This window comes from Scatophagus argus, chromosome 8 (assembly GCF_020382885.2).
Source record: "Scatophagus argus isolate fScaArg1 chromosome 8, fScaArg1.pri, whole genome shotgun sequence".
In the NCBI taxonomy this organism is placed as follows: domain Eukaryota; kingdom Metazoa; phylum Chordata; class Actinopteri; family Scatophagidae; genus Scatophagus; species Scatophagus argus.
In genome coordinates this window covers 5,540,823-5,763,395 of record NC_058500.1, presented here as the reverse complement: position 1 = coordinate 5,763,395, position 222,573 = coordinate 5,540,823, and the positions used below count along the sequence as shown (strand labels likewise).

Here is a 222,573-nt window from a genome sequence, read left to right as displayed (position 1 = left end):
CTTCACTTTGCATACAAGCACACACATGATGAATGAAAACCTGCAGTTATGCTTCCCTTCTCTTCTGTATTTGCTCCGGGAGTTACCTGTTAGTATGTTTACCTGACAGTCAGACAAATTTATGTTTATAATGAAGGAGTGTGCAAGGAGACCCTCTGCCCTCCGAGTTCATTAGCATATGTACTATATATAATGTAACATATGGGAATGGATTGCACAACTACTGCACCGGCTGTGATGTAGATCGTTACACTTAGAGAATAACTTTACCACAACTTTAGATTTCATAGGAAATATAGTTTATAAACTGTCAAAATTACAGTGTGGTGATGGAAATGTTTTTGATTAGCTACTGCATTACCTACACACATTAGCCTACACGTCACTGCAATGCATTGTAAGTGCAAAGCAGAGCAGTGATGGGGAAAACCTGAAAAAATAAGCATACTTTTATGTGCCAATTTGTGGACTAAAAGGGTTTTGTAGGACATCATAACACACCTTACTTTAAACAATAATTCCTCAGGGGAAGTTTAATGCAGTGTTGTCGGTTAAAAAGAAACACATCATGTGTGTTTGTGTGTGCTCTGAAATTGGTGCTCCGCACTCAAGAAGTGTCCTTGGGCGTCTCGACAAAGAGTTTACTGGCATGGTTTCCAATAATCTAATGCATCTTCACATAGTCAGGAAATCTTTAAAACAAAATGCATTTTAACATCTAAAACACACTCCTAATTCTCCCACAGCTGTAATGTCCTTTGTGAGCATTAACAAACCGCACAGAGGTAGCAGTGATTATGGTGGAGGCTTGTACTGTGCGAGGAACAACATCCTCTACTCTCACAGCTTCTAATACCTTTGCCTTGTATTAATATCTCTGCTATGTGCTGTGTGTTTGTGTCTGTATACCTGTCTGTATAATCTGTCTTTCTGTCTTTATACTCCCACACTTACTGTTCTGTCTTCACATTCAGCAGATTTGTTTCTGTTGCCACTCAGAAATGAAATAAAAACTCAATTGCCCTTGAGTTTAATTTAACTTAAAACACTGTTATACACACACAATTACCCCCTGAAGTAAAACCTTTTTTTCAGAAACATCAAGGATGCTCCCTTCCTGATTATTCTTGGTACAAACTGGTCTTCTTATTCGAGCATTAACATGCACATAATTATCAATCAATTAATAAGGAATAAATCAGACATTAATCAGCAAACCGGACAGAGGATCAAGTAATGCAATGAGAGCTAATGATAATAATGAAATAGTATAATAATGGTCAAACTAAATATAATTTATTATATTAATTGATGGGAAAACAAGCAAACAACTAATATGTTGGTTACACCCTTTTAGCAGCTGACTGACAGCCAGTCAGGAATGATGGTCCATCAATAAGCAGTTAGCATTTCATTTGTTCCTTGCTCATTTTTTCTCCTCAGTTTGTTTTTCAGTACTTTTTATCTTTTCCAGCTATTTATTAAATAAAATAATTAGCTAAAGCTGCCTTTTGTGGCCGATGCTGATGAGTTTTTAGTAGTTTTTGGAAGCGGAGGCCTGTGGTACAATGAGAATCTGTTCGTTTTGGCTTCCCTGGCGGATTTGTAGACAAAAAGAAAAATACAGACTTTTCCTTCGAGTCTGTGTCAGTACTCCACCAACAGGTGTCACTGTTGTCCAAAGAGGGAAGCAGATGATCCTCTTCAGTTTTGAGAATTTTAAAAATAACTGCAAAATCATCACCAACACCATTAAAAAAACAACAACATTTTTATCAAATTCAGGTAATTCGTGTCAAAATTTATGTTATTTGTTCTGGCTTAAAATTAATCTTCCAAACAATAACATCTGACCACAGAGCTCAGATTTTGATTTTGTAGCTGTAATAAACAGAAACCCAGGTGAGCCTGAGGACAGCACTGTTCTCAATGAAGGCCGCTTCGACTGCCCATGGAGCACACTTATCAATCTATAAAGCTGCATCTGAGAGTTAAATCAATATCATTTCATTTTCACCTGCCCACCTCCACTGAGAGAAAAGCCAGAATCCTACCGACTCCAGTGTTTAGTCTCCGCTGAACAGATCGGCCGCGTTTTGTACCACAAACAGACATAAAATGCAAACAGTGGCTGACACCTGTGAAGCTTTTCTCTGGATTACAGGATTTTCTCTGGCAGTTATCACATGTTCTAGCCTTTTGATATAATCACAAATTCCACAATTCCTTTCAGGTTGCTGTTTAATGGCTCATCAAGTGTCTTTCTCAATATCTACAAGCTTGTGACCTGAAAAGAAACGAATTGGCATTAGCAACTGTGTCCCACCCCTCCCTCCTTCCACTCCTCCACCTCAAGGTGACTCCTCCATCTGCACCCTCCCCAGTGTTCCCAATCCCTCTTTCTGCGGTAACCATGGTACAGGGATCTGATTCCCCTCCTTTTTGTGAGCTGTCGCTGGTTCACCTGTCTCGTTGGTCGTCCCAGAGCTATGGACATCAGTCAACGCCACATACTGCAGCTTTATGTGTGTGTGTTTGTGTGTGTGAGGGAGTAAGATAGTGAGTGAGGTAGGTGGGTCATCGAAGTGGGCCCTGTAAGAGTTATTTGATGAAAATAGCAGTGAAAAACATATTCTGTAGCCTTGCAAAACCACTCTGTCTCGTCTTATTCCGGTCATATTTCCATCTGTCAGGCACGACGGCTGTCTTTGTACTGGCTTCATTTCACTGCGCAGCATCCCCATTTTAATTACCCTCTTCCTCACCCCTCCTTGTGTCGCTTTAAGTGGAGAGAGGGAGGAGGGGGAGGGAAAATAAAGAGGAGATTGAGGAGAGAATATTTTACTAAAAAAATGTAAGAAAGGCAGGATGGGCTGTGAGTGAATGGGTAGCTTTTTTGGGTGAGGAAGGTAAGATAGAGGAGACAGTGAGGGGGAAACGCAAACGTTCAAAGGTGTGGCAAAAATACTGCTAAAATACACAGTGTGTTTTTTGGTTTTGTTTTGTTTTTTGTTTTGTTTTTTAAATCAATTTCTTTTTCTTTCACTAATCAAAATGACCAGCACTCATGCTGGCCTTTCCGTCCTTTGCTTGCTCACCACTCGCCAGGTCCGGCACTTTGCAGCAGGCTATGGGTGTGTCTCTACCTGCTACTGCCTGTGCACTAATACTGACAAGCTTTTCTGTTTACAGGCTCAGCCACTTCCACTGCAAAGTGTTGTGGCTGTCACTCCCGCCATCACTCAGCTGTCTGGTGAAGGGTTGAGCCACTACAGCACGATTACACATTCATTTCACCCACATAGCCAGCCAGCCAGTAAGGTTCCCCTCCCCCTCGTGCTCCCCATCTCCACCCTGCTTTGCTCCGCTCTCCCCTCCTTCTTATTTCTACAACGCCTGCCCATATCCACCATCTCCAACGCTACCTGATGTGGCTGAAATTCCTCCCTCACACCTTTAACCCCCATCTCCCGCTTCCATTTTTACCCCTCTTTCACACTCCTCCAAATCAGAGAAACACACAAAGGAGGCAGAAAACAAAAAAAAAAAAGAGCTGGAGCGAGAGTGGGGAGGTGGAGGCCAAAGGGCTGAAGATGAGACGTGGTAAAGGGTGGAAAAACAGCATGAAATAGTGTGAAATATAGGTGTGTGTGTGTGTGTAGAGCAGAGTGAGAGTGGAGCTGGAGGGAGATAAGGCCTTCTGGATGGAGAACAGGGGGTTGGGGTGAGTGGAGAGAGACTTACTAATGATATATTGATTTGGCTGAGCCTGAGGCTAATAAGTACCAGTGCGTGGGAGGAGGAGAACCGCAGCTTGCAGAACACCTGGGTGGGATAAGTTTTGTTTATTATGCTCATACACTGAGGGGAAGAGAGGCAGCATCTTCGTGTGTGTGAGTGAGATTTATGAATGTTTACACACTAACACCATTTATATTTCAATGCTGTACTGCTTGCATCTAAAAAGCGATTTGATGGAAATTCTAATTGGTTTTTACGTTAGAAAAAAGATAGCTCAGCTTTCTCATCCAGAGCTCTGAGCTGAGACCAGAATAATATCAAAGCTTCTGGCTATAAAAGCAGGCATTTAGACAGCGGACAGTCATCAGGGATCGCATTAGGTGAGATCTCCAAGGGGGGAGAGGGAAGGATGGAGTGGAATTAATGGGATTTTGTATGTTCTCTCTTCATAATGCATCAAGATGTGTGTGTGTGTGTTTGTGTATGTCCATACGTGTCCCTGTGGGCAAGCGAGTGAAAGACTTTCATATCGATCATTGAATACATTGCTGGGTGATTGATCTATTGTTTGCTGATCGGAGGAGTCCGGGCAGATGAAGCACAGTGATAGCAGTTATTCAGGTGAGGGTGACGAAGACTCCGCTTTGTGTTCCAGGTATTAGTAACCAAGTGAAATGGACCAGAGGTTTTCAAAGTGGGAGGTGGGCCTCCAAAAGGTGGGGGAGGGTGTGTCTCCAAACAGTTTCAGGAGGGGTTGAAAAGAAGTGAAAATATTACATTACACTACATTTTTCCAAGCTTTGTCTGCAGGGAGGCCCTCAGTCTCAGACTTTGAAAACCACTCGCACTCTGCCTTCCTCCTCCTCCTCCTCCTCCCCTACGGTGATAATCGCCGTTCCCTTCGGAGAACTCAAATCAACGCCCACTGCACTGTATTTTTCTCCCTCAAATCCCTTTGTTTCCTCAACCTGCTGCTTCGGTCAGATCCTCTCCTCCTCCGCCCCAACTTTCTCTCATGCTCTCTTCGCCCTCACTTCATTGCCTCTGTTTCCAGACTGTTGGAGAGTTTTTTATTTTTCTCCTTCAGCTCAATCCCTTGCCTCCCTCCTTTACCGCCGGTGTCCCCTTTACTTCCCTCTGCTCCTCTCTCTGCTCCCATCACTGCTCTGTGTTAAGTCTGCTGTGACATGCTCAGAGTGAGATGAGAACTGGGACTAGAGGATGTAGACTTGTGATGAGTGAAGATTTGAGAGCAGTGATGGGCTGACATTAGGGAATAGTGCCCCCTCCCCTCCACTGTTCTTGCTCCATCTCCCCAATTACCATGAAAAGCCATTAATTTGTGTAAGAGGACTTACATGTCCCACGTGTCTGTCAGCTTCTTATGACGGACAGATAATTCAATTCTTCATACTGTTCAGCAACTCTCAAGTGTGCCTGCTTGTCTCCGTCTCGCTTCTCTCCACTTCAGTAATGTTATTTACACGGTGTTACAACAACTCTCATTTTGGGCTGGAGTTCTCTTTTAAAACACAAAATATAAATCTTCACTGCATCGTTCATTATGTCTTATGTTACTTACTTAAGCTTTGCTCCTGAATACGAGGTCATTTTTGAAGACCACAAGAACACAAGTTGACTCAGTCATAAAAAGCAGTACATTCAGACAGACACACTAATTAAAACAATCACAAATATGATTAAAATATCACTAAGTTTAGCTTTTAAGTCCCTCAGAGGAAGTCTGTGGATTTTTTATAGCTCTTTGATGTGAGGATGTACATGCTGCAGTGTCAGAAACCAGCACAGAATGGACAAGAGCAATTTATTTTTTGATCTGGCATCAAGGTTGTTCCCTTTGATGTTAAATATCTTGTTATATCTAGTATCTAGTGATATAGCTATAATATATTGTGAACTGGATGATGATTTGTCTTTTTCAGAGGGGAGAAACAGGCTTTGTCTCACTGCAGGAATCGCATTTGAATTTTTGGTTTTTGAGTGACGTGGTTGACATGGGTTTTCTCAAGGATGAGATCCTGTCTAATCAAATTCCCAACTACTTACAACACAGGACTTTTTCTGGATTTCCACTGAGGGGATGGGTTTGAGTAGGAACATCGTAGGCTTGTCTTTTGGAGATCAGGACAAATCTGAAATAAATAAAGAAGGGCTGGAGGTCAAATACAAACTGCAATGAGGAAGGGCCTGTTTGAGGTACGGCAGATGGCACATGACATAGTACAGCCAGCTTCCATATGGACTGCAGTCCTCAGGCTGAGAATTGATACTGTTTATGTACAGAATAAACAACAGGGGGCCTAATGCTGATCTTTGTAGATATGGACAAATATGATTTGAAGCAGGTGTCCATCCAAACCAAATGGCAAGCGGCTTACTAAACAAGCTACTTTTTAACAGGCAAATTAACAATATCAAATTAACAATGTCAATAAAAATAAATATTAGGGATGATTGCTTTTACATGAATTGATCAGTTACTAGCGGTGCCTGCCCTCATGCGTTCTCTTGGTATACATCAGTGTTGCTTCCTGTCTTGGATCTGTTTTCCTCAGATAGTTAATTAACAAGTCCTTGCTTGTGCTGACCAAACTTTCCTCTGTTAGACACAGTTTCCAGTCATCCTTCTCTGTCTCTCATCCTTTCATTTATCCAACTCTCCACAGTCTATCAGAGTTCCCATCTCATGCCACCTCAGTTCTGCTTTGAGGCAGCTGGCCCTCATCGCTTCCTCTGTGAAATAGCTTTCGCACACAACGACTTCTCCAGAATGTGAATGAAGCTGCTGCGAGGAGTCGTTTTGCACTGCCTGTCAGTCGCAAAGCTCACTGTGGCACTCACGTCACATGCATGCGCACACACGCATGCATGCATACACACACACTTATATACAAACATAAACACAAAATATGGATCTTGCAGCTGTGCATTATGTACTGGCAGGTTTTTCCTCAGAGCAGTAAATAAATAATGAGAACACTGTTAAAATTCTGCCAGTAGGCCATTGCTCTGCTGCTATCAGCCCTCTGGCTCCCTGCTCTGCCTCTCCATGAAGAAAAGAAAGACCTTGCCAGAAAGAAAAAGGCTTTTTTCTTTTCTTTTTACATATTTTCATTCCTTTAGCTTTAACCCCCCACAACCCTTCTCTTCTTTACTTCTTCCCTTGTTGCTCCCCTAGAAAAACTTTTCTGTCAAATGCAACGCTTGCTACCTTACTTTACTTTGACTCATGTATGCATAATATTTTCTATTAACATTTTTGCAGAGACAGAAGCTTGCAGAATGTGACACACACTGTCTTGTGGAATGTTAGAGAAACGTTAGGATGTGAACGTCTTCAGCTTTTGCTCTGCGTTTGTTTTCGTTACTCATGTAGAGATGAGATCTGTGGAGGTTAGTCAGACCAAAGGTAGAGTTCAGTGAAGAGATAGAAGAATGGCAGACCCCAGGCTACCTGCCCTTTGTTCATGTAGGAGTGAAAGAAGTGCAAGAATCAGTAGTAGATAACACGAGATGACAAGCGTTGGTATTTAAGCCGGAAACACATCATGACACGAGATGTACGGGGCAAATCTGTCCATTTAAGTGGGATTATCTCTACTTTTCTCTGTCTTATGGAGCGGACAGTTGATATTTCCACTGACCTTTTGTGTTGAGATGAAGATTTAAAGCAGACAGACTGAGGCTGAGTGATGCTTGAGAGGAACACAGCAACAACACAAGGACATTTCTGTGTGTGTGTGTGTGTGTGTGTGTGTGTGTGAGGGAGAGAGAGAGAGAGAGAGAGAGAGAGAGAGGTTGCATTCAGTTCAGCATTAGTGGCTCTGCTGCATTATGAGATGGACTAAAATGTGTGTAAGCCTGTTGAACCAGACACAACCACCATGAAATCCTGTTTCAGAGAGGCTTACAGCAAACAGGGAGGTTGAAAAAGTGTGTGTCTGTGTGTGTGTGTGTGTGTGTGTGTGTGTTTGCTTTGTGCGCTTACAGAAGTTATCCTTTATTTTTTGGCAGCTGATGAATACGCCTTTGATGTAGCAGGGAGAGAGTTCAAACACATGAAGATGAAATGACAGGTAGAAAATTACAGTCTCCCCACAGAAAGGTCAACCCTTGCGCACGATAGACAAAATTCGTCTTAGTGCATTGGCATCAGGGACTCTAATCCTTTCCGGCTCGCAGACCGTCTCCCTTCTCCATCTCTGAGGTACTTGGCAGCGGCACTGCAGTGAATGTGCCAGGAGAGCCTTTTTTTCAAATTGAAAATTAGCTCGTGAGTGGTGTTCTGATTGTGTGTAAAGTTTCACTGGGAGAACAGGAGAGAGAAATTTCACTCATAAATATCTCTCAGGCTGGGCACATATCTAAAATGAATTGTCTCCATATTGCCTCCAACCCCCCACCCCACAGCAGGTCATTTTGATTACTGCAGAAAACCGTCGTCCCAGCCCATCTCCGCTTCTCTGCTGCTCTCCCACACAGTCATTTGCATTTTCTCTCCTGGCTCTCTTCCATATCTTTCAATTCATCCCATCACACCTGTTATTCACTTGTTTTTCCTCTTTTCCTCCCCTGTTTCTCTTTCCTCCTTCTTCGTGGCAGTGCAGAACCTCATCTAAATGCACAGCCAGACATGAGCTCTCCACCTGCTTTGGGCATTTTTACTGGTATGAAAAAGTCCAATCATCCTTTCCTTTTCTTTCTAATACCATCTTATACCAACTCAACGTGACACAGAATTGCTTATATGCCACAGGAAGAGTGAACCTAATTCCCCGCTTGTCTCTGTGTCTTGATAGTGCAGTGCATGAGTACCTTGATATTTCATTCACTTTTATGGAGCTTTGGTAGTCGTCTCATCCTGTCCTGTTCAAACAGTACGCAGAGGCTTTCCAGTGCTTGCTCTCTTGCCTGCAGACAAGCAGACAAGCAGAGGTAGGGGAGAAAAGAAAGTAGAGGAGGAGGGAGAGGGTAGCAAATGCATTATACGGGGCTAGAAAAGAGAGCAGTAGCCCAGCCCTGGGAATGGAGAGAAAGATGGGGTGGGGGAGAGAGAGAGAGAGAGAGAGAGAGAGGAATTATACAGTGTATAATTCAGACGAATTCAGCTCTAGTAGTAGTACAGCGTAAAGATCAGCAGGCTCCTTCACCGCTGGGGAACAGCCGCCTTTTGTGTCCCCCCCCTCCCTCGCCCCCCTCCGCTGCAGTGGGGGAGTGCATTTACCGTCGCGCCCAAGGGGAGAAGCCAAGAAGTATCCTCCAATCAGCCGTTAGTGATTCCTCTCATCTTGTGAAGCTGCCGATGGTGATTTATCACTGACCTGAGACGGGATCTGCACTCTGCTCAACACTAACCACCTGGAATGCTCACTGCAGGTTTTTATTTCTTTTCTTACACACAAACACCATCCTGTGGATTTTTCGAATAGAATGACCAGAGGACAAAAGGAGGATTAAAACGGACTGCCATCCTTGAATTTCCTGGGGGTTTTTTTTTCCCCTTCTGAAGACGGACTAACTTTCACATGTGTATTTGTGCCACATGAGGACATCATTTTGCACTCAGTGCTTTAAAAGGGAAATATAGGCAATATTCAGTGGAGTTTGGCATTTCAAACCACATTTATTCTGAAAAGCATGGCAAACAGGGGGCGATCCTAGACACTCCACTGCAGTAATCATGTAGTAGTGATACTTCGGTAGATAGAGGTGTATGACAATGGCCAGGAGATGGAGATGGAGAGAGGGTTGACAGTTGGAGCACACCTACCTGCTGAGCATGTCTGACACTTCACTGCTCTGTAGAGTTATCATGCTCCTCACTTAGTGGAGATAGCTTTCCTGTGTGAGAGTGTGTGTGTGTCTGTGTGTGTGTGTGGTTTGCATTAGGAACCAGCGTTTGGGATTACACCGCCTCTGGAAACGATACAGGTGTAGGGGAGCCCTGAATGAGGATTAGCAGCTGTAACACCCTGTCACTGGCAGCACACAGGGCCATGGACCTTTTAGACAAGACTCTGGCACTTCTCACCGAAGGGTTAAGAATAAAGGTTTAACCGACATGACGAGACTCATAGTGCAACAAAGTTAGGAAAGTTATTTTGAGAGTTTTTTTTCCCCACCTTCTAAATCAGGTTATCCTTGACGGATGCAGACTGAGGCTATTCTTAGAGCAGGTGGGAGTTTCATATAAACAGACTGAGGCCATATATAATAGCTGGACAAGGACACTGAAGTACTGAAGCATGAGAGAATATGGTTGGGAGTCAGTGAACATACAGAGTGTATCCTCCACCCGGTCCAAAAAAACCTGCCGACATGAATGCATCCGTAGTGAAGGCAAACATTGATGGCACTTGTGATAAATAATATTGATGTCTCCAATAAGCCAGCAAGCATAAAATTCATTCGATCCGTGACTTGGTTTGATATTGATTTCTCTACACAGCCAGGACAGAGTCTTGTCTGATCTCTGCTTAAGAGGTCACTAATTTAATTTTAATCCATCATTCGGTCTCACCCTAGAGCTGTCGGTCTGAGTGCTGAGTATGCTGGAGCTTAGAGAATCGATGGCCTGATATCTGACAACAGATAAACACAATGCACTCATGCCTTCTATGAGAATCTTATCATTTCAACATGTATTGTTCACATTGGCTTGTACTATCAGGAGAGGCAGTACAAGGTATGATGGCACTTCTGCTGACAGTTACAGGAAATTTGGCCACATGTGTGTGTAGTCAGGCTTGTAGTTGAAAGAAGTGCCTGTCTGGTCTGTTGTTTGGGCTTGTATCCCTGACACACAGCTTATCTTAGCTTCCCGGGTAAGATCCCTGCTAACTGTGTAAGGGGCACCACCCTGCACCACCCAACATTCACCAAGTTACATTAGAAAATACCTTTAACAAAGCACCCGATTCCGAAGTGGAGGATGAGAGCAGGAGAAGCGAGTTCTGAGGCGGAGAAGTTATTTCAGCAGCCACACTCAGCAAGCCTTCAGCGATCCTGGAAAGCAGAGGGTTTTGGTAGGTGGGCAGCTTGGTGTGGGAGTGAGGGAAGCGCGAGGAAAAGCAGGACCGAGGCAAGTCGTTTGATAGCTGCATTGTTTGTATCTACCCTGTTCAAAGAGCATTGCTGAGAGTGTGCTGTTCGGAGGTTCAGTGCCGCGGGTGAAAAACCTGAGGAACAGCGTGGGGGAGTCCAGCCGGAGTTCTGCTGGGAAAACCTGCTCTATACTGCAGTTTTTCATCATTAAAGCACAGACAAGGCATGGTACAGCAACTACACTGTGTGATCAAGTTTGACAAGTCACTGGATAAGCGCTGACTTATCTGATACAACTGCCTAATCTATTTAACAACGTACGCACTCTTAAATACACATTTTCTCCCATTCCAGGATTACAGTGAAGCTGGATGTTCCACAGCAAGCACACAAACTTAAACTAGACATTTTTTTTGTGATGGAGACGGAAACAAACACATGGTCTTGTTACTGTGAAATCCCCACGATAAAATTTACTCTGGATTACAACACCTGAACTGTGGACAAGAAGAGGAGTGACACACCCAAAGAAACTGTGAATCCGTCCTCTGCAGGGATGTGCTGTGTGTTACTCTGAGGAGGAGAAGTGTAATATACCACAACCCTGCGAATGAGGGTGGGGCTCTCCCACTGCCACAGACAAAGACCTCGATAGAGAGAGTCCTGGTGTGACATCTGGTCATCTGGGGCAGTTGTTGACTCTCACAGTCCAGCACCGTGTCAAAAGTCACAATGGGGTGCAACATGTGTGTGGTTCAAAAGCCTGAGGAACAATACAGGGTCATGTTCCAGGTGAGCTCTCTGTCTCCGTGTCTGCCTTCTCTCTCTGTCTGCCTTGTCATCTCTTTCTTTCCTTCCTTTGCCTGGAAAGTTTTCATTGTTATTCTGTCTTAACTTGGCCCCTTCTTATAGCGATGCTGCCATACGAATGACAGTCAAAACAGTTGTGTTTTGTCATGCATGTATCTGCTGCAGCTGGACAAAATGGGACAGAAGCTCATCACGTTAACACACTAATTTAATAATAATAATAATAATAAAAAACAAACATTCAAACTTATCTCAATCCCAGTTAAATTTGGCATATATTAACGACAGAGGATGGCATCGCTGTGTAACTCGTGAGTGAGTCAAAATAAAACATCAGCAGCATTATGTTATCTAAACAAACCATCATGGTTTATTTAACTATCATGGTAAATTTATTACACTGAGCAAAAAATAAAATTCATTATTTGAATTATGGGTTTAATAAAAGTCCCAGATCATGTGACTCATCTCACCTTTTTGCTGTCTTCGGTTTATAATTCAGTTCAGCCTATTAATTGCTGTATTGAAATAGTCATTCACTGATGATAATATTGTTAATTATGATAATGATACTTCACCGTGATTACAGTGATTATGATCAGACAGAGCAGGGCTAAATTGCATAAGACAGAGAGGTATGCCGGCATGGAGAGCAGAGAGTGGTGCAGAGCCACAGAGGCAGCAGGATGGATGGGTTGTTAAAGCTGGGCTAAAGTGTTATGGGAGAGAGAGGTTGCCACGGTTACAGCCTCAGCACCACCTGCCAACTGGGACCACAGACTGTATGTGAGTAAGCTCATCTGGCCGAGAGGTGTCGACGGAAGCTCCTTGCTCTGGGATTCAATCACACACACGGTGACCAAAACTGGTCCCACACTTACTAAGCATGAAAAATGTTCCACACTCATGGATATGCAAGCGCAACACATTTAGTGTCTGTGGCACCAAAAGCCTCAGCTGGGTCTGTGTGGCATGTTGGAGTCGGGGTCTGAGCCAGCTAACTGGGCTGCATCTGTGCCAGAGGCGATGCCAAGAGAGGAAAACATGGACGGAGACTGAGTTGAGACAGAGGCACGGTAATGAGTCCAGGAGGGAAAAAGAGTTGAAACGGGCAAATGAAAGAGGGAAGGAAAGTCAGATTGTTTTTCTTCCTCTCTTTCCTTTTTTATTTTCTTCTGTTTGGCCTTAGACCTCAGATGTAATTGATTCGAGCCCCTCATAGAGCAAAGGTGAACAGAAAGGACTGAGTCTCTGGGGTGAAGTGCTAGTGAGGCGGTGAGTGCAGTCTGGGATGTGATCATAAAACCAGAACAGGGCCAGGGCTTTCCATAATCAGTGACCTTACCTAACGGCGGTCAGCGGCAATGACGCTGACCACACGTGCCTTGTGACTCTACTGATGTGACAATGTGAGGTGAGCTGCGCCCGAAAGGCTGCCATCCCAGAAACACTTGGAGCGCCGTGAGACACCTGCTCACGGTTTCCAGACGGGTGTGGCGATGGGTGCAGCGAGCGGTGATGGCAGGAAACATGTTGTATGATTTGGAGCATGCAGAGGAGTTGTCATGTTGCATGCAAAGCTACTGTGTGAGCAGAGGCTGTGTGAGTAAAGCAGATACCTTGGGTGGGGGGAGGTGGTGGAGCAGCAAGTCTGTGCGTACGGTGGTCTGATAAGCCTGAAACGAGATCGCTGGCAGGGAACAGAAGAGTTTCAGACAGAGAAACCAAACCCAGATGGAGTTCTGACTCAGCTACAACCTTTGGCTTTGAGAGGCTGACTAATACATTGTGATGAGAATATATTTGCTAAAGAACTGCTGTAAGCAGCATCAGCTGGTGTCTGTTAAAAAGCAAAAGAAGTACAAAAAAAAATTTAAATACTTAAGGCGGCCAAGTATTCACTGCCTCCATGCTGTTCTCTTCCATAAAATACTATATCAGCTATTGCATGTAATGATTACAAACACAGCAGTTCATGCTGCGCAGATGGCTGATTAATCCAAAGATCATGCCAAGCAAAAGATGGAGAAACACTGTGTCCAATCATAAAAAAGGCATAATGAAAGTGGAAACATAATTACACCCCCCCACACACACACAAATTTCATGGCTTTTGCCTTTAGAGGTTTGTAGCTTTGAGCTGTTTTCCTTAACTAACATGTATAATTACACCTTCAAATGAGATGCAGTCTACTGAGTAAGTGTCTTTAGACAATAAATATGGCTTTAAACAGCTTACAGCTACATCTGGCTGGAAAACCAGGCTGTTAAATTTGACTATATCAAAACACTTGCTTCTCTTGCCAAAGGAATAAAATTCATGCATTATACATTGGGCCTCTGCTTCACAAGGTCTGCACACTGGTGTTTGGTGTACACACCCATTGGCACTTTTCTGATCATTGTTGCCTCCTACAGCCGCGAGTCAAAAGGAATATTGTTATTCAGTTGATGAATTACAGACTTGGTTGTCGACTTGTGTCCACATAAAACCGTTTCTAGCGAGCCAACGCATTTTACACGCATTTTGCAGAGTGGCTGACCTACACGCAGAGTAAACCTATGCGCCCCCACCCGCTGATCCCTTTCAGCTGCTGCCTTCTTCCTCTCACTGTAAAGCAGGAGTCTGTTGCCGTGGCAACCGGTGTCATTAAACGTAGTGTGCTTTTAGTCACAATGACACACAGAGACACGCTGACAGTCACGAGACGCACACAGACGAGAATCAGGACGCGCCGTCGACCAGCTGACATCAGCGGGTTTGGCGCGCGGCTGCCTTCACGTCCGCTGCATGTGCACGAAGTGTGGATGACGCACATCAAATGACAAAATGCAGACTGGAGGCGGACAAAACAAGAGGGACAATTCATGATATCATGTCGCTATACGCGCACTAACGTCTGAGCACACACTGAGCTTTTCACTGTTTCACTGTTTCAGAAACTCGCCGCTGCATTGCATCCTTACTGTCTGTTAGGTGTGCAGCCTTCGATATTTGCCTGTAATTCTGCCACTGAACCTTTCTCTTAGGCTGTAATGCTCCCAACTATTGTTTCCCATTAATTCCATCATTACCACTTTACTAGGCAGTCAGTGAACAATAACTTGTTTAAGACACAATATATTGTAGTTATGAGCATATGAGGACATGATTGTACACGTGATTGTTAATATACAGTGTTTTCCTGTGTGACTTTTCCTATAGGAAGGCATATTTTACAGAATTGCAGTTGTGTTATATCATATTGTCATTCATTATCTGTTTATACGCCAGCATCCAGCCGTGGAAGGCCGCACAGGAGGAGTTAAAGTTGTTGACTGCATCAGTGAACACTTTGGTGTAGCTATAAACCATTTATTGAATATTTATACACTGCTTATAATCACTTAATATCGTCTCTCACTTTGCCTTTACTCTCATATGACAACTAAAAGAACTAAATATGTTGGTATCACATGTCTTTGCTTGGCTGAATTTGAAATGGTGCCGAAAGAAAAAGAAGTAGAAGAAGAAACAGTTAATTAATTAATTAATTAATTAGATGGCTCATCACCTTTTGGATAACATCTGTCTGTGCACAACCGAGACAAAAAAAGATACTCATGGAGAGGATGTTTTCCTCATTTCTAGTTTGATGGAACAGGAGCGACAGAAGAAGATATTATTGTCAGGTCATGTGTTTTTCTACTGTTCTTCCTACAGAACCAGGAGGAGAAAAAATCAGCCCTTCCAGGTCACCTTTGTTGATGAATGTATTGATAAATGACGTGCATTCACACACTCTACACTCCCACTGAGGCTTGTTAGCTTCATCGCCTTCATTTCAAAGAATGTGTGAGATGTCTCTTAAATCAATTTCTTCTCACTGTTATCAGTTCATAATAGGCCCACCACTCCCTGCTTGTCCATTTAAATTAGCTCAGTGTCATCAAACAACAGGGGTTACGTACCGAGTAGGTCAACTCCGTCTCCAGATTAATTGATTTTAGAAGAGGGGACTGCTCCAGCTTTCAAAGCACGAGAGATGAGAAAAATCAATTACTGAACAAGTGGAATTCAATATGTAGGGCTATCAGTCATGCAGGAGCGTTTGAATGAACACACTGGAAATGCATGTAAATTCAGGATGAGGGGGGGAAAAAACCCCAGTGACGCCGGGAGGAAAAGAGCACATTTCAGATTAAGACTGATTGTTTGTGTCTTTTTCTCCACACTGAAGACTACGTGTGGGATAATGTGTGTTACTGCAGAGTATTTCATCTTAGCCTGTTGTACGGCACATGAGATCCATTTGCTCTTTAAAAAGGCTTTCAGATGAAAACTAATTATGCATCAGCCACTTAGTAATTTCCCATGAGCTTCTATTGTGTATGTGTTTTCATACAAGTACTGAACAAGGAAACAGGTTCACCCACTATTTACATTCACCCGACAATTCCTTGAAAGCTTGTTTTCTGCGCTTATCCTGCATCATTACCCTCTCTTTAAAGCCCTTTCCACCTTGCTGCCGTGTGCACTCCCTCGGTGTCTCTCCTCCTTTGCTTTCTGTCTCTACACTTTGAACTCTTTGCATCTCTTTCATCTCAACCCACATCATCCCCATCCCCATCCCCACCCTCGGCTCCGCAGCCTCCGCCGCCGCCCACCCCCTACTGTGAATTTCGGAGGCTTGACTGTTTTTCCTGAATTTCAATTCCATTTTTTTTTAAGTGCAAACACACAAAATAAGGGTGGAGCGTGGGGACTTGTGTGCACCCGTTGGCTTCATTATTTGCGTAGCTCGTGTTGCTTATGCACAGTTGGTATATGCGCTGACCTACTAACCCAGAGATAATAGGGAACAGCACGTGATAAGAGTGTAATAGGTTCTCAAAGCCAGGGCCAAAAAGCTGTCTAACACACAACCACCATCACACGGAGTGAGCATGGAGTCATCTTCAAAGCAATCCCAGCACTTCTCATTGATAATGAATGAGAAACTCCCCCCTCTCTCTCAGTATTCATACCCGTCACTCATGACCACGGAGCTGTTCGCCCGTGTGGTCAACGAGCACACAGCGGTGAAACAATAGATGCCTCCTTATGAGGTGAGTGCTGAGCTAACAGTGCGCTTTGGTGAAACATGTTAAAGGTGCATTTTTCTGCAATCCAACATGCAAACTATGCGTCCCTTCATCACAAAGAGGCCACGGGGAGGAGGAAGCCTCTTATTTGTTTCCAAGTAGAGAAGCTCATTAAGGGAGACAGCAAGATTTATGGAGGGACATTAGTGCAAGGAGGGACAGGCGCACACGAGGAGATGGACCGGATGAAATAGATGGGAAGAGAGGAGTACGAGTTGTCTCTATCTCCAGGGAGGGGACAGAGCAGACAGAACTGCTGAGGCAGCACAGTGTAGGAAAAGCAGAGAGAAGCAGGGGTGGACATGGAGAGACACAGGGAGGAAGCATGAAAACACAAAGAGAGGAGAGACAGACCAGAGGGATGGTGGGGATGGTGGCGTAGCAGAGAGAAATCAAAAAAATAAAAAATAAAAGGGAGCAGGGGCTGAATGTGGCAAGAAAGTTTTTGTGCTTCACTGCACAAGGGAACATTGATTTGACATGCAATTACTGGAAGGGGACATGAGAAGAGAGAGGAGGGAGTGGCAGAATGAAGCAGTGTGGCGAAGACGTGGAGAGTCTCAGACAGTCAAGGTCAGCGACTGTGCGCAACATGAATGGCTGTCTGCGACTTCCGCTCGCACACAAACATCATCGTGTTACCGTCTGTCTCGCGTGATGAAGTCGAGAGAATTCAATTTGTCTTCATGTAGAAATTGTTTGATTTTCAGCGACTGGTCCATTCCATTCAATCACAAAACAAGCAGTGCCGTGCCAGAATAAATGTTTGCACTGCACCTTTCCGTGAACCAGGGATCATGTTGAAACTTAATGAGTCTTTACCTCTCAGTTTTAGTGTTCATGTTGTGATAACGTTGTGTTTAAATAATTCTTCTTTCTTAAGTAATCTTTCATTATCAATGGTCCTTTCTCTCATTCTCACTGTATGGAATAAGTAATCATAAGCCAGATGATCTGAAAATGAATTAACAAACATACCATACTGTACGTCTCAAACGTGACTTTTCCAGTACAAAGTCACACTCTAATAATTTTCAATGAAGGTCAACAGAGAAAGAAAACTGGAGCTAATTTCTCCAGAATATACATAAGTTTTATTGATTGTTGAAATATCCTTGCAAAGAGGAACAAATTCTAATTCACACAAAACAACAATGAGTGTGTTATGTACAAGAGGGTTCAGGAGGACCGGAGAGAACAAAACTAAAATACTGCAAGGAAACTCATTAGTATTAGTATTAGTGTATTAGTATTAGTGAACATATTTCCCCTTTAACTTCTTGTGGCTGTTTTCCTTCATGAAAAAACTCTGGTTGTTTTTCACCTGGTCACAGCTGTAATTACTTTCTAACCGCCTCCTTTTCCTGCTTTCTTTCCGTCTCTCCACAGAGGGGTCACATAAGCAACATGTTGTGCTCTTTTGAAGCTGGCGGTCGATTAAAGGTTTCAGTATACAGCTTTCTGCTCTGCTGCTTGCTGTGATGTGGTGTCGAAGATATGAGCCTTAGATACGAGCCAAACTGTTTGCTTTTTCTTTTGGTCTCTGTGTGCCTGCAGAAACGCCATCAGCTGTGTGACAGTTTAAATACATGTGTGTGTCCACTGGAGTGTATTTTTCTAGTTTTCTGTTGACTAACATGACCTCAGTCTTTCTTTGTTTTAGGTGTGTGTAGCTGTAGTCCCCCTCCTGCCCTCTGTGCTTTTGTGAGGCAGATTTCCTCAACTAACTTTGTCTGTCTGATAAAGCTGCTAATCTGATGGGTCTGTCAGTCCCTTCCTGTCTTCCTCCCTTCGTGTCTTTCCTGTCAGCATCCATGTAGCTCATCTTTTCACCGTATACAACGCCGCCCACTTTCCAAATCGTTGTCGGTTTCTTGTGCATTTTGCAGTCTGTCTGTGTCTCACGTAGGTAAAACTAGATGTAGAGAATCACTGGGATCACCCATTTTACACCTGCTTTCTTTATCTTCACCCCCGCATCAGTTCACCTTTAATTCAGATTACCCCTCATCTGTCTCTCCTCCTCTTTTCCTCCACCGTTTGATCTTTGATCCAGGTGAATGGAAAGGAGCTGTCCCGCCTCTCTGGGGATCCCACCCTGGACATACGGGACCCCGTGCTGTCCAGCATACTGAGGCGGGGAGCCCGCAGACGGGCAGGCCTAGCAGGAGCCCCCGGAGGGTTAGCGCCTGTGACCATGGGCATGGCCGACTGTGTGGACAGCTGCACTCAAACAGACATCAGCTTCCAGCATATGTTGACTTTGGGCAAAAGCAGCCAGCATCCCTGTGGAGCTCCACCCCCACCCGAGCCGCCGCCGTCCCCTCCACTACCACCGCTACTGGAGCCATATCTATTCAATGAACTGTAAGTAGCAGCAGTATAATAGGCCTCTGCAGCATGTCCAACTGTCAAGACCAGAACTCATCTGCCGTCTTGGTTCTAGTCCATGCCATTCTGTTCACACATTTGTCGTCTGAAGCTGCCCCAATTACTGAAACATTATGTCCTGAATATTCTCAGCTTCATGGAGCCTGTGTACTATGACCCCACTGACTACTTCGATATTACGCAGCATGAAGTGGACAGACAGGACGAGCTGGAGTATGAGGTGAGAGCCCATTAGCTAGTCAAACTCGGGTACAGAAAGCTACCCCACTGCTCGCTGTCTGACATCCTCAAACTTTTCTGCCTGCTCTAGGAGGTGGAGTTGTATAAATCCCGCCAGCAGGATAAACTTGGGCTGACAGTTTGTTACAGAACTGATGATGAAGAGGACCTGGGGATATATGTAGGAGAGGTGAAGAAACTGTTTAAAAAAATGTAACTTTTCATAGAAGTAAAAAAACTCTTCCCCATTTCTTTATACTCTTAAACAACTTTTTTTTTTCCTAGGTGAATCCAAACAGTATCGCTGCAATGGATGGACGCATCCGCAAAGGGGACAGAATACTACAGGTACAAGTCTCCTAAAGGAGCCAGTATTCCTTTATATGCTGTTAGTGCGTGAATGAAAGCTTTTTTGGTTTTTTTTGTTCAGTTATGTAATACATGAAACTGAAGTCTTAGATAACCCCTGGTCAAGTCACTTTGAATCCAGCCTCATCCACACATTAAAAGAAATTGCCCACAGTGTGGCATTTCTTTCATAAGAGGTCGAACATCATTTCTCACACTATTAAGCCAAAGAGACACTTCTCTTTCAGTATTGTACCTCTATAGAAAAACTATTTCCTGAATCAAGTGATTTAACTGAATCCAGCCTCAGCGTAAAGGGTCTTTCCTTATCTGACATCAGCTCAGTTTTAATCTCCTCTTTCTCTGTCAGATAAATGGAGTGGACATCCAGGACCGAGAGGAGGCGGTGGCTATTCTCACCAGAGAGGACAGCACTAATGTCTCCCTGCTCCTTGCACGACCCGAGATAGAGGTGAGGAAATTGGATATGCAGTCTTTGGGGAGCGCGCTGCGAAGCTCAGTCTGAATACTTACCTTAAAAATGCACTTGTCCCTCTTTACCTCCCTTTTCATGTTACAAGAATTTAGTTTACTTACTTAGCGAGGATGAAATTAGTGCTCAATGTGGACAGTCCAGTCATAAAATTGGGAGGCAGAACAGAAATTTGGGACACGAGAAAAGAGCACATTGCTCTACTTTGTCTTTTACCGCAAGCCGACTTGTGTAAGGAGGCAGAAAAGCAAAGGGGTGCAAAAACATGATGAGGACACAGATAGCGCGAAGACAAGGCGAAGACAAATAGTGCTGATACTCGCATGCTAGTGTGGTGCTGCTTCGCTCCACTCAAGGTCACTCTTGGAGCAGATACGAGCAGGCACAGCAACTTACACCGGAAACCCCCCAGTAACACACCTCTGCCAAATTATTTGAAGCAAACAACTTGACAGAAGTCGACCAAACCAAATTGAATTTCACCGCACGCCAATGGAAAAATGAGCTGCAGATGGAGCCCGTGTATGTGAGAATACAAAAATCTGTATGCTGGCTGCATTTCTACAGAAGTAGCTAAAGGGCAGGTTTAAAAGGCACTCATTAAAATAACACACACACACACACATAACCTCTCCTCTGTGTAAACATGTCCTTGTACTGGGGGGAGATCAGCACATGCACTACCTGTGAAAGGCTGACAAGATTTATATAGCTAAGGCACCGTCTCACATTAAGATTCAAGCCGGGGAACAGAGGACAGAGAATCATCAGAGGAAAATGCACAAGCGGAGATTAAAGCTCGATCTGTTGTCTTGGGCAGAGCCAGAAAGAGAGCTGAAGGAGTTGTCGAAGAACGGGGATGAAGATGAAGATAATCAATACTTAGTCTGCACGCAGTTCACATTCAAATCAGACCAATTAGGCACAATCAACTGCTCTCTAAGGAGTGAATTGTTTACCAATTCAAGCACAAGCGTTTGCATTATACTTGATCAGATCAAGATGGCAAACTAAACGGCTCACGTACAACAACAACAGGGCTTAATATTTTGTGCTATTCATCGCATCTAAGATTGGATCATTCTGGATGGACATTTCGTTCTCTGATACAGAAAGCTTGGCTCTAAGAAACAGAAAGGTAGCTCCTGTTTGAATGTGGCCCAAATGTTTGTTTGTCTCAATAGACAGATTGCTCAATGGAAACCGTGTTGGAAGGATGTTAGATTTTCCACACCACACTGGCTCCATCTAGTGACAGAAAGGAGTTTCAGTTCAGAATGTTCTCAACTCAACATTACAGCTGCTTTAAGTATTTTTACTCTAACAATGGTTTAGATGATTGGGTTTAATGTGAGGGGGGTCACTCATGACGAGCCCAAAGAGATTTCCCACCAAACTCTGCAGCTCCCCACTCTATGAGGCACTTCAGTCTTTTAGTTCACCATTTATTTTTTGTTTCCTCTCCCTACAGGCCATATTTAGTGAAGAAGCTCCAAAATCCCAGCGTTAACAAACCAACGTTAGAGACGTTAGCTGGTGAACACAGTGAAGCATTTCTTCACCAAAGAGACAGATTTTGTGTTTCAAGCTGGTCTCCCCAGCTCTGCTTCCTGAGGAAAAAACAAAACAAAATCATAAAATGCAGGTTTAAACATCAAGCATGTTTATTTTCTTAAAATATTATGTTATATTGATATGAAGGTTCCTAACAGACATGTTTTAAGACTACTTTGCTTTATCGTCTACAAGATGTCAAATTTTAAAATTACTTTTACTCCTCCCTCTTTGAAATATCTATAATCTACAAATATATTTTAATTTAAAGGTTGAAAGTCCAGTCTGTGCACTTCTAGGCTGATGGTTTATACATCACACTTGTGCAAGTTGTATATTTGTTATATATTTGGCTTTCTAACTAGTCGTGATGTGACCTTTCACACCTTGAACTCAGATCTAAGTTGAAGTGCAGTTCAATCTTTTCTAGTGTCAGACTGCGCCATCATTTTACACAGCGAAGTTCAAACATCCCAGTGAAGTCTTAACAAGCAAAGCTAATATTTGGTTTGGGGAGGACTTTAAGCTTTCATATGTATAGCAGTATTCTAATTCACACTCCTTCTTTGTCTTGTTTGTCTATTACACAATGAACTTACACCTCCACTGCAACGCCATCAACTAAATTCATCAACCTGTGCCTGCTACACCTTCACCTATTAGAATGACAACCAGCTGGACCCAGATGAGTTGGACCTGGAGCCACTGGACAATGCGGTCCACCTGCCCATCAGCCACAGGGTGAGGAACCTCACCTCCGTTGCAGGTGCTGGACCAGGCAACATTGCTAGTGTGGGTGTACCTGGTAGCTACAGTCGCTCAATGAACAGGGATTCACCTGATTTGCTCCAGAAAGTGCTGAGCAATAGCCAAGAGCTGGACAGCGGGGTGGGGCGTACAGATGAAAGCACACGCAATGAGGAGTCTTCAGAACATGACCTTCTGGGAGACGACCACACTAGTGCCTCCAATACAAATGCCACCAATACGCCTGGCAGCATGCGCAAGTTCTTTGCTGGCCGAGGAGACACTCCACCCTTGCTGCACTCCCAGGAGCTCCAGTTCAGCACTGACTCCCTCTTAGGACTGGACTGTGTTAATGGAGGAGGGCTGGAACAGGTGGAGCGATTGGAGAGGGCCTACATGGCAGATCCTGTGAGGATGATGGTGCCTGGTCTGACTGAGGAGGAGTGTGAGAGGTACAAAGAGCTTCTGGAAATCAAATGTTACTATGACAAGCACAGTAAGGATCTGATGCTCCTGGAAGGTCAGGGGATGGCTCAAGAAGAAGGTGGTGTCTCACTGGATGTGAATAGGAATGAGAGCCTGACGCAGCATGAGATGGCCCTCCTGGAAGAGGAGCTGCGCCACTTAGAGTTCAAGTGTCGTAACATCTTGAGAGCACAGAAGATGCAGCAGCTGAGGGAGCGTTGCCTGAAGGCTTGGCCTCTTGATGACAAGAATGGTGCAGGGGCTGGAGTAGGAGCTGGATGCTTTGACATTAGTGGTACTTTGGTTAGTGAGGAGTCCTGTCACCACGCCCTGTCAGATATTAATGAGCTCCCAGAGAGGGAGCGCTCAGACAAGGACAGTACGAGTGCCTATAACACTGGAGGGGAAAGCTGCCGGAGCACCCCTCTGGTCAATGAACAGTATCCTTCACCCTCAACCCAGAGCCTGGAGGGTGGAGAGCCTGCTCTCCCAGCAGGTATGCAGCTTCCAACCTCCACAAGGCAGAGAGAGAGAGGAACCAGGGCCGACAGAGGGGATGGGGTACAGGCAAACCTCAACCAACTCCACTCTCCCCACACTCAGAGAAGAGGAGCTGAAGCCAAGACATCCAGCCCCGGAGCGAAGGTTAGGTCGCTGTCCCGGGATGCAGGAACCAGACGCAGCTCAGACGGAGGGGTGAGACGTAACCCCAAAGAGAGGGCAGGTGGATGCAGTGCAGAAAACAGTCCTTACCTGTCCCGCCGTCAGACTAAAACAAAGCCACCTCAGCACTACCAGAGCTGCATGCAGCTGAGGTCTCCCTCAACCTCTGAGCAGCTTGGTGGACTCAGAGAGGGCAGCATGGAGACTGGGAGTGATGCCAGCCCAATGAGCTTGGGCAGCACATGTAAAGATGTTGCCCAGGCCTCAGGTGTGATGCCCTTACCCTTGTCCCCTCCACTGCTGCCCGCATCCCCTCGTATGGAGTGGAAGGTTAAGATCCGCAGCGATGGCTCACGCTATGTGGCCAAACGGCCTGTGAGAGATCGTCTCCTTAAGGCGCGTGCCATGAAGATCCGCGAGGAGCGCAGTGGCATGACAACAGATGACGATGCAGTGAGTGAAATGAAGATGGGCCGTTACTGGAGCAAAGAGGAACGCAAGCAGCAGCTTCTAAAGGCTCGAGAGCAGCGTAGGCGCAGGGAGTTCATGATGCAGAGCCGTCTGGACTGTCTGAGAGAGCGTGAAAGGGAACAGGGCAGCAGCAATGGAGGCCAGCAGGGAACTACAAACCAGCAGGAAGCCACCACCATACTGGAGCTCTGCCACCGCAGGAGCATGAAGAAGCGCAGTCGAAGAATCCTTGACAACTGGATCACTATACAGGAGCTCCTGGCCCATGGGACCAGGTCTGCTGATGGGCAGAAAGTCTATAACCCCCTGCTGTCTGTCACCACAGTCTGAGACAAGATGGAAGAGAAGGAGGCAATGAGTTAGGAGGAGATAAGGAAGTGCCGAAGTGTTTTCATAGACTCAACACGAGCTGCTTCGGTACACCTTGGCACAAATACTAAGCAACATTCTGAAACACAAAGTCCATGATGGTAATATAAAGTAGCATACTTTAGGCCCCAGCCTAAAATGTTTGGATTGGAGAAAAGCTCATAACTAAGACAACCAGGGATTGTGTGTCTAGTAAACAACCCAAACAGAAAGACATTACATACATTTACAATATGGTCAAATTGAAGCTGCATTTTGAAAATGCATTCTGACCACAAATTTCACAAACATGCAACAGTATATTAGCACCGTATTTCTCTTCAATTTTGTCCAATTGAATGGACCTTGACTTGACAGAAAAACACTCTCCAGCCTTTTTCATCATGCTTTACCTTTAACGTGAAGAATGTTATTCTTTCATCTTACACAGAAACTTGTACCAGCTTGACAGATTTGAAATCTGAATGCCACAGCCAATGCGCAAGACAAAATAGCAGTGTGGACAGTGGACAGTTTTAGAGCCATAAGGTGGGAATGAAGCACAGATTAGCATTTCTGAGACAACATATTCAGTGGAATCCATTCAGAAAACACATCACTGCTTGATCTGTCTTCTTACATAAAGGAGAGATGGTGTGAGAGCAGAAACCTGCTGTTTCGCCGTCTGAGAAATAGTGCACAACTTAAAACTTACCTTTGCAGGCCTTTACATTTTTATCAAAGACTACAGGAAAATTAAAAGCAAGGCTGCCAAAACATTCAGAATAAGCGCTACTTCTGTGCCATTAAACTGTATATTTAGTGTTGCTCAAGGACTTCTGACTAAAAACATTTTCAAAAGAACATTTTGTGCCAGTTAATGTGGTTATGACACTTTTTCATTCTTGCTGTGGTCATGTACAAATGCTCTTTTGTTTTGACACAGGAAATTGCAACATTGTTGTCAGGTCAGACGGTTTTTGACAATGATGAGCTGAGTGGCGCCTTCATTTCAGGCTGTACAGCACAATTTTCAAAGCGATTTAAGAAGACTGAAATACTGTACCTGAGAGGGTGAAACCTGAAGCACACAGCAATCCACAGGCCTAATGTTTTTAAAGAAAGGCACATTGTGTCATACAAAGCACAGGCATAATGTTGTTTCATTAAAAAAAATAGCACATTTGCTATTTCAGTGGACAGAAGATCTAATTCCTTTTCCTCTTTTCAAGCTGTCCTGCTTTATCTGGACCAAGAAGCTTTAGTTAGTACATCATCATAATTTATGCTAAATGCTGACTGTGAACAAGGCTATTTCAAGATTAAGATTACTCTTCGCTACAAAATATCCAGTCCGTTAGGTCTGCAGCCACTATGGGTTCTTCCTACTCGTTTCATGTAAAATGTGTCATTCAAAAAAAAAAAAAAACAAAAAAAAAAAAAAAGATTTTGAGGTTTTCAACTTTTTAAATTGTGTGCTCTAAAAACTAACCTCTGGGTAACTATCCATAAAATGCACAAGAATGACAATAACAGCCAAGAATGAAGCGTCCAAAATTCTATGAACAAAAAGCTGACTTTTCATTTGGCTTTCATGCATGTTTAATATTGAGACAGAAACCATTTTTATCAATGTACTTTAAGACTAAAAGCCTTCAACATACTGTAATTGTGGACGTGTCTTTCTATGAACTTGCTTAAAAATTCTAGCATAGAAAAAGAAAACATGGTGTACGTGTTAAATATTGTGATGTCCCGTGTCTGCCATTTCATAGTGAAAGGTTTTCTAAATAAATTCTGTGATCATGAGAACTATTTTCGTACTATGCAAGTGTTGTTTTGTGTCAAAAGAAATAATGAGTGAACATGTCCTAAACAATTCTAAATCTTTATTTTTCTAACAAGAGTGAAAAGAAACAAAGGCAACATTAAAATGAAAAGTTTATACACAAACTCACGACAACTGCGTGTCTGCAATATCAATAATAATAATAATATTAATAACATAATCTTAACCCAGGAAACAAAATAAATTGTGACAAAGTGAGTTACAGTGAAGTTACCTTAATTTGCAAAGAGAAAGAGAAGGAAGGAGGAGGAAGAGGAGGAAAATAGGTCAACCTGAAAGGAATAAAACATGGAATCAGAAGATGGGTGCTTAAAAAAAGAAAGAAAAGGCATCGAGGGGAGGGAAAGAGGGAGAGAGACAACGCCAAGAGGTACAGATATTCATTTTGGGAAAGTAGCACCAAAAACATTAATGCCTGTTTTTAACACTTCCCAAAATTTACTCAGTTTAGTCAAAATGCATGTCCCCTCAAAACAGCATCAAAACACAAGATTCAGTACGACTAAAAAAATACAAGTGTAACCACGGTGCTGTTGTCTAAGATCAGCCGTCAAAACTTTCCGCTGCACCTCAACTTCAGGATTACGTCCAAACACAACTGCCTAAGTAAACCCATAGCTTATCCAACTTCAACGAGAGGGCTCAAGTAAAACGAAACTGCAACTGCAACTGCCGGCGCTGAGACAGGATTCGGCTGAACTAGCATTTAATACAGTTGGGATAACATAGCATACTGACTGACCTCAGAGACAACTCTAGACCAAAGACACGTCAATTGCGTTAAGTCCCACCATCGGTCCAACACAGTCTTAATATTTTCACAGGAGAAATGGGTCCGGGGAAGGTGATCAATAAAGTTTGGGTCAGAGTGTGAACAAAAACATGTAGGGTGAGATATGGCTGAGTGTCGTTTGACACAGTGGAGTGTAGAAGAAGAGTCACTGCTCTGTTAGTGTCTGAATGCATGGATGTCGGGTGAGAAGGGATGTAGAGTACCGGGGCAGTGGGGTGGGGGTGGGGGGTGGATGTCCCGCATCTTTCTATAACTTGATACTGTCTTCTGGCACAGAACGCCTTGTCCCTTCCATTCCTCAGACTAATCCTTTTAAGAAGAGCTCCAGCGTTGACTATATCACAAAATCTGTCAAAAAGTGTTAAAATTTATTGTTAATCAAAACTTCATTTGCAAATATGTCAATTAAAGCTGGATTTTCCAAAAAGTGGGAAAAAAAAGAAGTGCTTAACAAGATAAGCAGGTAAGTACCTCTGGATCCACCTGGACAGGTGAGTGAGGGGAGCTGCTGTGGCTGAGAGGACAGGTTTTCTTTGACTCGGAGGCATCCAGTGACCTTCCTCCTGCCCCTTCTGCACTGCCACCTCTGTGGCTCTTCCTCTTCCTCTTGGAGTCCTTGGTTCTTCCGCGGCCGGTTCGCCTCTGTTCTTCAAGCTCAATCTGTCAGGGAGGATAAGAATATTAGAAAAGAGGCAGTTGACTGGCTTTTAATCTCAACACAAACAATCAATCAATTAATTGATTCATCATCAATTAATCAATTAATCAATTATATGGAATTTTCAACAGACTAATTACTTTGCTTTTGTAGCACTGGATGTGTCCGTTTATTTTTTGGGTTACTCAATGTACTGTTGGTTTTAAGATTCTATTCATTACTTATTTTATTTTCCTGACCTGAACGAGTGCATGCAGTGTTTCTCTGGGTGGAACAGAAGCAGCTTGCAGGACCCTGTGGATGAGGAGTGTCTGGTCCAGGGACACCTCGAGCAGATCTCCCTCAAGCTGCAGCTCCTCCAGCTGGCGCCTAGTGGCTGATGAAAGCTCCACAACCTGGCCTTTTAGCAAAGGCAGCAGAGGCAGCAGAAACCCCACACCTGAAGGGTGTGAGCAGAAAGAAAACGTTGCCAGGACTGATGTATGTGGGAAGTTGCACAAGTCAACTTTCAATGGTTACTCTGAAATCAACCTGCCACCTTACCTGTAACATTTGACTTCTTGCTGATGCCATTTTCGCATCCAGCCTGTGGGAAAACAAGCATTGTAAGAAAGTCTGGAGTAGCAAATTAAATCATCAATTATTAAACAGTCAAAAGAATTGCATAATAAATAATTTTGAGTCAGTTAAACACTTGACAGATAGCAGTCTACATCTGGTCTGAGTCTGAATGAGGTGCTAACCTGAGTGCCATTGCTCTCCTTGGTCTTCTTTTTAGGTGACTCCTCTGTCAGATCAATGACTCCATCCTCTCCTTCCCCGCCCTCAGAGTCCGATAAAACTATTACTGAACTCCCATCTGTACCTTTTTCTGTATCTTCCTCTTTCTCTGTTTCACAACGCAGAGTCTCTTTGAGTTCTTGCAGCCTCTCAAGTGCCCGCTGCAGCTCTGGGGTCTCCAGTGCCTCCTTGGCTCGGCCCTGCCAGTTGATGGCCCTCTCTGTGAGGCATTGCAGTGCTTCTCCTTCAGGCAGGCGCACCGGCAGCCTCTGCAGGGCGACGAGTAACGCCAGGATAGTCTCCAGGCGTGGACGCCGAGACCGCTGGCATCGCGGGCACAGAAAGCGCGAGTCCCAGTCCCACCAACAGAGGGGGTTTTCCGGTGGTCCAGAGGAGGGGAGCAGGGGTGGGAAAGGAACACAGCCACCATGGAACCAGTCCTTACACAGATGGCAGCGGACTTGAGGGGCACGAGGCTGACCAGCACACACACACACCGACTGAGGAGGGGTAGTGCAGGTGTGGTTACTGTTGCCATTCTCTTTTACAGAGTTCTCTGAGTGGGTGGATGTGTCCGTCTCCATGGCGTCTTCCCACCTCTTGTTCTCTTTGTCCTCCTTGCACACAGCAGCGTTAAGTCCAGATTTACACATGTTCAATTTCTGTAGCCTCAGTAGTGCTTCCTTCTCCTGATGCTCCCCTTCTTTGAATGCCATCACCTAGGCACATACAGCCAGTATTAATGCTTAGACATATGCATCCAAAAAAAGTAAGAACTAAATGTTAAAGAGATTAAAATGGACAATGTCATGCTCAGTTAACTCACAATAGCTGCAGGGTCTCTCAGGTCCTGAGCAGAGAGACCCAGAGTGTTGGTATCAGAGTCATCTGAAGGCTCATCCGACGGCTCCGTCTCTTCTCGCCGTTCTCTCCTTTTTGCACACGGACATAATACCTACAGGGCAACACTCAAGTTTAATGCAACTTCTCATGAGGATCTCAGTTTCTGAAGTGGAACGCTGTACAGATTTAAGTGTACGTATTGTTCACAGCATTTCAATCTACTTAAAGTAAAATTCTAATTTAATTTTACTTTTCCCCCGAGCTGCCCACCTCTAGCAGACTGTGCGGACTGCTCTTCTTCAGGAAGGTCTTGCTGGCCTTGTCCCTCCAGGAGTGAGCGCTAGCTACCTGCAGTTCCAGCTGTCTTAGCTCCTCCATAAAGACAGGCAAGTCCCTTCCAATAGCCACCAGGCCCTCTAGGTCATCCAGACATGGGTAATGCTCCCCATTCTATAACAAACAATAGAAACAATGATTATATAAAGAGTATAGCATATTTTTCAATTCTAGGTTATTAATTCAATTACAAATTACACCATTACTGAGGGCTGGAAAGTAAAAATGGAGCCAATCTAAATAATTTTTACCTGTATTTCCTCTAGGTCTGTTACCCAGGCCCGTGCTCGAGTGAGACAGCCCTGTAGAGCCAAGATATTGGGTAGCTTGACTGGAATAAGTTGGGCCTCATTTACTATTGCCTCCAGGGTAGAAAGAGGGTGCTTTTGCCTGTAAGAACAAAACCACAACAAAGAAACACCGACGTTTGTGCAACAGGAAAAACTGGATGTAAAATTATGACAAGCCTGCAGCAAGAAAAGTTCAGTCTTACCGCTGTTCAAGACAGATCTGTGCTTTCTCTTCCCAACGTTCTGCGATTGTGAGCAGCTCCTGAAGCTCTGCCATGGCCGTCTCCACAGACACACTCTGGGGCACGTTGCATCCTGCCTCCATCAGGTTCCTCAACACATCCAATGTGACCTCCTGCCTCTCCCCTCCTTCTGTGCCCATGGTGCGCCTCACCTCTGCCAGCCACAGGCCCTGCTCCTTTAGGCCTTGGAGTAAATTACACTCTGGTACCACAACAGGCAACCTGGCCCCCTGATCCAACAAAGCCTGCAACTGGTCAGGCGGTGGAGAGTCCCTCCAGTCCCTGTTATTGACAAGTAGTTGGGCCTGGCTCTGGAAATCCTCCACTGTCCGCAGAACCGTCTTGAAAATCACACGGTACAGAGATAAATGTAATTGCAGCAGAACCTTCGAGCTATGAAAATGATAAAATATGCATACAGTACATTTTACCTGCACTTCCGCCAACTGGTTCATCACACAGGGCAGATTTTGCATCGTCTCTACCAAGGACTTCAGCTCTGCCAAAGTCATCTTACTTTCACTAAAAAACAGCAATATGTAAGTGCATGAAACTGAACAGTTAGTGTAAATGTTCAGTTTGTGTTATGTTATACCTGCTCTTTGAGTTACTGAGGAGTTCAGTACTTGTGTGTCGGCAGCATTCAATGTCTTTCAGAACGGTGTTGAGTTTCCGCAGAAGTTCATTGTCAGGAAACTTTTTTTCCACCGCTTCTGTCTTCAGCATCTCCAGGTCACCAATCCCTGCAATTCAACAACAATCTGATCTCACCAATTCCTTTAAAGATAATTATACTATGTTGAAACTATGTTTAAGGGGATCATTTATCTTAATTTTCTACCTATTTTGTTTCCCTCTTCCTGTTCAAGTGCCTCTTTTACTCTGTTGGCCCAGTAATCAAAGGACTCGGACCGAACCTTTAATCGGTGTAACATGCCTAATAACTCATCCAGGGTATATCTGTACCTGTGAAGTAAAGGTTAACAGGAAAAACTGTAAATAAAATACCATGGTATTTTAAAAGACCGTTTCCTCTCAATATTTTACGGTTTACTGCAAAGCGTACCTGCATGCACAGCAATGCAAGCCATAAATACCTGAGGTAGAGTTTTTCGGTGGGGCAGTTGCACAAATCCTGAGTGTGATAGAGACACACCAGACGCTCGGGACAGTTTGAGCAGGCCAGAGCAGAGAGGAAGCACGTGGTCTTACATTTATCGCACTGCCTCTCATCATCAGGCAGCAGTTCAAATGCCTCCCGCTCTGCTTCAGTAATGCCCTGCAGGTGCAACACACCTGTTTTGTTAGAGTGACTTTTTGCTATATTCTCATCATAAGATTACTGCATCATTCAGCATGGTGCCACACTGAAATATTATTTACTAAAGATCTATTTGTTGTCTCTCACCCTTTCCATGAGAGATTTCCGCAGCTTCCTCTCCTCCTGAACAATAATGAACATTTCCCGATGTGTAGCTGCAGCCAGATTGAGGTCTAGTTTCTCTGGGCTGGCAGCCATTTTACAGGTGAGCTCCTCATGGGAGAAAACACAATACCTCCTTAGACGCCGGTAGTGCTCAACACAGGAACGACCGGCAGGCAGCTTAGAGGGAGATAGAAGAGTGACACTGATTATGCAGTATTGTGAAAGCTGTGAAATGACAAGATGTTTTACAGAAAAGTGTAAACAGACATACCCAGTCTGCAGTGCAGAAGTTAACAGCTTCAGCAAAGTTATATCCCTGATTGAAGCCACTGTGGTAGGCTCTGGGGAAGGTGATGACAAACTCTCCAGCGCACTGATTGGTTCTTACAACCTGCCAATCAGAAACACAGAGCTGCTCAGAGGGAAACTTTTCAATAAGGCAAATTTGTGCAGTGTGTGTTTGTGTGAGACTTACCGGTACACCATGAGACATGAGGATATTGGGGTTCATGATGGTAACCAGCTGGTGCAGGAGGTCAGGTTGAAATTCGAACAGCTCTGGCGTCAGCTTCTTCATCACCTCCTCAAGTCGCTCGGCTGCGAAAGAGGGAACCCCATACCAAGTCTTGGGTTCACCCCTGGAGACAACAGATAAGTGGGATATGAAGATCACATGAGGGAAGATATAGTCTTTCACTCAAAGTACCTTTTAATTACATCATTATATTCTATACATTAAAAGCTGCAATTGTTTAAAGCATGTGACTACAACATAACACCAAAGCCACAACAGACAAAATGCATTCTGTACCAGTGCAGGTAGTTGATGGAGTAGCTCCAGTGATCCTCAATGTGCCAGCAGAAAGCTGAGAAAACCATGCCTACATAAAGCCAGGGCACCTTCATCCCGGAGATGTCTCCATTGATGTGGCACAGGAGGGACTGCTCCAGCACGGGCATCACATTCAAGTTCCAGCCGCTGCGTGCATATTCCTGACCAACAATGAAAGGGTTTAAATATACCTGAGTGGTAACATCTTTCATACAGACATATATACTTCACAAAACGGTCAATGTCACCTCGCTTGTGAACCACTGAGCCTTTCGAGGAAGCCCCTTTCATATCCAAGTATGATACTATCACCGGTTACCAATGAACCTGTTTACCTGTAAAATGTTCCAAACAGGTGTATTTTGAACATTCAACAGCTCTCCCAGGCCCTTGTTGCCCCGTGTTTCAACTTGTTTGAAACACAAGGATGGCATCAAATTCACAATAAGCTTTTATTTGCAAAAATCAATGAAGTTGGTGAGGTAAAACGTTAAATATATTGTCATTGTATTGTTCTGAGTTTATGTCAAAATACAGTACCAAATCCTCACATTCTCTATTCCTTTTTTTTTTTTTTTTTTTTTTACACAGCAACCCAACTAATGCTTATCTCATCTTCTTTTGTACTGTAATAAAAACTGAGTAGTTATTATTTTTCAATGCAATCACGTTATTGTAAATTATGTAATTCACGAGTGTCAATGAACTGAAAATTGATTCATTTCTAAAGTGCATTCACATCAGAATGTTTATCGTCAAAAAGCCACACTGGCCTTCTGCAGTCATGATATTGTATTTTACTTAAGTCGTTTTCAACATGAAACCTCAAGCAGGATGCGGCTGTCCTCACTCTAAACTTGATGACTGTTCAAGCAGAGGTTTCATAAAAAGGTTACAAGAGAAAACAATGTGCATACCTCCTCTTCCTTTGTGAGCTTCCTTTTGCCATTGTTCATTGGGAAGCCACTGCCAAACTCTTTGGAGTGTATGTCCGCTCCATACTCAACAGTCACGTCTTCCTCGATACTACTGACTAACCTCCAGAACTCTCTCTCTACAAGCTCAGTGGGAACCATCTACAACGACAAAAACACACCAGCTAGAGATTAGTCTCATACTGTCGCTCATTAGGACAGAGTCATGCTTCATAATGAATAGGCGATACACTATGTGGACAAAAGTACTGGGACAGACCTCTTTATTACTGAATTCAGCTGTGGTATGGTGTTGTTTTTCAGGCTCGGCGCCTTTCCTTCCAGTGAAGGGAAATCTTAATGCTTCATCATACCAAAACATTTTGGATAACGCTACGCATCTTTATGGCAATAGTTTATTGAAGGCCCTTTTCTGTTCCAGCATGACTGTGCCAGAGTGCAGAAAGCAAAGCCCCATAAAGATATGGATGGATGAGTTTGGTGTGGAAGAACCTTACTGGCCCACACAGAGGCCTGACCTCAACCCCATCCAACACCTTTGGGATGAACTGGAACGGAGACTGTAAGCCAGGTCTTTTGGTCCGACATCAGTGTCTGACCTCACAAAAGCCCTACTGCATAAATGGGCAAAAATTCCCACAGAAACACTCACAGAAGCTGTTATAACTGCAAAACTGCCTAAGCAGTTAGAGTGTGGGGTCATTAAATTCCCTGTTGGTGTAATGTCAGATGTCCCAATACTATTGTCCATATAGTGTATCTTGGGTAGGCCCACTTACATGAACAGGCATGTTGAAGTAATCTGCTTTGAAGGCATCTGCCATTTCCCCAAAACTCTGCAGAGTATACTCTCGTGTAGCCTGTTCAAACCCAAATGCTTCTGCAGGTTTCTTACACTCCTAAAAAAAAAAAAAACAAAAATGAGAGAATCAACACAAAGGTTAGTGGATTAGAGGAACAAAAGATGCAATGAGTATTACAGACACATACAAAAGCTTTAAAACATTTTTACCCACCTCCGCCACGCATTTGGGGCACCGCCAGTTGCCTTTGGGAGGATCGGTGAGTGGGGGTAGAAGACAGTAGGTGTGATAGTTATCATCGCAGCCATCACACAGCAAGAGTTTCTCGTCATCGTCTCCCCGACCACACATCCGACACACAAAAGAATCCACCTTTTGAAAAAAAGGGGTGTGGGGGGGGACAGCACAAAACACTGACTCTAGGGCTTGGAGCTGGTTGAGTAGGAGCAAACAGTGCTCTATAAAGCACCAAAATGGACAAAATGTCATACCGTAGGAGAGTTTTTAGTCAAAGACAAAAACACGGTATTCACAACAGAGGGAATAAAGAGTACAGTGCCTTGTGTTTACAGCCCCAGCAAATCATCTGGGTTTGCACAGTAGCTCTGTTATGTTGATCTCAACTTCCAAAAGCCCCCTGGTGCATCCTGTGGTCTACTTACACACTGCGGGTTGGAGATGTTGCGTCTCAGCCTCATGGTCATTTTTGTACATGGCCTATCTGAATCATCATCTTCCTCATCATTGTCTTTCCCATCCTCTTCCTCTGGTTCTTCTTTCTTCACTTCTGCCTTGACCGTGACGCTAAGGGGAGGCATTTGGGGGTCAGACATGCTGCTGTCACTTTGCCTCTCCTGAGCATCCAGTGGTTCTGCTTTGACCGAGGTATCACCAGAAGCAGGAGACACGCTCTCCTTGACGGTAACGGTTTGAGGCAGCTCATCTAAAAGAAGAGCAAGCAGCGTTCAGGAATCAGAGGTGGTTAGTTACTGCCGTCCCAAACATTTTCTTAAAATGCAGTTGGCAAGATGGTTCTATCTAAACCAAATGAAGCTGTAACTGCTGCAGTTACCTTTCTTCCTGATGCCTTTGTCTCTTGCCACCAGACCAAGTCCCATCATCTTAGGCCCTGCACCATAAATCTGTAGCTTCTTCAGTTCTGGGTTCTTTTCTATGTCTTCCTCTGTAGGTTCAGGCTGTGGATTAAAGTACATTTTCATTATGAAGACAGAGGTTCAGCTACAGCTACTCTTCAAAGCACACAGAGCAAAGCAAGGTCTACGCCAAATGCGGAACATACAGTCAAAACTTCAGAGCATAGCAATGCATCACAAGAAGGGATTATGCTCGGTTAGAAAGAAAGGAGAAGTTAGCCTACATCACAGTGATAGCATAAAGGTAAAGACCCACCACCAGAACAAACAGTCGGAAGCAGTTGCAACCACTGACCGCATATAAAGATGGATGACATGAGAGGTGCCCAAATGTGAAGCCAAAACATCCTGACTGCCTCCTGGCGCCATCTCAATCCACTATAGGTCATAAATCGCTCCCCTTCCACGTTAGCGGATACATCAAGTGCAAATGTAAAAACATTAAGTACACATCAAATTACCCAAACGTGGTTTCTGTCATTTTAGGTAGCTATTATCTGATGTATATTCAAGTATTCGTTCTGGTTTTACTTAGTTATTTGATGCCATAAAATGTCATGATTGACAGTTTTATGAGCTTGCGTGTGTGGGCAGGAACTTGGCTCCAGTGCCCGATGAGTACTGTGCAGAGTCGGGCTGCAAATGACGTCAACAACTCATATAAGAGATATTTTGGCTTCATTTCAAACAGTGGGAGGAGGTGGAGATGCATCATCATTTGTATATACCAGTGGTTGCAACCAAACAGTTAAAGTATCATTCAGATTTTGTATAATAATTCTGGATTCTGTCAAACACTTTCGCATATTTTTGATAAGTAATTAAAAAAGTTCAAAAGTCAAAAGCAAATGAGGTAGTTAATTTTGTCACTTTTTATAAATAAAAAATGGTATTTTGGAATTCTCTAAGAAAATAAAGAAAACAGAGAAAAAAACACATTGTGCTATGCACAAGTTGAATATCAACTGTTCAATTATTTTACTTCAGTTGAACTTCTGGGGAATTATGAGCACTAAGCATTGCTGCAGAAGCAGCGGTTTTCAGAAGATTTTTTTATTTTACCCATTATCTCTGTCTTACTCACTGGTCCTGACTGTAACTGTCTTTGTTACTGCATCCAGTAAGATTTATTTGTGTGTTTTTTGTCCTTCCAGGGTCTCCGGCTGCTCTCTCAGCAGACTGGAGAAGCTGATCTGCTCTCACTTACCCAAAGAAACACAAATTCTTAATTTGTTAAAATCACATATTCTGCTCTGTACTTTCATTTACAAAAATAGTTCATGATTATTTCCCAACATGTGTCTATGCCTTGTGAGATACAAGCTTATTCTTTCTAGGCATGCAGTTTTCTGCTTAAGGGTGTGGATAAATTACTAATTAGCTTGAACACTGTCCAATTTTTATTTATTTATTTTCAAACTGTATTATAATTACATTTTGTCCTCAGAGATGTTTCCTGTGTCGATCACATTTCAAACTTTTCTAAATCCAAAGAACTGCACAGCATCACTGAAGTTACGTCATAGTGGACACTCATCATGAAGAACAGTAAGAACACTGGAGTAAGTTTTCTTTATAAATTCAGTATTGACTTCACTGCTGCCTTCTTACACCATGCATAGATTAGAATTATCATCCAATTTCACTCTTTACCGGCCATATTCCGAGATGTAAAAAAAATAATTAATCCCACGAGGGCCTTCCTAACTGCAGTGAACTGTGTCTTCTTGCAGCAAGAAATTTTGGTGGTGTTGAAACATCCCAGTGAAAATCTATATTAAGTGACATGCTCCTTAAAAAATCCCAAAAACCAATGACACTTAACGTTATGGTGAATGCTTTCATTTGAGACTTCCTCCCTTGTATTGAATGATTTTTAACAGTGCTTATACTCCACTTTATCACTACTATCAACAGATGTTTGGTGGACACACTTGGGTGCTTATCTGCCAAATGACAGCAAACAGTACAAACAACTCATGCAATCAGCAATGTAGGCACACTCAGCATCACTTCCAGCAATCCAGTCAGCAGATCTGGAAAGCGCACAAAAGCAGGACTTCACAAAAATCAGAAGTTTTCCCCTAAACTCCATTTCATTCCAAAAAATTTGAGAACGCTTCCTCTATTCAGGTGTACGGTAGTGTGTAAGCAGTCAGAACACAACCTGTATTTCCACACCAAGGCAGTTCAAGTATGCATGTCATGACGGTGTTGTCAGTGCCATACATAACAGAATCTGAACAGTCAAGACTTTCTAAGAAGGGTAATGAAAGAAGCATGTTCGTTTTAAACTTTGCTGCCTGTCTGCAGTTGCACTCTCAGTCGGGGTGCAACAGGTGTAACTCCTGCCCCAACATATTTTCTGCGTATGAAAAAACAGACACTTTTTCTTGGCACCTGGGCTTTGCTGACTCTGCTAGTCGGATGGGGATTGAAAGCAGTAGACACAAACAGATCATCGGGACTTGATGTCAAACCATGCTTTGGTCTCAGACAAGCAAACAAGGGGGACTAATAGTTAGTTGTGTTACACAGTTACGTGTTCAAAAAGGACTGTTCTTTAATGCCTCATTAGGACTCCAATACTTTACTGTCTATGATCAGACTATGGTGATCTGTAAGAAAAACCCAACACTAGTAGGTTCCTCTGTGTGAATGCACTCAAAAGAGAACGCATGCAGCCACACTGTTAGCGGCTGTAGTGAGCAGACAGCAAGGCAAAACAGCAAAGTGCAAAGGCACACAGACAGCCCAGCGACAAAGCATGTACAATCACAGAGAACAAGCAGGGGTGAAAGAGAGAATGCTAGAGAGCGCAACAACTAGAATAGAAAAGAGTGTTTGGCCATTGGGGATAAAGTGAACTTTTCTTGGAGCCTAAAGTGACCCGACCCCCTAACTCTTAACAATAAAGGCAGTGAGATCCAAATTTTCATCTGCTTCTAAACTCAAAACCCAACAGCAATATTAAAAATGCACACACAACTGTAATTTAATACCTAAAAACATGTTGACAAGGCACCACAACACCTCTGTCCAACATGAGATGACAAGGGCTCGCTTGAATGTTCTTAAGCATGCTCATGAAGAACAAACAGCTTCAATAAAAGAAGACATGGGCCATGGAAATCTTCCTCTCTGTGTCCATTGCCTGGTCTAGACATTGAAGATGATGATTTACTGCTATGTGCCAACTATAACTCTGTTTTCATGGCAACATATCTGCAACTTGTGACCCTGTTATGGATTGCCACCCCTACACTGAGAAACTTGAGGTGCTCAAATGCATGTTACTGAAAATGTTTTAGTGGTTAGTTAAAAACAACAACAAAAAAAAAACATACAAAAAAAAGAAGCAACATCTAGACAACTTCAGAAAAGGGTGAGGTGGTTTAGGAAAAGAGGCAGGGGGGTGAGCTCATATTCTCAAGAGGCAGTACCGCAGAGATGAGTTGAGAGCCAGTGGTGAGAGGATGGGGGGCCAGATCCTCTGGACCCTGCAACGGGAGACAATAACAGCAACAATAAACTAAGACAAGAGGAAAAAGGAGATGAGAGAGGTAGGGAGAAAGCCTGGAAAGAACAGAGCCAGTAGTTGTAGGAAAAATATCACTGTGACACATTAAGAGACAAGAGTCACATTTTATGAAGGACCTACAAAGGTCCAACAGGAAATTTTGTGGACAGATAATAAGCTCTCTCTTTCAAATTGGTTAAATCTCTTAAATAAATCCTGGTACCATTTGTTCAGTTTGCAATCTAATGAACCTTTATGTTGCTGGACCACTGTGGATGAACCTTTGCTTTTCATAGATACATTTCCATACCATATGAGACAATATCTCTGTTATCTCAAACTTGACCTTCCAAGTTGCTGCCAACAAGTGACTCAGCTGTTGCACTAACATTATTTATTCTCAGTGGGGCAGCTTTGACACCAAACAGAAATGGGTTTAGGAAGGTGTTTGGGGAAGGGAATTCATTGGTTGCATTCATGCGTGACAACTGGCATACACAACTACAATGACTTTTAGCTGGTGGCAAATAGCCAAAAAATATCTCTACTGGATACTGGAAAGTGGACACTTTTTGAGTTAAACTCAATGGCTATAGAATACAGTCCCATCCAAAATGTCTTAAAATGTGCTCAACTGTTAATAAAATAAATTCTCAGAAGTCAAGATAGTGTCCTGTATAAGTTGTTTAGGTAATGAAAACAAAAACGGAAGCAATACCAAAAGGACTGCATTCAAAAGTCCATGTAATTATCTGGATAGTAATCATTGATTGTGTCAATCACCTAATGACATCATTTAGAGTTTTTGTAAAACAAAAATCTGTATCAAACTTTGCTTTGTTCCTTTTCATTCCATATATAGCTAAATATGCAAAACAAAAAAGAAAAATTCCAGCATAATAAATGAAAAAAATAAAAAACTAAAATCCACTGGCCAGCATTACGTACTTAAAGTATAAGTAGGTAGGCTATTAACAACCTGCGGAGGTGGGGGAGGGGGAATGAATGCATCATTAGCTTGCATGTAACAAGCATGACATAACATAACACAGGCTGTTCTAGAAGTTGTTTTGGTAACATTAATGAAAAGAAAAAAAGTTCTGTGACAGCTGTATGTATATTTGGAAGATGGAAGGTAGTGGACAAACAAAAAAAAAAGAGAACAGAAAAAGCCATGGAGCAGAGAGCAAAAGCAGCACAGTTAAGCAGCAGCATGGCAGGGTGGAGAATAAGCAAGCTGGGATGCGCTCTGAGTGCTTTACATCTTCCAGATATTACACTATAACTGATGCACACGGCCGCATGGATAAGCACAGAAAAACAGTAAATATGACAGCATGGTATAAGCTAGAAGACTGTCATCCAGCAAACACCTGGGTAGATTGCTGGCCTGATTTTTTGTTAGCTGTTAACGATGGAAGCTCTATTGTTATTCTTCTTTTGGTTGATCAGCAGGCAGTAGGATAGTAAACCGTTGAATGGGAACCATATTGTAAAACTGCCAGCTTCCTGTTTTGCTGTTCAGATAATAATTCAGATAATCAAACATCAAGCATTTAGCTATTGTACACTGAGGTTTGAAGTCCAAGAAATGTGCAAATTCTTTTTCAGTCACTTCAGTCAAAACACTCCGTGGTTTGCATGTTTGTTAGTGGAAAACCAATGCATGTGATGATTAAACTAAACTTGCAATTATTAAGACAACAAGTGAAGATAAAGATTTAATTTTGATGAGTGGTTTAAGTCCTTTAAGAAACCAGTATAGGTCAGAACATCCCGAATACCTGGCAGTTAAACTCACTTGTAGGTCGATATCCACTCCTTTAATACAGAATCACAGCTGAAACAAATTCCTCTTTAACAGATCATCTGCCCCAAACCCATGCAATTTCTGTTTTTGAAAAGCAGCTACAAAAACAACAATTATACTATATACTTACACTTGTCCTCAAAGGGGTCCCCTGTTTATACTATACTTATTCTGAGGTGGTAATGCGCAAACAGAAATGTGCTCCAAAAACGTTCTATTCAGGTGATCAGAATACATTCAGCCTAGGGTTAGTGGTCACAAAGGTATGCAAATGTACTGAATGACAAGTAAGGACAGGTATTCTCACTCACATCGGGCTGGCAGCGGTTTGCTCTGCGTCCATAACTGCTCATTTTGGATGGCTGCACAGACTGTCGCAGGGGGATGGAGTGGGGCTTGTACTCTTTATCCACATCCTCACCATCATAATGTTTTGGCTTGCAATGCTAGATATGATGTGAAAAAAATTTACATTAACACATGTTCAGACATACTACATGACCTACTGCAGCAAGTCTTTTGATTATAATTAAAAGAAAGTGTACAATGCATCACATATTAACTAAGCTACTCTGGCTAATCAACTAATTCTGAATGCTCTTTATTGACTGATCACTCCTGGTAACACAAAAAGGATGGACGAGAATGTGGAAAATGATACCGGCAGGCTGGCACCAGACTGGAACATTTCAAAGGGGTAGACGATCCTCTCATAGTGCGAGCGCAGGAGAGAACCAATGTTCTTGCCTGGAGGATAGCCAAGTCTTTGGGCGACACGAGCCCAGCGCCGTTCCTTACAGACCATCTCAAAACCTCCTTCATCTGTCACAATCTGGAACAGGGAACAGAAAAGCATTTTTTTGCAAAGCCTACATAGAGAAACAACATCAAGCAATTTTTTTTACAGTTTTCTGAGTGGAAACTATTAAATTAATATCCACCTTAGACAGGCTGAAAAGATCAAGGATGCGCCTTTCAATATGCGGGATTTTCAAGGAGGATGCCTGGATCTCCCAAAACCGGGCAATACGGTCCAAATAATTCAGTTTCACTCTGGTCTCCGCCTAAAATGAGTTGCATGAGGGACCACCATGGTTACTACCTTTCAGCTCCACAAACAATTTCAATAATGTGTCAAAAATAAAAAACTGGGAAAAAGGGCAGTTTACCTCCAACTCATTAAGCCTCTGGATGCGGGGTGTGAAGCGGAAGTTATCCAGCTCCACTGAAAACGGTGGCTGCCAGTCCTATGTGGGAGCAAAGATATGCGATTAAACGTGTTAGCCTGTATGCCAAAACAACAGTTGATGTAACAGCTGCTTTAATGCTGGTCTCTCTCATTCAAGGAATCTACTAAAAACAAATGAATAAGGACATGGAAGATTAATGAGATAGTGAGCTTAGTTTCAGCTTAACCCTAGTTTAACTCTGGCTTTCAGGATCAAAAATTTGACTCAGCTTTAACCAGGTAAATAAAGTAGGTCGCCTACTCAAAGCAAGTGAAGTTCATGTGATCAACAATTCATGGCCCACCTCTTCAATTATTACTTTACAGAGCAGTACAGAGGACCTTTAACCTTTTTAGTTATGTTATCACTTCATCCCTTTATCTAATGAGACATTTGTGTGAAAATTTCTTATAATTAGCATGTGAATTTTCAAGGTAGGCCAAAAACTTGTTTTATGAGGTCAAAGTGAACTTTGACCAACAACATCTAAAAAGTTCATCCTTAAGTCCAAGTGGACATTTCTGCCAAATTTGAGGGAACCCCTTCAAAGTGTTCATGAGAATGGGACAGACAGACAACCTGAAAACACAATGCTTCTAGCATTGGCTACTGTAAACATGGAAATATCTGAGTAGGTTTTAGTAGAGTAATCTGTATGTGTAACTGCATGAATACATACGACACACCCTAACAGTGAGTTTTAATTTACACACCATTTGCAGTTTTTGTTCAGCAATCCTGTCTATACTCTGCGGCAAATTTTTTTTTTACAATATTTTATTGTGCAAGGCACCTATTATAACATCGAAATGTATTGTTTCATTGCATTTGCTACAAATGTTGGCTAGTTACTGTTCATGAGACAATGTCGCACATAACCAAGTTAATGTTAAAAATAAGACATAATTCATGTCCAGAGGAGATTACAAACCAATCAATAACCAACTTTGCCAGACTTATGATATAAAACCACCACAATAATGGTTTGTGAAGCCTGCTGACTCAAAGGAAAGGTTGACAAAGACATTTGTCATTTCTGTCACCTTCAAGACTGGAACAGCAAGTTCACTGGCTTTTGAATTAGTACTACTGGGTAAATACTTTAAACCGCTGCATGCTACACGTTACATACAGACATTTGTTTAACATAATCCAGGAACAAGCAAATATTTACTGGTGGAGGTCGAATTTTGCAGATTCCAGACTTCTCTGCAATTGGACGTATCTTGGCAATGTAGCCCAAGGGATCCTGAAACTCCTCCCATGATGGCTCGAATACTGGACACTCCGGAGGAGGTACAAACTCTTCCCCTTCCATTGCCCTATGAAAAGATATCAACAGTGCAAAACAAGTTAATAAACTCTGACAGGTTTACTAACAGACATGACCACACTGATCCGGCATCCTAGAAAGCATTTTATCTATGCAAACATTTGTTTTTAATTTCTAGAGAATTTAAAATGCTAAAACACTGCACACTTCTAAAAGACAACATAAAGCCTTATTTTTTTGTTTTGCTGCTTATTAACTTCCAAATATTTTGGGATAGTTCACAGTGAAGAAAAGTGTCTTGTCTTCAGAGATAACATTTAAGCAACAGGTCTATCTCTTAATGTTATGAATGTTTGCAAACAGCATCAAGGGATTCTTGGACAGATTCGGTGTTACAGAAGCAATGTAACGTGTCAGCCTAATTCAATGAATATAATGGCCAAGTATATCAGAAAATAAAATTCATATTATACAGTTACTGCACCTGTTTACTCCTACAAAATCATTACTTCCTGGTCTCGAGTGACATTATACTGTCGTAAGATTTAGAAATGTGTCAATTAGTCCCTCTGCATTATCATTTCCTCCAAAAATCTACAGAACAATCAACAGCAGGACACATGTGGAATCACTGGATGAAGATTTTTTTGTCCTCAAAGGGGTCCCTGTTCAAAACCCCTCCCCCCCAACATCAGACACAACAAAACAAATGCCATGCTCTGGTGAATCAACAAGGCCCAGTGTAGAAAAGAGGCAAAACTTTTAAGTGTTGCTTTTTTCAGTTGCAGTGATGTTGCAGAACAAAAATTCAATGATTTAAAAGCAGAAGCAGTATGCACTTGAGAAACAAGCACTGGTTCTTGTAATTTGTATGTGCAATAGTTATTTTGTTTTTTTAAATAGAAGAGTCTTCTATTGGCTTGGTCCAGGGGCATCTCTTATAAAACAATATTAAAATGAACACAACTTAATGCTTGTATGCCATCTGTCCGATTCTTCATGGGGCCTTCAGACAAACAATGGCGTGAAGGCCATGAACCCTAAGGTATAAGAGGCATCACTACACGCCAGTGGCCGGGGTTAGATTGATTAGTAAGCTTTTACGAGACAACTGACACAATTACTAACCAGAAGAGGCCACAGAGTCACACTTAGATGTCGAGGCTGCCTTACGTCTTGTTAACATTACTCAAAAACACATATAACAATTAGCTGACAACTGTTAGCTTCTTGCTACTAAACTTGGGATAACTGGTGTTAAAACCAGCCTTACCTTCCAACAACAGCCAAAACACAGTGAACAACGAAATATAAACTTAAATCCAATCATTCATAGTGCGTTAACTGAATGTCATTTATTTCTTTTCTTCTTGCTAGCATGATGTCTATTTGTGTCTATTGTTCAGCTATCAGAGGCGATAACGACGCTTACAGCTAACACTAGCATCGAGGCCTCCAATTTTTCAGCCGAGTCCCAGCGTCCCCCGTAGGTATAGGTAACTAGCATTAGTTAGCTAACGTTATCTGGGTGGCTTAGGAAAAAAGTCAGCAGCATAACCGCAAACAAGACAACCTACATACTGAAATCGACGTCAACAACCAGCCCGGTGACGTTAGTCATATGAACGTATATGCAAGAGGAAATACTACATGCAGTTTACTGTTATTTCTTGATCACTTTACACTACAATGTCTCGTTGAGTTTCCGTGACTGACCGAAGACACCTCGATGTCCCGGGGTATGGGGCCGCTCTCCTTTCTCTGTTGTTGTGATGACTGGTGGTTAGCTAACGTTGGCCAGCTGTGCTCGGTCCAGTTGGCTAGCTATCGCTGCTAGCAAAGTTGGCCGTTTTTCAGGCTCAGGTCTCCATATACTCCGTTCTGTCAAACACACCGGTTCAAAACATTGATGGAAGAGGATCGTTTAATTGTAAACGAGACTCTCAAACTTTATCAATTATGTCGTTATCAATCATTTCCCGACCATCATCATCATCATTCTCCTCGGGCCATCCTATCTTTCTTGACGAGACGCCATCTTAGTTTTTTCTCACGACCGAAGCACAACCTCTTCATCTTCACACCACACGTCCCTCACGTTTACTCCCTGAAAGCAATAGCACGCACGTACGCCAATAAAAGTCATGTAATTACAACGGGACCAGTCGACAACGAAGTACAGGAGACTATTTAGTATTTACGCAAGTAAAATCAGCAGTTCAACGTAAATGTAAAAACACAAAATGTAGTGAAATTGCATTACATTTTTCATTTAAACAAATAATTGGCGTTTTAACAGTACGCCATTGCTTGGGAAAAAATAAAATAAAATGTATTCATATGAGAGTACCTCTTAGTAGTTGTATTAATTACGTTAATATGTTATTCTTGTATTATGGCGTAAGCCATACTGGTTGAAGAGTGAAATTTGCCGTTTTAATAAGCTGTTTGGTTGCAGTAAATATTGCATAATTTAGAGGGTGCATACATTTTCTGGATTTATTTGCAACCAGTTATCAAAGTGAAATGAAAATAAACGTAGATTGAGTACTTCCCACCATTTATTTTATATTATTACGTAACACTGCATGTCTAATTGGCCGTATACAATTCTAAAGTTAAGTTTTGCTATCCCTCCAAATTTGACATTACGTTAGTTTATTTTTTTCCGCTTTATATTTTGTACCCAATTATAGTAAAAGTAATGAAATTCTGCTGAAGTATAGACCACCACCACTTCAGTGTTAAAAATTATTTTAAGCTTTTCTGTATTATGTGAGTATTCATAATCAAATAGACTACATCTTTCCGTAGATTTTAATAATAAATAATTAATAGTTATCTTTATCTGATAAGGTTAGCTGATGTTATAATGTTGGTAGAAGGTGACATAAAGTTATACAAAAAGTACACACAGACATGTTCACTGCAAGGACACTTTAATTTATCAGAAGCAATAAATATTCACATCTCAGTTCTCTATTCTTTCAGTACACATATTACATACACAAAGAAAAAAAATTGAAATCATTTGTCTAAAATGATATCAATAGTGCACTGACATAAACTTTTTTTTAGGCTTTAATTTATCACATTAACTCATTCTCTCACCTTCAGTCTGAAATAATAAGAAAAGAAAAAGAAGTCAACATTCCTTTTGGCCCACATCTCCTATCCCTGTCCTTCTTTTATATGTACATACTTAGTGGCACTCACATGCACGCACCTGAATACAGATGGGAGTAGTTCATCCCATAATTATGATAAGAAGCCTATGTATAGTGTAATATGTACATTCAGATTTATACAGTACAATCTATTCAGTAAGTGCAGATATATTCATGCAAGAAGAGTCAAAAAGGACACCATAAAAAGAAAAGGCTAGCCAACACATACTTATAAAATCTTCAGCTGACATTCTTGACTCTCTCCAAACCTCCTTAAAATCCTTTACTCGAGGATCATATCTTCTTCAATTTCATAAACTCTTTCAGTAGCTTGTTCCATAAAGTTTTAATTTTTTTTTTTTTTAACTTTGTCCTCATCTATTCATTCTCTCCTAAATCAGATATATGTAGTTTTCCCTTGGTAATCAATGGCACTGAAAGTAATTCACATCAGTGCTCAATTACAACCTCAAAAAATGCAGTAGCAAAAGGGGCAACACTTACACAAAGCCCATAGTAAAACAGGGGGAAATACAGTATTTACCTGTAGGCTATTTTACATTCTTGACTCTTGTTAGGATTTTGAGCAAGGAGCCCTCAGCAAGATGCCATGGCATCAGAAAAGGTAATAAAAGATTTCTAAAAGTGGCAGAAGAGGGAGGATTAGTAGAAGGCCATTTCTGACTTAAGACATCACGTGTGCAAAACCACAAAACCTCATGTAAAAGCGTGCTTCTTAAAAAAATCAACAAAAAGAAAAAACAAAAAAACAGCCACACACAATGACTAAATCTGATGACTATGAGGAAGTGAGCATAGGTGCCCTGTAACACGATGAAGGGAAGGAATCTTCCAAAATCCAGGTATTTTCCCAATTTCCACAACCATGTTTTTTTTCCAGTATGGGGAGTCTAATAAATATAAAAACTGAAACATGAACTCTATTCTATTCAGGAAGTTCAAGTTTTGCTTGTCATCCCATTAGAGAAACTGTGCACTTGTTTGCTCACATCAAAACAAAACAGTAAAAGAAGAATATTGTTGGTGTTCAAAACAATTTGAACAAAACTAAACCTCATTCATTATTTTCAACAATCAATAATACTAATCATTAAAAACTCAATGGAAATCATGGTACAATGGAAATAAATCACACTTCACATATTAGAACACCTTCTAGTGGCTATGGCAAACTGAGGGAATTTATATGTGCATATACTCTCTATAACCATGTACAAACATCTGCTGATATAATTAATCACTGATCAAAACAATTGTTGGACAATATTCATCATACTCATAGCAGGTATATTATAATATCAATAAAACAGCGAGAAGCTTCAGAAACATTCAAAATATATTATTGATTGTATCTTTAATTCCCGTACCCCACGAGGAATGCATTATAAAGCCAGGTGGCTCCCTTTGACATGTAAAAGACCATTAAGCAAAAGACTGTCAGGAAACTGCACTGGTTTTACAAGTTTAAGACAAAGCAACACATCTGAGGTCTTCTTTAGGAAAGAAAAAAAAATCTTGTCAGCAAAGCAGTTCCTGCAAGAATGGACGGGGACATCATGAAGCCAAGTAAATTATTGCAAAGTCAAGGGGCATGTTTTTTTTTTTATGCCAAACTCCGCTTGAATGTATTTGGTAGCTTAGTCTTTATTTACATCCCCACATAAGCAGCTGGATATATATATGGTCTTCTGTTTTCCATTGTCACATTATCTTGGTGCTGTACATGTAAATAGTCTCATACAGACTCAACTAGACTTCAAACAATTAAAACTGAGGCAATATACCTAGATAAAGATTTAATCTCATCTTAAATTATATGGCTATAGAATTTTCTGATAGCGTGTGTGGAAATTTGTGGATGTGCGTATGTTTCTGTATCTGTGTGCAGGTTTCAGAGATGTGTCTATATGCTATTTGACTCTAGCTGTGCTTTTTATTTCCACCTACATATGTGGAAAACGGAGGTGAAAGTAACAGAGACGAAGCAAGCTGCGTTTCCTCTTGTCACTACTGCTGCTGCTGTTACCTTCTGTCCTGGCAGACTTGGTCCTAGCCCTAGTTCTGCCAAACTCCTCTATTCTATAATCTGACTTCTGGCCCCTGGGGCCCCACATCCTGCTCACACCACGGTACTTATCCGGTTGATAGGCTTGGATTTGGAGCTGCCCCCTGTACCTGTCGCTCCAGCCCCCGTCACCTGCGGCCCCTGCTGAGGCTGCCCTGGGTGCTGGGGGGGGTGAGGGGAGAGAGGTGTAAGAGGGGTAAGGGGGGACGAAGGGGGGGGTAAAGGGGAGTGTGGTGGGGGAGGCGGGATGGAAGAGAGAGGAGGGTACTGGGGCAGATACGGGGCGGCGGAGGCTGCGTGATGCGCATTCACGGATGCGGATGGTAGATTGTGGGGCAGAGTGCCGAATATGAAGTGTGTTTGGTGGGTAGAATGGCTGGCTGGGTGTGGTGTGTGCACGTGTCCGGGGTGGGTTTGGGAGTGTGCGTGGGGGTGCGGGTGGGAGTGAGACAAGGTTAGTGGAAGTTTGGTACCAGGGCCGCCGCCCCCTCTGATGGAGTGTGTGGGCTGCACGTGGTAGAGGGCGAACTGTGGGTTCTGGGAGTGTTGGGAGAGAGGAGAAAGGGGGGGGGGACATCCCACCACCATGTTGCCGTAACGACCCGGAAGCCCATGCTGGGATAGCTGGGAGAGATGGGCCAGCTGCGGGTGCTGGGCGTGTGGGGGGCCAAGCGGTGGACGACAGGGTAGCGGGCCTCTCTGTATAGTATGAGGGGATATGCCTTGCAAAGGAGGAGGGACAGTTTGGACGTGGTAGCGATGGTGATGGTAGTAAGGTGGTGGAGGCTGCACGGTGCCCGCGTGACAGTACTGTGCGTGCAGTGCCTGGATCTTGGAAGGCCCACCGTCCATCTGGCACAGAGATGAAGGGGAGTGAGGAGGGGGCCCTCCCGTAGTCGGTGGGGGGACAGGTGCGGGGAAGGGTGGCCCCGGTGGAATAAGGGGCCCTGGTGGTTTGGCGCGTTTGCTGCCGAATAGGGATCCCAGGAAGGAGCCGCTGCTGTTGTTGTTGCTGCTGGTGCTCCCCCCAGGGCCGCTCCCCGCTCCTGCTCTCTCTACACTGCTGGAGACTCCCCCAACTCCTGTCCCAGCAGTGGTATGTTGCTGCCCCGGCCCACCCCCCACCCCCGTTCCGGGGCTCAGGATGGGGCGGTGAGGCCGGAAGTCTTCTGTTCCATAGCAGCCAGGCATCACACCTGGCACTGGATAGCGTTGGTGAGGCTGAGGGCTGCTAATGATGGAGCCCTGGGAGAATAAACCATCATCATTCTTTAGAAGAAAATCACTGATGGATTGCACTGCAGCCCCTGAACCCACTTACTGGATTACAGAGGTACACACACAGAAGACACATCTCTATCTGATGGTGCTTCGGCAAATGTGAACACACGCAGCCATGCATAAGATGTCAGGAACAAGACAGGTACATGTGGATACTCGTACATACAGGTACATGCACACACACCATCTATATGCACACTGACACGCATTGAGTGTGCTTGTGAAGATGAAGCACCACTGAGGGGAAATGCAGGCCAATTAAAGGAGGTTAAAGGTCGACATCGAATCTTTCAGACTTACTTCCATGGTACTGTCCAGAGAACCAACACTGTTCCTGCGACCACGTTTCCCTGCACCCCACCGGGAAGAGTCAGGTTAGCAAAGAAAGAAGATTGAAATGAAGGATGAAGTTTGTTTGCATTTTTTGGAAAGAGATATGAACTGCATAAGCTGCATCAGAATGTCAGTGGGAAAGAAGAACAGCGTGTTGCAATAGAAACAGAAAACAAAGTAACTGTAGAAGCTGTGATACCCAGTTCAACCCAGCTGACAGGAAAGAAATGGAATTGACCCTGTCTCTGAGGGGCCATTGGCTCACCTGTCTCCGATAGGTCCCTGAGAGATGAGCTGAGCGCTGTGCGTTTGAGACCCTCACCCACAGAGCAGTTGTCATCAAAACTTGTCCTTCCCAGGGTACCGTTCACAACATCGCTTTTCACACCTACGCCTCCTCCTACCACACCTCCACTGAGCAAGCTGGGCCTCATCACACCTTTCTGTTTCTCCAACTCCGCTGTAAATAAACACAAACGGCACCGGGGGACTTCAAAATGAGAGGGAGACATGGTCCAGTAAAAAAGAACTCTCACTAAAGTTAAAGTTCAGAGTACATAATGACCAGCAGATGGGGTACTTACATTCAACTCTATATTTCTCCATCTCTTGCACTTCAGCGATGCTCTCCCTGAGGTCGCTAACAAAGCGGGTGCGATCTTGCTGGCTGGGAGCCATAAAGACAATTAGAACCTTCCTCTCCCCACCCAGGACTGCTGAGGTCAAACGGATACCATGAGGATAGTCTAAGAGACACAAACGGAGAGACACAAAATACTTAGTTATCACTGAATGTAAAAAGAGTGAAAATGTGTAAAAGGAGCAGTGGTCTCTTACATGAGTTCTGGAACATGTGCACTTGCATCTCAACCAAAGGGAAAGATTGTCTGAAGCTATAAGTGACTGAAGTTTTCTTCTTCTGGAAGATTTTGGTCACCTGGTGCACATAGATGGGATATATTTATTATGCACGTTTCAAATGAAACTGATATTTTTTCTTGCTATGTCTTAAAAAGTACTTGACGTGAGTCTTACCACCAAAAGGTCATTAAAGAGGAAGACCTCTCGTTGGTGGACTCCTGTCCTCTGAGGTCTGTTGGGGTCAGGAACCTCATACAGCTGGCAGCAACACACCAGCCTACGATGGGGAAGGGACAGCACCTATATAGACAAACGCAGTACAACTAAATTAACAAACTTATAACTAGTCATGACAACATACTGTATTACAAATCCCTGTGCATTTCCTTATTCAATTAAAAAACTAACAGGCTTCTTGCCCACAATGACTCTCTCCACCGCCTGCACTTGGGACACATGGTCATCATTGGTCCGTAGCTCCCATTTCTGTATCCGCTGGTAAATCCCAACCAGCAGGTCCCTGGGAATATCCTGACCATTGTCCACGCCTTGTTTGGAGACAGGGAAAAGGGGGGTTTAGGAAATGATGCCTATCAAAACTGCACTGTACAAATCACAAATTATACAGAGTGCCTGATGCCAAAAGTCTTCTGATGTTTACAGTTTTGCCACACAAAAGGGAGAAAGATGTATTTGAAAGCTAAACATCAACACTTAAAGTCCACCTGAAGCCACAGGTATCTCTGAAGTCAGAAATGCATACACTGATGGTGCCTAAAATGCCTTTCATATATGTGTTTGTTTTGTGTCTTTCTGTCTGGCAGCACCTCTTAAATTCTTGATGAAATCCTCCAGTTTCATCTTCCTCTCAGCTTTGACGTTGGGACTGTACATATCTGTGTTCAGGAGGATTATGGCAAAGGCCAAGATGAAGATGGTGTCCGGGTTCTGGAACTGTCGAACCAGGGTCGGATTGCACACGCAGTATCTCTGACTGCACAAGAGACAGAAACAACATGTTCAAACGAGTTATCTATCGCTCAGGGCTACCTCTGTTGTAAACCAGCTCTATCCAATGCATACAAACCTAAAAGCCTCGATTAGCCTCTCCACTTTTTGGGCTTCTCCTTGCACTTTGATCTGTGCCTGGAACTTCCTGAGAGCATCATCCAGGTCCATACCTGAGAAGTCCATCTCATCGACCACACAGCTGAAACACACACAGGAGAGGTCACAGCGTGGCCTCACCTTTCGTACAACCTGGAAACTTGGTTTTCACTGGTCCTGTCATGTCAAAAGCATACCTTGTTTGTATGAGTGGGGAGGCAATCAGGTTTGCCTTAAGCTTGCATCCATTTAGACTTAGCATGAAATACGTGAGCTGAAATGTGATCACACATGCTTCTCTGTGTTTGGACTGACATATACTTAGAAAACGCATGTGCGGATCTTTCTGATGTTTTTGTCTTCTGTTATGTTTGATCTATTAAAACCGCCATTTGCAAAAAAAAAAAAAAAAAAGAAGAAGAAAAAAACAAAACCCCCGCCACTTCTGTGCCTTCTATTCCGATACTCACTCTAAAACATCTTTGTTGAATTGTTTCTGTCGGTTTCCCAGGAACTCTCCAATCATTTGCCTGCTGAGGCCCTTCCTCTCCAGGATGAAGCGAGCAATCCCAACCGGAGTGTCTGATACAAAACCTCTCTCTATCAGGTACTGGATCCCTTTCTCTGGCTTCCTATAGTCAGTGAAAAAGAGCATTCTCACAACACTTTAACCGGTGTAATTGTGTGATCATCTTGAAAGTACACTGTCATGGGCACCTCTATGGATTAATACTACAAGCATCTTACTTGTTGAAGAGGTTGAGACCTATGCGGTACTGGCGTCTCTGTACCACATCGCTGTTGAAGGGCGGGGAGTCCCAGCTATGGCGGCTTTCTCTCTGGTACGTCTGTTTTCCCAGAGGTGGAAGAGGCTCCCGCAGGCTGTCCTGCGATGAGGAGCCAGAGCTGCAGTTGACTGTTTCATTGGAGTTGGTGGTGGAGTTGAGTGAGTCATTGTCTCCATCCGAGCAGCACGGCTGCTCAAGACCACCAGGGGGCAGAGCTGTAGAGGAGGAGGAGGACAGAGGTGTGGTGGGGGGTTGCTGCGGGGAGGACGACGAAGAGGGTGTGTCAGGGTACTGATGATGGTGGATAGGGTGGTGGTGATGGTGGTGGTGTGCTGCCACCTGGTGAGGGATGTGTGTCGGAATAGGTCTGCCAGGGGCCCGGGTCTGACCCTGGGCTGCTGCTGTGGAGGAAGGGCGAGTGCCTGTGTTGGGAGAGTGTTTGAGGGTTCCCTGAGGGGAGCCAGCCCCTACCCCAGGCTCCTGCTCATAGACCAGCTGTCTGCTGAGAGAGCCACGATCTGAGCGGTCACTCATGTCCACTGAGCTGTCACTGGGCGGCTCAATAGTGAGGAGGGGCAGATGTGCGCCCCGTAAACGATAGTCCCTGCACTCTGTACATGGGGTGCTGCGCCGACTGTTACTGCTGCCCCCTCCCTCTGTGTCCCTGCTGTCCTCACGTCCTCCGACACCACCACCGGGGCCCCAGTACTCTGTATCTGTGCTACTGGGCGCCCGATCCAGAGACAGGGGGGATGAGGGCATGCCATCGTCCATGTAAAGGGTGACGTCACTGTACGAGGTGGCGGTGCTGTCACCATGCATACTGAGTCCTCCTCCGGCACCCCTGGCTCGTTCTCCCAAACCTCTTTGGGAGGAGGGGTTGCTGCTGCTGCTCCACACACACTCCCCAAAGTCTTCACTAATCCCTCCACCTTCCCTGCTGCCCTCCTGGGAGTCCTCGCGACCCGCGCGGCAGGTAAGGGCATCGTCTATGGAGTCAGCTAAGGATTTGACCTATAGGGAACACAATGCGGGGTAAGATTTCAGCATCATAAATTTCAGATGGTAAAACTTAACTATAGTGCATTTGTTACATGACTGTCTATTGGCTCTAATGCACCGCATTCTCTTCCTTTCTCCTTTTGCTTTTTCTTTCAGTCACTGGAAAGACCTTTGATACTTTCATGTCATAAAGCATTAAAATAAGTGAACCTAAAGAACCTAATTAAGCACACAACACACAGTAAACTCATTACACTGTTACCTGTTTGGAGAAGGAGTCCTCTAAGTGCGTGTAGTCTCCTGGGCGATCTGTGTCGGGGGAATGAGGAGGACCTATGGCCACACTGTGGGTGAAGTTTGTTTGTGTCTGGGCCTGCTGCTGAGGCTGTCGCTCATCAAAGGAATACTGCAGTCTCATGTTGGACAGGATGATGCGACGTGTCATGCGACTCTCTGAAGCTGAGCTTCTGAGGCGCTCGAAGTTCTTGTTCATGCGATACTGTCTGAAGGCTGTCTGAATGGTCCTAGCTGCTCTGCGACTTACAAAGGAGCCACCATACTTTCTTTCCAGCATCTCCACCTGACAAAAAGTAGAAAGAAGAAGCAGAAAACAAAAGAATCAGTGAAGAGCACAAATATTGTATGCAACACAAATCCTCTGAAGAACATCATCATCACTGATACCTTCTTATCCTGCAGATCTGTTGAGAGTTCATAACTATCTGAAAGAGCTTTGCATCTTTTGTTCTCCTCTTCCTCTTGCTTGCGGAGGGCGAGACTTGCAGGTTGGTGGCGTGTTCGCAGTGCCCAGGCCAAACTGGCTGAACTGGAGGCAGCCACGCATGAAGGGTCCCTGGATCCGGAGGGTACGCTGCTGCTGCTGCTCTCAGTATAGCGTTCTGAGCCACGCAGGTACGGCGTCTGGCCGAATGAGCTGTCTTTGCGGGTGCCCGTCTCTGGACACTGTGACTCCCCCTCCACACTACAAGAGAAAGCAGAAGCTTTTAGAATGAGTCATAAGTCATAAGCCTGACAAATATCACACTTTCAGTTGTGTTAAATGCAAACTAGAGACTGAATGAATGATTTAGTCACCATATCACGCAGACGAGGTTACATATAAGGACTTACATGTAGAGTTTAGAGCGGCGAGAAGATAACCATCTCCTAGTGGAACTCATGGTGAACTTGTGTCACTTTAAAATTCCTGTTGCTTCAAAGCCTGACACTCAGACAACACAGCTCATCTATCAGAAGATCAGGCAGCCATAAAGTTCTCTGCCCTCGATTTCTTTCCTTTATTGAGCCCAGAGGTTGAGTTAATATACTACTACTTTCAGCCAAGCCTACCACAAGCATTTATGTTTATGCTTCTAACTTTCTTGTTCCCTCTTTCTGTCTCTTTTCTTTCTCTCAGTGTGTCCTCGTCTGACAAACGCAGTGGTGACAACACATTTTCAGGAGTCATCAATGCACTCCACTGTCACATACCAGCAAGACCATACTGACGGGAAAGACGAGGTTGTTATGTCAGGAGCAGATGTAAAGCGGGCACTTCAGCACACTAAGAAATATCGTGAGACGAAACGCATGCAATTAAAGTCTCCTCCCACATTCACTCTCACTCAGCCTGTTAGTCAGAAGTAAGAGCAAGCTGTTAATTTTTTGCAACCAAATCTCCAATAAAGTTTAGCTGGTTTCAAATGGAATAGTTCCCATTTGCAGTGAGCATAGATATAGCCGCAAAACTTATCAGGGTTCAAGTAAGTCCAGAAATCCTCCAGTGTCCTCTTAGTACTTTTTGCCCAGACAAAATCCACCCCAAGTCAATTGGCCAGTCTGTGTTTGGGAGAAAAACTGCAGGCACATGCTCCTGCCTTCATTTCCTCCTTGAGTTAGCCGCACCCCCTTCTGTCATCTGTACCCCGTCCAAGGCAGCATTACTTCCAGCCCATGAAATAGGCAAACCTTGTTGGTAAGGCACAACTTGGTTTCTGCTATTCTCAAGCTCTGAATCCCATGTCACTGCAGTTGACAAAGTAGGACTGGGATGGTGCCTTATTGACCATTTTTTGCCTTAAATGGGTCAGTTAATGTCCTCCTCCCTCCTTCCTTGAGTTGTCACTGCTCCATTGGTTCGCACAGACTTCCTGTGTTAGAGTTGACTTGGTGTAAACAAGGCCAGAGGGACAAAACTTCTCAGGGAAGAAGGAAACAACTTGTAGGTATTTGTGTGATCTTGTAAGTGATATCGAATCACAAAAAAGACATACTAGTTAATACACCAAGACTCAGAATCTTAGGAGTACACAGGGGGGAAAAGGGTTGGACAATGTAGGGTCTTTCAGCAGGACATCCTGTGCCTTCAAGCAACGCATGACCTGGCTAAATTATTGTTGAGCCTAACAACAACACTGAGGACAACTCCATTATGTTGCATAACACGAGAGCCCAGAGGTAAAAAGACACAATTCTGACATCTACAGGAGAGTGCAAAACAACACATTCAAGTCAAGTTGATCCACATATTTATATTCATACTGTTTGCACGGAATCCATCACTACATTAACAGGCTGTGTTGTGCTTTGTTTCTAGAGAATTAATTACAAGCAACAAGTTTTCTTTTTTTTTTTTGTGCAGCATCATTTATCATTCCTCCTCCTCTGCTCCTTAAATAGAGAAACTGAGAAGGGGAGGGGGGGGGGGTTGCTTGGTGACGGTTGCTGTGGGACCTTTGTGGGCGGTGAGGCAGTTGTTAGGATGAGAAGCGTAGTTGCCATGACAATGTATTGACTGTTATCACCATTGAGGTGGGTGTTGGAGATGCTCCACCGGTTCTGAATGACATTCTACCCAATGTTTGTGTTGTTAGATAAAATAATACATTGAAGCATGCACGTACAGGACCGTCTGAACTTGTTAGTTTGTGGAAAAAAAGGAAGACCGAATTAATCGTCTATAGAATTTTTTCATCTTCAGAGCTCCTTAAAACTGCTCCTTTTAAGGAGGTGCCAACAGGTAGATACATGCAGGGGCTCAGCTTCACCCTAACTTCCTGCCATGCACATCAGCAGGAGCAGATGGTATTTTTCATTGAACTGAGTCACACAAAGCTAAAATACATTCAATGTGACATTAGGGGGCCACAAGCCTGGTTTTATAAAATCTGTCTCTGAATATTCATAGCTGTTCCTTGGACTGATTTGACCTCTAAATCCTTATAAACCTCAACTGCCTTCTGATCACAGAGTATAAAGAGGGAAAATAGTATAAAATAATAAAAACCTTTAGACTAGACACTGCATCAGTGACAGTTTTTATGCAGCAAGACCTTTGCAAGATCTGAATTTCTTCCACTGAGCGCTGGGGGGAAGGTTTTCAAGTTGAGAGAGATACCCATTAAAAGTCTCCAAGTTTGGTGAAATATTTACAATAAAAAATAAATAAATAAATGAATTCTGTTTCACCATTGATTTTTTTTATCACTGTGCAAGGCCCTGCAACCCACTTCCAAGTGTGCATGCATTAAACAAGACTTTTCATTTAGTTTTGCCCGCAGCAAGAGCCAGGAAGTGCTATGCTGTGAGAGACAAGGTGAGGATGATATACGAGTAAAAAGTTTGTTGTATAAAACATGAGTGTGGCCATATCGCAGCTGGCATCTGCACCTCATTACTTATGTAAGAAACCTTGTGTTCCTGTTACAGTGCCAGAGAAAGGTTCTCTCCAGAGGCTCCCTCATAAAGTCCAACCCAGAGTTTCACTACCTCCAACCATTTAATTGGAGCTGAAACAGATGGTTCGAAATCTCATAAACAGAAGAGCGATCGGTGGTGGTGTTAAAAGAGTAAAAGACATGGGCAGAAATTGACAACAGTGCCAATCAGAGAAACTGAAAAGTGAATGGCGGCGCTTGCAGTAAAATACAATGTTGACTCTGTACAGTCTTGCCTGCTGTCCCTCACACATACAATATTGATGTGTTGACAGTGTGTGTATGAAAGAGCAGCAGTGGATCTGACTGTGCCATCGAACCCACAGCGGGACATGGAGGCTGGGGGATTAACCTCTCTGCTGCCTGTCACGGAGATGCCAATAATTGCATCGACCTGTCTGTTGACTCATTTCCACCTGAGCATCGACTCAGTGTAGTTATCTCAAACCCTCAAATAATCTCTTCACGTTCAACTTCTGTGTCAATTTTTCCGCTCTTTGTTTCAGAGCTTATTGGCCAACGTTTCAAAGCCTCCGCAATGCAAATGAATGACAGCAAGATCTGAGGTCTTTTGATTTGATAACATTTACCGTCAGTGTCACAGTGTTTGTAATGTTTTCTGTCATTAAATATAAATCAACAATCTGAAGTCTCTCTGTCACTCGTGATTCCATTCTATAAAATGGACAAACTAAAAGGAAACAATCAAATCATTCATGGGTCAAAACGGCACATTCCTCCACCGCCAACACTCTTCTGCCACTTTGCTGTCTCGAACTGTGAGCGTCCCAACACACACACACACACACACACACACACAGAGTTCACTTCTTTCTGTGACCCAAACCCCACAGTCTGAAACTCAAACTGGGCTTGTGGTTTCATCAGCAGAGGAAGCCCTTCATGTTGAATCCAGGTAGTGATTAAAGCTGTGTGCAACTGTATTGTTTGCAGGGACGACGTCGCTGAAATCCGGCAGTGTTTTGTAAGCACAACCTTATCAGATAATCTCTGGCACTGAAGCAAGGAAGGAATGAAGAGATAAATCTTAAATGCACAGGTGGGCGGACATCATAATTTAAACTCTCTTTAAGTAAACAACTTCTTGACTTCTTGTTTGTCTGTCTGTGGCATCCACTATTTTTGAGAGCGTTCCCAATGACAAACGGCATACTTTTTGTTTTTTAAACTGATCCACTCCCATCTGATTCGGCTCATGTGGAGTCTGCGCTCGCTCATCAACGTGCTTGACTGCCGACCTGCGCTGAGGTTGACAAATCACCCTGACAAACTTACATGACAAAACATTGTCAAAGTGTTGATTGTTATAAGTAATTCTCTTTAAAATTTCAAGAAGCAATTATGCTAAGTGTTCTACAGCATTCTATCCAGACACACTACAGCGGATTATCCAGACTTTGAAAAATATGCGACCTGTCATCTGAACGGCATGTACTCAAAGGCATTCATCTTCCCATCCATTAATGTGTCGGTTTCTCCCCAAATTATTTCATTCTTATAAAAACATAAGACATGTTGCACAACTGAAAAAGGCCCTTATTAACCATCAGCAGACACCATTTATCCTTTGTATTAACCAGTTTCCCTGTCTTTTACTGTCTTTGAGGATTCATGGACACAGCACACAGACCAGTGAGCTCCAGTCATAGGCACTACATCACTGCAGTGTAGACCACCATCCAAACACGGGAGCAGCACATGACGTCATACCTCAATGCTCTTTTGTGATAGTTTTAGAAGTGAAAGAAAAGTTGAGTTCTTACCATGCTGCTACTGTCAGAGAAAGGTCCCACACCAACTGGAGCAGCGTAATAACAAACACACACCCTCTCTCCCTCTCTCTCTCTCTCTCGCTCTTTTGCACTCTTTCACACACACACACACACGTACTTTCACATTGGCTCTTGCTCGCCCTGAAAAGCTGTACAGGCTACATTCTTGACAGTATTTTGACAGCTATGAACCTCCCTCACCCTGCCCAGCTCTTCCCTCACTGACACATGCACAGTCACTTTTATTACACAACCCCAAAGCAAACCAAGAAATGTCGCTCCACGTTCTACTAGGAACAGACGAGGAGACACATGGAAGAAGGGCATTCATTTATTGAAAAAAAAAAGGGGGAGGAGAAAAATAAGAAATGCATGTTGCTTTCTCTTCTGTTTTTGTATCCTGCTTTAGAGATAAAAATGTCCCAAGGGACAGTGGTTAACCTGCATGTCTGCGCTGTCTTCATGAATGCAGGTGAAAGCAAGGACATATGTGTTGTGTGTTGAAGCAGCACAGATGGACAACGTAACTTGAGATGAGATATAACCACTGTGAAGAACTGTCATTTATTTTCCAAATAAATGCGCATTTTCTGTAATAACTTCCTGTGTATCCTAGATGTACATCAGTTACGCTCTCTGAGGTCCAGTAGTTGATATTGCTCCAGTGTACGCAGATTATAAATGTCCTGAGAAACAACAGGAAAGACCACACACTCCTTTTGTACATTTAGAAAACTCTTGGTTGAACATGAAACAGATTTTCTTCCAAAGCTGACACAAGTGGAAACACCAGGATTTCACCAACTACAGCAATATGCTAATCAGGTTACCAACAATAATGAGGTACACACTGTGCGTTTTGCAGGGGAAAACATTGCCATTCGGGGATTATGCGCGCCACACAATCGACACATAACTTAAAATAGAATTTCTATAATTCGTTTTTGCGTGTGGATGAGTACATTGTGCTCTAGGCGGAGACAAGTGAGGTGGGTGTGTGCGAGCCACATTCCGGCATGACTGAAACAACACAGCATGTACAGCATCGCATATTTCACCTTCAGACATGTCTGGTGATCTTTATTTAGGTTCAGGATTAAATAAACAAGCTAAATCTCTTCGGGGGCTTGAATAAACATGATAACAGATGAGGCAATAATTATCTGATGTGTAGGAACAAACTCCATACAATTAATGACTTACATAATATAGGAGGCTAGCTTCTCTGACATTGTATAATGGTTGGTGACAGGACTGTATAGTGATTTGCACAGATAACAAATGGTGACTACTGAGCACATCCGAACTGACATGACTCAACTAGTGGATCCGAGATAAGCATGAGTGCGACAGTAATGAGCAGACGATGATGATACGTTCTGACAGCTTGATAAGGCTGCAGGAAAAGAAACAAACACAATACAGAGAAAAGACAACATCGAGATTGCTTAAAATATAAATGAAAGCATAAATCAGATTACACATGGACAAAGCAATGATAGTGCAGACTACAAGTTGCATGCATTTCCGTTTTTTTTTTTTTTTCCTTTTGGACTTAAAATCCTTGGAAAAGGTTGTTTGACGGGTACACAGTGAGGTCTCCGTTTTCTGGTACCACAAACTGCAATAGTCTTTTCACAGGTAAATGGGCAAGTGAGTCGTTGTCACACCTCAGCTCAGCGAGAAGAGGGGCTACTGCAGCCTGAGGCAGAACAACAGAACTGATGGGCACCTTCATCCTCACCCTCCTCTCTTGGAAAGCGACACGGGAAAGAAACGCAGGAAGGCAGACAGATAAGGCAGAGAGAAAGAGAAAAAGAGAGAGAGGAGGACAGGGTGAAAAACAGCATGAGACACACCAAAATGCAGAGAAGGAAAACAAAAAAGCAAGCAGGTGGAAAGTAAAAAAGCCTGAACTGAGCTGCATTTTTAGTTAAAACAGGGACACAGCAGACATCTTTATTAAAACTGGTGTTTACTGGAGTGTGTGTACATCACAGCTGTCTAATGCCATTAGGTGGCAGTGTTGGAGCATCGTGCACTGGTGTGCCTGAGAATCACAGCATCAGGTGGAGGATAAATGAAGGAAGGACAGCAAAGAGGGTGAGGAGCTGTGTGTTTTTCAAGCTGGTAGAAGGCCTATCTCTAGCTATTAGTCACACCTGGGAGTGGTAGGAGACAGAAACACTCTTAGCCAGAACTGGGGGTGCAGAAAGCTAAAGCAGGCAGACAAGGATGAAATGAAAAGAAAGTGATGGTGACAGGCCACTGTATGAGAGAGAGGTCTGGGGTTTGTCAGCAGGCTTTGGGATTGGTTGAAGTGCAGGGGGTTTGATTCTCGATGTGCCGTACTCACTGTCCCGAGGCCCTGCGGTGGCCCTTACCTGTCCTCCTGCTGTAAGCTTTGGTCAGTAGAGGGGCAGCAGTACTGATGTAGACTGACGAAGCTGTGAACAGTCAGACTGGTGGGGAACAGAGCGGCATAGGCAGCGCTGCCCGCTGCCGTAGGCGTGGTGGGAGCCGAGGTGGGCTGCCCCGAGACAGACGATGGCCAGACACTGACAGGAAGGACCAGAGGCGGACGACACACACACACACACACACACACGGAGAAAGCAGAGAAACAGACATGCATACAGTCAGCGCCAAAGCACAAAGCAAGACACAAAGAGAGACAGACAGAGAGAGCACTGATTTGAAGCTGCACACTGATAGTGACAAGTCACTGAGTGACAATGGTAGTACAAGGAATGACACATTCAAAAGGAGAAAAGAGAGGTAGATGTGTGACAATTTTTACAGACAGCAAAGTGCCTAACATCTTCAAGGGACGCACCTGCAGAAAACACCACAGGTCTTCGTTGATTTCAGCTCACGGAAAATGGGCTACAGGTGTGTTAGAGTGTTAGAAGGAGCGGAGAGCTCAAGGTGAGGGTTTTAGAAAGCATAGGAAATAAAGAGTGCATAGAAATCCCCCTAGTCAGAGTTGTTAAATAGAGTTTTGTGCGAGAAACTCCAAGCGCCCGGATGGATTATATAAGGCTCCATACTGCTCTATAGCTGGGGTCCTTCTGTGGATCATCCAGAATGAAAATGTGAAACCACTTTCCGTAATGCAGGCAAAAGTGCACATATAACACAAAAGCCTCTCGGCTAGCCCTCCACTCGGGCAGGAATTAGAGATGTTCCATCTGCAGATTGTGAGCGAGCAGTGGTTGAGATTAGCATGTAAATGGCTGGTTTCTCAGTGGGGCCAGCTGCTGTCGAGGACACGCAGTCCCTGTCATTTTAGCATGGAAACACTCTCAGAGAGGCACAGGGCTGGAGACAAGAAGCAGCCAAGGGAGTGAGAAGGGAAGTGAAATGCTGCAACACTTCACAACCGTCCACTGTAGCTTACCAGCTTGTTTAATGACCAGCTGTGTAAGTGAATTTTCAGAATGTGTTATTCACATGAGTGTGGCATCAAAAAAATCTAATTTTAATTTTAAATAGTTTTATTCGACACGTGTTAAAGGATAAGTTTGCTAATTCTCTTTGCTGTGAAGAAATCCCATGGAAAGACAAACCGACAACGAATTGATCAGAGTAACTAAGTGCTGCTTGTTTTGAGCCACAGAGCTCCACTGTGACCCCAAAAATGATTGAAAACACATCAATAAGCCAGAATTGCACTGGGTGACATGTTGCTTCATTACGTTGTAGTTTATTTTGAGTCAAACCCACAAACACCCTCCTGTTGCCGTAAATATTCACTAACACCCTGAGGTCCGCTGCTGAAAATAGTCCCCAACAAATATAGTTACTTACTCCTTGTTGAGCCACTTTGGCTAAAAACTACAATTCCCTATAAACTAATGAGCATTTCTTAGGTCTGCTATGATTAATATTGTTTAAAATAGCAATGCATCACCATAGTTATGCCGCTGCCACGAGCTTTACGGCAATTTACAAGCAAGTTTCAATTGTTTCTGTTGATTGTTCAGCTGTTGGGGCTGCAACATCACTGTACCGATTCAGTCTAACCGCTCTCATGCTGGCCAAAATGCCATCGTATCCGACCTTCTCAGCAGCAAACAGCAGACAAAGTTATCAGCTTACTGGTGAACACAGTGGTGAGTCTAGCAGGTACAGAGCCACATATTTCTGCTAGAGACAAAAAAACCACCATCAGGTGGACGGAAACACGACTCCAAATGAAAAATACTGTTGCTCCGTAACTGCTGCATGCAGAATTAAGCAACTGTTTGTTAACAACTCTGCCAGGTTATCTTGTGGGTGAGGACAAGCCAACGTGCCGTCTCCTGCTTGTTTCTGCTGCCCCCAAGTGGCCAAAAGAAATCACATACTGCAGGTTTCAGGGCTCAACTTCTGTAGGAGGTTTAGAGAAAAAAATAGGCTGATGACTGAACCACAGACTGGACAAGGAGGTTTGAAATACTGAGAAATGGACTGATTGGTTTTGGCTTTTTATTGGGATTTGTTAGTAATATAAAAAAATTACAGAATATCACAAGTCAACATAAGCTGAAATACAGTTCATGTTCTTCTGGAGAAGTCTAGGACGTTGAGTAGAGCTATTAGCAGGAGTTAAAGGGTTTCAAATCCCAGGGGAACCAGGGTGGTAAAAATGAGAGTGTTAAAGGATATAATCACGTAGGCGGAGCGCTCGTTTGCTTAGCGCAAATGATAAAAAGTTCCAATTAAATGAGAATAAGCTGTCAGTGGTTATTTTAACAGCCGAGTGTGGAACAAGAGCGCCTTGTTCATTTCTATTTATAAAGATTACACGGAGGCTAAAAGTCAGCACCTCGGTGAGGGTTTCGGGCTTAATTTACAAGCACAGATTCTGCATTGGCGAATATCCTGACTAGACGTGACCTGCGTGTTGTCAGTTTCTCCTTACTGAGTCTCTGTATCGCAGAGAAACAAAAGATTCTCAACAAGTGAACCCGTTGACCTGTTCAGCTTTGGATGGAGATGCGAAGAGAGGCAGAGGTGCTGTTATGTAAGCCTGAGCCGGGCTTGTACACACTGTGCGGTCTTGCTCTGCCAAGATTTGTATTTTATACCAACAGTAACTAATGCCCAGTGTGGCATGAGTTGACAGGCTCATTTAGGATCTGATTTTTTTTTTAATTTTTTGCTTTATGAGCAGTAACGCTTGAATCCCTGAATGCCATAAAGACACTCACAATGCCCCCGTTGTCTTCCTCCTTCCTCTTCTCCTCCATAGAAAAACAAAACACACACACTACCCACACACACCCTTCATGTGTATACATCTCTCTTTTTTTTGTCATTAACACACAGACTAACAAAATGATATAAAAAAAAGAAAGAAGAGAACAAGATATGAATCACATGTCAAAAGATATTAATGAGAGTGCACAGGAAGTCCAAGAAAAAAGCTGTACATTGGGAGAGTGTGTATTTAAAGCAGTGAGCTGACAGAGGCTGGAGGCAGGAAGAAGAGTGGGCGGAGAGCGAGCTATGAGAGTGGGAGAGGTTGAATACGGAGGAGGGCAAGGGTGAAAATAATCAAGAGAGGAGGAACGGAGGGAAGAAGGATGGAGAGGGGAGGAGGAATGTGAAATGGAAACCGGAGTGATGGTTGCTGCTGCTGGAGTCAGTGTTTCCTCGAACCGGTGCAGCGGCACGGGGGTGTCGGCGTGTAGGAGAGACTATGTATAGATGAGCGAGGAGAGTGGGAGCAAAGCTCACATGCGGCGATCACAGGAAGACATCGTCGTTGTGGCAGGCTTTTTTTTTTTTTTTTTCTCCATGTATGCTTACACACCACAACAACTGTTTGGTGAAGCAGCCCACAGCCAAAGACAGCACTTCCATTTACATCCCCGTGCCTTTTCTGGGGGTACTACCGGTCAACTGAGCCGTGGTACGACCCACTTCGGATTCTGCTTTCACTGGTTTTTTGTTGTTCTTGGTTTTTTTTTGCCATTGTCTATGAAATAAGAGTGTGGGCGCGCACTGCGTCATCCCACCTCCAGCGCGTGACCCACGCGACTCCTGCTGACAGAGATGTTTGATAACCGCACGCATTGCGTAGTAGCCTTAAGTTAAGTGTGTTTTTATACACAGCACCCCCCCCTCCTCACGTCTCTTTCCCTTCTACAACCACCACCCTTGCGTTCCACTGTGAGCTTGAGTCTCCTGCTGCTTGGCAACAGTGCGGACTGCATGTGTGGGCGTTTGGCGTTGAGTGCCAGGCGAAAGCACTGACAAAGGAGGGGCACAGTTACAGTTACGATTCAGCTACGCACACCAGGCACCTGCTGTACCCTGTGAGTGTGTGTGTGTGTGTGTGTGCGCGCACACGTGTGTGAGCTCTCTGTGTGTGTTTGAACGGGATATGATTCACCCAAGTGAAGAACAATTAGACTTCATTTGAATGTGACGTGGGAGACACGGAGGGAGTAATTCAAGAAAACGATACACCTGCAGCTCACCAAAGGGATTTTTCTGTCAAGTCTGAAACAGATCCCGGTCATAACGCGTGACTAATCTGTCTGTGGTTGCGTGCCAGAGTCACCACGTCCTAAGTTTTGAATGAAAGGCAAACCGTAACCTGTGACAAATGAAAACGCAGCAGCACTCATCTGTCTTCAGTATGTCTCCTCCATCCCCATCAAGCCGTCATTCAGTCCTGCTTCTGTCTTTCACCCTGCTCCTGCTCCCACTCCTACCCTCTCTTCTCTTCACTTCTCTCCATCTCTCTCTCTTTCTCTGTTCTGTCTCTCGCCCACAGAGTTCTTCACAGAAGAGCTCGCTGCGTTCCCACGGTAACCAGTCTCCCTATTCTGCTCCACAGAGCGTGTTTGACAAACATCCCGCCTCAGAAGTGCCACTTATCTGCATCTGAACGGGAAAGACAATGAATTAAGTCGTAAGGTTTCTGTAAGTTTTAACAAATTTAATTCAAGACTGGCATGAATGTAGAAGAAAAGAGAAAAGAAAAGAAAAAAAGAGTCTAAGATTTACTTGCAAAGTAAGTTAATTTAATTCAAATGTTCTCATGCACGTGGTGCAGGAGGGCTTAAATTTGTTCCTGAGCCTGATCTCGTCTGAGAGCAGGATGTGCTCTGATCAGTTCTGACCGGGTTGTACAGTACACATTAAGGTTGTTGGTTCCTTGTTGGTTTTGTTCTGCAGTTCTCTTACAGTGTGATCAATGCAAATGTTTCCCAAAAACACATTTAAAAGCAAGATAGTGTTTAAGACATTTAAATGGACTCGGTGTTAGATTATTTAGACTTTTTAAGGAAAACCTTGTGGTAGCAGCTGGGAAAAGACTATGGAAGTGCACCTGTGTTAATCAAATGCTGACCCACAGAGTCCACGGGGGATCATCATTAGATCCACAGTGATGTTCAACCCACTGATGAATGGACTGAAGGATTAGTGCTCTGCCCTCCTCGCTAATAACAAAGCAAGACTGCTAATCTCTGCGTCAATTTAGCACGGCTGTTTCTTGGACACGAGTATTATCTGCACCCAGCTGCCATTTAAAACAAAGCAAAAGAGGCTGTACCAAACTGATGGGGGAGGGGGGGGCAAGAGGCGGAGGGGAAGGGGAGGAGGTTGGGTCAGGAATGGGATATCTGGCTGCACCTTTTATCTCCCTCCCCTCCCACCCCTGGACAGGTGAGGTTGAGGGAGGGAAATACAATATCGTAAGTGCCTTGAAGACAGCTTTACAGTTTCCACAGCAACTATCCATCACAGCACTGCTGTTCCAAGGACGTTTCACTTTACATTACAGGTATTCACTTGTCTCCTGGTCGGCACACACAGACAGAGGGTGAATAAACATTTGTAAACAAGCAGGTAAAGAAGTGAGCAAGGTTGTGTCCAGGGGTATGACAACAAGCTGCCTGAGACTCTGAAATTCAACATACTGTGGATGGTAAACTGAACACTTCAGCAGGAGTTTGTATTCTGCCGCAAAGCCCGTCTCGTCTGCCCGCTGATGTGTCACGTTTCTGTTGGCACATCTCGCACAGGTGAGACGTGGCACCGACGTAACACACCAAACCCGACTGCGAATCCATCTGCTTTTCCATGTGACACGCATGTAAAGACACGCAAAGAGAGTCTGTGCATTCAGCGTGAAACACTGAGTGCCTCACTGTGCTGTATATGACCATCTGCAGATACAGCCAAGGTCAGCGGCCAGTCTGCGCTGGGGATGAAAGGCAGGCACTTACTTTTCACTGGGTTACTCAGGCTTAAAAATATGTACCTTCATGGATCCTGAGCAACACGTGAGTGAGTATAAATGGAAGCGAGTATGATATTTCATTTGCGCACACCGTATGAATCCATGAACACTCACTGCACTCAGAAATGGAGAGGAGAAGGCAAAAAAACACCACCCACATACACTTGCCTCCCCCACACACACACACACACACACACACATCCATCATTTAAATTTACGTCAAGCTAAACTGCATCACAGTAATCATTAGCGCTGCTGCAATATTTTAATTCGGGGCCAAAATTAAACATTCTTTAATCCACTACAAAGCCTGAAATAGAAAATATAAAGGAGAGTGAGATGTGAGATGAGTTCTCGGGAGAAACGGCAGCTGCAGCCTCACTGTGTTTCTTCTGGAAACTCACAGTGAGTTTGGAGAGAACAGATTAGCTCCCATCACATCACGCAGAGCAGGTCAGCGAAACTCAGCTGAGCTTACCCCCCACATCTGCCCTGGGGGCCATTTCATTCCTCTAAATTACATCTGCGCAATCTCTTTGCTACCACAGAGTGCAAAAATACTGCTAAAAATGCCCAAATTACCACATATTATGAAAGCGTTAGTAGCTTCAAGAAAGAACGTTCAATCAATCTAATCGAAAACAAAACCTGTGCTTCAGGTTGAGAGCAGCAGAAAGAGCGAGTGAGCGAAGAGGGGGAAGAGAAGGAGAATAGCACAAAAGTAATTTCTGCAGCTTCTCTGAGTCATATCTGCAGCAGTGGGAAACAGAGACAGCGAGGGGGAGAGTGTGTGTGTGTGTGTGTGTGTGTGTGTGTGTACGTGGGTATGTGTGAGAGAGAGAGAGCTAGAAAGAGAGAGAGAGAGAGAGAGAAGGGGTGGAGTGGGGGCTGTAAAGGGTATGTGGGGGGGGGGGGGGTTATGTGCAGTAGAGCTTCACAAAATTAGCAAATTAAGCTCCTTCTGAAACAAAAGTCCATTACCGTTCTCCATATTCCCCAAACTGAATTAAAGTCACTCTGAGAGAGAGTCGAGCACATGCCCACAGTGCCCCGCATTGGAGAGAAGATAGATGGAGGCATGGAGGGAATAAAGAGACGAGCGGCGACACAAGCATCTTCGCAGAAGCTCTTTGGAGCTTCTGAACACTCCCACTGTGACACTGAAAGTGAAGTGAAGAAAGGAAAAGACAGTCTTTTTTTCTTTTTTTTGCTTTATATAATAACACTGCTCTGAGTATCAGCACCAGTGGGGCCGTCGCCAGGACCTCTCGCTGCCCCTGCCTCTCATCCTGTGAGCTGGATGAGGACAGCTGCATGTAAGTAGCACATAATGAAGGATGCAATCTCTCACCCATACAGCAAGAGCTCGTCATAACATGACAGGCTGCAGGCAGACTGCACGGTCACATTAGCTGTCTAATAACGGACATCCTAGGTTGTAACCTACTGTGCACACATACACACTCACAAGAAAAAGACACACACACACACACACACACACATACACGCACAGCAGTAATTATCACCCGTAGGCTAGTGGTAATTATACTCTGGTCACACTAATTAATCTCTCATGTATTCTGTGTGGACCTACCTCCCTATTTCACACGTTTTGTGCGCTCACACCAGCATATATATTACATAAAGATACACACACACATGCATGAATAGGCCTGTATTAAATGCACTTGCATGACCTCTCCCAAAATAACAACAGCACAAAAAAAAAAAAACAAAAACATCTGCCGCGCTCGCAGCAAGCTGAGGCGATGCCCTCGACCCCGCTGCTTCTTGGAGGAGGGACTTGACGTGAAAAGTCATTTCACCCGGAGGCTGCGGACTCACATTGTTCACACTGCTATTAACAGGAGGAGAGGAACAAAATAGGGTAGCATTTGGGACAGCTGTTTACAGCATGCCGCTGGGAGAAAGAAGAGGAGGGAGACTTTGTTTTGATGCAGTTGCTGCACGCATGGCTACAAAAAAAAAAAAAAAAAAAACGATGGGGCCGAGTTTATTCAGTTTCCTTGTCCAGAGTCAAAATTGTTATTTGAGGCACAGAGTGCACGGGGCAGAGATGAGGGCTCCTACTGGAGCAGCAAAAACTAATTGGACAAAAACAAAGGCGGCTCTCTGAGCCTTGCCTTCTCTGGCCCAGACTCCCCTCGCCTCTCTCCCTCCCTCTCTTACACACTCTGTTGACAGATGGCAAATCAGTGTGTGTGTTCCACCTTTTCTCTTTTAGACTGGGGCCCGCTGAGTTAGGTCGCTCAGTCACTTTCCTCCCCCTTGTCATCTTTTCCCTCTCCCACATCTTCCTTCTGTCTCTTCCTCTGATCTGAGTCACATTTAGAGCATCGCATGCACTGATGATGAAGAAATTCCTGTTTTTATCTGATCCACTATGAGACGACAGGCTTTTGTCGCTGACCTAAGCTAATAGGCCAGTTTTGGGTTAGGCTGAGTCACAGCCAGACAGGGACAATATGGCTCTACTGCGCGGGTGACTCTTTATTAAATGTGACACTTCATATGATGCGCTTGTCTGAGCCCGAATCCAAAGTCAGCTACAACCACTACAGGCAATTAACAAGGGAGGATCAGCAAGATCTACATCTGCAATTCATCACTGCATTCAACACCTACATAAATAACTAATATGTGCTTCTGTGTAATGACTAAGTCACCCCCGGGGATGAGGGGATGGGGACAGAGAGGCAGACAGGCGGAGAGAAAAGACAACTCTAATCGATAAGGGATTTGGTCAGGTCTGAATCAGTGATTGATAAGAGGATTGGGATCAGCTCACGGGCAAAATCCAGTAATAATTGCCGAAACGATTGTTATCGTATGCAGAAAGAGCGACGGTTCCTGTCGCTAGGAGTGCAACATTACATTTCACTGTGCACTTTTTCACATGAATCGCTGCCTACTCACAAAGCTTAATGCTTCTGCAACAAAAGCCGGCTCTATCTGTGTATGTGCGTGGTTAAGTAAAAAAGCGAGGACAGATGCACTTGCTGTTTGCCAAAGCTGTGTTTGCAGCACTCTAAGTTCAGGTCAGGCTTGAGCTGGTGGTGCAGGACAACCAACCTACAGTTCAGAGTAAAGAGGGAGGAAAAACAAAAACCACTCTTAACCAACAGTGGTCAGATTTTTTATACACAGGAGGCGGGTCTCATCAGTCCAGAAAGTTCAGATCGCCACAAAAGATCTCGTCTTTTCCTCAGTATACTACTATGCTCTTAACTCCTACGCACCTCGCATAATAGACTGCCATCATGACACATATCAAACCCTCTGCAGGCATAATCACACGCCGCATGAGGAAATGGACACCTTGAGCACTTATCACTCTACCCATAATCCTCCAGCACTGTGCACATTTCCTCGTCGTGGTGTACTTAAATTAAAAAAAAAATAATAATAAATTACTGCTTACATTTAGTCCCATTACTGTGAGGATTAGCTCTGGTGACCAGAAAGGCTGCAGCTCCATACAACCTGTCATTATGTGAGCTTAGCATGTAAATGTTCTGCCACGTTGGATCTCACAAAGACTGCGGTCATCACTACAGTTTCATCGACATCCCTGCACAAACACGAACATGAAGCTCATCACTCACTGGAGGAAAGAACTTACTTTCTACGAATGGTGGAACTGGCGTTGGTGTCGGTGCTGTCGGTGCGTTCGAGACGGTCTCGCTCGGTGGTGGAGGAGCCACAGGAGAGACCTCGGGTCAGCCTGGTGTGGGTTCTCCTCTCCCTGCTGGGCCCTGGTGTTGTGGCTGATCCAGCTGTCACCTGAGCTGTCGAGGTGCTACCGTTCCCGCTGCCGCCGCCACCGCCGCTGCCACCTCCACCACTGGCATGATGGATGGGAAGGGACAGAGGCTGGCTGTGGTTGTGGTTCTGCTCGGGGGTGTCCGAGCCACCCGTCCTTGGGCCTCGCTCCTGCTTCAGGTCCTGGTTCTCTTGGCTGACCCGGTCCAGCTGGCCCTCCAGCTCCTCGATGCGCCGGCGCTGGGTCTCCAGGAGCTTGGCCTGGCTCTCAATGATGTTGTTGAGCTCCAGGAGGTACTCCACTGCCCGGTTGGGGCTCTCTGGGCTGGTCTCCATGGTGGGCCTCTAGGGGTATGACCACCACCAGCCACCACCACACTTTCGACCCCCGTGGGGCCGAGATCCACCCCCCCCACCAGCCCTGATGAGTGGGGGGGAGGGAGGGACCAGCTAAGGCTTGAGTGAGGATTAACTAATGTCTTCAGATCTTCAGAAACAGGAAGTCACAGAGATTAAGAGGTTGAAAAGTTCAGAATGACTACATATCCCCAAATCTGAGAGCAAAAATGAGCATCATAACATCTCAGTAGCTGTCAAAAACGTTGCAGTGCCGAGAAAAGGGTTCAAAGCTCAAAAAGAAGCTCAGCACACTGTTGAGTGCCCTCGAAACCGCGGTCGCTTTGAAAGACCACGCAAAATCAGCATGGAGCAGGTCAAGATTTTGGGGCATCATGATGAATATTAATTCATTTAGCAAATATTGAAAAAAAAAACAGATTGAGAATGGCTTTGTGTGTCTGTGTGTGTGGATGAGGGTGTGACAGAGATGTGTGTTGTCTAAGGTGAGGCTGATTAAAACTCAGTAATGAACTTGTACTTGCTTTGCTGGCTCTTTGGGCAAACGAACACACAGAGGAACGAGAAGAATTATGAATCTATCCACCGACCTGTGACACATCCTGCTCGGATAAAACATCTCAAACACACCGGCTCTTTAGCCTCCTCGACATACAAGGGGGAAGGGGGGGGATAGGGGTAATGGGGGAGGGTGACGCTATTTATGATCGACCACTAATTATCAGGCACTGTCAATCATTACATAACTCAGAAAATTCTGCTCCCTCCCACGTTGAGTATCCCCGCAGTCTATCATCGTCGCTTTCAACCCATGGCTTGATGTGTCTTTACGGCGCACAAAGTAAGCAGAGGAGGCTTACTAAGTTCATTCTCGAGGTCCAAACCCTCCCCTCTGCCCCGACAAAACTACATCCCAGAGCTTTCAGTTCAGATTAGTTCCCAAACTGTGTGTCTCTGGGCTTTTCATCCGAGGATAACGCAGTCTCGAGTTTTCTTCCACGTCACGCACTCATAAACACTTGATCTGGGGGATAAAACGCGACAAAAAACTATCTGGATTTCTTTTTCTTTCTGACAACCCGAAAGTCTCGATATGCTGTGCTGTCGAATCTTTAAACTGCACTTTTGTGTTTGCCGCTCTCGGCGCTGATCTGAAATCGGTTTTAAACGAGCAAGATGAGTTATTTCCTACTTATCTGAGACGAGCTGAAGCTGTTATCAGGTCGGTAATCCATGCAGGAGCGCAGCATTGAATTCTTCTTAGCGGTGGCGCAGAAACAAGAGAGGTTTCGCTGCTTGAGCGTCTCAACTGCAGCGATGCGTGCGGCTTTTCCCCCCCTTCTGAGCGCATCACGGTCAAGTCAGCCACCAGGCGTTAGGACTTCCTGTCAAGAGTTTCAAAATAAAACAGTAGCGATGACCACGGGTGGAAAAACAAGAACGCATTTGCAGGAAAAACGATGTAGTATAGTGGTAAGCGAATAAAAGCTTTTATTACATGGTCAGATCCGTTTCAATCGATTCTAACTTTTTTTTCTGAGACAAAGTTTGCAAATTAAAACTCTACAAAACTGAACAACTACAACATTTTTTGATAATCTTTTCACCTGATTTCTCATGCTTTTTTTCTTGAGCCATCCATCCATTTTCTATACCGCTTATCCGTCAGGGTCGCGGGGGAGCTGGAGCCTATCCCAGCTGACTACGGGCGAGAGGCGGGGTTCACCCTGGACTGGTCGCCAGTCAATCGCAGGGCCAACACACAAAGAACCACACACTCTCACACTCTCACCTAGGGGCAATTAACCTAATTATTGGTTATTATTATTACTAATTATTGGTATTGTGGGAGGAAGCCGGAGTACCCGGAGAAAACCCACGCAGGGAGAACATGCAAACTCCACAGAGAAGGGCCCAGGCCGGGATTCGAACCTGGAACCCTCTTACAGTGCTAACCACTGCACCACCGTGCCGCCCCTTTTTCTTGAACCATGTCAATCAAATTTGCAGCTTTTCAATTAAACACAAAAGAAAACTAATCTCATTTTACACTTTACCCATATTACTCTCTGCTCAACATACGTGCACCATCAGAGGGACAAAATGACCAATGTAAGAGTACGGTAAATGATATCTGTAGGCTGCAAATAACTTGAATGTGAGTCTAGAACAGCCTTTAAGTCTATTTTCATCCAAATCATTGAGACTAGGGGCCCAGCGCGCGGATGACATTTTATTTTGAAGGTACCATCAGCGTCTCATTGCGCACCTGTGTAACTTGACGCGTCTCAGAAACCTTGTTGAGTGCCCAGGAATCCGGAGTGCACATGTAGAAAACAATATCCTGTAAGGCAGCGAGGAGCGCCTCTTTCTGTTCTGATCAACATGTGCCTCGAAATGTGCTGGCTTGATTCGGAGTCTTTCCAATAGCTGAGGCCCGTTTATTTGAGTCCATGTAAGTGCAGCGCTGTTATGAATGCGGTGATTTATTTATTTATTTATTCATTATTTTGGGACTTGAACAGAAGGATGCGGCTTACAGGACAACACGAGAGAAAGGCAGGCCTCAGAGAGATGTTATTTTTAGTGGCAGCGCTTAAGTACTCATATCTGAATTGAGACACTGGCTATGAAATCACCAGCTTCTCTGTGTGTGTGTGTGTGTGATAGCACACAGGTGATGCTGCTCTGCTGAACAGTACACATGACACTAATATTAGATTGCTGGGGAGCCTGCATGGAAAATGTAAAATCCTTGTTCTTGCACAAAAAAAAGAAGCAGGCTTTAATAACTGATCTCTTGGAAAACTGTCCAATCTGAAATCACCTTTTTTACCTGAGGACAGGATTTTACAGGTTGTTTGACTTTTATTACCTGACACACATCTGTTTCTCAGCATTGAATCTACTTCACGTGAACCTTAAAATAACCTCTCTGTGGGCCACATTCATCACATCTCTCCTTAATAAACTGTGGCCTATGATTTTGCCGCCATCTGCTGTCCACTACTGCGGCTCTCCTGGTGTTCAAAAAAAAGCAATAAAAAGAAAGACATGCATGACCACAGAGGAAATTGGTTCAGCAGTTTATTTGGAGTTTTTATTAGAACGTGGTTACAGTCCGGCCATATAATCCCCCTTAGGAAATGAAAGTCTAAAAAAAGAACATTAGCAATCGTTATAAAATAAGTCTTATGTATAGGCTACCAAGCTACTCTGTGTGGTCGCTCACTGGGGGGGATGCAGTATGTTGCTTTGGTCACTGAACTGCCACTAATGGGCAGCACAGCAATGCAAACAAATGTACAGGCGACACCAAGCAATTCATTTCAGTTCTGCAGTTTGCTCAGAACGGGAACAAATGAAGGACTGACTTCACTTACTTTAGATAATTACGGGCTGGTAACAAACAGTTTTAACAGTCTGCATCTCCTAATGCTGCCATTATGAATCGACAAAGCAGTGTTTTAACATTTAAATAACACGAAACCACTTTGCGTGACGGAAACGACGTGAAGTCACTTTGTAGCTTCTCTTCCTAATGGCTTGTCTAGAGCAAAGTATCTGAAAACCTGAGTATTTCAAAAAAGGTAATCTCATAGAAAAATAACATCTCACAGTATCCATTCAACTTGGGTTTTTTTTTCCACAACTGAATTTTTTTAAAAAGAGAGCAAAACAAAAGGATGTGCTAGTTTGCATTTTCAGATGATACCGACGCCGAGCTCAGATTCTGCAGAGGCTTATCATTATTATCGTTATTATTAATATTATTATGAATGTGGATTTACAGTGAGGGCCTTTTTTGGCATGACTGGGATTACTAAACTAAAAAAAGCCAACCCACCACTCTCTCTGGTATGAGAGAACGCAGAGCAAAGGGTTTTCACAGTAAGAAAAATCAGTGGTTAGGATAAAGTGATTTATGTTACCAAGGCAACTGTACGTGGCACGACGGGCACGGCACTCTCTAGAACCTAGACAGTGACTTTGTTCTGACCCCACAAACACAACATTAACAGTACAGGAAATATGCACACCGGATGCATATTTTTGGCATCTTTTGCTGACTTCTGAAGTAGGGTGCAACATAGTAGAGCATCCTTATCCACACTCAAGCAGCATATTACAAAACATTCGATTATGAATAGGGCAGGTTCAATATAGTTCTGTATTACATTTTATATATCTGTTTTCACGTACTTTCTCATCACACGATAACAAATAATATGAACGGGTAGCTGCTTTATGTAATATATAGATATAATGCATATGTTCATACCTGTATATATATATAAATATATATATATATATATATATATATAAATATACATATATATACTTATCATGTTGTATTACAATACAGTAATACAAATCAGGGCTTGGCTCCAGTTAAGACAGTATTTATAGTAGGTTCTGTCATTTATTTCTCTACAGATATTTACAGAATATAGATTTCACACCTGCTTTCAAAGGGAATTGTATTATCACAATCAAATATTCGGTTAAACGGAACAACATTACAAGTCGAGGCGAGTGTCCACACGAGACAGAGAGGATATCGTACAAACACGTCACACTGTCTCCTCTCGGACCAGATCGGCGAGTTGCAGTGGAAATGGATGGCTGATAGTCTTGTACAGTTGCATTATTATTGCTCAGTATCTTCATGAGGTATAAGTGAATGTCTGCGCAGTCTCTTTGTACAGTAGGCGGGGGTGGGGAAAGTTCAGAGAGGACACTCTGTGAAAGTTGCTTGAAGACAGAGATGCAGGGATGGTGAGAGGGGCATAGGGAGAAGGCTAAATCAAGGTGTCTTAAATAAATGCCTTGTTGTCCTGGAAACATCAGTGACAAATGATGCAAATGTAAAGAGAGAAGTGAAGCGTAGTGTGGGCAACAGTGCCGCTCCTGATTCGCCAGCAAAACAGACATAACCTAACCAGACTGGTGTCGTTTCGGAGTTCAGATGTGATATGAACATTTAAAATCAGCCAGAGATCAGCTGTAAAAAGGCACAAATATGACTTCACACTACTGTAGATATCAAGGTGACTGAGAGAAGATGTCGGTAGTGTGAGTAGCTGCAGAAAAACAACAGTGTGAGACTGACAGAATCTGATGCCGTATCATTCAGCTGCTGCATGCTCTACTTCCTGTTAAAAGTCAAGAGACTGTGCTTCTTTCTCCTCCCTGCCCTGTCTGCCGCCCGTGGCGTCCGTTCCCCTCTACGACCTGAGCCACCCTCCGCTGGCTGGGTGTGAGCCAGGGGCCTGGCAGCACCTCGGCCCTGCGCCGGCCTGTCACTGTGGCGGCCAGGGAAAGGCCTGAGATGCTGGCAGCAGACACGCTGGTGTCAGATTGGCTGCCTCCAGACTCTGACTCATCATCCTCCAGCTGCTCTACGGACAGCGTGGAGGTGAGGAAGGAGAAGGGCTTTCTCTGTGATGCCGGATCTATCGCAGCAACGCTCGGTAAAGGCCTCCTGTCACGCCTGCTCTGTGCACCGTCGTCTTTCTGATCCTCGCTCGGCTCCATCTCACTGTTTTCACCCCTGTCACCAGCCCATGGCCTCTCCTTCTCTTTCCTCAGCTCCCTGTACTCTGCTGCCACGTCCCAGTTTTCATCACTCTCCACGTCCCAGTTTTGTTTTGGTCTGGGAAGCTTTTGGTTAGGACTTGGAAGAGGTAGGAAAACATCCTCTTCACTCTCTTTTCTATCTAAATCAACTCTCTCCTCCACCTCCACCATCCTTTCCTCCACCTTCTCCTCAACAGCAGGTACCTCCCGCTCTTCCTCTTGCTCAGGGTCTTCCCCCTCAACCCTCCTCGCCCTCTCCTCACTTCTACTTTTCCTCGTTCTGGTTTTGCTCCTCCCCCTCCCCCTCTCCCTTTTCCTTCCCCTCACTGTCCCTCTTTCTGTTTCACTATCAAAATTCCTGAGGGCATCTCTGGGTAAACTCTGAGTCTCCCGTGTTCTCCTCCTCCTCCTTCTGCTCCTCCTGTCCCTGTCTTCCCGAGACCCCTCTCCTCGGTCAGAGATGGGGCTTTGTAAACCCGAGCGCCCTCCTCCCTCTAAGCTCCGTCTTGTCCTTCCTGTCCCTTTCTCTTTCCGGTGTCCATTTGAAGACCTGCTTCTCCTCTTCTTCTTGGAGCTGTGCCCCTTCCGCCCGGTGGAGTCTACTGCAGCCAAACCCTGCTCCTTGGGGTGACGCAGGAGGGAGGGGGAGGTGATTCTGTGCTCACGGCCTGGACAGACATTATACAGGGTGGGGGTGTGCGTGGACAAAGGAGGAGAAAATAGAGTGAATAGGCAGGTAAAATAAAGGAAGAGCAAATGTAATCTGTTATTAAAGAGGCTCCGAAATCCAGAAAGTGTATTGAGTCAGCGTGCGTGACAACAGCTGCTTTTATATCAACCTTCAGATTAACCTTAATTAGAAATACGCCACACATCTGATTATCAATGGGCTCCATAATAGGGTAATTGTGCCTTTCCATTCTTTAAGCAATTCAGCACCCTTGCAAAATCTGGCAAAGTCTGTTCAGGGGAACTGAATTGGGAAAGAAATCAGTACAATATTCTAAATTTCTACATCATTACTTAAGTGGTTAAGCAGGATTAAATCATAAAGAGGAGGTCGAACGCACAGACTGTCAGGTGTCTTTTGCTAGAGGTACAAACAGGAGTGGTGACTGAGTAGAGGAATGTAGAGAGACAGAAAATGGGAGAACTAACAGGAACCATTACCAACCGCGTATTCTCTGTTCGTCCAATGACATAGAAGCAAGGCTCGCCTAGCTTGGAGTTGGTCATACACAGAGACAAACTGGAGAGCTCCACTAATAGAGAGAGAGAGAGAGAGAGAGGAAAGAAAGGGGGAAAAGACAAGAAAAGGAGGAGTGGAAAGGAAAGGACAGAAATGTTTGGAACAAGGAAAATTCAGAGGCAAAAATGTGGATGGGAGGATGTTAAAAGCAAAAAAAAAAAAAAAAAGATCAAATGATCCATGGATGTGGACAGGTTAGAAGGTGAAAAATACCACAAAAGAAGAAGAAAGAACAAAACGGCAGAAAGCACTTTAGTTAGAATCAGTCCCACAGAAAGAGAATAAGAAAGACTACACACCCGAGACATGCAAAAGACATGAGGTTCTCACATCTCAAAGCTCATGTGTTATAATCTCTCCTGTCTCACCGTAGTCGGGCACGTAGCCGTTTCCTCTTTTGAGCACCAAGTGGATGCGGTGGCCTCCTCTGCGGATCTGCTCGACCGCCTGGCTGTGGGTCATCCCTGCTGTACTGTCCCCATTGATTTCCACGAGCTGATCGCTGACCTGCAGCCACAAAAACAACCACAACATTACTTTAAATAATACGTCAATTATCGCAGTAAAATAACAGGATTCTGTAATATAAACACCTAAGGGTAACTAAGATTAACTTAACCCTGAGAGGGAAAAACACAGGTGTGCCTACTAACATCAACACTAGTCCACAGCAATGCTAACAATGCACTGAGGCCTGATTAAGTGCTAAATGCTAACGCTAACAAGCCAACATGCTCACAGTTACAAGGCTAACATGCTGATGTTTCTGCAGATATTTAGCAAGCTAACATTTGCTAATTAGCACAACACACAAAGTACAGCTGAGGATGATGGTGATGAGTTTAGGGTTTTTGACTATTAAATGTTTTATCTAAATATGTTTTTTGGTTGTTGCTCATTTGGTCATTGGTCATACAGCTGATAAACTGACAATCTGCCAGCAGTTCATACCTGCATTTTTTGGCTCCGTGACGCCGGCCCCCCCTCCATCAGTCCCAGGACGTAGAGGCCCATATTGTACTCACTTCCCCCTCGGAGGCTGAAGCCAAAGCCTGAGGGGCCACGATCCAGGTCTACACTATAGTATCTGGAATCACGCTGAGAGACAAGTGCAGGGTGGGTAAGAAAGACGACTGATGATCATAATATTACACACTAGCAGCGGATGAGATGAGCTACGGCAGGCAGAGCAGATCACAAAGCACACCTCACTAATCGTGGAGCAACCCTCACCTTTGGACGCGACCTTTGACCCTTTCTGCTTCTGTGACCAGTGTCATACTCGGTTGTTTCTGAGAGGCTTGAAGAATCTGAAAAAGACAGCGAATTAAAGACCAGGCCGTATAATTTGTGTGTATTTGAGTGTTTCCTGGATGCTTACAGGTGCTGGGACGGGGGACAATAGTGAGGCGCAGAGTGTTTCCTGCCCGACGAAGGATCTGAGCAAGCTCCCGATGAGGCAGAGTCACCACAGGGCGTCCTTCCACTGCCTCTAATCGATCTCCAGGCCGGATCTGACCGCTCTTGGCTGCTGGGCTGCCTCGACGGACCGTCACAAACCGGTGAGGGAGAAGTGAAGCAGCTGAGGAGAGGACAGAAAACAGTTACCGCAAACGACTTGTTGCTTGATTACTTGTTGAGGCGAGTAGAGTTGCCGCCGGACCACAAAACTCCACGAAGCCCGAGAACTTTCCTTTCAGTGACTGGGTGATTTATTTCCCCCTGTGCCTTTGCCAGAATTCCTAAAACAAGTTGTAATTAAGATTTGGATCATTTTCGGCAGGGCGTGGCTCATAAATTACTTCCCACAGAAGCCTTTTTCTTTTTTACACCTCTTCCACAGTCTCCTTGAGACTCTGTCCTCTTCTGCTTCATCTTCCCGTCTATCAACCTATCTCTCAATCCGCTGACACACTGGGAACTGCTGTTTTTTTCTGCTGTTCAGTGATTTGTCTTCCTCCTATGAAGAACAAACTGTCATGGAGCACAGACTTTGCAGCAACATTTTCCTGGCCTGAATCTGTCAAACTGCACATAGCAACACGCTTTGGATATTTACACTTTGGTTTATACAGCAACAGTAATTGTTATGCTCAGCTCTTCTAAGATCCACAAACCTGCAGTGCCCACATTAGTATGCCACTAGCATACAAAACACACGCAGCAATATTTACTTCTTTCTGCTGGCACCACAAAATGTCTTTCTCCTCTTTGTGGGAAAACACTGTCCGTCTTCTCCCAGCCCCTACGCTGCTCTAACACATCCCATTATTACTCCTAGAAAGCTCTTACACACAGGAGAGTGGTGCTGAGGTCCGAGATGAAGCGCTCACATCTCTTTGTTAGATTCAGCTGACCTCTGAAATGAAAGTGAGTACAATGTCATGGGGGACAATCAGCTTTATGTATCGACAGCTCAATTTGTCTTATCTACTGGGCAAAGAGATCACTCACAATAAGCCTGAACTCTGGTCAGTGTCTGAGGCTGATGAGAAAAAGTATCAGGCAGCCAAAAAATAAATTTGCCTCCATTAATCTTCTGCACCGACTAAAAAGCTTCTTACAGTTTTTAGCTGGACAGTCCGTCTCTCTCTCTCTGCTTCGACTTCTAATTCTGTTTTCTGTTCCTCTGTCTGAACGGGTGCTGTGCTTCGGTGACAGCTGGCCCCTCTAGAGCCTTGCCAGTGGCCTTATGTAACCCATCAGCATAAACGTTTTGAGATTCTCATTCAGCTAAGGTACATAGTCAGTGTATCCCTCCAGGATAAAAACAGCATGTTTCAATTGATCTTATAGAGCGCTCCGTGACTGTGATTGTTAACAGCTTAAAATTGTGGTTGTGGGGGCTAGAAACATGAGGTGAAGTGAATGTCACGTTGGAATGATGATAAATGGTACAGCCTATAATTCACAGTCTGGAGACGCATCTCCAATCTGGGCCTAATCTGGGTGACCCAGGCAGAAACGCCAATCGGGTCAAATCAAAGCCAAGGCAGCTTTGCAAATAGTCTTCTTATCGTGTATAATACATTGGCCCGACATCAACAGTCGCCAAACACATGAGTACACACGCAACCGCCATGCTCACACGCACGCAGCGCCACACACACGTACGACACCACATACACATGCAAAGTGACTCAGAGGGATTGGGACAGATGTACTCAGCCACACACTCACTCACACACGCGTCTAAACTACACACAGATGAATCCAAATGGAGTGCTTTATATTAGAGTCTTTTCCTCTGGCTCTCCATGTTCTCCTGTCCAGAGTAATCCCACTGCGGTATGCCCAGCAGCCAGGCAGCCTCTGACGTGCTGCACTGATCGCCGCTCAGGAGTGGTAGCAGCCCCCCTTCCTCGCCGTCGTAAAATCCCCCTCTGCAGCCCAGATGCATCAGCCGGTGCAGACTTTCCCACATCAGCCTGCAGATGCTTAGTGCACGTCTGGGCCGCACGCTGTTGATCTTTAGCAGGATCGTTCATACAGTATGCATATACCATAGTGCATGTGCAGGTTAGTTAATGCTGAACTATCTGTTCATTTCATTCATTTTACTGCATGTGTGGCTCACAAATGGTTCTCGTATGCAGACCATCGTCACATCATATTGTGTGCATCTGGAAGCCTGGCTGGATTAAAAATAAACAAAATTTCCTTTCATTGGTTGTTTATGCTGCAGTCATCGTCCATTATAACGGCAAAGATAACCTTAATGCACATCGATCGAAGCATCAGTTTGATCTGACACCTAGAACATGTGAGCCTGTGGATCTAACTTTCATGCTGCCGAAGTCGACACATCCGATCGAGCAAACTTTAGTGTGCAACACAGAATTAAACCCTCTAGCTCAAGCACAAAGCTAAATGGGAAGCACTGCACCAAACCAAACCTTTACCCTCCCATTCTTTAGTAAACATGAAATAAGAAATGGAGCGAATAATTACGTTTGGACTCCTTCACAGTTTTCAAAGCAGACTGTAGTTTCTCCAGCATGGCTCTCTGATTAGCATGTGCAGAAAAAAAACCCCAAACAAACAAAAATAACAAAAAAAATAAAAAATAAAAAATAAAAATCCTAAATTCCTTGTCAGTCAGCTTGGAGGTGTTGAGATTCACGTGAAACAGCCAACATGAGCCAAAACACAGGTTTGCTGTTCCCTCTGTTGCTCCACTGGGAGGGAAATGTTCAGTGTAGCATTTCTCTTAAGCATTCAGAGAGCAATGGAGGGAGCGGGAGGTAGGTGGAAGGCAGAGGGAGGGAGAGATAAAGAGAGAGACAGAGAGAGACAGAAAGAGAGAGAGGGAGAGTTTTAATCTTTTGAAAAACAGACTGGACGTTTTTACTGCAGAGTAAACGGGTGAGAGAGAAAAGGAGGGAGAGAGTAGGCGGGAGCTTGTGAGGGAGAAAGAGAGCGATGGACAGAAAGACGGATGAGAGGAAGAGAAAGCCACAGATGGAGGAAGAGGAAATGAAAGAGGACACACGCAGATGTGAAGCGACGCAGGGGATGTTTTGTGACATGGCAGGACTGATATGAGGGGGGAGTGAGGACACAGTGGAGATGGAGAGGTGAGGAAGGAGGGAGGGAGGGAGGGACTGAGGGAGGTAGGGAGGGTGCCTGTACTGCAGAGACAGGTGCACCTACAACCTTAATATAACCATGAAAACATAAGCGTGTGTTCGCTCGGGCCATACAGTAAAATGGGCTGCATCAAACTGAAACAGAGGGCAGCCAATACAAAACAAAGGGAAGGGGAGTCTGCACTACACTAAAAGCTAATAAGAGCAGGATGTGTTCAATTCCCAGACAGACAGAACATAAACAAGCCTCAGCGTCCTGTCAGGTCACAGCGGATAAAGAAATACACGTAAGATACCAGCGATATGAGACTAACGAAAGGTCAATCTGCAGGACACACTCGAGCTGACAAATTGAACTAAAAAAAGAGCACAGCTGCATATAAAACCTGTAAATAACCTATAAAAAGCTTTAAGATATAGTTTAACCTTTGGGGAACAACGGAGTAAAAGATTAATCTAAGAGGAAGGTCTAGTTTAACCTTTGGGAAAATTAATTTATTCACCTGGCTGAGAGGTAGATGAGAAGATCAGCACCACTTTCATGGCTGTATGATAAATTTGAAGCAACCACCAGCAGGCAGTTAGCTTAGTTTAGCACAAGGAAACAAAAGGGAAAAACAGGAGGAAAAAGTTAAATCTCACTAATTCATACACTATATGTGGTTTGCTTGATTGATAAAGAAATCACATGACATGGTTTTATGGAGGGTTATCTGCCACATAATATACATAATTTTTTAGCCAGGAGCAAAGACTTCCTGGAGTCTTGTAGCCACCACCAGATTGCCAGGCACTCAAGACTTCATAAAGTTAGCGCTCCATCACCCTCCCTAATAAGATGTAACATGCTAATTATCTAACTTTATAGGTGCTGTGAGTAGGATTTATTATACTTTGGAGGCAGGAAAAACTTCTTTCCAACAATTTCCACTATTAGCGAAGTTAATCGACGAGAGTGGCATCGATTTTCACATCTAATTCTCAGCAGATCAGTAAATGAGCATATTTCCAAAAAAATGTCAAACTGTTCCTTTAATAAGGCAGTCCATCTGGCCGCACGCTGTGGATGTACCTGCATGCAATATGCATCCGATATTGTTTTTTTTTATCGGCTTTGGTTATTCAGATGCCTTGTAGGAGCAGAAGTAATCAACCCAACATGATGTTATGGCACCATTCAGGGCAGCACACATCTTTCTCTTCTTCTTACAGGGTGAAATGAATTTTTGCAGAAAGAATTTTCTAGACAGAAATTAAAGTCTTTTTAATGGGCACCCCGATGGCATTTAACATTTCAGGAAAGACAACTTTCCTAATTATGTTTCAAAATTTTCTGCAAGCCAACCAAACATCTCTGTGACAACAATTCAAATGCAACCACATTCTGGCTAAATTACTTTACAGGAAAGCGGCTGGTGACGCATTATGACTCATCCGGTGGCATGTGGCCACGATGACCACTTTTTAATTTGTAATTATCTAATGGTGCATCTGTCCACAAGGGCATCCAACTGAAATCTGTTTCCGTGGGCAGGTAACCAAACGGTTCTACTGAGCCAGAAAACTTCAACTGACGCTGCGTAACACCCGTCCTGTTCTACTTCAGGTCATTAGGAGAAAAAACTACAGTCTTACAAACCAAAACATGTGCTATATTTAAAGCATCTGACTCAATACAAACGCTGCTCAGTACGATTTGTCACAAAGCAGACGGCTCTCACCTTTGCCATTCTCTACATCCTGAGAGGCAATGACGAACCCAAAGCCCTCTCCTGGTTTCCTCCTCAGCTCCACATCGAACCCGCGGAGCGGCCGAGTTCGTTCACCACCCTGCCTCTCCAGACCTGAATCAGGCACTGTGACGCCGCCCGCCTCGTCCTCCAGGCCCGTGTTCATCCAGTCTTTGGGTTCCATGGTCAGGGTCACTGGAATTGACTCCAAGAAACTGGTGCTCTGGATCAGAGAGGAGTGCATGGGGGCTGGGGAGGGAGGTGTGCTAATGGATGTATGAGGCATAGGCAGTGTTTCTGGGAGCACAGAAGAGTTGTCTGAACCAACAGGTGGAGGAGGGGGGCGGAGTAGAGGCGGGGGAAGTCTCCGAATAGAGCCGGGGGAGACGGCTGAATGATAGATGCCTGATAATGAGACAGAAAATAACTGTGAGATGAATTCAGCCACAGTGAATATTTGTTTGTCAGTTACTAAAATCACAGACTCTCCAGCGAATGTGAGTCATTTACCTCCTCTGTAAATCAACAAGATGACTTCTGCTTGTTTGGTATGTTCCTGAAGAACCGTTTGTACCTGTCAACAAACATATAATTATATCATGACGCATTTTGAGACTCTTAGGCTATTTTTGACACCTTTTGAGGTGGTTTTCATCGCTCTAAATTGTCTTAAAGCACCACACTGGTGATTTTGCATGTTTTAACACAGTGGTTCCCATACTGAGAGTTCCTTTCTTTTTCTTCATAAGAAGAAAAGAGAAAATTCTTTTACTTAAAACTTAAAATATTTTCTCAAATATTTGTATTTTTTGGGAAAATATTGTATTATTGTATATTACTTCTCCTAATTCCCCTCCCATTCGGTCCTCCTCTACCTGTGCAAAGCTAAGACTCTGGACATCTGCTCCGTTGATTTTGACAATAGCATCCCCTGGCTGCAGGGAGTTGCACTGCTTCCTGTCCCAGACTCTTTTCACTATGGTCATCCTGCCTCCTGGACCGCCAGCTGTCACGCTGAAGCCGAGTCCTCTGTCTCCTTCACTCTGGGCCAAGACCACTGGCACCAGCTCCCCCCCGCTCAAACCGCCGACTCCACGGCTCATGCTCATCGCCCCGGGAGAGGACACACTGCTGGGACTCGCAGTGGGGCTGCCGTTGCCATGGTAACTGTTGAAGCCGCGGTGCTGGGGGCTGTCGGGGGCAGGGGGAGGTCTCAGATGTGACGTCTGAGGTCTGAAGAGGCGGGACTGAGCGCTGTGGGGGCCGCCGGGGGAGGACACGGGCCTCCTCGGCGACTGCGGCAGGGGCAGCCGGGACCCCGACAGGGTGCAGGTGGACAGGTCACTCTCAGAAGACTTGGACGTGCCGTAACGAAAAGGATGTTGGGGCGTTGGCAGGGAGTTATTGTTGTGATTACGGATCATTGATGCCCTGATGAAAAAGAATGAGAGGAGCCAAAATCAACAATAATTTCAGCAAGTTTTTTTTTTCCTGTGACAATGCAACGTTTACGGCTGCAACTAACTAATTATTTTCATTATCAGTCATTGGTCATTCTTAATTAGGTTGAGAGCTTCATCTAAAAATGTTTTTTAGAGCCCAAATTGATGGATTCAAATTGCTTATTTTTTTTATTAAATTTAAGTTTTAATCACTGCAACTGAATGGTAATTGTTTAAATCAAACACTGAAAAAAGAGCGTTACAAATTTACGCCCTTTGTGCCATGCGGGTAGGTGTTACCTGTGTGAACCAATGGCTGATACAACTTCACTGTCACTCTGGCTGGCAAGTGTTGGGTCAAATGACTGTAGCCTGGCTAAACTTCTCAGGGAACGAGGAGGCCGCACAGGGGAGGAGGTGGAGACAGCATTGCTCATACTGGAGCGTCTGTATGAGGGCAGCTGCCTGGCAGTAAAAAACGCGGCATTTCCATTAGAGTCTAGCATCACCCCTGGTTCCATGTAGCTCCTGTCGCTGTGGAACCCATTAAAGTGCTGGGTCTGGGGAGTGGGTGTTGGGAGGCGAGGTTGAGGCTGGGTGGTGGTGGGCGGCACAATGGGTTCCCCACTGTCCATTAGCCTTGGTGGGGGCTGCTTTGGACAGCCGTCATGGTTGTAGAGCATGGGGTACCCTCTCCTTACCTCTACATCCACACTGTGGCCCACAGGCACCGACTTGAGCATCTCTACCACCTCTTTGTGAGACACTCCCAAAACACAAACGTCATTGATGTAGACCAGGATGTCCGCTAGCAAAGTACAAAAGACAGAGAATATAAGACTTGCAGTTTTTAATCATCTACAGCAAACTGGCACGTCTTTCTAAACTTTGTGGTTACTTTTGATGTCTGTATCATGTATTACCGTTTCAACGTTTTTGACCATTTTCATATGCTCGAGTGTGTAGATAAGCGTAGTTTGTAAATGAAACACTGCCTGCGTGTTCCGTGTGGGTGTCGACTAATCCAACCAACTAATCCCTCTAAACCAGCCTATTAGCAGATATGAACTAGATCGGTCCCCGCAGAGGCAGCCTGTGCTCGGTTTCCTAAAGTGGTATTATCTGCCCGTATGGGTATTTGTGTGTGTGTGTGTGTGTGTGTCGATGCATACCGTTGTATATGAGTGTGTTATGACAGCTTGATTATGGTGTGCTAACCCTGAGGATTAAGGACTGATTGTGATATACACTCGCTACAGGAGATCAAAATTCCATATGTAGACAGAGAGACAGAAAACTACAGAGACAGGCTGTTAAAACACATTGTACTGAGATTACTGAACACTAACACAGCAACACTCAATTGCAACCATCAACTTTAGCTATCTAAACAACATTTTGCTTGATGTTTCCGGTAGCTAGCGTCAGCAGGATTACGTTACATCGATTCAAGCCACACAGCAGTTCAAAAAATGTACAGCAGGGAAAAAACAGTGAGGACAGGCAGAATATGATCAGATCCAACTCAGTAAATTGAAAGGTTTATTTTGACCAAACCAGAATTGGCGATTGTTGGAGCAGTGGGAAAAACTAACAATGGTGTGTTTTAGTTCATTTCAGTTGAGTTTGGATGAAATGTACTCGATGATCTGCGAGGTACATGTATTGTTTTTGTCAATGGAGCCTGGTTGTTTCTGGTTAAAGGGAAGGTGTGACTGCATTCGCTTTGGTCTGAGATTCTGGCTGCTCTCGTGGAACATCTAGTGGCAGTGAATGTAAAGAGCCTTTAAAATAGTTTCTGTAAGATTTCAGCAAGCGTAGCTCTAGCTCTCTGTCTTGTACATTAATATATCTAGAAGTCTTGTCTTTGTGTTTTCAGTTGATTTCATCCTTTTTGCAAGACAATTCTGGCGCAGTAATAGTCCCTGATTCACTGTATTCATACCTGTCTTGAGTGCTGAGGGTCCACTTGCAGTCACACTGTAGACCTGAAGAAACTCTCTCGGCCTGCTGCCCCCGACGATATTGAAACCAAACCCTCTGGAGCCCTTGGTCAAGTGTGTATGCACAGGGAAACCCCTGAGCTCCCCGGGCAGATCTGTGAACCCTGGGAGTCACCAAATATACAGAGACAGAGAGACGGGATGAGATAGTGACAGCGATTACAAGGATAAAAAATAAGCTTGGCACCAGAGTAATATTGGATTAAATGGTTAGAAACGACAGGTTTTAGGGAAAAAGGGGGTCAGAATACTGCAAATTGATTTAACAAAAAATACTTGCATGCAAATACACCCAAAGTGTTTGGAGGAAAGGTTGCATTAAAAGCAGAATTCATTATTAACTACCTCCTCAAAATCAGCAACATAATCTATTACAGTGACACAACTGCTGTGCTGCTTTTTATTTACTGTTTATTCTTACTTTGCATGACCTAATCTATGGAAAATGTTGTTACAGATTTTATTTCCCTTCTATTTTCCCTTCTTAAGAGCAGCTGCAATCATTTCATGATGGTTCATGGTTTTAAAGTAATCCTTTCACATGCAGGTAATTCTGGCCAAGATGGAGATTATATCGCCTTCTGCTGGTGAGAGACGTGTACTGCACTTTACTGAGACAAGCTGGAATCATAGCACTGTAACAGACGGCTTTCTTACAGTTTGCAATCAGCCACGTCAGGCAAACATCAAAAACTACATATGGTCCCTATTCCTTTATCAGCGAATCATGTGACCATCATGAAATTAAGATGCCAGTCACATGCCATCCATGTGCCGACCCTCCCAACCTCAGCAGTGAGTCTGGCTCTTTGCCAAAAGCTGCGAGCTTTAGGCCCTAATCACTTACGTCTATGTCTCTGTTCAGCTTAAAGCTCATTCCATCTCATTTGACTCTAACAAGCTGCCTCTGTCTGCGACTTCCGTTCTTTACAAATATGCAGCTTCATTTAGGCTCTTCAGCAGTTTAAACGTATCGCCGGTGTCTCAATAATTACAACCAAAAAGAGAGAAACGGGAAAGAAAGAAACAAACAAAAAGGCTCACATTCATTTTTGTAGACGGTTTCCCTGCTTGAGGCTTGAGGACTCTGCCAGCTGGTCCTCTTTGGGTTGCGACTTGAAGAGACAAAAGGGGGGAAAGCAAAAAGAAGAAAAGCCTCCCTCTTCAGAAACATAATAGTATTGGATATAATATGACAGCATTGGCATTCAATACAGAAAGATGCCACTGGCAATAATGACAACTTTGCATAGCAGCATTACTGTGTTTAGGGCATGTTTAAAGGAACAGTTTGACATTTCAGCAAAAATTCATATTCACAGAGTTAGATAAGAAGATTGTGACCACTCATCATATCACATCATGTCTGTGAAATATGGAGCAAGAGCCAGGTGACAGTTAGCGTGGGTTAGCTTAGCATAAACACTTGAAACAGGGGGACACGTGCTTTGTTCGATTTGTACTCGTAAGTCGTTGTTTTCTGACTTCAGAAGCCAGAAGTGACAAAATGAACGCCACCTCAAGTCGGAATTCCAACTGGGGGCTGAATCATCAACACTCTCCCCCCTCCATTAATAATGGATGACATTCCCCCTAAACCCCCTAACACTCCCTGGTCACCTGACATAGCAGCCCACTGCTCCTGTGTGTGTGTTCACTGCATGTAATTTGCTGGGTGTTGCATGTGTGTTCAACCAAGGATGGAGGTTAAATTCAGTGTACGTGAAAACACACAGCCAAAAAAGCAGAATCTTCATTCATTTTCTTCATTTTTCAAACACAAACAGCTAGCCTGTCCAGAGTTAACTGTTAGGTGTTAGGGTAAAGCCAGGCTGAGGTTAAGCATTAGAGGAAGTGACTTGCTGAAGTTAGGGATGCCACAGCTTGTTGTTTTTTTACACTTGACTTTTTGTAAGGATTAAAAAATCGAGATAGCTTCAGATATGCTCGTATGTTTGATCCTTCAAACAGAGCCAAACTAGCAGTTTCCTACTGCTTCCACGTCTTATGCAAAGCTAAGATAACCTGGTCTTCCGGTTCGGCCTCATACTTAGCAAACAGATGTTCTCATCTAATTCTCTGCAAGATAACCTGAGTAAGTGTATTTCACAGAACCTTTAGCTGCTCCTTCAGCATGTTTGTAAAGAACAGGCAGATACTCACTCTATGTAGTGAGACTCTCCTGGGTCACTGAAGGCAAGCTCCCAGTGATCGGGCATCACACCTCTCACCCTGGCACCACTTCTGCTGCTGATGATCCCGTTCTCTATGGCATGGCCATCCCCGCTGCTGGATGCCCGGGCTCGACCAGGGGACCGATGGATAGGAGGGACCCTGCTGCTGACACCTGCAGAGCCTCCTGGAATTGTGGAGACAAGAAAGAGTGTTTAAAAAAAATCAAAACTCAGCAGTGATATATCACGCAACAAATGCTGGAGATGAAAAAGTTTCTCCTGCCGTCTGTAACGACTTGATGTCGGTGATTCCACTTGAGGCTGTCAGGCAAAAAGACCTGAGGTCAGCATATCGGTCGGCTTTGCCCTCCCTCTAAGGAGGCAGGAGTGTGTGACCATGCATGCCACACAACAAGCAGAAGAAAAATAAGCATATTTCTTTTTTGCCTAGCTGTCCTTGTAGCTGTCCTTCAGCTGTGAGCCCCAGCATGGATCTGAGGGATGTTGGACATAACACAGGCGTCCTCAGTCCTGCTGCACACGACAAGTGCTGCCGAACTCATCCACCCACACAGTATCACTTCAGAGGATGACTCAGCAGAGGTCAGAGTGTTGCATGGCTCTCTCCAACTCTATCCTGCCTACATCCTGTGCCCCCCATCCAAACCCCCCTCCACCAAGTCCAGGCTGCCTGCTGCCCTACCTGCCAGTTTGGAGCACGTCTCTAACGCTCTGGATCTCTGCCTGGATCACCTCCCACTCTGCCCTCCTCTGTCTTATCTCCTGTACCATTCTGGCTCCCTGCCTCCACCCTTCCGAACACTCAGCCTCCCTATCTGCCCCCACCACCACCACCACCCCTGTCACTGCCTTGCTCCACTACCCCAACCACCTAACCTCATTCGCGCCTCCTGTTCAGCTCTGGTGTTTTATTTTGTTGTTACTGTCACTTTTCTCACTCTGCAACACCTTTATGATTTTACCTGCATAGATAACCTGAAAAACAACGGCTGAAGTACAATTTTGAGGCACTCTTATGTCACTCGAGTATTTTCATTTTATGCTATGCCATTTTATGAAAGATTGAGCTTGTTTTCTCCACTTTATTTATTTGACTGTTACTGTTCCATCATACTTTGGAGATTTAGTTAATACATAAAAACAACACATAGACACACCGCACCATGCATTAATAAATACTATTAATTGTGCAGCTGTGGATCAGCAGGTTGGCCACTGATCACAGAGGTTGGGGTTTAATCCCCTACTGAACGCCATATTTGCTCCCAGTGGGACACCTTGCTAGTGTGTGTGTGTGTGTGTGTGTGTGTGTGTATGAACAGGTGAATGAGAGGCAAATTTGTGCTGAACACTGGATCAAAGCACTACATGAATGTGGTCATTTAACATTCATTAAAATACGGCCATGAGATCTTGGTAGCAACACATTTATCAAACACATATGAGAGCTCTGCAGCAGAACTTGACCCCTAAGTTGAGCACCACTGGACTAAACTATTTACCTATCAGTTTTCCTGCGAAAATTGCTACTTTTACTTTGATAGTTTTACTTTTACTTTTACTTTGAAGTGCATTTTGTTGGACATACAATTTTTTTTGTGTGTGTTTTTACATTTACTTGTAATGGAGTATTTTTTTACATTGTTGTACTGGTGAATTTGCTTGAAAAAGGGATCTGAATACTTTGGCCGCCACTGGTGTATAATAAGCTTCTCAATCAACATGATAAACTGTGTCTGGTACGGTGAGTCATCCATCACATCTACGGTACACTGAAAATGTTTCTGCCTTATTGAAGTGAAAAAAAAACTTTAAAAACAGTCTTTGGTGAATTTGCAAACCTCTTGCTTCTATGTCACGACTTCCCCAGTTTTTTCCATCGCCTCCCGTTGTGCCCACTTCCCTATCTGCTTACCTCCCTGCCTGCTCGACCTAAGGCAGTCTGACCTTCCTTTGGAGGTGATCCAGCAATCGATGAGGCCACAGCCCCACTGAGAGTTTAGAGCATACTAATCATGCTAATGATTGATTAATTTGGGTATCAGAGACTGGAGCTCTATAGACAGAAGGGCAATGCAGTATTTAGCTACTTGCTCCTGTGCATGGGTTAACAGATACATTTTCTACATTTTCTTCAGTCGATATGGAAAAACTAGAAACAGAAAAGAGCTCCAGTTACTGGGTAATACTACTAATGGCCGACTACCTCTTGACCATGACCATACATGCTGACATATAAACCAGGCTTAGCAATACTTGCCTGACAGGCCTGAGTCGTCCTCGCTGTTCTCTCCGTCCCCTGCAGCCTTCTCCAGGTTGCTGAGTGATTTGCTGCGAGTGCGGAAGTTTCTGAGCAGGTTGCGGTGCTCCTGGTAGGTGATGGGGGGGCTCTCTGAGCTGATGTGGACGGGTCGAGGTGTGCCGTAGTAGTTCCCTGAGAGGGAGGAGGACAGGAGAAAGGCGTCTTGCCTTGAGAAATGATATTGCAATGAACACATGAAGCTGTAAAATCAAACACAGTGAGTTAACTGTACATGTGCTCAAAACAGATGCCATGACTAGTATTGGTAATAAACTTTATTGACTCTAAAGGTGGTCATTAGCAGCACGGCCTGCATGAACATGTTCCAACCCAATATCAGTACAGAAGGAAACAGAAATTTTATATTCAGATATTCAGCAGCAAAATGGGTTCATGTCATTATGCACATGCAGCGCATGCATACATGTTTGTATGTATGTGCATAAGGATTCCCCGGAGATCATCCTCAGTATATGTTCTACACTCCCAGTTCTGCTAAAGCTGCTGAGGAAGAAATTAAATTACCCCCACCCCTCCATTTGGCTCACGGAGATCCAAATGGGTTGAGGGGAAACATTAGATTACTGAACTCAACAACAAGGTCACCAGCCGTCACCGTTTACTGCTGTTTTTGCAGGCTAAAGCTGCAGAAACCCCTGATCACTTTGTGCCAACGTGTCTGTCAATGTCACATGTAAGACAAGTGAGGATGACATTTATTGCTCCCATTAAACTCTTATAAATTATGTATGCTAATATGTGGAGGCTTTTTAATCAGAGTCAGCACTCTGACCCTCACAAGGGGAGGAGTCTGCAGGGTAGCTTCAAGCTGAGCAGCACCTGATGGCATTAATGTGCTTTTCCAATCCACCGTCCTCTTCTTGACAGTGTAAACTTCAAAAAATTAGCATATGAAAAAGAAAGCGAAGAAATGGTCTTTCAGGGAATAATCTGACATTTTGGGAAATATGCTTTCTGGCCACTGAGTGACTGATACCACACACATGTCTGTACGGTAAATATGAAGTTACAGCCAGCAGCCAGTTAGCTTAGCTTTGCACAAAGACTGAAGCAGCAGCTGGTTCTGTCTATGCCAACCACCAACACCTTCAAAGCTCACGCTAACACATTACGTCTTCCGCCACACACACCCCTGTAAAAACACAACTTGTTGGGTTTACACTTACGTTTCTGTACATGAGAAACAAACGAGATAAAATGTGTTAATTAGAAGCGAGCTATAGTGCTGATAGGCAGGTTTTATTGACTTAAAAAAGCCAGCCCAGCTGTTTACATGTTTCCAGTGCTGAGCTAAGCTAACCAGCTGCTGGCTGTTGCTTCATGTTTACCATACACACAACGAATCAATTGACTCATCTAACTCTCTGCAAGAAGGCGTTTCAGCTCCCAGAATTTCTCTAACAAACAGTACAAAGACTGTAACAGTGACTCAGACATATGAATTAAGTTAAATGACTACAGGTTAATCATTTAACTTAATCAAGAACAGAAAATGTAGCCTACAAGCTGTGTTGTGATTAGAAGAGCTTGGAGAAGCTACAGAACTGCCAGGAAATGTTCAACTAGTTCAACTTCACCTTTGAACTTTCCGCTCTCAAGCAGAGCTCCCGACTCCTCCAAGGAGAAGAACTCCTCGATGGAGACAAAGTTGTAGTCTACCCCTGAGATTTCCCCATCCCTGGGCCGTCTGGTTGTACCTGGGAGAGGGAGACAACAGGAAACGTTACGCCGTAAATTACAGCCATGACACTAGAAACACTGCCAGCTCTAGCGTGGATGATCTGTCAATTAATCAACGCCTTCTCCTCTGATCGGGTGTCATAAATCTGGAGTTTGTGTTTAAACAAAACAGCAATTCAGCAAACTATAAATAGTCCAAGCATTACGTTAGTTTGACAGATTACTGTATATCAAAAAATAGAAGCAACCTCATGAATTTTCCCTTGAGGTCATATGTGTCTCTATATTTTCTATTAGAATATCAACTGATAATTTGAACTTATTAACATTTCACTCTTGATGTAAAGTCACTCCCAGGTCAGCAGAGCATCCAACCACACAGCAAGGTGTGCCCTTTTGATATGAAGAGCACAATGATGACGGTAGGCATTTACCAGGGCCACTTTGTTATGAACAGATCAATAAGAACAGAATTAAACATTAATGAGGCACTGTGGAAGTCTTAAAGTCTTTCTATCACCATTGCAAAGATGGAGCACTCGGATGATCAATGGTCTGTCATCATAATTGATTCACACTGACCTTGGAATGGAAGAGAGCAGTACAGTCCAAACCACAGCAGGAAAAACATCCCATTTTTACAGAATTACTGAGGTAAGCCTCAGTTTTTGCTGTATTTTGACCTGACCGTTAAATACATGTGCAGACATGTAGTGTGAACTCTATCATATTTTCATATCACTAGTTTAATCAAATCTGGTGGAATTATTTCATTTTGCTAATTAAACTACAAGGTGCCTGCTCTGACCTTGAGACAAGTAATTCTTGTCCCCAGACGTAATCACACCAGGTCCAAACTAAGGACAAATCTCTGTCCTTCTCCTTGAGGACCACATGTGATGTCAGCGTGGAGCCGGCAGGAGGGAGTCACACCCAGATACCCTATAAAGCCCATGATTAATGCCCTGCTGTCCTGGGAGCAGCTCTCCCAGCCACAATGACACACGCAGCAGTGCACAGAGCACACACGCAAACACACACACACGACCACACACTACTGACACATAGACAGAGAGCATAAAGCACCTCCACTAGCCTGACCTCTTCTTTCTGTAGAACAAAGTATCTTTACTGTACAGCGTGTGTCCTGATGTGCTGCAGAGCTTGAGGCACTGAGCTATTAGTTACAGCCAGCAGATGTAATGACATTTTTATATGTCCACCTGCTCTGACTATTCTACCACAAAAGCAATGCAATAAGAAATTTTCATGGCTTGCAGATGACAAAGACATACGCACAGACATGGATGTGCTGCAGCATAATCGTGTTGGGAATAGCTGTGATATTTAAAAAGATCAACTATTGATATGATGTTAACAGCACAAACATAATAATATTGTGTAAGCAAACCAGCGCAGATGTTAGACCTTGTGGATCTTTCGTTTATCAGTTCATTTGGTTGCCTTTTCACCGTTCATTAAGTGTAATTGTTATTTTTGTGCAGATTTTAAGTGTGATCAATTTGCCAAAAAGGGACAAAACAAAAAACAAAGCATAGTCATCATGAATTCGGTTTACGATAACCTTGTAGTGAAAATCTGATATCATGACAGCCCTACTCAGACCTATCAAAACTCTGTAAACTGACAGAAAACAATGAAAAATACCCATTACAATTTTGCTGGAAGCTGGGGTCACTGCATGGTTGGCATTTTTGCTCAAAAAAAAATTACAAAAACACAAACTGTCAGAATTATCAGAATTGTTGCTGAATAATTTTCTGTTGCATGACTATTCAACTGTCTGACCGTCTGACTTGTACTTCCCATAAAAGAGAATTTTATTCCTCACGTTAGGAAACTCTCTGATTCTTTTAAAAGGGATGAGAAGGGCTGATGTGCTTGGCCATCATTATAAGCCCAACCCAGCTCCACCTGCTGATACCGAGAACACACACAAAAAAAATTAACCGGTTACATGTGTGTGCTTGCGGCCAAAGTTTGTGCTTGCGCCAAATTAAAAGAAAATAGAGGTTTCTCTGTCTACTTAAAGATCCGATCTCCTCACAGCATCTGACGTGTGTGTCTAATTCTTCTGCTCCCCTCAGGACACACAGTATCTCTCCAGCTGATGTGGTGCGTGGCAGGGATTCATTATCTATGCACCCTCCTAGGAAATATATATGACATGTCAGCAGGGGAACAGGATGGATTATTGACATCTTCTTCTTCCCCGCCTGTCCCTGTAGGCGCCGCACACTGATCCCCTGGGAGAGGGGTGAGATAGGGATTGAAGAGGTAATTACACAGAACTCCGTATCAACATCCAGAGAGAGCTGTCTGTCAAGATCACCGCACACAAATAGCTAACAATGAATCCCACAGTTGAAAAGGCCACAGACGGTCTGCCTGACAACGCTGCAGCGGGCGCATTAGAATAACTAAATGATGATGTTTCTTATCTCTGACTCACGCTGAAGACAATTAGTGAAGTCTTTTATGGAGGAGACAGAGGCACGGCCAGCCTTGAAACCATGACTTTGGCTCTGAATTATCCAAGGGCATATGTGCAAATGGTCAGGATGATTATACAAGTATCGATGGGAAAGTTCAGGAGGGTGACGTGAAGTCTGCAAAACCTGCACGCAGAACAAAATGGATGAAAACAAATGTAGCTTTCACACTTACAAAACAGAAAGCTGTGTTATATGAAATGGTTTGTTTTGCTTTGGACTGAACACGCGTTATACTGTGGTTTGTCTTCACATTTACCTGCTCCCCAAAGGCTACACAGTAAGCATCCTGTCTGCTTCAGTATGAGCAAACAGAGCCATTAGACTGCAGTCAGCCTCTCCACCATGTTGGCACTGAGAGCCATATGCTTTTAATTATAAAAGATTATTGATACAGTAGTCCACCTTTACTATACTCTGCCATTCATTTCCATTTTTATGCTCTGCACTCCTGACTGAGCCTTTGTAATGATATTTCTTGCATCAGTGCCAGCTCCAACATCAGAGAATATTGTCTCATCAAAAGGAATCAGGGATTGAAATGCTCTCTAAATAGCACAGCGGTACAAAAAAAAAAAAAAATCCAAATCCAAGTCTCGTCACACTGTCTAAAGAGCATTTAAAAACTTTAACTTCACTTCATGAGCTGATTATTTCTTTATCTGAGGTAATAGAAAAACTTTAATTATCAGCAAAATAAGAGCAAAAGAGTCTCCTGAAACAGGAGGAACATACATGTGGTCCTGAAGGGGGCCACAATGAGCCACTGATGAAAACTCTTCAGCTTTACGTTCCCATTACTTCGAGCAGAGCTGCCTCCAAGACGGAAAAACAACAAAAGGAAGGAAATTCCATTTAAATAAGACTTAAATAAGACGTGATGGTTTCCGAGCCGTCTCGGGATCAGGACAGCATGTATGTGTATCGGCATGAGAACAACAGCATCTTACTGTGTCATCTCCAGCAGATCAGAGGATTACACACCCGGGGGGCTGAGCCTGGCTTTTCGTCGCTCTCACTAAACGAAAGCACTCAGGGATGGGAAGTTGTTTCAAAAGTTTGACTCCTCTGGCCAGTTAAGGCTGGACCCCTTTGTCTAATAAATAACATATTTTGCATATATTTTAACAACACAACCAAGTCTACAACCTTCCATGTCCAAACATCAAATCACTGATTTATCTAATTTTGTATATGACCGTCCCTATTTATCCATCCCTTTCTCTCTTATCCATTTTCCGAAATGGCACTGCTCTTTATTTGGACAATTCAGTCCCTGAGGGGCTGCTTGTAGATGTAACTGGATGCACACGTGTATGGTTAAGTAATGAGAAAGGCTGATATGCATAAAATTGCAATATAAATATGCATGATGTATATACAACGGCTTTATCTTCCTTGCACCATCCTGGGAGTTCTGACCTGTGGCTTGCTCTGTCAGCGAGTGGGCTGTGTGGCACGGTGGCAGACTGTCCCACATGACCTACTTCCTGGACTAAACAAGAGATTAGCAGCAACTCCACACTGCCACAGCAAAGTTAAGACTGCAGACGCACTGGATGGTCTGTCTCTTCCACATTACCATCCAGACAAGGAAAACAAATGAAGCAGACCAGCACAAGCCAGAAAATTACATCAAAACCACAGATCTTCCTCGGAGAACCCTGCACGGCTGCTGTATCCTCTCGCCATCCTCCACTGACGTCATATTATAGAGGATTAAGACAGCAACAGATGTACTACAACTAGTCGCCTTTGGCTGCCATTGTGCTTCATAAGCGTCAAAATTAAACTGCTTGTGTTGACTACAGGCCTCTTTTCAGGGGATCATGCAAAAAAAAAAAAAATCAGCACTAATAAAAGGAACCTGTCAAATACAATCACATTTAATACCATCTTACCACCACCCAAACAAAGTAATACCCTGGAGCACGGGTAGGCGGATGGGGGATAAACCCAGTGTTGTGACAATACAGACTGTTGCTATGGAAATGTCCAAACTGATTGCATTTGTGACATTTTCTGTCTCACTCAAACATGACTTAAGATATTTGATTTTAGCCCTAATAAAGTGTCAGGTTTTTCACGATTTCATGATATCAGTTCTGCAAGAGCGCATCGACACAAGGAAGGGTGGTAAAACAGTTCTGCAGGCTTAAACACCAATTAACACCAAGATATTCATATGGCGGCAACCATGAGACCTGTTATCGAAGAATTAATGAGGTCAACTTAAGAGACGTACGCCTGGTGAGAATAAACTTTGTATTAGGCTTGAACATGAAGAATGCGATATATACAAATGACAGCACCAGGACAAAGATCTGCAGAGGAGGCTAAAAAGATCAGTACAGTACACTGAAGGTAAGAACAGAAGCACAAAATGGGACTTACAAGGTACAGCGCGGAGGTAGAGGTTCTCTCGGATGACCTGCTGAAGTTGGCTGTCCACTGAGCCGGGCGTGAAGCACTTACTCAGATACAACCTGAGATCCTTGCACAATGTGGAGCCTGAGGGAAGGGCAAAGATATAAGTGTGGCAGGGAGAGGAAGAAGCAGAGAGAGAGAGAGAGAAAGAGAGAGAGACATAAAGAAATCAGCTCAGTAAGCACACAGATGATGTATAATCTAAGATTTGTTTGTATCCTGTCAAACACAGGCTTAAATTTATTTAAACTCCTAATCTTTACTGCCACCAGGCCTGATTTAACACTATCAATTTACAGCCTAGATGTTCACATTCACACCTACTGATCTCTCTATATCACTTCGGGTAGATCCTGAGCATAAAATGTGTTTCCCTGAGTCCCTCATGCATTCATAACAAACTACTGAGGTTAACTGCTTCAGACACAACAGTTGAGGTTGCCACCAGGGGAGGCTGAGCTGACCACCGGGGCTCAGTTTCGCTTCTCTGATCTCTTAATATCATCTCAAGTGCTTTACGGCCTCTGATGACAGGACACTGGCTGTTATGGATTGGCTGAGAGCATCTCCAGCTTGTCACTCCGACAGACGACCACTCTGTCGGATGCTCCACCCCCACAGGCAGCCATCCTCCGCCCCTGCCGCCTCCAACCCCCCCCCTCAACCGTCTGTTACAGTGGTTCCGCCCAGTAGCAACCTGAATTTGCTGTACGTTATTAAAAAACGTCACAGTGGTATAACTTTTTTAGCGGAGGCAGTCAACTGCATGTACATATGACCGGCCACATGTGGCTGCTGGCTGTGAAGGGAAATTAATCTAACCAGCTGCCTTTTGGGAGGAATGATTGGCTTTTGTTCATCATGTTATGAAACAGCTGCTATTTTCTAAAAATCCAGACCTCAGCATCAGCTCTGTGAAACTGAGTGAGTTGATCTCTTGCACTTGCTGCAAGCACAACACATATCAGCTACCACTTAGGCACTGACACGTCTAGGTTAATAGCAATCCAAAGAAGAGCTATGCTCTCTGAAACCACCGAAGGAAACTTTAAATTTCTGAACATTTCATGGCTAGACCGGACCACTATTCTTTGTTTTTGCCCACAGAGCAACATTACTAGTGTTAAAACCTTTAAACCGCTGCCTGCCTCGGAGGAACATAGCCTGGTGCCCTGTATTTGATGGCTGGAGCAGAGGGAGTTGTAGTAGTAGTAGAAGTAGGAGGAGGTGTGGTACAGCAACCCGTCGCATCAGCTCATCCATCACTGTCCACACTACATGCAGTCAAGCTGCCCAGGGAGGGCCATGGCACACTTCAGGAATGATAATGGATCTACCCGCAGCACAGGGACTGAGAGCAAAGGTCCCCATTTACACCCCTGAGGCCAATCAGCTATCAATCTGGCAAGCAAGGCCATCGTGAGCCGCAGTCAGGTGACACACCAGTGACATATTGCTCCGTTCAGAGCCAGCAAAGACATCCGTTACCCTCCAACCCCCTGTTCTAAACATCAAGGCCCCTCACTGGTGACAGACAACTATATCGCCACGCTATTGTCATGTGTCATCAGCAATTTTGACCTGCTACCCGCATGCTGACCGATCGCCTTGACATATCCAGTATAATTGACAACTGCAAATCAGCACCGGGGAGCTGCAGGCTGGAGATATGGATTGTGAGACGAGCCAGATGAGGGTTACTGAGCAAGATTGCTATGGTTGACAGCTTGGACGCCAGTGTAACAGATTGTTTGGGTGTAGTGTGATGAAGTGAGCGCAACGGTGTGCAACACAAACAGCAACAAGTTAAACTGTCTGCAGCACTAGCGAGAGAAATACAGACTGAAGGCATTATTATGGGCAACGTGTATTACATAAATGCCATTAGCACAAGGAAAGGTCTTGCAATCTGTTGTGTTCACACCTTGACAGTGCGGTGATTATTTACACCTCTACCAAAACAATGAGCTGCAGACTAATTTATAGAAGGGTGAGTTATTGTGCTGAGTCATACCTGGTGACACAGTTTTGATGAGGATAGGATGGGGGCAGGAGTTGAGGACACCACGGACATCTCCTAAAGTCATCCCTAATACTGGTGTTCCCCCAATCTCTAGGATGATATCCCCCACTGTGAGTCCACCCCCGGGAGCCGACGTGACAAAAGGAAACTCTCCATAATCTGCTCCTCCACCAATGGCGATGCCCAACTCCCCCGACGGGCCTAGCAAGGGGACAAAGCTGTCCTGCACATTGGAGCGCCAGTGCAGCTTCTTCACCGCTGTCTTAGACATGGCGAATGAACTGGAGAGGAAAGGAAACAGGAGTGGTGGGGTGAGAAGGAGGTGTGGAACAAGAAAGAAAGTGTCAATTACATAACAAGCTAGGGAAAGATCCTGTGACTTCAGGTAGTTTGTCAGTTGGCTGAGGTCTAGGGAGTCGCAGTCTTTCACACCAGAATACGTAAAAGTCATGAATAATTCCAGCACCGCAGATTAGGATGTTTTCTGTGAGAGCACAGCAGCCCGACAGTCAGGAATAACACATCATGTCTTTGTTTAATGCAAACATACTACAGCAGAGTACATGACAGTCCAACCAAAATACACTGAGACATTCCCTCATGTTCACTGTGCCTGCTGCGGGCTGACGTGATGTTTTCATGTAAACAGCACATCTTCCATCACATGGGAAAATCCAGTTTGCTTTTGAAGGTACGGGTCAATGAATGAACACGCGTTTTGAGAGGAAGGCTAAGAACCTGTAGCTGCAGCTGAACAATGGAGCATTCAGCATCATGTATCTGTATGTACAGTGATGCATGATGCTTGCACACAAATATAGATTTTCCAGGACAGTGAATAATTACCCTTTTTGTCTGCATACGGTATTCTCCAGGAGGCATCCTGCTATTGTTTGCTCGGTCACTGAATGTGAGGACAAGTCTTATGGCAAAGCTGCATTGAAAATAATGTGTTTTGCTGCAACATGCTTACTGGGGAGCAGCTGTGTGTGTGTGTGGGCTGAGGATGTAGCTGACATGGTGAAGATTTGTTTGAGTTGACAGTGACTTGACAGCTGTGATGTCTGGAGAGAGAGGACAATGTTCCTCTGACATTTTCAGAGCTGCACTCTGACCTTCATGCATGGGACATCAGAGATACACAAGGTAAGGTAACGATTTCCAAAACACAAACATGACACGGAAATTATATAATAAAGAAAGCTCCATATTACAGGAATAATCTGACAATCGGGGAAACACTTTTATTCACTGATGTGAGCTTGACTGATACCACATATATCAACTAAATATTAGCTTACTGCATATGTTGGCAGACAGCTGACAACCAAGAAATGCCAAATGAGTTCATTTAGAGACAGCTTCAGGGATGCTGGGTGGATTTTTTTGAAGTCAGACTACCTGTTTCACCCCAGCCTTGTGTCTTTATGCTAAGCTAAGCTAACTCATGGCTGTATCTTCAAACTTAATGAAAAGGTTCCATTAAATTCACTTTGGGACACTTCTACTGATACAAACTTGCTCGAATACAATATTCCTAATGGACATTGCTGATCTCCAGTCCCATTGTTGCCAGAAGATTAGCAATTACACATCACTTCACCAAGATCCAATCCTCTTAAGCGACTGTGTGACTGTGATGACTGTCGGCTTGGTGAGGATAACACACCCAGGGCTTCCCTAAATGCAACACCAAGCCCAGCCCTAGAAGAGGCATCCTGGGCCTGATGGTCCAGCAGGCTTAATGAGACTGCATGAAAGAGTGAGAGAAGGGCAGCATGTAACTAATCCTTTTTACTTGACTGGTCGTACGACAGCCAGATTGGACAGAGATCCTCTGCTTCCATGCTCTTTCCTACTGACTCGGCCAAAAGAGGGGTCCCTTGTGTGTGTGTTTTTTTTTTTTTTTTTTACATAGAGATCGACAAAAAAGAGGATGAGGGCAGGCAGTGGAGAGAGATCGGGAAGCTGAAAAGCAGAAATAGAGAGTGAGAGTGAAATGTGTGACTATAAAACACAAATGGATCGCATGTGTTTTTGTTTCACATTCTGAGAGAGAGGAGAGAAAAAGGGGGAAAGTACAGAGGACAGATAGAGATGGAGAGACGCCACACAGCCTGAGGCTGGCGTAGGACTCACTTGTTTGACCTTACAGGGCTTCAGTTCAGGCGACATGAGTCAGAGTTTGGGAAACGGTTGAGCTGGTTGCCGCGACGTCAAGAGCACAAAAACACACAACCTGCATTTTCGTCTTATTTCAAATACAGCAGCTGCCACCGTTGTTTTGCATATTTGACCACAACGCAATCAAATGAGCCGGCATGTTTCAACCTAAAATTATGTTTATCACGTCCTCCTTGCCAAACAGTGCCCCCAGTCCCTCTCTGTATACCCCACTGTGAAACCTTCTGCACTGACATTCTCGACCTGCTTCCCCAAAGCCAGCCAGCCATCCACCTACACAGAAAACACAGTAATTCCACTTGCATTAAGTGTGTCGTGCAAAGGGAATAAAAAAAACAGATGCATCAACTTTTCCCCATCTAATCAGACACAAAATATTCCTATGTGCATTCAGCCTGAATAATATAATAAGATTTCACAGAATTTCACAGCGGTTGGCAGAAATGATTAAAATGCTAAAAATAAAACATCTGATTGGTCTGTATTATTATCCTTCGCGTGTCTGCATTATACACATGGAGGCGAAGGGTGGCGTCGTCCGAGCTGTAGCTGCTGTCTTGACCTCCTGCGTCTGACGGGGGTTTAATGAGCCGCAGCCTGTCAAGTCTGCTGAAGCCTGGACACGTCCCACCGCAGACACACCCTGACGCTGCTGCTGGTGTTGATGCTACAAAATGGCCCTGCACACTCACCTTACTGTGTTCACTTAAAATCAAGTGCTAAGTTGGCTGTCATGTAATTCTATGAATTTCAGTGGACTATATGTAATAAGAAATATTGCAATGACTACAACTGTTACGACTGTTTTGTTCCATGAATTTGCTTTAGGAACACTTTAGCTGTCACACTGCACTTCTTATTTTAAAACTGCAGTATGGGATAGTAAACTCGTGAGGAGCTAAAACAAGGACTTATTCTTCACTCACACCGTTTAAACTGAAAACACCATGCAGCCATGCTAGCAGCTCTGTGAGGCTGTGGGCTGCTTAGACGCAGTGATGCAGTGAATCATCACGCTAACATGTTCTCAACAGCTATGCTAACATGATGATTTTAAGCAAGTATGACGCACACCGTGTTCACAGTAGTTCATCATAGTTTAGCAGGTTTGCTAATTAACACTAAACACTGAGGTTATCAACAGTTTTGCAGGAATCTGGAGATGAACCAAATTAAAATTTTTGACTTGATAATGACTCAAAATGAAAAGTGAATGGCTCACTATAGTAATTGCAATTCGTCCCGAGGGGAACATGCATGTTTGCACCAAATGTTAAGGCAATCTATTCATTAATTGTTTAGTTATCAATGAAATATCCTGTCTCATAGTGTTGGCGCCAGAGGAAAAGTCAGGGGATCATCAGGATTCATCATCTGGGATCCATGAATGTCTTTACATATTTCAGTCTGGACCAAAGCAGTGCACCAACCAACCAACTCCTGCCATCCCTCCATCCATGTTGTGAACATGACTAAAAACAGCATATTTATCACTCCACACGAATTACAGAGCCAACAACATAATAACTGTAAGATATGGAGGACATACTACATGGATTCAAGGATATCTATACCTATAAAAAGAATGCTCTATTGAGATTTCTGACCTTTAGGTCAGGAAAGAGCTGACCAACACGTATCCTGTTTCACTGACTTCCTCTCTCTACCAGCTACCTGCTCAGGATCTCTGCAGCTTGCAGCTCCTTCCAGTGTAATTTCAACCTGCAGCAATCTGTCAGTGGCAAAACACACATCCTGTAGACTTCGAGGTTATTCTTAAGATGTCGGGAGGGATCTCACCATATTTGTTTAAATTGGACAACATAAAGCAAATGCTTAAGGCTGTTGTGACTCAGTGTATGGTTTAAGCAGATGCGCCACACAGTGTTTTCTGGTTCAAATGTGCCTTTTAGCCTGAATACTCAGACTTCTTTCATGCGGAATACATTCGCTGTTCTTAGTTAATTACCCACAATAATTATTTTTCTACTGAAAAAGGCAAATGTAAATTAAGCTTGATCTTAACAATTTTAACACCCCATTTGCTGTACTGTAATAATACCTTATGTTGCAGCACGGCTAATGCTATAATTTCAAGTCCTACTCTATTAAAATCAGTGATTAGTCTAAAAAACCTCTAGCACCTCATAGTCATGAGTGAAATATCTTTATTACGGGAAAGATTAACTAAGCAGTTATTTCAGGTTGGATCTCGAGGGTGTTAATTTATTTAAGTTACACAGATGAGCTTTGCCACGGAGCTCAATAATTCAAAGTCAACTTGAAGCAACGAATCAAGGACGCGAGGGAATAGCAGTGACATTGGGGTGGAGATCGTCTTGAAAGACCTTCAGGAGAAAAAAAAAACGGTGGAAGCAAAACATATCAATTAAGACAAATAAATAATTTAACTGGCAAAGCTAAGGACACAACAACGATTTGTCTTGGCAGCTTTAACCGGCAGGGTGAGGTCCAGGGTGCATACACTTCCACTGAAATGGTGCTTAAAAGCAAAGATTCAATGACTATCGCCTTCTTTGGGCAAGTCAACACCTATTCTTGCTTTTCCCATGTATCAATAGCATTAGTGAGGCTTTGTGGGGAGAGCAGTGTCTGTCAGCTCTCGTGATCCTCCCCAGGTTCTGATGTCTATCTAGATGCCGGACCTCATCCCCATCAAAGTCTTCTCTCAGCTGGTAGATCGCTCTCTGACATAATCGGCTTTGACCACAGTGGAGTTCGCTGAACTTCTGCAAAGTTGAGGAACTTTTGCACAACCATCTTTCGCTGTGAGATGCCACTCTAGTTTAACTCTGAAGCTCTCAGTCTGTCTGATTCTACGTTTTCATGTCACTGAGCAGCTTGTCTGCGCTACACGAGCAGCAGAGTCGGTTTCCGCTCATAAAAGCTTCTCATGGTTTGACGTGGCGGAGCTCTGTTGTCCACATTCTGTTTCCGCTCTAAATGAAATCTACGGTAATGAAATTAGCCTGTTCGGTTAGCTCAGCTAGAATGCTTTATGAATTTATGTAAGCGCATTTGCTATTTTATGCATGTCCACTGAAAGTTCAAGGCAGTGAATAGTTGTCTTTCCTAAATGTGAATTTCTGAGAATATTGATGGACTGACTGTGTGTTTTGTCAGCTAGAATGTGACGAGAATGACTAACGGCTCCATTTGTTGGTCTCTCTGCAGGCACTCGCTGTGAATAAACAAATGAAAAGACTCCTGCTTCTTTATAAGTCTGCATGAGCAAGACCAAAGTCAGCATGACTGATGGTTACATAATAAAGTTATTATTGAACGTGAGGGCTGTTACTGCACATCCAGCGATAAGCTTTAAGAGAAGAACTGTTAATCGACTAATCTCAGCTCTGAACTGAACATTTTTTGGGTTGTCTGCGGTAGTTTTGGCCCACTTTTAAGATGAAACAAGCAATCTGATAATATCACACTCAACTCGTGGAACCTGTGGTGGTTCTTTTTCACTATTTTTCACTACAGTTTAGGCGTAATTAACTGATTAATAGTACAACTTGTTGATGAAATAACTGTTAGCTGAAGCCCCACATAATAGTACGTTTTTACTTTTAAAATTTCATTGACTAATTAATGGTGATTGCATTATTAGATACATTATTTGACAGGAAAGCAAAGGATTAGAGCTACAACTAATGATGGATGTACCTATCAGTCTGTTGTTTCGTCTTTGGAATAATCGATCAATTTAAAAAAGTGTAACATTTGTATGAAAAAGGATTTTTTTTTAATTCCAAGATGACATCTTCAAATGTCCTGTTTTGTCCGAGCAGAAGTCCACAACAATCAAGCATTTCCACCAATTATATTAAAAACAAAAATTACATAATGGAAATCTGGGCCTGTCAGAGTTTGCCCTCTAGTTACAAAAGAAGCATTTTGTACATAATGCAAGACAAGTGAGGAAAGCAAACCCTTCGCTTGAACGCATCCCACGCGTCGAACACTCAGATCATCACTTCACTCTAACCTACAGTGAAGCACGCTTCTCCTAATCTCCTAGCATCCTCCCATGGGTGGTGTCAGAGGTCAGACAAGTAAGGCATCTTAAATAACCAATGACCTGAAACTCATCTGAACTAATAGACTGGTGCAGCGACAGACAGACGGAAAACGCATAAGAGCATCCTCGTGGCTCCGACTTCTGCGTCTTATCCGACATCTGCGCCCTGACCTCTCCTGCCGAAACATCTACACCAAACTGGGCAAACAACACGGGGTGCACTAAAGCTCCCTGATGCTCACTCACTTTCAAATCTAGGGCACGGGAGTGCTCAACACAAAACAGACAGCAGCGGCAGATTTAAAAAAAAAAAAAAAAGATTAAATGCTTGTGGGTAGAAAAACACAAAATATCTCCCTCTGTCATACACAGTGGCACACACACACACACAGAAACGTTGGTCTGTCTTACACACTAAAATACACACTCAGTACATGAAAAATCTGATAAGAATGCGCAGAATGAAAAGGACATTGGCTTTTCTCTGCACGCCATCAATAAATCCACAAACTATTCCAGTGTGTGATTTTATTAAAGCTGCTCTTATGTTGACTGCATACAAAGAGACTTAGTGTAAGATTAAAACATCATTGAGCACTGGAGTCACACACACCTCACAGTGATGCTCAGTGATGTGCCCCTTTGGGTATCTTCAACATCACAGGATCAAGGTCAAGGCAGGGGGCGTATTAGTGGGCCATGTTGTGTACAATCTGCTCTTCTGAGGAACACCACTGTAACAACAGGTCCTCTTACTCAATCTGCCAGGATGCATTACACCCCTCACTGCGATCAGAGATGAGCTCTCGTCAGGAAGAGAGAGCAGTTTAATTAAACAAGAGGAGACCGGCTTCTCAACAAAGATGATGGATAAGACAGAAAAATGGGAAAAGCAGGGAGAAATTAGGGACATTTAAAAGGGGATGATACTGAAAATAGACTCAGCACCAGCCTGGGGGTGGTAAATGGAATAAAACAGTAGAATCAACAGAGACGAGGGTGTGGCAACCTTATGAAAGAACGGCTGAAACCATAATAGCAAAATGAATTATTCATTAGGAAAAGGAGGGGAAGGTTCAGTCCACTATAATGAGCATTTTTGTGAGGTCGCAGTTTGGTAACCTAAGCAGGCCTTCGAGTGTGTGTGTGCGTGTGTGTGTGTGTGCATGTAAGAGAGAGATACTGCTGATTCAGTAGGGATGGATGAAGGTGACCCTCGCCTGCTCCTGCTGCCTGTCTCACCACCTGATATTGATCCCAGTTGTCCAACTCAGATCTGACTCAAGGATACATGGATTCATTGCCTTCTTGACATTTCAAATATGGCACGGTGTAAATTCTAACTCCACACAGCATCATTGATTAGTTATTGATTTGCTACCCCAGTTAGAGTCTAACCACTTAACAGCGGCTTATCCAATCCAAATTGAATCTCGGTGCATATAGGCAGGGACACGAGCGGTATGGTTCCAGCATGGAAGTGTTGTTGTTGTTGTTTTTGTTTTTGAAATTTCATATCAGACTCCACTTGAACTGTTGAGAACTAAGAATAGAGCAGGCTACAACTGCAGAATCCAAATGCAGTGGCTGGGAGCAAAGGTTTGGACCACAGATGGGAGAATATGCCTGCGTAGCCCTGCCCTGTCAAGGGTAAACTGCCTTGCTACACACACACACAGCCCACACATACAGACACACACAAACACTCATACTTTGTTTTCACCACACCTTAAAACAGCCACATGAATATGCATGACGCCGAAGGGCACAGGAGGTACATAATTAGACAATCAACAGCTCCCAGTTGACGTGCATTACTACGACAGAGGAGAAAAGCACCTCACTTCATCCTCCCCTCTTGTTACCATTGAGAGCCAAGTCGTGTTTGTACGTCGACATGCATTTCCACTTACTGTTGGGTTTAAACTTGGGCTGAGAGCTGGAATCAAAGGAGGAAATGCATGCGAGGGGGGGGGGGGACCCCAAAGGCTTTGCTTAGTTACAGTGTAAAACAGGTGCTGAGCCTCATACAAGAGACTGAGGAAAAACAAACAGTTGGGAGAACGAGAGCAGCATGAGAGAATGAGTGGCCAGTGAAACACCACATGTCTCTGCGTCTCTGCTCCAACAAATTAATGATTCATAATAACAACATAACCTTGACGGCTCTCCAAACCCAGAGCAATGCACACTATTAAGTCAGGGTCACACATCCATCAGTCCAGAACAAGCTCCCTGTATGGAGCCAGGACACACCCTAAACAAACAGCAACAGCAACACACACACTCACAGAGCTGCCGGGCACTTGTGCACGCTCCTACACACGTGCACACACACACACACAACTGGCTGTGATCTACTGAGTAGGCCCACATTTTGCCAGTCTGTCTGTTTCTTAAGGCGAAATGAGCTCAGGTGTGATGAACGCAGGCATCTGTTTACACTTCATTAAGGATGTTTTTGAAAAGGCAAAAAAAAAAAAAAAAAAATCACAGATAAAAAAGGTCTAAACAAACTTTTTAGACCTAATCGTGACTTTATATGCACACAAACACACACACCTGCTGTTAACGAGTAAGTAAGCAAGTAAACTTCATCTGTCAAACTGCCACCATCATCACAAACCCACATTCCTCACTCCACACACACACACTCTTTCTCTGGCTAGTTTACATGCACACACACACACACACACACTCACCGGCTCTGCTCTCTCTCTCTCTCTCTCTCTCTCTCCCATACACTTAAGTTACACACAACAGATTCTCATATTTCTCATACTGAGGGAAAATACTGACCTGCTCTGGCGCTGGCACACACACATTCTCTTCAAGCAGTTCAGCCTTTCAAAGAGGATCCGTTTGAACGCGTCTATATACATTGACCCGACTGAGCTTCAATAACAAGCCTGCACTTTTAAATAAAGGCGAGTTGCTTGTTTTTGTTTTTGTTTTTTTAAAGAAAGGTAGCAGCCTGGTTGGTGTGTGTGTGTTTGTGTGTGTGTGTGTGTGCGCGCGCGTGTGTGTGCGTGTGTGAATGCAGTGATGGGTGTATGGGCTCCACCGTATCCCAGAGAAAGTCAGAGACGATGTGCACGGCTGACGGGATATTTGGACAGTGATGCTCCGAGAGCTGTGGTGATCTTGTAGAGAGAGAGAGGGAGAGAGAGAGGAGAGAGAGGGAACAAACACACACACACACACACACACACACACTGTCGGGCAAATCTGACAGCGGACGCTTATAAATTTAGCAGCTGCTGCACTGCCATAGGCAAAGCAGCGTGGAGGATGGACGAACGTGACGGTCAAAACGTGCAGTTTAACTTGTGAGGACTGTCTGTGCCCACTGAACAATGAGTGTCGGACTTGGATTTGACTGTGAGGAATTTTCTCACCTTCATGTTCGCTTCCTCCCCCGTCAGACGCTTCCTCTCAGTCTTCTTTATGGCGCAGGTTAATGAATCACGGGTACATGTGTCGGTTGATTCCACCGTCAGTAAAAACAGACGTCGGTGCTGTCCATTTGACCGGCTAGGGGTGTCATTGAACTGCAGGCGCTCTGCAATCAAGGCGCCGAGCTTCAGTTGCCGAAGATTTGATTTGATCAGGACAGAAAAAAAGGTTTTGTTTAAAAAAGTGTGGTCGGTCTGATGTCCCTGCTTTCCAGAAGGCACTTTTGAAGGAAAGAAACAAGGGTAAAAAGGCAAATGAGAGGGTTATCTCTGAAGTTAATGAGCACGGAGGGGAGGGAATAAAAGAGTTAAAAGTACCGCCCCTTATTATTCTCAGTGTCTCTGTACCTGCATCAGCAGCATCAGTTTTCGCTTACCAGGTTTTAAAGGCGTGAGAACCGGACTGAAACGTGAGTTTGTCGGGCCTTTGCAGATTACTCAGCGTCATTGATCGTTTGATAAAGCTGCGAGTTTAGTTTAGATCAAACTTTTATGAGCCACATAGAGAAAATGGGTCCTGTGTGGCAAGCACAACTATAACACCCGTGTCAGCCTGAACACACCAATAATTCCTATTTAATATAAATTCAGACAGGATCAGATTTTATTATTTTTTTTTTTAAAGAGAGTAGACCCGTGAAATTATGCAAAATGTCAGAAAGAAATTAATGAAATTTAAAGTGAAATACATTTTGTGCTAAATGTAAAATGGTTACAAAACGTCCGTAAAACGCTGCATTTACTGTTTTGACAATTTAATCCACAAACTTGAATTTTATTGAGTAGGCTATTGTCAAGGACACGCAAATTATTGTATTTAATTTGTAAATATATGATAACTCTAGTGTATGTCTTCCTAACTGACTCTCCCTTTCTTGTGGATTAAGACGAAGTTTAGTTGAGCTCATACGACTAAAACCCTTATATTAAACCTCCATCAAATCCACACTGTGCTAACTAACAGTATGTGATTGGACCTTCAATTCTGATTCATTATGGGAAATGTAGTACGCTTCATGGACTCAAACTGAGCCAATTTGTTGCATGTAATCAAACTACAACTACCAGAATCCCTTACTTCGGTTGGCCACAAACAATAATGGCGTCGCACCGGGGAGACACAGGTGCTGCTAAGTCTGTTCCTTCTGGGGATCAAGAAGAGAGAAAAAACACAGCTGTGTCGTTTGGCTTTACTAAAACAGTCAGCAAATTTAAACCTTCGACTGGCGACGCCTTGATCAAGAAAGATGACAAAGATTACTTGACCGGAATTGACAGAAATGAATTGCAAAGGTAGGCTTCGTTTGCTAATGCTAACCAGCATAGCGCTAGCGTAGCCGTTACGTTACCATTCGAGTGTAGCATTAACAGCTAGCGAGCTAGTAGCTGTTAATTAAATGATTGAGCGTCATTAGCAAATGTCGAGTAGGCGTTAACGTTATTCTGGTGAAGTGTGTTTTATACCATATTTAGGAAAGTATTGTTAAGTAGATGTTGCTGAAAAGCGGCTCAACCCACTAGCTTGCTAACTTATTTTTGTCCTGCAGTTCAAAACCATCGGAGAAGCCCAAAGAGCTCATCATCCCTCTGATCCAGAAGAACCGGTGGCACAAAGCAGACCGAGCGGGCCAGAGCGAGGGGGATGGAGGCAAAGTACAAGAAACAGCCCAAGACGATAACTCTGTCGATTCTCAGGCTGTCAAAGAACTCATTGAAGGTGCGTGTAGATATGGTTTACTGTACGTCTGTGCTTGATGGGCTACAGGTGTCATTCCCATACAGAGCTTTTTATACATCTACAATTTGTGCTTGTAGACTCCCGGAGGCAGCTTGAGCAGTGGCAGAATGGCCCTCAGTCAGAAAACAACCTGAACCTCCGCATCCCCCTGCTGATGCAAAACAGAGTTCCTGATGGCTATGAGGATGGAGACTGTGTGAAGGTGGACCTACGACCTGAATCTGTAAGTATGGACACCGGTTGTGTGACAGAAATACTCCATAACCTGAACCAGAGGTGCACAATAAAGAATGTGGGCCTGTTGCCTTTTTCTGTCGTGAACATTTTTGAAAAGAACATTTTTGATTTGATCTTTTGGATTAAGTTTTGATTTAACTATTTGAAAGAAAGTGAACTATGGAGCATAGTCAAGTGATTTTAAAAAAGGTACGTCCAAAAATTAGAGGAATTTGAAGGCATGAAGGAGATTGGATGATCTGTTGTCTCAGTTGGGATCCTGACATGAAAATATGAGGACGCACAGGTCAAATGATAATGAATGAATGATGATAATTATGTAACGTGAACAACAACAGTCCATTGATGATGCTAGCTGATGTGGCAACATGAACATTCATGTAACTATACATATTGCATTTATGTTCTTATTGTAGTACCTTGGCAGCTTGGGTGTGCTGCTTTGCTCAAGGGCATTTGTGAAATTAATGTTTGAGTGTGTGTCTCAGGCGCTCTGTTAGCTATAATTTCTTCAAATGGTATCACATGCGAAGATCAGGATATAAGGAGAGACATATCAGTGAGCACATGAAAACGTCTGGTGGTACATAACATCTGGTGGACTGGCCGCTTTGACTCAGAAGGAAATTTGAGTGTGTGAAAGTGCTGACAGTCGGCTGAGTAGAAAAATACCCCCGTGTGCATATACAGTTTGTATGTGTACAGATGGCTTTGTCAGTACAGTAAGGCTCGGGTGGCAGACAGGCGTCAACATTCTCCTTAGAGACATGCAGGCAGCCAATCAGATCTCTTTCTGTTTCTTTTCATCTGAGACCTCTTGCCTCATCACTGTCATTCAGCATCCGCTCTCAGTCACCGTATGTGTGACTGTCAGACATGAGAGTCAGGGGAAGCTCGCTCACTGAGCCCTGGAGCTCATTTTAATGCAGTCTGCTCTGTGAGAGTTGGCCCCCGAGCTTCACTCAGAGGAAAGCCTTCAGTGAAGACAGAGATGAGCTGAGCCACGGCTCTGATGATGCTGCTGCTGTGGCTGCAGCCTGGTGACTGTAGTCAGCTGAGTCTGACAGCCCGGAGTCAGAAAGCTGACTAAGACCGACCTCACAAACTGCATCTCTCTGACAGCTGGCACTAACATTTTTTTTTTGTATGTGTTTCAGAGATTACGTAAGCACCTCTTTTTAGCACTGTGACACTTTTTTAAAGCAGATTGTGTCCGTGTATTTTTGTTTGTTTGAGTTATTTAATGGATGTCTCCTGATTTTCAGAAAGATAATGTTACTGTATGTGTTTGTCAGTCAACAGAAGCAGATTATGAGTGCGTTCCTGTTGAGGCTTATGGACTCGCTATGCTCAAGGGGATGGGCTGGACTAAAACAGAAGGTATCGGCCGCACGTTTAAACAGTAAGTAAAATACTGACCCCTTTATTTAATGTTTCATCTCCTAATTTAACATCATGCGTCATGTGCAACACTCAGGTATTCGTATTTGAACTACAATGATTAGTCGACCGATAAAAAATTATTGATAGCAGTTTTGATAATTGATTGACGGTTTAAGTCATTTAATACTTCTCTGTCGTTGCGAACTGAATGTCATTGGATTTTGGACTGTTAGTTTGACCAGACGTTTGAAGACATCTCAAAACATGTTGGACATTTTTCATTAATCTCTTTACATCGCTAACACTGTAATGACGATTAAATTCTAGTCTGGATATTGAACTCTAGTGGTGTGTTTCCATATTTCTCTGCAGTGAATATTACTCCAAGTAGTAAAATCTTTATTTCATTGCACATTAACCAGCAGTAATATTATAGACCACAATTGTAAGAATCACAAGTAACAAGAAACTATGTTGTTTCATTTTTTTATTCCTACGATTAGAAGTAATTGACAGGATCACTCACGTTTGCGCTCAGCCAGCCTAGGAGACTCTTAGGAGATTTTTAAACGAAAAATGTTTGTCTCTCGCTTCATCCACTTCTAGCCTAATTGCTATCTACATGTCGACTTCTTTCTTCATTGATTCGATTCTTTGGTTCCCTGCCTGTTGCAGAGACGTGAAGCCAATCGAACACCAGCTACGTCCGAAAGGTTTGGGTCTTGGAGCTGATCGTTCAGCGATCAAGGACCTGGAGCCCAGCAAACATCAGCGTCCCCCCAAGCCTGGCGAGGAGCGAGCAAAGGACGAGGAACTGGTGATGGGTCCAGGCGGCTGTGTGCTCGTTGAGTCAGGGGCGCATAAAGACTTGTATGGCAAGGTAGAGTTGATCTGAAACGTGCTTGCGGCCATATTCGTCCTTGTTCACATGCGGTCATCCCTTGAAAGAGAAGTAAGGTTGTATTGTTTTCTTTGAATAACTTGTCATAATTGTCATTGATGTGCGGCAGATCGAAGGCGTTGATCCAGATAACGCTCGAGTTATGGTGAAGCTGGCCATCGGCGGCAAGACCGTGACACTCAGCCAGTATGCTGTTAAACTCGTTGGGCGCAAGGAATACGACAAATACAGCAAAGACCTCAGTGAGTAACTCTGACCAAATGGAACAGAAAAGGTTAACATTCACAGAAAAAGATATGGCTGCTAATGAACTTTGAGTTTGTGTTCCATATTAAATTATTTTTCACTACATTGAAGTGTTCACAGGTCAGCAAATGCCAGAATTAGGTTGAAATGACCAGTAATTGAACAAATCTGAAACAGTCTGCTGTTGTGCGTGGATTTGATTTGATTTGTTGGTGTCAATTTTTGATCGATTTTTATTTTTTCCTAAACAAAAATTTCCCAAAATATGATTTTGAGAACATTTTCTCATTTTCTTGTTGCTCTTTGTGTTTTTTTGACTGTTAGTGAGACAAAACAAGCCATGTGAGTATGACACTCAGGGCTTGGGAAATTGTAACGGGGATTTTTCATAGTTTCTTTGCTTATTTAATAGAACAAACAGTAATCTAGAGAATAACCGTCAGATTAAACCTTAATGAAAGTGACTGTTAGTTGCAGCATCGGTTTTGTTGGGAACTGATTGGGCAGAACACGTTTTCCTCCAGCGTAGTGACCTTTTCAACACAAAACAGCAGTCCAGCCGCAGCTTTTATTTTTAGTAATCTAAGCTGCCTTCTTCCAAGAATAAAAGCACAACCACTCAGAATCTCACACACTCACTGTCTCCGTTTGAGTGTTTTAACGCCACACTAATCAGATTTTCATATCAACCAGGTCGCCTCAGCAAAGCCCACAAGGACAAGGAAAAGGAGAAAGAACGAGAGAAGGAGCAACAGAGACGGGAGGAGAGAGAGAGGAGGAGTAATGGTGACGAGGCAAAGCACAAGTCTTCAGACAGAGATGGAGGAAAAGATGAGAGGAAGAGGAAACACAGAGACTCCAGTCGAGACAGGTACATTTCTGTGCTTTTCAGGTTTCCAAATTACCAGTATTTTATAGGTTAATGTTTTATGCACCACACTGCAGTATTTTTCATGTTTTTTTTTTATTGGTTGATTATGTGCCAGTGTTTTGAGTAAACAAAATTTGTGTTTGTATTTGTTTATAGAGAGAAGCCTCCAGTGAAAGAGGCACGCCGACCGCCGCCTCCCCCCTCCTGGCTCCAGAGGGACCTGAAAGTTCGCTTCATCGACAAAGCTTTCAAAGGAGGAAAGTACTACAACTCGAAGGTACTAATACGCCACCTAGATACTGTATGTATTTCAGCTTAGTCAAGCTTCCTTCGGATCATGGTGTTTCTAGAGTGAGATCAGGTGGTTTCATTTGAGACCAGGAAGTCTTGAGTGAATCTGTTTTAAATGATTAAAGTCACCAGTCACTTTTAAATGTATATTTAACTGGCTGGTGTATACTTGTGTTTCATTTTGACTGACATTGTTCTGTAATAGAGCAGTCAACATCTCTGGACTGTTGCACCATGTTCTTAGCTATAGTGTTTTAGTTTAGTTGTTTTTTTAAATCACGGCTGTCTAAATCAGTCTTTTCGTTCTTCCAGATGCGCGTGGAGGACGTCCTGACGCCGACTACCTGTGTGTGTCGAACTGAAGAGGGACGACTCTTAGACGGTGAGTCATCTCAGTCTGTCTCTCTCGACGTTTCTTTTTATTACCTAATTGGAGTTGTGTAAGAAATGTGCCAAATGTGTGCCTGTTCATTTTCGTAATCCATCTGGGTGGCTTAGGTGTCATTATGAAATCCATGCAGCCAGGAATTCGTGGTTCCTCCTGCACTTATCTCTTATGTTTCATGCAGAGTTAAAAATAATATATATACATTAGATAATAAACAGTAGGCTGCAACAAAAGCTCTTAGGTTCTGGTGTAAGAAATAGGCGGATACTACTAGCGTCACTCGTACACACCCACGCTGTGTATTTACACCCATAGCTGCCTGATGTAACTGCTGTATATATCTTAATGTATTCATATATATACCCCTCACAGCTGTTGATGTGTCTGCATACGTACGTACGCAACTCTGCACACTTCTGGTTAGATGCTGAAATGCATTTCGTTTTTAGGGTTCTCACTGCAGACAGGAAAATCTGCCAATTGCTCATTCTTGCAGATGATTAACGTAATGTCACACTCCACAGCTGTGCGGATCGTTTTATCCTCTAGAAATGACCAGCGCCTTGTGGATTGTTCTGGCACAGATACATTATGGCATCTAATACCTGCTGTTCTTACATAAACCCACTGTTTTTGTCTCTCTGTGACAGACGTGAAGCAGGACATGTTGGAAACCATCGTCCCGAAAAGTGAATATGATTCTGTAATGGTCGTACTGGGCGAGCACAGAGGACAGGTAAGAAAAAGGATCACGTTTCCTGCAGGATGTGCGTGCTGATATGTACTGTTACTAACCACAGTGTTTACATTTGTTTGTTCAGGTCGGCCGTATTCTGCAGCGGGACAAGAACAAGTGCAGGGCGATGGTGCAGCTCGACCGGCACGAGGAGAAAGTGTTCACGCTGGACTATGACTGTATTTGTCACTATGTTGGAGCAGCAGACCACTGATCCACGTTTTACAGATTTTTATCCAATTATTCCCCCTTTCATCCCACCTGAAATGTTGTCTTTGTAATATTCAAGATTAAGATTTTAAAACAATGCAGTTTTGTAATAAAACATTGTCAAGAATTTTATTTGTGCAGATGTTATTATGAGATGTACAACCACACCATAAACTGTCATTTTCACAGTAGTCTTTACATTTATTAGCAAATGATGTACGCTGATGGCCCTAGTAACAACAAAAAGGTCAATCTTTAGGTCATATAAAAACATATTTACAACTGTCCTACATGTTTGACAAGAGTATGATTATACACTGGAGGTATCAAATATCAGCCCTCAAATTGCAGACGTGCACACACATTTCAGAATGAAAAGAAAACTCGAGTGATCTCAGTCTGTTACGGTGGATGTTAACAAGTGAACGAAGGAAGGACGAACTGTACGGCCGTGTCTCTCTCCCGCGAGCTGAGGTTTACTCTTTGGGTATTTGGTTTGCTGCGTTAGCCCGAAGCACGGCTCCTGGACTCGGGTACGGCCGCTGCTGGAACAGAGGCCCCGCCGCTGTGGTATCCGCACCCGTCTTTGCTTCGTTACGCTTAGGCAGGCCACTCGACCACGTGCCCCTGTAAAAATACATTCATTTTAGTACATAGTTTAGTTTTGAACACTATGCACAATCTTTAAAGGGGCACTCCACCAATTTTATACACCTAAATCAGTTTAGTGGACAAATTCCGTCTTGCCTGGTTTAGTAACGGATGTTTAATGTCATCAGTGGCTCTGATGATAAACCCTGTCATCTCTCACACATCTCCCAACTTTGTGAAAGTGCAAAACTAAATTGCTGGCGTGCTCCTGCAAGAAAAAGGCTTGATTCATCATCACGGTTGTCTACTGTACCTTGGGGCATCAGAATAAGCACTTGGATCCATGGGGTCCATTTCATCGTCTTTCCTCCCTGAAAGTAAAATAAATATATAATGTAACATCCATTCATGCAGAAAGTGTAATTAATCTGAAGATGTTAACAGATGCCAACAATACCTCTTTTGCTCTTGCTGTACGGTGCTGTGTCTTCTCTCCTCTGCGTTCTTCTGTCTCTGTTCCTGCCTTCATCCCTCTCTCTGTCCCTTTCCCGGTCCCTTTCTCGATCTTTGTCTCTTTCCCTCTCCCGCTCTCTGTCTGGCTTCTCAAACTGACGCTCAATCCTTTCATCTCCTCCTTCAGCTGAAAAATGAAAATAAAACAAGAGGCAACAGTCACAAAATAAACAAACTGCACTCCGAGATGATCAGGCCTGCAAAGATTTCCGAGTCGTGTGATCATAAAGTAGTCTTCAAAATGTTAAGTCATGGGGGGGCTTTTATAGTACCACACCTCTAATTTTCTTGGCAGGTTTTGTCACCACTGCAGTTGGGTCATTTGGGGACAGCCAGGACACCAAATCTGTCTCCACATTCCAGTAATAAGGAAGACCACTGTGGATTGAAGGAAAAATAAAATAAAAATGGTTGCATTTGTAGAAATGACTTATGTAATAAACTGGGATAAATGATGATGAACAGTGGAATAAAAATATGATACATTTATGACTGAAAATACACTAAAACTACACATAGCAGTATTTTTAATGTATTGAAGCAGTAGTACAGTCACAGTAAGGCTGCATGACTTCTGTCAAGTGTGGTCCTTCAGCATACAAACAAACTACACAGGAGGAAATTTGCATGTGCAGAGACACAAATGACAAATATCAAATAAATAACAGCATAAATTAATGTTCTATCAGTTTTAATTGTCTATTTTTATTTCACAATGCCATATGTCCACTCGTATCATCATATCGTCACATTTCACTTTTCAAGTCTTTGTCAACCAAAATAAACTTTCTAAGAAACGGCTCCTCACTGATGAAAGCATATTTTTCAAAGCCAACTATAATCTCAAATCAAAAATTTCTAGACTTGCTGACCACATGACCACCGATCCATTATGACCGTTTTTTTTACTGAGGTTGAAGTTCACATAGAATTTGTTATGAAAGTTTTTCTTGATTTTATATTTTAACTTTAGCCCTCTGGAATGCAATAAGAAAAATGTTAATTTCCTGTAGAAGTACACGTACCAAGCAGGGTCGAACACTTTGTACCAGTTTGGCGGTAGATTCTCATGCCTGGTGGCTTCATAATCTACGTTATTGTCGTCGTAATCTTCAGCAATAATCTCTTCATCAACCTCTGGATGATTTGGAAGAGAAAAGTTGTGACATGAAATTAATGTCTTGAAGAAAAAAAATGTCTGAATGTTCTGAAAACAGACAGGTTTTCTTGTAAAAGGTTTTCTACCACCTTGCTCTGACGGTTTGACAATCCCTCTCTTGGCCAAGCGGGCCAACAGCGCCGGGGGTAGAGGCATCCTGCAACAGAGAGATGGGAGGATTCATTTAGCATCCAAACAGGATTTCAGCAGCTGGAAGCAGGGAGACACAGATTATGACTCCTGCACCCACCCAGTCTTTCAAATGTGATATAAAATGTTTTTGATTCTGTCTTGTGTGAGAATAAACTGAATATCTTTAGGTTCTCAACCGGAAAAATGAGCCATTTGAGGTCAAAATATCTAGAAGAAAGAGAAAGCCCACACTCTGGTGTGAACAGCTTCAGACCTGCTCAACTCAAACACTGAGCTTAGCTTTACCACTATAACTGTTTAATTTCCCTAATTTATTTCCACTGTAACTCCATCCATGGGTAACACAATGACATACTATTTTGGTCACTGGTTTCATACACTTTCGGTGATAAAAGAACAAAAGACTTTATCTGTTTAGGGGAGTTTGAGGACCTCTGATCTACAGTAAGTAACAAAGCAGCAGGGCGAAGCACGAAGGCAGCAACAGCGCTGTGACTCTCCTGTGAACGTTAGCTTGTGCTGCTATGCTAATTGCAGCTGTAACGGTTTCAGAAAATGATTTTCTTTCATAAAGCAGATGGTACAAATTCTAAAATTATTCCCTTCATGTACAATAAAGAATTTGCACTGCCCGCTCGGCAGCTCCAGAACTGAAGCAACAAATGCACCCGTACGTATCATAAATACCCCTTAATTACCCCAACATTAAAAACACACGTTTTCTTGAGAACCGAGTGCATAAAAATCGAGTCTACATTACCCGTTTTTAGTTTTTATTCGACTCTTCGAGGGGAGCGAACAACACGACTTGCCAAAACAGCACACGGCGGCGCACAATGATGACGTCTCACTGTTCTCTTGACGACAACAAACATGGAGGAATATGCCCGTGAACCTTGGTAGGATTAGTGTTTTTTAAACGTTCACTTTTTGCTATATGTTGAAAATTGTTGTCCGCGGACACATTTTTGGTCTCCTTACCGCCATGTTTGAGTTGTTTTGAGGGGGAACAGAGAGGCTCTGTGGGTTAACCGCCTCGCTTAGTGAAGGGTCAGGGATATTAAAAGATAAAAGCTGTGGTCAGTATGGACTCACAGCTAACATACTAACTCAGCAACCTTTTGCATAAATATGTCAGTATTTTTAAGAGATAGATAAAGGTACGGTAAACAGAAAACACATCCTAAAATATAATTCAGACATGTAACTCATGTAATATTATATAGCTCAGTTAAGGTTATGAATGTGACCAAGCTACTCATGTCCACCAAAGATAAATCCTGGACCAGGACACGGACTGTCTGGCATATGGGCTAAATTCAAATAACTGCACGCAATTATTTTCTCAATTTTACGGTAATACGTATTTAACGCTCTGTGTATTTTCAATATTAAATATGTCCTTTATTTTTTATTATTTTTTAAAATGTCAGAAAATAACAAAAAATACTCATTTGATATTGTTCCTTGATTATTGATTAAAGCAATTAATAGACTGTATTGTAGGCATTTTTTCTGTTCACTGCTACACTGTAAACTAGTTTAAGTTGTTGACATTGCATACTTCATCCTCACTGTACATTTTCACCTCCTCTCTGCTTAATGCATACCTGCAGTCCCTGGAGGATAGTGGATGACTGTGGAGGTGCTTTCACCATGGGTGCAATTGGAGGAGGGGTGTTCCAGGCCGTCAAGGGATTTCGTAATGCCCCTGCAGTGAGTTGATTGCGTGATATTAACGGTGATGATTTGCTCAGACTCTCGCCCATGTTGTCAAAGGTAGAATTCAGCAGTGCTGTAATGTTTCAGGGTGTCGGACACCGGCTGCGAGGTAGCGCAAACGCTGTGAGAATAAGAGCTCCACAGATTGGAGGTGAGGCGGTTTCCTTTTGTAACCGTTCCTTTGCTGTAGCTCTTGGAATATGAATATGCTTATGGCACATAAGACTTGTTTTACCTTCAAAAAGGTTTGTTGTCTTTTGGTAGCTAGAACCCAGTTATTTCACACAATTATTGATGATTCATTTTTTCACCTAAATCTAAAATCATATGTTAAATCACACCTGGAAACTCTCACTGGCTTGTTTGTGGTGGTTTTGCAGGTAGCTTTGCTGTATGGGGAGGGCTCTTCTCCACAATCGACTGTGGTTTAGTTCGCTTGAGAGGGAAGGAGGATCCTTGGAACTCCATCACAAGCGGTGCACTGACTGGAGCCATCCTGGCAGCACGCAGTAAGAGGAAGCACATTTAGCACAATCAACTTAACGCAGCTTTCCTGTGTCACCAAACGTGTCAGATTTACTAATGTGATTCACTGAATTTTTGTGTTTTTTCTTTTCTTCAGGTGGGCCGTTAACTATGATGGGCTCTGCCATGATGGGAGGGATTCTTCTCGCTCTCATTGAGGGTTTTGGGATCTTATTGACTAGATACACAGCACAGCAGTTTCAGAACCGTAAGTGAAGCTGACTGAGTTTTGCAAATGATATTGTGAGCAGCTGTAATCAATGTTTTTGTATTAACAATGTATCTCAATGTAAAAGGTGTAGTGACAGAGAATTGTCACTTCTGCAGTTTCCCTCAGCGTTTCCACATCTTTCATCATACACTCTTTGTTTTGCGGTCTGCAAATGGCAACAGACAAAATTGTCAATTAGCTGGTGAACATAGTGAAACAATTTTCTGCTAAAGAGCCAGGTGTTTCCCACAGGAATTACTGTAGACCGAAGTAGAGGGTGAATATTGGACCTTCGCCGGGTGGACAAAAACATGATGAATTATGGTCAGGGCTAATGTTCCACAGCTGGATGTGTAAATAGGCACCTCTTACGAACAAGTTCACCATGTAAACTTAAAAGTTGATCTCAGTGTTGTGTTCAGTGACACCGAAGATCTCAGGAAATCTCAGAAAGCACCGTACCTACTGAACAGGAGTATTCTCACTCACTGCTTTATTCTTAATTTTTGCAAGGCGGTAACTGTTAGTAAAGGGCCCCAGTTTGCAGCTGGCAGCCCACTGTGGTCGTCTGCAGCACTGCGACAAAGACCACTTTAAAAACATAAAGATCACTTAGTTGTTTTGTGTTTTTTCAGTATTCATGTGAATGACTGCTCAAATGTATAAAATGAGCCATCAAGTCAGAGCTGCAATAAAACATGACAAATACGGTAGATGTCAGGCTTTGCTTTCAGTCCCGTAGGACCATAGACGAGAGATGCAGTGTTCAGAATCATTTGTATCATCACATATGTTCAATATTTACAATAAGAAAAACAAATATTAAAAGGTATGTACAGTGACAGTGCTAGAAAGCTTTACAGTTAGTGCAAAAATATGATCCTGCAGTGTTCACAATATTGAAAGAAATAAACAGGAAGACCAGAAATGAGCGTTAATGTAACGCATAAACAGACTGTAGAATACACACTAATGTAACGTGTAATGAAATGTTTTTACAAGAGGGCTAGAGTGTAAGGGAAACATACATTTTGTCTCGATTATATGAATAACATGAGAACAGGATGCTGCCGCAGAAACCCAATAAATTAATTTTTTTATGTCTTCCCTCTTGTTTTCTTCAGCTATTCCCTTTGCAGAGGACCCCAGTCAGTTACCTCCAAAGGATGGGGGTCAGCAGCAGGGGGCCAAGGGGCAGTTCCAGTAGAGAGTTCAGGGACTGACCCAAGTGTGGACACAGTGAGTCAGACCACAGAGTAGGGGAGGAGACACTAGGCATTACAGCAGGTGGACATTTTGGCCCCTACAGGGGTGTGAAGTCGTTGCACTATGTGCTTATACCTCAGGGTTAAATTACTGTGAATTTTAGTTATTTATGAGTGACTGTTTGTATGTGAACACATATCCTTCTGTCAAACCTCATGTTTGCACCTCCAGCACCTCATGCAACATTTTCAGCACTAGTGATTATTTTGTCTTTAATGTGACATTTTTAAGTTAAATCAGTTTGATTATTCAACATCAAGGCAACATCTGTATATTAAAGGAATACTTCTGGGTAAACATTTGATAATGCTTTGTGGCTGAGATTTAGTTGTGAAGATCAAAATGATTCTCATGTCTGTTTGGGAAGCATGAAGCTGGAGCCAGCAGCTTCTGAGCACAGAGAGGTGGGGAACAGTGAACCTGGCTCTGACCAAAGGTGAAAATCTTCTGTGTCTCATTTGTTTCATTCGCGCTAAAAAAAAAACCAAACAAACAGACATATAAAAAGTTTCCAAGGCTTTTCTACTCGTGTGCACAGATTTAGTAAGCAGTGAAGCCAGTGTTTTAATGGCTGCAAAGCAGAAAGGTTGAGTATTATGAAAAGTAAGTTGTCTGTGACCGTTGTGTTTGTTCATTTAGGAGTTACCATGCAGAGTGGTAGTCTGAGTCTTTTATTATTTGTCAGCTGTGACAATCAATGCAAATATGTTTGTTTGTGTGTTTTGAAATGATTCACATGCTTAAGATGGGTCTGGGCTCAACAAAAGCCTCATTCCATTCTTTACCTGCAGTATCTCTTGATAAGGTCTTGCCTCACCTGGCAGCTTCCGTAATTTTGAATCTTTGTCGATTAGTTATTATCTTACATATTTGAAATATTAGCAACAATCATGTGTTTTCGGCAGTACTGAAATATATGGATGATTTCCTAGAAATTATGGCTGGAGTTAGGCAGTTATCACGCACCCGTCACCACTGCATTATCCATCAAGCACTTTTTAAGCTCCATTTCTCTGTTTTTTTTAAAAAATGGTAGCATATGCACACAGCGGAGGGATTATGCAGTACGATCATCTGTTTTGCTCTCAAACAATGCACAGATAGAATATTTATTTTAATGTATTGTCTTAATATATTTATCTTGGAAAAGTTGATAAAAAGCAATAAAGGCATCAAATGTTCTTTAAGACTTGAAATGGTGTTGTTGTTTTTTTTTCACAGTCTCCTAACTTTATAAAGGCTAAAATTATGCAGTGACATAACAGGTGACATTCAAAACATTACTTGCGCCTGCCTTTGCATTTACTGTGGAAGTGCGCCCCCTGCCACCTAAAACCTGGTATTGCATCCCTCCCTCAGCTGGTTCTGTTCATAGAAAGATCTGAAAGTGAATTTAGACTGGGTACCATGAAAAAAAAATGTTCATAAATCTTTGAGATGTGTGAATCCTGAAAAGTCTTCCTCCACAGTGCTCTTACTTACAGGACCTTGTGGATTTCACCAGCAGTGTTCTTCATGCTCATTTCCTCCAGTGGGATCCTTTTTCCCTGCACCTTAGAGACAACAATTATCACCCTGTCACGGTTCTCCACTTTGATCAGGCGAATCCTCAGCTCTTTGGGTTGTCACTCTGATCAAGAACTCAGTGAAGAACCGGTTTCTGAACCTTTTGGTGCTTAGAAGAACATTCTGCCTGCTCGCCTTCCCTGGCATTGGATGGTTCACATTTCTTTTCATACGTGTCCTAACAACCCTGATTCTTCTCAGACACCTTTTTGCCATAGAGGTTCTCATTGATCTCGCCATTCTCTTGCTGCTTGTGGTTGGAGATTAACTGGCTGGATGAAAATGATGATGAAGAATAGGAGAAGAAGCTCAAGTCCTCTTTCTTTTCTCCATGCTTTGTCTTTTCTTTCCTATCTTCATGTTTCCTCTTCTTCTGTCCTCCACTTTTCCATGGTTATCAAGGGATTTCTCATTAGGGAGCGATTGAGAATGGCCTCACAGCTCTTGACCGCTCTGCCGGGGACGACTCAGAAATGGTCGTCAGCAGTTGCGCCTCTTTGGCCACCTTAATGAGACTTATGGGAGGAATACTGTCCCTTTTGCAAGAGTGCTGGCATCCTCTATTTACAGTTTTTTGTCTGCTATAGCAGAGGAGAATAGGACTTAACAGGTGGAACAGCTGAGCTCAGTGGTGGGCTGGTTGTGGGAGAACTGCCTTGCTGCAGGGCCTGGTGGCAGTGAAGATACAGACTGGTTGTGTTTGTTTTTATGTCTGAAAGCTTCACAGATCCAGAGAGCTCTGAGTAACACCTTACAGGAGGAGTAATGTTACCCTCCCGCAGTGCCAAACCCAGCCTCCACTCCTGCTGTTTTGTTCACTTTCCTCTTGGTTCCATGTTTGCACTTTTGAGGGCTCATTTCTTAACTGAATTTATTCAGTGGTACATCTGTGGTGAATCTAACCCATTTCCATACCCCTGCATCCCTGAAATACGTAAATCCTAATTTCTTTCTCCCCTGACAATACTTCTCAATATTCCTTTATTTCGTTTAACTTTAACTTTGCAATAAAACCCACAGAGCCACAGGGTTTCTCCTGCGTCTGCCTCCACATTCCCTTCGAAAGATTTCCACTGTCATCCTTTTAAACGGCTCAGCAGGTTTAATCCTGACTGCTGACCACCGCGCATACAAGGACGCGTTTGTTTTAATATTCGTCACCGTTATGTGCCTGCACAGATAAAATAAAAAAGGCGACCGCAGCTTTCACTCACACGCGTAAGAAATTACCAGAATTTGGATTTTGAGAAGGTGGATTAATTGGATTTGTAGGCTGCAAGCAGGCGATGAGCAGGATGGCCCGTAGCCTCTCAGCTGCACCGGCGTGCTGCATGTGGATGTGAGATGACAGGCTCCAGATGGTCCTCTTTTCACCCCTAGAAAGTTCTCTCTTTTCGGGGACAAATTCATATCTGTGATCCACAAACGCATCGCAGATCCCCTGAGGAGTTGATGGTGCGATTTCTGAAGTGATTTCGTGGTGTTAAACTGCGGACATGGATGGGGCAAAGAAAGGTAGGGACTCCTCACAGTGTCGCGCAGTAGACTGGAGAGAATATACACGTTATATGTCCAGAGTTATGCATCACACAATGGAAAAGTTTCGCTGTATTCTAAACCGCCAAGCTGAATAGAAATCGTAGAAAACTGCAGGTGGCGTTGGTGGAAGATTAATCTTTTATTTTTCTGAAAGAATACATCCAGATACTCTTTAAAAATAACAAGACTGGTCACACATAGTTAATCCTGGTAATAAAGTATGTTTGCTTCAATGGGAAACACGCTGTAAAAGTTAAACAAGAATGAGATGCACAACTGGTATTAATAAGTAAGTTTGCTTGAGCTCTCATCCATCCATATTCTTGGCTGTATACCCTTGTAGTTTTTCCATGGGTGAGATAATACGCGATAACACACGTACCCTCAGGCTAATTCTGTGTGCAGGGCCTTGTCAACAGGTGTTCATGGGCCTACATGGGGATAGTGCTAGGCTAAGTGCCATGCTGTTCCCAATAAAGAAGTAGGTCACATCTGGTCCTATAATATGAGGCCTTCAGGACAGAATACCTGTCTGTTAATACAGCCGGGTTTCAAATCCTTCCATAACCATGTGGGACAATAAGATGTGGGCTGATATTGGTAATAAAATAATTGCATCGCCTGAGTGAGGACTGAACTGGGTACAGGGGTTTGACTGCATGACAGTAAAGCTATCCATCAACACAGCAAGGCCATTTACTATGAGCAAACGAAAGGCTATCTTCATCTATCACTCCCCAGATGCATGCACAGATGTATACATTTACTTGCCCTGAATAAACTTAATCGCACCATAAATCTTTCACATTTCAGTTTTCACATCCAGGATGCTGAAAACACAGAATAACATAATTGCGGTTGTTGTTATTTTCTGACAGATGCCCCTCCTGGGGGCGATGGAGGAAAATCAGACACTCTCGGGTCGACTGGATCGTCCAGAAAAAGAGGAGGGGGGGCCAAGAAGGCGATGCAGGCAAACAAGTCTGCCCTCAGGGCCCCCCGAGCCCTCTGCTGCCTCACCCTCAGCAACCCAATCCGCATGGCAGCACTGGCCCTGGTGGAGTGGAAATATCCTTCTCTGAGTCGGTGCAGGTGCACAAGGGTTTGTGCATGCATATGTAAACAGTCTTTAATATGATGCAAATATACAATGCGTCCATGAGAAGGTATTGAGGTGTAGGCGGGATGGAGTTTTATTTTTCTGTTGTGAGTATTTTCCTGTAAACATGCATTCACAAGGCCTGTTGTACCCTTAACTGCAATCTTCAAGCCCTTTGATATTTTCATCCTACTTGCCATTTTTGCCAACTGTGTGGCCATGGGCGTGACCAAGCCGTACCCCGATGATGACTCCAACGCCACCAATCACAAGTTGGTGAGTTTCCATTAAGGAAGATATACAGGGGCTTGATCGCACTTATTTCTTTAACTCATTTCAAAAATTAAGAACATGTGAACCTGTTGTGCTCAGCCAAGTCAGGCTCAGATGTGAGTGTAGCTGATGCGATAACTCGTGATGGAGATTAATGGCCCATTTTAAAATGTGGAAAAACTACTTGTTAACACTTAACTGATTTCCTGGAAAAATCCTAATTTCACAAGTGTAATCTGGAACAGGGCTTTTTTATGGGCATAAAAAAGAGCTTTCAATTAGACCAGCTTGAAAAAGATGCTGCGCCTTTAAGGTAACCTTCATAATAAAAGTATGAACAAATGATAACAGTAAGAAAAATCACCACACAGTCACATAATTTTTCACAAAAGCAGGGATGAAATATGAAACCTGGGAGAATATTCTCTCTACATAAAGGGAAAGAGAAGAACTGAAAGAGGAAAGTACTGTAGGTATTTCCAGTCTGAAGTCAAAGTACCTTCATGCATGCTCACACTCACACATGGCTATAGTGATGCAAAGATACGTCGATCGGTCAGTGAGAGGACGTGTGAGATTGAAAAGTGTTTGAAGAGAGATGTTAGAGAAGGCAAAATGGAGAATATCACATGAGGTGTGAACTTCAGATGTTGGAGCTTTGGTCACACAGAACTTCCTTCGTCACACCTGCTGAAGCAGCACTCAGTTCCTGGAAAATGAAAGGGGAAAAAAAAAACAAGTTTAGGACACCAGCTTGATCCCTTTAAGGGCAATGAATGAAGCAGTCAAAGTGATGTTTCCTCCTGAGACCATTTCCTTTGGCACTGAGGACCCTGCAGGTTGACATGCATGATTAATGTGACAAAGGTGTGGGAAAGGCAGATTCAGTTCCTCATGAAAAGAACAGCAGTCAGTCTGTGGTCTGCTGAAGCATAGCAGCAATCAGTGCGAAGGTAACTGCGTTCTGCTGGATGGTAACGGTATTAGAGGGAAAAAGTTGCGGCGTGACCTCGTTCAGGTGACCTTATCAGGGATCATGACTTACTTAAACACCAACCATCTGCCTCATTTGTCTCTTTCTCTCCCTCTTACTCTCTTTTGCTTATTTTCTTTCCTATAAATTACAAATTACTCATTGGTCAAACTGAAAATCAGTCTCTTTTTCTCTTGCGTGTTGGAAATAGGCCCCAGTAAGAGCCAAGTCAAATGTTTATTAGAAAAATCTCATTGTTATTGCTTAGTCAGAAGCAGTCTTTAACTTGTTTTCATAAAGTAAAACTCACCAGATATTTCAATTAGATTTTAGGTCATTTAAGTTAAAAAAAATTCAGCAGGGACACACACCACACACTGGCAGCAGGGTAGATGTTAGCAGATCCCTTTATTGGATTTCACAAAGGAGGTAAGCTGACAGTTTAACACACACTTCGTTACAGTCACTTGCAGCGCAATCAGTTAGCAATCTTCAAATGTTGCTAATGTTACTCATTTTTGTGAGTTCCAGTCATTTTATGTTAAACCACATTACACCTGGATTATTATGTCAGCCTGAGGTAAAAGCCTCAGTGACAGTGGTAGCAGTGATTAGGAGCATTAAGCTGAAGTGTACAGAAAAGGGATTCAGAGACAGGATTAAGCCTGTGTTAGGCAGTGGGTTAAGAGGTTAGAAAGCCACTGCAGCCTGTCTTTAATGATAACGCACGTGATTTAAAGAAGGAAGAATGGAAAAAGTCAATAAGGCTGTATGTGGGAGAAATCAGCACTTTTTAAATGTCCTTATTTTTACTTTAACTGTAAAAATCTTTCTTCATCACTCATCTGTATTTATTCCTTTCAGATGCACTCACTGACATACAGAGAAGGTCATTCCAATTTTGTCTAACATCCTTTTTCTTTTGTTCTCAGGAACAAGTTGAGTATGTCTTCCTCGTCATCTTCACCATCGAGACCTTCACTAAAATTCTTGCCTACGGCTTAGTCATGCACCCCAGCGCCTACATACGCAGCGGATGGAACTTGCTTGACTTCATCATCGTCATTGTCGGGTATTTTTGGTGCTTCATGTCATCGCCGTTTGCAGTGTGCACATTTTCCGTCATTAATAAAAGTTCAGCAGCTGTTATGTGCGTCTGTCTGTGCAGGTTGTTCAGTGTAATAGCAGAAGGCATGACGGATCATAAGCCAGGAGAGGCCCATCATGCTGCAGGGAAACCTGGAGGCCTGGATGTCAAAGCTCTCAGGGCGTTCAGGGTGTTACGACCGCTGCGACTCGTATCTGGAGTGCCGAGTACGCCCAGCATCATCATGTATTGCAGTCTGCTTTGAATGTGACATTGAAAGTGTGTGTTTGCCTTGTCAGGTTTACAGATTGTGTTGAACTCCATCATGAAAGCCATGGTCCCTCTTCTGCACATCGGTATGCTGGTCATGTTTGTCATCATCATCTACGCTATCATCGGCTTGGAGCTTTTCATCGGCAGGATGCACAAGACGTGCTACGCCATCAGCACAGGTCCCTGCTCTCTAAACCAAAACTGGTTTTACACAGTGTCCACATTTCATGGATGGTGCCAGCTCACCTGCTGCTCTCTGCTCCAGGTCTCATGATGGAAGATGACCCGTCGCCTTGTGCGTTTGCTGGTAACGGGCGCTTTTGTGTCGGGAACGGGACTGAGTGCAGGGGCAAGTGGGAGGGCCCCAACGGTGGCATCACAAATTTCGACAATGTTTTCTTCGCCATGCTGACAGTCTTCCAGTGCATCACCATGGAGGGGTGGACAGATGTTCTCTACTGGGTACACAGACATGTTCCTCTACCCTCCACAGTTTTATATTGGCTTGTAACTGAAAGCGCTTAACCTTTGTCTCTCTGCACAGATGAATGATGCCATTGGCTACGAGATTCCATGGATCTACTTTGTGTCTCTGGTCATCTTTGGATCCTTTTTCATCATTAACCTTGTATTGGGTGTGTTGAGCGGGTGGGTAGCTGCTGCACTGCAGGTCACTGCATTCTGTGCATTCATTTCTTTTTTATGTGAATCACAGTGATTCCCTTACATGTGTCTTCAGTGTGTGGCTAAGTTTAGTTGAGTTTGTGTTTATGTGCGCAGAGAGTTCTCCAAGGAAAGAGAAAAGGCCGTGGCCCGTGGTGAGCTGCAGAAGGCGCAGGAGAGCAAGCAGATGGAGGAGGACATGATAGGATACATGGACTGGCTCATAGAGGCCGAGGACGTGGATGAAGAAGGAAACAAACGTTAGCTTAACACATATTTCACGCACTCATGCCGAAATGTCTACGTTTAGTTTAGCTTTCCGTTTGTACATGATCTGCCTCCGTTTGACTTCAAAGGTGCTGCAATTGCAAAGAAAAAAATGATGAAGAAGTTCGGCTGGTACAAACACAGCGAGGATGGCGGAGGTATGTCACCTGTCTGTGGTCGTGGTCTGTTGTTTTGTTTACTTTTATGTGGTTGTCTCTCTCTCTAACAGTCAGTGCTTCATCTCTATGCTCAACAGAGTCGGACTCGGACGATGATATAGCTTACCTCGATGATGACAGTGGCTTCTGTGCGTCCCTCATGTAAGGCAACAGAGACAGAACAACAGTATTTTGATTTTAGACAAGTCAGTTTGTGATTTGCACTCATATTTTCTTCCTTGTTTCCTCAGGGCGAAGATGATGGCCAACAGCTTCTGGTAAGAATTTCAATATTCAACTGTATTTATGTGATGAAGAGCCGGAAGTTTCGGAGAGATGTTTTGGTTTAGTCTTCCATTTAGAGGTATAACAAAGCATTGTGCTAACTGAAATTTTTATAATTTTTCTTATCATTCATCTGTGATATTTTTTTATGAACAAAGAGCTGATGTCTCCTCTCATATGACCCAAATCAAACCATAATTAGCCTAAGATAAACATAATTGGATCCTTGGAAATATTTAATATCAACTATTTTTCTTATTCCAAGTCACTTAATATGAATTTTCTTAGTTGTTCCAGCTTGTCAAACTGAGCTCCTGTTTCAAAATGTATTTTCTGCTCTTTTTTAGTGACCAGTTGTGCCAGCTGAATCACACGATGAGGAAGAACTGCCGCGTGGCCGTCAAGACCACTAACTTCTACTGGCTGGTGCTTCTGCTGGTGTTTCTCAACACGGTGGCCAGTGCCTCTGAGCACTACGGACAGCCAAAGTGGCTCACGGAAATGCAGGGTAAGAATCCAATCCTCCTTTTATTTTCATATTCATTTTTTGTCCTGATCTCAAGACAAAAATGTTTCTTTGTTTGTCCTACAGAGCGAGCCAATAAGATCCTGCTCCTGCTGTTCACTTTGGAGATGCTGATGAAGATGTACGCCTTCGGTCTACAGATCTATTTCATGGCGCTGTTCAACCGCTTCGATTGCTTTGTGGTGTGCGGCGGCATCCTGGAGACACTGCTTGTAGAGATGGAAGTCATCCCGCCCATCGGCATCTCTGTGCTGCGATGTATCCGACTGCTCAGGATATTCAAGATGACCCGGTAACTGGCTCGTTTGGCGCTTTTCACTCGGAGTCGGCGATACAGATCTATCTGCAGGTTCCTTTGAAAATCGTGACCTCTTCCATCTTATCATCATTTCCCAATGTATAATCTCTGCTCTCTCTGATTTTGTTGTTTCCAGGCACTGGGCTGCTTTGTCTGACCTGGTCAACTCGTTGCTCAACTCCATGAAAGCTATCTGCTCCCTTCTGCTCCTGCTCTTCCTCTTCCTCATCATCTTTGCCTTGCTGGGCATGCAGTTGTTTGGAGGCAAATTCAACTTTGATGAGACTCAGATGAAGAGAAGTACTTTTGACTCGTTCCCTCAGGCTCTGCTCACTTGCTTCCAGGTGATCTCCTTCTTATCTAACGTTGTTACGACCCTCTCTACTCAGTCGTTTTACATATGGCAGTATGATTTACATGTCTCTCACTCTGTCTTTCTTCTGTGTCTCTCTATTTCTGTCCTCTTTGGTGGTCTTTCTATGCAGATCCTCACTGGAGAGGACTGGAACGCCGTGATGTACGACGGTATAATGGCATATGGAGGGCCGATCTTCCCCAACATGGTGGTGTGCATTTACTTCGTCATCCTCTTCGTCTGTGGCAACTGTATCCTTTTCCAGTGATTGTGCCCTCGCTGTCCGACTCCTGTCGCAGTCTGAGCTTTAAATGTCGCTCTGTCATTTCAGTGGGAACAAACTGGACTCCTTAATTTTGCGATCAGACATTCTGCTCAACGTCTTCTTGGCTATCGCTGTGGACAACTTGGCTGGAGGCGGCGGAAAGAAAAAAGTCGAGTAAGTTTGACAGAAGGAAAAGGATGACAGTGAGCGGCGGACACATTTCTGGCTGGCTCACCTTTTCATTTCCTGCCGTTGTTTGTTTTTACAGAGAGAAAAAGGAGGAAGAAGAAGAGTGGGATGATGATGAAGAGAAAGAGGATGAAGATGCAGGGGTAGAGAATCTTTATTTTAAATCTTTTTCCCTTTTCAAAGTGAAACGGCAAACAACAACTGCTGATCTTCTGTCTCGTGTGTAGAACGAAGAGGATGACTGGCAGGAGAACGAGGAGCTGAGGGCCATCGAAGGGCTGGAAGGTGAGTCCAATGGAGAAACAGTCAGCATGCCGACTAAGGTGGAAACCGTCTCTTACACCTTTCTTTTTTCATCTTTACTTTATTGTAGGTGTTGCTCCATTAAAGCCTGAGTTCTCGGGGCCTAAAGAAAAGATTGTTCCAATTCCTGACGGAAGCTCCTTCTTCATTCTCGGAAAGAAAAACTGGTAATCTGAGATCATGCAGACCAAATTAATCTAATTCTACTGTACTAATCTTGGTCACTGATTTGTGTTATGGACTTTAACATCATGATTTTACTAAAACAACTCACTTTGTAATTTCCTTCCCACACGCAGTTTGCGAGTCGCCTGCCACAACCTCATCCATCACCCCTACTTCACCAACTTCATTCTCATCTTCATCATCCTCAGTAGTATTTCCCTGGCTGCTGAGGATCCAATCAAATCCCACTCATTCAGGAACATAGTAAGACCGAGACCATCGGCACCTCATCATCATTTCTCCTGCCAGACAGACCATCTGCTCATCGTTACCTGTGCAACAAACGAGACTGAATACTGATACTAATTTCTGTCATCCTCAGGTGCTCGGTTATGCTGATTATGTTTTCACTTCAGTTTTCACAGTGGAGATCGTACTAAAGGTAAACAGTAGGTGTGGCTGAAAGTGACAAAAGTTCTTTAATTTCTTCAACATAAGAAAGTTTTGAACTTTTTTTTCCCCCTACTTTCTTCGCTAACGTCCAGATGACAGTTTACGGAGCTTTCCTGCACACCGGCTCCTTCTGCAGAAATGCGTTCAACCTCCTCGACCTTCTGGTTGTGAGCGTGTCTCTCACATCTTTCTTTTTACAGTGAGTAGACACGTATCTCAAACAACCTGCACACTGTTCTCTCCTGACAGAAAAATCAATGAGAGTCTGGGTTGTGTAGAGGTAATGTGTAGAAGCAGTGAGGTCTGTCGTCTGATCTCTTCCCATTCTGCCATACATCTTTTGCTCTCAGTTCAAGTGCGATCTCTGTGGTCAAGATCCTCCGAGTACTGCGAGTGCTCAGGCCTCTTCGAGCCATCAACAGAGCCAAGGGACTTAAGGTAAACAATTTTCTTCCGTTTATGGTTCTATTTGTGATATATTTAAGCCATATTTGAAGCACATTTGTGTATATAACATATAGACAAAAGTATGGGGATGGGCTGTTTTTCGGGGGTTGGCCTTGGCCCCTTAGCTCCATTGAAGCAAAATCTTAATGCTTCAGCATACCAAGACATTTTGGACAATGCTATGCTTCCAACTTTGTGGCAACGGTTTTGGGAAGGCCCTTTTCTATTCCAGCATGACTGAGCCCCAGTGCACAAAGCAAAGCTCCATAAAGACATGGCTGGATGAGTTTGGTGTGTAAGAACCTTTGGGATGAACTGAAATGGAGATTGTGAGCCAGGCCTTTTGGTCCTGACCTCACAAATGCTCTACTGCATGAATGGGCAAAATTCCCTCAGAAACACTCCAACATGTTGTGGAAAGCCTTCACAGAAGAGTGGAAGCTGTTATAGCTGCAAAGCTGTCTGTGTGTTTAGACTGCAACGTCATTAAAGTCCCTGCTGGTCTTAACGGTCAGGTGTCCCAATACTTTTGTCTATGGAGTGTATTGCAGGATTGCTGTATTAATTGTGTAGGTGTTGGTTTTTTGTGATCAGTCAGCCATCAGTCGGCCACCAGTGCCCTAATGGCACCATAGAGTTTTCTTTGCCATTAATTTAGTGTATATTCATAGCTAACACGTCTTTCTGTGTTTGTATGCTCACAGAATGTGGTGCAGTGCGTGTTCGTGGCGATCCGAACCATCGGCAACATCTTAATTGTCACAACACTCCTTCAGTTCATGTTTGCCTGTATTGGAGTGCAGCTCTTTAAGGTACATGCTCGTGCTGTCAGCCTTTTGATGAATGCAATCCAATGCATCTGTTCTGTCTTAAAGTCAACTCCAGAATCATCAGCAGAAGCACTGTGAGACAGATGTGGTAGATGAATGTTATGGCAGAGCTGCTACTGAAGTGGCCCTGGGTGTATTTTTGTCTTTTCTCACAGATCTTAAAAGTGAAGTGACCCGTGAGTGTTTTCAATGGCCTTACTTTCCTGTGTTTAATATTACAGGGCAGATTCTACAGCTGCACAGATGAAGCCAAACACACCCCTGAGGAGTGCAAGTCAGTTTTCTTTGCTTGGTTTGTCCACACAATACGCAGCACCTGATAGTGTCAACGTGCAGTTTTAAAATGTCGGGATGTGTCTGATCTTAGGGGAACCTTTGTGGTCTATAAAGACGGGGATATGAACCACCCCATGGTGAGGGAGAGGATTTGGGAAAACAGTGATTTCAACTTCGACAATGTGCTGAATGGCATGCTGGCTTTATTCACCGTGTCCACATTTGAAGGCTGGCCACAGTGAGTAGCAACTTTGCAAAGTATATACTGTAGGTATATCCTAAATACACTGTAGGTTTGAGAAAACATTAGATTTCTTGACAATAAGCGAACAAAAATAAATAAGATAATGTCAGCCTCATCACATTCTTTGAATCTACCTTTCGTCGGTAAACGTGTCCTCACTGTGTTTTGCATAAAGGCTGCTCTACCGTGCCGTGGATGCCAATGCCATAAACCGAGGGCCCATTTACAACTACCGAGTGGAAATCTCCATCTTCTTCATCATCTACATCATCATCATCGCCTTCTTCATGATGAACATATTCGTGGGTTTTGTCATCATCACATTTCGAGAGCAAGGGGAGGCTGAATTCAAAAACTGTGAACTCAACAAAAACCAAGTCAGTTCTTTTGCAAAAACTTTTGGAGCTTTAGTGGCTCTGGAAGATTTCTCAACGTCATTTGTGTTTCCCTTCTTTTGTGTTTCCAGCGCCAGTGTGTGTATTATGCACTAAAAGCTCAACCTATAAAGATTTACATTCCAAAAAACCCGTCGCAGCTCAAATTCTGGAAAATCATCAACTCCAGCCAATTCGAATATGTCATGTTTGTGCTGATTTTGGGGAACACGCTCACTCTGGCTGTTCAGGTATCGTTTCACGCAGCTCTGCCATAAAATACAGAAATATCAACCTGTTTTTGTGTTGTGGTGGTGTGAAGGTCTGTCTTGTTGCTTCTCTCGCAGCATTACGAGCAGTCTAAACTCTTCACCTCCATCATGGACATCCTCAACATGATCTTCACTGTGGTTTTCACGATAGAAATGATTATCAAGTTATTGGCTCTGCGGGCTCATGTGAGGTTTCACTCTTTTGCCCCTGAAGATAACATTCAGGACGCATGTGAAGGCTGTTTGTCTGTTTTTATGAGTCTCACTTTGCTTATTTTTCCCTTTGTAGCACTATTTCATCGATCCATGGAATTCGTTTGACGCTTTGATCGTCGTGGGGAGCGTGTTGGATATCGCGGTCTCTGAGTTTAGTGTGAGTTTGTTCACACTTCCATTTCCATTAGCCGACAAACGAAAAACAGAGTGTGTACACATTTCCAAAGCTCATGCGTGCCACAGTGCTTCCTCTACTGCTGTGGGAAAAAAACGTGTTGAATTGTCAGAATGAGACTTAAATAAACCTGACAAGAGGCTGTGAGAGGCTTTTCTGTCCCTGAAAATTCTCTGCGAAAGTAATGAGTTTGATGTAATGTAAAACCCCTGAAGCCAATAACTTTCAAAGCTGTTACTGTGAAAAATGAAAAGATCCATTTGTTACTTTCCCATCACGTCTCATCACAACTTTCAGCCCCGATAATCCTGAAGCTGAGACAAGCCACAACAATAACGTCAGCGACAGCAAAATATTAAATTCTCAATATCCTGTTTTCCACACCACATGGTGATATTATGTAACAGTGGAGAATTTGAAACAGAGCCCTTTGCACATTATATAAAGCAGTTAATCTGATAGTGGGAATGAAACCAGAGGAGAATCCAGTTGCTAGAATGAAGAGTATTACTGCCCTCAGCGCGTATTCATCTCTGGGGGGTGTTTTATAGGGCCATTCCAGTATTGAAAATGTATTGTGTCTGATCCTGATGGCTTTCAAATCTCTTTCCTCTCACATGGTGTCTCTTATCTGTTGTTGATTTCCTGATATATGGATCCAGGGAGGAGGAGGTCACGGTGAGGTGAGAACTCAACCACAACCACTGCAACTCCAAATATGTCTTACTCATATTTCCAGTTACTAAATGTGTGTGAGCGCTCTAACACATTACATTAATTACCTGTATCTCAACACATGTTTTTATATCCAGGGTAAAGGAGAAAGTGGGAAAGTGTCCATCACATTCTTCCGTTTATTCCGAGTCTTGAGGTTGGTTAAACTGCTCAGCAAAGGAGAAGGCATTCGAACCCTCCTCTGGACTTTTGTCAAGTCGCTGCAGGTCAGTGTGACGCAGAGCGAGGACAATGCAAAGGAATGGTTATAGCACCTGCACTAAATAACGGAGCTCTCGGTTTTATTCTGCTCAGGCGCTGCCTTACGTCGGTCTGCTCATCGCAATGATCTTTTTCATCTATGCTGTGATTGGCATGCAGGTGAGCCTCTCTCATCGATAATTTTCATTTTTACCAGCTGAAATGAATCAGTTAGCTAATTAATGGTAAACAAAACCATACAAGACAGTTTGCCCTCATTTCATTTAGTTTTTATTAGCCATATTGACCTGATGGTTGCACCCCACACCTCATCCTGCCTCATGGACACTTCACATTAATGTCTCCACATCTAACTCAACATTATAGCAAATCTTTACTAGGCTTATCATTTGTACTGCAAACATTTCATCTCCTTTGTTTTTCAAAAACTGCACACCTATTTTCATTTTAAAACAGATGTATATTACACATTTTTTATTGCAAGTTCTTGAAAGTTTCTTGAAATTTCTTACCAAGTGCATTGTTCTGCTTTCAGACATTTGGCAAAGTGGCCGTTGATGACAACACACATATCAACAGGAACTGCAACTTCCAGACTTTCTTCATGGCTGTCCTGGTGCTCTTCAGGTGAGCCATTTTAGCCAGCAAGAGACTGATGTTAAGGGTGTTTTGAAAGTTTTTAAGGCAGCTCAAACATCACCTGCATTTATTCTTTCATGGAAATATTCCATCTTTGCTCCACTACTTGGAGGAAATTTTCCTTCTCCATCTGTAAGATTTAAGAGATCTTAGTGTGTAAGTGCAGGTGAAGTGAGAATGCTGCCTCTGTGTGTGTGTGTGTTTGTAGGTGTGCCACTGGAGAGCAGTGGCAGGAGATAATGCTGGCAGCTCTGCCCGGCAGACGCTGTGACCCAGAATCTGACACTGAGCCTGGTGAAGAGTTCACCTGCGGAAGCAACTTGTCCTACATCTACTTCATCAGCTTCTTCATGCTCTGTGCTTACCTGGTGAGCAAAGCTGCGGAGGATGAGGGACACTTCCTGTCTGTTTTTCCTCAGATCATTTGTAGTAAAACACTTTCCCTCCTTTGGTAAAAACGTAATGCAGCCTCCTGACTCCAAATTAAATTTAGATCTAATTAATTCAAACTTGTGTTTTACATGCTGTCATGTTGAGTGAGATCAAAGTCACACGAAAGCAGGGGGTAGCATTACAGCAACTGAACAGCAGCAGTTTTAAAAAGCTAACCCAGCCCTTTAGAGAGATTTTGTTAATCCAAACAGCAAAATCTTTATTTAAAAGGACACACATATTTTCTATCACCTCTGTGCTATTTTAAAACATTAAACAGGTTAAATGAAGGTAACTTTAAACTTGTGTGAGAGCAGCACAGGGTCTAATCGGAAGAAAATGCTGTATATATAAAATTAAAGTTTTAATCTTTTTCAGCTGTTGCACACCTGTAGTGAAAACAGTGGAGGAATCCAGTAAAATACAGTTGCTGAGGACGTTAAATTCACTTAAAACACGAACTAGAACTAGACAAATTTTCACATATTTCATGTATCTTAAAGTGTCGAGTGTTTGAGACTGTCATTGCCATGGTTGGATTTCTGTCAAAGCTCTTTCCTTGCTCCTTGCAAGCACAGCTTCCAGATTCATGTTCAGCCTGGCAGCTTCGTGTGTGTCTTGCATTCCTTCTATGGTTTCTTCTCTTATGGGCAGCTGACATCCATCAGTCTGTGTGTGGTCCCTGATCTTTGGAAGAACCCCCCCCCGACTAAAATAGACTCGGACACATTTTACCCTGCTGGGTTTTTGTGAAATTCACAGAACTGGATGGCTTGACGTGCACACACGTTATTATGATATATAAGACCATTCAAATCATCACATGTTTTTAGAAGCAAACAACCGCATTCATGCAAAATGTCGTTTTGTCCATTTCCAACAAGAGTAATGTATTGCATACTGTCCAGTTTAAAAGGGTCCTCACACTCTCTACTGAATACGCTTATCAAATCTTGTTCCTTATAGATAGCAGCTGTTAAGATTCTGTTCTCTTCTCTATCAAGATTATCAACTTGTTTATTGCTGTCATCATGGACAACTTTGAGTACCTGACACGAGACTGGACTGTGCTCGGTACTCACCACCTGGACGAGTTTAAGAGAGTCTGGTCCGACTACGATCCAGAGGCCACGTAAGACTCGATTGTCTTAAGCCTTCCTGTTTGTTCCCTCTTAACTCTTAAAGAAAATGTCTGTTTTGTGTCTCGCAGCGGTCGCATAAAGCACATCGATGTTGTCACCATGCTGCGAAGGATTCAGCCGCCGCTCGGTTTTGGAAAACTGTGTCCTCATCGTGTCGCTTGCAAGGTAAATCAACACGAGTCCGGGGCTGCACTTTTGATTGTAGACGAGCAGATCTCACACCTCCTGCCTCGTCCTCTTGTCCTCACAGAGGCTGGTTGCTATGAATGTCCCGCTGCACCCAGATGGGACGGTCACCTTTAACGCTACTCTGTTTGCTCTCGTCCGAACCTCACTCAAGATCAAGACTGAAGGTTAGAGCGTTCACACACACACACACACACACACACACACACACACACACACACACACACACATAGTGGCACAAGCTCTCTCAGTGTTGCCAGCATGCTGTAACCCTTAAAGCATCTGTTGTTTTTGCACCACTCAGGCCCCATCGACCAGCAGAATGAAGAGCTGAAGGTGATCATTAAGAAGCTCTGGAAGCGCACCAAACCTAAACTCATTGATGAAGTCATTCCTCCCCCTAGAGGTAAATCAAATATTTGCATAGCTGAGAACCGTGATAAAAAAAAAAGAAAGCAGAGGTCACTAAAAATGGTAACTTTTGCTGTTAGAAGCTCGTGAAAATACTTTCTTTAGAAAATGAGCTACATTCAAAAATATACTGTTTGCCTGAATTCAGGAATAATGTAAGACATTTCCATTAATGCCAATACATCCCTATCTTTTTAATCTTCTCAGGGGATGAGGTGACTTGTGGGAAGTTTTACGCCAGCTTCCTGATTCAGGACTATTTCAAAAAGTTCCGCAAGAGAAAAGAGAGGGAGAGGAAATCCAAAAAGAAGGACAAGGCGGCGTCTCTGCAGGTGAAAACATCTTTTTAGTGTCAAACTGCACAAACGTTGTTCTGCAAAGAGATGATCAAACATCCAAAGGAAGTAAAAATAAGCAAAATACAAATAAATTCACTTGGAGGGGAAATGAATATTTGCTTTGACAGTCGTTATCAGCACACTATATGTCAGCGTTTATACGTTTAAAATTTGTGTCCTCAGCAAGGACTGCGGACACTGCAGGACTTGGCTCCAGAGATGCGTCTGGCGATGGCCTGCGACCTTGAAGAAGAGGAGGGTGTGGAGGGAGAGATGACTGGCGAAGAGGTATTTGACAGTGAGCCTGGGACCTCAGCGACCACCACGCCCGCCAGCACACCGTTACCGCACATAAACATGCTGGTGGAGCAGACAACTGTGATCGTGGAGCCCGAGCCCATGGTGGCCAACGGAGGCGTGATCACAGAGCAGGTGATGGGCCTGCAGGAGCACGAGAGACCAGGATCAGAGCTGGCAGGCATCAGAGTTGTAACAGAACAGCCTGTGGGCTCCAAAACCCTGCCCATCATCAGGTGTGCTCCTCTATTTTTATATAAGCCTGTGCATTATATATAAATTCACACACTGGCATTTTTCAGAAAGCCATAATGAGTTTCCTGTTCTCTCCTGTTCAGGACCGACTCCATCAGCGAATTGCCTCCTCCTCCTTCCCCAGAAATGTCACTTCCCCCAGAAATGGCGCCTACCCCGGAGTTGGCCCCTCCTCCGGAGACAGCAGGCGGAGGAGAGGTAGTAGCTGAGGGACCAGCTGTGGTGGCTACAACCGAAGTAGCTGAGCAGGTTTATAGCTGCGAAGGAGATGCTGCAAGTCTAGCATCAGTGGACAGGTAAGAAACAAGCAAGAGAGTGAAGAGTGAGATATCTGTAAATATATAATTTATCAATAAACAGTTTGACTTAAATAAATAGTATGTTTTCTTATCAAGAGTTAAATAAGAAGATCGATGCCACCCTCTTAAATTTGATGCTGTAGTTCTTGGAAGGCACATGTTTTTGCTTTTGAACAGAAACTGTCATCTTAGCTTAGCCTTTATGCTGTCATTTCCTTTAAAAATCCTAAATCATGATGAAACTCTCGATGTGGTTCCTACAGATACGTGTATCCAGAGGCCGTCTCTCCTGTGCCAACAGAGATGGGCTACAATGGACAGAGCCTGGAGCGAACAAGCAGCATTGGGGAGATACCGTATGACACTCACGATGCCAATGGCTTCGTTAGAAACGGTTATAGTGACACCAACATGAATGGAGGGAGTGTTGCTGCAAGCCCCACTCCCTATGGCACAAATGGATATGACGGGAACGGATACACAGGCTACAGTGAACATGGCAGTATCATCAGTGCCAACGGTAATGGAAGCACATGCAATGAGAATGGCAGCAGTATCGGTGGTCACACTGGGAATGGCTACAATGGAAATGTGAATGGTGGCACGCAGTTTGTCAGGAGGCGACTTCTTCCCGCCATACCGCAGGGTGGGAAACACATTTTATTCATGTTATTATCTGTTTTTTCTTCTCAGGTTTTCCTTTCTCAGTCTTTATTTGGGGGCAGTGATGGTAATTTCATTGTGTACATTGAACACATAATGACTGAACTGTGTGCAATGTACTAAATTACTTTATTTTAATATCTAATATGCTATGAGAGCTGCAACTGTTGATTTACTTTTGTGTTGTTTTGATAATCATGTCATTTGTCCACCAAAAACACCAAACATTTTATGGTTCCAGGTTTTCAAAGATGAGCATTTGCTGCCTTCACTTGTCTTTACATTAAAATAATTTGAATGTCTTTGGGTTTTGGACTGCTGTGGCTATTTGGATATGCGTATATACGACTTTCACTGTTAACTAACACTTCCCTGCTTACCATTTTAGGTCGTAGACCTTCCTTTAACTTTCAGTGTCTGAGGCCACAGAGGAGTATGGACGACCAGCTGCCCATTCCAGGGAACTACCGTGGGAACACATCCCCATCCAGATCCCGTCTACAGGTAAAAGTATGACACACACACACACTCAAAATGTTATCCTTCATACACTGAGTTTGTCTCATCCTGCTCTTGCACTTCTGTGTCAGACTCAGCACAGCCTGGACTCCCGGCCCAGCAGTGTGTCCTCGATGTCATCTGCCTCCTGGGCGAACACTGGAGCAGCTGGTACCACTCCTGTTCCAGGAATAATCAACCCTTCAGGACGCAGGGGCAAGCTCATCTACACCCCTATGATCCTGGTGGACGAAGCCTCCGGCACCAGCCAGCCGTTGTGGAGCGACGGTTCAGCCAGCCTCCCTGCAGGAAGCCGTCCTGGCTGGTACCCCGGTCAGACAAGAACCTTCACCAGCATGAGGGTGCCACCGGTCAACCAGGGCTTCGTAAACAAAGGAAGTGCTGACAGTCTGGTCGAGTCGGTGAGTAATAATGCAACATGTAATTTCTGTGAAGGAGAAACCTTTGGCAACCACCAGCAAGTGCATTTTATAAGCATATACACTATTTTGAATTACTTTGAACCTCCTGGCAGTTTGGTTTGGTGGGTGTTTTAATTAAAACCTAAATTTTCCCAATTATATTCATCTTATCTGCATTTTAACAGCTGTATTAAAGGATAAAATCACATTTTTCACATCTATCTTAAAATCTTGAGTCTATAGGGAAGATTTCACATTAAAAAAAATGTAACTTTGGAAGATCCCATGTTGGTCTGACTAACTCACACTGCTGATATGTTAGCCACAGATAATATTAACATTTTCGCATAGAACAGCGATGGCCCTGAGAACTCAACACACTGCAACTTCAGAAAATACGATCAAATCAAGAGAATGTATTAGGACACATGCACAACATTTACAAATACAGATGTCGACAGAAACTGTTTCCAGGAGGACACTGAAAAGTGACAAACACACCCAGACTGGCTGGGACACAACAACAACAACCGTGTTGTATTCATCAGTTTTTAGAAAAAAATGTTGGTCCAGTCTGACACTTACATATTGTTCTTCTTAAGAGTGATGTTCAATACTCTCTAATTTTCCTAAGTGTGTTGTCAAGATAAGACCATTTGCTGTGACCGTGCTGTTTACATTATGATAAAAGAAATAAAAGTTGCTCCTTGCTGTTGACTGGAGGGCAGTTCAGTTTCAGCTGATAAACTTCTCAGTTTGACTTGCATGTTATGTTTGTGTGTTAGAGATAGAGAATGAATGGCTAAAAGCATAATCCCTCCACAAACATCATCATCCTTCTCCTTTTTTTTTCTGTCTCACTCATGTCAGATCTTGATCTCTGAGGGTCTCGGCATGTATGCCAGGGACCCGAAGTTTGTGAACTTTGCCAAGCGTGAGATTGCTGAAGCCTGTCACATGAGCCTGGATGAGATGGAGAGCGCCGCTACAGACCTCATAGCCCGTGGAGCCAGTCAGTCGATTTCTCGCTTTGAGGATGAACTGGCCGACGAAATGAACTGTGTGATTTCTTACTGAGATCAGCAAAGCTGAAATAACTGGATGAGAAAGTGAGGTGTGGAGTTTGGTTAAAGAAAAAAAAGACCGGGGTGGGGGGTGGGGGGTCATGTCTGCTGTGGAGAAAGAAGGAAGTGTGTGTAAGAAGGGTGGGATACAAATGAGACGTGAACTTTGGGTAGGATGCTTTTATTTACGAATGCCAAAACACACACACAGTGACACACAAGCTGATTTAAAAAGCACGTCAGTATGTGGCAGCACCTGACAAGGTATGAACACTATGACTGTGGTGCTCTGCGGAAGAGCCTGCTGCACGTGACAGCATCATTATGATAAAGGACCATTTTTCTGCATTGTATTCTTATTTTTACTGAACCTGAATTGTTGTCACTTTACACACCTGCATGTTCAGTTGCAATCATGGCAAATAAGCACAATATATCTGTAAATATGTGTACTGACTATACTATTAGCCCAATAAAACATTTATACATCGTTGCACGAATATTGAGATTCAGTTGAAAGCACTGATTTGTGAGTGCTCACAGCATTCACCCTTTTAGAGAAATATTTATATATACTGAATATTGAATATCCTCTAATATTACACACACAAACTCATAGAAAAGTTTGGGGGGATGTTTGTGACTATAAATAAAACATTGCATTTTCTCAAATATGTGTGTGTGAGAGATAATTATTCCTGTACAGTAATGACACACAGAGTACTTCAGCTGCTACAAAGTTGAAAACCGCTGCAAAATATAAAAGAGTGGATTATATAATCAGCCATTAACGAACCGGCAGATGGACAACATCTGGGTTTCACTTCCCCATTTGGACACAAAAGAAACGTGCAAAACTCTAACCCGTGCTGATGCGTGCTGAACGAGACCCTCTGCATTCGGTCTTTATAGTATTTGCATGGATGTGACAGAAAACCTACAACTTCACCGCAGACCGCCTTCCTCCTCCTCCTCCTCCTCCTCCTCCCTCAAGACTTGTCATGCGCGGAACAGGGAAAAGGAAAAATTACATTCGTCTAAAAATACAACCATGCTGCCTGTTAATGACCAGCAGCAGTTCACGCACCGTCACCGACCTTTTTACTTCCCCTCCACATCTCTCCTTCTGTCTACTAAAGCGTGAACAGCCTCCATGCGTCCCTCTCCATCCGCATCATGAGCCCCGGAGCAGCTTTCAGCCTCCTTAGAATAAAGCTGCGCCGCGATTGGACAGACGGCCCGCTTCGTTTTTACTCCACGTCCAGTGACTCGTCTGACGTCACGACGCTTCCGTGGCGAGTGATGGCTCTTCCTCCTGAGTGCCTGCCTCCCCTGGGCTGTTCCGGATGAGACGCCTCCCTCCTTCCGCCCCTCTGATCCTCTTATCAGCGAGTGAGCGGCCAAGATGGATGTTGTAAACCAGGTAAGGCGTTTTGGGGGGGCAAATCAGATGCTTCACGATTGTTTTGTTCGTTTGTTGATCTTCATTTAATTTGGCTCATTTGCTCTTTTGTCGTGCGCTCAATTAAAGATTTTTTCTCCTCATAGATTCGCTGGCCCTTAAGGTTACTATGCATTGCTTTCTGTGCACTGCAGCCGAAATTGTAAATCGTGTATTTATGCAAAAGAAAATAAAAATGCAGTGGGGTGAAAGGCACGACAGAGCGCGATGTAGCTGGGGAATTTTTCCACTCCTGATGCTGCAGTCGATGTGATGGAGCGGCCCGCTGACAGCCTAAATATGTGTAGGATGTCCAGTGATTGCTGCAGCAATGACATTTAGCAAAGGAAGGAGAGAATGGTGCCTATTATCTCCAGAGATTCTGCTAATTGATTTAGACCGCTCAGGTCTCAATTAGCCTGTTGTTGCTACGATAACAAAGAGGAATGTGATTAATTTCTAAGGCCCTCGGTGTTTTCCGATAGCCGCAGAGCCCGATGGGCTCCTGCATCTCTATAGCCACGAACGGCTCATCTCCCGTAAAGCTGTGTGTGTTTGTGACAAAAGCCAGCAAGACTCTACCCGCAGATGAAGAGACATCAGGCTGTCAGGCTGCTCTGAAACAGGATGGGTTTTTGTTCTCAATTCGTGCGTCATCCGTTAAATATGGACGGTGGACATCCAGGGCGCTGGAGAAACAATGAGCCTCACACAGCCTGAGAGGAAAGCCATCACTGCTGCTTATTCCAGTGCGGCCATTTATTGATGCACACACGGACACACCGCCGTGTTCGCGGTGTGTCGCATTCACCTGCGCGCAAATGCTTCCGATTTGAGCCTCGTCAGTTAGACGGACTGCGCGAGATTTTCTTACAAATAAATACAACGACGGCTGAGAAGCGTGCAGCACAGAAAACAGCCAGTTAATCAGCTTTGTCTAATTGTAATGCCGGCAGGAGCTCTCTGTCGCTCTGTCTGTCTTATCAACACACACACACACACGCACGCACACACACATTGTCCATTGGCGTTTCAGGTCGGTATCAAAATGACTGTATTGTAGCTGGAGCATCTCCTAGGCACACAAAGATGCCAGCTTTGGCAGCTGAGTCACTTTCTTCACTGGCACAAATTATGCAATATGTAAGAAACACCTGCGAGTGCCAGGAGCAGGACCAGGCCCAGGCCCGTGGGCTGAGAGGCTCAGGTAATTAGGTTTGTGTTTTTAATCAGCATTATCATCACGCCTGGTCTGCTGAGAGAGGCTGGTTTCACACGGTGAGAGCAGGAGTCAGTGTGAAAATGTGAAAAACAAACACTAATTGCACTTGTTGTTTTTTTTTGTGTGTGTGTGTGTGTGTGTGTTTGTTTCTTGTTTGGCAGTTGGTGGCCCAAGGGCAGTTCACCATAATCAAACAACCTCTGGGATTTATAAAAGTTCTACAGTGGGTAAGTCGCCTGTTTTTCATTGGCTACTGGAACACATAGGACTAATGTATGGATCTTTTCCTAAATAAAATACTACTGTTCATAAAATCCTTTCAACATGTGTCCTATGCAATAAATAATGTTGCCATGTCTCTTACTGACGGATCTGTGACCTTCTGTCACGCAGAGGTCATAAAGCTGCATGGGTTTGAATAATGGATTAGGCTCTACACTTCACAGCTCAATCCTCTTTCACAAGATGCTTTTGCAGAAATATTACTAATAATTACTGTCCTAATTATACACACTTAATGTCTGAGGTTAGCATTGAGGAGTCTCTTGTGTCCTGATGGTGAAGGTGGTGATGATGCTGGCCCAGCAGGCCCAAGCAGGAGACACCAGCGGGATTTGTTACGTCATTATGATAGTAACACTGTGTCAGTCCACTGAGGAATATAATGACAGTTTGTCAAATCCATCTCAGAGGACATGACCTCTGCAGACTTGTACAGTTTATTATCTCTGTTTCATGTGCTCAGCTTCCTCCACCAGATGATGGAGCCAGAAATCTGTTCATGTTGTACTTTGTCCATGAAAGAGAACTGCATAAAAAGATTCAGTGAATCATTAAATCTAGTTAAAAGATTGCAAAATCTCTATCTCAATCTCAAGAAGATCATTTTTTAATTTTATTTTATTTAATTTCTTTTTTTTTTTTTTTTGCAAAAAATTTACCTCATCACTGATAAATTCATCCAGTTTCATTTAAGATTGAAACAATAATGTGATTACTCATTTAGCAACCACAGCAACTATTTTGCTAATCAATTAACCATCATTTTCCAAGCAAAAGCTCCAAACGTTCCCAGACATTTGTGCTCTTGGAGGATTTGTTAATTTTCTTTGTCTTATGATTATTTTTGGGCGTCTGTCAAACAAAACAACCAATATGAAGACATCAGCTTTAGTAAAGTGTGACGGTCATTTTTGCCACCCGGAGGCGTCATCGACTGTACAAGAAGATAATGGCTTATTAATGATATAATCTACTCAAGAGCAGTTACAGAAGTTTAGACAAGATTACACATTAGGATATTGTCATATATCCTCATACATTGTTTCATCATCGTTTGTCTTCTAGCAGCAGCAGCAGCAGCTAACACTGAAGACGCTGCAGGGTCAACAGTGGTGCCTCTCTACAGCTGGGGCACCACATTGGTGGGAACAGCTGTACTAATTACCCATGCAGTCCCTGCAGCGAAGTGAGGGCCTCTTAAATGTGTGTCTTTTGTGAAAATGCTGGTATTATGACTGGTTCTGGTCTGCGATTCTGGTTACAGCAGCCAGTGAGCTTTGACCAAAATCATTTGTGGAGCAGCAGTGATTAGTCAGGTCGGAGAAGTGGCGGACCACTTTTTTGGATAATTCATTCATCACTTTTGTCGTTTTCAAGCAAAAATGCCAAAACATTTTCTTGTCCGGGCTTCTCAAATGTGAGGATTTGATGCTTTGGTACTTCATCTTGTATGATAGTTAACTGAATATGTTTTGAGTTTTAGGTTAATAGCTAAGCAAGCTACCCGGGGAGGTCACCTTGGGCTGTGGAAAAGCATGACAGGTTTTTTTTTTTTTTTTCAATCCAAAAAAATACTTTGCAGCCTCTGTCACTTTCGCCTCTTTGTTCTTTATAACTGATCATTAAATATAAGCATGCAGTGTAATCATGTATGCATGTTGGGAGGGCAGATTAGAAAGAAATTGAGGAAGGTGGGGCCCCTCCTGCACACAGGCTCCATAATTCTCAGCTACACCCCTGATCGTCGGTATGAGGATAGTTAACACGACCCAGATGAAAACATGCGTGCCAAAGCGTCTCTGACGGAGTCCCACACTGTAATGGGCTCTGCAGATATGCCAGCAAACAGGCAGAGGAATGAGTGTACTGCATGACTCTGTAGTCCTTCCCTGGAGCTGTGTGAGTGTGCCAGCACTTCATCGCTGACTCCCTGGGTCACAGCAAGCATAACCACCAATCAGGAGCCCCGCTCAGGAGGCCAGGGTCCATGAATCATCTGTCAGAGTGCCTGCATGCCTCAGCGTCAGACTAGAGGAGGAGCTGCTGCTTTTTTCAGGATTAATATGGGCATGCACAACCAGCGACACAGTGTTTTTAGGAGGGTGGAGGGTGGAAACAGGCTGCGTCTGTTTGGTAGAAACAACCCTTTTTAGGCTTTTTGTTGTGCGCTTTTATAGAAAATGCAAACAGCATTTTCTGAATTGTTCACGTTCCTGTAATTGATACAGAGAGATGAGGGTAAGTTGAAATGGACCGGATCAGTTAAGACCAGTCAAGTACGTGGGTTGAGGATGTGTGATCCTGTGATTTTACACCTGATGATGAAAATCACTTGCAGAAACGTTCAGAGCGCTGATTTCTGCTTTGTATGTGAAATTTAATCAGCGTTCTGTATGTGTGACTCGTAGTGTTAGCCCACCTCCCCACCCCACCCTCTGTCTGTCTCTCTCTGTCTCTCTCACTCTCTCTCTCTCTGTCTGTCTGTCTCTCTCTCTCTCTCTGACTTTCTCTCTGACTCTCTCTCTGACTCTCTCTCTCTCTCTCTCTCTCTGTCTGTCTGTCTCTCTCTCTCTGTCTCTCTCACTCTCTCTCTGTCTGTCTGTCTGTCTCTCTCTCTCTCTGACTTTCTCTCTGACTCTCTCTCTCTCTCTCTCTCTCTCTCTCTGTCTGTCTGTCTCTCTCTCTGTCTCTCTTCCTCTCTTTTTTCTGTCTTTCTGTCTGTCTATCTTTCTCTTTCTGTCTGTCTGTCTGTCTGTATCTCTTTCCCTCTCTCTCCCTCTCTCCTTCTCTCTCTGTCTGTCTGTCTGTCTGTCTCTCTGTCTTTCTCTTTCTGTCTGTCTGTCTCTCTGTTTGTCTGTATCTCTCTCACTCTCTCTCTCTGTCTCTCTTTTTTCTGTCTTTCTGTCTGTCTATCTTTCTCTTTCTGTCTGTCTCTCTCTGTCTTCCTCTGTCTGTCTGTCTGTCTGTGTCTCTTTCCCTCTCTCTCTCTCTCTCTCTCTCTCTCCCTCTTTCTCTGTCTCTCTCTCCCTCTCTCTCTCTCTCTCCCTCTCTCTGTCTGTCTGTCTGTCTGTCTGTCTGTCTCTCTGTCTGTCTCTCTCAGTGTCCCTGGGGAATAGTGCTGACAAAGCTTAGATTTGATGGATGGTGTAAGACATTGAGTTCCCAAATAAAGCCAATGTGGAGCTCAGCCGTTGAGAAGGCGAACCACCTCCTGATTCTGCTGGATGCTACAGGATGGAGCCGCTGTGTGGAATTTCATTTGCATTCAGATTTCACTTTATGACTCATTCCCTGCTATTACAAACAGGCTGTTTGTGAGAACGTGAAGTAAGAGGCTTGTTCACTTTGCTGTAGTCCCTAATGTGTAATAAAAGCTGTTGATGTCGTCGCAGCTCGGGTGCTTTTGCTGTTCAGACACTGGGGTCTCTCTGCGGTCGTTACTCCAGGGCCTCTGCTGACGGCTTACACAGCTAACGTTTATTTCTGCACTTCTGTGCTTTCGGCCATATGTCGGCATGTAAAGAACTGTTAATTTGCCTTTTAGTTGCATATGAACCAGGGAAGGATCTCATAGTCGTCATGTTTTTGGCGTAAAGTAGTCAAATTTAAATGTATTAAATATAATCCCAGAATACTCACCAGGGCAAGAAAAATTATAAGTATCAGTATATGTTGGTTGATATCCAACAGTGGAACTGAAATACTAAAAACAATATTTCTGTTAGTTTGCTCACCAGAGATAAAAAGAATGTCATGAATGGATTTTTCTACATTTTAGAAATCAGTATCTGCTTGAAAAAATCCAGAATCGCTCCAGCTCTTCAATTGGTATCGCTGAGAGAGGAAGACAAATGGTGGAAGGAAAGCAGTAGCAGACAAATCAGTTTGTGTGTAAGAAGAGCTGACAACCGTCCAGCATACCAGGAGGGGTAGAAACCAGCCTCTGCCTCCTCCCTGTGAGATGCTGCCAATAGTGTTACCATGACACCAACACTCAGTGTGCCACCATGTCTCTGCTCAGTCTGCCTCATCCCTCCTTCCACTCATCTGTCACCACAAAAGTACGACTCTTAATTGTGCTACGGTGCCTCCCATTTGCATTCATTTTTTCCTACTTGGCCTCCCAGTTTGGTCCAGACTGAAATATCTCAGGAGCCAGAGCATGTTTCGGCACAAAACTTAATTCACAGTTCCCAGAGGTTTAATCCTGTTGACCAATGACACGCTTACAATCTCTAATTAGCTAATTGGTAATTACTAACTGCACTCACATGCTAAAATATGATAATAAACGCTACACCTGCTCAAAATTAGCATGTTAGCATTGCAAATGTGAGCATGTTAGCATGCTGACGTTAGCGTTTAGCTCCTGGCACCCCTGTGCCAAAGTGCAGCCTCACACAGCTGGTAGCATGGCTCTAGACTTTTGGCCTTTTACTTAACTTACAATAATGATGAATATGATAATGTCTACATTTTAAAGTGCTTCTCATGCCACATTAACATCCAGTCCTGCGTTTGGTGTATTTTGTGTTATTGAAGTTAGGTAGAAGTCTCAAAGATAAAAGCAGTACTGCTATAAAGAAGTTAGATATATGACAGATAGATGATATGTATCTTTGAGGATAAAATATACCACAATGTGCACAGTGTGAAGGATTGTGCCAACACTGTAGTTGTGTAGGTATTGATTATCTGTACCGCTGCTGCAGCATTACATCCTCTTACTGAGTTTTGGGTTGAAAGGGAAAGCACTAAACACAGCTCACATTTTGCATGCTTTTTCTTATAATCTTACCTTTTTTTTCATAGGCCTGTAGGCTGGAGCCATAAACTTCCAAATGGTCAGGCTGTCCTGGCATGAAGAATAACACATGAATGGACAGGGTCAGTGTCCAAGGTGCATTTAGGGGCACAAAACTGTTATGGTGCTCAAATATTACATAATAAGATTGGCAAGATCCAGGCAAGCTCCAAGAAAGATAACAATAAATTAAAATTATTATTATAACAGTAATTAAAAATTATTTCAGTTTTAGCTTTTAACTCAAAAGTTCTACCGCGGATGACAAATGCCTTTGCTTTCGCTTTGCTTTAAAGTTAAAATAAACTGTGTTGTTTATTAGCAGCCCCCTCCCCACCCCCACAAACTAATCCTACACTGTCATCACATATTCATGGTCATTAAAACCTGTTAATGTACCAACTGCAGGAAGAGGAGGTGTTAGAAATGTTGGGAGCGAACTCTGGAAATAAAAAAAGAAAGAGCCTGCAGATAACAGAGAAGGATGAGTAAAGTGAAGTGATCACGACGGGGCTCGCTTTAGGCGGCAGGTGTGTGTAAATCCACCAAACGTGTCCTCCCAGCTCACATGAGCTAAAAGATTACTGTAAATAGTTTAGTGTGTTGATGCCTTCAGCGACTAGACAGTAGCTACTACAAGGCTAGATTTAAGGAGGAAGTGACGTGCCTTTGTGTGTCACGTGTGTGCGTGTATATGTGTGTGTTGTGACTGGCTTTGCGGTAGCTTGTAGTCGAGTATTTGGTGACAGATGGTGGAGCACCTCAGTCAGATTAATAGTTGGATTTTCCATCCAATCGGATCTGGCCTGCAGCGTAGGGAGGGTGTGGTAAAAATAGTCTGATTTGTCTAATCTGCTGTGTGTGCGTGTGTGTGAGTGTGTGTGTGTGTGAGAGAGAGAGAGAGCGTGAGATTATCTCCACGCATGTCTGTTCATGTCGTTTATGTGACCGTGAGTGCGAGCTGCAGAACAAGACTGAGCTGTTTGCACCTGAAGTAACAGGCCCTCAGCCAATGCTCCTCAGAATACAAAAGAAATACTGCAAAAACATCCACGGAAAAGCCGCACCAACCAGCTGTGGTGGTAACAATGGCAACAGGTGCAGCCCTCACTGATAACGCCGCATTGATTTGCACTCTGTGAGCATTTCTCAGCAACCCACCGTGATTGGTGGAGCATCAGTCTGCTTGAGACATTGCAGGTGGTGAAAGCACAGTGTGCAGCTTTCACCTGTTTTACACTGGAGCTCTTAGCGTACATAATCTGAAACAAACTGTTAAATACAGTATGGAGAAGGGCCGTCATGATCGCAGATTTTCGTGGTCAGAAGTATCCAACGATAATGATATTATTGTGACGTCTACAGAATATTTGAAAATAATAACGCTCACTTCCATGTTCATCTTTAATTTCGTCCACTGTGTGTTTCGTGTGACTCTTTTGGTAAATGTGAGTTTAAGGATGTTCAGAGAGAGAGTCTGAAACCAAAGCCGTAAAAAAAAACAAACCTCAACATCACACTGTGACATGAATTTTCATTGTGTCTTTTCCTTCCTCTTTCTCCTGCAGATCTTTGCAATCTTCGCCTTCTCAACGTGTGGCAGTTACTCTGGCATGTTCAAGATGAGCGTGGAGTGTAAAAACCGGTCGGAGAGCGACTTAGGCATAGAAGTAGAATTTGAATATCCGTTCAGGTACGTCTTCTGTCGTCAGCAAGTAACTGTCAATACAAAAGTAAATAAAAGTACAATGCAAATAAGTATGCGCATACAAACAGTACTTATGCATTCAGTACATGAATCAAAATAAATCGATCAAAAATATTATTCATGGTAACATTTGCATAAAATCCAGGTAAAATACATATAATACATATAAATACATATTTGTAGCTTACATACATGAATATTTGATTCATCTTTGCGGGGAATGTGTAAATATAGGCCAGCATTTCTGATTTATCTACAAACCTTTGCTTGGTGGACAAGTGATTGTAACTGGACATTTTCCAGCACAAGTGCCTTTGGATAAAGGAAAAGTTCAACATTTTGGATAATTTATCCATTGAATTTTGAGAGTTAGATGAGAAGATCAATAACGGTCTCAAGTCTGTATCCTAAATATGAATCTACACTTGGTGATTAGCTTAGCTTAGCATAAAAACTGGAAACGAGGAAACAGTAAGCTTGATTTACTTAGTTACAGGTTCACTTTTAATACTGTCTAACCACCACAAATGGATTTGTTTTGTGCACAAAAAAAAAATCAAATTGCAGACTCATTTCACTTGGTTGCCTGTTGCTATAACTTCCTGGTGAGAGTCAGAGTGCGAGAAAGGAAGCAGGCGTCTCAAAGCAACATGAATGAAACTTAAAAACATTACTTTATCCATTAACATTTCTGCACGAGTCACATTAGCTACCTTTTCTTTGGCGGTGGTGGTTGTTTAACAATGAAGACAACAACTCCGGTTATCCCGCGCTGCTTATCAACATCAAACAATGTATTTTGTTTTCATTGTTTTGATGGAGGGACAGCTAGTGGCAGAAATGGCATACTGTGTGTGTATTAATACTGAATAAATATATAAGAGAAACACTGCCACAGATCAGTGATATGAGGAAGTGTGTCACCACCGATTTCTTCCTCTCTGTCTTTGTGTTGCTATTCTCAGGCTCCATCAGGTCTACTTTGATGCTCCAACCTGTAAGGGAGGAAACCCCGAACGTCTATTCCTGGTCGGGGATTACTCCTCTTCAGCTGAGTTCTTCGTCACCATCGCTGTCTTTTCTTTCCTCTACTCTATGGCAGCCCTCTCTGTATACTGTTTCATCCTGGAGAAGTACCGTGAAAACAACAAGGGTGCCCAGATCGTGAGTTTGTTCATGCCTTACGCCTTCTTGGCGTACAAGCTGCTGTTACGAGTGATATCTGGTAGTTGTTGTTGGTAGTAAAAGTGTTGCCATGTTGACCCCGCAGGACTTTGTTGTGACAGCAGTATTTGCCTTCATGTGGCTGGTGTCCTCATGTGCTTGGGCCAAAGGCCTGTCAGATGTGAAAACAGCCACCGATCCAGAGAGGGTCATCACTCTCATCTCAGCCTGCGACGAACAAGAGAATCATTGCCGTGAGCTCTACGACCCCAAGGTCTCCGGCCTCAACACCTCTGTGGTGGGTCCCAGGTTCCTCATACAAAATGAAATCATGTAAAGAGTTGACATGAGAACAGTAAATTACCAAACAAAACAGCATATCTCTAAACGCCTCTCTGCTCCACAGGCTTTTGGCTTCATCAATGTGATCCTGTGGGTAGGAAACCTGTGGTTTGTGTTCAAGGAGACTGGCTGGATGGCTGCCTTCAGTGGTACATACGTCCCATCACAGGAGAAGCAGCCCGCCCCCGACTCCTTTGGCCAGGCAGGCTACGGTCAGCAGGATCCCTACGCTGGCTCCCAGGGAGGGTACCAGCCCGAGTACGGCCAGCAGGGAGGCTACAATGAGGACGGAGGTTACAGCCAGGGCTACGAGCAGCAGCCCACCTCCTACTCTAATCAAATGTGAGCCTGTCCAACCAAACCACAGCTGAAAGATGGTGAGTGGAAACATGTGCAGAACATATGGACTGATTAGGATTGGTTTAAATACATAACGTTATCATACATACTTTTTTTTTCTTATTATATAACAATGAATATTTAACGTCAAATAAAACAGTTGTTCAGGAGCTTTAAATTTCAGTTTGCTCCTAACAGCATATTACACGTGTACACTGCCATTGTCATTTGTGGTATGACTGTTTTTACACTGGAGGTGCCAACTCAACTGTGACTTCATTTACATATTCAACATGTACTCATACGTCTGCTGTTTGTTTAATATTTCCCTCCCCCTCTGTCTCTTGCCTCTCCTCTCCTCCCCTCTTTTCCCTTCTTACTCAGGGCGACCTTGTGATTTTGGAGGGTTGCTCTCGACCATCACCTGCATTTCCACGCTCCTCTGTTTGTCTGTTTGTGTATCTGTGTGTCGACAGGCGGAGGGAGGGAGACACGGAGGGCAGAAACAGGTGGGGCCTGGGGTGGGGGAGCACCTCTGGGGGGCAGGATGTGGGAGGGGTTCGGGGGTGGCGGGGGGGAGGGAAAACGGGGCAATGGGTCTTTGCTGTAATATGATGTTTATTCTCGTGATGTATTTAACTGTAGAAGACAACAGAGGATTGTCTGTTTGGTTATACGAGAAAAACTTGAATACAAATACCAAAACATTCATTGATGAACATTTAAGAGAAACTTGTAATGGAAAAGACTTACGTTTATGAAAAAAAAAAATATTGTAGTAATATTTAACTTGGGAGAATGTATTTGTCTGTGCTGTGTAAATATCAACATGCTGATATATAAGATTATATGTACACAGTTGAATAATTGTGCACTCCATATAAGTTGTTATACAACAAATGTTGAGCACAGAGTTATTCAATTGCATTTACTCTGGTTCTGTTTAGGAGCTCACATAGTTTAACCTTTGTCCTTCGTTTTCATTTAAATTATTCATACCACAACATTTTTTTTTGTTATTTCTCAGAATCTATTAACATCTTTTTTTTTTAAGTATTTCTCACTTTTGTTTTGATCGACATTACTGACAGGATTTGATAGATAAATGGCAAATATTAAAAGAAGAGAATTATGCATGTGTAAAAAGTGAGCAGAGTTTAGTAATCACAGTGAGCAGACAATAGAAATTGGTTTTTACATAAGTTGCTTCCACTTAATTTATCTTTTTGTATATTTTTTTTCCAGCAAACGTCATAGTCAAGCAAGGGTGAACTGAGTATTTTAAATCCTGACATATAAAATCAAAAACTGCGTAGGGTTAAGAATATCGGTGAGCATGGTAGCATCTTATCATTTGCCGTGCTGTTCCAGAACCTGCTATAGTTTGCTCTCAGTGTGAAAACTGAATCGGGCCAGTGAACAACAGTTTTAGTGACCTGTGTTTGTTTATCTGTTTGGATTTATGTAACGGCATCAAACAGATGTTGTCGATGAACCTCGTCCAGTTTCGATCGCCTTTTATGTGGTCCAGAAAGTTGTAAGACAGAGTCATATAGTTTTTTTAACCGGTGTTTCTATCACACTGTAATCAGTGACGTACATACTCACATTAACATGAACCATAGGTATATTGCTCATTACAGACCTTGGTTATGCCGTAGTAAAACGCATATTATTATGAGGCCGTCTGAACAAAATGTCTCCGTAAATACTTCTCCTGCATCCTCCATCCTTCTTTATCTCCTCCCTCTCTGAAAGTAAGTGAATTTACTGCATGCATCCGTGTATCTTAAAGCATCCCTAAACATGTTTGAGAGGCTGAGGCTCAAGGCTGCAGGAAAGTTAGACTACACAGTAACCCTGTGGTACGCTTGATCCACCGTAGCGTTTAGTGCAGCACATACAGCAGCCCTGCTACATTCCTATATTCTACTCAAAGCACAAAGTGAGTGCTGCGGTAATTACTTCTTTCCAGATACAAATGCACCTGTCTTACTGCCAGTCTTCTGTTTGGATACGCCAGCACACGTTTGCCAAATGGTAAGAGATGTGTTCTGATTGGTAGTTTTGCTTCCGCAGTCCTCATCAGGATGAACTGTTGTCCATCTCTAGTTTATGGATCCGCGCTGCACAGCCTTGGATTCACTCATCTTTTTTTAAAAATCAGGGTTATTTGATTCAGGCGGTGTAGAAGCACTTGGCTTTCTCTCTTCCACTAGTCCTCCTATGTTTCTTTCTCTCCCTCACTGTAGCTCTTATAAATATGCTGAAATGAAATATACTCTGTTGTTAGTGGTGAATGATGTCTTGTGGTACTCTCTACGCCTTTGGATAGTGCTGTGTTTATTGTGTATGATGTATTCATATTAGTATTTATGATAATGATAAGTCAGAAAAAAAAATAGCCAAGACTCTCCAGAACTCTGCTGTATTCTTATTATATGGAATTCATGTGAAACAAAATGAAATAAACTTGAAATTATTCTGTTGAAGGTTAAAATGTGTACTTCTGTTCGTAGAAGCTGATTGTCCTTTTGTTCATTTGGTTGAGCTGGTTTTACTAATAGCATGCATCAGAAAATTACCTGAAGACCCATAGTTAAACAAGAGATAAAGATGAAGTAAAACATGCAACAAGTTCGTCTGTTTAATCGCAGTAGCCTGCAGATTGTCAAATGCAAGTGGTGTTTGGATATTTCTGTAGCTGGCCTACATTTCTGTGTACAGCAGACAGATTTCGACACCAGTATGCAGGTGGGTTTGACCGATTAGTGGTTTTAGTCAGGTGAAGAGTCTGCAGTGCACCCCCTAGTGGTCAATGAGGGCATCAACGGAAGTGGTTTTCTCAGTCGCTTTCCCTCCTATTGCAAAATGTGAGTTTATTTCACAATTTTAGAGACTTGTTTGTACAAATAAATGCAAGGAAGACCAAAAATTTAAAAGACAGATATTGCATATTACTACCACAAAATGCACTATAAGTTTCCAAAACTGAAGCTCATATGACAGTTAATTAGACTCCCTGAGGGAGTCATCCCAAAGAGATCAATAAAGTGAAGTCTAAGTCAAAGAACGGATAAACAAATGAAAGTAAAAAATGTAGCTGAATTAGTAATGACTATAATCAGGAATCGATATGAGAAAGGTATCATTAACCATTAATGATTTAATACTTTGGTCAGTGCACAAAACCAACCAGTGAAGGTATCATCTCATTAATAATGGCGAACAAAGTGTGTAAGCAACACTCCTGTATAGGCCAAAGTACGGAAGTACACTTAAAGTATCAAAATAAAAGTACTCATTATCTGGAATGGCTTCCGTCAACTGTGGTGACGAATTCAATTCAATTCAGCTTATTTATATAGCGCCAATTCACAACAGAAGTTATCTCATGACACTTTGGAATTAGAGCAGGTCTAGACCAAACTCTTTAATCATTGTTTTTTTTTAATACAGAAAACCCAACATCAATCAATCACTTTTGCGACAGGTCGAAAGAGGAATTTCCGAGGAGCACCTGAAGACAACACGAGGGCAGCCCCCACAGCGGTGCCAGAGTGCCAACAGCAGCTCCCGTTAATAGAAGCGAAAAGCCAACGCCCCACTGTCAGCTCCTCGGCTCCTCCCTCCTCCAGAAAGTAGACTTTCTCTGGAGCTGCTGAGGTTGTGACGAAGCTCTGCAAAGCTTTACAGACTTTTTGTTGTATCGGAGACGTTGATTCACCCAACTTGTCGCTAGCTTGGGCGGGAGGCTATTCTTTCTAAAGTCCACTGGCGCCGAAGACAAGTTTGTTCATTCGGGCGGCGTTCGTCGAGTGCAGGCGATAAGGTTGTAACACAACATCCCGTTGGTATAATAAGTGAGGTATTACAGAATGGCTGACACGAACACGTCCAGCCCCGGTGCTAGCTGCCTGGAGAAGCTGATAAGTTACGCGAAGACCCGAAAAGGCTTCATCCTCGCGGCAGAAATAGTAAGTTCAACAAGCCGGTAAGCTAACGTGTAACTTTTAGTTTCTCCGTTTTGAATGGCAAGAACGGTTTTACAAAAGTATGGAGTGTGTAAAGTGTGCTTAAGTATCCTGCAACATATCAATATTTCATAGATGTTAAAGTGAGTTGATGCAGCCTGCGTGGTTGATGTTTGACATTGTTAGCGTGCTGTGTGTCATAACACTCTAATGCAGCAAGCGTTATTTTGATTCCTGTCTGTTTTCTCTTTTCGAAGTGCAGGAATGACAGGCATGAAGTCTGGGGGTGGCGGGATCATGAACAGAGGTTAAGGGTTTCCACCTGTCACTTAATGCTCCGCTGTTTTCTCATTTGGCACCAAAGAGTCAAATGCTGAGCGTTAATGGCAGACGAAAGGTCACATGTGTTAACTGACCCAGTGGCTGCTGTCAGGCATCTCCTTTTCTCCTCAGTACCACAGGCTGAATACTATTTGTAGACAGGGAAGGCGTAGCCCAAATATGGGGAAGAGAAAATTCATAAAGACCACAGTGTAATGATGAGGGAGTGAGGTGTGGGCTTTGAAGTGCCCCGTTTCCTGGCAGATTACAACCACTTCCTGCCCCTTTTTATTTATACTGTCCTTGACCCACCGTCTTTGCATGATCACCTTTGTTTGCAGTTCACAGTGGTGTGTTCTCTTAACACACGACTCGCTCGGGTCCGTAAATCTCCCTGCAAAGCTCTGCTTTCTAAAAGGCACCTATAACGGTAGTATTATCACGTATGTCACAGTAGCTTACAAAGTACTGACGATTGTACTGCTGTGTGTGTGTGTGTTTTAGTGTTTTAGACTGATGCAAAAAGGTTCTGCTCTCATAACTCAGGGAGCTCATTGTAAAGCAGGCCCTCAGATGTTGGTGGTCCGCCCACTCTTCAGTTTTCCCCCTCTTCTCAGAGGTAATGGAAATTCCAGCCTGTGTGTGAAGTTTGGTCTGAAGAGTTGCTCAGCGCACATCTCTGGTGTGCCATTCAGGGACAGCTTCAAGCTTGGTTTCATGTATTTGGTAGTTTGTTGTGCCTTCCACACTCCCTACTGGAGCCTGGTAATCTCTAAAGGAAGTCATCCCTGATGGTGTATGTTTGAAATAATTCACAGTGCAGGGAGAGGCCTGTGGGGGAGAAACAGGAAGACGAATGTCATTACTGCCCATTATGTTCAATCTAATGGGAAATTGGGTATTTATCTGCAGCATAAAAGATTCAGACTTTCCAGCTGATAAACTGGAAACTCTTTTTTTGTTGTTTTAGTTGAGTTGAATTAAATCATTACCAGAAAGCTTTGACAGCAACTTTGCCAAGTTGCACGTTGAGGAATTTAGCTTTTTCTTAAATTCTGGCTGTCAGAGACATGATCATACTTGAAGCAGCAGAAAAACACAGAGCTCACGGTTACACGCCCATGTAGCACAAATTTCTTTTTGTATTGCGGTACAGTTAAGCCAGTGGTGATAAGTTCAGATGAGTCATGCACTGAGGTGATCTTTCACCCTGCTTTTAATGTTATGAATTCAAAGTGGCCATGTTGTTGTATGACTGTTAAAAAAAACCCAAGTTTTAGGTCAGCGAGTGTGGAAGAAAACTAGGCAGGAGAATGAAAGTTGAATAAAGGAGTGAAATTGACTGGACGATGAGACAGAAGAGTGATGAAATAAAACTGAAGTTTCCATTTTCCTCTTAGCCCATATGGTATACACTTTAGTGAGTCACAGCAAGTGCTGAGATCCACCCCAAAATGCAAGCGACTTCCCCAGCAACCGTTGCTGTTTGGTGTGTCTCTGTACCACAGCACTCATGTTGCTGCTGACTATAATTAGCCAGCCGTTCGCGACAATTTCCCTCCAGTCAGTTTAAAAGAGCATCTCAGTAAACTGATGTGAATAGATCCAGGCTCGGATCTTAAAAAGCAGAAGCCACGCAAACAGATCCGTCGCTGTGAGGGAAAACATAAAGGTGTCAACAACTCACTGCCTTTCTTGTTCTGAGGGACTCTTGTGTGGTGGGTGTTTCTCTGTGTGACGGCCTCCTCAGTAGCCGCTGCCCTCAGAGCAGCCGGCCCTTTCCTGAATAGAGCCTCTTTTGTGTGAGACCTTGGCCTCGGCCACCTCACTACTCTACAGAGACGGCCTGTGCCAGCCTCGAGAACACACGAACTACTGATGCATCTTGCCGGCTGGCTGTGCGTTTGCGTAACAGTTGAGGTTCAGGGGAGGGGACGCGGCAGTGACAGATGTAGGCGCTGGTGTCGAGTCAGTTACCTCATGTGTGTATCGTATAGACTGCAGTGATTTGACACTCGCCACTGAGTTGTCTGTGTCTGAGAATAAAACACTGGAGTGTGTCCAATTTGTTCAGTAAGTGTTGCAGGAATAAATTATATAAGGCTGAGTTTCAGGTATGGATCGGATTCAGTGAGTTCAGTTAGTTAGTTAGTTAAATTTGCCTTCTTTAAAGAATGTAATTCAGTAAGCACATGTGCTGGTACACACCGACGTGCAAACAAGGTGGAAAACAATACTTCACAGCCGACACAGGAATCTAATTCTGCAAACAGCATAGTAATGATAGTTTAAATAGGTTTAAACGAAATGAATTGTCATAATAACAAAAAGCTGTCCAGGATTCAAATGTTGATTTGGAATTTGAATGTCCATGATATGGTCGATGCTGTTTGGTTCAGTCCTAAAATTATTTGTCACAAATAAATGTTGTGGAAGACCAGAGTTAAACTCAATTGATCATATGTAACTGCAGAGGATTTTGAAGATAGAAAAGTATAAATATACTCAGTGTAAATGATGATATGTTAAAGTGTATTAAAACTGCACCCGGCAGTTGATTATTTGTGCAAACGTTTACAGTGCTCAGCTTCTCAAATGTGAAAATCTGTTGTTTTTGAACATTTTGAGCTTTTGGACTGTTGTTTAGACAGACAAGATATTTGATATGATTGCAGTGCAAACATTATAAACCCATGTTGTAGAACGGGACAATGAAAGCCCTGCTGTTTAGGGTCTTTAAGCAAACTAAATGGTCAGGCTGTAAAGGGCTTTCCACTCCTTCACAGCTGTCATATGTTGTGTGAATGCATCCACCCACACAGTTTGACAGCAGCAACAATAAAGATACTGATACTGGTTCAGGGCTGTAGGCTATGATTTCTCCTCATTGGCAGCATTTCAGTGGAGTGGACTGAGAAGAATGCACGCTGCCTTTTTTTTCCCTCATATGGAAAAATATGATCTCAATGGACCAATCGTGTGCTGTAAATCTGAAAAGGGAGCAGCATGTGATTGACATGCTGTCGGGTTGTTTTGTTTGTGCGTTTTCATCCAAGCAGCTGTCTCCCTGTAACAGAATTTCTGTGTAGAAAATCTCTTTTCTCGGTCAAAATGGTTACTCTGTGGATGTTGAATTGCGAACTGTGTGGAGCATGTGAAACAATGACGGCTTTGTTGGAAGCGATTTACTGTCTGGCTGGCCTTGAGAGGACACAGGTCTTTATCTGTTACTGAGCACTGAGATGACGATTTGCCTGTCAGGTGAATGTCGACTCATCTGCCGTACATGCTGCTTTATCAGGCTATTCATACCTGACCCGCAAAGTCTAGCAGATGGGAGGAATTTAGGAAGCCTCTGTTAGTCTTCTGACATAACCCTGAAGTATTCTGAGATATCAGAATAATTAATCTTTCTGTTTATTGCTTTCCCCTCACCCTCCTTTTCTTTTTTGATCACTCCTAGTTCCTCAGTATCATTATCCTCATCTGCTACGCTGTGTCTGCGTATGGAGGCTACACCGCCGTGGCCATCTGCGAGATGGTCTTCGCCTTGATCTTCTTCGGCATCTTCATGATGGAGATGGACAAGCAGATCCTAGTGGTCAACTGGGTCTGGAGTGTGAGTCCTCTGCGTGTCTTACAACAAGATCTTACAGCAAGCATGCACACACAGTCACGCTAGGTTGCACAATTGTTCATTCTCTGCTTCCCTCTTTTTGTGCAGGATCTTTTCCGTGCTGCTATTGGCGCTGTTCTTTACCTCATCACTTCACTGATCTGTGTGATCAGGAGGCACGACGACGCTAGTATCACAGGCGGGGTCAGTAGCCGCCACGAACTGAATGTGTTTGCATATGTTTTTATAGCTTGTTTTGACAACCATTAACCACTTATCTGTAAGTCATTCATTTGTATACCTGGAAACTGAAACCAAGGAGGGGTTTTGTAATAATTTGACGTGTTCACAAACTTTCGGGGAAGATGTTAGGTGAGTACCGAGTAATTTCATGGTCTCATATCGTGTCTCATGCTTCCTTCCTGTTAGTTTTGTGCAGACTGCAAGATTTTTTTTTTTGCCACAATTCATCTGTCTGAAACACACTTCTTAGATCTCAGACTTGAATCCTCAACCGATTCAAGGATGTGTCCACGCGTTGTCATGAGCCGTCCCAGAGGCTAACATCAGTTTCCACGCAGGGTGGATTTTATTGTAACCGGAAACAGGATGCACTTGTAGTTGGAGCACCTTGGCGATGAGTTTGAGGTGAAAAAAGAGTGACATCCGTTTACAGAGTCAATGGGAAACCAAAGGCAGCAGACGCACAAATTAAAGTAGTAGAGCACACTTCCACTAATTATATAATTAATGCAGTAGCACTCATTAAAAGTAGTTAACGGCTGATGAGAAGAAGATGACATGAAACACCTAAAGAAAAAAAAAAGTAGACCTTCAACCTGCTGCACTGCAGTACAGCTCATCCCACTTTTGGATATCAGAGGTGAGATTTCAGTAAATTTCACATCTCTTTTCCCAACCGCAATCTTTCTTGCAAGTTCCTGTTGAATATTGCGGTCATTTCTTCAGGTGTGGATTTGTGCAAGTGGAATAATCTTGTTTGAGATCGGCCGTGGAATTTGCGTCCCCTCACATCAACATGGCAACAGTCTGGTACTAAAACTGTATGCTGACGTTGCGATGCACAACAATTCTGAGATTCTGAAAGTCTTGCTGTCTGCACTTGGCTCTGGCTATGTAACATAAAATATGAGAGTTTTATTACAAGTAGATTCCAGTATTATTAAGCATTTTTGGGTTTTTTTTTGTTTGTTTGTTTTTTTGTGTGTTAACTAGTTATGAAGTGGGCGCCACTGGCTACTCTAAATTGCCCCTAGGTGTGAGTGTGAGAGTGTGTGGTTGTCTGTCTTTGTGTGTTGGCCCTGCGATTGACTGGCGACCAGTCCAGGGTGAACCCCGCCTCTCGCCCGTAGTCAGCTGGGATAGGCTCCAGCCCCACCGCCACCCTGATGGATAAGTGGTATAGAAAATGGATGGATAGTTATGAAGTTAATTTGATTATTGTAGTGATTCTGATCCTGAATTGTTGTCTCTCAGGTATTCGGTTTGGTTGCTGGTGTGCTCTTTGCCTACGACGCCTACACCATCTTCCTGCAAATCAAGAGCTCCAGACAGCACATGGCAGCTTCCACTGGTGAGAGCAACACGATACACTCAACACACGCCCTGCATGAGAACAGTCTGCCTTGTTTCACATGTACAACATACAAGTATGTTCTTCTTCACAGATGACAGAGTCTAAACACCCCGCGAGCACGTCTGTCGGGTTCGCAGCGGGAGGACAAAGAGGAATTTGTGCAGAAGTTAACGGACGAGTGGATCGGAGAGGACGATGGACAGTAAAAGGAACAGGTCACAGTTTAATCAATGCCACTGTACGGTGTGAGCAGACTGGAGATTTATTTTAGGACGGTGCTTGAGAGGAGGGTGATGTAGAAGCCTGCGTGTCAGACAAAATCGTGTCTGCTACGTGTGGAAATCCCCTCGCATGCCTTTACGCCAACCTCAATGTGCCACTGATTAAAAAGGGAAAACTGTAAATAATAGGGATAATGGCTGATGTCCTCAAGCAGCTTGTCTAATACGCAGCTACTGTTAATGGACTACTGTAGTAAGTAGGAGCTGTTATTTAAAATTTAGAAGTACAGACGTATGGGTGCCTTAGGAATTGTTTAACGTCATAGTTATGCTCTTATTCAGTGTGTTTTCTGTATTCTCACTGAGGTTTCTCAGCTGGCCAAACGTTTTCCTTCTCCGTTCATTTAGTGGATGCTCTCTCAGTGGGCTTCCTGTGTGTAACACTGACTTAAAGCAGCTACAAGGACTTTGAACCTGGTAATCAAACAGTCTAAATTTAATACTGATAACCTGTGTGTGATCTACAGAAGCAAATGAGACCATCAGCAGGGAGAATAGTTGTATCTGTGCAGTTACTCTTACCAACTGTCGGATTAAAAAGAGTTTTTTTGTCCGAGAAAAAAGAAAAAGCCTTTGTTTACATTTTCCCAGGCAAAGTTTTACAGCGAAGTTAGCCAGTTAAAGGAATCAGGGGGAAGAATTCTTGATGTTTGTATTTTGTGGTTATGACCGACCCTGAGGCAAAGAAAAAAAGGAAAGTGAATAAATTAAATAAAAAATAAGTCAATAAATTTAAAAGAAACCCAACAGATGGAGAGAATTGTGGCATTTGAAAGGATTTCAAAGCTGATCCTGAACTGACCCTCGTCCTCCCAGACGGGTATATTAAAAAGTCTATTTTATTTATGGAATACATGACATAGCTTTTGTACTGTAGTACAACCGGCTTACAATCTAACATCTTGTGTTGTATCTCTGTTTCCTTGTTGTTATGGAAACAAAACATACAAAATCGATGTTACCAAGAAACCAAATGCGTTATTTGTTCGTCGTGGTACAGTTATTGATCTTCACTAGAGACAAACGGATGCATTAACTCGTCATCAGCATCCTGCAAACAGCTGCATAAGAAACATATTAAGAAAAGTCTGACGGATGCTGAAGTTTTGGGACCGACGCTCATGCTGATATTAGGGAGCAAAAAGAAATTCTGATATTAAAAATTCAGCCGTTATCTTTATACGTGTATTTCAAAATGAAAAATCAGTACACTGAAACAGCAGGCTTCACTTGGAATTAAAATTGTTTTTTTTATTTTTCCTTTAATTTTTTTATGACATAGTTATATTTTGGCACCATTTCTACATTACAATATCACCAGTATAATCTTTTTTTAAAAAAAACAAAACATGTTTTCACACCAGTGAATATCAAACAACAACAGCACCAGTACAGATATATGTCCGTGATAAGTGAGGCTCTAATATTCGAAAATAAGTTGAGGTTTTCTTTCATTTGCTTCTAAAACGAATGCACACACGCTGGTCAGAACACGATCTTTACGACGCAATGCGGTGGCGCTCGTGGGAAATGCAGTCTTCATTTTGCAAAATAAATAAATAAATAAATAAAATAAAGTTCCTTATAGTTGCTTTAAAGTCGCATTCAAATTAACCAGTTCCTTCATTTTCTCAGTTTTTTTTATTCTTGAATCCTAAGCGTTTGAAATGACCATCAGTTACTGACCAGCAATGTTCAGCAGTTTTGCTTCCAGTCAGAGTTCAGTCTGAATCGTCCATTGAGCAGCAACCACATGTTCGTTGTTTTTAATTACAATGTCGTCATCCTCCGGTTTCACTGATCTACTTTGATTCATGCTCAGGTTTATTTTCCCTCCTCACAGTTGTAACACATTTTTAAAGTGCAAAATATTCTTCTGTTGGCATCTTATACCGACCAGTAGTACAGTCTGATATTTTGTTTTTACTCGTACAGTTTTTCTTTGGATGAGACACATGAAAAATAAAAACATTTCTAAGGAAAAATCACATGATGTGAATATCACAGTTTGAATATGTTCTTTAATGATTTCATCTACTCTTTTGGAGGTTATTTGTCGAACTAAAAAATTGCCTTATTATTATTATTATTATTATTATTATTATTATTATTATTGTTTTTCTAACATGCTTTACAAGAGTCTGCAGTTTGTAATTTTAAAAATTCAAAGCAGCCTTGCTTTGGGAAATAAAAGCCATTGTTACAACAAAAAAATAATCTGTTTTTGAAGCTTATATTGTACACTACACGACTGCAATATTTAAAAACACGTTTATTCAACCAAGACTTTTATGTGATTGAATAATGTTTCTTGAGCGCTTACTTGTCTTTTATCAGATGGCCACTAGATGGAAGCAGACTTCTACTTATATCTGAAGTTAACTGCTAAAAGTCTTCTGTCGCATCAGCCTACGAGTTAGTAAAACATTGCAGGAAATATCAGCATAGCTTTAGTGATATTTGCTCCATTTCTCATCACATTATTGGTGTTCAGATATCATCAGGAACTTTTATTTATTCTTTTTTTTACACTGCCCAGATTTTTACTGACCTCGTGCAGCCTGCATCTGTGATCTCTAATCTCATCTGAAAATGTTATGCATGCTGTCCCCTTCTTTTCATTTTGAGATTACATTCCATTTATGTAAAGCCTTTCCCTACTTTGCTTTCCTCTGTGGTGCTGTTGCTTTTCCACTCCAATAACCATTACAGTATGTTAGCCATGACATTTTAAAGACCTACAGTGGAATGATAATCCTTTGTTTGGGGTCGTACTGACTGCTATCAAACAAAGTCCCATGTTTCTGCTGCTGCAGCAGCCTCTGAACATCTGTGTTCATATCTCCGCATCAAAATATTTATTTAGGAATATTTATTCAGAGGTTTAAGTGACTCCTCCCATGCTGTGAATGTTCACTCATTTGAACCAGACATCAGTGAAAAATAAAGAAAGACTTAATATGGTATGAATGAAAAATATGGCAGTTGAGAGATGATATTGTATGTACACTGAAAGTCTTGGCCAAACTTTGGTACAGCTGGCTGTTTTGTTCAGCAGAGGTAAAGTTGGAGCTTTGTCAAGTTAGCGAGGCTGCTGTCAGAGTGGCGGTTAAACGCTCGCACTTTCAAGATAAACGTTATCAAGTTGAATTAAGTGTTTGCCCGCCAATTTCTTGATCAAACATAATGTCATATTTGTTTGATAAAAATGTAATTCCGAATGTGTTTTCTTTTCTTGTATCTACTCCAAAAATGTTAAACACAGGCGTTGATAAGTCCTTTTACTTTGAAAGCCGGAAGTGTTTTTCAGTTGGACTAACTTGTCAGTTGAGTTGCCAAAGTAGTTAGTCCAGGCGGAAGGAGGAGTCGGGAGCAGTCTGAGGGGAATATGTAGTTTAACATGCGCTGTGTGAGTTAAAAATATTCAGACCTCGGTGGTTCTTCCCTCCGTTTGTTCTCTTGGAAACTCATTTGTGATTTTTAACATCCGGCCGACATCATGTTCCTGCGCGGATCTAAAAAGCGACGGTCGAACAGATCGGTAAGTGTCTATTTTTTCTCCCCCTGCACATTTATTTCTTAATGACTTTCGCCACTCAATAAACCTTTTGGTAACATATTATGTCATCTCATTTTAACACAAAACACACCGCAGGATTATTCTGTAAGGTGCCGAAGCCCTTCTGTCTTTCACGGTAAAAGCAGACTTGAAATGAACTTGTTGGCTATTCAAGTCCAACAGAGAAAATAGTCCGAGCGGAACTCTGTCCCACCTTCACCTGGCTTTTGTGTCGGTAAATTGTATTCTGTAAAAAAATACAATTCACGCTTTACACTTACAATAACCAGTCTTATGTCAGTGGGATATACTTTTTTACCAGAAAGTCTTACATTCTTTGTTTCTTGAGTCATTTCAGGCGCCCCAGGTGTAGTCAGGAGGGGTCAGACTACGTCACCGAGTTTTTTTGTTTTTTTACCTGAGCAGGTTAGGATGTGGTGGCTGTAACCTGAACATGTTTGTTGCCTTTTGTCAGGTTGGAGCCAAAAACTGATGCTCCGCTTACTTGTTGGACTTTTGCCCAAAACGCAGCCCGTGTGGTCAGGTTACTGAACAAATGAAGCTTGTTTTCACCAGGCTCAACAGCTGTGTGGCCGTGAAACATCTGGCTCTGCAGCCTAATATATCCAGACAGTGACTGTGAATGCAGCTGCAATCAGATCACCCTTTGTTGTTGATGTTCTAACGTTCAGTTCACCAGTTCAAGAAAACCATCAAACATTTTTCTCAGCTTAACTCACAAAGTTTCTATATACGTTTTTTTTTTTAGCATTTAATATAAATCTTGCAGTATGCAAGTATCACGTCTTTTGTGTGAGTGCTTTAACAATATTTAAACACTTGGCACTTATTCCCGCCTGACACATACAATAACTGCACTCAAGTGTTCATGAAGATCATCAATATTTTATCCATCACATCAGCACTAGAAACGTTCAGTTTTGAAACATGTCACGCTGCAGATGTTTACAGCAGAGTTTATCTTAAATACTTGTGTAAGGAGCATTTGTCTGCAGATATATGTATGGTCAGCAGAGCGTGGAATAGATCCATTTCCGGTCTGTGTTATAACATTATGAGATTAGATATCATGTGGGATTTACATGTTATGAAATGTCTTCCTTTAACAGCTGCACTACAATAAAAAGTAATATCACTGTTGCTGCCAAATTACATGAACAAAGAATATCAACACAGTATCTGTTTGGCCATCTTGCAAAGATTTTATATCAGGAACTGTTACCTGTCCATAATTTATGTTAAATATTATTTAAGAGTTCCAGGAGTTATATCTAATGAATTTTTAACCTATTATTTAGTGTTAACAGGCAAAAGCTGATAAGTCAGATCATAAATGTGATGCTTTGTATACACTTTGCTCCGCCAGAAGGCGTTTCTAACAAATATATTCCCACAGCAGTGTTTTGATTCAGGCTGCTTTAGAAGTTCAATCATAAAACAAGATTTGTATTTAGACGACTGTACAGAATTCAGAGGCCGAGCCCAACATTGGGCTCAAAATTAAATGGAAAAATATGTAGAAATACAGTCGAATCTGCTAACAGAAAACTGATATCACAGGCTGATCTCTGCTTTCTCTGTTTGGGTTTGTTTTGTATGTCTGAAGCCGCTGTAGCATGACAGTGTGCACTTAATGTGGGAAGCGTGTTAGTCAGTAGCAGGTGACCTGACTTGTCTGCTGTGTCTGTCTGGGCTACAGCTCTAATTAATACATTTGATTATTAAATTTCATGTTTTGGTTTTAGGGTATTGCGCACTTTTTCCCACCGTAACACGTCAAAATGTCTGCTGTGACGAAAAGCCAGCTCTCACAACAGAGCTGCTACAAATAATATCTCCGTTTGGGTCCTTGTATTTGGGTAAGCCCATTCAGTTGTTAAACATTGTCATTCGAGTTGACCTCAGGAGCAGGAAGCGGTGACGCACAAACCATAAGACAACAGGAGGCTTGGAGACGGCTGCAGGTTGTCTGTTTGATCCTGTCCAATGACGAGAGGTGCATCCACTCGGCATACCAAGGCAGCAAAGGCCCCCGACCTCTGACCCCCCCACCCCCGTTAATGTTTAACCCCTCCTACACTACAACACTGAGGAGAGGAGCAACACAGGAATGACCGTCACTGGCTCGTTCACTCTTCTTACTTGGGTTAATAAACTCTTTAGCTTCAAGTGTTTAAAGGGTTTTCCTCACACCTGAAGAGTACCCCTCGTTCAGCATTTAGGTGTTTTAATTATCCATTCTCTTATATTATAGTAAGTAATGGCTATCTGAGCCAATGCAGTTGCCTTCAGATGTCAGATAACGAAGCTGGCAGGCTTTTAGTTGTCCATTACCAGGTAACACGGTTACCTGGTAGCAAGAAAGAGCTGAAGCGAAACGACGCAGCGCCATGCGATTAAACCTTATACCCGCTCAGTGAAAACAAAGGGGCTGATACGAAAAGCCTGACGCTGGCCTAAGTGTGAGCATGTGAGCTGATGTGATGAACTTGTGAATGTATTATTTACTTTATCCACACACATGGTTTAGAATAAACTTCCTATCACCCCTCCCATCACATCCTTCAACTTGCAGCACAGAAGGCAAAACCTCAGTGTCAGGCCGTAGGTTTTATGTATTGTCTTTCACACACAAAACCTTCACGTTTCTGTGCAGCCTTGACATACAGGACGCTTTCATCACGATAAGGAAATGCAAAGCTAACTGGCTGCAGCTCATGTTCAAGGTTGTCCTTTCTGTTTTCATCACAACGTGGGCATTAAGGAGTAAATTAAAGGTTCCCATCTCAAATCAAGCAGTGTTTTTAACAAACTACAGCTGGGAGGACCCAAGGTGTTTCTTTTCCATCTGTTAATCTAGTCTGATTTTATGATGACATGTGGGGTAACTTAGAACCAAGCTGACAGTTTCTTTTAAATGCCTCTTTGGGTATGTTTACTCATAAAAGCGTGTGGTTGTTTTGTTTTTTAAAACTAAACCAAACTGGATTGACCTTGTCAAACTTGTAATGCATGTTGTGAAATCTCTCTAGGATGTTTTCTCTCTCTCTTGTGTTTTGTTAGTCTGTAATTTGACTAAATAGTTGAAGTAATTTTTAGACTCTTCTCAGGACTCCTAATCCGTCAGTATTCATTACGTCATGATTGCACCCGAGCTTAACTCTTAATTACTATCTGTCATCGAGTGAGTGATCATCCATGCTGTGATGCCGAATCCGTTGTCGCTTTTGTATCAAACTGTTTTGTGCAGAGTTTAATCTAATGTAAGCAGACGTCCTTCTCATCCTCCTCCCAAAATTCAAGCACAAAATCTGTGCTTCAGTTTCAGTATTAGACAAATAATACTGCACTCAAATGACCTTCTATGTATGGTTTTGAAGCAGAAAATGAACCTCAGTGGCCCGAGATGGACCTTTTCAGACCCATATCTGATCAGATATTTGTCTCTGGAGGTCTCACTATTTTAATAATTCTACTAAGATAATCTCCAGATGTTTTTGTGGACCTCAGTATGCTCTTACCAAATGTGTTGCTGCAAAGAAGGAGAATGAAATGTTAATTTCTTGATCCGTTTTCTGTTCATAAATGATGCAAAGAATTTTTTGCTGATCCTAATCCCGTTGTGACAACTAAGCTGTACTAACAGGTCAAAGAGTGCCTGAGTGCACAAATTTGACACTGAAAAGATGAACAAACGTGGCGTGTTTTTCATTTCTTATTAGCATCCTGAAGCACAGTCAGGCTACCAAAGGTGCTCCTGTCCTGCAGCTGTTTGTTTTCATTCTTTGTACTCTTAATAAATGTAATATTTGGGATTGTAGTGGCACACCAATGTTAAATACACAGACATTTTGTAGTTTGGCGCCTTCACCCTGTGAGTGTGACAGGGCAGGAACGCCTTCATAAGAAAATGACAAGCGAAAGGTCCAGTCACCCAGAAATCATCAGTACGCTTCATTTAGCCCATCTTGTCACCTTTCATACCTGGCTGTGTTAAGGGCAATCAGAGTGAATCAAAGTGGCAATTAATGAGGCAGCAAGGAGCAAGACTGATCCGAGTGCACACCGCACGCAGTGAGGCTTTTAAAAACAGCGTGTAAATTATAGTTTACTGTCATGTATGACTATTCTGGACTGACTAGTTCATGTCCCTACACAACTGGCTACAGTCGTCAGTGCATGATGACAACAGCGCAGAATATTCACCCTGAATCCATGTACAAAACTGCTCAAAGATGTCTAATATAAAAGGAAAACGTGTAAAAAATGTTCAAAGTACAAGATAGCAAACTGCTAACTGTTCCCTACGTTTCTGTGGTTTGTCAGTGCATTAGTGAAGCACTTACTCTAACCCTGCAAACCTCAGATATCATGGAGATAAGCTATGCAAACTCCATGTTAATCAAAGTGACGCAGTGCATTTGTTGAGTTTTCTCTCCAAGAACTGCATGGGAAAACAGGCTTGACTTGAATACTGATGGTTTGGTGGTTAGAGCTTCTGTTCAAGCTTACGCGGTGTGTGTGTGGTTGGAAAGAAAAAGATCAAAACACACCTGAGCAGGTATGCACACGTACTTTGCTGTATCGCGTATCTGCATTTTATTGTTTTGCTCGTTAAACTCTGCCAGCGTCCCCGTGCATGCGAGTATTATACATCTAAGTGTGATTTTGAGAGCAGCAGGTATTGCTGCCTCTTTACAGCGCATATGATCCGAACGTTGAATACGGTAACATCACAGAACCCCCTCAGAGGCTTTAAGATAAGAAGCTGATAAAGAGCTAATAATACAGGCAAGGTTTCTCTATCAGCTGTAAGTCCTGGTCACAGGCGGTAGGAGAGGTGCCCTGGAATTACAGCGTCAGAGAAAAAGAGAGCGGAGACAGAGTGACTGCATGGAGAGGGAAAAGGGTGCAGCTCTCATCCTGTGTCTGCTTCCTTCCTCTCATCTCTAAAGCAGAGGCCTGGAACTACAGTCTGCACACACACACACACACACACACACACACACACACACACACAGGCTAGGCTGCAGGAATTGAATCAAAAGAGATAGAGATATGAGGGCTCGGTTTAGTGCTAAGCTGTTGAGTTGCTGCTGGCCAAGTCAGATGCACTGCTCAGCACTTTTGGCAGCAGGCATTTTTGAGATATTAGTCAGCTCATTATGCTGTGCAGCCTATCCAGTCACTTATAAAACACACACACAATGTAGCTTTCCTAACACTCACACTTGGATCTAGCTGAGTAACATTTAGTGCTCGTTTAAGGTTGCACCAGCTGGTGATTGTACATACAGCAGAGATCACCGCACTCTGCTTTCAGCCGTAAGAAAATCAAGTCATGTGCAAGAGCGAGAACCAATTGGAGCACAGACAGAGATGTAGCCAGACTGACCACCAGTGCTGTGATTTCATACGCCGTCAGTCAAATACAGCTGATCTCTACAGACGTTACACGTGCCTGTTAACGTTACCTAACGTTACCACTCTTGATGGTTTACATCTCTGTCAGTTCAGCACGGAGGATTTTCAGATTCCCTATAGACTGCTCATGCTGATTTAAAGGCTGAAGCGACTGTCTCTAAGTGCATTCTGCTGCGTGGCTTTAAGTGCAAACACCCCTCGCTCACTCACACATGATGCTGATGTTCCTGTGGCCGTGTCTAACGAACACTGTAGGTGCTCACTGTGTTGTTATAGCCTAACTGTCTTGGGCCAGAAGGTGTGACTGCTCTGTGTTATGTTTTCAGCAGGAGGAAGAGGACCCAGACCGAGGTCAGCCGTGCATGCGCTGCGGGGAACAGTGCCCCGGCTTCCGTGTCCATGGCTGGAGGTATGAACTGCAGGACTCTTAAGCGTTGCCAGCGCTGGCTCTTAGCTTAGCAGGAAGTGTTTGTCTCACACTTTGTATTTACCTTTGTTAGACTTCCACTTTCTCCTGCTCCTGCTTTTTCAATCTAGTGCAACTTCTGATAAAGAACAGCTCCTTTAAAGCAAGGTTTAAAACTTTTTGAGGCCCTAATTAAAAGATGTGACACCCTAACTGTTTGCTGTCACTTTGTGATTTTGACTTAGTTTTGATATTCTTTTATGTGCCAGCTATATATTACCAACATTTCTGGTGACATGAGACCTGTTTGGCCGACTGGCAAATGTTGTGTCAAAATTTAACTATTTCTAATGTATCCACTCAACATAAAGATGCTTTTTCTGCTTTATAAGAATCAAGGAGTCAAACTGTGTGCATGTTTGTGTATTTGCACATCTTTAGATGGACAACAACAACAACGCTACCAACGGAAATCAGCTTAAGCCTGATGTGTGTACACGAGTAGTGCAGATATGCATTAAAAGACAACAAACACGACCCCGTTAAGGCACCACATGATGCTCACAGAGCCGATCGGCATTACTGAGCCTGTGGTCATCAAGAGTCACGGCCATTGGCTCAGTTCCATTAAGCCCAGACATCTGCAACAAAAGCAGCTGCATTTAGTTTGAGCTGACTTCATCTTCATGTGAAAACAGCAGCACGACAGAGCAGCAGGATTACCGATCCTGCAACATGCGCTGCATGTCTGAGCTGCAGCGATTAAAACTTAAGACCTGTTCCTGTGTCATTGTAGTGTTTGTCACTTGTACTGAAATCAGTCTTTTTTTTAAGGTGAAAAGCAATGTGTCGCTTGATACAGCAGATCAGCTGAGTGTTCATCTGGACAAGTTTTTATTGGCCCATGATGTGTTTTTGGCTGTTTGAAGAGTTTCTGCAGCAGTAATTTCTGCTTTTTAATCTTGCCTTTAAACTTGCGAGCTGCTTGAGATGTCAGCCTGCGTGCCTCTTACACGTTCGTTAACCCCTGTCAAAGGCCCTCCGAAACAACAGCTTATTTTTCTCTATTTTAGGTTCTTGCATGTTTTCAGTTGAGCCCCTTTTTCTTTTCTTTTCTTTTCTTTTCTTTTCTCTTAGTTCTTTAGTGAATATCCAGCTGGTTGGGTCTCTCGGTTAGTCTAATCCTGTCAATCCCAGTAATAAGATTAGGCCTCACTGCTGTGATAGCAACCCTCTCGACCACTTCATACCTCCCTCTGCTTCTCCCATTGTCTTCCCCTTCCTCCATTTCACTGCTGCTTTCGCTTATCAGATGTGAAATTTGTTTTTCATTAAGTGTGAAACAGATATGATAACTATTCCTCTTTTGCCAGTCATTCGTTGAAATGTAGAAGAAGCAATGAGTCACTTGCTTGCACTTAAGTTGTATGAGCCAGGTTTCATTTTCATTTTTCCAAGTGCATATTGTTACATTTAGTTGTTCCAGACTGTAAGACCATAGAGTACAATCACTAAGTTTGACACACTGATGAATGGAAAAAAAAAGACTTTTCTGATTTATTTCTGGTTGTGCAGTCTGCATTCACAGTCCCAGAAGGGCACTGCATGACTGTGGCTCGGTGATGGAGAGAGTAAAACAAAAGGCACAGGAATGCACACTGCAAGTAACCAAAAGACTGTAATTGTATCTTTTAGCTTTTTCCAGTGTTGTTCCCTCTGTTCAGCTCAAGACAAAAGCTTAGAGGTTAGGATGTAATCTAAAACACGTGTGTTGATCTCTTCCTCCGGCCACACTCTGTATGCATCGATCTGTTTACAATATGTGTGGCATTAACATAATGCTGTGGAAATGCATTTGGCTGGAGGACACATCTGAAATGGCTTTTTTTTTGGTGAAGTTACAAAGGAAAATGTCTTGTTTAGACATTTCAAATCTCTTAGCTGATCCTGGAGAATAAGGAACATGAAAGTGATTCAATGATTGAGATTTATGGGGGTCAGTTTTTAAGACCCCAGAGTCCATTGCTAATTGCATCTTTCTTAATAACCAATTTAGAGTCACACCTTCCCTGACAGAGAAGATCAGCCTAGTGACCGCAGGCTTAGCCGCTGATGCTCGCTGAGAGGGAAGTGATCCATCTTCATCCTGAGCTTTCTCAGACAGAGCTCAAACTGAGGTGGGGGGCAGATGGTGCTTCCGCTGCCCAGCAGCGAGCGAATTGAGTTACTTTTGACCCACAGGTCCCCACCACGCTTCAAAAGTGTTCAAAGGCGCCATCGCTATTAGTCTGGGTGGCCATGCGGCAATTACTCAGTCAGTAATTAGTGGCGGAGAGTTATAGGACAAGGCCCATCTGTTTCTTAAAATCAGCTGTAAAGTGGGCTTCACTATACCTCACTGCAGTGCATCTCAGCTATAGATTATCATAACAGCAGCACACATTTAAAGCAGCGGATTATCTTACACTGCTACACTGGGTTCCCCACCAGTTTTAGTAACTACACACCGACTGAGAGTATATCTGTACACTGAAAAACACTGGTCTAGACTGGCTGTTTGGAAGTTATCTCTCCCAAAAATCACAGGGCTGAAAGTGAACTAATGGTGGATTTCTTCATTGATTAATCATGTTCAAAATATTTCATCTGGCCAGCAGTCCACATTGAAAATCATTGTAGGGAATGTTTGGCGTTTTTGCTAGAAAAATCTTCATCTGTGTCAGTTAACTAATGAATTAATCCACAGTCTGTCACCTGTTGCAGCATTGCTTGAATTGGTATTTCAAAAATGCTTTAAAGTAATATGGAGAAAAAACAGAAACACTGATAAAAGAGAGAGAAGTGAATAACATTGGATCTTCTCTGTCAGACATGTGCTGACTGATATTCAACTGTAGTAACTGACTGAAGTCAGATGAGCTCGGGTGAATTCAGAAATGCGTCGTGACTTCACTGAGACCCAACGTCATGCTGCCTGCTTGATAGTTCAGACACTTTAATGTCATGCCTGCCCATCTTGATCGCATAATATGACGAATAACTCCACAGCACAGCGTTGCTCATAGGCTCAAAATCTGCTCCACTCATTTCTGTGATTAATAACTGCACCAAAGCAACAATCGTCCATCTGTTACGAATCAGTTGCAGCAGTCTGGTCTGGGGAGAGAAGACTCAGTGACTTTGCTCTTCGTGATTGTCACATGGGCTCTGGTGTTTCGTATCTACAAAGGCAGCGTGAGTAAATACCCCTGACTGAAATGTGTGAAAGAAAAGTTCTCTGCGTTTGTACTTCACCTTATCTTTTTAAGCAAATTTAAATATCACATGAGCGTGTGTCATTTGTGTTTCCTGTAGCGTGTGGTTGTAGCCAAGCCTTTTGTTTCATGGAGGAGGGTGGGAGTCGGGGGCGGGAGGGGGGTCATTGAAAAGAGCTGAGCAGACCGAGAAATTATCACATGGAGAGAATCTGCCATAGAATATCCTGCTCGCGCTGACATACAGACTGACGGGCAGGCAGAAGGCAGCGCCTGTCGGATAGAAACCTTCACAGTTTCAGGGGAACACGAGTCTGGATGGGACAGCGTCAACAAGCCAACCTGGACTAATTTGTCATGATTACAGCAGGTACTGCAGAAACCATATTTTACTCTCTGACAGGATTAGAGGGACTAGAAACTCAAACAGTCATTAAGTTGGCAGATGTGGCCGGACTGGAGGTGTTTTTGTGTTTGTGTCTAGATTCTTGCGTTTGATCGCCTGACTTTGTGTTGTTTTGTACACATATTTGTGGGCACATTAGGTGCATAACGTGATGTCAAGTACAGTTAGAGCTGCTGCTCACCTCCCCTGTGCACAGCTGGCTGCCTCCAATGTACCTTAACAAGAAGAAAATGACAAATGCTATGTCACATTAATTAAAGACAAAGAAGAAAAAGACATTCGAAAGTTAAAGTAACTAAATTTTAAAAAAGCCAAAACTTACTAAGACTGTTTTTTTTTCACTTTTCCATCTAACACTCCCTCTGCATGACAGAGCAGATATTAAAGCACATAGTTACTTCTGTTTAGAGTTTATTTCATTATTATTTAGTTACAATTACTGGATTAGCTATAGCCGGTAAACACGGACAAAAGATACGCCATTAACAACAATAACGGCACCAGCTGTACCAGCAGTCTCAGTAACATTTTGGTCCAGCAAAGCAAATTTGGAGGCAGATTGTTGATTCCCTTCCAAAGTAGCATCTGCTGTGTCTGCTGGTTACTTAACACACACACACACACACACACACACACGGCTGCTCGTGGATTCAGTGTGCTGCACTTCCCTTGTATATCTTGGTTTGGTTATGCACAGATGTTGTACAGAAATGTAATAATTGTCTGAGCACTTTGATTTTAGACTCTTTAGCGTTTAAGCTCATTGATGTTCTCCCACAATGAATTTTGAAATTGTTTTTGAGCTAAAATAATGAAGTTGTTTTTTTCTCACCATCATTATTTCCATTCGATTAATGAGAAAGTTCTTTCCTTTTGTCTATGAAATTCAGGGCTCCAGGTGATGTTTTTCATACGAATTGTTTTGTCTGACCAACAGCTGATGACCAAAAGGTATTCGATTAACACCAAAAAGCAGAAAATGCTCCCATTTGTGGAGGTGGACTGAGCAAATGTTTGACTTTTCTGCTTTAAAAATAACTTAAATAATCAAGTACAAAGGCAGCTGCATATTTCTGGCAGCCAGCTGACAGCAGTTTGGTGAATGATGAATTTTAGTGTTTACAAAATCGAAAAGTGAAAACTCTCCAGTTGTAGTAGCTCTTCTTACCGTAAACTTTAATCTATTAGTAATCTATTAGTAGGAAATGTTGTACATTTCCAGAGGGGCTCACAGCCTGGTTTTATTACGTCAGCGGGTGGTGACTCAAATGCCTGAGCAGGACAGGACGCAGCACAGCAGAGGCTGGTAAATTGTGGTGTTGAAATAGCCGTCAGAAATGTGCCGCTTTTTAAGTTTACTGATGTCATGTTTAAACAAGCGCTTGCCAAGCATAAGAGAAATAATTTAGCTTACAGGATGCTTTGTTTTGGCTGTACTGATTTGCTCATTGGTGGGTGCTACGTTTTGTCTGCTGTGTATGATTTAGCTTTTTTACAGAAGAAGTATCTTTAAATGCTTGGGCATGTGCACAAAGCAGCTTTTGGTTAAACACTATCCAAATGGCAAGAAACCTGGAGAGCAGCCTGCACAAAGAGGGCCATGATTTGAGGCTCTCCTGCATATTTTCAGACCTCAAATTCTTTCAAATTGGCACTCTTGTTGCCTCCCAATTTACTGTAGGTTGCATGTGAGGGTTGGCACCTGTTGGTGATTATATCCCTGCCACAACAAATGCTTTCATCATGTGGAGGCTGCTGGTGGTGTTGGGGGGTGTGGGTTGAATACCGGTGGGGTGAGACCGAGTGAGACATGGTGCTTCTGCCATCTGTCCCGCCATGCCAGGTCTCCCTGCTGTGTCCTCCTACCCACTTACATAGGCATGTGTGTCACAGCCCCCACTCCACACACACACACACACACACACACACATTCAGCTGGACTCAGATTCGTGCCAACATGGCTTAGCCTAAGCTGACTTGCTGTGTTTACTATTATTTATATTGATTCTACTTGCTTAGAGGCCATGGCCATATACAGTAAGATGCCAGCTGATGCCTACGCTGGCCTGAGAAACTGTACTGGGATCCCATGGTCGCAACCTCTGTTTTGTCAACTCCTTAACAATTAACTTGTGCTGGGTAAAGTCAGCAGAGCACATTCGCGCTGACGTGCTGCAGTTAATGGGCATTGCTAAGAATTTCACAGCAGGAAGACTTTTCATGAGACGACTGATCCGAAGAGGAGCCGCCATGCCGTTGTGTGTGTGTGTGTGTGACTGTGTGTGTTGCTGGCTTTTTGGTTTGTGTGGGGGGTTGGGTGCTGGAATAAAGCAGCTTTGTGCCTTGTGAACTTGAGCCACAAGTGCCAGCTGGCAGTCTCTTATGCAATCGTAACAGAGATGCGCACAAGCAATACATGCTGCATATGGCCACATTGTCGCATCCACAACACATATGTGACACCCACACCTCACTTTCACCCCAGGGCGCTTTAGTCTGACTCCACCGGTCCCACGCACAGAGGCACACCCAGCGCCAGACAGAATGTGGTGAGGAGTCCAAGGACAAGATGGGGCGTAATATGAGGCTGAGGGAGATTATTCCTCCCATCCTCACCTCCCTCCCTTAACTGCCCCGGGACTGACAGTCAGGCTTAGGTCAGTGGCCTCATTTCCTGCTTCTTTGGTAGCAGCTTGTAGCTTAGGCGTGCTGGTCCTGATGCAGAGAGATGTCGGGGTGATGTGGACATTAACTGGATCGTTAGCCCCTCAGTTATATCAGTAATGACTTTACTCCAGTTGTCCGAATGTGTTGACACTCCACATTACACACAGACTGCATACTGTTTATGCTTTTTCTGCACAGTTTCGAGTTTGCTCGAGATTGTATTTTTGTGTCCTGGTGTGGCAGCTGTTGTTTGTATTAGTAATTCTTGACTGTGGGAGTCTAGTTGAGTCAACCTTAAGAATGTGTGTGGGCTGGTTTGTGACATGATGTCTCCAACACAAAGATTGTTCATAATTAATATGGTTACAAACTGTAGGAGTGTCCGTATTAATGTGGCGTAAAGAGAGTTAGTACTTTAAGCCACTTTGGATTAACAAGAGTCCAATTTACTGTGGGCTTAATTGTAGAGCTCAAAAATCAACTGAGCCTTTTGGTAATTATTTTTTTTAAATGTTGCTTTAATTTTTTTTGCAGTTCTTTGTCAGATGGTACCCGAAAAGAGGGGCTGATATACATCTCACAGTGTGGTATGCACCTTAGAACCTGAAGCACCAGGAGAACCCATCTGTGACATTTCCTGAAGTGTTTGACATTTAGTCTGCTTTAGCTTGTGTTGTAAATCAGCGAAACATCCCCAGGAATGAAGCCCAAAGCTGTCCTTGTCTCCACAGGAAGATCTGTGTGCACTGTAAGTGTGTGCGCGAGGAGCATGCCGTACGCTCAGTGCCGGGCCAGCTCGAGAAGATGATGACGAAGCTGGTGTCAGACTTCCAGAGACACTCCATCTCGGACGACGACTCGGGCTGTGCCTCTGAGGAGTACGCATGGGTCCCACCTGGGCTCAAGCCCGAACAGGTAACAACCAGGGTGCAGACACAGAGTCGAGACAAAAAAAGAAAAAAGAAATTAATCCCACAGAGGCGTGAGGCACACTTCCAGTCGGACATGTTCATACATACTCAAACAATTTTGTAATCATGGGAAAAAAAAAGTTAGTGTTTTTGATTTATGACTCCAATTGAATAAATTGCTCTGTAATTTAAGATTTAATTTTATGCTCTCTGTCTTGTGTCATTTAGGCCTTAATGTGAACACACTTGTCTCCTGTTTCAGGTTTACCAGTATTTTAGCTGCTTGCCAGAGGACCGGGTGCCTTATGTGAACAGTCCAGGGGAGAGATACCGAATCAAACAGCTGCTGCACCAGCTTCCAGCCCACGACAGTGAGGTAACATCACACAGTCTCCGGCTTTACTCCTGATGGACTGCAATAATGTGACATGACTCTCTGCTCTGAAAACAGTAAACCGGAGTCTGGGAATTCTTTGTATTTCATTTAACTATTTTGCTTTTGTTTACCTGCTGTTTATGATGATTTATTTTGTACACCCCTCATTGTGATATGTATGAGGCTCTTAATGCTGGAAGAAAATCACATTGGCTTATGTTAATTTCTAAATGTTATTCTTTTAATTGCCAAGATTATTTGAAGCAGCCACTTACCTCCATGTGTTTATTAGATCAGTTTTTCCTGATCCTTGTTCCCTCAGTTTTTGCAGAAAATTGTAAGCTTTTTTTTTAAGGCTCCATATGGTTGGAATAATTTACCATGACACATTAAATCCATATTTAATGCTCGATCCAAAAGTTGGTCAAATGTAATAATATATAACAAAAATGTAATAATACTATCAACGGGTTGATTTAATTACTGAGCCGAGGAGGTAATTGAAGTTCAGAAACCGTATTTGTGTGTTGCAGCCGCAGTACTGTAACTCTCTGGACGAGGAGGAGAAGAAGGAGTTACGTTTGTTCAGCCAGCAGAGGAAAAGGGAAAACTTGGGCCGAGGCGTCGTGAGGCTGTTCCCAGTAACTATGACGGGGGCCATCTGCCAGCAGGTAGAGAAGCATTTTTATCACATGCAGCAGATTCCCTCACGAGACAGGCCGACACGAAGCTCAAAAGCAGCCCGTGAAAGCCTTTTAAAACACACCAGAGGCGTGCAGAAGTAGAATTTCTTTTTAGAAGACTTGAGCAAGTTCAGGTGCAAGTAGGTGCAGGCATCGCTCAGGGGCCGCCAGCATACTGGGATCTGATGATTACAGGGCCGTATAAGCAAACTATAGAGCAACCGGCAGCGTTCATCATTTGTTCAAAGATATCTAACTTCCTTCCCTCTGCTCCACCCCAACCAAATGTATTTTTCCAGTGTGGCAGACAGATCTGCGGTGGAGACATAGCGGTGTTTGCCAGCCGGGCAGGACACAGCGGCTGCTGGCACCCTCAGTGTTTCCAGTGTGTCTCCTGCAGCGAGCTGCTGGTCGATCTCATCTACTTCTACCAGGACGGACAGATCTACTGTGGACGGCACCACGCTGAGAGGCTGAAGCCTCGCTGCCAGGCCTGCGACGAGGTGACTGCCTCTCCAAGATCCTCAGCCTGTTGAATAAACTCCCAGCAGCAACACGGTTTTGCAGCAGGTTTTTAAAAAGCGCAAGGAACCATGTAGCCCACTTCTCTAAGCAGCATGATGATGCCCAATTCAAATCCTGAATCATCAGGTCCTGTCAGGTCTTTTTCTGTATTTTATCCTTTCCCCTATCAGTGCAGAGTGCATCGAGGGGTATTTGCAAGTTTTTCTGCATCTCTTCTTTTTTTGAATGACTTCTCGATGTGACTTAAGGGATTTGATGATGTCGTTGACTAATGGATCTGACATGACTGGAGTTTTTCAGAGGGTGACAAAGCCTGCAATAAGGCACAGATAGCATCTTTTTTTCAGTATCTTGTTAACCAAAATCCTCAGTACTCGTATTTACGACCGTGCTTTGTTTACTTCTGTACCCATGACATAACCACTGCTGTGCTGAGTGACCTCTCTGTTACTGTTGTCTCTCAATCCCAGATTATTCTGGCAGATGAATGTACGGAGGCAGAAGGAAGATACTGGCACATGAAGCACTTCTGTTGTTTCGAGTGTGAGGCTGCGCTGGGCGGCCAGCGTTACATCATGAGAGAGAGTCGACCCTACTGCTGCTCCTGCTACGAGTCCCTGTACGCAGAGTACTGCGATACCTGCGGAGAACAGATAGGTACTGAATGACGTCTGATGAAACTCATACTGGGTTCCTAATGCAGTCATTATAAGACATTAGTAGGAGATATTCTTTACTTTTTCTATGATAACACTTGACTTTAAGTTATGCACGTATCAGCAGCATAAAAACATTCAATATATGATTTATAACACACTAAGATGTAGTTGTTTGTATGTTCAGTATTTGTCCGCAAATACAACTTCTCCTATGAAGTTTTGTGCAAAGCTGCAGAACTACTGATGTCTATACACGCTGATATAACAGGGACAGATTTTCAAATTCTGCAGCAGACACAAATATGTTGCGTAATCATGATTTCCTCTCAGGTATTGACCAAGGCCAGATGACCTACGAGGGTCAGCACTGGCACGCCGTGGAGTCGTGTTTCTGCTGCGCCCGCTGTCAGCTGCCTCTGCTGGGGCGTCCCTTCCTCCCTCGAGGGGGGCTCATCTTCTGCTCCAGGTCCTGCTCGCTGGGCGAAGACCCCAACAACTCTGATTCGTGCGACTCCGCGCTGCAGAGCAGGCCACCTCAGCCTAGACGCAGTGGGACCACAGAGAAGCACCAGCTGTCACAATGCGGTTCCCCACTGCAGCCACTAGAGGGCGTCAAACTCCCAATAACTCTAACAATAACTGCAAAAGACTGCATTCATGCTGCAGTGGAACACAGCGGTGATCAAGGTACATTGATGTTATACTGTTATGTAGGTCACGTTGTCAAGATATGGCCCTGTGAGTGAAACCATCTCATAGCGACTATTCTCACACATTTATATGCTCTGCGTCTCTCAGGTGTCCACTGCACTGCTCCAGTTCAAAATGGATTTTCTTCACCCAGTAGTCATCCTCATCCAAGAGGCTCCTACTCACCTCTTCCTCACATCCATCTAGGAAATGGTTTGGGTCCATCTTGGCCCAGCGACCTTCCACATTACAGTTTACTGCCAGGGGACTGTGGTATCAAGCCTCCGGTCAGTGGTCTTCAGGTCCAGGGAGCGCTAAATGGAAACGCTGGACTAACTGGTCTCAATTCAAGAGGAACCTCTACTGCCAAGGACTGCAGGAACTGGGTGGAAAGGACAAATCATGTTATGCAAGGTATCAGAAACGAGTGTTCAATATTAAAGGAACATGCTGTATATTATAAAATTATATAATTTCATCTCACTTCGTCTAAACTACAATATGACCTCATGAGTTTCTCTCCGCAGTGTTTCCTCCTCAGAAAAGCTCTCATGGGAACCACCTCATTTCGCCTGACTCCCCTTCACTCCCACCCGACAACCCATCCATCCTCCCACCTCCTCTGCCCGTTAAATCTCGTGACTTGTCGCCGCGGGAGTCGCCCTCACCAAACCTCCAGCAACCAGAGGACAGACCCTCTGACTCTCCGCCCCCGCTGTCTCGCAGTGGCACAGCGAGGGTCAGCTTCAGAGAACCAATCAGCAGCAGCTACTCTGTCGATGAAGATGATTATGAAGATGAGAATGAGGAGGAGCTGCAAGACGGCGGGGAAGACCAGCAGGATGAAGATGAGGTGGTTGAAGGTTTTGGAAGCAGGTTACATCTACAGAAAGGCATCCCGCCACAGATGGATCTACTGGGTAAAAAAAAAGACTTGGAGAGTTGAATATTAAAGGGGAATTCCGATCATTTTAAACCTGCGCCCTGTGTTTACATATTTTGGTGTGTAAATGACTATTAGCTATGAAATGTTTTGGAATATGTTCACTGGAGCTCCTCAATTGGCAGCTGTGACGCGAGCTGAAATGGCTCCAATGTAAGCTCTGGCGGCAATTTGGACCATCAAAATAAGTTGACTAAAAGTGCTTGTTTTTGCTACTGACAGGCTCAGATTTTTATTCCAAGTGTCTGACAACATTACAGAAAGGATCCCTTTTCCTTAAAGAATAAAATTCTTTTTGTTTAACCAGAACACCCACCAAATCACTCTTGCCAAATCAACCAGACTGTTTTTACAGAAACAGTAATTTTATAATCACAAAACTCTTCCTTTACTGAACAGGACAAAATAAACGCCGAACACACAACTTGGTTTGTCATTATACTGATCCTACAATCGCCGCTAATATTATTCTTGGTCTACCCGGAGTAAACATGGTTTTGGTGAGTTTTATTTTGTTTCTGTTGAGTTTGAATGGAGTGTGTTTAATGATGATAAAATTACTGCTTCTGTAAATGGAGTCTGGTGGATTTGGGGTTTAGCAAAGGCTTTCGTTGTAGGGATCCTTTCTGTTATGTTGTCAGACACTTAGGGGACAGTAAAGCTTCTGATTGTGCCACCACAAACAAGCACTTCAAGTGGACTTACTTTGCTGGTTAAAGTTGCCCCCCAGAGATCATGTTATGTTACTGTAGCCCATGTGATTGTCATCTGAGGTGATCTGCTGGAAACTTTTGGGAATTAAGTTAATTTTGTTTTTGTAACGATTTCTTCCCAGATGGATCCTCTTACCACCAGCGGAGTCTGCGTCGAGGGTGGAGCCGTGGTCGTATCCCCTCTGACCCCGCTGCTCACACGGGAGCGGAGAGACGCTCCCGACACTTGCGGCCTGACCGTCCTCGGTTGGACACCCTGGACTGGAAAGGCGAGAAAGACAGGAACAAGCGAGGCTCCGCCAACGCCTCCTCACTGATCCTCAAGCCAGCCCAGGTCAAACATGAAGACTCGTGTTCTACGTGCTCTTCGTCCTCAGACTCAGAGGAAGAGGGCTACTTCCTGGGACAGCCCATACCTCTGCCCCCTCAGCTGAGAAAGCAGCAACCCGAGGAGGGCAAAGACGGAGAGGGAGAACTGGAGAGGGAGGTGCAGAGAGACTGGGGACTGAGAGGCAGCATACGGCGGAGAAGAGCTCACAGTCTTGGTGCAAAGGACAAGGATAAAAACTGTGCGATTTCCTAAGCGCGAGCAGCTGGCGGCGTCAAAACGCAGCAGACTCTTTTCTAAATCACGGTGCACAAGAAGAACTAATGTCACTTCATTATGTATTGTTAAACCCAACACACACCTGCAGACTTTTCCTGCAGGTGAACCACAGCCATTGTTCCTGACACTCTACTTAGCAGGAAGGAAGCACAACAAATCTCAGAAAAGTCGCTGCCTTAGTTTTAAGGTATTGACTTCTCAGCGTTGGACTTTTGAGGTGTTACAGTGTAGAAATCATGTATGAATCATGTGAGTAGTGATGAATGTGGAGTGATTATTGGTAGCAGCTTTGATGTTTGGATTATATTTTAACATCCAAGAGAAGACTCACATCTGTGTTGCAGTTAGTTTGAACACAAACAGACATTACTGCATCATTTATAGAAGCAAACTTAGCAGCAAATATGACCAAGAGGTGACCCCCACACTCTTGCATCATAGGTGTGCAAAAAACAAAAAAACAAACATTTTTTTTACTCTACTGTAACCGTTATTCTGTGCTCTTATGTGCAATTTTATATGGCTGTAATGTTTTACAGTTATGAAACTAAATATTATGAGATGCAGTGTGATCTCTGCGGCAAACTGTGGTAGTTTAATGCTTTGAAAATCAAAAGGTGTCACACAAAAGAGTATTTGATTGATGTTTGGAGATTGACTTTGTTGCGTGTGCTTTATAGTTCAAATGAAATACTACAAAGCTTGTGTACATTCGTGTCTTTAATCAAAAAAACACTTTAAGGACGTTTATTTTTATATGCTTGGTGTAGGTTGCTGTTCTTTCTTGCTTTATTTTGGGTAAAAAGACTGTGTGAGACAATTTTATGGTGATATTAAATTTGTCTAAATTGTCTTATTGTGTGCATTTTTACACTCTTTCTTTTCCACACACTCTCCTTAGACCTTTGAACAGCAGAAACTGTGTTATGATACTAACACAAAGTGCTTATCATCCAGTTGCAGTGTAAAACAATTGCAGGGTCATGTGATCACAGAAGTCAGCTTATATCCTTGTAGGAGAGTGACTGGACCAATCAGCGTGAGGGGGCCGTCTCTGGAGAAGCAGCACACATGAGTCGTCAGACAGGTTTGTCTTGTGCTGCTAAATGCTTTCAAACACATTCACCTCCACAGGACAGCACAGTGTGTTCGATGGCTTAAAACCAGGAACCCAGGAGACCCAGAGCTCAGGAGCTCAGAAGACCAGCAGGGACTCAAGGTGAGTTTTCTGTAGAAATGCCAAACAAAATAATGTCTTATAAAGCTACAACTTCTTACAGGCCTGAGCTTGTCAGGGCAAGACCAGTATGTGGGCCTTGAGTACATGTGGGACTTTTTTTTTTTGTTGTTTACCTGCCCCTTTGTGTTTCTGTTTCATTTTTCTTTGGCTTCTTGCTTCACTCTGCGTCAGTCATTTGCTCTCAATAGCAGAACATGCTGACACTTGACTCAGAAACACTAAATTAGTGGCTCTATTTTTGTTTGTCTGACCCACCTCTTGACATTCCTCTTCGGTTTGTAATGACACCAGCTTGCCACCTTAATGATACACATCATAGACGCTGACTGTCTTTACTGGTGAAGACTTTGTTTTCGTAAACTGGGGACGTCTGTAGACATCGAGGCAGGTAAGAATGGACTTAAAGAAACTTTCTATCAACTCTATCCGCAGGAGTTTGGCCTGGCTCAGACTGGAATGGCAAATATGTAGAGAATGTGACCGGCAGATGCAGATTGTTCAGGCGGCATATTTCAAACACTCACAGTATCTTAAGTATATACAGAAGTGTACACTGAGGTTCTGTATTTATCATGTACATTACTGTGATCCCCACAGAGTTGATGGGTTAAGAGATGCTAAGTTTAACCTCTTGGTTACAACTTGACTTGACCCACACTGGTTTGTAGTTCAGGAACAAGCCCACTGCGAACCCTGGCAACTGGCTTCTTTATTTAAAGATGAGGAGCCATTGTTCCCATAGCAGCTGTTGGTGTGTGTGTGAGAGAGAGATCTGCTCTGTATTGCCTCCAGACAATAGCTTGTTGACTGCTGTCCCAATGCGCCTCCCATCACCCCTCACACACACACACACACACACACACACACTTCTGCCAGTCTTTATACAGGCCTTTTACTCACTGAAAATGAAGTGTCACTTTTATTGTGTGTTTGTCTGCCGTGAGATGGATGACTGCGAGTAATTGTTCAAATCCGTCGCCGTCGGCAACCAATGAACTTGTAAAATGGAGAAGGCTTCCGAGGGCTGATAGGCTGCAGCTGTAAAGACGGGAGGGTTTACGGGTGTGGGGTCCTGGTGGAGTTGGTTGCGTCCCCTCTGGGTCAGAGTACTGAAAGTGACTGAGATGATCTCTTGGTCTTTTTCAGTTAAAAAATGTTCCTATTGACTGTTCATTTGAGTTCTGTATTGAGCCGACCTTGCCTTCACACGTTCTGCTGACTGATGTGTCTGTTTTCCACAGGACGTCCAAATGTCAAGAGTTCTAATGAGATGCTGATGTCAATAGAGAGAGAAGTAGAAAGTTGCTAACGGAAAGCACCAGGACAGGTACTACTAGTTTTACAAAATGCCTGTGGAGACTCTCCGACATCCTGTGAGGCAAACGGCAAGGACCGCTGTAGCTGCTACACCACCACGTTTGAGGCCCAAAGGACCAGTGGGGCCCGACTTTTACCGGCAGTTCCCGACAGCTGCAGGCAGACCAAAGCAGAGTGCGGTGGAGAGGCTGGAAGCAGACAAGGCTAAATATGTCAAGAGTCAGGTGGCTCTTTCTAAACAGCAGCCAGTCAAGCCTTCGGACACACACAAGCCTCTGCTAAACCCTGGCTCTGCTCTGCGGCCCACCAGGAAAACACCAACCCCAGCAACACCAAAGAAGGAGGCAGTGCAGCTCGACTTGGAGCATCTGACTAACCTGATCTGTGATGTGAATGATGGGCCCCAGTCCAGTGCTACTATAGACTCGGGGGACGGTAAAGCTTCCGATTGTGCCACCACTTCACACAGCTCACCTTGCGCCACACCTGCAGGGACACAGCAGAAAAAGGAGAGACCGTGTCCACCTCCCCGTCCTGATTGGTCCAGTCCTGCTAAAGTGAGGTTAAAAGCTTCTGGACCTGCCAGGGTTGAAAGTCCTGGCTCTCCTGGCTCTCCTGGCTCTCCGGCTGCAGGAACCGTACGTAGGGTGGACGTCATGCCTCAGGCCAGTCCTGTGAGGACACCTTCCAGACCACCTCAGTATATCCGACAGCCCCTTCACCCCATATCTTTACATTCCCAGTTTCCACTCCGCCAGGCCGTTTCACACCTGCACCTCTCCCACCCGAGAACAACAACAGGTCCCTCTCCTCTGAAACCAGTTGTTGTTCCACTGAAACCTGACAACCCTCCCTCCTATCCAGCTGGAATCCCTGCCCCTACTCCACCTCCCCCCAACCTCCCTGTTTTCCCTCCTTCCTCCCCCGCGATTACCCGTTTGTCCTCCTCCAGCTCCAGGAAACGGCCCTCGCTGACCCGGTCCAAATCAGACATGAGCGACCGGTGCTCCCGAGCCGGGACGGAGCTGGAGCGCTTCTTCAACCTGTGCGGTCTGGACCCTGCAGACCTGCAGGAGTGGACGGGATCTAGTTCTGACATTGTGTCCATGGCCCGTTTCCGCAGTGTGAGCGCTCCAGGCTCTGAGTGCGCAGGCTCTGGCAGAGAGGATGAAGATGCTGATGAGGAGGTGGATGCTGCACCACGCGCTCCCTACGGTATTTCTGTCATTGAGAGAAACGCACGAGTGATCAAGTGGCTGTATGGAATTCGTCATGCTAAGGACAATGCAAGTAAGAGCACCAATTTATAGGTTGGTGTTTAAAAATGGTCCAAGAAAAGGAAAATAATTTAAAAAAAAAAAAAAAAGTGAAAATTTCAACATGTCAAGACTGCCAAACAAATGAAGTGATGGGATCCTGTGACAAATAATTCATTTTCCTTTGCCTCCATTGTTTAATTAATTTAACAAAGTTAGAATTTTTTTCAGAAATGACTATTTTTACTTTACTATTTTTTGTTATTTGGACTTTAGAAAATGTTATTTTGTGTGTCTTTGTGTCTCACACTGGGGATGCCCAAGTGTCATGTCTGACTGTAAAACGAAGGTATTATTAAAGATTGAACAATGAAAGCATCTTGGTGATTGATTTTACAGAACCAGAACCGTGATACGTTTCCTCAGGCATCTGACAACAAGATCAAACTCTTGTACCCATATCACAAGTCCTCGCGAGTGTGCGTAATGCGTGATGTTGCTTTGAAACTATTCTTTGTTTTGCCAGTCATGAAATTGCTGATCAGGCAGAGAAGAAAAATAGGATCAATGGGCTTCATGTGACGGAGGAAAGTTTCACTTCGCAGGTCACACCGACACATTTTGATCAGGACACGAGTCCTCTTTCCTTTTCCCACAACAACTGTGAAAGTTACAGCTTTTCAATCCAAATGTCCTCTTGTTGTTTAATTGTGCGCTTTGTGATTCAAGAGGTGCTGGAACTGAGGCCCAACAAAGTAAAAATGTATTCTGTTTTGACAAACATGAAATACATTCATGACTTTGAAAAGCTAAAAGATTTTAAAAACAGAGCTGGTGTTTGGAGGAATCCATCAGCTACGTCTTTGTATTGTCTTTAGATTTCATCACATTTGGCACATAAAACTGACCTGGAGCCTCAGCCAATGTGAGCAGGTGGGCTGGATAAGATGAACGAGTTGTTCAACCAGATCCTGTCGTGTGTTTGTGTGTGTCTGAGAGAGCCATTGTTGTGCCATACCTGCAGCGAGAGCTTTGTAACCAACCTGTGGTAGTTTTCCTCCTAACTTCAAAGGATGAGTTGTCTTCAGAATTTTACAAATCAAATACAGACATTAAAGGATCAGTTATTAAAAGAGACGGCGGACAGAAACTCACGCAGTGAAAGTCAGCAGACGGTAAGTTTTCCAATCCTCTTCACCTACTTTTGCATTCATATAATAGCGAAAGGAAAATGTAAATCTTTTCAGTGTATATTTTGTAATGGAGTCATTTCCTAAAATTGTTATTTCTTATTTTTAAATTCACCCTTCATGTAGAAATTCTATCACAGCACATCTGGGTTGTTTTGTTAGATTGTTAGAAAGTTCACTTTTGAGAGTGGCTGGCACAAAAAACCAAAAAACTGTGTCACTGGTGTCTAAAAGCAAAAATACTCCTCCCTCAAGACAGCAAAATGAAAAACAAAAACCTCCTTTTTTCAACGTAGTCATTTAGTGGATCAGCTGTCTGAGGCGACACAGCAGAGGACTCTCGTGTGTATTGCTTTCACTGTGATGGCTGTGTGTACATTCATTAGAAGTTACTGCAATGCGTCTCAAATAAGCGGATCAGCCGTGTCTGGGCTCTTGTCTCTGGTGTCCACAGGGGTCGGGGGGGATTCCTCTGGCCAGGAAGGCGTGTTACGCTGTGGGTGGGGTCCCGTATCAGATCACCACGGTAGCCATGAGTGTTTCCCTCCAGATTTTTCTCCTGGATGTCGTGCAGGTAAAAAACAAACGCAGATGTGCTTTTCTTATGATACCGTCCTGTGTGCTTATGTGAATTTCAAAATAAAACACCTTGGTGTCTCACAGTTGGAGGCCTCCTATGTTTCCGTGATTTTGTTTGTGAGTCGGGCCTGGGATGCTGTGACCGACCCTCTGGTTGGGTATTTGGTGGGCCGCAGTAACTGGACACCCATCGGCAAACTCACTCCATGGTTGGGTTTTTTTTTTGTTGGTTTTTTAGAGGCACATGTTTAACACACTTCATCTTAAATTAATGTATGACACATCCTCTGGCACTGTATTCAGCAGAGCCAACAATGTTCCTTTTTTATCTCTCAGGCTGGTTCTTTCCACTCCATTTGGCATCCTTTCCTATCTGCTGCTGTGGTTTGTGCCAGGAGGCTCCATGTCTCAGGCTGGCAGGATGCTGTGGTTCCTCACAGCATCCTGCCTTTTCGAAACCCTCATGAGCGTAAGTCAGTGCCAGTGATATATATTTAGTATATTTACTGTAGTACTATGCTAAGCTGTGCTTGAGGTACTTGTTAATGCAGACTTCTGTTTCAAAACTTTATTTACCTGACAGCGTTTTAGTTATGTCACAAGTTAAGATTTTACATTTAAGCATTTTGTAAAATAAAATCAGAGTCAAATGTATATTCAGAGTCAAATCTGAATATACATCTTGTATCACAACTTTGTTTTTTCTTCTTTCCTCTCCTGTTATCCTCATCTCAGGACCCCTCAGATTTATGTTGTGGCACTTTGGAGGGGCCCGATCCATAGGTTGAGGATCCACTGGATTAGTTAAAACGAATTCCATCTCACGCAGCTACAGCAGTAAAATGCTATAATAATAAAATAATGCTATTGGTAATAATATATCTGTCAAAAGGAACAACTACTTTGATACTTTAAGTGTATTTTGCTGATAATAAATATGTACTTTTAACTTAAGTACATGTGATTTTTACATTACTTGTTTGTTTTTGGGGTTTTTTTTTTTACTTTTGTAAAGATTTTGAGTATTTCTCCCACCCCTGCTGCTCCTAACTTCTTTGTCATCTTGCTCCTCAGTCTGCCTTTGCAGTTTTCTTGGACTTCTGAATTTCACGCTGTGCTTATGTGACTGTTGCTGCTGCCATTTTGGTCCAATGGCTGCTGAGCTTCACGCCACTCGTGTGCCTCATGCTTTCCCCTGTTATCTGTTACTAGTGCTACAACGTTCCTTACCTCTCCCTCAACATGTTCCTGGGGGGAGATCACAGAGACAGAGACTCTGCCACAGCCTACAGTAAGAGCACCAACTTGTGCAAGATTACAACATGTAGACCAGGATTTCCCTTACGCCCCTCGTACCTTTCTTCTGTTCCTCACCGGCAGGGATGAGTGCGGAGATGGTGGCGATGCTGTTAGCGTCTGTGATTCAGGGTCAAGTTGTAGCCGTGTACAACACAGAAAAGCAGGAGGTCTGTCAACATCAGGACCACGACATGCCTCAGAGCACATCTTCTCCCCAGATCGCATCGCTTCACGAAACGGTAGATGTGACACTTCAATAAAAGTGGTCATGCTAGCTGAGATTCATGTTTCTTCAGCAACCAGACAGCATTGCTTTTGGCCTCGGACGCACACAGTCCCAGGAATATCATGTTACCCTGTAATTTACTGTTCTGCACTTAGTATACGGGAATTGTGTGCTCATCTGTGAGTTTGTTCTCAGGATTTTGGTCCCACACCAGAATAGATTTGATGGAATTAGCAAACCTGAGTGTATTTGCTAAAAATTAGGGCCTGCAGTTCATTCAAATTGAAAACTAAACTTATAAAGGGGGATTATGTTGGTCCAAAGGAGTTGTTCTGCAGTTTAGGCAATATTAACTATCTTGCCAAGAACTGGCAGAAGATGACTTTCATCCTCTGAGCTGTACTTTGATTAGAAAGCCAGTTGCCTTACTAGCCTCACTCCGTTTGCAGGTAACAAAATCCACCTCCCAGCAGCCCTAAAGCTCACTAAATAACACATCTGGTTTGTGCTGGTAGGCTGATTTTGTTACCTACACACTCAATCAGATCAGACTCGCTTCTTCCTCCAGTTTTTCTGAATAATAATAAACCTTCTCCAGCCCCAGCTGAAATGATCATTAATAAACATTAAAGTGTATACTCTGAAGTGGAATAAATAGACTAACAGTTTACGTAAGCAAAGCAGAAAGGCCTGTTTGTGTGCCTTTGGACATGTGTTTGTTGGTAGCACATTTGTGTTTTTTTTTAATCTTTAAATGTTTAATGTGTGTATTTTCTCCCTCCCCCCCAGGAAAAGGCTTTCCTGACCTCGGCTCTGGTCATGGGCGCTTTGTTTTTCCTCTGCAGCCTGGTTATCTTCCTGGGGGTGACGGAGCAGCGGGGTGAGTCGTTCACAAGCGTCCAGTGCTCACTGTTCACATGCTATAAATAAAAAATGTGTTTGTTGTTTAGATGGGTTGGATGAGTCGAACTCATTTCACCTGAAAGTGAACAGATTTCACAGACGTTTCACCTCCACACCTTGTTGTTGTTGTTGTTGTGGTTTGTATTTTCAGCACCTCTCTGCTCTGATGACAAAGTACGACCGTCCTATGGGACCTCGCTGAAGATGCTGATATGCCACATTCCTTACCAACGACTCGTGCTTGGCTTTGTATTCAGCGTACTTGCATTTCAGGTACGGTTGGAGCTCAACTTGCTGGTGTTGTATTTCTTTACACATAAGTTAATAATCTTTGTAAAACTGCACTTGGGTTTCTATTTTCTAATTTATTTTTGTGCTTTTAAAGGTCATGTATGTATTTAATGGCTGACAAAGGATAATTTATTTTTATTTTTCTGTCCTGTGTCTGTTTTATCTTAGATGTCCTTGGGTAATTTTGCAATTTTTTGCACTCATGCAGCTGGGCTCGGAGCCCACTTCCAGCACCTCCTACTGACTCTACTGGTAAGATGCAATCTAACACTGTGCTCACCAAGATATTTATAAATGCAACATTTCAGCAGCCTTCTGAGGGTTTCACACAGTGCATGAATAAAATCCGAGACACGTTTTGAATTTCAAATGAAACTTCCTTAATATTTCCACAGGCTTCAGCCTCGGTAGCAGTTCCTCTGTGGCAAACGGTTCTCCTGAGAATAGGAAAAAAGGCCACAGTTTTCATCGGACTTTCAGTGAGAAACCATTTCATCCGTGTTCAATAATCTGAATGATAATTTCCCACACCTTCAGCCTTCTTCTTACCGGTGAAGTCTGTATGTTTCTCCCAGCTCTTCATCCCAGCAGTGATTACAGTTGCCTGTTTTCCCAGTAACCTGCCAGTCTTCATGATTATGTGCGTTCTGATGGGATTCAGTGTGGCGACCGTATTCCTGCTACCCTGGTGAGTCAGTTCCCAGCTAGGACACAAAGTTCTCAGTCCTTTCCAGAGCCCTTGTCAGATCCAATCAGCATCAGAAGTGCATGCGGCACACATGAATCATTTACATCACCTCTACCTCAGCCTGGCCAGTGATGAATATTATAGCGGTTTTGTTGACTGGTCAGTTCTCCTCATATAAACTGACATGAGGTTTTTGAAATGTTAGATTGTCTTGTGTGTGCCACAGGTCTATGCTGCCAGATGTGGTGGACGACTTTGCTGTGAAACATCCCTCCTGCAAAGACCTGGAGCCTATGTTTTTCTCCTGTTATGCCTTCTGCAGCAAGCTGGCAGGCGGCCTGTCTGCTGGGATCTCGACCATGACATTACAGTGAGTCAGTCTTCCGTCCACTCACTTTATGTGTTATATGTGTTCATTTCACAATTTTTTTCCCCCCCTCGCCATCTGCAGGTTTGTGGGCTACAGAGCGGGAGCGTGTAACCATGGTGCAGGAGTGGAGGTGGCTCTGATTGTGCTGTTCTCACCAGTTCCCATCGCACTTCTGATGATAGGGATGGTCTTTTTTCGTTCCTATTCAATCAACGAGAGGCGACCTTTACGGCTCCAGGAACAACTGACTGCAGCTCAGTAAATGGCTTTCTGTACAGCTCAGCTTATCAAACTATTCTCTTCCCCATACCCTTAAACCATGAACAGACTGAGAAGTCAAAAGAAACATCTGTACTCAAATATCTGCTGCATAATACAGTTTGTTAAGTAACACGTTGTTTTATTATGATTTGGCATTTATGAACACTTAATATTATACAGTAGGTCTCTAAGGACATAAAAATTTATAGTTCACCTCATGACAAAAGTATTGGGACACACCTCCTTATTATTCAATTTGGGTGTGGTATGGGGCTGTTTTTCGGGGTTGGGCTTGGCCCCTTACTTAATGCTTCAGCATACCAAGACATTTTTTGACAATGCTATGCTTCCAACTTTATGGCAATGGTTTGGGGAAGGCCCTTTGCTATTCCAGCATGGTTGGATTTGGTGTAGAAGAACTTGACTGGCTTGCATCTCAAAATCTTGAAATATGTAATATGTATTTACAATGTGATGTCATTAAGGTTGGTGTAATCGTGAGGTGTCTCTATACTTTTGTCTATGTTGTGTATATCAGGACCAAATACATCAGATTTCGATATGTCAGCTAAAACAAGTTTATACTAACATACACACGTTTAGATTGTATAACAGTCTTTAATACTAATTAACATTTTTCTCTTTATTCTTCAATTAGTCCAGAAGCTGCATCATCCTCGCCAGACCCGAGAGAAAACACAGAGGGGAATCAGCAGCAGCCCCGCGCTGGCGTGACATCAACATTACATCACAACACAAAGACCAACATGTCGCACAAGTCCAGTTCCACGCCAGGTGGTTATCACAGTTGTGATGAAGAATGCTCAGTCAAGTCATTTGTCCTTTCAGATGTACCAAGGAGCCCCTCTGGAGAACACAGCAGGACTGAACCAGTCGAGTCAAATGTAAATCTTAAGAGTAAGCAGATACTCAACCAACGCCAACAGGAAGTCAAACTGAGCGGGAATTTTACCGCAAATGAGTCTGAGCCTTTCTCTAGCAGGTCAGATGTGAGATCCAAAGTGTCTTGGGTATGATCAGATAACTTACAGTCTGACATGTTGGAGATATGCTGTTTTTTTATACTATTTTTGCTAAGAGTTCTCATGTCTGTATGCTAAATAGGAAGCCACAGCCAGTCAGCTTACTTTATTAAGTCATTGCTCAAATAAATAACTTTGTCAGTAGTCATTCATTGGTACGCTTTTGATCATCAAACCTGAAGCAACGCAGTTCAAAAATAAGAGCAGCTTGATGGATGTGTTGTTGAGACAACAGGCTGTGCTGAATAAATAGTGCAGACATGATAAAGGTGTTTACAAAGAACAAAAACATCGTGGAATGATTAATATGACTGATTAACAACAGCCTGCCAGTCGCTCAGTCATTCTCACCACTTTCATTGCATAACTTTTAGCCTCAGCAGGCAGCTGAGCTCTAAAAACCCACCATATACGACCTGCTCAGCTCGGGAGTTGGTGGAAACTGAAAACAGAGCAACAAGGAAATATCTGACTTACATTCAACAGATGAATAACAAGTTCACAGTGTCAATTGAAGGTGACGATATGTCAGCACTGTGTTCATAAAGTTTTTCTGCAGTCCCCCACGGACCAAAAAAATACATCTTTTATTTCAGGTGCTCTGCCTGTTTCTGACTTCAGTTAAGTCTTGCATTTTAAGTGGTCTGTTGCACGGTTTCAGTGTTTCACTTCATTACAAATCAAGATACATTAATCACAGTTTATAAGATTCATGGGTGAGACATTACTGTCAACATTTGAGACATGCTCACTTTCAGTTTTACATCCAGGTGAACTGGTGTTCCCACATCTCGGCAGTTAATCTGGTGAGTGTGACGTGTTGTTGTGTTGTGTAATGTCTAACCTGAACAAACAAATCATCTGTGCCCCTTGTGCTAGTAGATCCTTGCTGGTAGACATTTTGACAGGTAGAGCACGTTTAACTAATAATTACACTATTTAGACAAAAGTATCCAGACAGACCTCTTTATGGGGCTGTTTTTCAGAGGTTTGGCTCAGCTCCTTATTTCCTGGTCTGCCCACCTGTGGATAAAACTGCATTCTGTGCATCAAATACTTTCAAAGCAATACAGAGATAAGATCAGGCAGGAATTGTCGTCTCTACCTCTCTTGTCGCCTACAGCATTTCCAGGCTTTTCTACTCCCACTAGGAAATGCATTTGCAGCATCTGCAGTCTACACAGCTGGAAACTGTGGTGGTTCTCATGATGGCTCTTTTAAAGTAGGCTATTTATAAATCAAAGTATGTGGTGTCAGAACATTTTTTTCTCCATCATCTGCTGCTGAACATCGTCAGCATCATGGCACATCTGGTAAAAAGGACTGGTGTGTGTTTGTCCAGACTACATTTATGGTGGTTGCCTAATAAAGTTGTCTTTTACTTTTTAGAGAGGGAAATATTATCCTAGATTTTAATGTGGATTTTAAGTGTTGATTTTAAAAATTAAAAAAACAACATTTAAGAAACTATGTGTTGTCCCAGTCCAGGATTGGCTGGTTGTTCTGGTGCGTGGGCCCGGGCCCGCCAGGCCCACCCACAACGTCGCACCTGCTCTACGGGACTAAGATGATACTGCTCCATCGCTGGTTTTCTTTTCTTTTTCTTTCCCTCACCACAAAAGATAAGTAACCTGACTATGATGTTTGTAAGACCCTTCAGAAGTCCCTCAAGTCATTTTTACCAAGAAAACATTCACATTAACAATCAGATGCAATTAAAAAATATTATCAACTACTCTTGTTAGTTTGAAGTTTGTCTTAATGCCACAATGCCACACCCTTTATAAAACATTAGTTTGTCTGCTTTGACGTTTTGTTTCTAAAGAAGGACATTTATGCGTACTTTTATGATTACACTAATGCCTCGACACGATAGTCAATTGGTGAGTCAGTTTTTCCCACATCTATGCCCACCCGCTCGGCAACAGGCCGCCCCTGCGTCCCGCTTCCGCTCGCATTGTAGGGTGGTCGAGAGGAAGGTTAACGTTGCTGAAGAGCGAAAATGGGAGTAGAAATTCAGACCATAACTCCTGGAGATGGTGGGGATCATTGAGCTTGGTTAACAGCGTCATACTCGTATTTCATTCGCGGAGTTTATGGCTCATCACTACATGCGTTTTCTGTGTGTTTTTTTCCTATTTCAGGACAGACATTTCCGAAGAAGGGGCAGCGCGTCGTGGTGCACTATGTCGGTGAGTACGGAGGCTGGGCTGGTGCTGAGGCTACTGAATGGAGCTGAAAAGACTGTAGGCAAAAATACTTTGTATTTAATTCACGTCAAATACATGCACCCAGTGTGCCGTCCAAGGTGCGAAAGCCTGTCGCTTGCGAGAAATGGAGCACCAAGCAGAGATTGGGACCAAGCAGAAGCAATTTGTTTCGGCTAACAGCGGCTGTCTAGCATCGCAGCTAGCATTCAGTGCCCCGTTAAAGAAACTGGTAGCAGTGTGTTCGGTTGATGATAGCAAAGGTGATGTTAAAGCCGGCTATTTGATCGCTGATTTGTATCATATACTCGGCAATTTAAATGCACCCGTGTTATCATTATTGGAGACATCTAAGAAGTGCGAAGCAGTGGTGGAGCTAACGGTACTGTTGTTGCTGTCAGCCATCTAACATTCATGTAGGCTAACTCGCTCCGTGATGCTAACGTTAGCCAGCTGCTTGTCATAGAAATGTGGGACTCAGTCGCTAACCAGTTTCCCCTCTGGTTTTGTTTTTGTTTTGTTTTGTTTTAAATCAGGCACACTGGCAGACGGAAAGGTGTTTGACTCTTCGAGGTCCCGAGAGAAGCCTTTCAAATTCAGGATTGGACACCAGGAGGTTATTCGTGGTTGGGAAGAAGGAGTAGCCCAGGTGAGGATCTCGTTAGGAAATGCTAACGTTAAATAGCTTTACAGAGGATTTTACATAACCTTTATCACGTCGTAATTCATTTAAGAAGTTTTAGAAGTGCCGTTTCCATCTTCTCCACAGATGAGCGTTGGTCAGCGGGCAAAGCTGATTTGCTCACCAGACTTTGCGTATGGCAGCAAAGGGCACCCGGGGATCATCCCACCAAACGCCACTCTCACCTTCGACGTGGAGCTGATCAGTCTGGAAGCCTGAATCTCGCGCACTCGCTTTGATTAATTCCACTCAAATTTTCAGGGTGAGAAGTTTTGAGCAGTGTGTTTAAAAAATGTCTAACCTGTGTAATCATGTATCTTTAAAGCATCCCTGCGTGCCAGGTGATAAATGACCCTGGATTGTTCGTTTTTAACCATCTCAAAGCGTAAAGCCCTGCTTTTACATTTATTTTGTCCAGCTGCACGGTGACCATGCATTTGGCCTGTATATATTATACACCCACTGATGTTAAGAGATTAAATGGTGTGAGCATAACGAGATTTTGCCTTCGTATCCTGTAATCTCCTCTTGCCTCTCCTGCTTAATCACAGCACTAAGACTCTTTTCTTTTTGCTGCAGGTTGACTCCTATCTCGGGAACACGGAGGAAAAACACATGATTCCTGCTCTTGATCCCTGCATAGGACCTATGTCTATAGCTTCACTAGTTCACTCTCCTTTCCACTTAGATACAAATTGTGTGAAGTCACTTGCTTTAAACTTTATCTTTAATATTATACTTTAGATTCCATGCAGTAATAAGTCATAGGCCATCCCATCCCACGCATTTTGTCATATTCTGCTATTTTTATGTCCTATTTTGTTTTATGTATTTCTTTTTATTTGACTTAAAATTTACAAAATGTGTCTGCCATCAGGACCAGGTTTTACATAAGTGTGAATATTTAATCAGTCTCATTCCTGTGGCTCCGTGGCCTTTACACTAAATTTGCAATGATTGCGGGTAATGAATTGTCTTGAATAAAAATAAGAATAAATTGTCATTTGACACAATATTTGTATGAATTACCTTTTGTTATACTTGTTATTGGGTTAAATTTTTAAAAAAATGTATGGGATACATTGATAAGAATCAAGCACATTATTTCCATGAAGAGCCTGCAGGCCTCTGCGGGTGTGTGTAGGGTTTTCTTTGCCTGTACTGCAGCAGTGATTCACAACTGAACATCATTTGTGTTGTTGATTTCTCGGAAAACATTTGGGGATTTTGTTTTCCCCCAAAAGAAAGTCTTGTGGGAAAATATTAGGCGTAAAAAGGTTTCTAAACATGCATGCATGGTAAGTTGCCCAATGGTTGTAAGCACATATTGTGTGTAACAAGCTGTGGATGTTGGGGAAAAAAAGGTCTGTTCCTTACTCTGAACACATTAAAAGAGTAATTTTAACACAACCTGCTGTTGATGTACAGTTAATCACCATTTCATTTCTTTTGCATGTACATTACAGGCTGATAGAAAGCCTACTTTCATGTAGTCCAGGCTGTGCAATAAGAAGTGCATGGAGAAAGCTAACAGACGTGTTTAGCGATGAAGGGAATGTAGTTCCTCTGGAAGGCTACACAAGTCAAGAATAAGAATTTATAGGTTCAAACACTACAGTATGTGCCGCTCCAACCACAGATGAATTATACTTTTTATTTTTCATTTCACTTTAAATTGCATCAGCAATTACTCCTTTACCTTAGGCCGAATCACCAATTAAACAGCTTCACTGGAAACGTCCTTGAAAGCTAAAACTTCCTGCATAATAAAGCTGAAATCAGTAGTCTCACTCACACACACACTGTGCTCAGTTTCTTGTCATAAAGTTTTACTCTGTTTGCAGTCGTGTTACATGTTTGATTCCTGCAAAACTGGAAAATAAATCACTGTTTCAGAATCTCTTCATAAACTCATTAAACTGCGCATCCAAGTCATTCATTCATTCAGCTGTGTGGATCACAATCCAGTGTATGTTCTCCTACAAAAAATATGTTATGAACTGTGTTGGAGATACACAACCTGCACTGCATTTCAGGACTGGAGCAGTCAAAGTCAGGTGGATATTAATGCTCTGCTCACACACCAACCTTAGGGCTTTATTTTTAGATCCAGATTGCTCTAAAGGCTGACCTGCTGGGAAGCTATTAGCGCTTTCAGCGTCGTTTTTCTTTCAACATGATTTAACATATGGCATTATTTCCATTATGTGAAACTGCAAATTGTACCTGATTTTAGCAAGAAATAAATGTGAATAAATGCCTCAATGGGATGAAAGGAACAGAGTCAGTGCAGTTTTAACCTCCCATGTTTGGTTTAATGGCAAAAGATCAATGATCTGTCTGTTCTCCACCTGAGTACTAGATTTGATGCACATGCTCTACGTTTCAAAAGGTAAAAGTTCAAACAGCTTTAAACCATATTCAGTATTTTCATGGGTGGAAATGACTGAAGTATAAAATGCGTTCCACTCATTGTGCTCATAACTGTAATGCATTCTTCTGATTTTGAGGGACATTGTTGATGCCAAAGAAATTGATTCCCTATTAATAGTTAAAAAAACAACAACATCATGACAGGGGAGCATTCAACTTCAGCCATTTTTATCTTGTACAAACTGAAAATATTTGCCCAGAAGATGGCTCATCTAAATCCAGGTTTGGGCTTTTGAATTCAAGCAAGGACAGTTCAACCAAACTGTGGACTACATGCAAATGCCAATAAAAAGAAAACCAATTAAACTGCAGGCAGAAGCAGTAAGTATATTGGATTCATGAACGCATTTAATAATGTGCAACTAATCCTTTGTTTCCTAAGGCAAGGCATGACCACAAAATCACATGGGCATCATGTAAAATCTAAAAAGTCTTTTTAAGAGAAGATATCCAACACGCTGCAATGACCAAAATGTAATGAAGCGAAGGTGGCATTGCTGTGGCTGTGCCTGCAGAGGTTGGGAGTTGTAATCTTAATGTCAAAGGGAGCAGAAAGTCTCAGATCGGTGTTGTTCCGTTCATGCTGGCAGGTCGGCGTCCCCTGCCTGCACCTCGCCGTCGAAGCGAGTGGAGGGCCACAGCGCAGCAACCTCTGAGCAGGGACCCGATATGATACACCGGCATGACTTCCTGTGGTGCTCCTCGACACAGCCACGCCATGGTTGGGACCACTGGCATCGCCAAAGCCAGCAGATCTACCAGGAAGTAGCGGCTCCAGTGGCACACCTGTGGTGAATACCCATCGTCATTTGTACCTTCAGTTTCATCCATATCGTCCTCTTCTATCTGCAGTACCGTAGCTTCCTGCCTCACTGGAAGTGGAGCTGTACTGTGGGGCTGGCTGGTGTGGGGCTCCGCTGGCGTCTTTGCTGCCTCCTCTGGTTTGTCAGGTGGAAGTGCGTCTAAACTGTGGGAATGCTGAAGAGGGGACAAAGGAGGTAAGGATGATGGAAGCATATGTGGTTCTGAGGGGGTGATGTCGGCTGTGGCAAAAGAAATGACACTCAGCTGCTCTTCGGCACAGCTTTCCTCACACAGCCAGGTCATGGTTGGGCTGCAGGCCTGGGAGCGCACCTCTGGCTTCTTCTCCGCTGCAGGAGTGGGAGTGGGGACAGGATCAGAAGCAGGGACAGCAGCAGTTGTCAGCGTTACTGGGACCTCCTCCTGAGGTAAGTGCAGGAACAAGTGATGATGGGGGAGGTAGGCGTGGCCGCTGCACTTGCAGGTGCTACTGAGAGTGTGGCAGGAGTGTGAGATTGGCAACACTGCCCCACCGCTGCACAGCCTTTCATAGGTGGAAGAGCGTGGCACAGCTGGGGGGCCTCGAAAGTGGCCCTGCGGAGGCAGCTGCTCCGACAGGAGGGCCGCCTCCAGGAGCAGGTGGGTTTGTCCTGCTGGGCGAGATGCTCTGCTCGACTCGGGAGCAGTAGAGCCGCGCTCTAGCTGGAGCGCCTCGCTGCTCAGTCGGGTGTAGGTGGTGCCTCGGCTCAAAGTGCTGGCCGGGGAGCAGCCACAGGAGCGAGACCTCCCCGCTGGCCGAGCTCCCTTCAACCCTGAGTATGGTTTGTGGTCATGGGGTTCTTGTTCACGGACACTCAGGTTGGACTTCACTGACTCAACCATCTCCTGAAGGTGCTGGATCTCCTTGCGGGCCTCTTTCAGGGCTAACTGGGCCTCCACGCGGTGACATTCCTCCTCTATCCAGTCTTCCTGCATCCTGTACAGCTGAGTCCTTAACTCATCTATTTCACAGTCTCTGATAAAATATAAAAAAATAAGTGAATAGCAGATTTGCTATTTTTATTTTTACAGAAACTAAACATGGTAGTGGGATGAACAGAACGCTTAAAAAGATAAAATGTTGAAACTTTAGGTACTTGAAACAAGAAACATTACTTACTGGTTGGTGCCGTGGCTGGCAATAACGACCCACTAAACGTTAGAGCTGAACGTGAAAGCGTCTCACCTGTGCTGTAATCTTTCCACATTGTCCCTCAGTCTGGCTCGCAGATGTCGTATGCACACCTCCTTCTGCTGCAGAGGTGTAAGGTACTGCTCCGGGGTGGGAGGCCTGATCCCATGGTTGTCGCTGCAGGCTGTGTGCTTTGCCTGACGCCTGAATGAACACACAGATATGAAAATGTCATTAACACAAAGGGCTCCACTTAATCACATGCGACAAAGAAAATAAACCTGCTAGTGAATGGTGCAAAATCCCGTGTCTGTAGATGTCTTTACATAACAAACTGCTGGCCCTGGAGGCTGTGGGCAAAGCTACAGTATAAAAAGGAGCTTTCACTTAATCAAAAAGGTATTGGGTTCACCTGTCCAGTCTGATTCAGTCCAATCAAACAGCCCTGCAATATGTCACGTTCAACTTATTTTGAATTCTGTAGTTTATGTCATCATACTGAAATAGAAGTAAATAGAGAAATTGCATGTGGATGGGAAAAGCTGAGGGTCGCTGGAGTCTCAGCTGATAAACACCCTGGAGGAGAGCCATACCAGCCAGCCATAGCCTTGTATTATAAATATCATACCTGGGCGTACTGGGATATGTCCGTGCTGTGGGGCTGCTCTCTGCTGCCCTGACCCGACCCGGGTAGGTGTGGGTACTGGATGTATCACTGTGGGAATATCGCCCGCTGCCGCCACTAGTGCCCACCGATCGCCTGGAAGGAAGAAGTCGACATTATACTCATTTGCAATACAACGTGAAGCCACAATAATAAATCTGTCGTGAGTGTGAGAAGGACAGAAGCAGTACCTGCGCTGACCTGAGGAGGGTTTTCGACTCGGAGTGAGAGACATTGATGTGCAAGGGACCTCCGGCCTCTCCACTTGATGTCTCTAGAGAGGGGCGCTAGGAGCCCTCACAGCTGGACTGCATTACATAAACACATCAGACGCCAAAGCTGCACATCAGAAAATCATAATCTAAATCTAAATCACGAATATCCCAAAACAGCTGAATCCCAGCCAATCCCAGTGCAAGGACAAAATGGTTTATTTCCACTTTCTGGCATCCTGGTCTTTATGTACTATGTCTAACCCTGAGCCTAATTTAAAAAAATAGTCTACGCCAGCAGCAAATAAAGCCTCCTTTCTGTGCTGACACAAAGGGGACACAGTGAGTTCACAGTCAGTGCAGCTGCCTCTCTGAGCTGTCTCCTCACTGTCTGCAGGGCTGCACATAAACACCATAAACCTGCACATTAACTGGTGTCAAAGGGAAGAGACAAAGAAAGTCTGACATTTGGTGGCCAGAAGGCAGCACAGTCCTCTCACGGTCGTTTCCTGCCTACAGTGAATTACAAATTTTCCATTACAGCTGATGGGGCAAAGGCAGATTCATGTATGATTTAGGCTCACTGTGTTTGAGTGAAGGGACGCTACACACCGTACCCAGAAATACTGAAGTCACAAGTCCAAAGCATCTCCATCTTTAATCATTTGCATATTTTTTCAGATTTTATTTATCCACTTAATTGTGTGATCATATTGTTGGTGGGCTGTTTCCCAACAGCAAGGAATAAAACGGTGGAAAATGACTCCTTGAGTGCTTTACTGCTGGGTGTCAAAACTCAATACAGGATCGAAAAGTGAAAAGAGCTGAAAGTTGGTATCAAATACAGCTTATTTACCTATTGTTTCATCAGATTTTCTATCCCATTTCTCTAACTTGAAACAATATTTTATCCAGGTAGATGTTTCTATTTTATCATACTCTTGATGCATTAAGCAGTCTGAACGAAGTTTGGTGTCCTATAGGCACTGATATCACGAGGCAACACCAGAGGGAAGGAAAGGAAGGAAGGAAGGAAAGAAGGACTCTCTTTCCTTTACATTTTGTTGGCATAAAACCTGAACAAATTGAAATATAAATGCAGGAATCAGCCTGTGAAATATCAGTTTATAATGTAGAATGTACTAATTTGCTTAAATCCTCAGATTTACAGGAAAAACAGCACGAAGGACACGATCTCAGTAAGCTCAATAGTAGTAAAAAAGTAAAAGCATTTTTTTCCCCTCAGAATCAGGCGGGTTTTGTCATCTCGCAAACAGTTAAACAAAGCAAAAAATACCCCCAAAAAACAAAACAAACAAACAAACCAAACACGTTAAAACAGAACGAAATATGAGGACAAATGCTGTCATATTCCTTCAAAAGTCCCTGTCTACATGCAGCTCTGATCCGGGCCTAAAAATAAATACCTTCTGTTGGGTGAATCTTTGTGGCTACAGACACAACAGACGTCTGCTCTCCTGATAACGAAAAGCCAACCCCGCAACATAATAATTTTGTCCTACATTTACATTCTAGGACAAGGAGACAGGAAATCTCACCTCCCTCCGCTCTTCTGTCTGCGCAACAAGTGGCAAATACGTTACTGGCGAGAAATACGCAATCATCTTACGTAAGTGTGAGTACCAGTTGTGCTCAGTGTGGAGGCGAGCGTCACCCGGTAGGTGGATGAAACTGTACTTAAAGCAGATTTCAGACGCGGAAAGGAGACCGTCAGCTGTGATGTTTTCAGGACAAAAGCCTCGCAAAGGTGCGGGGATGTTCTTAAGGCACTTTCAGAAGGAAACACACCCCGGTCCTTTCTGGTGGGAAACAGCTGACTAACAGATCCAGTCCCAGCTGTGTCCTACATACGGTTACTTAACAGGAATATTATACCGGATAGCTGCAGAAACACCCAACACATTAACGGTGACACATACAACTCTACCATCTCAGCAGGTGGGAGCTGTGCATCGTGGAAAAGTCTCGGTTCCCGCCAGACTCGGTGGTCGTTGAACAGTCCCCGGTGGCAAAAGGAAGAAAAGGTGCTGCTGATGCCGACGAGAGTCCATCCTGCAGCCATGAAGCCCGGAGATGAAATGAGGCGACTGCTGCGTCGGTGCTTCTTAAAGTGACAGGACGCTGGTAATAACGCTTCATCTGGCAGGACTTCACTGCTCATCAGCGTTTATTGAGCACGTTCAACGGGCCGGGATCATATTAATAATACAGTCTGACAAGGCGAGTCGTAGCTCAGAAACCATCACTGGGTCCAGCACCGGGTGGAGACAGGATGATGAGGAGGTGATGGATGGATGTGCTGAGCGTCACTCAGTGACTAATGCACGCCGCAGGGAAAGCAAAGTTTGTTCCTTTCAAACAGAAGCACATTTAAGCCACACCCACTTTTGCATTTATTTTCTAAAAGAAGTCACACAAGCCACGAACAGATATTTTCACATTTTCAACTTTTTTCGAAATGAACGAGTGAGAAGCGGGATTTGTTTCTAAGGACAGAACAGCTCAGTTTTCTGAATTTAAACTGCAGGGCTGAACCCATGAATTTCATGTCCCATACCAAACATCAGTAACATCAAAGCTGATCTTTCTGTCAAATAAATCCCAAATATTTACGTCACCCATTAAAACAGAAAACGATGCTAAACAGATGTCAATACCTGCACTTTAAAGCAACCCTGTCTACCATTTGCCAGATGAAACACAACACCGCACAACATGTGTTACAAAGACTGCGTGGTTCTTCAAATCTTGTGTTCATAAACAGAAGAGGAACTTGGTGCAAAACATCGACCATCAAGAACATTTTTAGTCCCGAAAGATCGCAAGAATAACTGCTGCATATCAGCAGCTGTTGATATTAAATGACAATAAAAAAAATAAATAAGTTTAAAGGATCTTGCAGATCACCTAGAACTTGGGTCCAGGTGTGGCAAAGATGTCTTCATAAGGTGCGTTCTGGTGCAGGTGAAGGGCGTTTTGTTTTTTCAGTACCAGGAGACAGAAGAAAGTGGTCGCAGCCTGCAAGCGAGTGCCTCCTTCACAGAGTGCCTCCAGGCTGAATGTGGTGTCATTGTTCCTCTGAAAACACACACACACACACAGAGGGAATTTAATTTCAAAGCATCATCCCTAATCCTGCCCCCAGCCTGCTCACCTTTAAATCCCCGTCTGCTGTGACCACAGATTTTTATCTGTCAGTCAATGTTGAATAGAGCAGGGATCCTACCTCCCTCAGAAACAACAGTCTTATGTCACAAACATGCAGGCGTTACAAATACATAATTTAAATATCACTAAGATGGGGTGGTTGGTGTTATTGTGATTCTAATTGCTGAACATTTATTTTTAGCTCCTTACTTTTAGAGAGCTCAGAAGCTTCTGTGCAAGCCTGGTGATCCTCTGGTCCTCAATGGTCTGGCTGTCCAGCACAGACTGCAAGTCAGAAATGGATTTCAGTCGGTGATGCCGGGCACATCTCCAAGGCAGCGTGGGAAATTAACACCCGCCATCTGGCAAACGCTGACAGATTGTAGCTTGTCTACTATACCAGCCATGTTTTTGCAGATAACCATCAATTATTAGTTCACTTTCATTCCAAAGATAAGACAAATGAAATGCGGAGCCCCACAGAGTATAATTCCATGCTGTTTCCTTTTCTGTCTGTGTGTGTTCACAAGCACCTTAGTGTGGACGGAAGTCGACTGAGTCTCGAAAGATGGATGGACAAACATGGAGTCTTCTGATGGAAGTTCTGGATGAGCGAACTCCGACCTGTTTTCATCCTGACGGCCAGACAGCACAGATTAAAAAGCATAAAGATGAAAAAGAGGACAGAGTGCCGTGAATGAGAATGAAATCTTTTAAACTTGCATACCTTTTCTTTTCCTGACATGCTAATGCTTACTTGTGTGAACTCTGAGGAATTGTCAAGTGCACTGCTGCTCATACGATCGAGGGCCGTCAGCTCGGCGTTGTGTGTTTTTTCAGGATCTACTGATGAATCGTCGACGCTGACGTTGTCTGTGGTGAAGGTGCTCATGTCTGTGCGAACTATACGCGACACAAGGCAGATGTCACATAAAAAGAGAGGCAGAACTCTCAGTTCTCTCACTCCTCGAATGCATAACTTCCTACCTTCTTGTTCATCCTGGCGCATCAACTCAACCTCCTCGCGCACACCATCACATTTCACCCTGAATATAATCTTGGAAAAGAGCTGCAAAGGCAAAGTGGGATTTAACGGTAGCAGCAGTAATGTAACTTTAAAAGGGACAGTTCACCCCAAAATCAAAAATGCATTTTTTTTCGTTTTACCCGTAGCACAAATATTGTCTAGACTGTTTTGACACAAGTTGCAGTTTTGCCAACAAAGCTTTGGAGGTACTGACTGTAGAGAAACCTGCCTTCTCTAATGTAACAGAAATTGAACTATTTCCTTTCTGTTTCTCTGCTGAGAAGGAAGCATGCACCTACTCATGGAAGAGAGGCTGGCTAAATAAGCTGAGCTGGCTAACGCCGCAGCTCAGCCAAAGACGCGGCCATTAATGTTTACATCCCATCCTGTCACAAAAACGAGTTTCTACGAGAAGCAACTCACAACAGCGTCTGTGGATTATGTTAAGGTCACGATTTCTAAAGACATTGGTGTTGAGTTTTCCCAAATGTGTTTTTTTTTGTGCTCTGAACACCACAAGCAAAGTGCCATTTAGATGAATAAACAGGATTGGATTTAACAGGTAAAATATGGTTTTGATTTTGGGTTGAACAATCCTTTCATTATTCAATATGGATAGATTTATTGTTTTTATGAGTAAGACCAACACTGCTGGAAGCTCTTCATCTTTTTACCTCCTGTAACTGAGGATTTACTACAGTTGAACACGGCTGTGCCAAGAGTTTGTCTGCACCTCCAATCTCTTTAAGCTGCATGAGCTGCCGGGTTGGTGGGGTCATCTCCATGGAGACGACCAGATCTGAAAAGTCCGAAAGCTGCTGGCTGATGGATTCATTGCTCAGCTCTTTAGTATGGTCCACAACCAACCTGCGTTTCCTGTTCCCCCTCTTATTCTCCGAGTTTGCTGGAGAAAAAAAAAGTAGAAGTGCAGAAGGTCTTCCTTTGCTGTATCAAGAGCCCACAGTTTGTGTGAAAAGACAATCGTTGCACAGCAGTATTCATTATTACAACAGTGGTGGTTTTCACGGGTGCCGTGAGGTGCTGCTCTTGTGGCAGCACCTCAATAAATGCTTACATAAGATACACTACACATGTGAGATGAAGGAACACAGTGTGAGAGTTGTTTAGCTGAGCATACGAGTGGTGGCCACAGGTTCAAGGACAAAGGCCCTCTTCTCATTAGCAACCAGGGTGGTCTCACTGAGCGTGGGGGTTTCCACCTCCATCCTGTCAGCAACTGGAAAACAAATGGAGTCTGAAAACGAACGCACTCTCTTGATGAACAAAACATAACAGTATCCACTGGCGCTGCTGGATCATCAAACAAAACCATAACTCACACAAGCAACCTCAATTAAAAAAAAATACAAAATGCATGTACAGCACTAATAATGTACTCGAAATATTTATCATTATTGATTATCACCTTGTTGATAATTGAGCGCAGTGGTCTCTGGATTTTCATTTTGAGGCTCTTCTGGGATGGTGTCAGTGGACTCAGCCTGATCACTGATGTTCATTAGAAAGTCTGCAGGGAAAGAATCACCACTGACAAAATAAGGGCAACGATCTACAGCAGTAGTTGTAGTATTTGAATGTAATCTACAGCAGAAGTGCAAAGAGAATCTTTTAATTATTTGGTTATCATTCATTGGTTATTAAAAACTATTGATCACTAAGGTTAAATCTTACGATGCACTCGTGCAATCTCAGCCAACTTGTGAAGTCAAATATTTCACATTTGATCAGTTATTATGACCAGTAAATTGCAATTAACATGCCAACAAAGAGCAAACACCACTGAGAGGGGGGGGCAAGTCAAAAACACAAAGATTATTTTTCCAAGTGCATGATGTTTCTTTAGGCTAAAAGATAGCAAAAACTGACCAATTTCCAATCATTACCGAGTAGGTCGAACCCTTTATCCTCATCCCCAAACGTGTCTCTGTGGTGAGTCAGGCTGTGGAAGCTCATATCCAGCAGTCCAATCTGATGGCTCTGGGACTCATCACCTGCCCACCCGAGCACACGAAAGGAGGGGAAACAGAACAGAAAATCACGCTTTAAAGGAGAAGACTGATTATGTTGTATTTTTTCCTAAGATGATAATAAAGAAACATTACAGATGGCCAACTATGTGGTTACTTCATGTGTTTTTAATAGTTTTTGGAGCTCTGTGGCACAGAGGAATACATTGTATGAGGCTTTGCTACTTAGAAAACACTTGCAGGTAGAATCAATTCAATGCAGGTTTTGGTCATTTCATGGAATTTGATGACAATAAGATATAGAAAAACAGAGAATATCACTAGATTATGCTAGTCTAATTATAGTAGTAATATTGGAATAAATTAATGCTGAATATATCTGCAATAACAAGGCAAATGATCATAACTAACAAAAAAATCAGAAAATACAATAACATGAGAGCTAACTAGTTCTTACCAAAATCTACCAAGTTCAGAAAGTCATTTCCAAAATCCTCTTTGAGGGTAATTTCCTCTGATCGACTCTGATGTAGTGAAAAGTGGTCCACAACATCTATGTTGCTGGTGTGAACACAGAGGAGACACACACAGAATACTTATTCTTCAGGCTTCAATAAACAACAGGTGGTCCAAATGTAAACCAAAGGGTTAGCACTACTTCCAGAATTTAAAACGACAATAAAATAAAACTTCTAACATTAAAACACTGTCATGTTAAGTATCTATGAGTATCTTGCTCTGTACCTTGGGTCTGGTAACTGGGCATCAAAGGCAGTGAAATCTTCAATCAAGGTAATTGCTTTTAGTGTGGCCTCAAGTCCCTCCACCGGCATATCTGTTTCACCTGCAAATAATGCAAACATCTACAGCATTTAGAACTAGAAGAGGTACAAACGGCAACATCGAATGACTTAACTGAAGAGGTTGTTTGAAACAGTTAAAATATAAAGAGAGACAAATTACAGGCGGTCAGCCTTTATTTTCACAGGCACTGTAATAAAAGGTCAGGTAGACATTTGAACTTAAAGATGACGTCTCCAGGTCATACAAGTGAGTATTTGTCAGGTGAGATAATACAGCACTACATGAAGTCATAGACATTAATCATTTAGTCTCCTTAACGGGTTGTGTGTTAAAAGATTTTTAAGGTTGGAAGGTTTAGTCTTGTGATATTGTACATTAGACAAATCATAAATGCATGTGATATTCTTGCAGCGAGGACCTTGTGAAATAAGCTGGTTAACTGACCAAGTCAGTGTCACCCTGTTTGTCTGTCCTCACTCAAGTAATTATTTAAGAGTATTCGCACTCCAATACAATCCTGATATAAAACCCAAATTTATGAAAGTTGTAATGTTCATTGTTTCAGAGAGATGTTGATTCAGTGTTATAAATGCTGTAAATGTCTGTAAAAACATTAAGACCTATCATAACCTTCAACACTGTTCGATTAGCCTGCATTAGTTTTAGTTAAGAAACTGGCAACCAGGTCTAAACATTAGAGGACAATGTATTCAGCACGACAGTAAATCCATTTCAACCTACAGATACATGCAACTTGTGGAGGAAGCCAAGATTATGCAATCAGTACAGACTTTGGCCTAATTTATTCAGGATAAGCTGCTGCCTTAACAAAACAAAAACAGCAACACTGCTTAAAAATACCCATTAAACATTTAATGATGTTTTATTTTTCCCTTCAATTAACGTATGGCCATAGTTGTTATTCCCTACCTTTGCTCAGAAACAATTAGGCTACATAACACTTCAGCTAACACCTGACAAATCCTTTAGTGTTTTTATTTGTCACCACTATATCAATAATTACTACAATTACAGTATGTGTTACCTGGTCTGAATGCATCTTTCATCTTAACCAGGGCTTCGTTGCAGTCTGCAAGGAGATACTTTGCTTTTCTGGAGTAGATCCTGACCACACCAATGAGCAGATGACCACATGTCCGCAAGCCAATGTTCCTCTACAAAGATCGCACATACATTTGAGACAGTTTTCATACTTTTGATGTAAGTTATATGGGGTATATACACGTATATGATCTGACCTTTGGAGAAGTTATGTGTCTGATGGTTGTTTCCAAATTGCATTCAAATACATGAGCCTTTGTGAGTTTCCTTTCCCAGTGCGCTGCTAACCAAATTTTGGCTAGAGGCCCCCGCTTGGACGTGAGGAGTTGAGTGTAGAACATCGTGTTGGAAAACCGAAGCTAACTGCCACCTGTGACAAAAAAAAAAACAGAAATTGTTGTTTAAATATTTTCCAAATGTCTGCTAAATGCGTCAATGTGAATTTCTAATAGTTAACATGCGAGGGACAGAATCAACAGTTAGCTGTTTAGTCAGTGTGTTGTCACTTTAGCAAACTTTGAGGGTCAAAGCCGGCTAGCGAGCGGCGTTTGCTTGGAAGGGCTTCACGGCGTTGCGACGGCTAGTTTTTCAGAGGTTGCCAGCTAAACATCACAGCGCAGTATCTTTTAATACAGTTCACAACTGAGGTAGTAGCATAAAATTGGTAATTTAGTGATTTATACACACGTACCGAGCTAACCATACATCGGCAGAACGACTCACCTCAACTTTGAAAGTGCCGCGGTTTGACACTCGGCGCGTGCACATCATCGCGTGCTATAACCTAGCAGCGACTTCCGCAAAGAGCGTAGAGCGTACGTAAAACACGTATGGAGCCAAATCTTTACAGTTTCAACTTGGGGCCCGGATCTGGCGTGGGGGGCGTGGCATCATCTTAGAGGCTCGTGCCATCATGAGTGAGATTCCCAAGTGTTATACTGATGGGTAATTTTTGTAACAGAGAGGTATACCTTAAGGGGAATTGGCTAAAGCTGGAAGTTAAGCGTAGGATTAGCAGAGTGTACGTTAGCCGGCAGATGCAGCAACTGGCCAGTGTCACACATTGTTGTCCGGCAGATGAATGCATGAAGGGCCAAAATGTCCGGTGGAAAACATGTCAAATAAATAGGTTATTGTGTGACGAATAAAATATGTTCACACCTGAAATGATAACCAGGACCTTACTGTCTCATGTTAAAGATTGACAGGAACAAAAATCATTGGAATAGGTGAATTATTAATCGAGAAAGGGTACTGGGTAATCGCAACCAGACTCCATTAACAAAAAGAGTAATTTTACTGAGCAGAACACAGGATTAGCCAGAGTATGCTTACATTCTCATAATATTTATAATATTAAATGTATGCCTTGAATGTGTGTGCATAATAACAAAATGCATGAATGTGTGAGTGAAAATGATGTATATGTATATGATGTAAACCTTAAAGTGAGAGGAGAGTGTATGTGTGTGAGAGGGCCAGAATGAAATATGGCTCATATGGCCCTGCATAAGTGTTGGTTTTGGTTTGGTTCATCAACACTGATGAGACTTAAGTGTGCCCACATAATGCTGCATGTGTTATCATATCAAAACATATAGCATAATGAATATAGGAAAATTGTTTCAAGAATATAAACCTTAACATGTTAAGACTTACTCTCTGAAAGTCTCATATCCTATCACTTTTATACATTTTGTCATCTGTGGTTTTCATTTGTATCTGCTGGACTAAAGCTAAAATGGAACGACTATCACTTCAAGGTTAGTTTCTGCTCATTGTATGGCAAGTACCAAAATGTGTCTGAGGCCCATCATTTTTCTCTTGTCACTTTATCTAACATCTGAAGGGAGTGACAGCGGGCCCCCAGGGGCAGGGGCGGGAACCAGGCCGGGACCCCGTCGCTGCCCAGAGTGTAGTCGATGAGGTTGGAGGGTCCACATGAGAGGGTCCCCCTGCGTTGTTGTTGTTATTGTTATTGTAACTTGTCTGAAAGTTGTTCCTCATGTTGTTCCATTTTTGTGCACTAGAGGGCGTCAGCACACAGTCACTGATTCAGGTGAGTGCATTGGAAACAGCAAGGCCACCTCATCACACCGACACACCCAGGACAGTAGACGGAAACATCCTGTGCACTGTTGTCACAACTGGAGTATGAATCTCAGTGTCACCTCTTATTACACTGTCATCCCGGATGAAACATGACACTGTGAACACTTCTGATACTCCTACCATCTGATACTCTGTGAGATTATTTGACCTTGACTTCATTGTTTGTCTTTTTTGTGTCATTCAACATTTCAGGGCTGCAATTAGTAGTTTTATTCATTGCTTATCATCATTTGCTGATTATTACCTTGATTAATCTGTCATCTTTTGTTTACATCCCATATAAAAGAAGACTTTGGTCTTCTGCTGTTTTCTAACTTGCATTGTTGGGTTTTCCTCAATAATTTAAGGTTGTGCAATGGCTGAAATAGAGTGGTACATAGTTTGGAACTGTTAAGAGGAAAACCAGACGAGGATGAAGATGAGCAGTAAGTTGTTTTTAAGTCCTTCACTGCGACTGCTCGTTCATTGTCTTTGAAGTGACTCCTAATTGAAGCTTTTGGTTGCAGCTTTTGGATGCTTTACATCTGTGATGGAAATACTACGTTTTGGGAAATATTTATAATCGCGTTAACCGTTAAGTTTCCATCTGTCCCCAGAAAAGAAGCTTACGCTGTCCAAAATCGAGCATCACGCACATTACAGTCACAGTAATCAAAAACTAGGCAAGGTAAATCATTGTTTCAGATTTAGTTTATGGCTTTTGAAAAATATCCAGCTGCTGTGTGTGTGTGTGTGTGTGTGTGTGTGCGTGTATGTGTGTTGCATTAATCTGCCAGTTTCTCCAAAGGTAATGCGGCATATCAGTTCTTCTGGCTACAGACAGTGCTTGCTCATATTGGTTGTGAGTGAAAAGCTTATCCTCCAGACTTTGTTCTTTTATACACTGCTGGAAAATAAATAACTTTGCATTGATCTTTAAGCATATTTGCCCGGGCTCACTGCTGGCATGGCAGTTTTCATTTTATTCCAGTCCAGTTCAGCTCAGATAGCAGTAGATCACATCTGCAGATGCTTGTCGAGATACATTTCTTTGTTTTGTACAGCTAAGATTTTAAACCGCAGTGTGCTTCCTTGTGCATGACTTTGGATGCACATGTGTATTATCTTCAAAGGGCTGGAAACCCCCCAGCTGTAGCTTTGCTGTCATCGCGATTCTGGTCAGCATGCTCAAAAATATTCCCCTGCAAAAGTCTGTCTCAGTAGCAAACAGAGAAACTAAACTGCTAAACAGACCAGTCAATTTATGCAGACAAATCTTAAGACAAATCTTAATCTAATTACTAAAAGTGTAGTCTTGAAATATACGAGTGTCTCTTTAAGTTCATTTTTATGATTATGATTTCATGTTCAGATATTTGAATCAAAGCAGTACCAGCAGTATTTATTTTTCAGCTGGTGTCTTCTGAAGCATGAAAGCTTTTTGCCTAAAAAAGTGAGAGGAAATTTGTTTCAGTATTTCAGTGGAATTTCAAACAGAGACCACACTAATTAAGGTGCTGCCAATCATGTCCACTCACTCCTCTGTAGACATTTAAATTTGCAGCAGATCTGAACCTTGTGTGCTCTCAAGTAAATAAATAATGTCAGTGTTTCCAAAGCAACACTTCATTTCACACTTCATTAAAACAAGAGGGAGGAAAAAATCAAGTCACATTTTCTGCTTTTTTATGAATCCAAAAAAAATCATTTTAAATATAAAGTATCTTTCGATAATGTCATGATCTGTTACTCTGCAAGTCTATGATGTCAAGTATAGGGCAGCCTCTAATTATTATTTTCATAATCAGTCAACCTGCTGATGTTTGTTTTAACCTGGAAAGAATTTTCAGCAATTTGACTTCTGGTTTTCTGTGAGAAAATGCGACAAAAGTTCCCTTTTTTCCGGACTATTCAGAGTTTTTATTTTGTTATTAAATAAGGCTGCACAGAAATTGTTCTTGCTAATCATATGAACACCAACAACATGTTCTTTATATGCAGACATAAAGCCACACAGCACAACAACACATTAAAAACAGAAAGCAGAAATAAATGTAATGTAACAAAGAGCTGTTTGTGTTCTTGTGGTTTTAGATGAACACATGAATGCAGGATCAGGTTTGTTATCATAACTGATTAAAATCCAGCTAGTAATTTACATTAATGAATTCCTTTATTTTTACAGTAAATGTGCATAAATTACAGCATCTATGATCTGATATTCATTATAGACACTTCTGTGTGTGCATTCAATTATGCTAATCAAAAACATAATTAAAAAGTATTTAACATATCAACTAGGAACATAATTAGTTGTAGCCAAGGTGCTTGAAACATTTTCACTGCTATGGGCTGCTTTGAAAATCCTATTTTACATAGTTTTTCATTAAGACACTGGAATAACTGTATAAATATAACAGCCCTGTGAAGTATGGGCCTCTTCACTAAAGCAATACCTCACCTAAATCTTCCTTTTTTATCTGGCCCCTGTAGGTTTGAGGTGGCTACTAAAAGTTGGTTGTTTGATTCCTTACAGAAAAGCAGCAGCTCGATTCCAATGGATTCCAATGAGGACAAGGACAAAACGTAAACAGACACATAAAAGCCTCCAGGGTGTGCCATATTGCATTGTTTAGGATAATACTGGTATAATTTTTAATATGATTATGCTTCACGGTTAAGCAGCTAGTTCCAAAAAGGGGAGTTGGTTTGGTTGCAAAAGATCAGACGTTCAACAAACTGCAGTAATACGTAAGCAGTACGAGAAGACTGTGGCAACAAAAAGAGACAGTACAACAAACTCACTTCACTACCTCGAGCAGAAGCATACAGGGTACGATGGCAACCAAAAATCCTGCCATCAGAACTCAATGGCTCCTGTAAGTTGTGAGCCAGAAATGTTTTTCAGTATTTTGTCATATTATCAGGAATATCATTATTAAAGAAATAAATAATGCGATATTACTTCAGGGACATATCGCTCACCCATCAGTTTCATCATCTTCTTTAAAATCCTTTCCAGTAACTCTGCACATCTTTTTAACAGGTCAGTTGTTAAACACAGTTTATCCTCACATTAATATCTTCCTGCTGTATGCAAAAGATAATGAGCTCTTTTTTAAAATGTCACACATTTGCCTAATTACCCTCGAAGCCAGCAGGGGTTCTCCTGTCTCATTTTCTGCTCCTTCAGAAACCAGTTATGTGACTGTACATTAATAACAGGAACAGGATACGAGTTAATACAGACGTAGACATCGAGACATTACAAGTGTACAGTTCTGTGGCAGACCTTTTCAAATATGAAGGAAGCACGATGTGTATGTTTCCACTGAGGCCATTTATGAGTTACTTTCAGGAAGGATGCTTTTAAAGGTCCTTGCAAGACTGTTGGAGTTGTCACGCCTTAGAGTCTCGGTGACACACTTGTTATAGCTTGTGCAGGCCCTTTGTTGTTTTGTAATCTCTCTGTCTTTTTGAGCACCTGTCCTGTCTTGTTCGCTTCATGAACGAAGGAGGTTGTACTACTTGAGTAAATCAGCCTGCGGTTTGGCCGAGAGCTGGCTAACTGTCACCTCTCTGCAGGAGGATCCAGTCAGGACGCAGGCAGTCCTTTGGGGAGTTGTCACATGACATGGCTCTGCACTCTCAGCGCAGTGCAGACACGCCCCGTAGCTCTCCTGCTGTCCATTTGAGAAGCGAGTGGAGATGCTCATGTCCTTGTTGCGCTGTGAGGTGGATCCGGAGCGTTCTTTCGGATCTGACTGTGGACTTCCCCTGTAGATCCTCAATCGCAACACAGACGTGTCCCTGTAGAGACACTCGCGAAAGTTGGGCTTACACAGCAGGTAGACCATGGGGTTGTAGATGGTGGAAGACTTCGCAAACACGGCGGCAAGGGCAAATGCATCAGGGGGAACACGCGAGGCGTCTCCGAAAGCAGCCCACATGGCCACAGCAGCATACGGGCTCCAGGCACCCAGGAAGCCTATACATACGGCTACTGACAGCTGTGGAGAAGAAACATCAGTGGCAGAGTATCAGACATAAACACACGCAGATCAATAAATATACATGAGAAGATTCTAAAGAAGAAGCTAAAGTAAACATCAGCAAAGCATTTTTGTAACCTCTGAATAATTAACTGTTTCATCCATCCATTGTCTATACTGCTCATCCATCAGGGTCATGGGGGGGCTGGAGCCTATCCCAGCTAACTACAGGTGAGAGGCAGGGTTCACCCTGGACCAGTCGCCAGTCAATCACAGGGCCAACACACAAAGACAGACAACCACACATGCACACACTAAGGACAATGTAGAACAGCCAATCAACCTACTGTGCATGTTTTTGGGATTGTGGGAGGGAAGTACCCAGAGAAAACCCACGCAACTCACAAACATGCACAACTCCCATGGCCCAGACCGGGATTCAAACTTGGCCTCTTGCTTTGAGGCAACAGTGCTAACCACTGCACCGCCTCCTTCTCAGATCCCATGAAGTGCAAAACCTGAAGTCAGTGACAATGAACCGACACTTTCAAATCCTCTGACCTTGACAATGAGATTATGTGCATTGGTGGTCTTGGTCTGTGGTGACACATGCTGCTGGACAGCCTGACGTGACCCCCGCACCGTCAGCAGGATGAAAGTGTAGGAGAAGAAGATGATGGTGCAGGGCAGCGCGTAGCAAAAGACGAAAAGGCAGACGATGTAAGACAAAGCTGAAAGCTCGTGGTTGGGTGCAAGCCAGTCAATGCAGCAGGCTGTGCCATACGGTTCGGGACTGTAATGTCCCCACTGTGCCAAGGGCCCTACAGCAAACACAGACGCATAGCACCACACTCCAACCACCAGGAGGCGGGCGTGTGACGAGGAGAACTTGTTACCTGCTCAGACAGGAGATAGAAAAAGATGCTTTACGGTTATTGTGGCCATTTTAATTCCCTTAAATGTCATGCTGTCTAGTGCCGTGATAAAATAATGCTCATCAACATTAATTATCCCCTCACCGTGGTTAGGGAAGCAGACTTTGAGGCAGCACACTAAGGAGAGGGCTGTGAGGTTGGTCAAGCTGCACAGACCGAACAGCACACCACACATTGCATAAAGCTGACAGGTGATCTCTCCAAACAGCCACCTGCATACACAGACAAGGAGAAAGTGGAAGCGTGATGGAGGCTGGTGCTGGCGCATGCTTTCATTTTTT

General features: G+C 43.3%; 17 protein-coding genes across 29 annotated transcripts in view; 10 read left to right on the top strand and 7 right to left on the bottom strand.

Moving 5' to 3' along the window:
- The first annotated feature begins 8,846 nt into the window (after positions 1–8,846).
- LOC124062926 (PDZ domain-containing protein 4-like) lies at positions 8,847–25,870 on the top strand. The gene is made up of 7 exons (XM_046396033.1): positions 8,847–11,598; positions 18,797–19,107; positions 19,264–19,351; positions 19,442–19,540; positions 19,636–19,698; positions 20,069–20,170; positions 22,409–25,870. The coding sequence occupies exons 1-7, from the start codon at positions 11,539–11,541 to the stop codon at positions 24,419–24,421; spliced, it is 2,736 nt and encodes a 911-aa protein (XP_046251989.1). The 5' UTR covers positions 8,847–11,538; the 3' UTR covers positions 24,422–25,870.
- Positions 25,871–26,308: 438 nt separating this feature from the next.
- kdm5c (lysine (K)-specific demethylase 5C) lies at positions 26,309–45,354 on the bottom strand. Of its 6 annotated transcripts, XM_046396028.1 has the most exons (30): positions 45,197–45,354; positions 44,929–45,093; positions 43,114–43,261; positions 41,880–41,957; positions 41,652–41,774; positions 41,372–41,542; positions 41,022–41,156; positions 38,824–38,880; positions 35,299–35,422; positions 34,889–35,169; positions 34,440–34,598; positions 34,203–34,322; positions 33,406–33,564; positions 32,468–32,649; positions 32,132–32,294; positions 31,928–32,047; positions 31,639–31,833; positions 31,328–31,509; positions 31,072–31,196; positions 30,826–30,973; positions 30,662–30,752; positions 30,192–30,571; positions 29,950–30,088; positions 29,633–29,812; positions 29,346–29,474; positions 28,483–29,238; positions 28,283–28,325; positions 27,979–28,178; positions 27,553–27,741; positions 26,309–27,429 (listed from the first exon to the last, which is right to left on the bottom strand). In XM_046396028.1, exons 3-30 carry the CDS (start codon positions 43,255–43,257, stop codon positions 27,421–27,423), a joined length of 4,782 nt encoding a protein of 1,593 aa, XP_046251984.1. In that variant the 5' UTR covers positions 43,258–43,261; positions 44,929–45,093; positions 45,197–45,354; the 3' UTR covers positions 26,309–27,420. The 6 variants fall into 6 exon arrangements, with proteins under 6 accessions (XP_046251984.1, XP_046251983.1, XP_046251987.1 ...); XM_046396027.1 differs by having other exon boundaries at positions 44,929–45,313; XM_046396031.1 differs by lacking the exons at positions 44,929–45,093; positions 45,197–45,354 and adding an exon at positions 44,794–44,923.
- A 780-nt stretch (positions 45,355–46,134) lies between these two features.
- Positions 46,135–73,061, bottom strand: iqsec2b (IQ motif and Sec7 domain ArfGEF 2b). The gene is given in 15 exon segments (XM_046395585.1): positions 46,135–48,637; positions 48,640–49,710; positions 50,047–50,096; positions 50,345–50,539; positions 50,664–50,825; positions 50,917–51,016; positions 51,115–51,240; positions 51,349–51,488; positions 51,768–51,934; positions 52,028–52,150; positions 52,518–52,679; positions 52,795–53,849; positions 54,100–54,417; positions 54,522–54,819; positions 71,232–73,061. Coding segments are annotated over 15 exon segments (4,737 nt in total). The 5' UTR covers positions 71,708–73,061; the 3' UTR covers positions 46,135–48,343.
- A 3,070-nt stretch (positions 73,062–76,131) lies between these two features.
- Positions 76,132–111,482, bottom strand: LOC124062713 (membrane-associated guanylate kinase, WW and PDZ domain-containing protein 1). 3 transcript variants are annotated; one of them, XM_046395588.1, is made up of 18 exons: positions 110,508–110,692; positions 101,474–101,763; positions 99,427–99,543; positions 94,417–94,536; positions 92,777–92,950; positions 90,485–90,680; positions 89,366–89,436; positions 88,264–88,425; positions 86,619–87,126; positions 85,752–86,307; positions 85,387–85,450; positions 84,868–85,281; positions 79,939–80,139; positions 79,791–79,867; positions 79,509–79,655; positions 78,926–79,064; positions 78,483–78,570; positions 77,834–77,976 (listed from the first exon to the last, which is right to left on the bottom strand). In XM_046395588.1, the coding sequence occupies exons 1-18, from the start codon at positions 110,588–110,590 to the stop codon at positions 77,970–77,972; spliced, it is 3,414 nt and encodes a 1,137-aa protein (XP_046251544.1). In that variant the 5' UTR covers positions 110,591–110,692; the 3' UTR covers positions 77,834–77,969. The 3 variants fall into 3 exon arrangements, with proteins under 3 accessions (XP_046251543.1, XP_046251542.1, XP_046251544.1); XM_046395587.1 differs by lacking the exons at positions 78,483–78,570; positions 110,508–110,692 and adding an exon at positions 111,107–111,482 and having other exon boundaries at positions 76,132–77,976; XM_046395586.1 differs by lacking the exon at positions 78,483–78,570 and having other exon boundaries at positions 76,132–77,976; positions 110,508–110,691.
- Positions 111,483–112,233: 751 nt separating this feature from the next.
- Positions 112,234–118,296, top strand: gpkow (G patch domain and KOW motifs). The gene is made up of 11 exons (XM_046395589.1): positions 112,234–112,456; positions 112,711–112,880; positions 112,979–113,124; positions 114,434–114,540; positions 115,197–115,401; positions 115,532–115,664; positions 116,362–116,539; positions 116,696–116,816; positions 117,143–117,212; positions 117,869–117,954; positions 118,040–118,296. The coding sequence occupies exons 1-11, from the start codon at positions 112,263–112,265 to the stop codon at positions 118,166–118,168; spliced, it is 1,539 nt and encodes a 512-aa protein (XP_046251545.1). The 5' UTR covers positions 112,234–112,262; the 3' UTR covers positions 118,169–118,296.
- Positions 118,279–121,476, bottom strand: pqbp1 (polyglutamine binding protein 1). The gene is made up of 7 exons (XM_046395590.1): positions 121,341–121,476; positions 120,517–120,584; positions 120,294–120,405; positions 119,546–119,646; positions 119,213–119,395; positions 119,069–119,126; positions 118,279–118,791 (listed from the first exon to the last, which is right to left on the bottom strand). The coding sequence occupies exons 2-7, from the start codon at positions 120,581–120,583 to the stop codon at positions 118,641–118,643; spliced, it is 672 nt and encodes a 223-aa protein (XP_046251546.1). The 5' UTR covers position 120,584; positions 121,341–121,476; the 3' UTR covers positions 118,279–118,640.
- timm17b (translocase of inner mitochondrial membrane 17 homolog B (yeast)) lies at positions 121,357–125,500 on the top strand. 2 transcript variants are annotated; one of them, XM_046395592.1, is made up of 6 exons: positions 121,357–121,479; positions 122,197–122,296; positions 122,390–122,453; positions 122,683–122,811; positions 122,925–123,035; positions 124,163–125,500. In XM_046395592.1, exons 1-6 carry the CDS (start codon positions 121,454–121,456, stop codon positions 124,243–124,245), a joined length of 513 nt encoding a protein of 170 aa, XP_046251548.1. In that variant the 5' UTR covers positions 121,357–121,453; the 3' UTR covers positions 124,246–125,500. The 2 variants fall into 2 exon arrangements, with proteins under 2 accessions (XP_046251548.1, XP_046251549.1); XM_046395593.1 differs by lacking the exon at positions 121,357–121,479 and adding an exon at positions 121,496–121,740.
- A 3,168-nt stretch (positions 125,501–128,668) lies between these two features.
- Positions 128,669–145,535, top strand: cacna1fa (calcium channel, voltage-dependent, L type, alpha 1F subunit a). Its single transcript, XM_046397280.1, has 45 exons — positions 128,669–128,784; positions 130,687–130,826; positions 130,923–131,068; positions 131,141–131,293; positions 131,380–131,576; positions 131,659–131,762; positions 131,895–132,037; positions 132,134–132,202; positions 132,301–132,364; positions 132,454–132,480; positions 132,835–132,995; positions 133,080–133,305; positions 133,448–133,655; positions 133,797–133,917; positions 134,033–134,105; positions 134,200–134,263; positions 134,348–134,405; positions 134,494–134,590; positions 134,723–134,852; positions 134,971–135,030; positions 135,134–135,240; positions 135,392–135,479; positions 136,193–136,300; positions 136,540–136,592; positions 136,686–136,832; positions 137,014–137,215; positions 137,305–137,463; positions 137,560–137,670; positions 137,774–137,857; positions 138,538–138,558; positions 138,688–138,816; positions 138,905–138,970; positions 139,347–139,438; positions 139,659–139,818; positions 140,887–141,014; positions 141,093–141,189; positions 141,275–141,377; positions 141,515–141,616; positions 141,829–141,953; positions 142,143–142,492; positions 142,595–142,807; positions 143,074–143,456; positions 143,862–143,977; positions 144,064–144,393; positions 145,264–145,535. Exons 1-45 carry the CDS (start codon positions 128,728–128,730, stop codon positions 145,468–145,470), a joined length of 5,979 nt encoding a protein of 1,992 aa, XP_046253236.1. The 5' UTR covers positions 128,669–128,727; the 3' UTR covers positions 145,471–145,535.
- A 1,038-nt stretch (positions 145,536–146,573) lies between these two features.
- On the top strand, positions 146,574–157,274 carry sypb (synaptophysin b). Its single transcript, XM_046397947.1, has 7 exons — positions 146,574–146,880; positions 148,282–148,347; positions 154,775–154,899; positions 155,880–156,078; positions 156,185–156,376; positions 156,485–156,797; positions 157,144–157,274. Exons 1-6 carry the CDS (start codon positions 146,863–146,865, stop codon positions 156,764–156,766), a joined length of 882 nt encoding a protein of 293 aa, XP_046253903.1. The 5' UTR covers positions 146,574–146,862; the 3' UTR covers positions 156,767–156,797; positions 157,144–157,274.
- Positions 157,275–160,299: 3,025 nt separating this feature from the next.
- Positions 160,300–168,765, top strand: plp2b (proteolipid protein 2b). Its single transcript, XM_046397270.1, has 5 exons — positions 160,300–160,736; positions 164,518–164,673; positions 164,779–164,874; positions 166,168–166,264; positions 166,359–168,765. The coding sequence occupies exons 1-5, from the start codon at positions 160,638–160,640 to the stop codon at positions 166,370–166,372; spliced, it is 462 nt and encodes a 153-aa protein (XP_046253226.1). The 5' UTR covers positions 160,300–160,637; the 3' UTR covers positions 166,373–168,765.
- Positions 168,766–169,823: 1,058 nt separating this feature from the next.
- Positions 169,824–189,246, top strand: prickle3 (prickle homolog 3). The gene is made up of 11 exons (XM_046395746.1): positions 169,824–170,089; positions 175,879–175,961; positions 183,017–183,200; positions 183,459–183,572; positions 184,106–184,243; positions 184,555–184,758; positions 185,251–185,437; positions 185,770–186,126; positions 186,238–186,543; positions 186,657–187,049; positions 187,908–189,246. Exons 1-11 carry the CDS (start codon positions 170,048–170,050, stop codon positions 188,366–188,368), a joined length of 2,469 nt encoding a protein of 822 aa, XP_046251702.1. The 5' UTR covers positions 169,824–170,047; the 3' UTR covers positions 188,369–189,246.
- A 162-nt stretch (positions 189,247–189,408) lies between these two features.
- Positions 189,409–192,583, top strand: fam110a (family with sequence similarity 110 member A). 3 transcript variants are annotated; one of them, XM_046395750.1, is made up of 2 exons: positions 189,409–189,611; positions 190,874–192,583. In XM_046395750.1, the coding sequence occupies exon 2, from the start codon at positions 190,979–190,981 to the stop codon at positions 192,257–192,259; it is 1,281 nt and encodes a 426-aa protein (XP_046251706.1). In that variant the 5' UTR covers positions 189,409–189,611; positions 190,874–190,978; the 3' UTR covers positions 192,260–192,583. The 3 variants fall into 3 exon arrangements, with proteins under 3 accessions (XP_046251706.1, XP_046251708.1, XP_046251707.1); XM_046395752.1 differs by lacking the exon at positions 189,409–189,611 and adding an exon at positions 189,997–190,020; XM_046395751.1 differs by lacking the exon at positions 189,409–189,611 and adding an exon at positions 190,502–190,732.
- A 123-nt stretch (positions 192,584–192,706) lies between these two features.
- On the top strand, positions 192,707–199,199 carry mfsd2al2 (major facilitator superfamily domain containing 2a-like 2). 2 transcript variants are annotated; one of them, XM_046395747.1, is made up of 14 exons: positions 192,823–193,380; positions 193,850–193,969; positions 194,059–194,183; positions 194,311–194,443; positions 195,187–195,265; positions 195,355–195,512; positions 196,289–196,379; positions 196,554–196,675; positions 196,862–196,945; positions 197,089–197,172; positions 197,269–197,381; positions 197,608–197,751; positions 197,833–198,009; positions 198,671–199,199. In XM_046395747.1, exons 1-14 carry the CDS (start codon positions 193,279–193,281, stop codon positions 199,047–199,049), a joined length of 1,911 nt encoding a protein of 636 aa, XP_046251703.1. In that variant the 5' UTR covers positions 192,823–193,278; the 3' UTR covers positions 199,050–199,199. The 2 variants fall into 2 exon arrangements, with proteins under 2 accessions (XP_046251704.1, XP_046251703.1); XM_046395748.1 differs by lacking the exon at positions 197,833–198,009 and having other exon boundaries at positions 192,707–193,380.
- Positions 199,200–200,871: 1,672 nt separating this feature from the next.
- fkbp1aa (FKBP prolyl isomerase 1Aa) lies at positions 200,872–202,957 on the top strand. Of its 2 annotated transcripts, XM_046395754.1 has the most exons (5): positions 200,872–201,094; positions 201,200–201,247; positions 201,799–201,911; positions 202,032–202,206; positions 202,524–202,957. In XM_046395754.1, the coding sequence occupies exons 1-4, from the start codon at positions 201,058–201,060 to the stop codon at positions 202,161–202,163; spliced, it is 330 nt and encodes a 109-aa protein (XP_046251710.1). In that variant the 5' UTR covers positions 200,872–201,057; the 3' UTR covers positions 202,164–202,206; positions 202,524–202,957. The 2 variants fall into 2 exon arrangements, with proteins under 2 accessions (XP_046251710.1, XP_046251709.1); XM_046395753.1 differs by lacking the exons at positions 200,872–201,094; positions 201,200–201,247 and adding an exon at positions 201,273–201,525.
- A 795-nt stretch (positions 202,958–203,752) lies between these two features.
- Positions 203,753–209,144, bottom strand: LOC124062788 (syntaphilin). The gene is made up of 5 exons (XM_046395749.1): positions 208,785–209,144; positions 207,205–207,321; positions 206,978–207,109; positions 206,404–206,553; positions 203,753–206,193 (listed from the first exon to the last, which is right to left on the bottom strand). The coding sequence occupies exons 2-5, from the start codon at positions 207,246–207,248 to the stop codon at positions 204,936–204,938; spliced, it is 1,584 nt and encodes a 527-aa protein (XP_046251705.1). The 5' UTR covers positions 207,249–207,321; positions 208,785–209,144; the 3' UTR covers positions 203,753–204,935.
- An 815-nt stretch (positions 209,145–209,959) lies between these two features.
- On the bottom strand, positions 209,960–216,155 carry rad21l1 (RAD21 cohesin complex component like 1). Its single transcript, XM_046395756.1, has 14 exons — positions 215,998–216,155; positions 215,472–215,644; positions 215,258–215,387; positions 214,153–214,252; positions 213,866–213,969; positions 213,325–213,432; positions 212,847–212,948; positions 212,559–212,657; positions 212,095–212,324; positions 211,381–211,462; positions 211,151–211,296; positions 210,927–211,028; positions 210,604–210,678; positions 209,960–210,324 (listed from the first exon to the last, which is right to left on the bottom strand). The coding sequence occupies exons 2-14, from the start codon at positions 215,613–215,615 to the stop codon at positions 210,154–210,156; spliced, it is 1,593 nt and encodes a 530-aa protein (XP_046251712.1). The 5' UTR covers positions 215,616–215,644; positions 215,998–216,155; the 3' UTR covers positions 209,960–210,153.
- A 4,251-nt stretch (positions 216,156–220,406) lies between these two features.
- opn7d (opsin 7, group member d) overlaps positions 220,407–222,573 on the bottom strand; it is an 8,168-nt gene continuing 6,001 nt past the window's right edge. Inside the window, exons 4-6 of the mRNA XM_046398186.1 lie at positions 222,377–222,504; positions 221,919–222,253; positions 220,407–221,375 (exon numbers count right to left, since the gene is read on the bottom strand). Of these exons, the coding sequence (XP_046254142.1) occupies positions 220,890–221,375; positions 221,919–222,253; positions 222,377–222,504 (949 nt within the window). The 3' untranslated portion in view covers positions 220,407–220,889. The remainder of the gene's footprint in view (positions 221,376–221,918; positions 222,254–222,376; positions 222,505–222,573) is intronic.

What these genes read in the sequence shown, in the direction of transcription:
- LOC124062713 (XM_046395586.1), bottom strand. Translation starts at nt 110,590, where the DNA reads ATGTATATAGACGCGTTCAAACGGATCCTCTTTGAAAGGCTGAACTGC. An exon ending in AACCGTCTACAAAAATGAAT is followed by an intron (nt 88,426 to 89,365) that starts GTGAGCCTTTTT and finishes GGTGACTCCCAG; the next exon opens with GGTTCACAGATCTGCCCGGG. An exon ending in CTTGTTGATTTACAGAGGAG is followed by an intron (nt 85,282 to 85,386) that starts GTAAATGACTCA and finishes TCTCATTATCAG; the next exon opens with GCATCTATCATTCAGCCGTC.
- mfsd2al2 (XM_046395747.1), top strand. Translation starts at nt 193,279, where the DNA reads ATGAGTTGTCTTCAGAATTTTACAAATCAAATACAGACATTAAAGGAT. An exon ending in TCGCATCGCTTCACGAAACG is followed by an intron (nt 195,513 to 196,288) that starts GTAGATGTGACA and finishes CCTCCCCCCCAG; the next exon opens with GAAAAGGCTTTCCTGACCTC. An exon ending in TCAGCGTACTTGCATTTCAG is followed by an intron (nt 196,676 to 196,861) that starts GTACGGTTGGAG and finishes GTTTTATCTTAG; the next exon opens with ATGTCCTTGGGTAATTTTGC.
- cacna1fa (XM_046397280.1), top strand. Translation starts at nt 128,728, where the DNA reads ATGGGCGTGACCAAGCCGTACCCCGATGATGACTCCAACGCCACCAAT. An exon ending in CGCTCACTCTGGCTGTTCAG is followed by an intron (nt 137,464 to 137,559) that starts GTATCGTTTCAC and finishes CTTCTCTCGCAG; the next exon opens with CATTACGAGCAGTCTAAACT. An exon ending in TCTTCCCGCCATACCGCAGG is followed by an intron (nt 143,457 to 143,861) that starts GTGGGAAACACA and finishes TTACCATTTTAG; the next exon opens with GTCGTAGACCTTCCTTTAAC.
- kdm5c (XM_046396028.1), bottom strand. Translation starts at nt 43,257, where the DNA reads ATGGAAGGGGAAGAGTTTGTACCTCCTCCGGAGTGTCCAGTATTCGAG. An exon ending in CAAAGGCATCAGGAAGAAAG is followed by an intron (nt 35,170 to 35,298) that starts GTAACTGCAGCA and finishes CTCTTCTTTTAG; the next exon opens with ATGAGCTGCCTCAAACCGTT. An exon ending in TGAGAGACCCTGCAGCTATT is followed by an intron (nt 29,239 to 29,345) that starts GTGAGTTAACTG and finishes GTATGTGCCTAG; the next exon opens with GTGATGGCATTCAAAGAAGG.
- rad21l1 (XM_046395756.1), bottom strand. Translation starts at nt 215,615, where the DNA reads ATGTTCTACACTCAACTCCTCACGTCCAAGCGGGGGCCTCTAGCCAAA. An exon ending in TAAATCCTCAGTTACAGGAG is followed by an intron (nt 211,463 to 212,094) that starts GTAAAAAGATGA and finishes TTGCCTTTGCAG; the next exon opens with CTCTTTTCCAAGATTATATT. An exon ending in GCGCCAGGATGAACAAGAAG is followed by an intron (nt 211,297 to 211,380) that starts GTAGGAAGTTAT and finishes TGTCGCGTATAG; the next exon opens with TTCGCACAGACATGAGCACC.
- timm17b (XM_046395592.1), top strand. Translation starts at nt 121,454, where the DNA reads ATGGAGGAATATGCCCGTGAACCTTG. An exon ending in GAATATGCCCGTGAACCTTG is followed by an intron (nt 121,480 to 122,196) that starts GTAGGATTAGTG and finishes GCATACCTGCAG; the next exon opens with TCCCTGGAGGATAGTGGATG. An exon ending in AGCCATCCTGGCAGCACGCA is followed by an intron (nt 122,812 to 122,924) that starts GTAAGAGGAAGC and finishes TCTTTTCTTCAG; the next exon opens with GTGGGCCGTTAACTATGATG.
- plp2b (XM_046397270.1), top strand. Translation starts at nt 160,638, where the DNA reads ATGGCTGACACGAACACGTCCAGCCCCGGTGCTAGCTGCCTGGAGAAG. An exon ending in TGGTCAACTGGGTCTGGAGT is followed by an intron (nt 164,674 to 164,778) that starts GTGAGTCCTCTG and finishes CTTTTTGTGCAG; the next exon opens with GATCTTTTCCGTGCTGCTAT. An exon ending in ACGCTAGTATCACAGGCGGG is followed by an intron (nt 164,875 to 166,167) that starts GTCAGTAGCCGC and finishes GTTGTCTCTCAG; the next exon opens with GTATTCGGTTTGGTTGCTGG.
- pqbp1 (XM_046395590.1), bottom strand. Translation starts at nt 120,583, where the DNA reads ATGCCTCTACCCCCGGCGCTGTTGGCCCGCTTGGCCAAGAGAGGGATT. An exon ending in AAAGTGTTCGACCCTGCTTG is followed by an intron (nt 119,647 to 120,293) that starts GTACGTGTACTT and finishes TTCAATCCACAG; the next exon opens with TGGTCTTCCTTATTACTGGA. An exon ending in ACCTGCCAAGAAAATTAGAG is followed by an intron (nt 119,396 to 119,545) that starts GTGTGGTACTAT and finishes TTCATTTTTCAG; the next exon opens with CTGAAGGAGGAGATGAAAGG.
- gpkow (XM_046395589.1), top strand. Translation starts at nt 112,263, where the DNA reads ATGGCGTCGCACCGGGGAGACACAGGTGCTGCTAAGTCTGTTCCTTCT. An exon ending in CAAATACAGCAAAGACCTCA is followed by an intron (nt 115,665 to 116,361) that starts GTGAGTAACTCT and finishes CATATCAACCAG; the next exon opens with GTCGCCTCAGCAAAGCCCAC. An exon ending in AGAGACTCCAGTCGAGACAG is followed by an intron (nt 116,540 to 116,695) that starts GTACATTTCTGT and finishes ATTTGTTTATAG; the next exon opens with AGAGAAGCCTCCAGTGAAAG.
- LOC124062926 (XM_046396033.1), top strand. Translation starts at nt 11,539, where the DNA reads ATGGGGTGCAACATGTGTGTGGTTCAAAAGCCTGAGGAACAATACAGG. An exon ending in AAGGGGACAGAATACTACAG is followed by an intron (nt 19,699 to 20,068) that starts GTACAAGTCTCC and finishes TTTCTCTGTCAG; the next exon opens with ATAAATGGAGTGGACATCCA. An exon ending in TTGCACGACCCGAGATAGAG is followed by an intron (nt 20,171 to 22,408) that starts GTGAGGAAATTG and finishes TTCACCTATTAG; the next exon opens with AATGACAACCAGCTGGACCC.
- sypb (XM_046397947.1), top strand. An exon ending in GAATTTGAATATCCGTTCAG is followed by an intron (nt 154,900 to 155,879) that starts GTACGTCTTCTG and finishes TGCTATTCTCAG; the next exon opens with GCTCCATCAGGTCTACTTTG. An exon ending in CCGGCCTCAACACCTCTGTG is followed by an intron (nt 156,377 to 156,484) that starts GTGGGTCCCAGG and finishes TCTGCTCCACAG; the next exon opens with GCTTTTGGCTTCATCAATGT.
- fkbp1aa (XM_046395753.1), top strand. Translation starts at nt 201,390, where the DNA reads ATGGAGCACCAAGCAGAGATTGGGACCAAGCAGAAGCAATTTGTTTCG. An exon ending in TTCGGTTGATGATAGCAAAG is followed by an intron (nt 201,526 to 201,798) that starts GTGATGTTAAAG and finishes GTTTTAAATCAG; the next exon opens with GCACACTGGCAGACGGAAAG. An exon ending in GGGAAGAAGGAGTAGCCCAG is followed by an intron (nt 201,912 to 202,031) that starts GTGAGGATCTCG and finishes TCTTCTCCACAG; the next exon opens with ATGAGCGTTGGTCAGCGGGC.
- prickle3 (XM_046395746.1), top strand. Translation starts at nt 170,048, where the DNA reads ATGTTCCTGCGCGGATCTAAAAAGCGACGGTCGAACAGATCG. An exon ending in AGCGACGGTCGAACAGATCG is followed by an intron (nt 170,090 to 175,878) that starts GTAAGTGTCTAT and finishes TTATGTTTTCAG; the next exon opens with CAGGAGGAAGAGGACCCAGA. An exon ending in CTGGGCTCAAGCCCGAACAG is followed by an intron (nt 183,201 to 183,458) that starts GTAACAACCAGG and finishes CTCCTGTTTCAG; the next exon opens with GTTTACCAGTATTTTAGCTG.
- LOC124062788 (XM_046395749.1), bottom strand. Translation starts at nt 207,248, where the DNA reads ATGTCTCTCACTCCGAGTCGAAAACCCTCCTCAGGTCAGCGCAG. An exon ending in CCCTCCTCAGGTCAGCGCAG is followed by an intron (nt 207,110 to 207,204) that starts GTACTGCTTCTG and finishes TCTTCCTTCCAG; the next exon opens with GCGATCGGTGGGCACTAGTG. An exon ending in GTGGAAAGATTACAGCACAG is followed by an intron (nt 206,194 to 206,403) that starts GTGAGACGCTTT and finishes ATATTTTATCAG; the next exon opens with AGACTGTGAAATAGATGAGT.
- fam110a (XM_046395750.1), top strand. Translation starts at nt 190,979, where the DNA reads ATGCCTGTGGAGACTCTCCGACATCCTGTGAGGCAAACGGCAAGGACC.